A 288,358-nucleotide genomic window follows, 5' to 3' on the forward strand; every position below is an offset into this window, starting at 1 on the left:
AACACTGGAGTGGGTTGCCATTTCCTTCTCCAATGCATGAAAGTGAAAAGTGAAAGTGAAGTCACTCAGTTCTGTCCAACTCTGAGCGACCTCATGGACTGCAGCCTACCAGGCTCCTCCGTTCACGGGATTTTCCAGGCAGAAGTACTGGAGTGGGGTACCATTGCCTTCTCCACCAAAGCTTCTCTAGCATCTATTATTTGGAGATTTTAATGATGGCCATTCTGCCCAGAGTGAGGTACCTCACTGTAGTGTTGATTTGCGTTTCCCTAATAATCAGCGATGTTTCATGTACCTGCTGGCTATCTATATGCAATGACACCTACTTTAGTACAGAAGCCCCTTGGAGTTGTGGGGTAACTTAAGAGAAAATCAAGATCAGTTCAACCCACTCAATAGCCATAGATTTATTTGACTTCACAGTATCTAACTGAACACCATAAGAATTGAGGCTGTAAGTAATTGCTCATAAGGACATCCTGGAAAAGATTTTTATAAGAAAAATGAAATAAAAGGCTAGTACTTTTGCTGTAACATTTTACAATCTTCTTCCACATCTGTCTTCCTCACAGCTCTATCACAAGAAGTCAGATTTCCACTGGGAACTTCACAGTGGCAGATGTTTACCATGCAAAGTTCCCTCCAGCCTTCTTCCTTCCTTCCTTCCTTTGGTACCTTCTAATATGCAGCTTCTCACCCTAGCAAGTAGTTGTGAAGGTTAATTTTATATGTCCTCTTGGCTAGGCCATTGTACTCAGATATTTCTTCTAACACCAGTCTCCATGTTGCTGTGAAGGTATGTTTTAGATGAGATCAACTGTTAAATCAGTACACTCTGAGTCAAGATTGCCCTCCATAACGTGGTGAGCCTCACCCAATCAGTTGAAGAACTTATGTGATGAAGACTAAGCTCCCTCATGTGTGCACGCTAAGCTGCCTCAGTCATTTCTGACTCTTTGCAACAGTATAGAGGTAGCCCACCAGGCTCCTCTCCTGTGGTATTCTCCAGGCAAGAATACTGGTGTGGGCTTCCATGTCCTCCTCCAGGGGATCTTCCCGACCCAGGGATCGAACCCATGTCTCCTATGTCTTCTGCCTTGGCAGGTGGGTTCTTTACCACTAGTGCTACCTGGGAAGCCCCCTCAAAGAAGAGAGAATTGTTTCCCCTGAAACACATGGCCATGCAACATGGGGAAAATATCAGGGCTCTTTTCATAAGGAAGAATTGAGTAATGACTGTTCAATAGATAAACAACATCTTCCATAGATTCAATTCATTATCTTCTCAGATCTCTCCAATGATATTACTTACAGATTATGGTTTGTCTTATTTTGTTTTAAGGTGTTTTCTGTTCCCTTAATTGTTCCTGTTTCCTCTAAATTAAGTTTTCTGTATCTATCTTGTTTTTGCTTGTTTTTTTTTTTTTTTTGCTGCAGACTGCAGTATATGGGATCTTAATTCCCCACCTAGGTATTGAACCTGCATACCCTGCATTGCAAGGCAGATTCTTAACTACTGGACCACCAGAAAAGTCCCTTTCTTTTTTTTTTACCTTGGTCTTTCTCTGTCATACTGCAGGTATTCTATAAATATGTAGGCCTTTCTGGTTGTCCATTTATGTTTTAGACAGAATGAGGCAGGAGAAATGCTAAACATGAACTAATGGGAGCTCAGCTTACACAGGCAGGGCTGGCTGGCTGACTAGTTAAGTTTCAATGTCACGAGAGTGGGAAGGGAGCAGCCATCCATCATGCTCCAGGAAGGCTACCAAATGCCAGGACAGAAGAATGTAGCTCTTTGGCACCAATACCTTCCTTATTTACTCAAATTATTCTTATAAACTTAACTTGTAGTTCTCTAAAAAGATAAACATCTGGTAGTGATGATGTAGTTTGCCCACTGGAGTATAACAAAGAGGTAGTATAGGGGGATATACCCTTCAATTTACAGACTATCAATTAATTTGTTTTCGCCCACATTTATCACTCCAGCAAGTATAGAGTTGTTCTAGTTAGTTTCCTACTACCACAATCTTAGTAGCTTAAAACAACATCTATTTATTATATAGAGTTCTGTAAAAGCCCATCACTTCTCAAGGTCTCAGCAGGGCTATGTTCCCTTCTGGAGACTCCAGTGGAGAATCTGTTTCCTTGCCGTTAGTTTCTAGGAGTTGCCTGCATTCTGTGGCTTGTGGTCCCCTTCTTCCATATTCAAAGTCAGAAATGATGGGTTCAGTCCTTCTTATCACACCACTCTGTCTTTGGTTCCAACCTATTACCTCATTCTATGACTCTCCTCTTCTTCCTCCTTCTTCCACTTTGAAGAAACTTGTAGTTACTGATGGGTCCACCTGAATAATTCATGATAATCTTCCTATTTTGAGATCATCACTTAGCAACAATAATTTCTCTCCAAACTTATTTCTCCTTTGCCATATAACCTAATATATTCATCAGTTCTGGGGGTGAGGATGTGAACATCACTGGCGGGAGGGCCCCTTATTCTGCCAAGCACTTCTGGTTCTCCTGAGCCTGCTGGGTCCACAACCCCTTCTCAAAAAAGCCTTAGCTCGGACCATATCCCCATGGCTTTCATATAGCAGTATTTCTGCTTTCTATATTCCAGATTTTTTTTTTTGAAATTTCTCATCCATTAACAAAGTCCTTCCATTCTCAATGTTATTTTGATATTTTAGTCTTTATATTATCTTCCTTTCCTTTCAGTATTCTCCCAAGAGGGAGAAAAGATAACCACATACTCAGTCCAGCATCTTGAAAAGGATGATTGTTCTTTTGGCACTTTCTTCTTGCTGGAAGAAAATTTAGTCTCAGTCAGTGTTGGCACCTCCTTACCTCTCAATAGTTAGAGCAACTTCTAGGAGATTTAAGAGGTGCCTGAGGGCATCATAGACACCATTGGCAGGTTTATTGTTGAAGCCCATAATGATCCCTCAAAGCCTGGCACCTTCTGCTGCCCTGTCACAGGAAGAGAGGGGGAATGTTATTATCTAGTTCATCTTCTGTGAAGTATTACTTAACTACTTGAGTACCATCAACAACCATGGGAACTTCTGGCTTTTTGTTCCCTTCCCAGGAATCTCTCCTCTCTCCTCTGTTCTGTTTGCCCTTAAAAGTCTCTGCTCCTTTTCTTCGTGTCTCCCTCCAGTACACCTAGCCTGATCTCTTTAACAGGCTCAGGTTGTAGAAAAATTAATTCAGAAAGGGAAGTGTCGTATAAGAGACTTCTTTTAGCTTTATCACCATAATATTTTCCTGAGGCAAGAAACCACAAAATGGCTTGAGTACCTTTCTACAACTAAAGATGAAAAAATAGAGGGAAATGGTGGTCCAGTGGTTAAGGCTCCATGATTCTTCCATTGCAGGGGGCACAGATTTGACCCCTGGTCAGGGAACTAAGATCCCACATTCCACACAACAAGGCCAAAAAAAAAAAAATAGAGGGAGGAAAAAAAATCTTGAAAATTAGTTTGCTACTATATACTTAACAGTATACAGTTGGTTTTGCCACATTAAATCACTGAACTGTGATTTAATCAATTCACTATTGTTATTTGGTCGCTAAGTCATGTCTGACTCTTCACCATCCCATGGGCTGCAGCACGCTAGGCTTCCCTGTCCCTCACCCATCTCCTTGAGTTTGGCCAAGTTCATGTCCATTCAATCGATGATGCCATCCAACCATCTCATCCTCTGTTGCCCTCTTCTCTTTCTGCCTTCAATCTTTCACAGCATCAGGGTCTTTTCCAATAAATCAACTGTTCACATCAGTTGTAAAAGCCAAAGCACTGGAGCTTCAGCTTCATCATCAGCCCTTCTAAAGAGGATGCAGGGTTGATTTCCTTCAAGACTGACTGGTTTGGTCTCCCTGCTTTCCAAGAGACTCTCAAAAGTCTTCTCCAGAACCACAGTTCAGCATTCTGGCTTCTTTCTTGTCCATCTCGCACATCTGCATATGACTACTGGAAAGACCATAGCCCTGACTATATGGACTTTTGTTGGCAAAGGGATGTCTTTGCTTTTTAGCACACTGTCTAGGTTTGTTATAGCTTTCCTGCCAAAAAGCAGTCATCTTCTAATCTCATGGCTGCAGTCACCATTGACAGTGATTTTGGAGCCCAAAAAGAGGAAATCTGTTACTGCTTCCAGCTTTTCTCCTTCTATTTGCCATGAAGTGATGGGACCAGATGATATGATGCTAGTTTTTTTAAGATTGAGTTTCAAACTGGTTTTTTCACTCTCCTCCTTCACCCTCATCAAGAGGCTCTTTAGTTCCTCTTCGCTTTCTGCCATTAGAGTGATATCATCAGCATATCTGAGGTTGTTGATATTTCTCCCAGCAACCTTGATTCGAGCTTGTAACTCATCCAGCCCGGCCTTTCACATGATGTGCTGTGTGTGTAAATAAACAGGGAAACAATGAACAGCCTTGTTGTACTCCTTTCTCAATCCTGAACCAGTCAGTTGTTTCATACAGGGTTCTAACTCTTGCTTCTTGACCCGCATACAGGTTTCTTGGGAGACAGTTCAGATGGTCTGGTATTCCCATCTCTGTAAGAGTTATCCACAGTTTGTTATGATCCACAAAGTCAAAGGCTTTAGTGCAATCAATGAAACAGAAGTAGATGTTTTTCTGGCATTCCCTTGCTTTCTCTATGATCCAGAAAATGTTGGCCATTTGCTCTCTGGTTCCTCTGCCTTTTCTAAACTCAGCTTGAACATCTGAAAGTTGTCAGTTCATATAGTGCTGAAGCATAACTTGGAGGATTTTGAGCATAACTTTACTAGCATGGGAGATGAGTGCAACTGTCCAGAGGTTTGAACGTTCTTTCGTACTGCCCTTCTTGGGAACTGGAATGAGGATTGACCTCTTCTCTTCTAGTCCTGTGGAACAAATGTACCATATGACTCAGCTGAGTATTTAACTTTCTTAGTTGGCTTGGGTTGCTGTAATAAAATACACAGACTGAGTGGATTCTACAACAGATTTTTTTTTTTTCTCACAGCATTTTTTTCCCCCCTCTGGAATCTGAAATTCCAGAAAAACATCTACTTCTGTTTCATTGACTATGCTAAAGTCTTTTATTGTGTGGATCATAACTGTGGATAACTCTTAGAGAGATGGGAATACCAGGTGATCTGGTTCCTGGTGAGGGCTCTCTTTCTGGTTTGTGGTGGCTGTCTTCTTTCTGTGTCCTCACGTGGTATAAAGATAGAACAGGGCTCTCTTGAGTGTCTTCTTGTAAGAAAATTAATTCTGTTGGATCAGGTCCCCACCCTTATGACCTCATTTAGCCTTAATTACTTACATGAAGATCCTATCTCCAAATACAGAAATACTGAAGGTTGAGGCTTAAACATATAAATCTGGGGGGGACACAAACTTTCAGTCCATAATATTACCCAAGAGAAATGAAAATATATATCCACAGAAAAACTTGTACACAAATGTTCATAGCAGCATTATTTATAAAAACCAAAAAGTAAAAATAACTCAAAGGTCCACCAACTGATGAAGAGATAAAACAAAATATGGTATTTTCATACAATAAGCTAATTCAGACTTAAAAATGATTGAGGCTGTGATATAGTATGTATGAATCTTGAAAATATTATGCTAAGTGAAAGAAGCCAGTCACAAAAGGCGATATAGTGTATGATGCCATTTATATGAAACATTCAGAACAGGCAACTCTATAGACACATAAAGAATCTGCCCACAATGTGGGAGACCTGGGTTCAGTTCCTAGGTTGGGAAGATCTCCTGGAGGAGGGCATGCAACCCACTCCAGTACTCTTGCCTGGAGAATCCCTATGGACAGAGGAGCCTGGCGGGCTACAGTCCATGGGGTCGCAAAGCCATGATGGACACTACACAACGACTAAGCACAGCACAGAATGGGCGTGAGGGATGGAGACAGGGAAATGGGGAGTGAATGCTAATTGTGATGGAGGTTTCTTTTAGGGGAAGCAAAAATGTTATAAAATTAGATTGTAGTGATGGTTGCTTAACCTCATGAATATACTAAAACCCACTGAACTGCATACTTTAAAAAATTTGTGATGTGTGAATCAATACAGCTGTTTCCAAAAAACAGGCATAGCAGTGCCCAGGGACCAGTGCTGACCCCCTTCTTTTCCTTGTTCGCACACTATCCCTTGGTGCTGAGCTCACTCGATCCTATGACTTCATGTCAATGGCTCACAAAGCCAGCTTCCAGCCTTTCTTGATCTCCCCTCTGAACCCTATCTAAGTATGTGCCTGCAGATACCTTCTTGACATCTCTCTAGGATATCTCATAGCCATCTCTAACTCCCCTCTAAAAGTTGTTTCTCCCCTGCCTTTCTAAATCTAATTTATGATATCACTATTTAATATCTTAAAAAAATTTAGCAGTCATCCTTGATTCCTCCTTTTATTAACTCTGTTTTGTATCCACCAGTGATTCCTATCAGCTCCACTTTCAAAATAGTCCCCAGCTGAACTTCTTCATACCGTGTCCTGTGCTATCATCCTTATTTCAGCTACAATCAGCTCTCGTGGGATATTCTAACATCCTCCTCATAGGTCTCTTCACCTCTTCTCCTTCCCCTCTATAAACCCATCCTCTACTCAGATGCCAGAACAATCTTTTATAAAGGTAAATTAAATCCAGTTACTCCCTTTCTTGAAACCTTTCACTGGCTTCCCAATTGTACTTAAAGCCCCAACTCCTTACTCAAGCGCTTTCCTACCTTAAGATCTTTGGATTCCTTTTGTTTCGATTGCTCTTCACCAGGATTGTGGTATCATTTTTTTTTTTTTTAATCACTCAGAGCTTAACTACATGTGCTTCCTCAGAGAGGTCATCCTTGAACACTTAATGTTAAGTAGCCACCCTTGAAAAATTATCTGCTTAGGACTTTCCGATATTTCTTGCTTATTGCTTATATGACTTTAAAAATGTTCAATATTTGAATATATAATACAGTCCCAAGCTTCAAAAGTCAAAAGCAGTCAATAGATGTACAGTGAAAAGTCACTCTCGCTACTCTTTCAGTCTCTGTCCCTCAGTTCCTACCCTAGAGATAATCTATGCAAATGCTTTTCTTTTATTCCATTCTTTTTCACACAATTGGTAACTTACTATAGTCTCTTAAACAACCTTGTGTTTTCTCTTCTCTTCCTATACCTTGGAAAGTTAGGTTGTTCAGTCATGTCCAATTCTTTGCGACCCCATGGACTGTAGCCCTCAGGCAAGAATACTGGAGTGGGTTGCCATTTCCTTCTCCAGGGCATCTTCCCGACCCAGGGATGGAACCTAGGTCTGCTGCGTTGCAGGCAGATTCTTTACTATTGGAGCCACCGGGAAACCCCCATAAGCTGGAGATCTAATTTAACAAAGGGGATATATTAGGAAGATACTGGATAGCTCACAGTGTAACAGGAGGGTTGGAGCACAGGTTCAGGTTTAGGACAAAGAACCAAGATAGAACTGGAACAAGAAAGAACAAGAACTGGAAAAGAACCAAAACAGCAGGTACTATTTACTTGCTTGGTCAGATTCCTAGCAGGTGAATGAACTCCAGCAGTTTTCTCCACTCAAGAACGGACACAGAATCCAGCTGGTTAAGATTAGGTCATGTTCAATTCAGTTCAGTCACTCAGTCATGCCTGACTCTTTGCGACCCTATAGACTGTAGCATACCAGGCTTCCCTGTCCATCACCAACTCCTGGAGCTTGCTCAAACTCATGTCCATCAAGTCGGTGATGCCATCCAACCATCTCATCCTCTGTTGTCCCCTTCTCCTGCCTGCAATCTTTCCTAGCATCAGGGTCTTTTCCAATGAGTAAGTTCTTCGACTTAGGTGGCCAAAGTATTGGAGTTTTGACTTTAGCATCAGTCCGTCCAATGAATACTAAGGACAGATTTCCTTTATGATTGACTGGTTTGATCTCAATCAAATGGTCATGTATCACCTTTCAACTATAGCCAGGCAGTGAGTGGAAGGAGACAGCAACCTCCTAGGATCCTTTGGCTTCCATATTCGAAGGCAGGGTACCTTGGCTGTAAACAGCTGGCAAGACATAATTCACCAAAAGGAAACAGGAGTATGATCAGGTAGAATTAGGATAGGAGAATGGCTAATTAACAACAAAGGTATCTCTGGTAGGAGCTTATGATTTTACATACATAACAGTGTAACACGCTTCCCTGGTGACTCAGTGGTCCTAAGTCTAATCCTGCCCACAATACAGGATATGGGTCCAGTCCCTGGGTTGTGAAGATCACCTGGAGGAGAAAATGGCAACCCACTCCAGTATTCTGGCCAGGGCAATCCCAAGGACAGAGAAGCCTGTCAGGCTAGAGTCCGTGGGGTCATAGTCAGACATGTTTGAGCACAAAATAGTGTTAACAAAATAACCTAGGTCGAAAGCAGAGGCCCAGGATAATTTTCCTTTAAAGGAGATGGTACAGTATTCAAGTTGGAGAAACACTGTTACATATCCCTTTTAAAGAAATGTTTTCCTGCTGCCCCACAGAGGAGTCAGCACCTCACTTACTATAGGAGAGCAATGGGTCTGCTGAGAGTAACAAAAAGACTTTATTGGGTCAGTCATTCACGGTTTAGTGGCTACTTATTAACTTAATTAGTGACCATGTTTAAGCTTTGCTTTGGAGGATCTCTACCAAGTACTTCGCTAAGGCCATCCTCTGACTCATTTTTTACCTGAATGGTGGGACTGGCTTGTTTCATCTATTTGCATTGTTAATTACTATAAAGACATTTTGATTTGAAACAAAAATCTCCAGTTAGGCTTTAGAGATAGAGCAGGTTTAATGGGTGGCAGGGGGACATTTCAGAAACAAGTATATAAGCATGAAGGTGGGAATGTGTTTAATAGGCAAGAATGAACAGTCAGGCTTAACTGAAGTGAAGGGATGGTGGGAGATAAGATGAGAAACAGATTATTGGGAGCTTTGACTGTCAAACTAAAGTGTTTATCCTATAAGGAAATGATTTATGAACGGAGGCACAAAATGAAAGCAAATTAAGATTACTTTGGCAGTTGTGTGCAACATGGACTGAAAGGAGGGGATTCCAGTAAAACAAGCTGGTAACATTAATTATCTGTATATGCTATGATACTCCAAGGCAAGAGGAAATTATTGGTTTGATCTTTTGTTTGTTGCAGCATTCACTAGCTAAATGATACTCCTGTCTCAGTCATGTAACACAGTAAACTGCTAAATTCTCCCAACAACGTCCTCATTAAATTGACAATCATAGGTGACTTGTGGCCTCAATAAATTGAGAATTTCTCCTAAATAACAATCTTTATGGTGCTGAATCCTTAGTTCCTTCTGAACTATCAGCAATTATACTCAGATTTTTTCTAAGCCTTATAAGAATGTCTAAAATTGTGCATTTTTATATCTTTAGTGCTAAGTCATATAGTGAATGCTATTTTTTTTTTGTTCATCTCTAATTCAGAGCTTTGTAAACGTAAATGGCCAAGTTTCAAGATGCAATAAATTGAACAAACTTTAAAAAATTATACTTTCAGGACTTCCTTGTTGGTTCAGTGGTTGAGACTCCACGCTCCCACTTTGGGGGAACACGGGTTCTATACCTGGTAGAGGAACTAAGATCTCGCATGTTGCATAGTGCAGCCAAAATAGAAGAGAAAAAAATTACACTTCCATGTCTGTTATCAAATCACAAATGCATGTTCATAAAATATATTAGAAAATCTATTAGTTTGTCTCTTGGAACAGCTAGTTTGCCTTGTTTCAATAATCTTCTGCTTCATTTTCAGGTTCTTTTGGTTTTGTCTAATTCTTTGTGGTTAATTGACTTAATCTGTCAACTTCAATAAATCATTTATTTCTTGTAAAATATGGACAGCTGTTAGAATTTACTAAAGCTAAATCTCTTTACATTTTTTATTTTCAAATATTTAACTATTCCAATTTTACACTTCATACTATGAGACTTCACAAGTTTTGTTGAGATTTATAAATCACTTGGCAGCTTACCGTTAGTACTGCTTTGCCCATTGAGATCTAAATGTCTTCCATTATTCATTATACCAATTTCCCAATCTTCAGATATATTTTTGTGTACAGTAACAAATATAGATCAAAGGTAGTAAACTGGTTATTCTCCTAAAGCACAGAGTGCTTTATATGTGCATTCCATGGCAGGTAGTGCTACAAATGCTTCCCAGATATCTCTATGACAAGATGCCCATTAAACATTCTACACAATTAACTAATGGGCTAATACTGAAATTTCTATTTCTATTGAAAATTCTAATGGACTAAACCTTTGCTTATTACACTATTACAATATTTACCGAGAGTATTGTAAAATTCTGCCATACAACTGTAAGGTGCAGTATATTCAATCACATAAAACCTGAGGTTGTGTTATTCTAAGACTTAATCAAATAATAAGAGTAAGTCTGCAGTTAGCCAGCTGGAGGTGGTGGGAGGTTAGGGAGCCAAATGCCAATTATGTCTGAGTTCATATTATTATGGGGTTCATAATCATGAGTTCTTTTCTGTATTCCAACCAACAGATATCAGCATGGCAATAAAGGTTGTTGTAAGTGCCATAGTGAAAATGAAAAGGAAGTGAAAATGTAAAGAGATGGAAAAGAGACATCTCAAGGGCCAAGTCTTGGGAGGACTGGACAGGAGGCAAGGCTAAGTAGTAAGTCAAAGAGATACTACTGGACCACTTTACGAATGCCAGTGCTGGACTTGCCTGGCGATCAGTGGTTAAGACCCTGCACTTACACTGCAGGTGGCCTAAGTTCAATTCTTGGTGGGGGAGCTAAGGCCAAAAAAGCGGGGGCAGGGTGGGGGGGGGAGGGTATTAAAAAACAAATGCCAATGGTGACAGAAGAGACAAGAGATAGAAGCAGTTTCATTCCATCATTTTGGTTGGCAAAGGGATAAGAGGGGAGGTCTAAGCAGATTTTAAATATGCTGATTTCAAGCTAACGGAAAACTCAGATGAACAGGTAGTTTAAAAATATAGGACTTGAATATAAGGTCAGGGTTCTGACACAATGGTAATTATGGACAAAACTGAAAGTAAACAGTCTAGAAATGGTTTCAGAAGGAAAAACATTCAGTAAGAATCATTAGAGGAAGAATTAGAGGTAGAAGAACCACATTAACATAAAAGGTAATATTTGAAGTTTATGGTATCTTTTCACATACATTATATTTAATGGAACCCTTGAGAGGTGGGAGATTAGTTTCAAGTCGATTTATTCATTCATAAATATTTATTAAGTTCTACTGAGAATAGGAGGGTGAGTAAGTCACAGTCCTTGCCCTTAATGAGTTTCTAATCCAATGGGAGAAGCAGACATGTAAAGTAATTAGGGGCTCTGATCCCAGCATTAACAATACTGGTTAGTAACTGGCTATTTACTTTCCAGTCTCCATTACAGGAAAATCACATGAGGCTAAGTGATAGTTCTGTCACTCTTCTATCTCCAAAGCCCAACAAAAGATCTAAGTCGTAGGCACTCAAGAAATATTCTAAATGAACTGCATGAAAACCAGGAGTATCTCAACAATGATGAGCATTATTTTCTGGCAGAGAATAAGGTGTATGGGGAGAGTACAATATTAGAAAATATGGGTAAAGTTGGTTGGAGAGATCAGATTTTGGAAAGCCTTACATGCCAAGGAATTTATAGATGGCAGTATTGGGGATTCTGAGAATTTAATACATGGGAATGATACAATCAGATTTGTGTTTTGGAAAGACAGCTTTGGAGTGTACTGGATAGACTGGAGTGGGTAGAGGTTACAGGAAGGGAACTGTTGAGTACTTTAATACAATGGATCAGTGCTTTCTAAACTTAAACATATTTACGTATGCATACAGAATGGGAAGCCAACAGAAGAGCAAAGTGCTTTGATCTGTATTCAGGGCCCTGGCTCTGTTCAGTAGATGCTCAAAGAGAAAAACATAAAACAGGGGGTACCCAGTAGAAACTTCACAAATGGACATTTTCTTCCCTCTTTCTTTCCTCTCGGTATAATGTTCAAAAAAGAGCCAATGGATAAATCTTGAGGATATAAGGCAGGGAATGAAAAAGGCCCTCAAGAGACAGAAAAGGAGGGGATGAAGAACAGGAGAGTTTGTTTGGCTGAGGGCAGGAGGACAAACTTTTCTTGAGATGAAGGCAGACTATTTGAAGACAGACCTAAAGTAGTACAGCGGAAGAAAGGCAAGAAGAGTTTACATTTAAATGGGAGAAGAATGCAGAAGGTGGGGTGCTAGATTGGGATTTTAAATCTTCATCAGGATTAGATGGAAAATAAAAGGGCTCTTGAGGCTTTAGTACGTTAACTTGCAATGGCGGCAACAGTTTTGAAAACATCCCCCTAGTAGCACTAGGCACCATGGGAAGGGCAAATCATGGAACCTCGGATTCTTCCTGGGAACTGGCAGGACAGGCGGGACCTAAAGAAAGGGAGAAGGTGATTGAAGAAAGCTCTTGAAAGGGTCCCTGAAGAGAATGACTACAAAGTATAGGTTAGGAAGAGAAGTCAACTCAGGAAGCTGACAGTGAGAACTGATGCATTTAAAACCTTGCTGAGGTCAGAAAGTCATTTCTATCAACATAACTAGCCTTCATTCTTTTGATTTTGCCAACAAATAAAATCAGTTTCGTTTTCTTCTGTGTTAACCACCATGACTACAGTTCAAGTGAAAAAGATGTTTGATTATTTAATACACAATTCTTTGCCAAGCATTTCTGTCACTGAAAAGCAAGATAAAAATGACAGAAGAATCATGAGTTGTACCAGGCCGAAATTAATTTGATTAGATAAGGAATAACTACTTAAGCAATCTTTATACTTACAGGTAATTTGTCAATATAGTTAGCATTAGATCTTTCTGAGTAATCCAGTTTAAGTTATAGGTTCAAAAAATAAAGTTCAAACATCTGTAGGGTAGCACAAATATCTGATTTTCAGAAGAGGCTTCCCTGGATCAATTAAAATGGAAGATTCAAATTTTCAGTTAGATAAGGCAATACCCAACTTTTTCAAAAAAGACTTAGGTTAAGTGCTTTGGTGGGAATCCTTACACAAGTATATGGTAATCTGATAACATATTGCACAACAAATCAAGCAAAATGTAATGTTACTGAGAAATACAAACTTTGGGATGTCAGTGACACCTCTTACTACAGAAAATAGTGTCTCTTTTTCTTCATAGCTCTTGGGCCACAAGATTGCTCCAGGAGCTTAGGGTTTAAAATGAAACAAAGGGATAGTCACGGTTAAGGCACTATAAAGCTAACTGTGCCCGAGTCTAGACACTTTGGCTCTCAGGTTAACTCTTTTCTTTTCTTTAATCAGAGATTAAAGATGCCTACTTCCTTTTTCCATTCAAGCAACTGATTGCCTTTGGGTGGGGGGCCGGCGGCTAGTGATGTGCGTGGGAAGGAAAAGGTCAGTTGCCCCAGCTTTTGACTTGAGGTGAGCCAGTAACTCTTTTATGGTTTTTACTACTAAGAAAGGTTTAAAGACTCCTTCCTAAAATATTTTGCATATACCTTTTCTTTTTTCCTAAATGGAAAGATACCGCTATAACCAGACACTAATTTTGAGGTGGAAGTTACATTAGGGCTTCCCTGCTGGCTCAGTGGGAATCTGCTTGCAAAACAGGAAATGCAGGAGACTCAGGTTTGATCCCTGGGTCAGGGAGATCCCTTGAACAGGAAATGGCAAGCCACTCCAGTATTCTTGCCTGGAAAATTCCATGGGCAGAGAAGTCTGGCAGGCTACAACCCACAGAGTTGCAAAGAGTTAAGACACAACAGAGCACTGAGCATGTGTGTGGGTAGCAAGTTACACAGGAGGAAAAAGTTATCTGGGCTAGTGTGTAAACTTCATTCAGTGAAGACTCCTTGGTTAAAACAGCGGAATTTGCTGGTTGGGGAGGAAGGAAAAAACGAGTTGAAACAAAGTGCCAGAATGCTTACTTTCTTGGTCAGCTTCTTCATGGAAGTAAGGGAATTTCCAGGGAGGAGAATGAATTATTCTAAGCAACAACATTTAGGAAGAAAGAAGAGTTCCTGTGATCTTTGGGCCAGTGAGCTATAGAAACTGGTCCCAAGTTGATGGCTCAGAAATGGGGTAGATGAATTGTGAACTGCCCATGTAGTACAGTTAGGAAGTATGTGGATAAAAGTTCCTGGAAGCTGAAGTCTTCTTTATTGACAGAATCCACAGAACATGTGAGGCAGAGATGGCCACAAGGTCCCAACATAGCACATTCTGACATTCAAATTAGACTTATTTAAATGTGGCTCCTTTTGATTCCTACAACTTTGTACTATGATGATTATCTGTACACAGGGATTCTAAATGGAAACAACTCACATCATCATTATCACCCAATTTTTGGAGACTAACAGCTTGGTCCAATTTTTAAGGTAATAGGCCAAAAGACAAAAAAAAGTCAACCAAGTATCAGGCCTAGTCGAGAATGGCTTAACATTATTCATTCTCTTCTTTGAACATTTTACTTAAGTGTTTTATTAGAGCTACTAGCTCAGGGTTTCCACCACGAGCATCAATTTGTTTATAGGCTTTAGATTCAAGCTCTTTAAGAGTATTCCGAGTATATTCGAAGGAACCTACATTCTCAAGGTAATGTACACAGTATTTTTTAATATCTATGTTTTCGGTTCTCTGGCGTAAGATATTCTGCACCTGGGTGCTTTCCGGTCTTGACCAGATAGCATGAATAGTAGGGAATGAGAACTTTCCCTCTGTTAGATCTTCACAAAAGCTTTTGTTTTCACTGTATTCTTTGGAGTGTAGATTAGCGTAATCATCCCTAATTTGGAAAAAGAGCCCAAGTGTATCAAGTAGTGGTTTTAAATCTTCTTTGTAATCAGAGAACAACTGCATGAGACCTACTGCTAATCCAAATAGTCCACCTGTCTTTTGCAGCACCATTGCTTTATACTCTTCTTCGGTGGGACAAGTGTAATTATCCCTCCAGTAGATATCTAGGCCTTGTCCCTGATGGAGTTCTAAAAGCTGGCGGGTAAAGAGCTTTACTGCATCCGGGTGATTGAGGGTTAAGACTTTCTCTAGGCCAAGAAAATATACATAATTAGCAGAATTGATGACAGATGGAATTCCATAGATACTGTGTGCCACTGGAAAGCCACGTCGGAGTTTTGAGTTGTCTTCAATATCATCGATGAGTAAACTGGCATTATGCAACATTTCTGTCACTTCAATGATAATCTAGTAAAAAATACAATTGAAAAATTTCATTTTATTTGAATTATTCAAAAGAGCTTACCAATACTTATTATATAACAGATTATCAGTGTCAGGTGTCTTAGTTTTTATAATTAATTATTATCTAGAGACCTCAATAGAAATAGCATATGATCACTAAACTGAGTTAAGAGCTAGGAATATTTTTACACAGTATCTATTAATTTCTTGGGCTTAAGAATGAAGTTAGAGAACTTCCCTGGTGGTCCAGTGGTTAAGAATATTTCAATTCAGGATATGTGTGTTCAGTCCCTAGTCAGGAACTAGGATCCCACAGGATGCGGGGCAACTAAGACCGTGCCACAACAGAGAGACCACATACTGCAACAAAGATGCTGTGTGCCACAACTAAGGCCTGACGCAGCCATAAACAAATACGTACATACTAAAAAAAAAAATAATGAAGTTATAATTGCCTAAATACCTGTAGCTTGTCTTCTGGAACTTTTAGCCAATGATTAAACGCCTGTGAAAGTTTGGTTCTCACTTGTTTACCTGCATTTAAAGAATACAATTTGGCAATAAATTAATATTTTAATTATAAGGAACACATTCAGAATAAAATAAAATAAAAATAAAGAAACTTCTTCTAAAACTAGTAAGACCTGATAAATTCAGCCCCACCAATTCATTACCTACTATAGAGCTTATCTCCTACTGCTGGGTCCCTACTGCCAAAACTCGTATCTTAAAGACACATAACCTTTTAAAATTTAGGCAGGTGAAACAGATTTATAGTACTCCAGTGGCCCATCTGGAGAAGGCAATGGCAACCCATTCCAGTACTCTTGCCTGGAAAATCCCATGGACGGAGGAGCCTGGTGGGCTGCGGTCCATGGGGTTGCTAAGAGTCGGACATGACTGAGCAACTTCACTTTTACTTTTCACTTTCATGCACTGGAGAAGGAAATGGCAACCCACTCCAGTGCTCTTGCCTGGAGAATCCCAGGGATGGGGGAGCCTGGTGGGCTGCCGTCTATGGGGTCACACAGAGTCAGACATGACTGAAGCGACTTAGCAGCAGCAGCAGTGGCCCATCAGTGCACCCACTCCTTTCATCTTAACTTATATCAACAATTTTGGAATGGAATGGCTTTTATGATCATTCCTTTTATGAAAAGGGAGACAGTCTAGTTAGTGACAGCCTATTTCAGAGACTACAGGTATTTATTTTATTTAATTGAAATATAGTGGATTTATAATGTGTTACCTTTCTACTATAGTGTAAAGTGATTCAGTTATACATATATATACATTCTCTTTTTTAATATTCTTTTACATTATGATTTATCATAGGATACTGAATATAGTTCCCTGAGCTATATAGCAGGACCTTGTTGTTTATCCATCCCATACATAACTATAGGTATTTCTAAGTAAAGGTACTTTGCTACTGAATTACCTTATAAAATGACCTCTTAAAATTATTTACCTTTAAGATTTTAGAGACTGGACAGCTTTGTTTCTTTTCAAGCAAAAAGTAAGATTACCATCCCATGAAGTATTCCTTTTTAACATCCTGAATTTAGTCAAAAGTTAATTTATTTTGACTGGGGCTATTAGTTTTTCAATATTATCTTTTTCTTATACAGAAAGCTCAAGAGAGATATTTGGTTAATAGTCACCTCTAGAAGCTGTTTTAGCCCAGATATAAAGAAATGGTAGCTAAAAACCACAATCAGTTCATTTAATAAAAATGTTCTATGAGATTCCTGCTAAAGTGAATGCATAGCAACATACTAATTGCAGATTAGGCTTCAGAGAAATAGTTACATAAAAAGTTTCAGTAAACAAAAACAGTATTTTCTGAGTCCTATCTGTTTTTCTCTGCACCAATCATCCAAACAAGTGAATACATACACCCTCATCACATACCCAAATGGAAAAAGTTTCACTTTCTGTGAAAAGTCTAAAAGGGAAGGCTCTCTTAGGGTTCTGGAAGTAGTGTCCTCTATTAACCCTTAAGGTGAACAAGGTCTGAGTAGCAATTATACCCTTAACATCTGATGTATTTTCCAGTTTGACAAAGGTCAATCTGGGCTACAATGAGAATGCACAATTGTGCAAAGTAACTTCATCACTTTAAAAAACCAAGCTTCATTTTCATTAGAAGATGAAGAAAACAGAAGCAATGTACAGTCACATTTCCACTGTCATTTCAGAATGTATTTGGAAAATAGTCAAATGAATGGCTTAATTTACACATACTCAGGTTTTGTTTTCAGGTTTTAATATTACAATAATAACTGTTTCCTCTTTAAGACCTTAAGATTACTGACTCCCTTTCTGCACGCTTACTTCTTCCTCGGCTTTCAACCGCAAAGGCCTGGGGACCTACCCTTCTGCATAGGTAAATAAACAAACATAAATACAAGTCATTCTATTAATACTTCACTAGTTCCAAATAGGAAAAGGAGTACGTCAAGGCTGTATATTGTCATCCTGCTTATTTAATTTATATGCAGAGTACATCATGAGAAATGCTGGGCTGGAAGAAGCACAAACTGGAATCAAGATTGCTGGGAGATATAATAACCTCAGATATGCAGACGACACCATCCTTATGGCAGAAAGTGAAGAGGAACTAAAAAGCCTCTTGATGAAGGTGAAAGAGAGTGAAAAAGTTGGCTTAAAGCTCAACATTCAGAAAACAAAGATCATGGCATCTGGTCCCATCACTTCATGGGAAATAGATGGGGAAACAGTGGAAACAGTGTCAGACTTTATTTTTCTGGGCTCCAAAACCACTGCAGATGGTGACTGCAGCCATGAAATTAAAAGACGCTTACTCCTTGGAAGAAAAGTTATGACCAACCTAGATAGCATATTCAAAAGCAGAGACATTACTTTGCCAACAAAGGTTCACCTAGTCAAGGCTATGGTTTTTCCTGTGGTCATGTATGGATGTGAGAGTTGGACTGTGAAGAAGGCTGAGCGCCGAAGAATTGATGCTTTTGAAGTGTGGTGTTGGAGAAGACTCTTGAGAGTCCCTTGGACTGCAAGGAGATCCAATCAGTCCATTCTGAAGGAGATCAGTCCTGGGATTTCTTTGGAAGGAATGATGCTAAAGCTGAAACTCCAGTACTTTGGCCACCTCATGCGAAGAGTTGACTCATTGGAAAAGACTCTGATGCTGGGAGGGATTGGGGGCAGGAGGAGAAGGGGACGACAGAGGATGAGATGGCTGGATGGCATCACTGACTCGATGGACACGAGTCTGAGTGAACTCTGGGAGTTGGTGATGGACAGGGAGGCCTGGCGTGCTGTGATTCATGGGGTCGCAAAGAGTCGGAGACGACTGAGTGACTGAACTGAACTGAATTTCAGAACACCCTAATGTCAAAAATTATTATTATAACCTTTTATTGTAAGAGTAACTTTACAATAAGTGGTCTCACCCACCTTTAAGACACTTTGGTAACTCTGAAGGTCTCTGTGAAAAAAATGCATAACAGTTTCCTGCTTCTTTAGGAAAATCTTTTGAGATTATAGTCTACCATGAATGCAAGAGTATAGTTGATTAAAAAAAAAAGATGGGATACCTAACGAGTCTTAAATATGTTATCCAAAGGCCTAAAGCATTACTTCCGAATAATGAGAATTACAACAAAGCTACTGGAGTAGTTCACTAGGTACGTAAGCATTATTAGTAACATGTAAATACAGGCAGTTCTTGCTTTGTATAGTGGTGGAATGGGAGACACTGGGAGATGCTAGTTAAGACTCTTATAACTGATAACTGGCACATTTTACAGTAGCCCAGTTCCAACCAGTGTTTGCCAGCTCGTAACAAAGTAAGCCCAGCAACAGGCGGGGAGAGTTCAGGAGAAACAGTGTGACCTGTCTCAATTCGAGATCCTAAAATAAGTGAAGCTACTGGCAGCTGAATAAATGTCACCCAAAAGCTGTCCCTTGGCTTTTTCTGTAACAGTTGGCAATGTTCCCTTGTATTCTCCACTTGTTTCTCCTCCATGCTTTTGAAGCATTGACATTAGTAAGTGTGTCTCCATTATAGTCTGCTATGTTGACTTAGCTGCTACTGCTGCTAAGTCACTTCAGTCGTGTCCGACTCTGTGTGATCCCATAGATGGCAGCCACCAGGCTCCCCCGTCCCTGGGATTCTCCAGGCAAGAACACTGGAGTGGGTTGCCATTTCCTTCTCCGATGCATTAAAGTGAAAAGTGAAAGTGAAGTTGCTCAGTCATGTCTGACCCTTAGCAACCCCGTGGACTGCAGCCTACCAGGCTCCTCCGCCATGGGATTTTCCAGGCAAGAGGACTGGAGTGGGGTGCCATTGCCTTCTCAGATTATGGTCTGCTAGAGTAGAAAGCATGATGGTTTCCAAGGTGGAGGTAGAGCTACCACTCTTCTGGCTTTGGACAACCACACTTACCCTCCCCCGGCTCATAAAGAATAGAAATGCCCTAATTTCCACTGAGGTATGCTCATCAAGAAAAGTGTGCACTTTGTTCATTTTAAAGTGTTTATTTCCTTTTGGCTGTGCTGGGTCTTTGTTGCTGCGTGAGCTTTCCTCCAGTTGTGGTGAGTGGGGGCTACTCTCCAGTTGTGGTGTGCGGGGGCTACTCTCCAGTTGTGGTGTGCAGGCCTCTCATTGTGTTGACCCCTCCTGTTGCTGAGCATGGGCTCTAGGGCATGAGGGCTTCCGGAGCTGCAGTTACTGTGCTCTGGAGCACAGGCTCAATAGTTCCAGTATGTGGGCTTAGTTGCTCTGCGGCACTCAGTTTTCTTCCCAGATCAGGGATCGAACCCACATCTCCTGCACTGGTGAGTGGATTCTCTACCACAGAGCCACCAGGGAAGCCCACATGTGCACTTTGGAACCGAAATAAAAAGTTTTAATTGTGACTGAGTTGAGATCATCACTACACTATAGCTGAGACACACTATGAGCTAAATAGGTCTTCCTATGGTTGTCAACTTATCACTTTATTTTCTTTTGGGGCCACACTGCACAGCTTGTGGGATGTCAGGGATTAAATCCAGGTCCTTGGCAGTCAAAGTGCAGAGTCCTAATGACTGGATTGCCAGGGGATTCCCAACTTTTCACCTGAGTAACTGGTTTGAATTTTTATTATGAGAAGCCACATCTATCAAATGCATGACTTTTTACTTGCTACTATCACATCTCAGAAAAGCTAAGGAAAAAAAATTAGCAAAATAAAACAAGCACATACATATGATAAAGCCATGTTCAAGTGACTCATCTTTGTAGAGGAATAATTTAGATTATGCTTCCAAGTAATGTGCTTTGAATGTATTGCTATTCGTCTCTTACAGGAAGTAGTAGTGTTAAAAAATGCTGTCTGGGGTTTCCCTGGTGGTCTGTGGCCAAGGATCCTTCTTGCAATGCAGGGAATACTGGTTCGATCCTTGGTCGGGAAAGATTCCACATGCAGTGGAGCAACTAAACTCATGGGCCACAACTACTGAGTTTGTGCATCTAGAGTCCATGCTCCGCAACGAGCAGCCACTGCGGTGAGAAGCCTGCACCTCGCTGAAGAGTAGCCCCTGCTCGCTGCAACTAGAGAAAGCCGACATGCTGCAACGAGGACCCACCACAGCCAAACAAATAAAAAGTTAAGTGTAGCTTTTTGTTGTGGAGAAGGCAATGGCACCCCACTCCAGTGTTCTTGCCTGGAAAATCCCATGGATGGAGGAGCCTGGTAGGCTGCAGTCCATGGGGTTGCTAAGAGTCGGACACGACTGAGGGACTTCACTTTCACTTTTCACTTTCATGCACTGGAGAAGGAAATGGCAACCCACTCCAGTGTTCTTGCCTGGAGAATCCCAGGGATGGGGGAGCCTGATGGGCTGCCGTCTACGGGGTCGCACAGAGTCAAACATGACTGAAGCGACTTAGCAGCAGCAGCTTTTTGCTGTCATACAAATTGGCATAAAACCCCCTAATATCCAAACAGTAGGGAATAAAAATGTGTCGCATCCATAAAGGATAAAATTTCTAATGAGATACTCAAATGTTTTAAGTATTTTTATTTTTATTTATGTTATAAAATTGGGTATTTTTAAAGAGGTGCCTTAAAAACGTCCCTTTTAAGAAAAAAAGATTGTAAAAGTTTATAATTATTTTCCTTATATGTATCTGAAGATTCCCTAGAGAAGGAAATAGCAACCCACTCCAGTACTCTTGCCTTGAAAATCCCATGGACGGAGGAGCTTGGTGCAGGCTACTATCCATGGGGTCGCAAAGAGTCAGGCACGACTGAGTGACTTCACTTTCACTATATGTATCTCCTTATAGAAAGTCTCAAGAGCTGGCAATTCTAACCTATTCTGTAAGCTAATCTTTAAATGACTACTTCTCTATATAAATGACCCTATATGTATTATGACTAAACTATTACCTGGTAACTGAAGTAAGTACTTGTAAGGTTCTAGAAGAATTCTTTGGACGGTTTCTTGAGTCTTCTCCATTGTTTTTAAATTTCAAAGCTGATCTGTAAAAAAGGAGAAACATAAAGATGATGCAATTGAGTATCAAAGTGGAAAGGAGTTTGTATTTCAAGATGTTTTAGTAAAAGTAAACTTTCAGTTTGGTTTTAAGTGCAAATTCTAGGGGTACTCTTTCTGCCCCCTTCTGATGCCTATGTCAGAAGCTTTCTCTATCTCCTTTATACTTTAATAAAACTTTACTACACAAAAGCTCTGAGCGATCAAGCCTCGTCTCTGGCCCCGGATTGAATTCTTCTCCTCCGGGGGCCAAGAATCCCGGTGTATTCGCGTGATTCAACAACAACCTTTCATCTTGGGGGCTCGTCCGGGATCCTTCAGGACAAGGTAAGGATGCTTGGAGCTTTAGTTCTTTGTTCTCTTAGCGAACACGTTTTCTGCTGTGCTTTACTAACTCAACCGTGTGCTTGTGTGAATGAATGACATGCCCTGCGTAAAACAAGTAAGGAGCCCTCTGTCTGCGTGGGGCTGGTGTCCTCCTGTGCTATTTGTACAAATAAATCTGAGACAGGAAAAAAAAAAAAAAAAGTGCAAATTCTACACTTATGAAATCTTAAAAACAAATCCACAGAATTAGATACTTCTGTATTTGATTAATCATATAAATTAGAAAACATACTTTTTTTCCTAAGAGCATTAAAATGAGTATGTTTTATACATGTGACCGTTAAACAACACTGGGGTTCGGGGCACCAACACCCTCCCCTCTGCAGTTGAAAATCTTGAGTACTATCAATAGTTCACAGTTGAACCTCAGTATCCCTGGTTCTGCAGGCACAGATTTAAGTCTAACCACAAATCATGTAATACTGTAGTATATATTATAAAAAAAAATATGAATATAGGTGGAACCTGAGCAGTTCAAACTCACATTCTTCAAGGGTCAAATGTATATTTAAAACATAAGGAGAATACAAGGAGAAAATTCTTTGATGCATTTTCTTCACAATCCATTTCAGACACTCTGATTAAGACACGCACTAACGAGTGCAATTATAAAAGAAGTTTTTTAAAAATTAGTTAATTTACTAATTTTTGGCTGCTTTGGGTCTTCATTGTTGCACGTGGACTTTCTCTAGTTGTGGCAAGTGGGGCATACTCTTCCTTGTGGTACATGGGCTTCGCACTGTGGTGGCTTCTGTTGTGGAGCACAGGCTCCAGGGCACGTGGGTTTAGTTGTGGCACATGGTTTTAGTTGCCCTTTGGCATGTGTGATCTTCTTGGACCAGGGGTCGAACCAGTGTACCCTGCACTGGTGGGCAGATTCTTATCCACGTACCACCAGGGAAGTCCCTTCAGTGCAATTATATTATTGAAAATATTCCCCTGAGGTGACTTATTATTTTGAATTTTACATTTACTTCAATATTTCCTAAAATTGCACTCACAATTTTACTAGAATCCTCCTTTACTGTTGAATTTCCACTATCTCTTTGTAAATATCTATTGCTACTTTTGTCCTCTTATTAAGGAATTTTCATTTCTGTTTTTGTTTTTTTCTGTTTCTTTTGTTTGGGGGGGTGGTTGCGGGGAAGTCTTCATTCCTAATCTGGACATTTTAGAAGGTTTCTCACCTCTGTCTACTTTCGTTTTTTGAGACAATGATTTGGTCCCAAGGATCATGCTAAAGGATTGAAAGGTGTGTTTTCTACAGTCTACTCTTGAATATCTAGGTGAAAGGATCATAAAAATCTGCACTTCCCAAAGGAAATCCTTTTAGCGATATGAATCCAAAGAGAAAATTTCCATACAGAAAACTGCTACATATGCCTTGAACAACAATTAAGTATGTCCCAAGGTAAAAAAAGTTCAGAAAATACTTTGAAATAATCTAAATACCAGTTTGGTAACCTGATGTGTGCTCAGTCATGTCTGATTCTTTGTGACCCCACAGACGGTAGCCCGCCAGGCTCCTTTGTCCACAGAATTTTCCAGGCAGGAATACTGGAGTGGTTTGCCATTTCTTTCTCCAGGGGATCTTGCCTACCCAGGGACTGACCCTGTCTCCTGCATTGGCAGGCTGATTCTTTACCCCTGTGTCACCTGGAAGTAACCTAATAACACCTATACTGTTTAAAGTCTAACAAAAATTACCTTATTCTTAAGAGATTAAAAAAGAAGATGATATGCAGGAAGAATAATCACTCAGGGAAAAGATTACTTAACAGAATTAAAAGAATTTTAAAAATGTACCATATATATACTATTTTATTTAAACCAATTAGTAGCCACTCTTCTCAACTAGGTTGAGAACAAATATTCTGTTTATCTTTTTCACAGCCTCCAGAACACAGAATTTGAAAATCGATATGCACTTCCCTAGTGGTCCAGTGGTTAAGAAACCACACTTCCGACGCAGCGGGCAGAGTTTGGATCTCTGGTTGGGGAACTAAAATCCCACACGCCATGCGGTGTGGCCAAAAGAAAAATAAAAACTTGTAAGAACAACTCTGAATAATTCTGTTTTGTCTCTGTCTAGACTAGGAGCACGGAGAAGGCAATGGCACCCCACTCCAGTACTTTGCCTGGAAAATCCCATGGATAAAGGAGCCTGGTGGGCTGCAGTCCATGGGGTCCCTAAGAGTCGGACACCACTGAGCAACTTCACTTTCACTTTTCACTTTCATGCATTGGAGAAGGAAATGGCAACCCACTCCAGTGTTCTTGCCTGGAGAATCCCAGGGACCGGGGAGCCTGGTGGCTGCCGTCTGCGGGATCACAGAGAGTTGAACACGACTGAAGTGGCTTAGCAGCAGCAGCAGCAGCAGACTAGTAGCAACTATACACTCCTGGATAGATATCAGAGCTAATCTGTTTCAATTCTGTGGGTTTTGTTTGATGTTTTTTCCAACTGAAAAATCAGTTATGAATTTTTTAAAAAATCATCCTTTCCTTTGATTATTCAAGAAAGTTTAAGAATACTCACCTAACAAATAGGTCATTAATGTTCCTTTCCCAAAAAACGTTTATATGAAAGTATTCTCAACAGTGGGGAAACATAGAAGCCTCAATTTTTCTAGGTACTGAAAACCAGTCTGTTTCTTGTCTTGTGTAGTTTAACTGTTGCTACATTACAACTCTGTGACAATAATTATTACAGTTGCTGTAATAATTAAGTTATAAATATATTAATTAATAAATTATAAATAAGTTACTCTGACCTTTTTCTTTACCCAAAAGACTGCAATTTACCACACCTAGAAATTTTAGCTGTCACATAGGAGACCTGAGTATAAAGAGGCATTACTGTGTTACATGAACTCTACTAATTTTTAAAATATTTTATTGATGTATAGTTCATTACAATGTCGTGCCTAGAGTGAACAACCACCATAGATTGCCTCTGTTCAGTCTGAAACTACTCATTTTCAAAACTGGGAAACTGCCTTAAATTTGTTCAAACAATATATTATGAATAGTAATTAACACAAAATCAAACTCTCTTCTCCATGGAGACAATAACCCCCAGGCTGGACTCCCTGGTACCTGCCCCTCTCTTCTAGTCCTCTAGTCTTCACCCTGTGACCTTTCCTAAATTCAAATCTGGTCCTATCTCCCCTCTGATCGGGAACCCTTACATATTATCCCATGGCTCTTAAACAGAACAAAACTCCCTAACAAAGCGTGTCAGGTTCGCACAGTCAAACCCCCAGCCCTCCAGCCTCAGTTCTTCGTATTTTAAAAAGCTCCCCGCTGGCATAAGGCTTTCCAACATGATACCGTTTCTGTCTGGAATGTTCTTTCCTTAAGTTAAACTCCTGCTAAACTTTCTGCTCTCAGCTCGATCTTTACTTGCTCGGGAAAGCCTTCCCTCATCTCCCTATTTCCAATTCTCTTATCACCATTACATTCTCTCCAGTAGCAATCACACCTGTTGCAATTTCACACTGAGGTGTGAGTCCATCCTGTCCGTCTTACGCTCAGATTCAGGAAGGCAGGGGTCATACCAGTTTTTTCACATGGTAGGCGCTCAAATATGTGAAATGAACGCCGGAACCAACGGCAAGTGCCTTCCAACGCGTTAGAGAATAAACTCAAGGCACACTCCGGCATGGAAAAGTGAAAATATCACGCAAAGTGTTTTTTTTTTTTTTTTTTTTTTCTTTAAAGGGAAGGATCTGGTTTCAGTATTGCCAAATCGACATACAAATATAAGGACGGCTGCGGAGCGCAGAGTGCATCCGTCCAAAATCCGGGAGATGATGGATGGGTCTGAAGAAAATTGCCGGAGAGACACAGGGAGGGAATTTAAATAACTTCGAGTCAGATTTTTAACACAGGCTTGGCAGAAGAGCTTCAGACGTCGACTCCCCTAGCACAGGGTCGGTGAGGTGCCCGCTTCCTCTCAGCCCAGAGGGCCCCTTCCGCCCCGCTGGGTCCCTTACAGCTCCTCCCCTTCTCCAGCCAGAGGATGGAAAATTCATACACAATCCGGTTCAGCATCCGGGTCCTCACCCTCCTTTCTTTCTTTCCTCTCAGCTCCGCCTCCCAGCCTCCCCCACCCACCTCCCCATCCGGGTTCCCCCCAGCCGCCACCACAGCCACTCACGGTTCGAGGATGATATCACAACTTTCACGCCGCGGGTCCGGGAGTAAGCTGTACCCAGTATCAGCTTCCCAGCTTATAGTTCAGAGTAAGAGTCCCTCCGATGCCTACATGAATACCTCCCCCTATTTCACCACAGAACTCGCCGCCCTCCTCGGCCGCCGACGACCCCGCATTACTCGGTGCAATAAAATGCGCCATCCCGGTCACACTGCGCAGGCGTCGTTGCCACCTCCCCTCTGCTTTGTTGCTCCGCCCCCTTTCTACCCCCCTGCCTGGCTCACGGAGGAGCGGGGCATTGCGGGTCTTGCAGTTCTCCGGAGGGAGGCTTCGCGCATTGGCCCGAAAGGCTGGACTGCATTTCCCGGGGAGCTTTGAGGCGTAACTTTCTGTTTCCATAGAACTGGTGGGAAAATGGCGTCGTTGTTTGTATCGCGGGGACCAATAGGAACAGGGTATAGGCGGGTTCTAAAGGAGCCTAACCAATCCGAGGTCGTCTAAGAAGCCATCCGGGAAAGAGGTAGGGGAGGGGAAAAAAGTCTAGGGGAGGGGAGAAAGGAGGGAAGGGGGGTACTTGGGGTGGGGGGGAAGCGATGTTTGCCCGTCAGTCGAGTCCGGAGTGAGGAGCTCGGGCGCTGGAGCGGAGGGAGACTCTTCAGCTTAAGCTTGCCGCTGCCACGGCCACCGCCTGTACTTTTGCTCGGAGGGAGTCGCAGAGGGTCTGTCGCCGCCGTCCTCTGGAGGGCAGCGCGATTGGGGGCCCAGACCTCCAGTCCGGGAGAGATTTTTCGTCGTCCCCCCTCCCCCCAGCGAGGGAGCCCGAGCGGCCGCCAAACAAAGGTACCAGTCGCCGCCGCGGGAGGAGGAGGAGCCGGAGCTTCAGCCTCAGCAACCGCTGGACCCGCCGCCCTTCTTCCCCCATCTCTCCCCCGGCCCTGCTGGTTTGGGGGGGGGAGCAGGGAAGGGGACTCTGGACGTGCCAGGGTCGGAGCTCGCCTCCGAGGAAGGTAGGGACATTTTCTGAGGCTTTCGCGGTCTCGTAAGGGGGTCTTTAAGGGAGTCACTGGGCCCGGCCGAGGACCCGGGGAAGGTCGCTCTGGTGGTCTCCCCGGGCACGGATATTCGGGGCCTCGGCCTCCATGGAGCTCCCCCCGTTCCCCGCAGTTGCCGAGTCCGAGTCGCCCCCCAGCCTAGCGGCCGCACACTCAGCGCTTTAGCGTCCCTCGGCCGCGGTGGGGGGCCCGGGTCGGTGGGGGAGCTCTGCCGCCTCCTGGCCCCTCGGCGCTCTCGCCGTCCCCTCGGATCCCGCTCCCACTTGTCGGGTGTCCATCTCGGAGCGGGACGTGGGCTGAGGCTCTGCGGCGGGTCGGTGCAGCTCGCGGCCCGCCCGGCCCGTCCGTCGCCCCTGCTGTGCTCCCCCAGGCCCGGCTTGCGCCCGCTTGGACTTGGGGTGCGCGGCCCTTTCGAGGGGGAGCTGCCGGAACGGCGCGGAGGCCCTCGGGCAGGAGGGCGCCCGGCCCCGCGCCGGCTCCCAGGCTTGTTGTGAGTTTCTTCTCTGACAGAAATGGCGTCATTGTCGGAGACGGGAAACTCCGTCGGGTCCCGACAATGGGGACGGGAAGCTGTCGAGCTGTGTAGGTGGCCGGGTTTGCGGGGATGGCGGGGCCAGAGGGGACCCTGGATCGGCGTGTGGTGGTTTGGGGGCTGACGCCTCCTTGAGCTCCTTTTCGGCGTGCAGGCTTCGTTGGAGTCTCTCCGCCTCCGCCAGTGCAGAGGGGTGCCCGTGATGTTGACGGGGTGTCTTTTGTTTCTTCTCCAGGTGCAGGTGAATCTGGTATTTTCGGGGAGATCGCGACCCCAGGATCATCATGAAGGTAAGATCACCTGCAGAAGTCGAGCCTCGGGGGCTAGAGAATCTAGAAAGTGGGGGCTTTGATTGAGTTCGGGTAGGGGGCCCCTCCGAGTTTTGCCGAGGAAGGTGTGTGTGGTGGCTTGGCGCCCGAGCTCGTCCCCGGAGACGACGAGGGTCAGCTGATGTGGATATCGGTGGGCTTTGCTGTGGAGTTGGAGCTGATTATCGGATATCTCGCTGAGGATGATTTTTCCTCATAGAACCTCTCTTTTTGCGGGGAATGAGAGAAATAGCTGCGTGAATTTAAGTGTTTTAAAAGCAGGTCAAGTAATCTGATTCTAGAAACTGAACTGTATTGTGGTTCTATCGGTTACACTGATGAAAGAACATCTCATTTATTGTGTGAACAGTATTGTGAATTTTTAACAGAAGACCTCCTTGCTTAAGGGAATTATAATCTTAATTGAAAGATTTTTTGAAGAGAATGTTGGTGATCTTTCCATAATTCAGAGATAGCAGTTAGTTGTTTCTTGTATTTCCGGGATTTAGGATTATATGGTGTATTTTCCTCTGCTGATCCATTAGGTCTATTAATTATCAGGTGCTGTATTGCATTGTGATAAAACCGATGGCCAGGTTCCTTTTAAATGTAAACATATTAACTGAGGGGAGGATATTGTCTAAAAGAGTAGGGTTTGCGTAAATGGTTGAAGACATTATAGTCATAAACTTAGTACAGGTTGTTTTTTCACTTTAGAGAATATGTGATTGAATGCTGCCATATTTTTTAACGCCACTTCAGGATGAAAAGCCTTAGATATCTGAAATGTTTAGATTCAGCTAGTGGAACTTAGAGATTAGCAGGTATTTTTCATCCATTACAAATTCAGAAGAGCTTGAAAAGAGTATGCAACAGTTAGTATGTTAAAATGTAAATTCCAACCACTTTTGACAGTCCTTTGAATTATTTTTAAAAAATTTTTAATTCTCTTCAGAATTAGGACCACTTTTATAGTACTGCATCCAAATTAAAATTTGTAGTACTTGTTCATGGTAGAAAGTGAAAGCTGTGACTACTTAAATATTTATCAGCTATACAAAGTAGTTAAATTCAGTCCTTTTTTTTTTTTTTTTTAGGTTGTTTTCTTTTTGAGTTTGAGGTGCTATAAACTCCTACATGAAACAGTTTAAATCTGATGAATTACTATTTAACCTTCATGTAAATAAAAAAAACAATCAGTGATGTTTCAGAAATGAACCCCTTTTGTTAATCACAGATGCTAGCTCCGTCACCTTCTGTCTGACCTGTGTGAAACAGTGACAAGTAAATTTTTTAGAAAAAATTATATCTTCTTTGGCATTGGACAGCAATTTCTATAGAAAAATGTTGGGTTGAATGATTTAAGTTTATAGGGTGAATAATACAGGAGTTAGTTTGGAATAAATGTTGTAATCTGTCAAAGTTTCCAGTGGAGTGCCTGGCACATCTAGGGTACTGTGTTAATTTTTGGTTAAAGGAAATGTAGTAAGTTGAAGGTCTTTTAGATTTTCTTTTTCTCTCTTCCTTTCATTTTTTTTTTAAACCTGTTTAAAAAATGAAAGTACATTGGAAACTTCAGCTTGAAAGTTTCATAGTATTAGGCAAATGCAATTTTTTGGTGTTATTTTAGAACAACTCATTTTAAAGATTCAGCATTTCTGTTATTATTGCCTTTAAACAAAAAGTTACTAATAATGTTAAAAAGAAAGAATTGCTAAAATAATCTTCCAATTTTATACAAGAAGGTCTGTTTTTATCAGTACAGTAAGTCCTCTCTTTGGGAATCTACTAGTAATCATAAGTTCTAAAAGCTTATTTCCTTTAACTTAAAAAGTTGAGAGGCTGCCCATGGTTGGTATTTGCTTTAACAAAATTGTAATTCAAAAAGTATGTAGTACTGATTATATTAGACTTTAGATTTTCTCTTTTGTGTGTTCCCAGTCTCTATATTGTAATGACAACTAAGCCATGGTAGGACCTAGGTCAATTATCAGATCTACCAAAGAAATTTGTACTTTGTAGCAAGCTTTTAAGTTCGTATTATTTGTCCTCCTAGCCACAGTAAATTTTATTAAGTGACAGCGTATTGAGGTAACTGAAAAAGTGTGTAGGAATACACTTTTTGGGTTGTTGCTTTAGAGTCCCAAGGCAAGGAAAAATACACATATCATTTTAAATATTGTATGTTTTAGAAGCAGTTTTCCTGTAGTACTGCCTTTAAAAATTTATTTAAATAAATAAAGCCCCTTTACTATATCTGTGGTTCTGCCCGCTGTGTTTTGAGAAATGGCTATAACGTAAAAGCGGTTTTGTGCTTTAACATGGAGCATGACGTTGGCGTTGTGTTGGGTCTACTTTTCATACTTGTGATAAGCCTTTCAATGTCGTTGATAGCACACTGTGAGGAAATGATAGATTATTGAAGTCCGTAAATCATTCTAAGACTTACGTCAGTTACATTTTGCTTTTTTCTAAATTTCTTTCTTTTTTTTGCTTTTATATCGTACATGTTACTAACATTTCTCATTACACTGCAGTAAATTTTCAAGTGGATATGGAATAGAGTAGACATTTCAGAGTCTTTAGGGGATAAGTGATTCAGATGGTTGTGCTTAGGATCTGGGGAGATGGGCTTTTTCGGATGTACCATTCTCTCCTCAGTAATCACTGTCTGAGACCACATAAAAATAATGGATTGATTGCACGTGCCTATTGAAGTATCCTTTGTGTGAGTGAGTGTTCTCAGTCCCTCTCTGCCCACCCCACCCTTCTCCTTTCCTCTCTCTCCCTCCCTCTTTCCCCTCTACCTTTCCTTCCTCTCTGTTTTTTTTTTTCCTTCCTTCCTCTCCTCATCTATCCTTCTTTTCTCTCTCCCCGTTTTATAAATCTTTGACTCAACAACAACCCCTTCCATGTGTCAGGGAGTGTGACATGAAGGTAAATAACGTCAGTCCTGTTCTCAAGGAGCTCATAATTTAGTTGAAGACACAGAAAAATAAAGCAAATGGTACATATTGAATTATACAAGTATTTTTTGCTGTACAGTATTTGTGATTAGTGCAATGGGAGGACAGAAGAGGACATCTAAAGCAGAGAGCCACGGAAAGTTCTTTGGTGGACTTGGCATCTAAGCTGAAAGTTAAAGCTTTTGCTAGGTAAGAAGAGTAGAAAAGAGTGTTTCAGAGAGGGAACAACATACTGGAAAATAAAGGAAAAAAACCAGATGATGTATCTGGGAACTGTAAGTAGTTCAGTGTGACTGAGGTTGACATAAAGTGTGATGCATCGGGGGTGGGAATAGAAGGGCAGTGACGGGAGATGAAAGTAAGTCAGGGAGCCGAAAAAGTTCTGAAAAGCTACGTGGAACCACTGAATGTCAGGGTACTGGGCTTATACTAGAGAGAGATCACTTTGGTAGTATTGTAGTGAAATATCTAAAGGGAAATCTGAATGGAAAATCTGGAAATTCCAGGTGATAGATAAGTCAAAGTGAGAATGAATAAGGAGCTGACTCATGGGAGACTTAGTTCCAACTAATTCATGGGAGACTTAGTTCCAGGTGATAAATCAAAGTAAGAAGTGAACAAGGAGCTAATTCCATGGGAGTAGAACCAGAGGGAATAGATCTGAAATATCCAGGAAGTAAAATTGAGGACTAGCAACTCACCCTGGGGTAGAAGGAAGATGGAGGTTTCTGTCTTGGAGTATGAGATAGATGTTATTTTATTTTGAACTATGCTGTGACTGGAGTAAACAGGAATAAGGTTTTGAGTATTCAAGGGACCTGTAGGAGGTCCACATCCAAGTGGACTTAACTAATTAAGATATAAGAGTAAGGGAGCAGGTAGAATGAAGAGAAATTGGAGGCTTGGTTAATCCAGTGTGAATGTTAACCTCATAGTTAATATTTATGGTATTTCAGGGTACTTGGACCCATAATATGACAAACGTATTTTGTGCTATAAACTTGTGATCTTTTTGATGAATAGATAATTTTGTAAAACACTGACTTGTTTTCTGTCCAAATTTCTAATCCTTTGCTTATTGTAATTTTTAAAAATGTGGTAGATATTTCACAGAAGAATGTGTTTTTGCTAGCTTACCTTGTAGATTCAGTCACTGAAGAGATACCATGTGCCTTGTTTGTACTAGATGTGACTGTAGGTATTGAGGATACAGCAGTAAACAAAATAAGAATTCTTAACCGTTGTGGACTTTACAGTTGACGCTGGACCTGCACTTACACGTGGGTTTTTGATAAATACAGGCATAGTGATACCTGTACATGTCCGACTCTTTGCGACCCCGTGTAGCCCACCGGGCTCCTCCGTCCATGGGATTCTCCAGGCAAGAATACTGGAGTGGGTTGCCATTTCCTTCTCCAGGAGATCTTCCCATCCTAGGGTTCGAACCCAGGTCTCCAGCATTGTAGGCAGATGCTTTACCATCTGAGCCACCAGGGAAGTAAATACAGGTATATGTAGTGTAAATGTATGTCCTTTTTCTTATGATCTTAATAATATTTTCTTTTCTCTGGCTTACTTTATTGTAAGAATACAGTGTAAAATACATATACAAAATATGTTTATCGACTTTGTATGTTATTGGTAAGGCTTTTGGTTAACATCGAACTATTAGTGGTTAAATGTGGGGGGAGTCTGAAGTTATACATGGATTTTCCATTGCATGGGGAGAGTGGGGGCCCCTTATCTTTGTGTTGTTCAAAGATCGACTGTATTAGGGTGGATAGACACCAAACCAAAAGAAAAAAGTGGTAAGTTCTATGAAGGGAGATGAAGCAGAATCAGGTTAAAAGGGTAGAGTGACCGAGAGTGTGACTTTAGGTTAGATTGTTTGATCTTGAAATGTTTAAGGAGCAGGAAGGTGTCCTTTAGGGCTGAAGTGGGAGGAGACGAGGCTTGAGAGCTCACAAGGGCCAGAACAATGTAGGGCCATGTAGGCCATGGTAAGGACTTAAAGTCTGAGTGTGCTAGGAAGTCACTGAAGAGTCTCAAGCCAGAGAGTGAAGTGATTGAGTAGGGGGTCAGCTGCAGAGGAATGGGAGTGGAGGTAGGGAGGCGAGCTGCAAGTCAGTTTGATGAGAGACGGAAATAGACCAGGTGTGGGAAATGGTTGTATTGAAGGTGGGGATATAGGAGTGTAATGAATTGGGTATGAGGTTTCTGCTTACTGCTGTTTATAGATGACTAACCCTCCCATCCCCAGTCCCTTTAAAAAAATCTTTTTGCTGTGATTTGTTGGTGGATAGATTCTTGGAACTGAGTACAGCCAAGAAGCCATTCCCAGCTCTTTGTTGCTGTTTAGTTGCTCAATTGTGTCCCGTTCTTTGCGACCCCATGACTGGAGCACCAGGCTTCCCTGTCCTTCACTGTCTCCCAGAGTTTGCTCGAACTCATGTCCATCGAATCGGTGATGCCATCCAACTGTCTCATCCTCTGTCACCTGTTCTCTTCCTGCCCTCAATCTTTCTCAGCATCAGGTCTTTTCCAGTGATTTGGCTCTCTGCATCAGGTGGCCAAAGTATTGAAGCTCCCAACTCTTGGCCTTCCATTGTTAGTGGACAGTGAACACTGAACTGAGCAGTCCTTTCTGTTATTTTGTTTTGCTTTTGAATTTTAGGGAATGAGGTAAAATTCACCCTTTAAAAAAGTATTTATTTATAAATTTTGTTATGCCAGGTCTCAGTTGCAGCATTGCAGGGTCTTCAGTTGTGGCAAGCGGTATCTAGTCCCTGACCAGGGTTTGAACCCAGGCCCCCTGCTCTGGTAATGCAGAGTCTTAACCCCTGGACTACCAGGGAAGTCCCGAAATTCATCCTTTTAAAGTACACAATTCAGTACTTTTTCACAGATTGTTTCTGTCACTGCTGTCCAACTCCAGAACATTTTCATTTTCCCCGGAGAGACCTGTTATCCATTAGCAGTTACTCTTTGTTCTCCCTTCCCTCGATCCTTCCTCTGGCAATCACTAATTTACTTGCTGTGTCTAAGAGTTTGCCTATTCTTGACATTTTCTAGCAATGGAATCATACAATACGTGACCTTTTGTGTTTGACTTCTTTCACCTATCATAATATTCTCAGGATTCATTCATTTTGAGGCATATGTCAATATTTCATTCCTTTTAATTGCTGAATAATATTTCATTTCCCTGGGTATACCACATTTTGTTGGTTCGTTTATTTCTACTTTTGCCTATTATGAATGATGTTGCTGTTAACATTTGTTTCAGGCTTTTGTGTGAACATACATTTTCCATTTTGGGGGTTCTTAGGAGTGGACCTTTCAGTTTTCAGAGTAGTGATGCTGCCTCTGGTAACCCTATTGAGAGCTGAGTGTTTTGTGTTGTAGAAAGTGGCCACTGAAGAGTTGGCCATTTAAAAAATTCACTCAACATTTATTGAATCCTTGCATGCTAGTCTCCAATCTAGCCATTTAGGATATATCCAGTGAACAAAGCAGATAGAAAGTCCTGGCCCTGTGGATCTTACCTTTTAAGATGAGGTGAGGGGCAGACAAGTAAGAATAAACATAATAAATCAATTATCTAATTTGTTAGGTGGTCAGTAGTAGAGAAATAGAGGGGAGCTTGGTAAGGAGGACAGGGAATATGAGGTGGTTAGGTTGTAGCATGAAGTAAGGTGGCCAAGTAGGGTTTATCGAGAAGGTGTTTGTGCAAATACTTGAGAGAAGGATGTAAGGGAGTTAGTCATGTGGCCTCAAAGGCAGTTGGAACGTGTTCAGCGACCTGCACGGAGGCTAGGGTAGCTGGAGTGGATGAAGGAAGGAGGGAGATCAGAAGTGGAGGGGGTCAGGCAGCTAAAGGGGCTGCACGATGTGGGTGGCGCACGTCAGAGCTGATCACCTGGGCCCTTGAAGGCCTTTGTAAGGATTTTAGCTTTCACTCTGATAGAAATAGGGAGCAGTTGTGGGTTTTGAACAGAAGAATGATGCAGTCTCATTACAGAGTGGCTGATTTTCCTTATATTTTTAAAGGATCGGATGGAGGAGCCTGGTAGGCTGCAGTCCGTGGGGTCGCTACGAGTTGGACGCGACTGAGCGACTTCACTTTTACTTTTCACTTTCATGCATTGGAGAAGGAAATGGCAACCCACTCCAGTGTTCTTGCCTGGAGAATCCCAGGGACAGCAGAGCCTGGTGGGCTGCCGTCTATGGGGTCACACAGAGTTGGACACGACTGAAGTGACTTAGCAGTAGCAGCAGCAACTGCTGTGTTAAAAACAGGCTGTGGGCAAGTCTATAAGATGGAAACCGACCAGTTAATGAGGGAGGTGTGGAATGGTCAGCTTCTAGGTGTGGTTTGAAGATAGAGCCGAAAGGAGTTCTTGTCAGGTTTAATGCAGAGGAAAGTCAAGAAGGGTACCAAGATGTTGTAGATGAATAACTGGAAAGCTGGGATTTTATGAGGAAATTAGGTCTGCATAATTTTTGGAAATAAACATTTATATTGAATTCATTTATAAAATATATTTTACATTTGTGAAAATTGCTGACTGGTATATTGCTTGGTGAAGTATGACTAAACTCAAAATATGGATATGCTATATAGTGGACCCTTGAATAACATGGGTTTGAACTGCTTGGGTCCACTTATACAAGAAGTTTTTTCAACAAATAATACAGTCATACTACACAATGCATGGGTAGCTGAATCCAAGAATGTGGATCTGCAGATACAGAAGGCAGACTGTAAAGTCAGGATTTACAGCTGTCCCTCCAGTCCCCCCACCAGTGTTGCTTAAGAGTCAACTCTATTAGGTTTTTAGTTACAAATATTTAAAAACATTGCAGACTTTCATTTTTGATGAGCTGTTTAAAAACAGGACTGGTGGTACCTTCATTTGGGTATCACAGGACAAGGATGTTGCTGCATTCATGCAAAGCATGCTCTAGTATTCTGTGTAAGATGACACCCACAGTCATCTGTGGGTCAAAAAGGGCCAAAATCTTTTTGATATTTAAATATTGCATATTCTAGAAGGTACAGATTTTGATAAGCATATATTACAAGTAGAATTACTTAAAAATTTTTATTGATACTTAAGTAAAGAGCTTTTTAGCTTGTAACTTATTTTGAATACAGAAGACAAAAGAAAATACTAAAAAGTCTGTTTCTTTCAGAAAAAGAAAGAAACTTTGGGGACTTTTTTATACCTGAATATGAAGTTGCTCAGTCGTGTCCGACTCTTTGTGACCCCATGGACTGTATCCTACCAGGCTCCTCTGTCCATGGGATTTTCCAGGCAATAGTACTGGAGTGGATTGCCATTTCCTCCTCCAGGGGATCTTCCCAAACCAGGGATTGAACCTGGGTCTTCTACATTGTAGACAGACACTTTACCATCTGAGCCACCAGGGAAGTCCTCCTGGTGGACATTAAATGAAACATGAGCTGTAAATAACAAGCTTTTGTTCCCAAGATGACTGAAATATTTTCATTTAATTACTTTACATGAAAATAAGTCAGTATATTTGTTACCTCTTAAACTGCTAGTGAGTATGTTTAATTTTAAGAGAGAGCTTTTGTTATAAAAATTCAGGAGTACAGGAAATCTTGATGTTCACATTTCCCATGGAAGACAATGTGTTTCTAGAAATCTGATAATTTTCATACTAAAATTGGAGACAGCATTCAAGTTTGGGGAGGAAAAGTGAGTTTAAAAAAGTATGTAAACAGTTTAGCAGAAGATAAAAGACAAATATACTAGGGTCAGTTCACAGAGACAGAGAAACCAACTTCCTTTTCACCTCACATACTAACAGTCGTGTTTTAGGTTGGTTAATAGGACTAAGGGACAAAATAAAAGAGGCAGAAAAGAAAGTTTTAAAACAACACTTGGCTTACTCTGAGGATAATATCTAACTGTGAATAACTAGATGTACTGAGCATTAGGACAGTTGAAGATAAAGATACAGTTCTACTTTAGTCTGCCTGGTGTATCTTTCCAGCTTAACATTGGTGCTGGTGGTCTGGTGGTAGAGAGGTTGATTCTTTGGGGTGATTATTATCATTTGAAGGAAGGAAATCTTTACAGAAATTAATGGATCACTTTAAAGTTATAAATTTAGCTATAACTTGAGAGAATAATAATTTGTACATAGTCTTTTACTATTGAAATGTGTCAGAAAACAGTCTGTATGGGACAGTGAGATAGATACTTTATGTAGACTTTTCTTATTTAAGCCATTTTTTCCCCCTAATTTATAGATGGATTTTTGGCAGTGTGACTTAACTATAGGAGATCTAAAGTCCTAACTATAGGAGATCTAAAGTCCTATGTCAGGGTTTTGACGAACAGTGGACTGCTGTCTCCTAATTTGATAATCTTGCAGGGCATACACTTAGAAGAGTGTCATTGGTAACTTTTTAGTAAGTTTCACTTAAAGTTACACTGATTTCTTATCATTTTCTTTAATAGCAGAAATGAAGATTATAAATCATCAAATCTTAGACCACATGGTATTGAAAGAAAAGATTTACCTTATACTGATGGTAAAAGTTGTATTTGAAAGTGACTATAAACACCATCTTTTTTTAGTTAAAGTGCCCAGTGAATAGTGTAGCTTAGTGATTAAGAGGACAAGGCGATGGCACCCCACTCCAGTACTCTTGCCTGGAAAACCCATGGACCGAGGAGCCTGGTGGGCTGCAGTCCATGGGGTCGCTAAGAGTTGGACACCACTGAGTGACTTCACTTTCACTTTTCACTCGCATGCATTGGAGAAGGAAATGGCAACCCACTCCAGTGTTCTTGCCTGGAGAATCCCAGGGACGGGGGAGCCTGGTGGGCTGCCGCCTATGGGGTCGCACAGAGTCGGACACGACTGAAATGATTTAGCAGTGATTAAGAGCATATGGCTTGAAAAGAGAGAGGTCTTGTTCCCAGGGCTGTCTTTCTGTGTTCAGCTGTTGAAGTTTGGGGAAAGTTGTTTATTTTTGAAGTGAAAGTAAACGTCAGATTCATTTTCTTGCAAAGTGGGATAGTTACCTTACAAGGTTGTATAAGTACTAAATGAAATAACATTTAACTTAAACTGTACGTGTTCTGAGTAGTCAGTACGTGGTAGCTGCATTATTCTGGTAAAAGCTGTCACTTCTTTTATAAATGGGTAGAGTGAGGATTCTTTCATCGAGACTGCTTGGGATTAAATTGGGACTCTCACGCTTGCCAAGTTGTGGGCAGTTTTCTTTAACTTTCTAGGAAGGCTGGTGTCCTTGTCTTATGAGGAATGGTGGTAGCGCTTACCTCATGGGGCTGTTAGGGGTGACTAAGTGTAATGACAGCATCTACTCCATAGGAAGTTCTCACTAAATTGAAGCTATTATTGTTAGTTCATGGAAAGAATGTTTAAATCCTTATGAGTTGAAATGCTTTGGGGGTGATATAGTGACTCTAGTCTCTTTTAACTTAAAGGTTGATTTGGAAGTTGGGGGAAGAAGTTACAGTTTTGTAATTAAGATTGAAGCCTGTTATTACTGTCTTTGTGAAATCCTTAAAAAGACTGTTCAAGGGAGGGTGAAAACCAGATTTCTTTATTCCAAGAACTCTGCCTCCATTTCAGACCTTTATTTATTCTAGCTCTTCCTGATGCAGAATCATCTCTTAGAAAATACTTGCCCTTTCTTCCAGTTTGCTGCTGGCTTGCCTAGATGGGATTCTTTCAAGGGAAAAGTAAAGTTTACTTCCAAGCCTAGAGGTTTTTTGTTGGATTAGGTGAGCCACTGGAGACGTTCATTTTCTAAGCAGGCATCCACATCCAGCCTTGCTTATATAGGGAAAAGTCTTTTTTCTTCTCACGATCTGATCTGATCACTGTTGGATGTGGCAGTTAGTCACCTGAAGCTGCTCTGGCGTGGCGCGCTGTGGAGGTGGGGTGTACGAGGCCTGGGGCCCTGCCAAGCCTGAGTCTGTCTCTACCCGAGAGAGTAAAAGGAAAACTGAACAGGCTCAATGACAAAGAGCTACTATTGCTCTCAGATTTTAAATGAGGCAAGTTGGCTTATACCTATTTGGGAGCTTTAAGAAATTTAGCTTTTTATATTTTTAGTTTTATCTCGGTAAGTGTATCTCATCCAAGGTCCCATTTCATTTTTTTTAATCTGCATATCCTTTTTGAAAGTTGTTCAGTGATTTCTTTTTTTCTTGTCTGGGCCCCTTGGCTTGTGGCATCTTAGTTCCTGGTCCTGAGATTGAACCCAGGGCTCCTGCAGTGAAAACTCAGAGTCCTAACCACTGGACTGCCAGGGCAGCCCTATGTTCAGTGATTTTAAAAAAAAGTTGTTCAGTGTCAGAGGGCTTCACACTTAGTAAGTCACCTAATCTTGCTTTGCCTCAATTTGGAGAAATACTTTTCTTTCTTTTCTTTTTTTTTTTTTGAGAAATACTTTTCTAAACTAATCTGTCCTGTTCTAGCAAAATTAAAGAAATTTTTTTTTTAAGTATAAAAGCAATTGCAGTTTGCTGTAAATGTTAAAAAATTACAGAAAGATAATGTATACAGTGAATAGTAAAAGTCATTACCTTCTTCCTGTTGGTAACTTAAAAGTCTTCCATAACTTTTTCCTTACACATATAAACATATATTTTTTGATATGTTTGGTTTTACAAAAATGGGCTTTTACTTTGCATATTGTTCTGTGGCTGTTTTTACGTCTTTCTATATCAATTTATAAAAGATATATATCATTCTTTTTTGATGCCCTCAGAAAGATTTTATTTGCATTCAGTATGCTATTTTCTCTACTACCAAATGAGTTACTTAGGGCAATGCCATGTTTCTTTAGCTTTACGTTAATGGCAGATAAGTATAGGCCTTGCTTAGTGGTGTTTAGCACTCAGTAGACATTCAGTGCATGCGTGCTCAGTTGCTCAATTGTGTCCAACTCTTTGCAACCCCAGGGACTGCAGCCTGCCAGTCTCCTCTGCCCAAGGGACTTTCCAGAAAGGCAGGAATACTGGAGTGGTTTGCCATTTCCTCCTCCAGAGGGTCTTCCTGATTCAGGGATTGAATCTGCATCTCTTGCATTGATGGATTCTTTAACGTTGAGCCACCTGGGAAGCCCAGGTGTTCAGTAGGTATTATTAATTTATTTGAATGTCTAGTACTGCTAGGTGGTGAATAGACCCAGTCCTCTGTAACATTTATGATAGTCTCTCATAACTCCATAGATTATTATTACAGCTACTGTTAGTGAAATCTGATTGCATGAGATTGCTTTTAAAAGGTAAGCCGTGGGAGGTAGTGAGGGAACATCCCGTGCTATATGGCTGTTTCTGAAGAAGCTAATGTTGTACTTGGGATTTTTAGGAACGTTTATTAGAAAGGTTACTTTGGGACAGACCACTCTAGGTAATGACCCCAGCAGTTGCTTAGTCAGAACATGTGGTTTGTAAAGTATTTTTTTTTAAGCACTGTAGTTAGGTTTTTAAATGGCACATTACGTTTGTAAAATTTCATAATCATTAGTTATTTCTTATAACATCCCTTTGAGGCAGGTCAGCAGCATTTTCCCTTTTTTATGGTTGAAGAAGCAGATGCAAAGATGTTGAGTGATTTGCCCACGGGCACACTAAACTTACGGCAGAATCTGCTCTTCTGTTAGTAAACTGAACCGTGCTGCTTTCTGCTAGTTATGCGTGAGTTATAAAGGTGTTAGCGTTTCGTGACCTTTTGATGGGTTTATGGAATAGCAAGTATAGCTTAGAAACCATTTACCTACTTTCATTGAAAGGTTTGCATTGTGATAATAAATATTTTAGGGAAATTTATCCTATTCTCTTAAATGCAGAAGAAATTATATGAAAATATATTAAAATGAACTACAGTGGACTTAGTTTTCTAGGAGAACCTATTCTAGTTTGAAATTGTAAGTAAGAGGAAAATAGTACAAGGCTTGAAGATATTTTAAAGTAGGAGAAAAATGAATTGTCAGGGTATATTTTCATGAGTAATTTGAGTTGAAACACTATGGCTCATAGAGTCAGAAGAGATTTTTAAAGATCGTTTGGACCATTGGATTTAGAGCCCAACTCCCCTGCCATGTAACAGCATGGAAGGTTATCTAGGCTAAAAAAGTGTCCTACACCTTCCTTACTCATGCCCACCCCAAAAAAGTATCTAGAATTTTGGTAGCATTCCTTAAGTTATAAGTTTACTTGTCTGAAATATCCTCTATTTACTTGTTAGGACTTGATTCTATTGTTCTATAAATTGCTGGTGTATTTTTAAAAAATATTTGAAAATTCAGGATTAACTCCTATGTACTTTTTTTTTTTTTAAGATGTCAAGAAACTATTATGTAAGAGTTTACAAGTTGAATTTTGAAGCATTGAACAGGATAGAGGAAACGTATCACTGCTAAATTTTACTGCTACTACCTGTGTTGTTCACAAACTTTAGCAAATTCTTGCAGAATGGTGACAGATTTAGGCTGTATTTGTTTCATATTGCTGCTATAACAAGTTGCCAAATATTTAGTGGCTTAAAACAACACAGAGTTATTATTTTATAGTTCTGTATGTCAGAAATCTGAACTGGGTCTCAGTGAACAGAATTCCTTCCTTGGTCTCTCGGGGAGAATGTTCCTTGCTTTTTGCAGCCTCTGGAGGCTGTATACATACTGTTGGTTGTGTTCACTCCTGTCTTCAAAGCCAGCACCTTAGTATCTTCAAATCTCTCTGGCTTTGACACTACTTCTGCCTCCCTCTTTCACTTATATTAGGGCCCTTGTGAGCTCGTTGGGCCCATTCAGATAATCCAGGATAATCTTCCCATTTCAATGTCAGTTGGTTAGTAACCTTAATTCTGTCTGCAGCCTTAATTCCCTCTTGCTCTTTAAAAGCAGTTTGACAGATTCAGGGAATTAGGATACAGACATTTTTGGGGAGGCCATTATTCTGCCTACTACGGACTCCTTAGTTCAGCAGGATCTGTTTAACCTTTTAGGCTGTTCCATAAAATGAGATTAATATTTACTGTTTGCTACAAGGGAATTTTATGGAAATGGAAATTATATACCACTGAAGACAGACCATGCATAGAATACACTCGGAAATATTAACTGATGCTTTCTGGTTGGTCTTACGTAATAGGTAGATGCTTAACTTGTGGATAGGTCGTCTCCACGGTAAGCAGTGAGTGGGCTTGGTAAACTCCAGTCTCAATACCTGGAGTTACACTTGGCCTCTGGAAGCAGAACAGGATGTCAGTGACTCATAGGCTTTCCAGAGAATGAGCCTTCTCTGCTGTTGTTTACTTTTCATTTGACTCCTATAAAGGCAGGCTTTTGTCTTAGAATTCAGCTTTTCCAGACCTTTGCTGGTTGAGGATAGTGTTAATTTATAGCATAGAGTTGAAAAAAATAGAAGAATGCTTAACTGTAATTTGTTTTATGGTTTGAATCTGTTTTAGTCTGAAAGATACAACACAGTTTTTTAAGCAGTATGCTTTTCTACTTGCTAGGATTTTTCAAAGAAAGTTACGACAATAATTAATGGAGAGGCCTTGAGTAATTGTAGTTTTAAATCTCAACTCCTGATGATTGTTTTGTACGTGCCAACTTCATATTCTTTTTTGAAGTTAAACTTGGAGAATTGCTGTGTTTAGTGTTGTCATTTCCTAAATTTTCTTTTAGTCTTTCAGCTCTCAAAACTGGTGCTGTGAGACAGGATTCACAGAGTAGAGTAGTGGATAGTGGAAATGGCTGTTAGAAAAGCATTTTTTAAAGTCAAAGGGAATTTTAAGGGTAGATATGTCATCTCTGTTATTTCTGTCTCCAGGTTAAAATTTGAGTTACATTTTTCTAGGGGCTCCCCTGGTAGCTCTGCTGGTAAAGAATCTTCCTGCAATGCAGGAGACCCTGGTGCGATTCCTAGGTTGGGAACATCCCTTGAAGAAGGGATAGGCTACCCACTCCAGTATTCTTGGGCCTCCCTGGTGGCTCAGCTGGTAAAGAATCCGCCTGCAATGTGGATGACCTGGGTTCGATCCCTGGGTTTGGAAGATCCCCTGGAGGAGAGCATGGCAATCCACTCCGGTATTCTTGCCTGGAGAATCCCCATGGACAGAGGTGCCTAGTGGGCTACAGTCCATGGGTTTGCAAAGAGTTGGACACGACTGAGCAAGTAAGCACATAGCACAGCTCTAGAATAAACATAACAAAACAGTCCTATGTGATCATTCTCTAGGTTGTCTTGTAGATATAGATGGAAAGAGAAATCCACTGATTGTCTTACTGCAAATATGTTTCAAGTAAGAAATAGAAATTTTCTCAGTTCTGTGATAGGAATAAGTTGGTTTTTCTCTGCATTGCATTATCACGTATTTCTTTGCACACATAGCTGCTGACTGAGTATGATTTAAGTTAGAATGTGTCTGAAGATTGAGTTGTAACCAGTCATTTGGCTCTTCTAGCATTAGCGGATCCTCTGATTCTGACCCTTCTGTCATTTTCCTCTAGTTATCCTCTCCATAGTTCTAGCAGTGCCCTTATCACACACTAATGACAGGCAGTAAATCCTGGACAATTATTTTCATACATGCATCAGTACAAAATAAGTTGCACAAAGTTCTGTCTGCCCTGAGTTTAAATTTATTCTCTTAAGGTTTCTGTTTTACATATATCAACTATTTCTGTTTTATATATATCAAATAGTGTTTTTTAGAATGTAGATAAATGAATGATTTGAGTTTGGTAGCACATATGGTACTGTATTCAAATTATCTAACTTTTAAAAAATTAAATATCAGCACCTCATTTTAATGAAGGTGATAAATTCAAGCACCCTTCATTCTCAGATGTCATTACAGGTGTATTGGAAGCAAACACGCGTGTGTTTCAGGCTGTGCTGTTGCACGCCTCGCCACCCTTGTGATGGGCTGCAGTGGAATGGAGTCGTTAGGTTTAAATTCCGCGCTGCCCCTTAACTAGTTGCAAGGCCTTTGGCAGTTATGTAAAATGGGGAGAGTAATATTTGTTCCAGACACATCATACATTTAAGAACTGTGAGGGACTCTAAAGACTTCTGCTGGTCCTAAAAGATGCCTTAGACTCCTTTGCAAGCTAAGGCTGTGGGCAGCTACCACCCATGGATAAGAATTATGAATTCAAACTGGTGTAGACCTGCCTCCTCACTTGGATCTCTTGACTCATAATCCAGTGTTCCTTTCCATTATATTGTAGAGAACTGCTCTACTTGTAAACCAGTGCCAGGATTCGGATCTCCTCAAATGAAAGGTTAAATAGTGATAGGCAAGAAGTGTTTTTTGTTTTGTTTTGTTTTAATGAGAAAATAACTCCTTGATGTATTAGTGTCTGATGTTAATTTTTGATGAGACTGAACTCTCAGGATTTGTTATCGTTATTAGGATATTAAACTTATGGAAATTTTAAAAACACAGTTTATCCCCTAGAAAAACACTAAAAACTTCTTATGTATATGAACTTGGATTAAGTTCAAACTTTAAGATGTACAATGAGAGACTTACAAGGCTGCAGTTTTTAATGAATGAAATGCCTCTGTGAGTGGATCAAAGCCAGCTTTCATGGTAAGTATGAAGAATGTGTTTTAGTTCCCCATCTCCATGCCCATCCAGTTACAACTTAAATTGCCTTGATTGCATATTAGCTGAATTAAGTGTTGATGAAACAAATATAGGGTCCTAATTAAGCACAATGAAGATCTTACATTAGTGAAGCGGTATATTACCTAAGCACAAATCTGCAAAACAAATATTTAACCAGTCCAGTGGGTAGGCACAGTGACTATAATGCAGATAGTAATTTACATGAATGTTTAATATGATGTAGTAATTGGCATTTGGATTCATATAAATATGTTATTTGAAATACAGTATTTTTAAGTTTTGGAAAATTGAATGATATTCAAATCTGGGGACTCTAATAAAAACATTGTTAGAGATGAATACACTTGAGGGTAGCAAGCACACTGGTGATACACAGCTTTGAAACTTTATTATGGAAACTTAAAACATGCTAAATGAAGTTCAGTTGATTTTCCCATCCTTAGCTTCAGCCATTGTCAACATTTTGCCGTTCTTGTTTTATCCTTTTTACTCTGCTGCTCCTTCTCTCCCCTCCCCATCACCATGTGGGATTTTAAAGCAAATTCCGAGTATTATTTCACAGATACCTTTATCCAAAACATAGGTACAATGCCATTGTCACAACTAATAATATTAACAATTTTCTAATGATATCCTATCAGAGAAGACAGTGGTACCCCACTCCAGTACTCTTGCCTGGAAAATCCCATGGATGGAGGAGCCTGGTGGGCTGCAGTCCATGGGGTCGCTAAGAGTCGGACACGACTGAGTGACTTCACTTTCACTTTTCACTTTCATGCATTGGAGAAGGAATTGGCAACCCACTCCAGTGTTCTTGCCTGGAGAATCCGAGGGACCGGGGAGCCTGGTAGACTGCCCTCTGTGGGGTCGCACAGAGTCAGACACGACTGAAGCGACTTAGCAGCAGCAGCAGCAATGATATCCTATAGTTAGAAATGTTCAGATTTCTCTGCCTCCAAAATGTTTTTCACAGTTGGATTGTTTGCATTAAGTTCCAGATAAAGTCCTCATGTTGCAATTGAAAGTTATGTCTCTTAAGCCGAGTCATTTATTCTGTTAAGTCTCCTCCCTTTTCATGCCTTATATTTGATGAAGGATCCATGTCATTTAATCTTTCCCTCATTCTTTGTTTGACTCATTGCATCTTTTTGATTTTGTTTAACCCCTAACTCTCCTGTAAGCTGGTCATTAGTTCCAGAGGCTTTTTTAGTGAGCATTCTTCATAGTAGGTGTGGCATTCTTTCTACTGCGTATCATCAGGAGGCAGGTAATGCTAGGTTACCTCACTGTTATTAATGCTATGATTGGTCAGTGATTTTCGTGTTGTCGGTCTTACCTGGCTATTATAAACATCCTGTCAGCTTTCACTCAGTGGTTTCAGCCCCTGCTAGTGATTGCTGCCTGCTCCATTGTATAAGGATTACAAAATAGTTTTTTAATTGTATCACTCCTACTACATTTATCAGTTGAAATTCTTTATATTTAGTGACTCTGCAATACAGAAATGCAGAATAAATGCTTATTTCCCCCCTGACTTTGCTGGTTTAGAATAATGGGTTGGTGCTACAGGAAGCTCTTAAAGTGACCAGTGAAGTTTTTTGTTTGTTTTTGTTTTAGTTGTTTTAGTGTCACGATTTTAGTGTATTATTTGTGTCCTCATCCGTTGTGGTTGCTGTTAGTGATACTTTAATTTTCTCATCTTTGGGCGTTTGGAGTCTCTTCAAATGGACTCCTCTGTTCTTTTGATAACTTCATTACTTTTTGTCACAAGGAATCTCAGGTTCATCTTATACATTTCTTGTCCCAGACTGGGAATCAGATATTTCTTCAGGAAGCCCTGGTTTCTTCAAGCGAGAAATGGTTTTTAGAAATCACAGTCAGGATATTAGGGGAATTACTTGCTACTGGTTTCGTTATTGCTTCTAGATATTTTTAATGCTTAGACTCAGGAAATGATTGTTTTTTGTTTGTTTTTAAAGAGAAATAAATAGATGACTTTTACTGATATTTCAATTTCCATAAAAATTACAGAGATTTTTAAAAAATATATATTTTATTTATTTACTTTTGGATATGTTGGGTCTTTGTTGCTGTACAGGCTTTTTTCTCTCGTTGTGGCCAACAGGGGCTACTCTGTTGGGGCCAAGTGGGGTGTGCGGGCTTCCCATTGCAGAGTCTTCTTTTGCTGTGGAGCGTGGGCTCTGGGCTGTGTGGGCTCAGTAGTTGCGCTCCTGGCGCTGCAGCACAGACTCAGTAGTTGTGGTGCATGGGCTTTGCTGCTCCAGAGCGTGTGGCGTTTTCCTGGGCCAGGAAGTGAACCCACATCTCTGCATTGGCAGGTGGGGTCTTTACCACTGAGCCGCCAGGGAAGCCCCAGAGTTTTGATTTTGACTTATTGTAATTTGTATCATTTTTATTTTATGCTAAAAATCCTTTATGCTAAAAATAATCCTAACAACTTAAGCATATATTGCATATAACATATATACATTTTGAAATAATACATCTTACTAGTCATAAGAAGAGTCATTAATGCAACTTAAGATTCCTTTATGTTATTTTTGTCCTTAGGCTATATTCCACTAGGGATATAAGAACAGAATACTTACTTTAAATTGGCTTGAAATAATTGTTCCTATGTCCTTATCCTGCCAACTTGAAAAACAGGTCATTTACTTCACTTTGCTTTTGATTTTTCAGGAATACTCTAATTTTTCCTTATTAATTTTTTGGTATAAAATATTTACATTGTTTCAAAATGCTAGGGGTATTTTTTAAAAAGATGCTGCTGTTTGACACATCATCAGATCAGATCAGATCAGTCGCTCAGTCGTGTCCGACTCTTTGCGACCCCATGAATCACAGCACGCCAGGCCTCCCTATCCATCACCAACTCCTGGAGTTCACCCAGACTCACGTCCATCGAGTCAGTGATGCCATCCAGCCATCTTATCCTCTGTCGTCCCCTTCTCCTCTTGCCCCCAATCCCTCCCAGAATCAGAGTTTTCCAGTGAGTCAGCTCTTCGAATGAGGTGGCCAAAGTACTGGAGTTTCAGCTTTAGCATCAGTCCTTCCAAAGAAATCCCAGGGCTGATCTCCTTCAGAATGGACTGGTTGGATCTCCTTGCAGTCCAAGGGACTCTCAAGAGTCTTCTCCAACACCACAGTTCAAAAGCATCAATTCTTCCGTGCTCAGCCTTCTTCACAGTCCAACTCTCACATCCATACATGACCACAGGAAAAACCATAGCCTTGACTAGATGAACCTTTGTTGGCAAAGTAATGTCTCTGCTTTTGAATATGCTATCTAGGTTGGTCATAACTTTCCTTCCAAGGGTTAAGCGTCTTTTAATTTCATGGCTGCAGTCACCATCTGCAGTGATTTTGGAGCCCAGAAAAATAAAGTCTGACACTGTTTGCACTGTTTCCCCATCTATTTCCCATGAAGTGATGGGACCAGATGCCATGATCTTAGTTTTCTGAACGTTGAGCTTTAAGCCAACTTTTTCACTCTCCACTTTCACTTTCATCAAGAGGCTTTTGACTTCCTCTTCACTTTCTGCCATAAGGGTGGTGTCATCTGCATATCTGAGGTTATTGATATTTCTCCCGACAATCTTGATTCCAGCTTGTGCTTCTTCCAGCCCAGCGTTTCTCATGATGTACTCTGCGTAGAAGTTAAACAAACAGGGTGACAATATACAGCCTTGATGTACTCCTTTTCCTATTTGGAACCAGTCTGTTGTTCCATGTCCACTTCTAACTGTTGCTTCCTGACCTGCATACAAATTTCTCAAGAGGCAGATCAGGTGGTCTGGTATTCCCATCTCTTTCAGAATTGTCCACAGTTTATTGTGATCCACACAGTCAAAGGCTTTGGCATAGTCAATAAAGCAGAAATAGATGTTTTTCTGGAACTCTCTTGCTTTTCCCATGATCCAGCGGATGTTGGCAATTTGACCTCTGGTTCCTCTGCCTTTTCTAAAACCAGCTTGAACATCAGGAAGTTCATGGTTCACATATTGCTGAAGCCTGGCTTGGAGAATTTTGAGCATTACTTTACTAGCGTGTGAGATGAGTGCAATTGTGCGGTAGTTTGAGCATTCTTTGGCATTGCCTTTCTTTGGGATTGGAATGAAAACAGACCTTTTCCAGTCCTGTGGCCACTGCTGAGTTTTCCAAATTTGCTGGTATGTTGAGTGCAGCACTTTCACAGCATCATCTTTCAGGATTTGGAACAGCTCAACTGGAATTCTGTCACCTCCACTAGCTTTGTTCGTAGTGATGCTTTCTAAGGCCCACTTGACTTCACATTCCAGGATGTCTGCCTCTAGGTCAGTGATCACACCATCGTGATTATCTGGGTTGTGAAGATCTTTTTTGTACAGTTGTACATCATAATTCTCCCCATATTCTATCATTAACTAAAGCAGTGTATCATTTTACCATATGTTTTAAAATTTAATATCTGCTTTATGAGTTTTTAAGGTTCAAATTTAAAAGTCCAGTGGATGGCTGCTAGATGGCAGTAAATAGTTCTTGTTTATATATTGCTTCTTAGAATTTCCAATGTTTTACTGGATTTTGCCATTAGAAGGCAAATGGATATATACTTGCTTAAAAGTTGCGATTGTGATGTTTGCAGATAATCAGTAAATAATTCCACCCTCCTCCCTAGTCAATTAACAACTATTTAAAGATGTCTTACAGGCTGATGTATTGAAATCACAACACAGAGTCAGACTTTTATATTATGTGGCTTAAATTTGCCAGACGGGGCACTTTTCTATTGGAGGAGAAAGAAGGAATCTTATCCCAAAAGTTTTTTGTATGTATAATTTTGCTGAATGCCTGGCTACCATGGAAATAGATGTTAAAATAAGCTCTTGAGTAGGTAGGTGGTGACAAAACTGGCTGTACTGCTGTACTGGGTTGCTAGACTTTATTTGGCCCTATCTTCCTCTCATCCTTCCTCTTTGTTTTGTTTGTTTTTTCAGTATCTCTGCTTTTAGAATATTCTGTGTGCTGGCTTATGTAAGTTCCATCAGTGGTTTGCTTTTGCTTACATTGGTACTATTTAGATAAGTAAGGTATTTTATCTCGTAGGTTATTGAATTGGCTTTTTTTGTTGTTGTTTTTTAAGTAAATTCTTACTGATTTACTATAGTTAAGGGATATAGACTGGTATATTGATGGTGTTGGTTATTGTTTTTTTTTCCCCCTTTTAAGCAGTTTTATTGAAGTGGGCACATTAGGTGTTAATGCTTCTTGGAAAAGGTCTTGAAGGACCTGTATCAAGTTGTTAATGGTAGTGGGAGTATAGAAAATGTTTAGTGTCTACTTTGTATTGTTAAAATGTTTGATTTTTTTTTTAATCAAATGTGTACTGCTTCATTAACTGTAAAAATTTTCCACTTCCAAAAAATTTGTTAGTGATCAGTAATTCAAATATATAAAAATCTGAGGAAAAGTAAAAACCCTCTGTTATCGCATTTATTTATTTATTTGGCCTTGACTCTGACGTTGAATTGTGTAGTGTTGGTCCTCAGTTACTGTACCTAGATACCAAGGCTAACACTACTTACGTCAGTGTTGTCCTGAGGTTAAATGGGGTAATATCACTAAAGCATAATGCCTGGCACACGATGAGTGAGCAGGGGAGTCTTCGTAGATGCTCTGTAGGTCTTAGGAGTGGTATAGCTGTGTACATATGAGGAGTGTATTGTGGAATCTTACAAGAGCTTGTCTTCATTTGAGCTCACAACCTTCTCTTGCCACTTCAACTTTTCTTCCCTGTATGTATATTCCCAGAGGACTCATTTCCAGTTTTTCTGCCCAACAGAGACTTTGGGTCCACTTTATACCTGTTGCGTTACTGTTACCTACAAATTGGTATATTCATTTATCTTACTCAGTAAAATGTAAGAAGTCAGAATTCAGGTTTAATAGGTATCCTTGATGAATTGACCTCCTCAATATCAAACTGGGTCATGTGATTTTAAAAAAGGATTTTTTGGTTTATTTCTTCCAGATGTCACTGTAGATATAACCTGGTAAGTTTGGAATTTTCAAGAGCCTTTGTCGATAGATAAATGAACAGCTTTGGAAATAAATGGAACTATTCCCAGAATATTACGGATATAAGGTTTTTGTAGGCATATGTCTACAAACACTTCAGGAAGGCAGACTCTTGGGGACAATCAGGATGACTGCAAAACTATATCACATATAATATGTAATGAAATACAGAAGCATATAACTTATTTGGGGATATATTCATATTGTTGAAGTCCAAATATCTATTTTTTTCATTTAATTTTCCTAATGGTTAAAACACATGGCCAATAAGTTTTTAAAAATACATAAAGTAATATAGCAAAAAAAACTTGGATCCCATCTTTTCCCTCCATTTTTTTTGAATTTCCTTCTTTCTGCTGTTGTTTATCATGCATCATCATCATTCCAGTATTTCCTATTCAGAGAAAAACACAGATTTGCCTTCTTATTCCTCTCTTTTTTTTTTACCTTCAGTTTTTAAATCATACTTACTATTCTGCACTTTTCAGATGTGTCACTTAACACATCTGGGAAATGTTTCTATACCAGTACATAGAGAGTGCCCTCATTCGTGTGTTCTCTTATCACTTTTTTGAGGTATAATTTTTACACCAAAAAATTAAGCCATTATAAATGTAAAAAACCAATGATTTTAAAATAAATGCATAGAGTTATGCCTTTATCACCACAATCCAGTTTTAGAACATTTATATCACCCCTAAAAAGTTACTTCCTGCCCATGTGCAGTCTATGCTTACTCCCATCTTGAGCCTCAGGTGACCCTGGAGCTCCACACTTGTTTTGCCAGCCCTGTGCTAGTCCGTTTTGTGGATGTGATGTAGTTTTTTAAAACCACTCCCCTATATTTGGATGTTTGGGTTGCTGTTGACCTTTTGCTTTTACAAACAATTCTGAGTTGAGGTAACTTTGTATATACATTATTTCATACCTATGCAAGAATATCTATAGGATAAGTTTCCAGGAGGAGGGTTACTGATTTAAAGGGTGTATATACTTTTTTTTTATAATTATTGCAGGTTTTCCCCATATAGGTTATACAGACTTACATTCTCCCCTTCAGTGTAATCGTTTGTTTTCCCAAACATTACCAGCCAAGTATGTTACCTGATTTCTCAACTTCTGCCAGTCTGCTAGTGGAAAATGCTATCTTGGAGTCATTTTATTTGCATTTCTGTTATAAATGACTTTGGTCTTCTTTTTATACATTTAAGGGCCATTTACTTGTATTTATTTTTATGTCAACTATCTCTTCTTATGTTCATTTTTCTGTTCAGTAGTTAGTCCTTTTAAAAATGACTCATTTCTAGGTGTTCTTTAAAACCAGAGATTAACTCTTTGTAGAGATACGAATTATAATCCTTTTAGAGTTTGTCATTTGTGTTTCGATTTGCTTGCTTTGTGTAGTTTTTGTTTGTCATGTAGTTTTTTATTGCTAAATTTATCAATATTTCCTCTTATAGCTTCTGAACTTTGAGTTTATTAATTATTTAAAGTAAGGCCTATATTGAACATCCTTCCAAGGTCATTAACTCGTCACCAGTTTGAATTAAGTTAGAGATTTAGCCAGATCTACTGACGTGCATCTGTGACAAATACCTTTGAACATGTTATCTGACATGTATACAAGTATATCTGTTGGATAAATTTTGGTGTATATTCTTGGGGCTGTTGATATGCATGTTTATAAAATTTTGACAGTTACCATCATACTGAATACATGTTTTTTCCAAGACCATTAAGATACATAATTGCTAATAACTGGTGAGGAAATTAATGGTGACTTGTGTTCAAGGTGCCAGATTGTGAACCTCCTGCAGTACTACTAGAAAAGCTTTGGTCAGAAATAGAATGTGACAGTGTGAAAGTGTTAGTTGCTCAGTCGTGTCCGACTCTTTGCCACCTTATGGACGGACTGTAGCCCACCAGGCCCCTCTGTGCATTGGATTCTCCAGGCCGGAATACTGGAGTGGATTGCCATGCCCTCTTCCAGGGGATCGTGTTGGACTAGGGATCAAACCCGTCTCTTATATCACCTGCATTGGCAGGCAGGTTCTTTACCACTGGTGCCACCTGGGAAACCCCGCAGAACAGAATACTTGGCTGTAAATAATAATCTTTTTCCATTATGTATTGATCTTCAAGGCAACAGAATTAAATTTTAGAAATTCTTGAAGAATTTCCATTATCTCTTAAAGTGCCAGTTCTGCATCATCCTTCTTGACATTTGCCCTAGAGCACCACTTGTACAGGTACACGAGGAAGCATGTTCTAATTATGTTTATTGCAGCCTGTTTGTGATAGTGAAAAACTGGACACCACTTATATCATTAGTAGAAAAGTTGAACCATCGTAAATTCCTACAATGATTATATCACTAAAGTAATTTGATAGTATTTACTGATTGGAAAGATCTCCAATACATTTTTTCTGTGAAAGAAACAAATTTGAAAGGCAGTGTGTTAAATATAGTACCAATTATGAAAAATATATTCACAGAAATCCTATATATGGACACATAGACATGTGTATAAATGGAAAAATCTGGAAAAACATATCCCCGAATAATAAAAGTGATTACCAGTGGGAAGTGGTTTGGGATTGTGTATGGTAATTTAGAACTCTCTTTTAAGGTTTTATTATTTATACAAGGATAAGATATTCATAGATTGTGCAGCTAAAAGCTAATTTTACACATACTTTAGCAGTAAAAGTATGTTGTATTGTACATGTATCCTTGTAAATGCAGAGTAAGGGGACTGGAAGGATATTAGAAGACAGTAGTTTTGTTGATGAGGGATGTGAGAAGAGAAAAGAAGAACAACTGCGTGTACTTTTGTGTACTTCTGTATTTCTGTATTTTCATAAAGCGAATGATGAATTCATGTATTAATGTCTGTGATGGAAAAAGGAGTAAATTCTTTGAGACCAAGAATTCATATGAGAATATGATTTCATTTTGTCAGGCTCATTTAATAGTTCTTAATGAAAATACTAGCTGCTAGTTGAATCACTAGGTAGAGAATAAAGATATTTTTTACTAGTTTGCTGATTTATTTACTTGATGTGTTTTCATCACTTTAGGGCAAATACAAGAATAAAAATAAGTAAACCTTTTCCCATATACCATCATGAATACTAGTTGTTTCTTATATCATGCAGGATGGTAAATACAGAGTTGTTCTCTTCACTTGTATCCTCATCTGAAATTTTCTCTTCTCCTCTTTTCTTCTACAACTTCTCCTGCAGTCTGGACATCTCTCTAGTTCAGTTTTCTTAGTTTACTGGCCCAGGATCAGATCTGTTCTCATGAAATGGGAGTTAGCAGTGATGTTTCCAGTCAGTCCTGCTTTCTCTGTCTACCTTGTATTTTGTTCCAGATTATGGAGAGAAATACCTGGCTGCTGCTAAGTCACTTCAGTCGTGTCCGACTCTGTGCGACCCCATAGATGGCAGCCCACCAGGCTCTGCCATCCCTGGGATTCTCCAGGCAAGAACACTGGAGTGGGTTGCCATTTCCTTCTTCAGTGCATGAAAGTGAAAAGTGAAAGTGAAGTCGCTCAGTCGTGTCTGACTCTTCACGACCCCATGGACTGCAGCCCACCAGGCTCCTCCGTCCATGGGATTTTCCAGGCAAGAGTACTGGAGTGGGTTGCCATTGCCTTCTCCAGAGAAATACCTGGAGTAACAGGCAAATTTGGCCTTGGAGTACAGAACGAAGCAGGGCAAAGGCTAATAGAGTTTTCCCAAAAGAACGCACTGGTCATAGCAAACACCCTTTTCCAGCAACACAAGAGTAGACTCTACACATGGACATCACCAGATGGTCAATACTGAAATCAGATTGATTATATTCTTTGCAGCAAAAGATGGAGAAGCTCTATACAGTGAGCAGAAACAAGACTGGGAGCTGACTGTAGCTCAGATCATGAACTCTTTATTGCCAAATTCAGACTTACATTGAAAAAAGTAGGGAAAACCACTGGACCATTCAGGTATGACCTAAATCAAATCCCTTATGATTATACAGTGGAAGTGAGAAATAGATTCAAGGGATTAGACGTGACAGAGTGCCTGAAGATCTATGGACAGAGTTTTGTGACATTGTACAGGAGACAGGGATCAATACCATCCCCAAGAAAAAGAGATGCGAAAAGGCAAAATGGTTATCTGAGGAGGCCTTACAAATAGCTGTGAAAAGAAGAGAAGTGAAAGGCAAAGGAGAAAAGGAAAGATATACCCATTCTAATGCAGAGTTCCAAAGAATAGCAAGGAGAGATAAGAAATCCTTCCTCAGTGATCAATACAAAGAAATAGAGGAAAACAATAGAATGGGAAAGACTAGAGATCTCTTCAAGAAAATTAGAGATACCAAGGGAACATTTCATGCAAAGATGTGCTCAACAAAGGACAGAAATGGTATGGACCTAACAGAAGCAGAAGATGTTAAGAAGAGGTGGCAAGAATACAGAACAGCTATACAAAAAAGATCTTCATGACCCAGATAATCACGATGGTATGATATCTCATCTAAGGCCAGACATCCTGGAATGTGAAGTCAAGTGGGCCTTAGGAAGTGTCACTACAAACAAAGCTAGTGGAGGTGATGGGATGTTGAGCTCTTTCAAATCCTAAAAGATGATGCTGTGAAAGTGCTGCACTCAATATGCCAGCAAATTTGGAAAACTCAGCAGTGGCCACAGTACTGGAAAAGGTCAGTTTTCATTCCAGTCCTAAAGAAAGGCAGTGCCAAAGAATGCTCAAACTACCACACAATTGCACTCATCTCACACACTAGCAAAGTAATGCTCAAAATTCTCCAAGCCAGGCTTCAACAGTACGTGAACTATGAAGTTCCAGATGTCCAAGCTGGATTTAGAAAAGCAGAGGAACCAGAGATCAAATTGCCAACATCCATTGGAGCATTGAAAAAGCAAGAGCATTCCAGAAAAACATCTACTTCTGCTTTATTGACTACTCCAAAGCCTTTAACTGTGTGCATCACAACAAACTGTGGAAAATTCTTCAAGAGATGGGATTACCAGACCACCTGATCTGCCTTCTGAGAAATCTTTTTGCAGGTCAGGAAGCAACAGTTAGAGCTAGACATGGAACAACAGACTGGTTCCAAATCGGGAAAGAAGTATGTCAAGGCTGTTTATAGTCACCCTGCTTATTTAACTTATATGCAGAGTACATCATGAGAAATGCCAGGCTGGATGAAGCACCAGCTGGAATCAAGATTGCTGGGAGAAATATCAATAACCTCAGATATGCAGGTGACACCACACTTATGGTAGAAAGCGAAGAACTAAAGAGCCTCTTGATGAAAGTGAAAGAAGAGAGTGAAAAGGTTAGTTTTAAAGCTCAATATTCAGAAAACAAAGATCATGGCATCTGGTCCCATCACTTCATAGCAAATAGTTGGGGAAACAGTGAGCGACTTTATTTTTTGGGGCTCCAAAATCAGTGCAGATGGTGGCTACAGCCATGAAATTAAAAAATGCTTGCTTCTTGGAAGAAAAGTTATGACCAACCTAAGACAGCATATTAAAAAGCAGAAACATTACTTTGCCAACAAAGGTCCATCTAGTCAAGGCTATGGTATTTCCAATAGACATGTATGAATGCAAGAGTTGGACTATAAAGAAAGCTGAGTGCTGAAGAATTGATGCTTTTGAACTGTGGTGTTGAAAAAGACTCTTGAGAGTCCCTTGGACTGCAAGGAGATCTAACCAGTCCATCCTAAAGGAGATCAGTCCTGAATATTCATTGGAAGGACTGATGTTTAAGCCGAAACTCCAATACTTTGGCCACCTGATGCAAAGAACTCACTCATTTGAAAAGACCCTGATGCTGGGAAAGATTGAGGGCAGGAGGAGAAGGAGATGACGGAGGATGAGATGGTTGGATGGCATCACTGACTCAATGGACATGAGTTTGAATAAACTCTGGCAGTTGGCGATGGACAGGGAGGCCTGGCGTGCTGCAGTCCACGGGGTCACTGCAAAGAGACACGACTGAACAGCTGAACTGAACTGAATGGTCTCTCGATTCTGTTGTGTTCTTCTAGTTCTTCCATTTTGCACATGGCAGCCACAGTGATCTAAGACCTACATTAGATTATGTTAATCCTATGCACAGAATTTTGTAATGGTTCTATTGCTGTCAGGTCCTGCTTGTCCATTGGTGGTCAAAATGCTTCTCAATATGATCATTAATAATTATATTGCCACATTTCCCCTTGCACTCCAGTTCTCCAGAGTGTATTTCTCATTTCAGACTGTCTGAACATCTTGATTCCTTTTCATTGACCACCTTCCCTGATACCCTAAGACTGATTTATCTCCCTTTATACAGAACATGGTCACAGTAGTTATCTGTGTGCTATAATTGCTCACTTGTTTAACTGATGCCTCCACTAGACTTTGTCTCACATTATGAACCCCGTTCCTATTCAGTTCCTGTATATTATCAGCTTTAGGTCAAATATGTGAATTGGTGGATGGTTAATCTTATCATGCATGCCGCTCTCAGCCATTTTCTTCTTACCCTTCGCTTGTTCTTTCTCCACCTAGCGATAGAGGAAGTAGAAGAAATAGGGAAACGGGTAGGGAAAAAGGAAACTTGGGAAAAGAGAAGGAAAGTGTGCTGCTGGGTTCTAGTATTCTATGCCTAATCCTTTTTCCCCCCCTCACACTTTAAGGATAAAATAATTTATTGTCGTCATTACAAAGGATGGACAGTTGCTTTTTCAGTTTCAGATTTCTGGGCAAGTGATATGGTTTTTAGTTTGAAAACTAAAAAGGCAATATTTGTATGCTGAAGTATTAAGAGAAATTGCGCTGATGCCTGCCAGTTACTCTAAAGTCCCTGTCCTATAATTCCAGCATCTGCCACAGCTGACTCTGGTTCTGATACATGGTCTCTTTCTTCAAACCCGGTTAACCGTGCTTTGTAATTTTTATTAAAGGCCGGACATGATATACTGGGTAAAAGGAACTGAGGCCTTTAATAGGTGGGTTTATGTTTATTGTATTGGAGAAGGAAATGGCAACCCACTCCAGTGTTCTTGCCTGGAGAATCCCAGGGACGGGAGAGCCTGGTGGGCTGCTGTCTCTGGGGTTGCACAGAGTCGGACACGACTGAAGCGACTTAGCAGCATGTTTATTGTATAAAAGCTAAGCTTTGTTTACTGTTGGTGTAGCTGTAGATGTCAGGCTAAAATTTCCTTTGGTGTCCTTGCTTTTGTCTTCGGGTTTTCCTAGAGATTTCTTAAGTGAGTCTGATAGATGCAGTTCTTTCAGTTGTAATCCACTGTGCAGGAGTTCTACGTATCAGCCAAGATGTGGGGGGAGGGGACGCATTCCATAGCCCTGTGATCAGGTCTCATTCTTTGGTGCACTGGTGTCCCTTAGCTGTGACCTTCTCAGGTGCTTCTCCTTAGGTGAGACTGGGAGGCTTGAGGGGGCTGGAGTTGGGTATTTTACTTAGCCAGGTCAGTTAGGCTCTAGTAAAACCCCAACAGATTAGGCTCTGATTGTTTCTCTTGAGGGCAAGTTTTGTTAAGAAGAATAGAATACTTTGGCCATGTTTCAAAATGGGTAAAAAAAAGTTCTCTCTCTCCCTGCCAGAGCATCAGGGAGATTTTTCTCTCATCTTCTCTGCGAGAACCTCATTCCTCTGTGAGTCGTCATTTCGAGTGCCTGAAAGCGTGGGGGCTCCCTGAATACTGAGTCCCCTTGGAGTTTTTAACTCTCATGATGTCCACAGTGAGCCTCCAGCACTTCATCACCGACAACTGACTAGCTCCAGCAGGGGTTTCTTTTCCTGCATTCCTGCTTCTCTGATAAATTGTGGTTTTCTGTGTTTGCCTGTTTGTCTCCAATTTGGGGTCAGTGGTTGGTTCTGTAACCTCAGTTCTCTAATGGATCTAGGAAGACTGTTGCTATTCAGTTTGTTTTTTTTCTTGTGAGAATGGGAGTGATGACTACTGATCTCCTTATAGGCTAGATGGGAAACTACAAGTCTTTAGCCATTTTCTTTAAATATGAGTGGTTTGCAGATAGGTGAAGGGATGGTGGAAAGATATATCATGAAGTAAGTAGAGTAAAAACACTGATGGGAGAATCTGTGTGCTCTGACCAACAAAGGTAAGACCAATACAGAACGTTGTCTAGAAACTCAGAAAAGCCTTTATATTTGAGCAAAACTTTGTCAAATGAATAGGAGTTTCCAGATGGAAAACTAGAAGGCGGGATGCTCTGCGGCCAGAGGCCCTCTGTGCTGGGAGAATTGGAAGTGGTGAAAGCCTGGCATGGCTGGAGCACAGAGACTGTTCCTGCCCGATTGTTGCTTCTGAATATTTGATTAGAATTACACTTCCCAGTACCCACACCTCTCTAGTTCCTTGCTTCAGGGCCAGTACTTGCAGTTGGAGTGCTCATCTTTTACTTTGGCCTAACCCTCAGCCATGCATCTTGGTGGGGTTTTCATAAGGAAAAAAAAAAAAAGATTCCAGGGGTATTATAATACAGTATAAAAGTCTTTCAGACTTTTTTTGAATACAAATTTTGTGTAACAGCCCATATATACACACATAAACAATGGAAACACACATTTCACAAAGTAATAATTACGCCATGTTTATTTCACTCTGGTATTTTCTGATCTGTTCTACTTCATTTTCAAAAACTGCTAGTGAGGACCCGCCAGATTCCATTCACAGTCCGTTAAGAGGGTTTGACTCACAGTTTGAAAACTGCTTGTGTAAGGGAATCGTGATACATCAGGTAGTACTCTCAGAATGTGAGTACTGCCAGAATTATCCCCCAATTTTTTATTCAATTATAAATGGTATCATTTTAAAATTTTAGTTTCTGATTGTTTTGTGTATAGGAATACAATTGATTTAGCTATGTTGATTATGAACCCCGTGATCTTGCTAAAACCACTTAGTATTAGTTCCCTGGGTTTTTTCTGTAGATTATCATGTCTTTTAAATGTTTCATAGACTTCACCAGTGAAGCTCTTTGGGTATAGTTTTCTTTGTGAGAAAGTTTTACACTGCAGATTCAATTTTTAAAACAGATCTTCTGTTTCAGTTTTCATTTCTTACTGAGTGTGCTGCTATTGTAGTTTCTGTCTTTCAAGGGATTTGTCCATTTTCTCTAAGTTGTTGAATTTATTGGCATGAAATTGATCATAATATTCCTTTAGTATCCTTTTAATATTTGTACACTCTGTAGTGATATCACTTCCTTTATTCCTGATAATGATAACTTGCATCTTTCCTCTTTTTCCACGATCCATTTGTCTGCTGCTGCTGCTAAGTCACCTCAGTCATGTCCGACTCTGTGTGACCCCATAGACGGCAGCCCACCAGGCTGTCCTGTCCCTGGGATTCTCGAGGCAAGAACACTGGAGTGGGTTGCCATTTCCTTCTCCAGACCCATTTGTTTAGATTAGCAATTTTGTTATCTCAAGAAGTCAGATTTTGTTTCTTGATTTTCTCTATTTTTCTATTTCATTAATATTCATGTTACTTTTTATATCTTCTACTTAACTTCCGGTTTAATTTGTTGTTTTCTTCCTAGTTTCTTAAGGTACAAGTTGAAGGTCATTGATTTGAAAAGTTCCTTTTTTTATGTACATGTTTAGTGCTATAAATATACGCCTAAGTGCTGCTTTAGCAATGTCCCACACTTTGCAATGTGTTGTGGTTTTGTTTTCATTCTGTTCAGAATACTTCTTAATTTTCCTTTTTATTCTTTTACTCATGGGTTATTTTGACATGTGTTACTAAATTTCCAAATGTTTGTAGACTTTTCAGAGCTCTTTCTGTTATTGGTTTCTAAATTAATTCCATTTTGGTCATACTTTGTGTAACTTAAATGCTTTCAAACTTATCTGATACTTAATTGTGACTCAGAATATATTCTTGGTAAATGTTTTGTGTGCGTTTGAAGAGAATGTATATTTTCTTTGTGTTGGGTTCAGGTTGAGTTTGTTGATAGCATTGTTTACTTTTGCTTGGGATTTGTTGAACTTCTTGGGTCCCTGCTGCTGCTAAGTCGCTTCAGTCGTGTCCGACTCTGTGTGACCCCATAGACGGCAGCCCACCAGGCTCCCCCATCCCTGGGATTCTCCAGGCAAGAACACTGGAGTGGGTGGCCATTTCCTTCTCCAGTGCATGAAAGGGAAAAGTGAAAGTGAAGTCGCTCAGTCGTGTCCCACTCTTCGAGACCCCATGGACTGCAGCCCACCAGGCTCCTCTGTCCATGGGATTTTCCAGGCAAGAGCACTGGAGTGGGGTGCCGTTCTTGGATCCCTACCTACATTTATAGTTTTCGTCTAGTTCGGAAACAATTTGGCTATAATTTCTTGTAAAATTCTTTATTTTTTTCTCTTTCTTTAGGGACTCCAGCAACATGTTTGTTAGACTTTTGAAAGTTGTGCGGCACCTTCCTCATGCTCCTCTCATTTTTTGCAGAGAGGTGGGGGTTCTTTTTTCTTTATATTTTGAATAATTTCTATTACTTTGTCTTCAAGTTCACTGATCTTTTCCTCATCTAGTGTTTTTTCATCTCAGACTTTGTAGTTTTCATATTTAGAAATTTGAGTCCTTTAAAAATAGTTTCTATTGTCTCTGTTTGACTTTTTGAACATATGGAATGCACTTAGAAGTAATTGATGTTCTTCGGTGCTAATTCTAATGTTTGTGACAGTTCTGGATCAGTTTTGAGTGATCAGTTATTCTCACTGTGGATCATGTTTTCCTACCTCTTATTGACTTTTAATCTTTGATCGGATGCCAGATATTGTGAATTTTGCCGTTTTGGGTACTGGATATTTCTACAGTTCTGTAAATCTGCCTGGACTTTTTCTTAGGATGTAGTTAAGTTACTTGGATACAGTTTGATCTTTTGGGATCTTTTAAAATTTGTTAGGCAGGTCAGGAGCTCAGACAAGGGCTATTTAATTATTTTCTGCTACTAAGATAAGACCTTCCTGGGTACACTACCCAGTGTCCCATAAATTATGAGTCTTTTTAGTCTGGCTGGCAGGAACAAACACTGTTTTTGGCTCCATGTAAACACCAGGCACTGTTCCATCTAATCCTTTCTGGTGGTTCTTTGCGTGGCCTTGGTTGGTTTCCTCCCATGCATGTGCTGGTAAGTCCTCTGCTGAATTGTTGAGGGCGACTCTTTGCCCATCTCCATGATTCTCTTTCTGTGCAGCATTCTCCTTCCTGGTGGTCTGTTGTATGAATTCTGGCTACTTTGGCCTCCCTAGACTCTTATCTCTGCTTCTTCAAAGAAGTCTTAGACTTTTGCCTCAGTTCCCTCTCATTGTTCCATGGCCTGCTAGCTCTCAGGGCAGTAAAGTAAAAAAGTGAAAGTTGCTCAGTCATGTCTGACTCCTTGTGATCCAGGCCAGAATACTGGAGTGGTGGGTAGCCATTCCCTTCTCCAGGGTATCTTCCCAGCCCAGGGATTGAACCCAGGTCTCCTGCATTGCAGGCAGATTCTTTACCATTGGAGCCATCAGGGAAACTTTTACTCACCTTATTTGTTTTCTGTCTTTTGAAGAATCTCTGTCCTTTGAAAGCAGTGTGTTTAAAGAATTTCGTTTTTTGTTTTAGGCTGGAGAGTGAATCTGGTTGCTTGTTACTCCATTTTGGCTGAAAGGAGACTAATAAGTTCTTTAAAAGAAAATATCTTATACATTAAAAAAAAAATCAATAAGTCAAGATTCCAGAAACCACAGAAATGGTGCATCAAAATTTATACCGAGTGCCTTTTGAAGAAATTATCGGTTTAGGGCATTTTATTCATGGGATTGGAGCTGATAATATTAAGTTTATGAGTTAGACAAAAGATCAGGCTGTCATTAAGAGTTTCATTCCTTTATCTATTTATTCCTCTATTTACTTGTACCTTCTCTTACATTATCTCATTGAGACTATAGAAGCATTTAGGTTAGCGTCATAAATGTTACTGTAGGATTTTATGCTGATGATAGTTAAATAGAAGGTTTGCATTTTCTGGTAATAATTTGAATAGCTGACAGAGGATGAGATGGTTGGATGACATCACCGACTCGATGGACATGAGTTTGAGCAAGCTCTGGGAGTTGGTGATGGACAGGGAAGCCTGGTGTGCTGCAGTCCATGGGGTCGCAAAGAGTTGGACACGACTGGGGACTGAACTGTATTGTACTGAATGGCTGTATTACTTGAGGATACTGTAAAACTTAGGTTTTGGGGAACTTTTGGAGAAAGTGAGTCACTTCTAGATACCCAGTACATTTTGTACCTTTTTCTAACGTCAGGCCTTAAAATTTTTGACTGGAACTCTTAAATAATGTCGTGGTATTTCAGTATTGTCTAAAAGATTGTTGTAAACTTAATTTACCGTATTCTTGGTGATAGTGACTGTATTATTGATAAACCTTCATGCCCACTTAAATCTGAGATGTAAGAGTAAATACAGAAGTATTTATACATTGCCTGTTCTCTGGCTAACCAAATATAGCATTTTAATCTTTTTGGAAGAAGTGTAATTGCTTTCTTTTGATAATCAGGGTAATGACAATACGGCCTGTTGACAGTGGGGCTAATGACAGTAGGTTAGGCAGTAAGTAGGGGAATTTTGGCAAAGTTAAAAACCAAGTTGAGGTGAAAATGTAAGTCATTTACAATTAAATCACTTAATATTTAGTTAAAATAATGAGCAATAGTCACATATTTTTAAAGATATTCTTGACATATAAGTATGAAAAGGTGAAAGCCAGTGAAATAACTAATTGACTTTCACTATCAGATCAGTTTATCACATTGCACCTTAAGATGATTTTACGTTGTACTTGGAGATAAGAGTGTTAGGCCTTATAGAATTTTTTAAATTATTTATTTATTCACTTTACAATATTGTATTGGTTTTGCCATACATTGACATGAATCCACCATGGGTGTTACATGTGTTCCCCATCCTGAACCCCCCTCCCACCTCCCTCCCCATCCCATCCCATTCCTCGGGGTCATCCCAGTGCACCAGCTCCGAGCACCCTGTATCATGCATCGAACCTGGACTGGTGATTCGTTTCACATGTGATAATATACATGTTTCAATGCCGTTCTCCCAAAGGCCTTATAGAATTAATGGGGGATTCATTTAAAATACAGGAAGAATTTAATTTCCTTAGAGTCTAACTAATTTTTTTTTAAGAAAATACAGTGTTGACAAGAAAAGGCATAAATGATAACCTTAAAGTAAACATTAAATACTAAAGTTTAATATTTATAACTTTATAATAAACATTTCACTTGGTTTCCGGTTATTATTTAAAAAACTCATTATAGAAAATATGGAAAATTTAGAAAAGTAGACAGGAAAAAGGAGAAGGTGATGGCACCCCGCTCCAGTACTCTTGCCTGGAAAATCCCATGGACAGAGGAGCCTGGTGGGCTGCAGTCCATGGGGTCTCTAAGAGTCGGACACGACTGAACGAATTCCCTTTCACTTTTCACTTTCCTGTATTGGAGAAGGAAATGGCAACCCACTCCAGTGTTCTTGCCTGGAGAATCCCTGGGATGGGGGAACCTGGTGGGCTGCCGTCTATGGGGTCACACAGAGTTGGATACGACTGAAGTGACTTAGCAGCAGCAGCAGACAGAAAAAAGATTACTCATAATTCAGACATTGTAGAGATAACTGCTATTAACATTTTATTACATCCTTTTAAGTCTTTACCCGTGTGTATGTCTGTGTGTATTTAGAATGATTGTTAATAATTTTTCTTTTAACCATTTTTAACAGTGACTCCTAAATGAGTAGATGTTTTAATTTGTATATTAGTTATAGATAAATTTTTAAATGTCGATAGATTGTTACTACCTGATAGCACAGAATGACATTGAGTAAAAATCTGAATTTAAGCTCTTTTCTTGCCTCTGATTAGCTGTGACCTTAAAACCACTTAAAGTTCTGCCTCTGTTTGCTTTATTAAACCAGTGGGTGATAGTAATTTTCCTATTTGCCTACATAAAGAAAGTGAAAGCATTAGTCACCCAGTCATGTCTGACTCTCTGTTACCCCATGGACTGTAACCCGCCAGGTTCCTCTATGCATGGAATTTTCCAGGCCAGAATACTGGAGTGGGTAGCCATTTCCTTCTCTAAGGGATCTTTTCAACCCAGGGATCGAACCCAGGTCTCCTGCATTGCAGCCAGATTCTTTACTGTCTGAGGCATCAGGGAAGCTGACATTTGCCTACAGAGGTTTTGTTTTTGTTTTTTGATGGAAATGAAAGTGCTTTTAAAAGATGTGTTGTCAAATGTATTATTTTGTTATAATATTGAATAATATCTAGGTAGTAAATATTTCCATATCTGGTTAAATCTGATTTAACTTGGAGGTTTTCTTGTTTTCTCCCTTTCTCCCATTTTAATTAGGTAATCTTTACGAAAAACCATGCCACAATAGAAATTCGTATTTTTTAGATCCCTTGGAAGCACAAGCTTTACTGTGGTTATGTATATGTATATCTAAAAATATATATATATATATATATATATAGGTATATCTATAAGTAAAGTCAGGGCTGTGAACAGTTTCAAGTGATGTCACAGTGTTAAGGGCAGACCCTTGTTCAGCACCATTATGCTTTACGTAGTGATTGTGTTTTTGATGACCTTAATTCCTAATGTGCCACCAAATTCTAGTATTTCAGTGTTTGTCTTTATTTCATACTAGATCCCCTCTTTCCTGAATCATTGTGTATATCCCAAGGCTATTATTTTACCCAAATAGGAAAGTTTTTGTGTGTGTGTGTGATGCAAGAATATATATTTTAAAAGGCATTGTAAACTGCAGTGCATTGGGAAAATACAAGATAATTTATCTTCAGTAAATAGTAAAACTCAATGAATGGTTTTTCACTGTAAGTTTCTGATATATGTGGCACAGAGAATCTGCAGTTCCCATGTCAGCTTTACCAGGAATACACACAATATCTAGCTTTATTTTCATCTTGAAGTCTGCACATAAAACCCTTTGGACTTCCCTGGTTGTAATGCCAGTGACGACTTCAAATCCAGCATGCTCAAGCAGGTTCAGTGGGTCCCAAGGTCAAGGTTTTTTGCCACCTGGAAACAGGTTTGGGAATACTGGAGGTCAGTTCTGTGATCCCAGTCCCTCTCCAGCTGCCATTACTACTGCTTAAAATTTCATTTTTACAAACTCAAGTCCCCCTGTGCCATGCCACCACCACTTCTACCAAATAGGAAAGTTTTAAGGATCATTTTTGTGTCTGAGAATTATTCCCTTATTGACAATATTGATACATAGAAGGGTTAGTAATATATTACTTTCTCTTCATTTATGTCTAGCTCTACTTTTTAAAACACTTCTCCTTGGTCTTTAAATGATATAAAGAAAAGATTTGTTAGATATCACCCAGCTTTCCTAGAGTTGCCGACCACTGAATTAAATATAAAAAACTGCTCACCTTGTGGCATGCTGTATAGAGTTGTCTTGGTGAGAAATAATCTGGTGGCAAGTTATCCCTTCAGTCTGTAGAGTCTGTGACTTTTTATTCTGGGCTCACATTTGAAACCATATTGTTTTTTTCTGTTTTTATATCTTAACATATAAACTAACAATTAGAAGTTACTTAGGGCTTTCTGTAACTTAGTTTGAACTGTGAGAGGTCATGACTGTCCTCCTTGAAGTGCTTTCCCAGTGTCCTTGAAGTAGATTTTGTGTGTGCCAAAGAGCCTGATTTTAGCGGTCATCCTTCGTTTGGTAACAGCACACCACTTTCCCTTAATGGACTGACTGTCGGTATAGGTGCCCTGCCCTTCGTGGGTCAAGGACTGAGTGTGTAATTCAAGTTACACTTACTGGCTGTATTACAAAGAATAAGAAAATGAAAATGAAATAATATTAAAATCTTTTATATTATTAATGGATCAAGTAAGAATAGTATAAACATGGCAGATATGTTGGTCTGGTCAGTGTTTTTAACCCTGTTACGTGACTGTCAGAGAACTCTGAATTGAAGTAAGAGTGTATTGGCACTCCTCAGGCCACCCTCAGGTTTGGTAATTGGTTGAGAGAACTCACAGGACTTGGTGTATAGTTGTACTTAGGCTTAAGGATACAAAGCGTAATCAGCAAAAGGAAAAGATGCTTGGGGTGAAGTGTTGGGGAAGCCAGGTGCAAGCTTCCAGTCTTCTTTCAGTAGTCACAGGACGCAGGTAATTCTTGTAGCAGTGAATTGTGACAACATACCGTAAGTGTTGGCAACAGGAAAGCTTGTTAGAGACACAGCACCTAGGGTTTTCACTGGGGACTAGGAGTGGAGAAGGCAATGGCACCCCACTCCAGTACTCTGGCCTGGAAAATCCCATGGATGGGGGAGCCTGGTGGGCTGCAGTCCATGGGGTCTTGAAGAGTGGGACACGACTGAGCGACTTCACTTTCACTTTTCACTTTCATGCATTGGAGAAGGAAATGCCAACCCACTCCAGTACTCTGGCCTGGAAAATCCCATGGACAGAGGAGCCTGGTGGGCTGCAGTCCATGGGGTCGCACAGAGTTGGGACACAACTGAAGCGACTTAGCAGCAGCTGCAGCAGCAGGAGCCTGGTAGGCCGCAGTCCATGGGGTCACGAGAGTCGGACACGACTGAATGACTTCACTTTCACTTTTCACTTTCATGCATTGGAGAAGGAAATGGCAACCCACTCCAGTGTTCTTGCCTGGAGAATCCCAGGAACGGGGGAGCCTGGTGGGCTGCTGTCTATGGGGTCGCACAGAGTTGGACACGACTGAAGCGACTTAGTAGTAGCAGCAGCAGCAGCAGCAGCAGTCACTTAGAAAGCCCATACAGGGCACATAGTGGAATCAAAGCAGATATTTTAGCATAAACTATTATTTGTACATACAGTTTAGGCACAGTGAGCCACTCTTATCAATTAATTGTGAGAACCCTCCCGAAATTCAGGTTCCCACAACCTCCCAGATGCCATCCAAGGGCCAACCTTGAAAGTAGGCCAAAAATAGCAGTCAGGCCTGCTGTGTTAACTCTTTTCATAGAGATATCTTAGCTTTCACTTCTCTTAGCTTTTTCTCTTTACATTGATAACTGTATCTCAGTTTCTCATTTTTTCACTAGAATCTTTTTAAGCCATTTTTCTATATTCTATATTATATTATTTATTTTTTGGTCATGCCATGCCACGCAGCATGTGGGATCTTAGTTACCAACCAGGGATTGAACCCATGCCCCCTGCAGTGCAAGGGGAGAGACTTAACCACTGGACCACCAGCGAAGTCCTGATATTACATTATTTTAAATGCATATTTTCATTGCGTTATTTCGTTCTGTGTTTGTGTTACCTGGTTTGTTTTTTTTTTTCCATTATCACCATCATGGCATCTCTCAAGTCTTTAAAGTGTTAGTTGCTCAATTGTGTCTGACTTTTTGTGACCCCATGGACTGTAGCCTGCCAGGCTCCTCTGTCCATGGAATTCTGCAGGCAAGAATAGTGGAGTGAGTAGCCATTTCCTTCTCCAAGGATTCTTCCTGATCCAGGGATCGAACCTGGTCTTCTGCATTGCAGGTGGAGTCTTTACCCCTGAGCTGCCTGGGAAGCACCAGGTGTTTAAATGGTAGCTGTAATTTCCCAAATTGCTTTCACCTTGGGTGTTCCTCCCATATTACCTCATACCGTATTAGTCAGGAAACCAAGTAGAGAGTCTGTTAGTTGCTGCATATATCTAGTACAAGTTCTAGAGAAATAGCCTCTATGTCATTGGTTTTCAAACTGTGGGACATATGAGTTCTCTGGAAAATTTATTAAAACACAGATTGCTGATCCGTCCCCCAGAGTTTCTGATTCAGGATACCTAGAGTGGGGCCTGAGACTTTGCGTTTCTGACAAGTTCCTGCGTGATGTCAGTGATGTTGGTCCTGGTGACACACTGTACAAGCCTCTTTTCTAGTTTATGATAAGGTGTAAACTCCTGTAACAAGCGTACTGTAATCTGTAGAATGTGTATGTGTGCGCGCACCTAACGCAACGTGCTGAAAGTGAGCGGACAGTTGATGGCGCTGCTGCCAGCTCGTGTGTGTGTGTGTGTGTGGTGCGCCTGCTGTTTTTCTTTTGAGACGTTCGTGGGACACGTGCTCATGTAGATCAACATAAGAAATGGTTACTAGGAAAGCATACTTTCTTATCTGTTTTTAAGATAAATAATAGAGCCCTTATTTTTTTATGTGCTCAGGGAATCTTCCCCACATCATTTGGAATTTATCATGTCACCTGGGTAATTACAGTCCAGTGGATTCTTTCTTCAATATTTTCTTGGGGACAGTCGATTAGTAAGGGAAATGCTAGAATTTAAGAGCTCTGTTGGCTTTCCTCTCCAGCTGGGAATGCTTTATGGAAGGGAGTACCATTGGAATGTTTTTCATGACTTCAGTCGTGTCCGAGGATCATAAAGTGGCAGAGTTTAGCTGGTGACAAGATGGGCATGGTCATCATAAAAGACAGCAAGGCGGGTTTGATACTTAAATTCTGAGAATGTACTGATCCACCTGGGGTCTTATTTTTACTGCAGTCTTTCAGAATTGTGAATCAAATTAGTTTGAGGTTTTTGAGATTTTAATTTGAAAGTTTTGGCAACTCCCCAGCCTCCATCCAAATCTTGCTATCTGGAGTATATGACATTAAATGTGTGCAATTAGTCTTCTCACTGTCACAGTCCTTGAAGAGTTACTTTAAAAAAAAATTCTTTTTGACAACATTGCTGAATTTGGAGAGCATTGTACTAAGTCAGATAAACCTAACACATATTAGATATTATCACTTAAGGGTTAGAATATTTTTAAAAAGTAAGTGAATATATAGATTAATTTGAACTTGTAGCAGGGAAATTCTTTTGTCTTTAAACATTGATTTGTTCTTTTGCTCATTATGTCCAATGGGATAATGAATTTTTGAAGACAGGAAAAATACATTTTGTTTTTTGTATATTCTAGGCGCCTCACCAGGAACTGCCTACTGCTAGTTCAGTTTTGATCTGGTTTGGTTCATTCATTCACTTAACTAGTGTTTTATTGAGTAGTTATTAGTCCTACTTTATTTTTTTTGCACGGCTTGTGGGATCTTAGTTCTCAAGCCAAGTATCAAACCTAGGCCCCAGCAGTGAAAGTGCCGAGTCCTGACTGTGGGGCCTCCAGGGATTCTCTGTCCCTTACTTATTCTTGACTAGCGCTCCGTTTCTTTCTTCTGATTTGGTAAGATATTCTAAGTTTTGAAAAATATGACTGAAAAAAGTAGAGAAGTCTGTTGACAATAGAAACTATTGTTTTTTTGGTATAAATATATTTTTAATAAGTTGATAAAAGAGTGTAGAGCCAGACCTATAAAAGCCTGCAAGTTGATTTTTTAAAATTGAAGACCAGAGGTTGTATTTTAGTGTTGTTTTCTAATCCTGCTGTAATAATGACTAATGACTTTCAATAACTTTTTAAAATGTTTTTTCCATAGGAAAGATAACCAAAATGCACGTCATAGTGGTTTCCTTGTAGAGGAGGCAGGGTCAGTGGTGTTGGGAGTTTTACAGTTGGTGGTAATCTCAAGAGATGTTTTATTACGATATTTCTTTCACATCTTAAACATTCATGACAAATACTTTCACATTAAATAATAAAGTTAAAATGACCATAAAAAAATCTGGTGTTTTACTTCGTATGTCCATATTTCATTATTCCTTATTGGTCTTCTGAAATTTTATGTATCGTGATGATTTCACTTAAAACTTGAAACTGGAATTGGTTTCCTATTTGTATGAATAGGATCTAAGTCCTAATTAGCCCAGGACGTTATGGATGCTCAGTAAATGTAGACTTGATACAACATTTTATGTCTTCTTTCTGATGTGTTTGATTAAGACTATTTTGGTTACAGTAATAGAAACCATCTCAATTATTGAAAGCCAAAAAGTGAATTTATTTTATGGCTACTGAGTACCTGCAAGTAGAGAGCCCAGTCAGGTTTGAGGAGAGATTTAACTTTTGGAAAGCTGGCAGAAACTGTCTCGTGGTTCTCTCAGTCACTTAACGGACACACACGCTCATATGTGTCCCTTTTTTTCTCTACATGTCTGTCCTTTTTTCTTTATTACTGTTTCTCTTTCTTTGCAGACTGGTTTTCTCTCCTCCCTACACATGCCAGAAAATGGCTAACACAGGTTTTTATTGCCTTGCTCTACCAGAAAATTGACAAGTCTTTCAGTTTTGAATTCTTAACAGGGAGAACCTGTTTGGCACACTTTGGATCAGATTGCTGACAATCAGTATAATCAAATTCTTGACGGCAAAATGTATTCCCAGAACATACCTCTTTGTTAAGAGAAATAATCTGATGATGCTTGTCGCATTAGCAGCTTATTCTTTATAAAACTATATGGACTCTTTTTAACTGTAAAAATTTGATCATCTCATAAGTTATAAACTGCATTTTAGATTTATCAGCATATGACAATTTTATGTGCAATAGGTAACTTTATTTTTTTTATATTATATAATTTACTTATAAAATATATAAATACACATCATATGTTTACTTTATTACTGTTATCAATTCCACTTTACAAATGTGAAATTAGGCTCAGAGAAGTTAAATAACATGTCCCAAAAGTCACATGCGGGCTTCTCTGGTGGCTCAGTGGTAAGGAATCCACCTGCTAATGCAGGAGACCCAGGTTCGATCCCTGGTCCAGAAAGATCCTTTGGAGAAGGACATGGCAACCCACTCCAGTATTCTTGCCTGGGAAATCCCACAGACAGAGGAGCCTGGCAGGCTACTGTCCATGGGGCTGCAAAAGAGTTGGATGTGACTTAGCAGCTAAACAGCAACAACAAAGCTCACATAGATGTGGAGTTTGAACCCAGGTACTCTTGATTCCAGAGCTCATGCTTTTGACCTCTCAGTATATAAGATTCCTCCCAATTTATGTGACCTTTGTTTTTGAAATGCGAGTAATTTTTACCTTAAGGAAAATCCCATTTAGCAGGGCTTAACTAATGTCTTACTTCTGTGGTTCAGTAAATAATTCCTGAATTCCTCTTGTATATAGGTACAGTTCTAGGACTGGGATATCTAAAGATAAATAAATAAGATGCTGTTTCTGCTTTAAGTTGCTCAATCTAGGAGAGAAGACTGATACAAATTACTAAAATACAATGTGAAATGTTCATCTTCACAGAACGTTTGTACCATTTGGACCAAGAAAGCTAGTATGTAGTATGGCAGTGAGTACTGTAGCACACATTGTTACCAAAAGGGTTACCTTGGGCTCTGAAATTAGAGTGCATTCTATGGCCTAGAATTTGTTTATTACGTATTACGTGGTTCAGTTTCTTTTGCTCACTAGACAAAGAATGGATAGATTTTCAAGCAGTCAGAGATTATGGTTTGCTTTTGATGGCTTCTTTCAAGGTCATATCTATCTGTGTATCTGTCTCGTCTGTATATTCTATTTTGGCTATGCTCTGTGGCTTGTGAAAGCATTAAGTCCTAACCATTGGACTTCCAGGGAATTTACAAGGTCGTATTCTTGAGAAAATAAAACCGGACAGAAACGTGGTTGGTGAACCAGACAGCCATCAGGTGGGAAAATAGCTGTAGTTTCATTAGTGGTGTAATGAGTCCATCGTTGGTTGGCCCAGGACCCAGATCTCTGTGTAAGCCCCGTGCTCTGACAGAGGTGGAGTCCTGCAAGCTCCAGGGTGAGTCGTCCTGCAAAGCTCTGTCTTGCGCATGGGCAATAGAGCAGAAACTGCGTCTGAGCAGATTGTGGAACAGGACTGTTTTGTTTCTTGGGTGTTGGTCTGTGGTTTCCTAGCTGCTTAAAGGAAGTGGAGAAAATCAGTATGAGATTGAACCTAACATAAAATTGCCAATATTTGACCTTTTTTGATTTAAGAAAAATTGCAGTTTCATATGGTTTCATCTAATATTTGCTAAGTGTTTTACTCAGGACCTGTCAGTCTCCAAAAGTTTCTGAACATGCTACCTAATTTAAAACTCTCAAACACCCTACACGATCAGTCTACAAAGAGGAAACCAAAAATCAAAGTGGTGGGGTGACATACACCCAAAGACATACCCAAAGTTATTCAGTAAATGAATTGCAATCTCTTGTTCCAAAACCAGAGTGTGTTCAAATTTGCCAGGGTCTTAATCTGTACGTTGAGCAGTTCAAGTAGACAGCAGCCTTTCTGAAATCAGGTAACAAATAAGTGATGGCTTGTATCCAGAGAGCTAGTGAACCAAGACCCAAACCCCAAGTCCACATGGCCAGACATAAATCATTACAGTGCCAGTTATGGTTTTTCTTTGTGCTTCTGAGTTTTGAACTGGCTGTAACCTTCACTTTTGAACTGTGGTGTTGGAGAAGACTCTTGAGAGTCCCTTGGAGAGCCAGGAGATCCAGCTAGTCCATCCTAAAGGAGATCAGTCCTGGGTGTTCATTGGAAGGACTGATGTTGAAGTTGAAACTCCAATACTTTGGCCACCTGATGCAAAGAGCTGACTCATTTGAAAAGACCCTGATGTTGGGAAAGATTGAGGGCAGGAGGAGAAGGGGATGACAGAGGGTGAGATGGTTGGATGACATCACCGACTCAATGGACATGGGTTTAGGTAAACTCTGGGAGTTGGTGATGGACAGGGAGGCCTGGCGTGCTGCAGTTGATGGGGTTGCAAAGAGTCAGACACGACTGAGTGACTGAACTGAACTGAACTGAACCTTCGAGATTATTAAAGTTTAAACATTATAAATAAGCATGGTATGTTCTGAGTGATCTACTTTATGCTAAAGTAGATTCATTTGAATAAGGTTTTGATTTCACCAGCAAGTAACAGATAAGTTTAACTTCTCTGAGGGCAAAATAAATTGTCTACCTTTGTGTTACACGGAGAAAGTGCCTTTGCTTTTTGGCACATAGAATAATGTCTTAAATACAGGTGGCACTTAATAAATGTCCTTCCCAGTATATTTCGCTCTTACCTCTTTGCAGATGATGAGCATTCTAGTTAGAATGTCTTTTTTGAGTTATTTAAGTTTCCAGGAATATCCAGACACCCCTCTGTGAATATGTAGGTCTCTGGTTAATAGATGTGGGTCTAAAATTTACTTATAAATAATTTATGGTTCCATCTCACAACGTAACTTAAATTTTAGGAAGAAAATTATTAAATACGTACCATCCAGAGAGGATTCTTGTGCTTAGAGGAAAGGGTTGATTTTTTTTTTTTTTTAATATGGAAGAACTTTTACAGTTCAGTTTTTAAAAAAATGAGTAACTGATAAAGAACACATAATGTGGATCAAAGTGCAGCCTATTATACAGAGTGACATAAGCCAGGAAGAAAAACACCAATACAGTATACTAACGCATGTATGTGGAATTTAGAAAGATGGTAACGATAACCATGTATGCGAGACAGCAAAAGAGACACAGATGTATAGAACAGTCTTTTGGACTCTGTGGGAAAGGGCAAGAGTGGGATGATATAGGAGAATGGCATTGAAACATGTAAATTATCACATGTGAAATGAATCACCAGTCCAGGTTCGATGCATGAGACAGGGTGCCTGGGGCTGGTGCACTGGGATGATCCAGAGGGATGGGATGCGGAGGGGGGGTTCAGGATGGGGAACACATGTACACCCTTGGCAGATTCATGTCAGTGTATGACAAAACCAATACAATATTGTAAAGTAAAATAAATAAATAAAACTGAAAAATAAAACAAAAAAATAAAATCTAAAAAAAAGAACACATATGAGCAGTTCATAGAAAAAATACACAAATACTCAATAAATACTGTTTAAAAATAGTTTTTTTCATGTATTCAACTTTATAGTATGCAGAATTCATATAATCTCTATATATGTATACATATATTGGGTTGGCAGAAAAGTTCTTTTGGATTTTTCCAAAACATCTTATTGCTGTCTTCAGACTTTGAGAGCAAGCTGCAGACATGATGTCCTTTCATCCCTAAATACGGCAGAGCATAATCCCCAACAAAAAGGACACTCCTCCTTAACGTGCATTCAACTGTCTAAATCAGAAAATCAGCATTGGTATAATACTACTATCCTAGTCTCGAGACCGTTTCAGAGTTCACCAACTTTTCTCATAAATCTTTTTCCTTTTCTGGCCCATGTTCGGTGCAGGAATACACGTTACATTTGATTATCACGTCTCTTCAGAGTGCTTCAATTTGAAAGTCTTTCTGAGTTTTCACTATATTTCATGTCCTTCAGCGTGTTAAGGAATACAGACCTTACATTCTATGCATCTAATTTTTCTCATCGTCAAAATCATTCTTGGCATGTATATCACAGAAGGATGTGCTTTTGCTCTCAGTGCATGGCATCATTCCACTGCTGATAATTGAAACCTATGCCAGGAATGTGTCAGTATCCCGTTCTTTATCACACCTTCACTCATCAGTTCAGGATCTATTGACAACTGTATGAAATCAGTCACCTTCATGATGGTTGCTAAAAGATAATTCTCTGTTTCCATCATTCCTGCTACATTTATTAACATGTTACTGTAAGGAGGCGCTTTCCTCTTTCTACATTTTTTTATTTATTCATCATTCATTCATTTCCTTGTCAATATGGAATCATAGATGCAAGTTTCACTGAGTGAGTTTTGATTTTTTACCTGAATATAATTTACTTACACACACACATCTTAAGTCATTCATTTTTGACATACATATATCCCTAACAAGATTATGGGACAGCCAATGCTTATTTTGATGCTGAAGATTTCCCTCATTTGGCCAGTAGGAGCCCCTTCAAGGTGGCTCCTATGTCCCTTTGAAATGGCCCCATTATTCACTGAGCATTTCTTTACCTTCTGCCATAAGATGTTTTAGATTCTTCTTGTACTTTCTCTGCCCAATTTTGAAATTAGCTGTTTCTCCAAGGATCCTTGGTACCTTTTGATGTAGTATGGGTTCATCTGTTCGAATTATCTCCATTACTGTTTTAATGCCTCTTTGAGATTGTTGCATATAAAAAGATGGTTTTCATAGATTTATTATCACAGTGTGTGTTTAAATACATTTATTTACTGAGAATTTTAGTATCAAATTTAATATCTTGATTCTCTTTGCTATACTGGCACTGCCTTAGTAATCAATTTGAATGCTTACTGTTTTTAAAAAGTCTACCTCAATAAAACGTTATCTAGCATGTTTTCCTTTTTGAAAAATATATCTTGAGTAACTGAATATTTCTTAGGCAGTGCCAACGTTAGTCATTTGGAGCATTGATTAAACTGTTATCTCTCTGAAACTTGCATATATCGTGTACTGTAGCTCAAGGCACATAAGAGATTACTGTTGATTCATTTGAGTACTTATATATTTCCATGGCATTTTGGCTTCTTGAAGGATTATTATCCACCAATACCTAATTTAAAATTTGCTTATGCTTTTTAGTGTTTCCATGGAATTTAATGGTTTTTAGGTGCCAGTTAGGACACTTGGTAGATTGACTAGAAAAATAATTGTTTAAGCAGTGCTGAGATAACTGTGAGGTAGCTGTTGCCTTGACAACTGGGAAACTGTTCTGTTTGCTAAACAAAGGGATGGTAATTTAGTCATTTAATTTCCTTTTTGGCATGGAGGTAGTTTAGAAAAACATTTTATTTTAGCCTCTGAGATGGTCTGTATTTTTTACCAAAAGCAACAGAACAAAAAAAGAAGGTAAGAGGTTTTTTGGTTTTTCTCTGGTGGTATATATTGTACACCTAACAGGGTTGGTATTGGTCAGAAGTATCTTGGTAAATCTGACATGCTTCTTTGAATAGCTCTGCTTTGGATCAAAGTGCAGTAGCCTCAAAAGAGAGGTGTATAATCTTGGTAATCTTCCTGCTACACTAAAGGACTCTGATAGACTTTTTCTAGCATCCCCACAAACACTTAACCTCTCCTGCTACTAGATTTCAACATGATTGCTTTATTTCTGAATTGAACAGGGGGATACTATTTTAAAGATTCCTTCTCCATATACACAATTATAGTGGAATCTGTTTTATTTATGTGGGATCTCTTTTGTATAGGACTTAAATATTTTTTTAAACTCACAATTGTACCTCCAGAATATTGAGTAATAACAGCCTTTATTTGGTATTGTATGCTGGGTCCTGTTCTAATAAGCACTTTAAATGTAGCGTTTCAAGCTTCATCCCTGTGAGATAGTCACTATTTATTGTGTCTAGAGGCAAGGTTATCTGGCTGCTCAGTGGTAGATTTGAATGTAAGCCTCTAATTCAAAAGCCTGTGCTCTTAATTACTATATTATACTGGTTCTCATTAATAGAGTCACTCCAAACACACTGGAGAATATAGACAAGTATTACTAAGAATGTTCAAAATAACCCCTCTTCTCAGTGACTAACAGATTATAATATTTTGAGTATTAAATTGAGTATTATAATTGATAATTGTGGGACCCAGATTATGAGTATAAGGGAGAGTTATCACACAGTTATGTCTTCTTTTTTTAATATGTGTGAAATGTTCCTTAGTTTATATTTTAAAAAGTAAAGAACTACATGCCAAATGTAAAAAACAAAAAAGAAACTTTTTTTTTAGAGCAAAACAGGAAAACATACTTTGAATAAAGTATTTTCATTTCCATACCCCTCCTTTCCAGTCCCTTGCTCATAGGTTAATCCCTCTTTAGTAGTTGTCTTTACCTTTAATGTGTATGTTTTTCTGTGTGTATACTGTATCATAGAGAAGGCAATGGCAACCCACTCCAGTATTCTTGCCTAGAGAATCCCAGAGACAGAGGAGCCTGGTGGGCTGCTGTCTATGGGGTTGCACGGAGTCACACACGACTGAAGTGACTTAGCAGCAGCATACTGTATCAAATATATCTTTGATTATTCCTGCATTTCTAGAAGCATAAAAAGTATAACAGTTTAAAGATATGTACATATTACCAGTTACTCTGTACTGTGTTCTCATTAGATTTAATGCTAAAGAAATACTATATTCTGAGGAGTAATGACACTGGTTGAAAAAGTGAGAAAAGTGGTTTAACTTTCTCTTTGCCCTAATTTATGATGAGCAGTCATGTAAAATGAGGTTTTGCCTCTCCCATTTTAAAAAGAAAAACAAGGAGGGGGAAAGAGCCTCTTGATGAACTTGAAAGAGGAGAGTGAAAAGGTTGGCTTAAAGCTCAACATTCAGAAAATGCAGATCATGGCATCTGGTCCCATCACTTCATGGGAAGTAGATGGGGAAACAGTGGAAACAGTGTCAGACTTTATTTTTCTGGGCTCCAAAATCACTGCAGATGGTGACTGCAGCCATGAAATTAAAAGACGCTTACTCCTTGGAAGGAAAGTTATGACCAACCTAGATAGCATATTCAAAAGCAGAGACATTACTTTGCCAACAATGGTCTGTCTAGTCAAGGCTATGGTTTTTCCAGTGGTCATGTATGGATGTGAGAGTTGGACTGTGAAGAAAGCTGAGCGCTGAAGAATTGATGCTTTTGAACTGTGGTGTTGGAGAAGACTCTTGAGAGTCCCTTGGACTGCAAGGAGATCCAACCAGTCCATTCTGAAGGAGATCAGCCCTGGGATTTCTTTGGAAGGAATGATGCTAAAGCTGAAACTCCAGTACTTTGGCCACCTCATGCGAAGAGTTGACTCATTGGAAAAGATTCTGATGCTGGGAGGGATTGGGGGCAGGAGGAGAAGGGGACGACAGAGGATGAGATGGCTGGATGGCATCACTGACTGGATGGACGTGAGTCTGAGTGAACTCCGGGAGCTGGTGATGGATAGGGAGGCCTGGCGTGCTGTGATTCATGGGGTCGCAAAAAGTTGAACACGACTGAGTGACTGAACTGAACTGAAAATTATATACGGGCTTCCCTGGTAGCTCAGTGATAAAGAACCTGCCTGCCAACAGAGAAGTTGCGAGTTTAGTTCTTGGGTTGGAAAGATCCCCTGGAGAAGGAAATGGCAACCCATTCCATATACTTGCCTGGGAAATCCCATGGAGAGAGAAAAGCCTGGTGGGCTACAGTCCGCGGGTTCACAAAGAGGCACAACTTAGTGACTAAACAACAACAAAATTATATACACAAATCTGACCATGTACGTTGTGAGTTTTATTTGTTTTTCTGTAGAAATTCATGTTCTGGTTAGCATAGTTTCACTTCTAGACAATTAATGTGTGTCAGTATCCCATTCTATCTGTGTAGCTCCAACCTGTGTTAAAATGCAGGCTTGTTAAACAAATGTATACAGAATTCAGATTAGTCATCTGAATAATTAAGAGACAAAAAGTAACTTACCTATAATGATACCAAAAAAAAAAAAGAGAGAGACAAATTAAAATCAGGGCATAGATCTTTGCTTTTCTTATGCTCTTTTGAGAAAATAACACTGTTCTAACAATGTATCTAGCAAGTTTTTTTAAACTTCGACTTTCCTTTGCAAGTATTTTTCTAATAGACATTTTCTTCATGTACTTTTCTAATTCCTTTTCTTGTGTTCTAGTGGAGAAGGCAATGGCACCCCACTCCAGTACTCTTGCCTGGAAAGTCCCATGGATGGAGGAGCCTGGTAGGCTGCAGTCCATGGGGTCGCTAGGAGTCAGACACGACTGAGCGACTTCACTTTCCCTTTTCACTTTCCTGCATTGGAGAAGGAAATGGCAACCCACTCCAGTGTTCTTGCCTAGAGAATCCCAGGGACAAGGGAGCCTGGTGGCCTGCCGTCTATGGGGTCGCAGAGTTGAACACGACTGACGTGACTTAGCAGCAGCAGCAGTGTGACAGAAGGAAAATATTACTCCCTGAAAGTAATAATTTGCCCTCATGAAATCTGAGTTAATTATTACTCTTTTCTATCTACATGGATTTCCATATGGGTTACAATGTGGGATGGGCTTTGATTTGGAGGAAAAATCACCTTTCTCAAATTCAAGTTGAATAAATCTGCTCAGTAAGCATAGTTATTGTTTGCTAATGTTGGAATGTGACCAGTGTTTGATATGAATATTAGTGAAAAGAATACTTAAATGAGTTTATGTATACTAGTAGTCTATATAATATTACTGTTCTATTCCCACCCCCCCTGCCTTTTTGGTTTAGAATTCTCTATAATAAAAGTATCTAAAAAGCGTATCATTTCTTAAATATTTATTTGTTCCTGATTGGGCACGAACAAGTACTTTTAGATCACCTCTGATTCTTTTCTCTATTTCACGATTTCTGGTTCCTCATTAATTTTTATGTAACCAAACTATTTATCTATGAAAATAAAATTTTGCTGGCTAATGAGATAGGAAGTATTAATGGGAGAGGTTGTGAGTTGTGGAGGTTAATGGGCCTTATGGGCATGAAGCAGCCCCTTTATCTGGGCTTCTTTAGCAATAACACAAAATTTATCAATTGAATTGATGTCTTTTTGACAATTTCTGAGTGAAGTGCTGCAAATTCCTGTTCATATTCTTGCTAAAATAAAGCCATTAGCCTGTCTGGAATTAAATCAAAATTTTGACCAAGAAAAGTGATACTTTAAGAGGGCTCAGCCATAAGGTAGAAATGTATTTATTAAATTTAGGTGCAAAGACTAGTACAGAGTTATCAAATTGTAGTTCATGGTATCAGCATATTTTAAAAATAACAATGCAGAAATGATTATCTTGCTATGAGAGTACACTTCTGCTATAGCATAAATTGAAATATAAGCATTTTCTTAAGTAGATTTAAGAAATCATATACTTGATATGTTTTAAGTGTTTTTTAAAAAAATACGTGAGGCAAATGGCCATTAAGGAGGGTGACCTGATATGTTTAGTTGTAACCCCTTTTTTTGGTTTCTGATACCTCCCCATCTTTCAAAAAGTTATTAAAATTATTTGCTGTCTTTATGATAATTTTTGTTATACCATTAGAATATTTTTTTAGAGATAGATCTCGTCTATGTGTATTAGCCAGAACTATTAGAGGTAAATTTATTTTAAGATCCAAATGAAATTGATGTTCTCATTAGTTATTGCTATATATTAGTATTTTTCCACCTTGTATTCTGTGGAATTTCTGCAGGATGTTAATAGATGTTAATTTTAAAAAAGGATTCTTTGGACAAATAGACTGGAAAATGGTGAGACAGAATGGGAATTGATTCAATAAACTGATTTTCCCAGACTCCCAACTCTTTTTTTTTTTTTTTTCTGGTGGTGCATCTTGGTATATTAGTTTTTCTTATAAAACATTTTGGGAGAAGTTACTTGTATAATCTTTCTTTGTCTGTGGAATTGATTAATGTAAGTAGAACCCTTTACAACTATAGCTCCTGAACAGAAAAAGAACCTGATTATAAAAAAACAGCTAGATTAGGACTATTAAAAATTAAATCACAGTGAAAAAGCTTAGAATATTTATTGTAGACGGGAAGTAAACAGTGAATTCGTGTCAAAGCAGTTGAGACATTTTGGCTGATTTTTACTTGAGATTTTTCAAATTGGATTTCTTTGTACGGTTTTTAACAATAGTTTGAATCTATGTAGTTTTTCCCTACCCGCTTTGATACTGTTCTACCTTAGAGTCATCTTGATAGGGAGCTGTTCTGAATTTGGGTGGCTGCCAAGATAATAGCCTAAATATGAAAAGAAATTTTCTTTGAGCTTTAAGGATGTTCCTTTTCTTTCAGTGGTTATTTAGTAAAGAAAATTTGAATAAAAGAGTGGATAGAATGATACATACTTGTGATTGAGCTAATTCATATCATGGACCATGTGTGTTTTATGTAGAGGAAAAAAGATGCCTTTGTATCTTCTTTGACGTACATTTTGGTACATGTAAATAGACCTTATGTATTTTACTTATTTTTAAGTTAGAATATTTTATAGATTGTTCTTGTTAACAATACATTCATGTATTATAACTTTTATAGCTGTAACAGGATTAGATCTGCCAATCTGAAGTCTGATTGGGGGAAAGAACTCAAAAGTTTAAATCTAATAATAAGTTTTTGCATTTTTAGGCGCTTGATGAACCTCCCTATTTGACAGTGGGCACTGATGTGAGTGCTAAATACAGAGGAGCCTTTTGTGAAGCCAAGATCAAGACAGCAAAAAGACTTGTCAAAGTCAAGGTACAGTATATGTAGATTTTATAAATTATATATTTAGTATTTGATATCTGAACTTTTATTTGGTGAATGTATTAAGAATTTTTTCTTCTGCAAGTTGAGTTTAGTTTCTAAGAGTAAAGATTGTAAAAATAACTGAAAACAAAGCATTATTTGTGATTCTTAAGTGTTCTAATTGGAATGAAATTAGGTGATCATAATTGGTATTTTGAATGCCATTTCACTACAGACATGGTATTGTTTGTATTGTTAGCCTTTTAGAACTGGAAAGGACCTTAGAAGTCATGTAGTTTAATTTCTTAATTTTATCCTAAGGAAAATGAGGCTCAATAAAAGGGCCAGGGCCTTTTATTTCCAGGATGGTCCAGGGCCATCCTGGAAAATTAGTGACAGGATGGGAATTAGAATAGTACATCAATTTTAAGACCCTTCACCATTTTAACCATGAAATTGAGATGTGGTTTATAACTGATGATGGTGGATCTAGTTGTTGATTCCTTATCTTCTACTTTTCTTGAAAAAATGTTGCCAATTATTTATTGAGTACAAGCTGTGCAGGTGGGAAGGAGGATGGGGATACGAGAATAACCTTGTCTCTTTTCAAGAGATTTATAATCTAGGTTAGCAGATACCCCATAAAATACTGTTTTGAACATCACCAGTAAAACAGCCATAGAGGTGTTGTACTTGAGCTATCAGAGCTTCTTCCATGCTGGTATGCCTTGGTTCTTTCCTTATGCAGGGATATGTTGAAAAAAGCTTCGGGGCGATGCTAATTCACACTGCTGGTTAAGAACCTTTGTGACAGGGCCTTTAAACTAACTGTAAACCTGTAGGATGCTGATCTGGTCTCCCTCCCTGCCTTCAGGTTTCACATGCTTGGTGTACCTAAGCTCCTGTAGTGCCTTTTCCTGTTCTGACTTCACACGCTGGTGTTCTCTGAGCACTCATTTTTGCCATTACTATCTTGTAGATGAAGAGAAAGTTTTTTTTTTTATCAGTTTTTTCACTCTTTCAGACAGAGCTCCTGAGAGCACATGGTGTGAATTAGACAGAAATCTCTCCCTTTGGAGAGAGGTGGGACGTCTCCTCAGCAGAACTTGGCCTCCAGATAAGCACCTTCTAACCTGTGCTGGTTAGAAAAGGTGTTCCTTTGGGCAAGAGCCATGTGTTACTCCAGGAAGCATGCTTCACTGGAATTGAGCCGTGATTTGTAATCTCACCTGGGTGTCTCTGTGTAATGCATGATCCTGCAAAACGACACACAGCAGCTGTGCCATTGCTTGCTACCAGTGAAAGGGAGAAAGCAGTCTGTGTGACTTGTGCTGGTAGCACAGAGTGCCAGCCAGTGCCTCGTGTCTCATAAGTAGTGGCTGTCTAAAATTTGTTCTTAGTTCTTTAGACTGCTCTAAAAATCCGTTTATAATTCAAAGCTAATGATTTTCTCAACAGATATGGTAGTATATTTCTGTATCAGTTTGTTTATGATTCAGAGTTAATACATTTTCAACAATTTGTTGATACACTTCTTCCCCATCAGTTTTTATTTATTGAGCACTTATTACATGCTAAGCATTGTATCAGGTATTGAAACTCTAGTATTCTAAAGACCTTTCCTCAATTCTTAAGTGGTTTACTGTCTAAGTGAATGACACAGATGTGTAAACACATAATTTAAATCAAGTGTAGTAGTGCCATGTGTGAGAGATGTATGGGATGCTGTGAGTACAGGACAGCTCCTTTCGTAGCTGGTGTGTGAGCCTATTTCATAATTGATTACCACACACATCAGATAAGACCACGTTAATGGTTCAGTCCTTGGAAGCTCTTGTTTTATATAGGGGAAACCACCTTTTCTATACTGAGTATTGGAAGCTATTTTGTTTTTACCAACTAATTAAATATTTAAACTTGATCCTTTTATTTTAACATCTAGTGTCCCATTCTCTGATGTCTGTACTGACAGTACAGTAAAGTTCTGGATCCGGATGGCCTGAGTTTGAATCTCAGCTCTACCATGTACTAGTTCTGTGATCTTGGACCAGTTGCTTACACTTTGTGTTCCTCTGTTTTCTTAGCAACAAAATGGGAATAACCACCCTACCTAATAAAGTTTTTGTGAAGATGATAGGTTCAATGCTTGAGCTTGATGCTGGACACTCAGCAAATGTGTGTTGCTACTGCTTATTATTAACTGAAGGCTTCACAAAATGGTAGAATACATAATAAACTAAGATCACCACCTCCTTTTTCCTCATTTTTTAGGAAAACAAATTATATGATTAAACTCATAATTAATAGTACTGAATAAACTATAATAAGTGAATCATCAAGTAAATTAGTCTGGGTGTTGTCTATTAAATAGTAAGTTTTTCAGTTTCTGCTTAGGGATTGAGATTTTGTACAAACTAGGCAGCCATTTGTTTAGATTACTTATTAAAAAAAAAGAATTCATGCATTAATGAGCTTATGCTGCTTTTTTTTCTTTTTTGGTGGCTAATTAAATTTATAATCTCTAGGTAACATTTAGACATGATTCTTCAACAGTGGAAGTTCAAGATGACCATATAAAGGGCCCACTAAAGGTAATTCATTTATTTATTCATAATAACTGTTTCCCACTGAAGCACTAGAAGTAATGATCTTGATCTTTTAAAAAATTCATTGGTTACTTTGCATTTCAGTTGATAAATATGTTCAGTTCAGTTCAGTTGCTCAGTCGTGTCCGACTTTTTGTGACCCCATGAATCGCAGCACGCCAGGCCTCCCTGTCTATCACCAACTCCCGGAATTCACTCAGACTCGTGTCCATCGAGTTGGTGATACCATCCAGCCATCTCATCCTCTGTCGTCCCCTTCTCCTCCTGCCCCCAATCCCTCCCAGCATCAGAGTCTTTTCCAATGAGTCAACTCTTCTCATGAGGTGGCCAAAGTATTGGAGTTTCAGCTTCAGCATCAGTCCTTCCAATGAACACCCAGGTCTGATCTCCTTTAGGATGGACTGGTTGGATCTCCTTGCAGTTCAAGAACTCTCAAGAGTCTTCTCCAACACCACAGTTCAAAAGCATCAATTCTTCAGCGCTCAGCTTTCTTCACAATCCAACTCTCACATCCATACATGACCACAGGAAAAACCATAGCCTTGACTAGATGGACCTTTGTTGGCAAAGTAATATCTCTGCTTATCAATATGCTGTCTAGATTGGTCCTAACTTTCCTTCCAAGGAGTAAGCGTCTTTTAATTTGATGGCTGCAATCACCATCTGCAGTAATTTTGGAGCCCCCAAAAATAAAGTCTGACACTGTTTCCCCATCTGTTTCCCATGAAGTGATGGGACCAGATGCCATAATCTTCGTTTTCTGAATGTTGAGCTTTAAGCCAACTTTTTCACTCTTCTCTTTCACTTTCATCAAGAGGCTTTTTAGTTCCTCTTCACTTTCTGCCATAACGGTGGTGTCATCTGCATATCTGAGATTATTGATATTTCTCCCGGCAATCTTGATTCCAGCTTGTGCTTCTTCCAGCCCAGCGTTTCTCATGATGTACTCTGCATATAAGTTAAATAAGCAGGGTGACAATATACAGCCTTGACGTACTCCTTTTCCTATTTGGAACCAGTCTGCTGTTCCATGTCCAGTTCTAACTGTTGCTTCCTGACCTGCATACAAATTTCTCAAGAGGCAGGTCAGGTGGTCTGGTATTCCCATCTCTTTCAGAATTGTCCACAGTTTATTGTGATCCACACAGTCAAAGGCTTTGGCATAGTCAGTAAAGCAGAAATAGATATTTTTCTGGAACTCTCTTGCTTTTTCCATGATCCAGCAAATGTTGGCAATTTGACCTCTGGTTCCTCTGCCTTTTCTAAAACCGGCTTGAACATCTGGAAGTTCACGATTCACGTACTGCTGAAGCCTGGCTTGGAGAATTTTGAGCATTACTTTACTAGCGTGTGAGATGAGTGCAATTGTGTGGTAGTTTGAGCATTCTTTGGCATTGCCTTTCTTTGGGATTGGAATGAAAACTGACCTTTTCCAGTCCTGTGGCCACTGCTGAGTTTTCCAAATTTGCTGGCATATTGAGTGCAGCACTTTCACAGCATCATCTTTTAGGATTTGAAATAGCTCAACTGGAATTCCGTCACCTCCACTAGCTTTGTTCATAGTGATGCTTTCTAAATGTGTAATTCTCTCTAAATAGGAAAAAATAGAATTAATGTGCCATAAAACCTATATGACAGTAAAACTTGTGTTCACAAGTGAAATGAACATCAAGGAAAGATTGATTGCTTATTATTCACTCATCTGTTTTAGTCTCACCATGTTTCACTTACTAAAAGGGTGGAATTTCCAGAAATATTAAGTGGTAAACTAGGGATCGAGTGATACGAGTTCCATGATGATGTGAAAAGTGAGAAAACAAAACATAATAAATCTTCAGAGCTTTCAATTCTTTGAAGCAACTGCTGGCCTATGAAATTTTTTAAGGGTCATTAGACAGTTATACGGAGAAGGCAATGGCACCCCACTCCAGTACTCTTGCCTGGAAAATCCCATGGACGGAGGAGCCTGGTGGGCTGCAGTCCATGGGGTCGAGAAGAGTCGGACACGACTGAGTGACTTCACTTTCACTTTTCACTTTCATGCACTGCAGAAGGAAATGGCAACCCACTCCAGTGTTCTTGCCTGGAGAATCCCAGGGACGGGGGGAGCCTGGTGGGCTGCCGTCTATGGGGTCGCACAGAGTCGGACACGACTGAAGCGACTTAGCAGCAGCAGCAGCAGCAGCAGCAGGCGGTTAAAAGTGATAAACTGTTCATGCATACACATAGAGAGTTTAATTTCTTTGCATTATTTTTTCTTCATTGGCCAGTTATGAATTAAGTGCTACTTTACTTTGCACTAGTGAGCAGGCTTAAAGGAAATATGTGGGTAGCCACTATGTCCTGTTCAGCCCTTGTGAATGTCTGAAACGGACATTGGCCTAGCTGGGCAGATTTTAAGAAACACTAACATAAATGAAGAAACATTTTTAGATGCAAGAAAATTCCTTTCCTAATCAAACAGTACTTTTCAGAGAACTTGATAGATGTCTCTATCCGCCAATTTTTGTTGGTGGTGGTTTTGAAAACTTTTAATTGAATCCCCAGGGCATTAGTACCTTGCATATATAGTAGGCACTGTGGAAGACTAATAGCACTAGTGGTAAAGAATCCGCCTGCCAATGCAAGAGATGTGGGTTTGATCCATACGTTGGGAAGATAGATCCCCTGGAGTAGGGATGGCAACCCACTCCAGTATTCTTGCCTGGAAAATTCCATGGACAGAGGAGCCTGGTGAATTGCAGTCCATGGGGTCACAAAGTCAGACATGACTGAGCACATCTGCACATAGAAGAGTAAAACTTGTAAGTTTTTAATATTGCCTTGTGAAAATCATTTTCCACTTTTTCTTTTTTATAGGTGTCCTCTTTAATGTTAAATGCACATGTGTATCACTTGTAGGGATAAAAGACAGAAACATGCACATGTATAATTTGATGTTGGGCTTCCCTGGTGGCTTAGATGGTAAAGAATCTCTGTGCAGTCCGAAGACTCAGTTTGATCCCTGGGTTAGCAACATCCCCTGCAGAAGGAAATTGCAACCCACGCCAGTATTCTTGACTGGAGAATTCCATGGACAGAGGAGCCTGGTGGGCTGTAGTCCATCGGGTCACAAAGATTCAGACATAACTGAGTGACTAACACACACACATGCAATTTGATGTTAACTGCCATTTATTTAGCATTTAGTATGTGTTGGTACTGTGCTAATTCCTCTGCACATATTATTTTATATAATCCTCATAACAACTCTTTAGAGATGAGGAAGTTGGAGGGAGATGGGAGGTAAAGTAATCTGGCCCAAGGTCTTATAGCCAGTAATGAGATGGCAAAAATAAAAATTCTCATGGACTCATAGCCTGTAGTTTTGAAGCATTGTGCCCCCTGGATGATCAGAACACACGCATCTCTATGCCTTATTTGTGTGTTTGCCTTATGAGCACACCAGCTAGCTCTTCACTACCTGACTACCTTATTTACCTGGCACATGCTAGCTGGTACCAGTTACAAAAAATGCTCAGCGTTGCAGGGATTGGAAAGACAATTTGAATCCTCAAGACATCTCTGTTTTTGGTTAAGCCTGTTTGATTATGGCATAGTTGGTTTATTTTGCTTGTTTGTTTTGTCTTACTAAAATTTTCTTTGTTTTTGATTAGGCTTGGGATCATTTTGATTTTGACATAGACAAGTGTATTAAATTACAGTCTCAAAATTGTTGAAATATTTCTCTTGCTTATGGATTTTTTTTGTATGTAGATTTTCAGTTGTTTCCTAATATACTTTGTAGCTTTCTATCAGCTGATAGAGTATTAGTATTTGGATAAATGTTTGTCCTAGAGAAAATAAACTTCCTATTTATTTGTGGTTATTTGATTTCAGTATATTTTCAGTGAATTGACATGAAAATAATACTGGAACATTTGAGGATTATATTTTAAAAAATGCACCATGTATTTATTGACAGTAGTCTCTGGTGGTCCAGTGGTTGGGACTGTGCACTTGTATTGCACGAGCCTGTGCTTCATCTCTGGTTTGGGAACTAGAAGAGAGAGAGAGAAGAGTTTCCTTCCCTTTTTTGGGCATTGTGTGGGGCTGACACTCTCTTCTCTAAACAAGTTTAGTTTTGTTATCACTGTAAAGATCATATACATTTTCTTTTAACTGAGATGAAACTAATATTATTACTAGTTTCAGTATACAGCATAATGGTTCAATATTTGTGCATCGCTGTGTTAACATTTGTCACCATACGTGGCTGTAAAGGGGCTTCCCAGGTGGTGCTAGTGGTAAAGAATCCATCTGCCAGTGCAGGAGACGTAAGAGTCTCGGGTTTGATCCCTGGGTGGAGAAGATCCCCTGGAGGAGGGCATAGCAATCCACTCCAGTATTCTTGCCTGGAGAATTCCATAGACAGAGGAGCCTGGAGGGCTACAGTCCATAGGGTCACAAAGAGTTGGATGGTACTGTATGAAGCAACTTAGCACACACGGTTGTAAAAAAATTTTTTTCTTGGTGTGATGACTTTTAAGACTTAGCCTCTATTTTCGATCTTATTCTCTTTATCTTATAAAGTTGGCTTTTTGTTTGTTTTGTTTTTTAGACTTCATGTATAAGTGATATCATATGGTAATTGTCTTTTTCTATAGGACTAATTTCACGTGGCATAATGCCCTCAATGTCTGCCCATGTTGTTGCAGATGACAAGATTTCATTCTTTTTAATGGCTGATTTATGTGAGCATGTGTGTGTGCACACACATATCTTTATCATCCATTGATGGATACTTAGCTTCTTTTCATATCTTTGCTATTGTAAATAATGCTTCATTGAACTTGGGGGGTGCGTATATCCTTTCAAATTAGTGTTTTCATTTCCTTCAGATAAATATCCACAAGTGAAATTACTGGATCATGTGACAGTTGTCTGTGTAATTTTTTTGAAGACCCTTTCTTCTGCTGTCCATAGTGCTGCACCAGTTTACGTTCCTGCCAGTAGTGCACAGAGGTTTCCTTCTCCACATCCTGGGCAGCACTTTGGGTTCTTGTCTTTTGATGATAAGCCATTCTCAGTAGGTGTCAGGAGATACCTAATTGTGGGTTTAATTTTCATTTCTCTGTTGATTAGTGATACTGAGCATATTTCCATGTACCTGTTTGCTGTCTGTATGTCGTCTTTGGAAAAGTGTCTGTTCAGGCCTTCTGCTCATTTTTTAAATGGAGCTTTTTGCTTTTCTGGATATTAATTTTGTGAGCTGTTGATATATTTTAGATTTTAGCTCCTTGTCATTTGCATCATTTGCAAATATTTTCTCCCATTCAGTAGATTCTATTTTTGTTTTGTCAATGATTTCCTTTACTGTGCAAAAGCTTTTAAGTTTAATTAGGTCCCATTTATTAATGTTTGCTTTTGCTTCCTTTGCCTTAGAAGATAGATCCAAAAAAACATACTGCTACGATTTATGTCCAAGAGTGCTCTGCTTATGTTTTCTTCTAGCAGTTTTATGGTTTCCAGTTTTACATGCAAGTCCTTAATCCATTTTGAGTTTATTTTTGTGTATGGAATGAGAACCTTTGCCGATTTTTCAGTTGGATTGTTTGATTCTTCTTCTCTTTTTCTGTTGCATTGTATGAATTCTTTATATATTTTGGTTTTTAACCCTTTATCAGATATGTGATTTGCAAATGTATTTTCTCCCTTTTTGTAGGTTGCCTTTTCAAATTGTTGACAATTTCTTTTGCTATGTAGAAGTGTTTTGGTATGATGTGTGTACACACACACACACATATACTTATAAAGACCCATATACATTTATAAACCATATAAATTATCAGCATTTTCTTGATCAGGTGAAAATATTTCGAATGATTTTCATTATTGGTACACTGTAACTTAAGGAGAACCTCAGAATTATTTGTTAATTTCTCCCCAGCATCCTTTAAAGAAGAGTTGTAATATGAGGTGAAGATACGCAGTTTCACAGATAGGGATCCCCAGACCTGTGAGAGTTCCCTCAGAGAGGTTGTAAGGACAAAACTATATATTTTCATAATAATACTTAGATATTACTTGCTTTTTTCATTATGTTGATATTTTCACTGATGATACAGAAACAATCGTGAGTAAAATTGCTGGCACTTTAAGACAAATCAGTAGTTACTTTATTCTTCACCGTCACAAAATCAATTTGTCAAAAAAAAGCCAGTTTTTAGTTTGTTCATTTCTCTTAAGTTTTTCTAACTTTTTTTTTTTAATACTTTAGGTTGGGGCTATTGTGGAAGTGAAGAATCTTGATGGTGCATATCAGGAAGCTGTAATCAATAAGTTAACAGATGCTAGTTGGTACACTGTAGGTAAGGGAATACATATTCTTCTTAAAATGTATTTTCAATGATAATACAAATAAGGCAGAGTTTTTTCTTGATTTACTTCCTCTCTTAGTTGCCATAGTTATTACTATTATTAATAGTTTTTATCTTTCCAGATCTTTAAAAACTTTATTTCATCAATATGTACATAATGTATAATTTGAACTTAGTGTATATATTATACAGTGGATTTCTAGCTTTTCACTTCAATGTGTATTTTAGAGTATTTTTTTTTCATCTTAACCATTTTTGAGTGTGCATTTCAGTAGCATTCAGTAAATTCATGTTGTCATGCAACAGATAAATTTTTTAAACTAATATTCATGCTGATGATGTTGCCAGTTTTCTTGGTGTTATATAGTAAATTACTGTATTATGGATTGAATGTCTTTTGTACATGGACATTATTGTAGTATTTCCCTAGTGTGTGCATTGAGAACTAGGCATAGATTGAAGGGAAATGTCCTTTTAAAACTTTAGTAGTTTATGAAAACCACTTTCCTAAAAGACTATTAATTTACACTCCCATAAACAGTAGTGTATGAATGTACTTGTTTTCGCAACCCTTGTCAAATTTGACGTTACTAGTATTTTTAAGTTTGTGCCCATCTGGACGCACAATAGTATCTCAATGTTGTTTTAATTTGCTTCTCCCATGATTAGTAGTGAGATTGGACATATTTTCATATATTTATTGAAAGGAACATTATTTCTGTTGTATTTTCTCTCTTTTGAATTGCCAATGTATAGTGTCTTCCCAGTCCCATCTTTTCCTCTTGGAAAGGTTATCATCTTATTTTTAGGAAATGAGTTTATATATTTAAATATACAAAGGGATTGTTACACCTTTTCCTCTTCAGTTGCAAGTATTCTTCTATTGCTTTACTCTTATCTCTGCTGTCAGTTTACATATGATAGTCAGTTTTCCTGTGGTTGCCTTTTCCTTTGTAATTTTAGTTTGAATCTTGTTTAAGAAGGCTTTCCTGCTTCATCTGGCCCAAAATGTTAGTAGTGCTGAGATTGAAATTAGAGTAATTTATAGGGGCGGTCTGAATATATAAATTTATACTCTTGGTTTTTGTTTCTTAAATTTGTTAGCATTTACCAGTAGAAAAGCTTGCTTTTTCTCTACACTGTTGAGAAGGGTTAATCAGCATTTAACAGTTTTCTTTCTGAAATGCCAGCTTTTCATTTGGTGTTTTCTGTACCAGGGAAGATGTTTTCATTATATTATTTTTTTCCCTAGAAATTGGATAAGATACTCTGCATTTGAAGTTGTTTGTTAGAAAACTTAAAATGGATACTTAATGTCACATCTAATCTTTTAAAGCAGTAGCTCTCTTTACACTGATAAAATTAAATATAACTTACGTCATTTTGTTAATCTTTGAACATCCCTTCAGTAGTTTCCTTTTCTACCTCTCTCGCAGTTTTTGATGATGGTGATGAGAAAACGTTGAGACGGTCCTCACTGTGCCTGAAAGGAGAGAGGCATTTTGCTGAGAGTGAAGTAAGTAATCACTTAATCAACAAACATGTCGTATTTTGTATTGGGGGTGGCAAAATTTTGCTTTCTTACTCAAGCAACTTACTTGTTATTCAGGAAAATTCATTAATATATAAAAGTATTAGCATGTAGTCTGAGAAAACTTTAAGGCCTTGTGTTTGAGTTATCAGGTTCTATATGCTCTTTTTTTTTAAATGTATTTTAGCAATTAGCATTTGTCCATGAAGAAAATACAGTGAAATTGTTCATTATCTTTAGGCAACTTTCATATAGAGTCCTTTAATTTATAAATAATTATAGAATAGAGACTCCTCGTTTGTAACCTACTTGAACCCCATCATCACTATTAAAGGGACCTCCTAACTACTCTAAGTGCTGCAAACACCTCCTAACTACTGCTGCTGCCAGCAGCTGCATTTATTACAGCCTCTCTTTGGAGAAGGCTTGCCTGCCTGCCTTTCTAAAGTGGACGCCTCCATCCTCATAAGCTTTCTGGGTTACTTTACTTTCTTTATAGCACAGTCTTTCTCAGCACTGTGTTTACGCGCTTCTGTATTGTCTGCCTTCCTCACCGCCGTGTGTCTCAGTGGCAGGGATTTCGTGTGTCTTCTTCACCACTGTGTTCCCAGTTCCTGCAACAGTGCCTGGCACAGAGCAGAAGCTGAATAAACGTTAGTTGGATGAATAACTGAAGTGCTCATATCTGCCAGGGACTTTGCTTAGTGCTTTACATACGTCCTCACATTTACAGCATTATGAGAGAGATGCAGTTCTTATTTTTAGCTTATAGTTGATAAAATTGATGGTCAGAACCATTTCTCAAACCAGCACTTCCAAGTACCAAAATCATGCTCTAAAATCGAAATATGTTTTAATAAGTGTGCAGGCTTCACACACACAGTTTTGAAAATCAATAACTTGCAATTCAAAAATTTTTTAATGGGCACATTGTTACAAATAGTGTTATATTCTCTAACACTATAAATATTAGTTAATATACAGTGTGACCAAACCAAGATTTCTTTTTTCTAATAACTATTTAGAATGATGTTATTGTGGGGAATTATAATATTTCTGTTAAATTATTAGACTTTATTTTTTGTTGTTGTTATTTTTCCTTTCCCTTAAATGATTGACTTCCCATTTCAATTGCAAATTTGGGACAGATTCTCTGTAATAATTCTGGCCTATCTTTTCAGTCTCATGCTTTATTATTTCCCTGTACTTCTCATTTGTAAGACTTTCAGATTATGGTTCATACTTCCTTTTCTTTGTTTCTTCTGAGCCCCATTCCTCTCAAGACCATGAGAAATGCTTCCTCCTTCATGATGTCTTTCATGAGCTCTCTAACCAAATTTGATCTCAGTATCCTTTGATCCTTTTCCACTTCTCTTATTTTTTTTAATGGTCTTTCTTTGTTACTTTTATCATTTTCTCTTTAAAATTGTAAGCTGTTTTGGTGGAATAGCCAAATTTTTGTCATCTTGATGAACTCTCCTTTTCCTAGTAGTGTTTTCTACACAAAAGCCTTCAGTAACCATTTGGTGAATTAATTGTTAAGGTTTAAAGATAGCAAATACATATAACTTTGGGACAAGTACAGTAAATTTGGCTTCTTTCACTGATGACATTAACAGAATTCTGAGTTTATGGAGTTCTTAGAAATAATTTCATTTTCCTTAGAATATGTGATAATTATGGTGGGTTAATGAGTGTGAGAACTTCAAAACTTGATTTTTCATCTAAGTGAAGATATGTATATGTCTTATTTACTTATTCCAGTGAAGTATCTTAAGGAACTAATTTTGTCTTTGCCAGGAGAATTTTAAATTGGGATAGTTTATAAGACAGTTGTGGTATGAAGGCCAAAGCAGTGATATCTAGTAGCTCAGTGTATCCACCTTAATTTCAGGAGAGATCAATTTTACTCTGTGTATCTACGTGTTAAATTTGATGTTTTGCTAGAGGATATTAGAATATTGGTGTATTCTTCCTTACCCATTGCCATATGCAGGTGCTATGCTAGGTACATGGATAAGCTAGATAGACATGGAATTTATCCTTGGCATCTGTTAGAGTGGTAATTTGAATAATATTCCAAAGTAGTTTTATCAGCTGGCATTCTCTTTGTGCAGTTACTACATGCAATTGAAAATGCACATGTATACCTGTGGCGGATTCATTTTGATATTTGGCAAAACTAATACAATTATGTAAAGTTTAAAAATAAAATAAAATTAAAAAAAAAAAAAGAAAATGCTGAAGAAAGTTTAGATGAAATCCTAGCTCCACATTTCTTGCAGCCCATTTTAGATAACAGGGCTATCAGCATGTTTCCCCTAGGCCTGTGGAATTTTCTTCAGCCTTTAATATAGCCAGGAGTCTCTGGTTGTGCTCTACAAGTATTTGTTGTAGTTGTTGAGTTGCTAAGACATGTCTGAAGGCAGGAGAAGAAGGGGACTACAGAGGATGAGATGGTTGGATGGCATCACCAACTCAATGGACATGAGCTTGGGCAAGCTCGGGGAGTTGGTGATGAACAGGGAAGCCTGGTGTGCTGAAGTCCATGGGGTTGCAAAGAGTCAGACACGACTGAATGTCTGAACTGAAGTCATGTCTGACTCTTTTGCTACCCCATGGACTGTAGCCTGCCAGGCTCCTCTGTCTATGGAATTTTCTAGGCAAGAATACTGGAGTGGGTAGCCATTTCCTTCTCCCCAGTTCCTACACAGTTCTACAGAATCGAACCCACGTCTCCTACACAGGCAGGCAGATTCTTTACTACTGAGCTACCAGGCAAGCCCTCTTAATTCTGACCATCCTTCACTCTTTTCTGTGAAGTGAAATAAAAGTGCTTCTGCTTTCCAGGATTGAGGCCAGGGACACAGGGCTGCTTTTAGCAATAAGACAATTGCTTCTTATTGTTCTAATTCTTTTTTAAATACTAGGGAGAGATTGTGGTTTATTTGGGAATTCCTGTATGTGATTCCTAGATAACTTTTCTGAAATTCTGGATATTTTCTTTCTTAAACCAAGTGAAATAACTAGCCGATACTGATAACAGAAATAAAATAGAAAGCTGATAGTTAAAGTTGCTCAGTGGTTTCCAACTCTTTGCAACCCCATGGACTATACAGTTTGTAAAATTCTTCGGGCCAGAAGACTGGAGTGGGTAGCCTTTCCCTGCTCCAGGGGATCTTTCTCTACTTTTAAGAGAGTGGCCTTAATCTTAGGGGAGGGGCATTTAATTTTTTTGTTAGCTTAGGAGAAATTGAGCCAAAATAATTTATTTTCCCTATTTACCAAATAGAGTGCTTTGAAATTTTCACACTTGGGAAGCATAATTAGGAGTTAATGACAGGTTACTTCTGAAAAGATTTTGTCTGGCATATTATTGTATTTGGGCAAGCTTTTGCCTTCAGATATTTTTTTAAATGCCTGAATTCCAAGCTACATTTGAAAGATTTATATTTTTAGCCATATAAAAGTTATGATTTTTGTCTATCATTTCAAGGAATCAGTTTTTATTTAATGCTTTGTGGCTAGTGCCTTTTTTCTATACTGGATTCTTCATTGTTGGACATGTGTGTGTGTGTGTGTGTGTGTGTGTGTCCCTGGAGAAGGACATGGCAACCCACTCCAGTATTATTGCTTGGAGAATTCCATGGACAGAGGAGCCTGGCGGGCTATAGTCCACAGGGTCACAAAGAGTCGGATACAACAGAGCAACTATCACATGTGTTTGTGTGTGTGTGTGTGTACCTTAAACATATTTACATATTCTAATAAATTATGTAAAATAAATTAATATGCCTCCTCCTTTCATGTTTTAGTTCACTGTTTCAACAAAATTATCTCAGTTTTAAGAATAAAAGTTAAAATTTTTCTTATAAATATTGGCATTAGTTTAAATATCTGATCTTTAAGATAATGGACACCCTTTCATATAACATTCTTGTTTGTAACTTTGAGACGTTTTTATCATAACTAGTTCCTTGCCCTCATTTCCACTGTGACAGTTTTCCTGGGATTTTTTTGTTCCCCTTGTGTTCATAAAAGTATCTGAAATAGCAAAGATTCTATTGGAGGTATAAAAGGAACAGTAAGTGGAAAATCTTTAAAATGCTGAAAAAGTTTGATTATTATCAAAATGATATTCAGAGAATTAAGTCAGTTGGGATAGCACCTTCAGATTGATACTTTAACTTTTTAGATATATAAACCTTTTAAGGAATTAATGCCACAAAACAATCCAAGAAGTCTCTGATACGGGGAAACAAAGGAATTTCAAAATCCCTTTTTTCACTATGCTTTTAACCAACAACCAGTTCCTTCCCTGGAAATCAGTTTTTTTTTTTTTTTGAGCAGGGTAAGAGACATGAATTGCCAGTTGATAACAAGAAGGAAGTGTTCACTTACTGATTATTGTCTTCATAGCACGTATTGGATGTTGCGAAAATAAAAGTACTAACTTTAGGAAAACTAATTTTTACATATTCCTTAAAAGTAGGATTTATTGCAGGGAATTCCCTGGCGGGCCAGTGATTAGGACTTGGTGCTTTCACTGCCAGGGCCTGGGTTTGATCCCTGACTGGGGAAATAGGATCTCGCTAAGTGCAGGGGGATTGGGGTGTAGGTTGGGGGGGTTATTACAGAAAATGTTTGCAGAGTCATAATGTCACCTATCTGAAGCCTCTTTTTCAGGCAGTTGATGGTTATCCTGATAATTTAGTTTCCATTACTTACTAAGAATTCTGTTTTTTAGATTATGATTCCCTATATGCAAAGAAAATTTTGAGATAAAGTTGGCCTCAATCTAGGGATTAGGTACTTACACATAGATTTCTCATCTCTCAAATCTGTGTTTCCACTGAGCTGTATTTGTTTTGTTTTATATTTTGATGACTCTTAGAAGTCTGTCAACCCTCAAGTAGATAATGAAATTATCTAGAAAGAACACTAAATTTCTTTTCACTTTTTTCCAGTTATGAGCTCATTCATCTTCTAATAATTCTTTGAAGTGAAAGTTTTTAATCTTGAGGAAAGTTGTATTTTTGTCTCCCTTGGGAAGTTTTAAATCTAAAAATCTAAGGATATTCTTAAATTGATTTGATTTAAACAGGAAAAAGAGAACTTGCAACTTAATAACTTTTGATGGGTTTATGTTCCTACCCACAGACATTAGACCAGCTCCCACTCACCAACCCTGAACATTTTGGCACTCCCGTCATAGGAAAGAAAACAAATAGAGGAAGAAGATCTAATCATATGTAAGTCCATTTTCATAACTGTTAGTTGAACCTGAATTCATTTCTCCTTCTAGTGTTGTTTTATAGTTGTTAATTTTAAATTGTAAATTTAAGTGCTAACTGAATCTACAAGTAACTTTAGACTCTCCTTGGCATGGGTGCTTGAGGATCTCCATGCTCAGCCAGCCTTAACAGCTATATTATTTATCTGCCTCCCAGTTCTCCTTACATGTATCTTATGCCAGTGTCAAAATGGATTTAGTCAATATTTCCTGAGTATCCTGAGTAATACACCCTCTGTTTTCCTAGTACTGTGTTTTTTATTCATGCTGTTTTTTCCTGTCTTAAATCCCACCCTTCCATGCCACTGGCTCACTCATTCTTCATTTCTCAGCCATAAATGCCCAACCTTTCTGTGAACCATTTTGTGCCTCCCCTCTCTTTCCTTGGGCTTCGCTGGTGGCTCAGCTGGTAAGAATCGGCCTACAATGCGGGAGGCCTGGGTTCGATCCGTGGGTTGACAGACATGTTTTCTTCTCCACTGAATCCTCTAAATTCTTTGCGTTTATCTAATGTCATAGAGAATATTTCACCTGTTATTATCATTGTCATGTTTGCTTTTGCTTCCTAATAATTTAAATCCTCCTGACAACCGAACTATCTTACTTGTTTTTATGTCTTCTTACTGTTGTGACACATACTATACATATTTAACAAATTACTTTCGATGAAATATGCTTAGGCTCTTAAAGGCTTTAAATTAAAAGGGATCACAGGATCAAGGAGTCATGAAACTTCAGGTCATTAGAGATAAACAATCTTCTAACAGTTCTAGAAAGAAAAAATACTTTATTGCTAAGGACTGAGAAGCAGAATGGCAGGCATCAGACTTCTCAGTAATAACACTAGGTGCTAGTGGTCAGTAGACTGGAGAGTGGAGAAAGGAAAATTGCTATTAAAGGGAGGACTTGTTATCATGTATGATGGAACATTAGGGGGAAATTAAAGATAACAATGGTAACAGATGGGAAAAAATAGCAAAGGCATTTAGTTACTCCTCTCAAAAATTATATTAGAAAGAAACACTGCATTAGTAGGATGGAGGGTAGAGAAGTTACTTAAATATAAAAGTCAAGTCCTTATAACAATGGAAAATTGATAGAATAGCATCTTAAATATATAAATATAGTGGTATAAGAATATTACTTAGCGATGAGGTTTTAACTGTCAGAGCTGAAAGAGTTAAAATTAAAAGCAGTTGTCTCTGCAGAAGAAAATGGGAAAGGATGCGGCAGGAAAAAGTAGTTTTTAATTTATTCTATTGGAGGTTAAATTGTTTAAAAAGTTTTGAATATTTTACTTGGATAAAATTTTTAAAATATTAATGTGCCTGAGCTAAGTATTACCAGAGTAGGTATGAAAAATATTGAGTTGAATTATTGAAACTTTTAAATGGAAGTGAATGCTTTCATTCAAAATATAGAGTCAGGTATTAAATCTAATAGTGGCTAAGCTTTGGCAATAAAAATTAGGTAAACATGCTCTCTCATATAGCTTAATTTCAGCCTGACAGCAAACTCATAAGGGTAGGTATTATGTTTATCCCTATTAAAAATTGGGGAAATTGGCCTCCAAGACAGTAACTAATCCAAGAAACACAGGAAGGAAAGGACCAGGACTTGAACTCTCCCATGTGGCATAGTCCTTTTCCCATTCAGACTCTTTCTTGTTTAGAGTATCACAGTTAATTTTCCAAATAAATTTTAACAGGAAATGAATAAGGACTCATTTGAAGGGGGAAATGAAAAGACAAATCCTTGCATTGAAAAAATATTTAATATTGATTATTTTGCTGCTAATGATTTGGACCATGCGTTTCTTTTTCTTCCTTAATTCTTTGAATCTTTTAGAAAATGTTTTCTCAATTAATAGGTGACAATTTCTCTCACTTGTGATGTAGCTTGCTGGTGACTTGATTATTTTTAGGATACCGAGGTTGTGATTATTATTTACTCTTCTTTGTGTAACATTTAAAATTTGAGTATTCTAGCCAGAAAGAAAAATAAGTAAAAAATGTACAATGACATTATCAGTTTAGAAGAGTCCTGTTGTGATTAATAAATGTTATTGTGATCTGATACTGTTTTCAGGTTTTCAGAGGGCTATTATTTGCCATAACATATTCACTGAAGCACTTAGAAGTTAAATATTTTGATATCTATTTGAAAATTAATAATTTCAATTGTGAATTAAAATTTTACCTATCATTGATCATTATAGTCTTCCCATAACTTTATAGTCAACTCTTCATAAACTGTGGTTGATGATGTTGAAATAGTGAGGTGTGGGTGTATTTAATGTAAGATTACTTTATTAGCAAATATTTTCCACTTTTCTAGCTCTTAAGAGTAGAGGTGTGGCTGAGCTGAGAGTGTGAACAGTGGAAATTTTCCTGGTGGTCCAGTGGTTAGGACTCTGTACTTCCACTGAAGGGGGCAAGGGTTCAATGCCTGGTCAGGGAACTGAGATCCAGCATGTCTTGAGATGTGACCCAAAAAAAACAGAGATCTTAAATGTGAACAGTGAAGCACAATAGCATGGGTTTGAATCCTGCTTTTGCCACTTCCTTGCTGTGTGACTTTGGGCAGCATGCTCAGTCTTTTCATACCTTAATTTTCTCATCTGTAAAATTGAGGTAATAGTATTCCCTGACTCTTAAGAGTTTAGTTTGAAAGAAAGAAAGTGAAGTCACTCAGTCATGTCCGACTCTTTGCGACTCCATGGACTGTAGCCTGCCAGGCTCCTCCATCCATGGGATTTTCCAGGCAAGAGTACTGGAGTGGGTTGCCATTTCCTTTCCCGGGGATCTTCCCAACCCAGGGATCTAACCCAGGTCTTCTGCACTGCAAGTAGACTCTTTACTGTCTGAGCCACCAGGGAAGCCCGCAGAGTTGTTTCAAAGGTGAAATGAATTCATATCCTTAAAAGGTTTATATAGTAATTACTATTACTAATAATAATCACTTAGTAATCACTAAGACTTCCCTGTAGCTCAGATGGTAAAGAATCTGCCTGCAACACAGGAGACCCAGCTTTGATCCCTGGGTCGGGAAGATCCCCTGGAGAAGGAAATGACAACCCACTCCACTATTCTTGCCTGGAGAAGCCCATGAGAGGAGCCTGGCCAGCTACAGTCTATGGAGTGGTAAAGAGTCGGACACGACTAAGTGACTAACACACACACACACATATATATACTAGATATCATCATCATGTATTGAATGAAAAAACTTTAATGAAATATCAGTATGTAACATGGTTTCGTTTACATATAAAAATTCTGCTTACTAGTGTTTATGTCTAACAGAAAGGACTGTTTGGGGCTCTATTTTGTGAATTTAAAAACAACATTCCTTTGTTTTATATTATGTACATACTCTACGGCTAAGTTGCTTCAGTCGTGTCCGACTCTGTGTAATCCCATAGACGGAAGCCCACCAGGCTCCCCCGTCCCTGGGATTCTCTAGGCAAGAACACTGGAGTGGGCCGCCATTTCCTTCTCCAATGCGTGAAAGGGAAAAGTGAAAGTGAAGTCACTCAGTCGTGTCCGACTCTTAGAGACCCCATGGACTGCAGCCTACCAGACTCCACCATCCATGGGATTTTCCAGGCAAGAGTACTGGAGTGGGGTGCCATTGCCTTCTCCGTACATACTCTAGGGAATCCTCTTAATTTTGAAACAAATTTCATCTAATATTTAGACAGTATTTTACCTTTCTACAGATGTCATCCGGAAGTGTAAAAATATTTTAAAATAAGGTAATTTATGGACTATCACATAGATTGATCCACAAAAATGACCAAAAAGAAATTCCTGAGGGCCCAGATCCAGTTGGGAAACTTCAGATTCCACAAGCTGCTCAGCACACACATACTCACACACACACACCCCCAGCACACACACACACACACCCAGCAGACCAAAATTATAGTATATTAAAATATCTGTTATGTTTCTTGGCTGAGGTCTCCCTTTCTTGTATATGAGAAGAAAGCATGCAGTTGTCACTGAGCAAATTGATTTTCGTTTTTTAAAGACTCTAACAAACACCGAGTTAGCGATTTTCCTGTTGAGAATCTGTGTGTACAATGAAAGATTTGCTGTAAATACGTGAAGTGTGAAGGCAGAACAAAGGTCGAGAATTACTACTGTAGGAAACGAAGTGCCGCCTGTCTACAGTCTTGCTTCACTTGCTGCTTCTTCCATCTCACTACTGTGGTCATTCTTAGTGCCTCCTTGGTGCTCTAAGCATTGGCATGTAAGCGCCACTGGCAAGCACCACAGCTTAAAATGCCCATCTCCTTAAATTACACTTCCTCGAAGTTCTTTCTTCCCTTTCTTCAGAGTGATTTTCTGCAACAAAATCTGGGACCTGCGTCTTAAGGTCATTTGTCTGACCTTCATTTCCTCTTCCATCACTCAACTTGAAAAGGTCTTCATTACGGTTCTCTGATTGCCGTTTAAAATTTGTACAAAGATAAATAAGGTTATCCTTCCCAGGATTCCTGGGACTCCATTGTTGCAGTGATATATCACTACCTTTGTTTTCTTTTAAGAACTGTCAATCCACATACCAGTTAATTGGCCTCTAGTTATTCCAAAATTGATTATTTTTGACACCTTCCTTTCATTTATTTATAGTCTGCTTTTAATCCTAATGTATTCAGATATGTTTGAAAGATTATCATCCTGTAGCTTAATTTTTTAAAAGCAAATTATTGATCCTTTTGATAATGTATAACTTGAGTGAATTTTTCCCTTATAATTTATATTGTATGCAGAAGTTTTCTTTGATTCTACCTAAAGAATAGAATGCTGAAATTATAGAAATCTTTGTGCTCCTCCAAGTTTTTTCCAGTAACGTGGCCAAAGTGTATGTACAGCACTCTTTGTAGGAAAGCACTCTAGGCTGTTATCCTTCAGAAAAAGGATAAAGCAGAATAAGGCTTGTAATGATACTTGTTAGGTATTATTTGTGGGTAGTTTCTACCCAGTAACATTGCTAAGATTTACCCAATAAACTAGTGATTTGTACCGGATATTTACAGGTCTGCAGATCGATCTTGAATAATATTTTTATTGAGATATAATTCACATATAAAATTCACCCTTTTAAACTATTTAGTTTTCTTTTTTTTTTTTTCAGTGCATTCACAAAATTTTACAACCAGCACCACTACCTGAGTCCAAAAGTTCTTTTTATTGTTCACTGCTTTATTTTGATATGAGAGCTTGATTCTAGTTTCCTTCTTGATAAAAACTGGGAAAAAATGTTTTACTGGTTAGCTTCATACATTTTGTATGATCTGTATATTTTAATCTCTTAAGAGGCTACACATTTTTCCTGATAACTAATACAGATTTTGAATTTGCAATACAAAATTTGAAGCTGAGTTAGTTGTTTGAAAGAGTAGGGATCACTGAAGTCCAAATTGCATTTTAAAGATCGAGCCTCTAAAGTTTCTGGCTCAGTTTTCTATCTGTACCTCATCATATGGTATTCTTTGGCACATGTCTTAAGTTGCCAAATTCTTACTTGATTTATAATTAATATCGTGTGATCAACTTTAAGTGACTAGCTGTTCGTTTGTTTGGTAAACATTCCTATGTAATTAGCATTGTTTCCAGTGGCATCATCACATGTCATTTCCACGACACTAGTTACTTTGTTGTGGCTCTATAAACACGTACCTGGTACCAGAGACGCAACAGTGTCAGAGGGGAGTAAACATCAAGCAGATTCTCTGCTCATTCCATCTTTGCTCCCTTAAAATATTTCCAATGCTCATTTATTTTGGTGTATCAGTTTATTGAGTACTCATCTTATATAAACAGTTTCCTGGGTACATTCCACTACAAGGAAAAATTACAGGAGTCTTAGGTATAAAGGTATGGTTTAAATTGGTTGTATACATTATGTTGATTGTATACATTATGTAATTTCAGGAGAAATAGAAATCAGAAGTATCACAGTAGAAAGAAATAAACCTATTTAGTTCACTTATTTAGTCAGTAAATATTTATTGAGCATCTGTGTTGTGCCAAGCACTGTTCAAGTACATGGGATGTATCAGTGAACAAAACAGGCATTCATAAAGTCTCTGGGAGACTTCCCATGTGGTCCAGTGGTTAAGGCTCCACACTTCAAATGCATTGGACATGGATTACATCCCTGGTCAGAGAATTAAAATCCCTCATGCCATGCAAGGCAGCCAAAACACTTCCTCTACCTTTAGAGCTTATATTCTCTCATATGGAGAGAGATGGGCAATACAGAAAAAAGAAGAATTAAGTAAATTATGTAGTATGATAGATTTGTCAGTGTTGTGGAAATAATAAGAGTGGGGGATTGGGATGGGCAGGTTGTAAATTTGAATAAGTGAGTGAAGTTGCTCAGTTGAGTCCTACTCTTTGCAATCCCGTGGACTGTAGCCCACCAGGCTTCTCCGTCCATGGGATTCTCCAGGCAAGAATACTGGAGTAGGTTGCCATTTCCTTCTCCAGGGGATCTTCCCAACCCAGGGATCGAACCCAGGTCCCCTGCATTGCAGGCATATGCTTTAACCTCTGAGCCACCAGGGAAGCAAATTTGAATAAGGTGTTCGTAATTGAAATGACATTTGAACAGAGACTTAGAGGAGGTGAAAAAGTTTCCAAGTGTCTGGGGATAAAGCATTCCAGGCTGTTTCTCTGCAAAGAAGAGTAGTAGCTGGTGGAGAAAGTGAGGTCAAGGGATCTTTTGTTGTTTTTTTTAAGTGGAGGAAGTAACAGCATTTTCTTAGAAATAACACAGTGCTGCTGCTGCTGCTGCTGCTGCTGCTGTTGCTAAGTCACTTCAGTCGTGTCCGACTCTGTGTGACCCCATAGACGGCAGCCCACCAGGCTCCCCCGTCCCTGGGATTCTCCAGGCAAGAACACTGGAGTGGGTTGCCATTTCCTTCTCCAATGCATGAAAGTGAAAAGTGAAAGGGAAGTCGATCAGTCGTGTCCGACTCTTCGAGACCCCATGGACTGCAGCCTACCAGGCTCCTCTGCCCATGGGATTTTCCAGGCAAGAGTACTGGAGTGGGGTGCCATTGCCTTCTCCGAACACAGTGCTAGGAGGACTCAAACTAGTAGAGGTAGAAAAACTGATAGAGGGGAGAGGTAGGAACATTGCTGGAACAAAAGCTTGAGGATGTGAGAGTGGAGAAGGGTGTGTAGTCCATGAGTGGGGAAGGTTTTGGAGTGGAACCTAGGTAGTAAAGTGGATGGATGTTCTATGTAGACGGTCAGTTTATAGTAGATAGATAACTTTGTCGTGTCTGAAGTCTTCACGTTTGTTAAGTCTTAGGAAAGAAATTAGAACTTTTATACTATCGCAGATGATTGTGTTAGCCGAGTAAAGCCCAGTTTACAGATTTGATTAATGTTATTTGTGACATTGTGATTTTGTCTTGCTAATGATAATGGCATAGAGGGCATCCATAGCTGAATACATCCTCTGTGCTGTTTTGAAAAAAGCAATAATTATGACTTTAAATTTGGTTGTGTTCTATAATCATTAGAAAGTGGAGAAATAAAAGTCCTTGTCTTTGAGAAGTTCTTCTAATCAAGTAGAAATCAGACTTGTGAAGGTCTGTCATTACTGTTCCAAGCTGTGTGCCTATTTGTAAGGTTTTACGCTCCACTAATATGAAAATATGTTGGTTTTTCCTGCTGCCTATTACGTGCTTTCTAAGTAGGGGTTGAACTGCTTTAAGTGCCATTTTGAAGTACAGTGTTCTCAGTAGCAAACTTTGAAGATGTGGTTTGTTTTTTATCAGTGAACACTTCGTAGGTTAATTGAATAATCACTGAAATCAAATTATGATATTCCCCTTATCACTATAAAATGTTTAACAGTGTTATAATAGGTTTTTCTTCCTTTATATTTATGTTGGAATATATAGATATAATGAAGAAGGAAATGGCAACCCACTCCAGTATTCTTGCAGGGAAAATCTCATGGACTGAGGAGCATGGAGGGCTAGAGACCATGCGATTGCCAAGAGTCAGATGCGGCTAAGCATGCAGCACATATAAATATGAGGGGATGACATTTGTATTGTCATGCTTTTTATTTTATAAAAATACCATGTTTTTATTTCTCATTTTGTTGCAGTCTATTTATTCCACATTTCTTAATATCTTTATTCTGGGCATTTTGAACATAGTAATTAGAATGATTTTTTTTAAATTGGAGTATAATTGCTTTACAATATTGTGTTAACTTCTGCTGTACAACAAAGTGAATCAGCCATATACATACGTCCCCCTCCCTCCAAGCCTCCCACACATCCCCCCTTTAGAATCCATTTTCTTCACTACTGACTGTGGGCTTTTTTAAAACCAGATTGAGAACTTTGTTTTGTGTGTTTGTGGTTTTTTTCTTTCCCCTCTCTTTTTAAGTTTTATTTTTTACTATACTTCCCTCTAACATCAAATGGGTGGTTTGAGTTCCTTTTTCTTCTTTTTAATTTATTCAGGATACAGTGTAACCAAAAGGAGTTTTTCACGTAATACAAAAGAACCATATTGTACATCTTATGAATACTTAGTTTTTATGTATCTGATATTAAGCATGGTAGTGGTGATGTCTTAGCAGATTGTCTCCTCTCTCTACCCTGACCCTCTGTTAGTAAAGATCTCCCTTCCCCCTTTTAAAATTTGCATTGTACGGGGAGTGCATTACCATTTCTAGAATTCCTTTAATCTGAGAGGAGAATGTAGTATATTTTAGTGCAGTCTTCGGATACTTAAAATGGGGCCTTCAGGTTTTGAGAATTTGGGAACCAGCGCTGTTGTGTTTTGATCTTCTGTGTAATCTTTTAAAATAGCACTAAATAAATTCAGGACATTTTTAGGAAAATGCTCTGCTTTTCCTCTAGCGATAACCTTTTTTTTAAAAATTATTCTTTAGCAATTTAGAAAGCTATTAAAAAATTTAATTTAGCCATTTTGTAGGTTGTAGGAAACAGGATAGGATTTCTAGAAAGCCTGTATTCATCAACTTGGCATGCTTATTCTTTGTGATGATAAATAGGAATATCTCATTTTTTCTCTCCCTAGACCAGAGGAAGAGTCTTCTTCATCCTCCAGTGATGAAGATGAGGATGATAGGAAACAGATTGATGAGCTTCTGGGAAAAGTTGTGTGTGTAGATTACATTAGTTTGGATAAAAAGAAAGCACTGTGGTTTCCTGCATTGGTGAGTAACTTCAGTATAAGAGTTTAATTTTCAACTATATAAGTCATGAAGAAAGCAGTTGATTTTCTTAAAAATCAGTGTTTTTCATAGGTACAGAATGGGAAATGGTTTTAGCATCATTCAGTTCACACAGAATTACTTTGAAAACTGTTTCTGAGTACAAAGAACTTTTGAATTCATCCATGAAAAGCAAAATCATGGTAATTTTAGAGGCTTGGTATATTACACTGCTGAATTTTGGATAAAAAATTCCTTGTGCAAACTTTTAAAACTTCTAAATGCACCATGCAGAAGACTGCTAAAGAAGAACGGAATCTTGTTTTCTACTATTGTCTGCAAATGGTATCTATTTGTCATCATTTTTGTTGAACATTTTGTATTCTGTATCTTGAGTATTAAAAGTGTTTTGCACAAAATAAGTGCCCAATAAATGTCAGCTCTTTTAATTTAAACTAATGAGGGCAATTATTTTCATAAATGTAAATACTGTATAATACCTTTGTACCTCTTCGTATATCCATCTATCCATTCCTCACTTATTGGATGCCTGCTATGTGTAAGGATTGTGCTAAGATCTTTATGAGGATTATGACGTATATGTTATTTATCCTCATTTAAAGATAAGGAAACTCAGTGTTAGAAGGGTTAAATAACCTGTCAAGCTTTGGGTTAATGGTAAGCAGAAAACTTAAGTCAGTGTATGTGGTCATTTCTTTTTTCCTAAAGCACTTAAGATTCTTTGTGAGCATTTCTTTTGAAAACGTGTTTTGAAAGAGCTTTGTGTGTCTTTTTCTAAAACAACAGGAACATTAAAATTTTCACTTTAGTATTTTCAATATTAGTTTAACATTCTCATCATCATTTCTAAATAGTTTCCTGATGATGAGGAAAAGATTTACAGTACCAAAAGGTTAGTAATCTGCTTAGTCAACCATTTCATTATTATTTTTAACATCTTAGCATTATTGATACATGTTATCCTCCACGCAAATTTGAGATCTCTTGAACAGTAATGGATAATTTTTATCAACGAGAGTGTGAAATTGTGTTCTGAATCAAACAACCTTGACATAATCACATAAAATATTTGCATTTCTATTTTTGAAAGTAGTTTATAAATTGAGTAATGTTAACAAGTGCCTGGTAATAAAATATCATGTTAGAAAACAGTTGCATACTCTTAGGAACAATAAATAGCTACCATGTTTTGAGCACTTCCCCTGGCCAGGCACTGTGCTAACTTGTTAAGTAAGTGCACAGTCTCATTTCATCCTAATTGACACTGAAACATAAGTGCTATTTACCCCTGTTTTAAGGGGTGGAAATCTTAGCTTCCCTGATTCACACAGTCCTGTTTTTCAGTTTCAGTCATCATTTTTCCTCTGAGCTTTAAATGTTGTTGTTTAGGGTTCAGAATATATCACTCTATTTTTTCAGGGTGATCTCATCCCCTTTAATAACATTGGTTGGAGGGATAATAAACTGAAATGTCTTAAGGACCGAGAAAATCAGATGCATGGGTAAATGGGATAAAATATGGATTTTAGTTCCTGTAACAGAATGGAGACTGGACCCGCTTACTTACACACAATGTCAGCAAAGTCTATTATGTTTGTTTTTCAAAATCCAATCTCATGAGAAAGAAAAAAATATGGGTGATTTGGCTCATAGGTTTAGACCTCTATTTAGGCTGTTTATTCCCAAGTTTATATCTTAGCGTTCAGACCTCTACTCTGAGCTCTGGACCTGAGTATCTGTCTATTCAGTATCTCTACTTGGTTGTCCTTTAGTCACCTGAAAACTTAACAAGCTTAATAAACCTAAACTTACTCTCTCCTCCCTGTATCCCCAAACTTGACCCCTCTCCATTGTTTCCTTTCCCTGCGAATGACACCATTTGCACAAGGTAGAAATGTAAGCATCCTTTTCTCTATCACCTCTTCACTTCCCTAATTATCTCTAATATTTCTCATTCCTTTAATTTGCCATCACTTTGTATCCAGGTCACCATCTCTCACCTGGATGATTTGCAGTAGCTTAATCTCTTTCAGCTCATGCCCTTCTCTGGTCCATTTTCTTTGTGACAGCCAAAAGTAATTTTAAGAAAGGCAATGGCAATTCTATTATGACATTGTCTTGCTTCAGATCCTTCTCTGAGAGACTTCAGATTTTTGTCCTCAGAATTACCATGGCTTACAAAATGGACAAATCTAAGCTTTGCTTATCTTTCTTATTCAGCCCAGGCAGAAAGTTAGCCATGTTGACCTTTTACTTCCTAGAATGGGTTGCCCTGCTTGCTGTGTCAGGCCCTTCCCATAACCCATTTCCTGTTCTTGCAGCCTGGCCTACAGACATGTGCGTACACATCCATCCTTTGTCAAGTCAGTTCCTCCTCAGTTTTCAAAGCTTAGTGTAAATGTTGTGTCCTCAAGAAAGTGATTTCTGATCACCTAGATAATAGCAGTTAAATACATGTGCACTTAACTTGTTTAGTGCTTGTCTTCCCAGTTAGAATATACACTCACTGTGGGGAGAAACAGGGACTGTCCTGGCCTCTGTGCTCTAGTACACAGTACCTTGATGAAATAGTTTGTAGAGTGGATGAATGAATGGACAAATTAAGTATTTACTTCAGGACTCTTTTGAAATGATAGGAAAGTTTTCCTAGATGCTAATACACGTAAAAGCCTTTTCTTAGTGAATTATTTCATAATGCCATCAGCATTTAAGCAATGCTTAACGGCAGTGCGATTACAATTATGGAAATTGTTAACCTTCTAGAGACTGAATTAGGGGAATTCCCTGTGCTATCCAGTGGTTAGGACCAGTGTTCCCACTGCGGGAGGAATGTTCAGTCATTGGTTGAGAAACAGATCCTGCGTAACACATGATGCAGCCAAAATATTAAAAAATAGATTAGAAAAAAAGTGAATTAAAGACTGAATTAGAACTTACGTATTTCTGGCTCCTCTCAAACCTGTAGTGAGAATACATGCATTTAAGTACTATTGTGGCATTTTTCAGAGCTAATGAGACAGTCCTTAAATCTGTCATGCTTATTTAGCCCATTTTTTTCCATTAAAAAACCAAACTATGATGTTGTTCTTGATATAGATAGTGAACTCTCTTGGAATTTAAATAATAAAAATTTATAGGTGTCTTGAATTAATATTATCTTTGAGAAGGCATGCTTTATCCTTGCTTTCAGTAATAGCTGGAGTGACTTCAAATAAAATCTTCTTTTTTGGTAGTAGTAAATGTTATGTAGATTCCAGGAAGGTACTCACTTTAAAATCATTTATTTTTAGAATGGGTAGTATTATAGAGAAATTTTAGTATTATTAACATTCATGTTTAGATGTAAATAATAGCCAGCTCATCATCTCTGTCTTTTTCAAGATAGAGGCTGCTCTGGTTAAGATTCTGATACCCCACTTTGGTCCCACCAGCCCCGCTGCAGACCTTCTGTTGGACTAGCTCTCCTTGCTCTCCCTCTTTCCACGCCTGCGCCACTCTCATCCAGTTTTCTGTTCCTGCCTGGACTTGGTCCATAGCATCAGTCTAGTCATAGCCACGATTGTGCTCTCAACATCATGCCTGTGTCAAAAATTAATGTGGATAATCCAGAGAGCTGGAAGGATATAGAAAATAAAATTACTTGTGTGCATTCCCACATATGTATGTGTGTGTTTTAGGATATAAACTTTAAATTACTTGTGTATATTGTTACGCATGTGTATGTGTTTTTACCCTCAAACTAAAATTAGTTTTTACATTTTAAGCTGAAACTATTTTTTAAGATTTAAATAATTGATATTTATGTAACTATCTATAAACAGTGCTTTTAGTTATAATAGTTTCATACTTTTTTTTTTAAAGGTGGTATGTCCTGACTGTAGTGATGAAATTGCTGTGAAAAAGGATAATATTCTTGTGCGATCTTTCAAAGATGGCAAATTGTAAGTAGAATTCACTTGGTATGAAAAATAAGCTGCTTTTCCAGATTAGAATGATAAATTATAAATTAGTTATTTCCAGTGATGTTCTGCTTTTCCTTTTTATCATTCAGAGTGTTTCAAAGCATGATCATCTTTCATATTATCATTAAGTGTAATAGTCTTAAAATATGTCTTGTTCATTTGGTCTTTTCTAAGCTATACTCTCAATGCTGTCTAATTTATCAATATTTGCCTATATAATAACTGATGGTTTATTGAAATTCAATATATCTACCACATCCAATATTTCATGGATATATTAATTGATATATATTTATTGTTTTGAATGTCTAATTAGGATTTTCTAACATTTTAAATTACTTCTAAATGAGTGTGGTAATACCTGTTGTGTAACGTTTGAATTTTGCAGTAGTCTTAAGGTTTAAAACGAGTTACTATAAATGTATGTTGGGTATTAAGACAATGAATTTTCATGTAGAACTTTTCTAAAACTGAGTTGTCATTTTCTATGGGTGTTTTTTCCCTTTAAGAATTGTGTGACTAGAAAATCCATGTATTTTATGTTGCTGTTTTGCCTTATTGGGTGACTGCTTTAAAAAAGATCATGATACTTTAAGATTGGTTTTTGGATTTTCAAGTTCTGAAACATGACTTAAAAATAATCTATATGAAACCCACTTTCACAAAAATTTGAGCATTGAAATTGAATACTAGTTTGTTGATACTAAGAAATTACTATGAACTTTTTTATTTTTAAAAGAATAAAATATTATAAATTATATAATGTCTGAGATTTGCTTCAAAACAATCTAGTTGGGGTGGGACTAGGTAGGTAGGGGTATAAATGAGACACTGACTCTGAGTTAATGATTGTTGTAGTTGGATGATGGATTCGTGGGAGTTCATTTTACTGTTATGCTTCTGTATATATTTGAAATTCTTAAATTTAAAGTTTAAAAAGAGGCAGGCTGAAAAGTGTATTTGGAATAGTTTTTAGACTTCTGTGGATTGGTTGAAACAAACCAAGTGCAGAAAAGCTGAATGATGATTTATTCATGTAAAGTAAGAAATGTGACATAAATGATAAAATGACCTCTCCCAGTTGCTTGCATCCAAACCCTTCTTATAGTTTCTACATGAAAGAACTTCAATTGTATATTAGAAGTTTGCTTTGAACCTAGAATTCAGTTTAAAAAGATTGTTGAACATTTTACATTATAAAATAGTACATTTTCTTCCAATCTTAAATTTATTTCTTGAGATTATCTTAAGATGGTGGCAAATTCTTGCTGTTTAACTTTTTTTTTTTTTATTGGATTGATGCATTCCGCTATGTAAACACTTTAATTGATTATTTTCAGGGTTTCAGTATTTTTAGTATTGCATTTAACCAGGTACTCTGAGAATTCCTTGTTTATAAAACATCTGTTAAGGTGGGGTCCTTGTGTGGATGGTTACATTTTTAATGTCCTGCCTAGTATTTTGTTTGAGACTTGCAACCCTGTGTGCAGTCATTTCCATCAGTGTTCCCATGTTCTCAGTATCTTTTTGTGGTAGGTAATTGGACTCTTAATTAATCTTTATTGTGTTTTTGTGGATTTTTTCCTTTAAAATAAAAAAAAAAAAAATACAGTACTTCAGTACCAAGGAAGGATGTCCATGAAATTACTAGTGACACTGTACCAAAGCCTGATGCTGTATTAAAACAAGGTAAGGATAATTTTGGAACAACTTACATTTAATTTAAAACTGATGGGGCGTGCCCTGGTGGCCCACTGGTGGGCTCTGCGCTCTCGTTGCTGGGGCCCAGCTTCTGGTCAGGGAACTAAGACCTCATAGGTCGCACGGTGTGGCCAGACAGAGAGGAAAGGAAACTAAGGAAGTGTTTCTGAAGATTAAATATTCTTTTGGTCTCAACAATTTTTTTTTTTAGTGAAGTCTTTGAAGTTACGTTTGGTCCTGTGTGACTTCTGCTTTTGTGAACCAATGTGTCTTTTGTTATCATAGTATTCTCTATTTTTTTTAGCTTATAATTGGTATAGTAATCTAAAAAAGATCAAGAACAAGATCATTAGCTATCACTGTAGTCTGGCCTAGTAAATAAAATATCAGTTCCTGAGGATGGTAAACACAGGAGTCAAAGTAGTCTTGATTTTTGTCATTTCTTGTAATAGTAGTTACATTTTATTGGGGAATATCTGCAATTACATCTCTTACTTGATTTTTGGCACTGCAAATAACTTTATTTTTTTCTTTGCCCATGTTCACCAAATCAGATAATACACTATATAGACTGGTTAAAAATCATCAAGATTTATGGTAGAGAATTTATTTCTCTGTATTGTAAAGTGAGAATAACTATTTCTAGTTATTTATCTAGTTAAATTAATCATTGCTGCTGCTGCTGCTAAGTTGCTTCAGTCATGTCCGACTCTGTGCGACCCCATGGACTGCAGCCTACCAGGCTTCTCCATCCATGGGATTCTCCAGGCAAGAACACTGGAGTGGGTTGCCATTGCCTTCTCCAATGCATGAAAGTGAAGTCGCTCAGTCGTGTCTGACTCTTAGCGACCCATGGACTGCAGCCTACCAGGCTTCTCCGTCCATGGGATTTTCCAGGCAACAGTACTGGAGTGGGGTGCCATTGCCTTCTCACAAATTAATCATTAATATAATTTTAATTCAGGAGTACATATTTATAGTATATTTTCAGATACTTGTAAGTTATTACAGTGGCTCTGTGCCTGTTATATAATACTTTTAATAATTTTTTGATAAAATGGTTATAAAGATTTACTTTAATGTTTACTAGATTTACTTGACTGTTTAATGTTTACTGCTGCTGCTGTGCTAAGTTGCTTCAGTCGTGTCCGACTCTGTGCGACCCCAGAGACGGCAGCCCACCAGGCTCCCCCATCCCTGGGATTCTCCAGGCAAGAACACTGGAGTGGGTTGCCATTTCCTTCTCCAATGCATGAAAGTGAAAAGTGGAAGTGAAGTCGCTCAGTCGTGTCTGACTAGACACTCTTAATTTTTGTTTTAAAAGAATATATCTGCCCCTTTTTCTTGTCTTTGTTTGAACCTACGTCACCTAAGTTTTGCCATCTATAAAATAGATACCTAATGCCTAAGACTGTTAAGATTAATGGGCTGCTACACCGAAAAGCAGTTAGCTAGCACAGTGCCTAGCCCATAGCAACCACTTCATAAATGTCAGTGGTAGCAGCACAGTAGTTTTTACTTCTTTATCCTGTTAATATTTTTAGACAAATCAGTTGTCTTAATTTCTCCAGTTGATAGTTTGTTATCTCTTTCCAGCCTTTGATCAGGCACTTGAATTTCACAAAAGTAGAACTATTCCTGCTAACTGGAAGACTGAATTGAAAGAAGATAGTTCTAGCAGCGAAGCAGAGGAAGAAGAGGAGGAGGAAGATGATGAAAAAGAAAAGGAGGATAACAGCAGCGAAGAAGAGGTGAGTAAAAAGACTTAATGCCTTTTACAATGAAAAACAGTTGAGTTCCCCTTGGGATTTGGCATGAAGTCATTAATCACTTAAGTATTTTTAGTATTAGAAGTGTTTTATAATACAGTTGTTCTTGTGTATTCATCATAATCAAGTAGTTTGCTTACTTAACCTTAAAATAGAAATATGGTTTTGTGAAATTAAAAATATTAAGTATAGTAATCCCTGTAACCTCAAAAATATTTCTTAATCTTCAGTCCATAGTGTATTTAAATGTCAAATCAATATGTCATACACCTGAAATTATACAGTATTGTGTGTCATCTATAGTTCAGTTAAAAAAAGGGAAAAAATGTTTCTTAATACAGCACAACTCTACTTTCATATGCTGTTTAACATCACGTGGACAGCTGTGACCTCATACTGTGTTTACATCTGCATATTTTATTACAGTATCTCATAAAGAATAAAATGTGTTTTTTATCTAATGTTAAAGGAATAATCAACGTAAAAGTAAAGATTAATATCTTTGATTCAAAGAATCAATGCAAAGATTTTTATATTAGATTTTATCTAATACAAAATAAGACATCTGTGAATTTATATGGCTCAAGGAGCTAAATTTAGATTTTATTGTAGCTGGTACTTGAGGTCCGTCAATGACAAGTAGTGAAAAAATTGCCCACAGTATAACTAGTGACAGTGCACCACTGTGCTCTTTAATGGTTTGCTGAATGGCTTTATGAAAATTCTTGGGGGAACAGTGATGCAGATAATGGTAGCTGCAATACATGATCGTTGTATTTAATGTTTTTAGGAAACAAAGATAAGTTAATGTCAATATGTACTATTTTAGGTAAGTTACGAAATTTTGCTATGTAACTGTAATAAACAACTATTGCTGAAGTAGGAACATGTTAACGTTTAGGTTTTATAATATAGTGGTCTGTAATGATAGTGTATAGTGTGAAAGTTTCCCTGGCGTCGGTCTTCCCCATTGCTTTCTATTTTAAATGTTAAAAATAAGCCATCAGTCCCTTGCTTAAGGCTTCTCAGGTGGCGCAGTGGTAAAGAATCTGCCTGCAGTGCAGGAGACACAAGAGATGCAGGTTCAATCCCTGGGTCAGGAAGATCCCCTTGGATTAGGAAATGGCAACCCACTCTAGTATTCTTGCCTGAAAATTCCTTGGACTGGTGGGCTACAGTCTGAATGACTTATTACTCTGGAAGTCAGGCTTTACTTTCAGAACCTCGCTTTATAGCCCAACCTGTGCTCTCTTTTTTTCCATCACTTCTTCTGGTATATTCTCCTACTTTTATTTTTTTGTTTATTTGTTTTTGGTGGTACCACATGGCTTTCCAGATCTTAGTTCCCCAACCAGGCGTTGAACCCCGGCCCTTGGCAATAAAAGTGTAAATTTCTAACATTGGCCCTCCAGGGAATTCCCTACCCTCCTCCTTTGAACTAGGTTGTAGCAACATCAAATTACAAACCTTTGTTTCTACTCACTTCTGTACGAACCAACACCTTTGTCCACGGTGCCCTTCCCCACCCTGCCCTTTGTCAGCATGACACACTCCTGTTGAGTTTTTTAAACCTTACTAACCTGTTTTCCCTGTAAAGGAGAGAACCATCACCTTCTGCAAGAAAAGTTAATCACTCCATTTGATAGTCTAAACAGATACCACTCCTTGTAGAAATTTTTGCCTACATATATACATGCATTACATATGTGCATGTATTTATTTTGTGTTTGTTTTTTGCCCTACTAATCAACAGGCTCCTCAAGGGTCAGGAGTCCATCTTACTTGTACTCACAGTGTCTGTCATAGTGTGTAACATGGAACAGATGATCAGTAAATATTAGTTACCAAAACTTGTGTTACTTAGATTTATGTTAAGCAAGTGTGGTTTCCAGTTTAAACAGTTTTTTTAAAAGTTAAATACAGAGTTCACTTAAAATTTTTTGCAGTAGGAATAAATTTGGTGGTTTATGAAAGTCACATATTGTACCATGGGGGCATTTAAGAAAATACCTAGAAAACAGTATTCCTTAGACTTACATCTGACCACCTTACCAAAATGCAGTGCATGTGGATCATGTTTAGGTTGAGAAAAACAAATTTTATCATAAGCAAACTAATAATTGTCATTTATTCTTCTCTGCCCAATTATTAGCAAGCATAGTAATAGATTGATCGATACAAGTTTTTGTTGTCTTTAACTTCCTTTTTTCTGCTCGCTTTTAAGATAGAGGCCAGTCTCACGCCAGCAGTGGTTTAGACACATGATTTTTAAAATTAGAATGATATATTTAGGCTATCAGTTGAAAAGTATTCTCCTGACTTTTACCACTCGGAATACTTGAGTAACTGTAAAGCCTCAGTGTGTATTTTGAATCACTTCCTCTGCAGTTACCCTGCTCATGCTCTGTAATGGCAGGCACCATCGCTTGTTTCTCTTTGGACTCAGCACCTTGCACAGTGCCTACACTCACTGGTGCTCATTAAATGTTTGTTGATGGTCACTGAATTGATGAGTTCCTCCATCTCACCTACTACCCTGCTCCTTGCAGGTTGCTTCAGGACCAGCTCCCTACTGCCACAGCCCCTGGCCACAGCAGCAAGAAGCTAGTCCCTCCCTTGTAATTGATAAATCGGGGAACTATTTTATTACTTGAAGATTTCCCTAAGTCTGAATCTTCAGGTATTGTAGATCAAGTTTGTTCCCCACTTTACTGATTTTATAAGCTTGAAGTACTATACTGTGGGGCCGAATGTAATGAAGGATAATTTTAGTTGCAGCTGATGGGGCCCTCACTTATTTAGTTCCTGGAGGAGCAAGAGTTGAGTCTGTTTCGATGTTAAGCCCTGACCCAAATTAATATAAGTGAGAGTAGGTCTTCTTGAGCCTGTGACAGTGATTTAAAGACTAGATCTCTGATGTGGTAAAAAGTTTATGAACCATCTTGTTGGTCTCATTTCTTATATGAGCATTTACATTTGGGATTGTCACTATTGAGATAACCTTTTAGGACATAGTTCTCTGTAAAGCATAACATGTCAAGACTTTCTGGTTTTGAATAGCTTAGTGTTAAGTCATTTTTTTTTTTTTTTTTTGTAAAAAGCCTTTGAAATATTATAGTGAGTATTAGTCTTTGCTGTTGGTAAGAAATCTTCTTGTGTTATTAAAATGCTTAACTGAGGAAAATAATATTTTATTCTTCTGTGACTAAAATTAGGAAGAAATAGAACCATTTCCAGAGGAAAGGGAGAACTTTCTTCAGCAGTTATACAAATTTATGGAAGATAGAGGTGAGTGTTTTTCCTTCGATTCGTTATTAATGTAGATATCAGATAATATCTTAAAAATAAGAATTCTGTTGATTAAGCTGCATGTCACTGGTAGTCATTGCTATCATTTTGATTACCAGTATCACCAGCACCCTCATGTAATGTCTGTCACGTAGTAAGTAGAATGTGGGATTTGACAATATTTTGATGGATGTTGTGGCCATGGACCCATAAATAACTGTATTTTGTCCTGTCTTTCCCACCGCTGCTTTGGGGGACCCCAAAGAACCTTTACATTAGAAAACAGTAACAGAATGGGAATCATAGTGTCTTTTTATTTGAGCCTCCATGTATGCCTGTAGAAAAGCCTCTTCTCTAAAATCACTGCCAGCCCCAAGATGTATGTGTTTGTGTATGTGAGTAAGAGACACACACAGACAGACACGGCATTCATTCTAAGATGGGCCATAAGTCTTCTTATGACTTAGCTACATAAAACTAAGAACAAAATTAAACCATCTGTAGAGAAAGGTGACCAAGTCTCAAGGTGAGCCTTGTCTTAGCTTTTTGAATCTGCCTTTGTGGTTCAAGAAATATAAGCATGGGTAATTAACACTAACTTTTAACTTGCAGTGATGACCTGGTCATCTAGTAACTGTGGCCCTGTTTATTTCTTATCTGCTGTTATGAGTGTAGTTTCTCCTTTCCTGTAAAGATGCTAGCAAGGTAGAGGGCAGAGGCTGAAAGCTTTCTGACTTGAAGAAAAAGACAAAATGAATGAATGATACTTAGAAGGGCTACCATGCTCTGTGAATTCATGTGTTTTTAATCTGGTTTTGTATTGTTGATGAGTAGCTGCGGGCTTGGTCTTGTTTTTGCTCTCATAAATTATAGTGGCTACTACAATGTAGTTATCTTTTTATTCTTCAGTATAAAATGTCCTTGATTTATGTGTTTATTTGTGTGCATGGAGGCTTGGCCTAAGAAGGCAGGCTATTTCTTAAGCTTTTTTTATATAAGCTAAGTTAAAAAGTGAAGAAAATGAATAAAATCTAATATTAGAAAAAAATGAAGAGTATGATTATCCTCGTCATATATTTTTTGGAAAGGGCAATAGGTTGTGTATCTCTATCCTGTTATTTTCTCTTAATCACATTCTAGCAGTCTGATAGTTTTAGTATCCTTCTACTTTTTTACATCCTAGAATAAACAACACTATAACTTTACTCTAGAATTACTTACTTTGTAGAATAGTAGGAAGTTAGTAAAATACAAAGACAATAAAAGGTAATTCCCATTGTGAAGCAGTTGCCCATCAATTATCTCAACACTGTTTTCAGTTCTACCAAACATTGTTACCCTGATGTTTTAAAATTTTTTGTTGGTATTTTATTTTGCTTCATTTACTGTTTATTCTTTTGCTCATCAAGGAAATGAAAGTGGAATAAAATATAAATAAAGTTTCAAAAATCTGCTATAGGAAAAAAGGTTTTAATAAAACGGATTTAAGTAGATATATTTTTGGTTAACCAGGGATGTTTCTCTCATATAGACACAGATTGCACTGTGTATATTTGATGGTAATGTTTGAATCTTTTCAAAATTTAAATAAATACGAAGCATGGTTCTGATATATCTGTGTTTTCTTTTTAATAGGCACACCTATTAACAAACGACCTGTGCTTGGATATCGAAATTTGAATCTCTTCAAGTTATTCAGGCTTGTACACAAACTTGGAGGATTTGATAATGTAAGTATTACGATCAGAAGTGAAACATGTTCTTCATACAAAAACTTAAGAATAAAAGGAAGAGAAAATGGAGAGTACAAGTTAGAAATAGCTAGCTAGCTTCCTCAGACCAAATTTAAATTTGAAGATTTTTAAAAATGAGCTTTCCAGTTTACTGTTAAGTTTGTCAAACTTTCATAAGCTATCTGAGTCATAACACAACCATGTTAGTGGAAATTCTTTCTGTGTCTCTCTTCCATTAGACGGTAAGATCGGTAAGAGCAGGGATCTGTCTTTGTATTCTTTATGTCCTTGATCTCTACCATTGTGCCTTACATATATAGAAAACATTATTTGCATATATATGTGTGCATATATGTAGAAAGTCTTTGTTGAACTGAGGAAATTATCTTAAAGTTGCCATGATGTATGGTACTCATCTAGTTAAGACTATTCTGGGGGGAGGAAAGGTACGTTGTGTTACTAGGATTCAATGAAACAACTTTATTATTAGCTTATAGAAATCATACTTCATTGAAGTTTTTTTATCTGTCATTTCATTTAGATTTTGATTCAGGAATGTAGATGTTTTCTTATTTACCATAGCAGGGTTTATTTAAACGTTGAACGGGGACTTCCCTGGCTATCTAATGGTTAAGACTCTGAACTTCCCCTGTAGGGGAAGCAAGGTTGATCCCTGGTCAGGGAACTGGAATCCTGCATGCCTTGAGGCATGGCCAAAAAGGTAAAACGTCAAATGACCTAGGATTTCAGCATTTATAATTCTCTGAGATTTGTTAGAATACCAAAGCTTAACTTAAAAACATTGCTGTAAACCAGATTATTTTTTTTAGAATTTATCAAAATTGGTATTTGTCATTCCTTGAGACTAGAAACAACAAATACAGAACTACATAGTATATCCACACACAAACATAAACATTTGGTATTTATCAACATTTTTTCATATTCCCCACCTTTTGATTTTTGAATTTTCATTTTACTCTTTTAGATTGAAAGCGGGGCTGTTTGGAAACAAGTCTACCAAGATCTTGGAATCCCTGTCTTAAATTCAGCTGCAGGATACAATGTTAAATGTGCTTATAAAAAGTAAGTCCATGCACTGGATATAGCTATGTTCAACAGTATTTTACCTAGAAAGCAGGATGGAATTTACCATATAACTGAGGCTAGTAATTTTGAGGAAGGTTTACTAGAGTAATCACTCTATAATAGCGTTTTCTAGAGTGTAGCCCATGAATATTCAGTTCAGTTCAGTCGCTCAGTCGTGTCCAACTCTTTGCGACCCCATGGACTGTTACAGCATGCCAGGCCTCCGTGTCCATCACCAACTCCGGGAGTTTACTCAAACTCATGTCCGTTGAGTTGATGATGCCATCCAACCATCTCCTCCTCTGTCGTTCCCTTCTTCTCCCGCCTTCAATCTTTCCCAGCATCGGGGTCTTTTCACATCAATCAGTTCTTTGCATCAGGTGGCCAAAGTATTGGGGTCTTTTCACATGAATCAGTATGCATCAGGTGGCCAAAAGTATTGGGGTCTTTTCCCATGAATGAGTCCTTTGCATCAGGTGGCCATAGTATTGGGGTCTTTTCACATGAATCAGTTCTTTGCATCAGGTGGCCAAAGTATTGGAGTTTCAGCTTCACCATCAGTCCTTCCAGTGAATATTCAGGACTGATTTCCATGAATATTAGATCTGTGAGATAATCTGTGAAGAAAGTTTTTGTGCTCAGGCAAATTTGGAAAGTATTGTGTAGAAGTTAAAATGCCAAAGTTTTAAAGTCACATAAACCCAGGTTCGAATCCTGGTTCTGCCAGTTATTTGTTGTTTATACCCTTGGGCCACTTATTTGTTCTTTCAGACCTTGATTTTCTTGTTTATAAAATGAGATAATACTATTTGTCTCATAGTAATGATTAGTCTGATCAGCTAGTGAAATTTTACATATACTTGGGGGTCCAGTACCTGACATATAAATAGATGCTATTACTAGCTACTATTACTACGGTTACTACATTGAAGATTATGACTTTCTTTTCACTTTTAGCATTTTTTTAAATGAAGTTTTTTTCTTTGAAAAATGTTTCTATTTGAGTAAAAAGATTATAAAGAACAATTAAAATAAGCTAGAATATTAAGGTAGCTCAATATCTGAGAACTTAGAAGAAGTGAACACATATTTTAAAAACTACAACTCTGCAATAACATTTCGAAATGTTTTCCCAAATATAACTTCTTTTCATGTTTCCAGATACTTATATGGTTTTGAGGAGTACTGTAGGTCGGCCAATATTGAATTTCAGATGGCACTGCCAGAGAAAGTTGTTAACAAGCCTTGTAAGGAGTGTGAAAATGTAAAAGAAATAAAAGTTAAGGAAGAAAATGAACCAGAAATCAAAGAAATAAAGATTGAAGAGGAAGCGAATATAATACCAAAAGAAGAAAAGCCTCTTGAAGCAGGTGTTGAAAGAAAGGAGAATACTCAGCCCTCTCAGGTAAATAGGATACTGTTTATAGTCCTTTGTTTTCTCTGGTACATTTTCTCCATCCTCTCTAAAGATTCCTTATTTAATTTATCTTACGAATTTTATTGTTCATGCATTTTCTTTATTATGTGCTATTTTTGTGTTTGAAATAGCCGTTAGCTATTTTTGCCATTATTTTAGGGATGGCAGAAGAATGTTAAAATAACTTTCTCAGTGTTAGTACTGGTTGGTACCTCCTGTGCTAGTAATTAGATAATGGAATTAGGTTGACAGTTTTTACTTTTGTTGGTTTAGTTCCTCTGATCTTTTTCTAGGGGAGTAAAAAGAATTTATTAGAATCTATGCCTACACAATCTGAACAGGAAAAAGAAGTTAACATGAAAAAAACAGAAGAAAATGAAAATCTGGAAGATAAAGATGATGATACAACTGGAGCAGATGAATCCCTCAGCATAAAGGTAGAAGCTGAAGAAGAAAAAGCAAAATCTGGGTAAGAAATCTGTTTTTGGTTAAGATGTGTTTTATAGCTGAATGAATTCTTGTAATTTGCTCTTTGTGTGTTTTTATGAATCTAAATGTGATTGACAAAATAAATAATTGACTGATTTCAATTTGTATTTATTATGCAGATAGCATTTGCCTCCTTCAGAGACCCTACTAATGCAAATTTGTAGAAAAAGATCATATTTCTGATCCATTATTCTTGCTCTCATCATGGAAATTTATGAAATCTTGAGCTAGAGAAAAACAGTTCTTACTGTATTAGCCTCTGCTTCATAACTATATAATACAAATTTGGGAAGATGTCTTTCTCCAGTGTTTTGTAGATGGTATATTGGGTATAGATTTTGAGAGTTGTAATCATTTTTTAAGCAAAAAATAAGAATGGAAAAGTGCTAGTACTTAGTTTATAAAAAGTCAAAATTGTTATATTGCATTTTATGTGATAGTAGCATTTTCTTGGTTTGGTCAGTTTGAGAATTATTTAGTAATGTATCAAGAATACCTACACTGACAGTGGACCCTGCATTTTATAGGTGATTTCTGGCATTTCATCTTGTTTCTGAGGCTTAAAAAAAAGCTAAACATCCCCATTGTTAGTGATTCTTTTAAATAAGTACAACTATATATTTTTTGGATCATTTTTGTATTTTCTAAAATTCAGCCACAGCATGCAGACAAGCAAGGAAGAGGAAAAAACGATGCTTAGATGACTATAGTAAAATGTTTTTATTACACTTTGTAATATATATATGTCTCTCTGTGTACAAATGTGTATTTCAAGTACTCCTTAGTGATACTGGAAATTATTTCTACTTTTAGGAAACTTAGTATCTTTTTGCTTAAAATCTCTTGCTCATTTTGGTGGTGGTTGGTGGTTTAGTCACTAAGTTGTGTCTGACTCTTATGACCCCATGGCTGTAGCCTGCCAGGCTCCTCTGTCCATAGGATTCTCCAGGCAGGAATACTGGAGTGGGTTGCCATTTCCTCCTCCAGGGGATCTTCCCGACCCAGGGATCGAACTCCTGTCTCCTGCAATATGCATTGCAGGCATATTGTTTCCTGACTGAGCCATTTTAGTGTTCTTCTAAAATTTTGACCACAGCATGCAAATAAACATGGAAAAATAAAACAAAACTGGCTTTAGATGAATATAGTTTGTTTGTTTATGATACTTAGTTATGTTTCTGTGTGTGTTAAATGTATATTTGAAGTACTCTTGCTGCTACTTGAAGACTACGTCAGCTATTAAGAAATTTAGTAAGGATTCAGCTTTTTGCCTAAAAATCTGATTTATAAATATGCATCTATTTCTGGAGCATTTACCGTGTGGAAAGCCCTGTAATAAGCCTATATTTTCTCTTTGTGATTAATAATTATCTTAATTTTTCACGTTGGTACTTCAGCTTATTTTATGGTATAAACTATATTTTGTAGATTTTTTGGATTCTTCAGTTATATGGCTTATGTATTTATTTATTAAATTTTTAACATTTTTATACACTTTTTAAAAACGTTAGTTTTATTCCTGACTGCGTCAGGTCTTCGTTGTGGCGCCCAGGCTTCTCTCTAGCTGCAGTGCATGGGCTCCAGAGCTCGGGCTCAGCAGCTGTGGCGCACAGGCAGAGTTGCCCCGGGGCATGTGGGGTCTCAATTCCCCAAACAGGGATTGAACCTGCGTTGCCCACCAGGAAAATTCCTATGGCTTTTTATTTATTGCAGATATTTATAAATGTATCATACCACAAACAAATTTTCCTGATATGGCTACTGTAGAAGATTTATGGGTTAGAAATATCCAAAACTGATCTCTGGATTTTATTAGATCAGTGCAACAGAAAATTTTGTGATTGTAAAGAATTAATATATAAATATTTATCTAGTATATAAACTGTCTCTGAGTAATTAGCTGGTACAAGAACGTTCGGTGTCCTTCCTTTGTAGTTCAGGTGTGTAAGATTGAGTAATTTATGTAAAATGTCCGGTTCAGTGCCTGGACCGTAGTAGATACTAATGAACTATAGTCATTATTTTGTTCTTAATTTTGGTCCATTGTAAGTAAGGAATGTGACATCAAACTTGGGAAATTTGATATTTGTGAGTTCCGATGAAAAAGTCCTCGTGAATACATTTGGTTTCCCAAAATGTAAAAGATAACTCATGTAATGTGTGTGTGTTCTGTGTTTATGTTTGTGTGTAATACATACATCCGCTTAGTATACTAGCTACATTTTATACTTTGAAAGGCTCTCTATCTTGGCATTCTGTGTTCTGTTTGATGTACCTACCTCTGATTTTGCCACTGAGAAGAGAAAGAGGGGGAGGATATTTGCTTCGGCTGATAGCCAGTAGTTGTGTTGTTTGCCTCTTTGTAGTTCAGTGTGTTAATTGAGTGACTCATTTGGTTTGTGTCTGAGGTTGACATTAAATGAGATTCTAATTTTTAATTTTTGATTGCTTTTAAAAATTAATATAGAGTATTAGGTTTTTCTTCCAGATTACATAAAAGATTGCCCTGGCTACCACTTAAAGTAGGATTGTACTAGCTGTTATTGACGTTTGCCGGCTGTGTTCAGTGCTACGTGTGCGTGTGTGCTCAATCGCTCAGTCGTGTCTGACTCTTTGCGACCCCATGGACTGTAGCCCACCAGGCTCCTCTGTCCATGGGATTCTCCAGGCAGGAATACTGGAATGGGTTGCCGTTTCCTCCTCCAGGGGATCTTCCCGACCCAGTGATTGAATCTGTGTCTCCTGCCTTGGCAGGTAGATTCTTTACCCTTGAGCCACCAGGGAAGCCCTCAGTCCTATATAGTTTTGGCTTAATAATGTAATGTACAGTTTAGAGTTTTCGTTTAAAACATTTTAAACTTTTAATCATCTTATATCTCTTTTATGTTTTGTATAGTGATTCTGAGATGCATGATAAATCTCTTTGGTGTATGATCCATCTTTGTTGTATCTACCAGAATATGCTTCCTTTTCTCCCTGATGAGCAGTGATATAATCTTCTGATGAAACAAGTAGTATTCTTTCAGAAAAAGCCTTACTGTTTTAATTTTACATGTGTTTATTACATATATAAATCAGTCAAAGTTGTTAATATCTGATAGTTTCTTAGATATTTCAGCCTTTCTGATAGTTTCTTAGATATTTCAGCCTTACAATTTTTTCATTATAGAAATGTTAATAGATTTTCAGTAGTAGAGTTCATATTTTTTATCTCAGATTACAGCTGGATTCATTTAATTTTTAAGTACCAATTTGACTATAAACAAGTCTTTAAAATAGGAGTAATTCTTAAGAATCTTTGTAGACTTTGTGATGCATTTCAGAGAAAATTGACTCATTTGGTACTTTTGTGAACTCAGACTTAATTTCATAAGTATATTAAGATTCCCTTCATCCCTGCTGCCTCACTGTATAGAAGGAAAGGGGTAGGAGAATAAAAAAGCCTTATAGTTCTACTTGTGACACTGTTTCTAATTTATTTTTTGTTGCCTACGTAATTGTGTAATTAGGAATGATAAAGTATGTTATTGCTAAAAAAGTTTGCGTATAAGAATATAAAACTAAAATTATTAGTGGAGGAATATTTTTTTATCTACATACTATACCCATTAACTTTTAAGGGTTAGTTACTTAGCTGTCTTATGGTTTTATTTTATGACATTTATTCATTTGTCAGCTATAAAGTGATGGATTCTTTCTGAGAGCTAACTGTTGTAATAAGGATAGACATACTGCAGAGTAAATAATTGAAGTTTTTAAAAAATAAATATAGTACATGGAAAATTTATAATTTAAGATTTTCCTCCAATTTATTGAATACAAATTTGTGATCAATATAAAATGAATATGATTGTTTTAGAAAGTATGTGATATTGAGAAGACCGGAATGGTTGCATTGCTGCTTCTAGAATGCAAATGACTTTCAGTTTCATATTTGCAACTGGTCTCTCATATGCCTGTTTCTTCAGAACTTTAATGTTGAGAGAATTGGTAGAAGAGGACTTTTGGTAAATATGGAGAAAAGAGAGCAGAAATTGTGTTGAAGTTTAGAAGAATAGAAAGAAAAAAGTTGATGTGATTTTAATGTGAACTTAGTAGGATCTTCCTATAAAAGGTGAAATAATATTTCATTTAATACAACTTCAGAAAATCTGGTTGAAATTATTTTAATTATTAAAACTAGCCATTGGCTAGTAAAAACTTGTTTAAACATCTGGAGGTTGGAAATATTTGAATGAAAAATATTTCTTAGTCAGAAAATGGCTATGAGTTATGGTGATTTTTGTTTTTGTTAACTGAATTATAAAACACTTCTACAATAAAACATGAGGAAAATGTTAGCGTCGACTTACTAGCTAGTTTCTTGCTGTTCAGCACAACTTCTGTTCTTCTGCCTGTTGGACATTTTCTTTTAATACACTTACTTTTCAGTTTTCATTTTCTCTGAATATATCTTTCTGTAATCATCCATGGTCATCTCATACAGTTTTAGTTTTTAATATTAAATTGAAACTCAGAGAATATCATACGCTTGGAACCTGCTGTTCCCGGAACAATCACAGCCACGATTTTTATCAATTTATGTGGTTTGGAACTGAAAAGCTTATGAAGTGTCTTTTATTAACTGCAGTTTTTTAAACCTTTCAAGAGATGAAACGAATAAAGAGGAAGAGGAAGATGATGAAGAAGTAGAGGAGGAGGAGGAGGAGGAGGAGGAAGAGGATGAAGAGGATGATGACAACAATGAGGAAGAGGAGTTTGAGTGCTATCCACCAGGCATGAAAGTCCAAGTGCGGTATGGACGAGGGAAAAATCAAAAAATGTATGAAGCTAGTATTAAAGATTCTGATGTCGAAGGTGGAGAGGTCCTTTACTTGGTGCATTACTGCGGATGGAATGTGAGGTAACTTGAGTTTTAGCTAGTGATTACTACCTAAAAAATCTTGTACAGTAATTTTCTATTTTAAAATTTAACGAATTATAGATTTATTAGTATTCCAATTGAGGTCATAGTATACCATATAAAAAACATGGAGTTTTGGCTTGTAAATACCTCTCTCAGTGACTTCCTACTTACTGTTTTCAATACTTCAAAGATATCCTTAGTGTCTAGAAAACTTAAGTCTGTGTAGTTGATTTTAATATTATGCATGTAGATTAATAGGGGCAACATTGTTGGTAAAATGATAGAAAACTTTCTTTAAAAGTTAAAAGGGATTTGAGCTTCTTGAGGTCTACAAGCCAATTATGAGGCTTCTGGCTCTTGCATTTTCATCTACCTTTCCATGGTAACCTCTTCCTTGTTTTCTTCTTAAATCATCACATTTCTTTCCTTTAGTAGGCAGGATTTTAAAGTTGCGATTTCTCAGGAAGCTTTAGCTATTTCAGGAAGGCCTTATATCTTCATTAGCAGCTCTTGCATTACATCTTGTTCATCTTGTTCAGAAGCCTCAGAAATTAATTTTTATGTTTGAAACAATGATTGAAATATGAGCAAGTCTGCTTGACTGAAATAGGGCGCATGGTCCAACTCTACTTACCTAGGGAACTGAAAAGCAGGACTGAGTTTTCTTCTTATACAAGTTTTCTTTGGTAATATCTGAATTTTATCCAAAGTGGGCAAGCTAGTTTTGGAATCTGAGCATCTAGATATCTTTAAGAAAAACCTTATTTATTTTGGAATGTCTGATACTATATTTGCAGTAGCCTATGATAAGAGTTGTAGCTTTTGAAAAGGTTGCCATCAAAGTTTTCAACGGTGGTGTCATGGTGTGCCTAGTATTTTCAAGGAGGAAAACAGTTCTCATGATTTATGTTTACATTGTATTCTGTGGTTTGGAATGTGATTAAGAAAACATCATCTCCAGAGTGTCTGTTTCTTAAAAAAAAAAAACAAAAACACTCTCTGTTTCTTAAAAGTACAATTTGTGTTGTCTTTTTGCAGCAGTAGGAAGCTTTGGAAGCATGTCTAATCTGATTACCTTTCCTAATTTGAGAATAGTGCGGTTCTGTTCCATTCTGAAGCTTGGAAGAAAACAGCACTCAAGTCATAAGGAAATGTATAGGAGTTTTGTTTGGGACTTTTTTCCTTTATTGCTTCTAACCAGAAAGATTAACAAAGTTTTGGATTTTAAAAATGCCTGTCAGTATTGTTCTGATGAAACATAAGTTTCTCCAGATACCACTTTTTAATGTCCTGTGTAATTTATCCTTTTGGCTGTTGGTTCTTGTGCTGTCTCTGTGGTGTGTGACTTTCCTCACCTGAAGGGCTATTAGTATCATGTTCAAAGGAAGATACTTGAGATTACAGAGCTGCTATCAGAATATTTTGCTGTCTGTAATATTTAATCATTTTGATTTTATTAAATATAGATGTAGAGGTAGTTCTACTTTGACCCAGGATGTAAATGTTAAATATGTTAGTTTAAAATTAGGAAGGAAAAATTGAATCAGTAAAAATTAATAACTACTATGTAAGGCCAACAAGATAGATAATCTGAGATACATCATCTTTTATGTTTTTTTGCTTGTTTCCAGTTCTTTCCTTCTAGTTTTTCTGTTAGGTTATATAATAAGGCAGTTTTCCTAGAAGTCTTTATAAAATGCTTTAATTCTGTGACCAGTGGGTAGAATTAAAGCATTCTCCAAGTTCAACTGTAACACAGACTTGATTATTTTCTGTTAATTATCTCATCAAATAGAAGAGGCATAGATAAAAATTGAAACATTCATGAAATTATTCTGCAGTTAAGTTACAACTTTGTTTTGTTAAGAAAAGATTGAATAAAGGAAAGAGTAATCCTATCGTGGGAGCACTTGTATTTTAGAGGATAGAAAGAATGTTTGGTGCTTGTGCTTTGAAGTAGACGGAGGGTTGGGTAGAGTAAGGGAAGATTTTAAATTGAGGCATTCAAGTTTTTAATAACATAGAAAAGAAAAATGAGGCCTAGTTCAACAAGACAAACTTGAATTAATAAGAAGGATGTCATCTACTCCTGACAACTGATGTATTTGTACGGTACGAACTTTCAAAAGAAGAAAACTTATCATCTTGATGAAGACCTGTAGAGTGGATCTCTACAGACTTCTAGCATCACAGAGAAAACAATTGTACTTCAGTAGATTAAGCAGTTATTTTTATATAGTCACTGTTCTAGTATTTCCATTTCTCTCTGGAATAATAAATACCCAAAGAGTCTGTCTTATTGATGAATAAGAAATTGTGAGTTTTGCTGCTCCTTTACATCTGAAGCTAATCTGATGAGGACCTCAACAAATCCTCATCAGCTCTACAACTGTCTTCCTGTTACTTGGGAGAGCTCCAGCTTGATTTCTGAATTTAAACTTGAGTTGTGCAATTAGAAGTGAAGATTTATGCATGAAGTTTCATGAAAATAGTTTTATTTTCACTGGCAGTCATTCATTACAGTAGCAATTTAGGAAATTTTGTATGGAACTGTTTGAGTTTTGTTTGATAGGAAACATTTTCCAGAAAGCAGATTTTTCTTAAGAAAAATAATATCTATCTTAGTTAGAAAAATACTGTTTTCTTAGGATTTCTACATTTTTCTTTTTTATGAAGTTCTATATAAACCTTTATGTTAATTTTCATTTATACCCCTATTTCATAACTGGAAATGTCGTGTGTTTTTTTTAAACATAAGATAGTGTTTGGGCCAATTTGTTTTTAACTACTACAGTGAGAAAAAGGACATTTTAAAGTGCTCACATCAGATTTATGAGAAATAGCCAGAATTCTGATCCTTAACCACATTGTGCTTCAGTGCTAAGTTACTTGAGTTGTGTGACTCTTTGTGACCCCACAGACTGACTATAGCCCGCCAGGTTCTCTGTCCGTGGGATTCTCCAGGCAGGAATACTGTAGTGGCTTGTCATTCCCTCTTCCAGGGGATCTTCCTGACCCAGGGATCCAACCTGAGTCTCTTACAAGTCTCCTGCGTTGGCAGCAAGGTTCTTTACCACTAGCGCCACCTGGGAAGCCCAAAATGGTAAAACATAGCTACAGAATTTTTCAGCTGTGATGATCATATGTAAGGCTGTTGTCCAGTGCTAGTGTTTACTATTTCACCATATGCTTGTTTACAGAATTTTAAAAACATCCAAAAATCGCATTCAATAGGAAAATACATAAAAGAAAGATAAGATCACTTTTTTGTATTGTAGTGTTCTTTTCGTCTTTTAAACAATATATCTCCATACGTTAAAAAACTTATAGTCATACTTCAGTAATTGTAATAGTAGGCTCTCTGTTATATTTAATTTCTCAGTGATGTTTATATTTTATAGATATTTTTAGTATTATTAGCTAATTGATCCTTTTCACTCTCAGGTTTCTAGGTCGTGCCATAAAACATAGGATTGATGTTTGAAAATAAAGTTACAGTTTGGAATTCATTGGCCATAACTTTGAGTGTGTTGGATTTATCTTTGTTCAGTAGCAAATAGCCTTGTTCAGTAATATTTACAACCTTGTGTGTTAGAACTATCTAGACTGCTTGGCATGGGATTTAAAATACATCAATATTCTATCATGTACTGGTGCTGATTGATTTTTCTCCATTTCTACCTTGACTTTCTATAACCATGGATTTGGGAGTTTGACTAGAGAATTTATTTTTTATGTTGATGATTACCAACTACATTAAAGAATACCCCAACTAAAAATAAGAGACACTGTAAATTTCAACTGTAACTCAAATAACAAGTTAGTTCTAGTCCATATTATGTCACAGAAAACTGAAAATATGATAAATTATTCTTGAATATATTATTTGAAATGAAAATGTGTTTCATTTTAAAAATACCATATTTTTCTAAGCAAATTGGCCCTTCCTTGGAGGGAATAGGTGGAGTAAAAAGCTTTCACAAACCAATTGATTTAATCACATTTTTGTGAGCATGCACCCGTTGTTTATCAAACATGTTCTTTATTTGGCAAACATAAGTTCAACATCTGTGAGCTAATATTGTGCTTTGCACTAAAGGTACAAAGAAATATTCCGTATCGAGGAATTTGTTCAGGTGAGGGAAGTACCCCACCAGGATTTGCAACCCCCTAATGCCCTCAGCCTCTCCTTATGTTGCTTACATTCTTCAATCATTTCTTATAATTTTTTTTTATACCCCTGTATTCTTCTGTTGCTCTTATGGTGCTTTGCAACACCTGCTTGACAGAACCGCAAGAATCCGATTAAATCTAACACTCCTCCTCCTCCTTGCTGCACCTGTGCACTTGATCAACAACCACAGTGACTGGTCTTGTTTTAAATTTATGACTGTGAACCTCAAGTGGACACTGTATGTCCTCCCCCATGCTCTTTCTACTTTCTCAGACTGTTTTATTTTTAATGGCATAATCTTTAATTATTACTGTAATTTTTATTGGTATCATTAACATGTAATATTATATTCAGGTGTACAAAAATAACAATTTGATATTTGTATGTATTACTCAGTTATCACTGCAGCAAGTGTAATGATCACATCCATCACTGTACATAGTTACAGAAATCTTTCTTTTTTAATGTTATTTCTTCCCTCCTCAAAACCCCAGCATCTCTCTCCATCCCCACTTTGAGCTGGTGACCTCATTGGAAAATTGAAAGAAGAAGCTGTCTGCAGAATTCCACCACGTGACCTTCTTACCTATATATGCTGCCATATTTTATGCCTTCTCACCTTTCACTTTAGGTGAACAAGCATACTACTATCTAAAACCCATCTTCTAACTGCCGTACCTTCTGCCAAAATCCGAGTTATGGGCCCAGAAATTCTCCTCTTTTTTCTGTATATTTTCAGTTTCTTGTTCTGTTCTAAACCATTCCCATCTGTATATAGACCTGCAGTTACTTCTTTCATCTCAAAGAACACTTCTTTGAACTTACCCCTGCGTTTTCTACTGTGGTGTTTCTTTGCTCCATTTCCATCCGGCAAAAATGATTTGAGTTATTTACACTTGTTACCCACTTTTTCTATTGTTTTTGTGTAAACCCAACCCAGTAAGGCTCATGCCACCCTGCACCTCCAGAACCGTCAACTGTTCAGCCTCATTTCTTAACTTCTTACTTGCCTTGCCTGTGTGACTGACCCAGTTGATCACTTTCTGTGATACTTTTTACATGAGTTCCAACTGCTGCAGCTGCAGTTACTTTTCTTGTTTATTTTTCTTTTCTGCCTTTCTCAAAATTAAAAAACCACTTCTCAGTTATTATATCTTTTCTATCTTATTTCTTGTCTTTATGTGTTTTCTTTTAATTGTTCTCTTCTTTTATTCTTCCAGTATACACTTTAATTTACACTGTATTTCTGTTTTTCGAATTCTGATTTGAGTCACTTTTTTGATGTTGAATTTAAAGAAAAAATTTTTTTTGCCCATTTTTGAATTGGTTGTTTTTTTGTTGATCTTAAAGAGTTGTCAGAGTTCTTTATGTATTCTGTATACGAATCCCTTATCAGACATGTAATTTGCATATATTTTCTCTCGTGAGCCCACAGAATTGTCTTTTCACCCTTGGTATTGTCATTTGCTGTACAGAAGTTTTTAATTTTGATAAAGTCCAATTTGTCTATTTTTTTTCTGTGTTGCTCATGCTGTTGGTTTGTATCCTAGAAAACATTGCCAAATTCAGTGTTACGAAAATGTCCCCATTTTCTTATGAGAGTTTTATAGTTTTAGCTTTAATATTTAGCATTTTGGTCCATCTTGAGTTAATTTTTATCTTTGATGTGGTATTCAACTTTTTTAATGACCTCTTTGGGTCTACACAGAGCCCATCTCTTAATTTGCAGATAAAATGGGGTTGAGAGTTAGAGACTTAAATAGACTGGACGTGCCCAATCCTGTGACTTTTCTTCCACTCCATGTTAAGTTAAAGAACTGTAAATGAAGGCCATTTGACAGTGGTCTCCAAGTAAGTATCTGTCAGTCTGTTTTAAGGAGAGAAGGGGAACATGGCCCATATCTGTCTCTAAGCCCCCTTACCTCTTTGTGCACCCCTCTTCTCGCGTGCCCTTCTTCATTTCACTCCTCACTGCCATCTCCAAACTCTTGTCTCCATAAACCCTTCTGTCCTAGCCTGTTCACTTACGTTTATGATCCAAAGCATTAAAATGGGAAACTACTATGGAAGTCAAGGGCTGTATGTTACTGCTCATGTGAAAAATTGTTTTGCACCATGTAAAATGCTTTATATTAGACAGTCCTTCATGTAGAGAAATTTAAATGAAAGTTTATAAGCAGTGAGTAAAGTGAACATAAATATAATTTCTCTTTATAAAAATGACTTTTGAGTTGGTTAGCTTTTCAGCGCAAGTGAAAATCAACATTTCCTTTGTGAAAAAGATGAATAAACTCAGGTATTTTTGCACTCAAATGGCTTTTCTCTGTCTCGGAGTGCTTATTTAACTGGACCTATTCCATCAGTATTTATTATAGATTGATAGGTACATTTACTGTAAAGCATAAACTTGGACCTGTTCCATTTCATAGCTTTATAGATTGGCAGATACATCAGTATGTTTGTCTAAATGTGCACAAATACTAACCCCCTAAACTTATCAAATATTCATAAAACAAACTTTGGGGATTCTTTAGAAGTCAGCAGCTGCATCACAACATGCAGTGAGTGCCAGAGTTGTTAACCATTTACAGTGGTCTTTGTAGTCCTGGTTCAATGTCCTGTGATGTGTTGTTAACATCATATTCCACCTCTGCCTGAAGACCTTTGTTTCATTTTACACAGTTAGATTTTCTAGGAAAACAGATCTATAGTATTGTAATGCCGTTCTCTTATACTGTTTATGTCTTTAATATGATGATGTTATAATTAGTGTTTCTATCATTCTGCTTTTCTCTATTATAATGAAACCATTCCTGCTTTTTTTGGTGTGATTTGAACAGTGTTACCTGGGGTAGAAATATGAAATGTTAAGAGCATGCTTAGAATTTTATTTTTTCAATACTATGCTTTTATTTTTGTTTTATCTTTTTAAGTTTATTTTTAAATTTTTTCGGCTGCACAGGCTCTTCATTGTTGTACACGGGCTCTCTCTAGCTGTGGTCAGCGGGGTCTACTCTAGTTGCGGGGCACAGGCTTCTCACGGTGGTGGCTTCTCTTGTTGCAGAGCACGGGCCCCAGGGCTCACGGGCTCAGTAGTTGCGTCACTCGGGCTCCGGAGCCCAGACTCAGTCGTGGTGCACAGGCTTAGTTGCTCTGTAGCATGTGGGGTCTTGCCGGAGCAGGGATCAAACCCGTGTCCCTGCATTGCAAGGTGGATCATTGGTCACTGTACCATCAAGGAAGCCCTGTTTTAAGTTCATGACTAAAGGCATTAAACAGTACTCAGTAGGTCTCTTTATACATTTTGCTTTAGGTATTTTCTCACGTTAAAAATAAATGTCTAAATCAATATTATTACAGAAAACTCATAAAGTAGGTAGCCTGGTTACATTGCTTATAAAGTTTGTAATTGATAACTACATATTTTCCCCCATATTTTCTTACCCAGTTTAAGTGGGGAAATTCCTTTCCGTGCTAAGAGGGCCTAAATTTTCATCTCAGATGTGAGGTTTTTAAAGCTAAGTTAGTTTTATGATGTATGTTATCTTTTTTGCGTAGAGATAGGCAAGATACAAAATACATAATTGTTCAGCAATTGCTAAATGAGTCTCTCCTTTACAGAAAAAGTACAAATGATTTTATTATTTCACTTATATTAATGGTTGGTTACTAGATTTTTATCTTTTACAATCTGTATGTGTATTTTAAATAATGAGTTTTAAAATATTTTGTCAGTTCAGTTTTGCTTTTAAAGTTATTTGCACATTATTCTGCATGTAATTATTGTGTGGGTATATGTAAACACATGACTGATAATATGTCTTTGAAAGTGGTTTAGTTGGGTTTAAACAGAGCCAAAATCTGAATTATTGTGGGCACAGTAACCGTTTTGGTATCTTATGTCTGGTTGACGAATGCTCTTTTCCATTTTTATTGTTGCTAAATGATTTCTTAGATGATTTGCCAACACATCCAAACAAAAATCAAAATGTTTTCTTTTTAGAACTCTTTATTTTTCTCTGGTGAGAGCAAGTATGCTATGGTCTCTGAATGGTTCCTTTTAGCTTTGTATAAGTATTTTAATTCAACACATTAAAATTTCAAATATTATGTAGCTGCTTTTTTGGGAAGGGTTCAGAAGATTTGTGTTGTTGCCATGTAATGGCTGACTACTGTTGTCCTCTCTGTTAAATTGTAAGCTCCTTGAGAAAATGCTGTGGTGCATTCATTGCCCAGCGCCTAGTGCAGAGCCTGTCACAGGACAGGTACCTAACAAATATTTGTCCAGGGAACAAGCCCTTGTGCAGACTTCTAGTCTGGGGTTTCGTCCGAGTTTTTAATTTGGGGATCATCTGTTCTACTTTGCTTCATTTTGTGGAGGTCAGGGAGCCAACTGCCAGAAGTTAAATGAGCTGCCCACGCTCTGTTCTTTCATGTTTATTCCATTAGTTGAACGTTAGATGATACCAACAGATTTTCCCAAGTCAGTATATTCTTTGAAAATATTTTCCTTAGTACTTGAAGTATCAGATGAGATACTTATCTAGGCTCCACACATTAATTACAAAGAGTTTATTGATAACTGAATTGAAAAAGTCCGGTCTAATCGCCAACAGGTTCAGTCTTCATTTTTGTACTCAGTGTTTGTTCATGTTTGTTTCAGTATTTGTTTTTCTTGTTTTTTTAATATTTGTTGTTTAATGAAAGTATTTAGTAATTTTTGTTTCCTTGTGCTCTTGCAAGCTGTATTTCCTTTTGTCATAAACAGGCCAGTTGCTCTCTTCAGTTTGTAATTTCTAAATTTAAAGTCCAATTATAGGCAGTACTGGAGAAGGAAGTGGCAACCGACTCCAGTATTCTTGCCTGCAGGATACCATGGACAGAGGAACTTGGCGGGCTGCAGTCCATAGGGCTGCAGTGAGTCGGACATGACTGAAGTGACTTAGCATGCATGCATGTAGGCAGTGCAGTTTTTATCAGTAGTCTAGAGTACCTGGTTTTCCTCAAACATTCTCATAAAACTCTGATGCTTGAATTAAAGTTGCAAGTCATTTTGTTCATAGGCCAAATGCTTAGCTTCAATTTCTTTACTAGTTTTCAAGCTGCATCATCACAAAACATGACAGCTGACAGCAATGGGCCTGCTGTCCTTGGGGGGAAATCTAGGTTTTTGTTTTTGTTGTTGTTTTTTTTTTTTTTTTAAATCTAGGTATTTAGCAGTGAAGTGGTTTCTTGGAATACCTATTGCCCTGAATAGCTGTTAATAGTGTTCGTCATTCACAGTTGAGAGTCTGCATCGGAACATGCATTCTAATATCTTGATTCCCTTTGTGGTATTTAAAGCAGAATCAGGAGTACTGGAGAGCCACTGGGACAGGATGACCACTATGGCTGAGGGATGAAAGCATGTTCATTTATTTGGGAATGTTTGAGAGGAGGAGGAAAGCATCTTAAAACCAGAAAATTTATATTTGACTTAGTTTTTAAAATTTTTTTTAAATTATAGTTTTTTAAATTCCTGTTTCCTTTAAAGAGGTTATTATTTATTTATTTTTAAATTGAAGTATATTTGCTTTATAGAATTTTATTGTCTTCTGTCAAACCTCAACATGAATCAGCCATAGGTATACATATATCCCCTCCCTTTTGAACCTCCCTCCCGTCTCTCTCCCCACCCCACCCCTCTCCCTCCCCACCCCACCCCTCTAGGTTGATACAGAGCCCCTGTTTTGAGTTTCCTGAGCCATACAGCAAATTCCCATTGGTTGTCTGTTTTACATATGGTAATGTAAGTTTCCCTGTTAGTCTGTCCATACGTCTCACCCTCTCCTCCCCTCTCCCCATGTCCATAAGTCTGTTCTCTATGTCTGTTTCTCCATTGCTGCCCTGTAAATAAATTCTTCAGAACCATTTCTCTAGATTCCATATATATGCATTAGAATATGATATTTATCTTTCTCTTTCTGACTTACTTCACTCTGTATAATAGGTTCTAGGTTCATCCACCTCATAAAGAGGTTATTTTGAAGGATGAATGAATATCCTGCTTGGTATGGTGCCCTGAGGAAAAATTGAGACATGTTTTATGGTCTCTTTTTTTTTTAAGCTACAATTTTCTGCTCTTTGCCACCTCCCCATAATTTTATTTTTTTATGCAAGATATTTAAATTTGAACTAATTTCCCCATATTCTATCTTATTGGACTATTTACTTATGCCTAACGTAAATATGTTGCAATCTCTTTTTAATAAATATTAAATATACTACATAAAAAGTTTTAAATTCATATAGAATAAACAGATTCAGTGACAGCTTTTTTTGTAGTTCTGATCTTAATTCTCTTTATTTTACTCAAGTCTTTATTCTTGGTATTTTATAGGGAATCAGAGATCTTAATCCATGATTATTACCTCCTTTATTTAAATTAACAAACGCTAGTAAAATAAAAATGAAACCGGCCTAGCTCTTTGTCTTACATAATTTAATGTCAGTAGTAATTTTGGGATATATCAGTTTGCTTTTTTCTCCTGCATCAATTTCTTTTTCTCTCCTTTGTGTTCTTTGAAAGTATTCTGTAAAGAAAATAGAACTCTTGAATAATACTCTAGTGAGTAATTACATAACAGGCAAGAACATTTCTTTATATTTAAAATACAGTGATTAGTTATGACATCAGTTTATTTTCTGGTCATTTTTTTTCCCTTGTAAGATTAGTCAGGCAACTAAGGTGATATTTAGAACCTCATTACATTCTGAAATGTTTGTCTGTTAATGTTTACATTGGTGGTCTCAACCTCAGGGCTTCCCTGGTAGCTCAGCTGGTAAAGAATCTGCCTGCAATGCAGGAGACCTGGGTTTGATTCCTGGGTCAGGAAGATCCCCTGGAGAAGGGATAGGCTACCCACTCCAGTATTCTTGGGCTCCCTGGTGGCTCAGATGATAAAGAATGTGCCTGTAACGCAGGAGACCTGGGTTGGGAAGATCCCCTGGAGAAGAGAATGGCTATTCGCTCCAGTATTCTGGCCTAGAGAATTCCATGGACTGTACAGTCCATGGGGTCACAAAGAGTTGGATATGACTCAGCGACTTTTTCCCTTTTCTCAACCTCTATGTGGGGTAAGGGCATTTGTAATTTGAAGCAGCTACCTTAACCAAAATTCTCACACACTGTTTTTACCTGGTCTCCCCCCTCACGGGTTCATTCCTACTTTGCATTCTTAAAGAGGCTTTTTAGTTGCTGGTCTGCGCTCTTCTGTATACTTGATGAGAATAGGACCCGGCACGCTTTCTCATGCATTGTTTAACAGGCCCATTTCCCATTCTTCTCACACTCTTCACATAGTACTTTTTGGCAAGCCTGTAGTATGAACGGTCAGTTCAATTCCATGGTGTGAGTTTGTTAATCTGTGAAATAAATTCATTGATAGATTTTTTAAGGCATGTTCTAGTTCTGAAGGATATAAATTATGATAACACTAACAATATTGTTATTATTACATTTTATGAAAAGAGCATAAATCTGACTGAAAAGTGAAAATGAAAGTTGCACAGTCATGTGACTCTTTGCGATCCCATGGACTGTAGCCCGCCAGGCTCCTCTGTCCATGGAATTCTCCAGGAAAGAGTACTGGAGTGGGCTGCCACTTCCTTCTCCAAAATCTAACTGAGAAAAGACAAGATCTAAAAGAATAGTATTAGAACAAAGGAATGCCTAAACAAACAGAAAGCATGAAGAAAATGGAATAGAAGGGGGCAAATAATAAGGGAGTCATATAATATTAGCTAATACTTATGGAACCATATCAGTTCAGTTCAGTCGCTCAGTCGTGTCCAACTCTTTGCGACCCCATGAATCGCAGCACGCCGTGGCATCACCAACTCCCAGATTTCACTCAGACTCACGTCCATCGAGTCGGTGATGCCATCCAGCCATCTCATCCTCTGTCTTCCCCTTCTCCTCCTGCCCCCAATCCCTCCCAGCATGAGAGTCTTTTCCAATGAGTCAACTCTTCGCATGAGGTGGCCAAAGTACTGGAGTTTCAGCTTTAGCATCAGTCCTTCCAAAGAACACCCAGGGCTGATCTCCTTTAGAATGGACTGGTTGGATCTCCTTGCAGTCCAAGCAAGAGTCTTCTCCAACACCACAGTTCAAAAGCATCAGTTCTTCGGCACTCAGCTTTCTTCACAGTCCAACTCTCACATCCATACATGACTACTGGAAAAACCATAGCCTTGAGTACTGCTGCTAAGTCGCTTCAGTCGTGTCCAACTCTGTGTGACCCCAGAGACGGCAGCCCACCAGGCTCTGCCGTCCCTGGGATTCTCCAGACAAGAACACTGTAGTGGGTTGCCATTTCCTTCTCCAATAGCCTTGAATAAACAGACCCATGTAATTACTCTAGTAGGAAACACATCTGAAGAATTTTTCAAAGAATCTCTTAAAATCATGCAGAATGATCAGTAACTTAAAAAATGATTGTTACAGTTTAGTTAAGACCATAGTGTTTAATGACTACTATGCAAATATTTTAGAAGCATGTATAGTTTGTTTCATCTAATTCCAGAAGCTTTCTCTAGCTTTTTTCCTGACTCAACATTGCTTCCACCCCCAGATTCATTACTCAAGGTCTGATAACCAGTCCCCTGATACCATCTGTAGAGGAGAGAATGTTGACCATATAGCATCTGTACTCTAGTGGTGCTTAGGGCAGCAAGCATCAGCCTGTGCCATATGGAGTAACCATTATTCTATTTATGTATAGGTTCCTCCTACCTTGTTCCTAAGAAATTTTAAGCAATGTACTTTACCTCTAAGTCATAAAGAAATCATTTTCACAGTGCACATTGTAACTATGAAGACAGTGACTATTTTTTGCTTGTTTGATGTGTTTGGTGCTCCATATAAAATATACAAGGGTATAGTGTCTTGGTGATATTCTTACACTGAAAGCTACTGTTTTATCCTAATTTGAATTTTATCCTAACTTGACATATAATTCATGTCAAAAATACAAGTCGAATTAATAGTACACTTATTGGTAGTCAAAATACCTCATATTACAAAATTAACTAAACAGAATCTTTGATTAAGAAAGGTTAAAATACTATTATATCTTTGTTTAGCTTATGTTGATGATATGTGTAACCATCATGAACTATTTTTTCTCACAAGAAAACTGTGTTGTGTTTTTTTTTAAAAGTGCATAGCATTAATTTCCATAACTATATTCTAATAAGAGCAACTTCTAAAAGTTCACATCTAACTTTGCAGAGGGTGGAGGTATTTTCTGTTTATTCTTCGCCTTCACTCTCTAATATTGTTAGGAGCTAAATTGCTTTTTTCTCAAGCATAATGCAGTTTTTAGCATTAATGGGAAAATTTTAAATATGTAAATATACAGGTAGGTGCTAATGTGCCAGTATACATACCAGAGGAGTGTTTTTAGTAGAAGAATAATCTTTGCTTTATACCGAATAAAGTCTGAGGTTGAGAATGTCCTGACCACATAGCTAGTCAGCAGGGATTATGTAAAGACTTCTCTAGAACTCATTCCATCCTTTCCTCATCCTAATTATCGCTGTGGCCCTCCCCAGCTTCCAGCAGACAGCAGCCTAGCCCTCGTGGGGGTTGAGCCGTCAGCGTTGCTGCAGGCCATAGTTCGCACCAGCAGTCTAGCTCTGCCTGGGAGTCCTTACAGATACTTCCTAGACCTTTTCTGGGGCTTCCCAGGTGGCACTAGTGGTACAGAACCTGCCTGCCAGTGCAGGAGATGTAAGAGACATGGGTTTGATCCCTGGGTTGGGAAGATCCCCTGGAGGAGGGCAAGGCAACCCACTCTAGTATTGTTGCCTCCAGAGGAGCCTGGTGGGCTACAGTCCATAGTGTCAAAAAGAGTTGGACACGATTGAAGGGACTTAGCATGTATGCATACAAGCCTACTCTTAGGCAAGAATATAATTTACTAGTAAGGTAAGACCTAAATCATTTACTTCCTGACTCAGGGTCTTTCTTACTTCACTTAATGCCTCTAATAATGAGGAGATTTTAATTTAAAAGCGCATTTTCAGTTTTTCATGTTCTCGAGTTAAAAATGTCAGTCAGTTTTCCATTTTCCAGAATAAATGTATGTGACTTTGAAACATAAAAAGAGGTTTATTTTTAATGTTTCTTCTTTCTAGCTGAGTTTGTTACAAAATTAAACTCCCCCCGCCTTAAACAAATAGATATATTACAGTCAGTAGTAACTTGTGCCCTGTGAACTCTCGCAGACAGGCAGCACCAAGTGGAGAACCCATCACAACTGTTGACTCTCAGCCATTTGTATACATAGGAAGCAACTCCAAAGCCTGAAAGCTTCGCAGTCATGCTTCCCTTTAGCTTCCTGATATGTTTAGGGAAAAATGAACTACTTGCTGCTTAAGAAAAGAACAAAGTAAACCAAAAAACATATAGGAAATATGTGAGTGCTCTTAATGGTTATTGTACAGCTTTGGTTTCTCTTTGGTGTAACAGAGGAAGTAGTGCTGGTCCAGGAATCCAGAGACCTAGCTGAGCCTTGGCTCAGCCAGTAGCTGAAAGTGTGTCCTGGGACAGGCCACTGCATCTTTCTCTGAGCCTCGGTAACTTTGTTCCTTAAACCAGAAAGTTGAACTTAGTGGCTCCCAAGGTTTTACAGTATTATGATTCTATTTATGAGTTTCTCTTTAATATGGCATAGTTCCTTCTGTAGTATGTGTTTTGTATATTAATGTTAATTTCCTTTGATTTTAGGTATGACGAATGGATTAAAGCAGATAAAATAGTAAGACCTGCTGATAAAAATGTGCCCAAGATAAAACATCGCAAGAAAATAAAGGTAATAAAAGCAAAATATATTTTGCTGTATATTATAGCTCTTAATTAAGGAACCTTTCCTCCAGAGTGAATTGAGAGAGAGACAGTGTGTGTGTGTGTGTGTGTGTGTGTGTGTGTGTGTGTTTTAGTAGAGTTGGAAATACTCTCTTGAAATAGCCAGTTTATCAAATACTAGATTTGGGTACAATTAATATTGTCAGCTTATGGAAAGGCATTTTGATAACAGTACTAAGTGATCTTTGAGGCTTTTTTAGTTCCAACATTGTATAAGTCCACTCACCCAAGATTTATTTCACTTAGCCATTTCAACTGTTCGTGCACCTCTGGTCTCCAACTGGGAGTCATGAAGTAGTGTGTAGCTGGGAACTCTGGGGTTACTGTAATAGCTGTAAACCGTTCAGAGGAAGAAAAGAAGGTGCCTGAAGGCACAGAAGAGCCTAGCTGTAGCTCTTTTGTTCCTCATCATCTTTCTGTCACTATAGACAGTGCTTTAGAATGTGTTCACAAGACCCCAAGAGGCACACACTGCATAGATAGCATGGGGAGTCTATTAATAATGCACTTGTATGGAGATTAATGTTAGTTTTATATATGATGGAATTAGTCTTGTTCATTGTAAGATTAAATCTTTTTGATGTTTTATTAGAAAGCAGACCATTAACTAGGTTTTAGAATATCTTTTATCTCTTAATGGCTTTTTACTACTTTGAATGGTATATATAATTGAAGTATTTAATAGTCCTCCTGAAATTGAATTTTCATTTTAAAAGTGAGGCGCTATTTACTTTCTGGCTAAATGATACCTTCATGGCCCTATGTACAAAATTTTTCCCCTAAAATGATTACTCTTTTCTCACGATGAAACTGGGTTCATATTTTTAAAGTTTTGGTTTGGCAAGTCAGTAGCTACAACTCAGGACACTCTTGGTCTTTATTGGAAAGTGTGGAAGTCATGCTATTGCTCCTAAGCTACTAGAAGAATTTTGTGTGTATGGCAGTAAAAAGCCTGTTTCCTTGCACAGAGCAAGTTTTAGGAGTCGTATTTCTCCGGTAGAGGATAGGGTAGGGGTAGGAGAAGAAATATTAGAATATTACTTGGGGAATTTTTTCTAAATATTTATTTACATCTCAGTTTAGTTCTAGGCCCCTCCCAGGCATTTAAAATTGTTGGTCATAAGGGAAGAGGCATGTGAATTTTGGAAAAGCTTCCTAGAAATTATTTAATAATACTATACCCATCCCTTGAGCTCATCTTAGAAGACAGCCATTAAAAGCCATATTTGAACTTTGCTTGGCGTGGACTATTTCTACCTTCAGACTGCATGGTATATTATGATCTCTGGTATAAAGTGATGAAAAGTCTGGCCAGAATAGGAAAATTAGAGCAGCACTAATCATTGATAAGCTTTGGTACACATAAGCCTTCTCAGTGCATCCAGAACCTTCAGCTCGGGTGCTCTGAGTAAGTGAATCTCACGCTTAAGCATGTGTCACAGTCACCTGGAGAACTTGGTGAAACTCAGATTGCTTGTTCCCATCCCCAGTGATTCTGAGTCTGGTTCGAGGAGTTTTCACTTAAATTGCCAGGAAGTGCTAAGGTCTCTGGGCCCATGGTCCATACTTAAAGAACCACTATCCTAAACTGAATTAACTTCTGTGTATCCAGAATGATACTAGCTCTGTACCATCTATGAGAGAACTGTGAAAATAGTCACTCAGCAATCTATAGAAGTTTCCAGAAAATATGTTAGCCCCTGCCCATCTATTCATAAATAGAGAATTTGGGAAATTTTCTCATTTTTTCATGAAACATTAATTTATTGATGCAGGAAGGATGTCCCACTTGCTATAAATGACTTTATAGCAAGTCATTTGTTTCTTTCCAGTTGTCAACTGAAGATAACTGAAATCTTATCATTCCCAACCCTTATTTTATATTGAGAATCTTCCAGGTTTTAAAACTACCAGATTGAAATTGTTTCTTTTTAAAAAAATGAATATTTAAGCCTATTGTGATTTCATTTTTATAGAATTTGTAACACCGATTATTAGCAGTATGGAGGTTTGCTTTTCTTAATTGCCTATCTGATTGCTAATTTATTTCCATTATTAAAATATAAATATTAGAAACTTTCTCATTCTATAATATTTGTTAGATAAGTTTGAAAACACATCTCTGACTGTTTTGTGGGACTTTATATTCTTTTTATGTTTTTTAGTAATGTATTGCATAGCTTTGAATTAAAAATGAGTTTTAGCATTGTTACTAATGAATGCTTCATGATAAATTATGACTAACATAGGATACCTTTTTTTCCTTAACTTAGAATAAATTAGACAAAGACAAAGACAAAGATGAAAAATACTCTCCTAAAAACTGTAAACTCCGGCGCTTGTCAAAACCGCCATTTCAGACAAATTCATCTCCTGAAATGGTATCCAAATTGGATCTTACTGATGCCAAGAACTCTGATACAGCTCATATTAAATCCATAGAAATCACTTCTATCCTTAATGGACTTCAAGGTAAACATAACAAGTATCCTGTTGCATGCAAGTATTTGTTTTAAATGTCTTTGTTTTAATTTTATAAATCAAATGCTATAAAGGTAATTCAGTGACATTATCAAGTTCTCTTTTTTAATTGAACCATAACTTTGTTGACTCTGTTATTACTTGAAATCAGCCATTGATTTTATTTTTTTTACAACTGTATTAAACCTGTGTATACTCCTAAAGAGGATATTACTTACTTTTTTTAAAACTGTGGCAAGCATAAACCTAACTGTAAAAAAAGACAGTATTTCCACTTTAATGAAGGCTCATCTGAATAGAGTTTCCAGGTCATATTCAGCTTCTTTGTGAGTCTACAAAGACCTCTGTAAGGAAATTCATTGGGGCAAAGTTATTAGGGCCTTCTAGGAAACATCAGGGCTCTCAGGAATATCTGACATAAACTCAGTGGATGACCAAAAGAATTATGCTCAGTGCTATTGATAAGGTGCTTTGTATGTTCTGATTCTAGGCTGCCCAAATATACTCCTAGTTTTCAGGTGTAGGTCAAAACAAAATGTTTCTGCTGGGTAAAATGATGTCATTGCCTGATCCAGGTAATGGCACACAAGAGGTTGAGCAGAGAGCTGGAATTTTATCACCAAATGGTTGGAACAAGCTAATATACATAGAAAGAATCTAATTCATGCCAAGAGGCATTTTGTTGATGATAGAAGTCATACGAGTTCCTTTGGAAATAACACCACACGGGTCTGGACTGGTTTCCTTCTGTATCTGGTGCATAGTTCTCTTCATGGGAACTTTTTAGAGCTCTCTCTTCAAAATAGTCCCTAAAATTCTTTTGGGTATCTGATTTTTAAAAATATCTTCTTTGGTATACTCACTGTGGTGGAGCACGTTCTCCATTCTCTAGTAGATGTTAAGGACAGGTGAGTAAGAGGGAAGATAAATTTTTAGAGACTGTCCATATTTGAAAACATTATTTATGGTCTAGCAGGGTTGGAAGTTTTTCCTTAATTATTTTATTGGCATTGTTCAGCTGTATTTTTCCTTCAGTGTTTTCTGTGAAATCCAGAGCTCTTGTCCCTGATTCTATGTAGATGACTTGTTTTATGGCTTGTTTTTTGCCTTCCCTTTCTCTGAAATCTTGAATCTTTGTTTTTAATGTGTTCATACTGCACAGAGATTATCCCTTTTGTGGATGTATTTTCATCTATTGTAATGTGTACTTGCTAAGCTGCTTCATTCTACAAACTTGTATCTTTCTGTTCTGGATCAGTTCAGTTCAGTTCAGTCTCTCAGTCATGTCCGACTCTTTGCGACCCCATGAATCGCAGCACTCCAGGCCTCCCTGTCCATCACCAACTCCTGGAGTTCACTCAAACTCAACGTCCATCGAGTCGGTGATGCCATCCAACCATCTCATCCTCTGTCGTCCCCTTCTCCTCCTGCCCCCAATCCCTCCCGGCATCAGAGTCTTTTCCAGTGAGTCAACTCTTCGCATGAGGTGGCCAAAGTACTGGAGTTTCAGCTTTAGCATCCTTCCTTCCAAAAAACACCCGGGGCTGATCTCCTTTAGAATGGACTGGTTGGATCTCCTTGCAGTCCAAGGGACTCTCAAGAGTCTTCTCCAACACCACAGTTCAAAAGCATCAGTTCTTCGGCACTCAGCTTTCCTCACAGTCCAACTCTCGCATCCATACATGACCATTGGAAAAACCATAGCCTTGACCAGACGGACCTTTGTTGGCAAAGTAATGTCTCTGCTTTTCAATATGCTATCTAAGTTGGTCATACTTTTCTTCCAAGGAGTAAGCGTCTTTTAATTTCATGGCTGCAGTCACCATCTGCAGTGATTTTGGAGCCCCCAAAAATAAAGTCTAGTTTTCTTGAAATATTTTGTTGATTTTTCTCCTCTACATTTCCGTATTCTTTCGCCTACCCTTCTCTTCTCCTTTTCTCTCTTTTGAACCCTACCATTATATTAATATTGAACCTTCTGCAGTATACTCTAATATAGTTACTTTTCTCAGAGACACATTATTGATTGGTTTGTCGTCTCGTCATCTAGTTTCTTAGAAATTTTCTTGGTTTTATCTTTTAATCCTTTTACTGTTTAGTACTGTAATGCTTATTGACAGCTGTAATGTTTTTACTTTTTAAGAACTCTGTTTTCTGCATGCTTCATATAATTGTTCTTATAAAACAGCTGGGTGCAATATCTTGTTTCTGATTTCATTCTTTTTTATTGTAGAGTTGATTAACAATGTTGTGTTAGTTTCTGGTATATAGCAAAGTGGTTCAGTTATATATGTAGTCTTTTTTCATGTTCTTTTCCTTTATGGTTTATTACAAGATTTTGAATATAATTCCCTGTGCTAGACAGGACCTCGTTGTTTATTTTACATATAGTAGTTTGTATCTACTAAGCCCAAACCCCTAACTCACCCGCTCCACTCCTTTTCCCCTTTGGTTATTCTTTTTTTTTTTTGAGTGAGGAAAGATTTTATTTTTTTAAGTAAAAAAAATTTTTTTTCCCTTTGTTATTCATAAGTTTGTTTTCTATGTCTTCAAGTCTATTTCTTTTTCAAAATAATTTACTTGTGTCATAGTTTAGATTCCATATGTAAGTGATGATACATAGTATTTGTCTTTCTCTGATTTAACTTCATTTAGTGTGATAATCTCTAGATCCATCCATGTTGCTTCAAATGACATTGTTTCCTTCTTTTTGTATGGCTGAGTAGTATCTCATTGTATATATGTACCACATCTTATTTATCCATTTATCTGTCAGTCGCCATTTAGGGTTGCTTCCATGTCTTGGCTATTATATATTACTGCTGCTGTGAACATTGGGATACATGTATCTTTTCAAATTATAGTTTTCTCCAGATGTCCCAGGAGTGGGATTGTTGGATCATACAGCAGGAAGACTAAAAACTCTGTTTTTAGCTTCTTTAAGGAGCCTACATACTCTTTTTCTTAGTGGCTACACCAGTTTACTTTCCCACTGGCAGTGTACAAGGGTTCCGTTTTCTCCACACCTTCTCCAGCATTTGTTATTAGTAAACTTTTTAATGATGGCCATTCTGACTGGTGCCTCACTGTAGTTTTGATTCCCATTTCTCTGATACTTAGTGATGTTGAGCATCTTTTCATGGGCCTGTTGGCCATCTGTCTGTCTGCTTTAGAGATAGGTAGGTCTAGGTCTTCTGCCCATTTTTCAGTTGGGTTGTTTGTTCTTTTTTTGTTGTTGTATGAGCAATTTGTATATTTTGGAAATTAATCCTTGTCAGTTGCATTGTTTGCAAATATTTTCTCTTAGTCCATAGGTTGTTATTTCCTTTGTAGCAAAATCTTATCTAATTTGATTAGGTCACATTTGTTTATTTTTACTTTTATTTCTACTGCTTTGGGAGATGAACCTAAGAAAACATTGGTACAATTTATGTCAGAGAATATTTTGTCTGTGATCTCTTCTAGGAGTTTTAGGGTGTCATGTCTTAAACTTAAGTCTAAACTGTTTTGAGTGTATTTTTGTGTATGGTGTGTGGGTATGTTCTGACTTCATTGATTTACATTTAGCAGTCCAGCTTTTCCAACACCACTTACATAGTGTGGCAGGAGGGGATGGAGGTATTAACAAGAGAATTCTCATTGCTTACATATGTCAACAAATAGTATATTATTAAGAGATGATGATAGTAACTATAAATGGAAATAGTTATAAGATTTTGAAAGGTGGGGAAGGAAGAAAAGAGGAGCTGTTGGTATTTTGTTATGAGAGTAAATTAGTTTTCACTGTTTATATGTATTACTTGCTCCTTCATTGATCACAGCCTTACCGTGGTGAAGGGGCTTGTGTAACTCAATGAAGCTATGAGCCATGCTGTTGTAGGGCCATCCAAGATGGACGGGTCATAGTGGAGAGTTCTGAAAAAATGTGGTCCACTGACAGAGAGAATGGCAAATCACTCCAGTACTCTTCCCATGAACAGTATGAAAAGGCAAAGAGATATGACACCTGAAGATGAGCCACCCAGATCAGAAAGTGTCCAATATGCTACTAGGGAAGAGCAGCCAGTAATTATTAGTAGCTCGAGAAAGAATGAAGAACCTATGCCAAAGTGGAAATGACACTCAGTTGTGGATGTGTCTGGTGTGAAAGTAAAGTCCAGTGCTGTGCAGAACAGTATGGAATAGGAACCCAGAATGTTAGGTCCAGGAATCAAGGTAAATTGGATGTGGTGAAGAAGGAGATAGTAAGAGTGGACATTGACATGTTAGGAATCAGTGAACTAAAATGGATGAGAATGGGCAAGTTTAATTTAGATGACCTATTATATCTACTACTGTGGGCAAGAATCCCTTAGAAGAAATGGAGTAGCCCTAATACTCAACAGAAGAGTCTGAAATGCAGTACTTGGGTGCAGTCTCAAAAATGACAGAATGATCTCGATTCGTTTCCAAGGCAAACCATTCAACATCACAGTAATCAAGTGTATGCCCCAATCATGAATGCTGAAGTGGCTGAAGTTGACTGATTTATGAAGACCTACAAGACCTTCTAGAACTAACACCCCCCCCAAATGTCCTTTTCATCATAGGGGATTGGAATGCAAAAGTAGTAGGAAGTCAAGAGATACCCAGAGTAACAGACAAGTTTGGCCTTGGAGTAAAAAATGAAGCAGGGCAAAGGCTAACAGAGTTTTGTCAAGAAAACACTCTGGTCATAGCAAACACCCTTTTCTAACAACATAAGAGATGACTCTGTACATGGACGTCCCCAGATGGTCAATACCGAGATCAAATTGATTATATTCTTTGCAGCCAAAGATGGAGAAGCTGTATACAATCAGCAAAAATGACACCCGGAGCTGACTGTGGCTCAGATCATGAGCTTCTTACTGCAAAATTGAGGCTTAAATTGAAGAAAGTAGGGAAAACCGCTAGGCCATTCAGGTATGCCTTAAATCAAATCCCTTATGATTATACAGTGGAGGTGATGAATGGATTTAAGGGATTAGATCTTGTAGACGGAATGCCTGATGAACTGTGGACGGAGATTTGTAACAGTTGTACGGGAGGCAGTGACCAGAACCATCCCCGAGAAAAGAAATGCAAGAAGCAAAGTGGTTGTCTGAGGAGGCTTTACAAATAGCTGAGAGAAGAAGACAAGTGAAAGGCAAGGGAGAATGGGAAAGATACACTCAACTGAATGCCGAGTTTCAAAGAATAACAAGGAGAGATAAGAAAGCCTTCCCCAGTGATCAGTGCAAAGAAATAGAGGAATACAATTGAATGGGAATGACTAGAGATGTCTTCAAGAAAACTGGAAGTAGCAAGAGAACACTTCATGCAAGAATGGGCATGATAAAGGAGAGAAATGGTAAGGACCTAATAGAAGAAAAAAGAGATTAAGAAAGGTGGCAAGAATATCCAGAACTGTACAAAAAAAGTCTTAATGGCCTAGATAGCCATGATGGTGTAATCACTCACCTAGAGCCATACATCCTGGAGTGTGAAGTCAAGTGGGCCCTAGGAAGCATTATTATGGAAAAAGCTAGTGGAGGAGATGGAATTCCAGCTGAACTATCAAATCCTAAAAGATGATGCTGTTAAAGTGCTACATTCAGTATGTCAGCAAATTTGGAAAACTCACCAGTGGCCACAGGATTAGAAAAGGTCAGTATTTATTCCAGTCTCAAAAACGGGCAATGCCATGGAATGTTCCAACTACTGTACTTGTTTCATATGCTAATAAAGATTATGTTCAAAATCCTTCAAGCTAGGCGTTAATAGTACATGAACTTCCAGATGAACAAGCTGGGTTTAGAAAAGGCAGAGGAACCAGAGATCAAATAACCAGTATTTATTGGCTCATAAGGAAAGCGAGGGAATTCCAGAAAAACATCTACTTCTGCTTCCTTGACTATGCTAAAGCCTTTGACTGTATGGATCATAACAAACTGTGCAAAATTCTTAGAGAGATGAGAATACAAGACAACCTTACCTGTTTCTTGAGAAACCTGTATGTAGGTCAAGAAGCAACAGTTAGAATCGGACATGATACAACAGACTGGTTCAAAATTGGGAAAGAAGTACGACAAGGCTGCATATTGTCACCCTGCTTATTTAACTTCTGTGCAGAGTGTATGCTAAGTCATTTCAAGCGTGTCCAACTCTGTGAGACCCTATGGACTGTAGTCTGCCAGGCTCCTCTGTCCATGGCATTCTCCAGGCAAGAATACTGGATTGGGTTGCCATGCCCTCCTCCAGGGGATCTTCCCAACCCAGGGATCAAACCCATGTCTCTTTAATTTCCTGCATTGGCAGGCAGGTTCTTTACCACTCGTGCCACCTGGGAAGCCCTTTATACAGAGTACATCATGCAAAATGCTAAGTTGGGTGAATCACAAGCTGGAATCAAGATTGCTGGGAGAAATATCAACAACCTCAAATATACAGATAATACCATTCTTAATGGTAGAAAGTGAAGAGAAACTAAAAGACTTCTTGTTGAGCATGAAAGAGGAGAGTGAAAAAGCTGGCTTAAAACTCAACATTCAAAAAAGATCATGGGATCTGATCCCATGACTTCATGACCAATAGATGGGGAAAAAGTGGAAACCGATAGATTTTATTTTCCTGGGCTCCAGAATCATTGCAGACAGTGACTGTTAGCCATGAAGTTAAAAGATCCTTGCTCTTTGATAGAAAAGCTATGACAAACCTAGACAGCATATTAAAAAACAGACATCCCTTTGCTGACAAAGGTCCATATAGTCAAAGCTGTGATTTTTCCAGTAGTCATGTATGGATGTGAAAGTTGGACTATAAAGAAAGCTGAGCGCCGAAGAATTGATGCTTTTAAACCGTGGTGTTGGAGAAGACTCTTGAGAGTCCCTTGAAGTACAAGGAGATCTAACCTTTCCATCCTAAAGGAAATCAGTCCTGAATATTCATTGGAAGGACTGATGCTGAAGCTGAAATTCCAATACTTTGGCCACCTGATGCGAAGAACTGACTTACTTGAGAAGACCCTGATGCTAGAAAAGATTGAAGGCGGGAGAAGGGATGAGATGGTTGGATGGCATGATTGACTCAATGGACATGAGTTTGAGTAAACTCTGGGAGTTGGTGATGGACAGGGAGGCCTGGTGTGCTGCAGTCCATGGGGTTGCAAAAAAGTCAGACACGACTGAGCGACTGAACTGAACTGAACTGATGTTTGTATAAAGTTAATTGTGTTGTTCTTTAAAGCTCTATGGCAGAAATACATTGCTTACAAAATTTTGAGTTGTCATTGCTACATTGAAAGTGAAGACTACACTTTTATAAGAATATACACTTTGGAATTTGAACATCCTGGAACTACATCCTGACTCCACTATGTTCTGCTCATAAATTTGGAGAAGATTCTTTCTTTTTTATAATCTACTTTATTGAGGTAAAATTTACAAACAATGAAAGTCACCAGTTTTATGTTTACAATATGATGAGTTTTGGCAAAAGCATACAGTAGTTTCACTCCCACTATAGTCATGATATATAACATTTCCATCATTGGGTGAATATCTTCTCTCTGAAGCTCAGTTTCTTCAGTTGTAAAATGAGGATAAAACCTAGCAACCTGGAGTGGTTATAAACATACGAGCTAATACTTGTTTACATTAGGGGGCCCAGAGAAGACATTGCTGGTATTCTTATCATACTCACTGTTTTTTCTTTCTTTTCTAGCTTCTGAAAGTTCTGCTGAAGACAGTGAGCAAGAGGATGAAACAGGTGTTCAAGACTTAGATAACCATGGCAAAGAAGAATCTAAGATTGATCATTTGACTCACAACAGAAATGATCTTACATCCAAAGAGGAACAGAACAGTTCATCTTTGCTTGACGAAAACAAAGTCCACACAGATTTGGTAATAGCCAAACCCTTGTCAAAATCTCCAGAAAGCTTAAGAAAAGATATGGAAGCATTATCTGAAGATACCGACTATGAAGAAGAAGATGAAGTCACAAAAAAGAGAAAGGATGTTAAAAAGGACGCCGCTGATAAATCTTCAAAGCCACCAGTGAAACGTGGTAAGAGAAGGTACTGCAATACTGAGGAGTGTTTAAAAAGTGGCTCCCCCAGTAAAAAGGAGGATAAAGCCAAGAACAAAGAAGCCCTTTGCATAGAAAACAGTAGCAATAGCTCCTCAGATGAGGACGAAGAAGAAAAGTCCAAAGCCAAGGTGACACCGACTAAGAAATACAATGGTTTGGAGGAGAAAAGAAAGTCTCTACGGACAACTGGTTTCTATTCAGGATTTTCAGAAGTGGCCGAAAAAAGGATAAAACTTTTAAATAACTCTGATGAAAGACTTCAGAACAGCAGAGCAAAAGATCGAAAAGATGTCTGGTCAAGTATTCAGGGTCAGTGGCCTAAAAAAACGCTGAAGGAGCTTTTCTCAGACTCTGACACTGAGGCTGCAGCCTCCCCACCCCATCCTGCCCCAGAAGAGGGGCCGACTGAGGGGTCCCTGCAGACTGTGGCCGAGGAGGAGAGCTGCTCCCCCAACACCGATCTGGCCGCTCCGCCCTCAGCGAGTGCAGAGGGCAAACCCACTGAGGAGAAGCCAGCGGAGGTCAGTGACAAAAAATCGGAATTTCCGAGCAGTGGCAGCAATTCAGTGCTCAATACCCCTCCCACGACACCCGAGTCCCCTTCCTCAGTCACCGTGACGGAAGCTGGTCGGCAGCCACCTTCTGTAACAGTGTCAGAGCCGCTGGCCCCAAACCATGAAGAAGTCCGCAGCATCAAGAGTGAGACCGACAGCACGATCGAAGTGGACAGTGTCGCTGGGGAGCTCCAGGACCTGCAGTCAGAAGGGAACAGCTCGCCCACGGGCTTTGATGCCAGTGTGAGCTCAAGCAGCAGCAATCAGCCTGAGGCAGAGCATCCCGAGAAAGGTGAGGCCATAGGCCCCAGTGTCGTGGTTTACGATTTCCTCCCCCTTACGGTTGCAGGGGTTTCATGTCCCTCATTACAACATGAGGTGTTTACGTGGAGTACTTGTGTGAACATGGTGAAAATGGCCATGTGAAAGGTAATTTGGGTAATGGAGGATGGGATGCATGTAACAGCTTGAGAATTGAGTGTTTGTTTCACTTCAGCCACCTGTGACGTTTCTCAGTGGACCAGATCATGTGCTGTTTATTAGAAAATGCACCCAGGCCCAAATCCAGACCTGTTTGAAAACTCATTATATACTGGTTGACTACACGGCATGAGCAGCTTAACTATATTTCTTTAATGTTGTTTTTGCAGTTGTCCCATGCAGTTTGTCACTAACATTTTGATTTATTGATGGACTCGTCCACCCTTAACCAAAGTTCTCTATGTAGGGGTTTGGAGCAACCAACTGTCCAGGCTGTGCTCTCCTCAGATAACCATGTCAAACTGATTTTTGAGCCTGACTACTATGTGAGAGTTTGTAACGGAATTTGATGCTTGCTTGGTTGCCTAGCTTCCAAATTGAAGGACCAATGTCTGTGTTGTACTTCCCTGAAGTCTTGGTGGCTTTTTATTGGTGCCATAGCTATACTTCTGACATCATTCTTCTTAAAAACCACTTCATTCAGGTGTCTTTAAATCATACTGTAAGCTGACACTTGGCTTTGAAACACACTTTTCCAGTGTAAAGCACTCGGGTATATATGTTATGTAACATATCAGGTTTTATTATACTGATTTCAGGTTTTTAGGTAAACTTAAAGAGATACAATCTAGACCAAATTAGTTAACTTTAAGTTTTCTCTCATAAACCTTTTTTCTTTTCGTTTTCTAGTTTCCCTGAGACATAATTGACATAACTATCACACAAATAAAACATTTTTCAAAAAATATTAAGTAAAAAAGATAGTTGCAGATTTCAATGATCCTTTTTTATTTAAATATTTATACGCATAGCTACTGTGATTATGTTTGTGTGTTGTACTGTCTCATGGAATTGAATTATCCAGGCATAAATATCCTCAAGATAAAAGAAGCATTTATTGCAGATGATTAGAAAAGCTTTCAATAATAATATAATGAACTTTTAATCATAATTCTGAAGAGGTTGCATCCTCACCGTGCTCCTCATATCTTATGAAAGATTGAGATGTGTTTTCAACAAGAAATTTGATAGCTTGTCTTCTGATAGACTAGGTCAGTATTACCCTTTTGAATCTTAATCTTAACTAGCTTAAAAAGTAAACAGTTTGAGAACTTCATTTAGGATATATCTGTCTTATCAAATCAAAGCATATTACAGAACTTATTAGAATTTGTATCTCTTTAAAAATAAATTCTTAAGCACCTGTTTAATATGGCTCCTTTTGTCTGCAAAAGGAGCAAATTTATCTGCAGATATTGAAGACTTGACTTTATATTAAAAGTAAAAACGTAAGTTTTACAATTTAGATTTCAGATTGCCTTCCAGGTTAGCCTACAGTAAGCTTTTTATTTCTTGGAGATGAAAGTTTCAGAATTAAACTCTTTTGGAGAGAAATATGGCAATTATTGTTAAGATTCTGTACTTTAATATAGGTAATATCTAAATCACTTTCTTTATGGTTCACCTTGTTATATTAAAATAGCCTTAGGAAAAGTTATCAATTAGATGTAACCCATTAAAAAAACAACTAAAAAGTTGCAAAGAAAACATTTAAAATAGCTTGTTCAATTTTTTTTACCAACAAAACCATGTCTTGTATATGTTACCATTGTAACAGGATTAAGAAACTTTTAGTAACAAACATTGGAGAAGGCAATGGCACCCCACTCCAGTACTCTTGCCTGGAAAATCCCATGGACGGAGGAGCCTGGTGGGCTGCAGTCCATGGGGTCGCTAAGAGTCGGATACGACTGAGCGACTTCACTTTCACTTTTCACTTTCATGCATTGGAGAAGGAAATGGCAACCCACTCCAGTGTTCTTGCCTGGAGAATCCCAGGGACGGAGGAGCCTGGTGGGCTGCAGTCCATGGGGTCGCTAAGAGTCGGATAAGACTGAGCGACTTCACTTTCACTTTTCACTTTCATGCATTGGAGAAGGAAATGGCAACCCACTCCAGTGTTCTTGCCTGGAGAATCCCAGGGACAGGGGAGCCTGGTGGGCTGCCGTCTCTGGGGTCGCACAGAGTCGGACACGACTGAAGTGACTTAGCAGCAGCAGCAGTAACAAACGTGGCATAATTTTATCATAGTATTGATTGTATTGTGGTTATATTAATAGTATCTGACACTACAGTGGAATAGAGATAAGACTTTATAAGTCTCAGGAAAAAGAGATTACTATATATTCTGAAAAACAATACATACAATTAGAACGCTAGAAACACAGCAGATGCTGAGGATCCTATTAGAAGTAGAGAAACTGTAATTTGAACTAGCCTGGACATCAGGGAAGGTAAGACGGGCTAATCCTTGAAGAAAAGCGAGACTTAATATTTTGGAAAAACTTCCTACCAAGAAGATGAAATTCTTTTTTAGAACTACTATACTGGATTTGTAAACGGTATATATGTTAACCATTGGCCAAGAAGGATGTGCATGCTTTGTTTTATTTTTACATTTTTATTTGTTTACTTATTTTTGGTTGTGCTAGGTCTTTGTTGCTGTGCAGGCTTTCCTCTAGTAGCGGTGAGCAGGGCCTACTCTTTGTTGCTCTGTACAGGCTTCTCATTTCACTGGCTTCTCTTGTTGCCCAGCCGGACTCTAGGGCACGAGGGCTTCAGTTGTTGCGACTCCTGCGGTCCAGAGCATGGGCTCAGTAGCTGTGGCACACAGGCTTAGTTGCTCTGCAGCATGTGGGATCTTCCCAGACCAGGGATAGAACCCATGTCTTTTGCATTGGCAGGCAGATTCTTTACCACTCAGCCACCAGGGTAGTGCTTTATTTGCTTTTTTAAAAAACTCTAGTTTTATTATGTGTTATAATTCAGTTCATTAATGACTTTTTAAAATTCTAATAATTTCTGTGATAACTTGTAAATCTCAAAGAACATCTATAGTTTCAGAATTGGTCTATTCTTCTAAAATGTGGAATTAATTTATACCTGGGGACAAGCTTGATTTTATTTTGTGTTACTTAATAGTTTTTTTCCCCATAAAAGCCTGTACAGGTCAGAAAAGAGTGAAAGAAGCTCAGGGAGGAGGAAGTTCATCAAAAAAGCAGAAACGAAGCCATAAATCTACAGTGGTAAACAACAAAAAGAAGGGAAAAGGCAGTAAGTGTGAAATCTCTAATTTTTTAAATATGAAGATAATGGTGGATATGTTTTTTTCTCCCTTTAAGAAAAGGGTATTTAGAATATGGGATAGTTAATGTTTTGATTGTTGTCTCTACCCCTGCAAAAATCACACAGAAGTCTCTTTTGACTGTAGGTAGATTCTAGGATTGAGCAATTTGCTGTTATTCAGCAGTGGTATTGATTGCTGATTCAGGTAATCTTTTTAAAAAATAATAGCCAGTATAATATAAACACCAACATTTTTGTTAGTTTTATATGTAAATTCTTTTGCATTATATATATTACATATTATTAAATACTTGAATTATATATTCTTTTTATTACAGTGAAACTGATTGCTTTGTAATCCGTTCAGGCAAAATCAGCCTAGAAGAGAACAATCAAGATAGCTTTAGAGCTATAATTCCAATAGCTGCAGCCTACTATCTTTATCTTCAATATCCTGAACTGTGTATTCAAGAGCAGCTCTAAGAATACGTGGGTTAAATATGTTCTAACTAATGACTTTAGCAATGATTCCTATTTATCAGTCTACAGGAATATATATATTGTATTTCTCCTGAGAGCTGCACGTTTTTTCTCTCTCTCATAGACAAAGTACGAAGCAGAAAATATGTAAAGAATTTTTTTTCAGGTGCCCCACACTGACCTCCTGCTGCTCTTCCAGGAGATTCCTGCCACCTCCACTGCCTGACCTTTGCTATCGGCCGGCCTGCCTGCACTTCAGTGCAGAAAAGGGTTTTGCGGCCAGCTCCCCGCGGTTCTGCTGAGCCCATATGACTTCCAGGCGGTGAATATGGCATCCTTCGGGGCCCCGGGCGGCTGTGTTCAGCGAGGCCATGAAAGCCAAGCTGAGGCAGACCACTGCATCAGAGTGGGGCCAAGCCTTGGGTGGCTGAGCTAGGAGTTGCCAGGGGTTCCAGAGCAGCAGTGGGGGGACTGGGAACGGATTCTTTTAAGACATGTACAAAAGAGTGGTGTAGTTTCTTTACTCCTGAACACCACAGTGGGGAGGAGTTGTTCTGTGTCTTTGCTATCTGGAATACTTTTCAGTTTTTTACAGCTGAACTATATTTTTTGGAGGGTAGCTTATTGTTAAATGAAGAATTGATAAAAGAAAATGGATAAATTTGATGCCAGATTGATGCCACATATGGAGTAACTGAAAGGATATTCAAGGCCATTTTTTAATTACATTGTGATGTTTTTATCTTCAAGACTTTTAAATGATATTTTCCAAGAGGGCTCATTTTCAACAAGTCAGTTGACATATTCATATAATTTTGAGCTATAACTGTTGATTATATATGCTAACATTTTAATTATTGGACTTATATCTTGGTAAATCAGAATGAGGAAACAGTTCTCTGAGAATAGTCAAATGAATTAACTCTCATAGAATCTACAGTAATGCTTTGTATCCATAAAGAGGTAATATATGGAAATAGCAATCCCATCACCTATTCACATGTCAAGATGTTAAAGATTTCCATTCTGGTTCTGAGGCTTTGGGCTTCCCAGGTGCCACAGTGATAAAGAACCCATCTACCAATGCAGGAGATAAACAGAGACAGAGGTTCCATTCCTGGGTCAGGAAGATGCCTTGACGTAGGAAATGGCAACCCACACCAGTATTGTTGCCTGGGAAATTCCATGTACAGAGGAGCCTGGCAGGCTACAGTCCATAAAGTCACAAAGGGTCAGACACGACTGAGTACGTGCGCACACACACACACACACACACACACACACACTCACACACTTTGTTGAGGTTTTAATCAACAAAGGCAGATTTAACATTATTACATAGACTTCTGAATTCTTCATAAATTACTGAATGTATTTATCAGGGTAAAACCTATGATTTATTTTAGTCAACAGGTTATGATGTAGGAGTTTCTTAAGAAATTATTGTATATATTAAAATTTAGAATTTATTTTCAAAGAACTCTTTATGGAATGTAATGATTTTGTGTCATTGATTTGGCCAGAGAAGTAGGAAAGTGTCGCATGTACACAATTTAAAATATGAAATTAAGAAGATTTCATATGATTCATTTTAAAAAATGCTGTATTCTACTATCTATATATATTTTAATATAGTAGAGTTAAAAGCTATTTAAATAATTACTGCATATTTGGTAATCTACCAGATATAATGAAAGATTACTTTGAGTATTTTTTAAAAACACATTATTGGCGGTTCAGGTAAGAAGAGTTTTTGTTTTCCTTAACTGCTGTGCTGCTGTGTTTATACTTGATTTTCCAAGTTTTTAGTCAGGGTCTGTAAAGCAAGTTGTTTACTGTAGTAGTGAATTGAAATGGTTAATTTTTAAATTGTCCACTAAAATCTGTAACAAATTATGATTACTTTTCTGTTTACTGATGCTTTAAAAAAATTTTTTTTTCAGCAAATAGTAGTGATAGTGAAGAACTTTCTGCTGGTGAAAGTGTAACTAAGACTCAGCCCATCAAATCAGTTTCCACTGGGATGAAGGCTCATGGTACCAAATCTCCTGCTAGGACGCAGTCTCCAGGAAAATGCGGAAAGAATGGCGATAAGGATGCTGACCTCAAGGAACCCAGTAATCGATTACCCAAAGTTTACAAATGGAGTTTTCAGATGTGTAAGTGACATATGCTAAGTTAGAGGTGAAGCAGTAGAAACTTCTTCCCAGTAATTTTTTTCCCCTTGTTGGTTATCCATTTTAAATACAGCAGTGTGTACATGTCCCCCAAATTCCCTAACTATCCCTTCCCGCCATCCTTCTCCCCCCAGCAACCAGAAGATTGTTCTCTGTCAGTCTTTTTCTGTTTTGTAAGTTCATTTGTCGTCAGTTTTTAGATTCCACGTATAAATGATGTCATGTGATATTTCCCCTTCTCTGTCTGACTGACTTTACTCAGTATGTTAAGGCATTTGAGGCACATATCAACCTTGACTAGATATTTCTGATATAATGTCAGAAATTTACTATAAAAAATCTAGTGTTGCTCCTGGGAAGTGGATTGTTTAGGGTATACCTGAGACAGAGTTTACAATGAATTGCTAATTATTGAAGCTGGATGAGTATATGTGACTCTGTTATACTACTCTTTGCACCTTTGTATACCTGAAAAATAGCCATTACAAGTTTTTTTTTTCTTCTTAAAAAGAGACTACTTCAGAGTTTCTCATGCAAGGAAATATTCTTAGGAGATTGAAAATTGCTTCAGAGCATTTGAAAATTTTTCTAACAATTTTAAAGTTATGCATAGTTATTAAAAAGATCAAAAAAAGATAAGAAAAAGATAAGAAAAAATTTTGTTCAGAGTTCTAACATTCAAAAATATATGCAATTTAAACATTTTGGTGTCTTTCCAGTCTTATTTCTAAGTATTTTTAATGATGTACTGTGGTGATGCTATACACATATGTGGATTTTGGGGGGGGAGGTGGGGCACAAATGTGGAAATTTTAACCTCTATGTTTATTTAGGTCATAAGATCTTTAATTCTATACATTCATTCAAAAATTACCTTGCATGTATTAGTGCTGGGTATTTTTTTAGGCTGGGGAGAAAATAGGCAAACAGTATTTATAAGCCTTTTTTTAAAGTTTCTCTGTCTTGACCTCATTCTGCAACCACACTATATATTCTCTAATATATTAAAATTTTGTTCACAAATGCATATTAATGAAAGTTTTAAATTCACAGCGGACCTGGAAAATATGACAAGTGCTGAACGCATTACAATTCTTCAAGAAAAACTGCAAGAAATCAGAAAACATTATCTATCATTAAAATCTGAAGTAGCTTCCATAGATCGGAGGAGAAAGCGTTTAAAGAAGAAAGAAAGAGAAAGTAAGTGTTTTTACTTAATTTACCTAAACACAAAGGAGTTTTGACTCGACAGTTGGGCTCATGTGAACTGTGTCTGTGATTCTTCAGGCAATAACTGCTCTGGCTTATTTTCTTCATCTATAAAATCGAAAAACTTTATCTAAAATAATTATCTCAAACCATAATATTCAATTCCATGGAGCTTACCATCTGCTTCCCCCCTCAACAACTAGTAATATGTCAGATAGTACAAAGCACTGTGAACAGAGTGGAGCAACGCTAAGGCAGTGATTGGGTGGGTTGTGTTATATTCAGAGTGGCTGTAACATTTGCATTGAACCTGAAGGACCAGAGGGAATGAGAGAGGTTAAAATCTGAGGGAAGGGGGTTGTTTTAATCTGACAGGGCTGCTGAAACAAAGTGCAGGCCTACTTCCAAGATGTTGTCGGTTCGTTTCCATACTGTCACAAAAGAGCAAATGTCACAATAACGTGTCATAGGAATTTCTTTGGTTTTCTAGTGCATATGAAAGTTATATTTACATTGTACTGTAGTCTGTTAAGTGTGCGATAGCATCATGTTCCAAAGAATAATAAACGTACCTCAGTTGAAAATACTTAATTGCTAAAAATGCTAGCCAGCATCTGAGCCTTCATTGTGATCATTTTGCTGGTGGAGGGTTTGCCTCGATGTTGATGGGTGCTAATTGCTGAAGGTTGGCGTGTCTGTGGCAGTTTTTTAACATAAGACTACATCATAGTACTCTGAAGTTTGCTCTACCAATTGGCTTTTCCTTTCATGAATGATTTCTCTGCAGTGTTGTTTGATGGCATATTACCCACAGTAGAACTTCTTTCAGAATTGAAGTTAGTTTTCTCAAACCCTGCTGCTGTTCCATCAGCTTAAGTTTTTGTTTTATTCTAAATCCTATGTTATTATTTTAGTAATCAAAAAGTTCACTCTTTTATAATACTGAGCATGGTTCATGATATCCCAAAGCAATTTTAATAGTAACATCAAAACTCACTGCTCCCACCACCATAACAAATATAGTAACAATGAAAAACTTAGAATTATGGTAAGAATTATCAAAATGCGACACATACACAAAGTGAGCAATACTGTTGGAAACAATGGTGCCACTAGACTTGCTGAATGCAAGATTGCCGAAAACCTTCAGTTTGTAAAAAACAGTATCTTTGAAACACAGTAAAGCAAAGCATAATAAAATGAAGTAGATGGACCACAGGCCCAATTATCTTGGGAAATGGTTTGACCGTGTCTTTGGACAACTGGCTACCTCCAATTCCAAGAATGGGTCCCAAGGAAGAATATGTGGCCACAAATAAGTTTGTTATGGTAGTATTTATAGTAGAAGATAGAAATCCTTAAATTGTATTCTCCAATAATATATTTAAATACTTAAATTTTTATTTATAATGCTCTGAAGTATTCATTTGTTGTTGGTAACAGCAAAAGGCTAGGAATTAAAGTAGTTGCGGTTCATAAATATAATGGAAAACTATTCAGCTTTGAAAAGAAAAAGGTAAATCTATGTATGTACTGATAAGGAACATCTCAGATTGTTAAGTGTAAAAACCTACTTAGACTCTGTACTATGCTTCCACTTGCATTTTTAAAAACGAAGTTACTAGTGTTCTCATTTTAAATATGCATGTCATGTGTCTAGATTCTACAGATAAAATTCCTCTAGAACTGGGGTTGCAAACATTTTCTATAGAGACAGATAATATTTTGGGCTTTGTGAACCTTGTAGTTTCTAGAACTACTGGACCCTATCATCGTATGTATGAAATCTGCCATAAGCTAGATCTAAACAAATAGGCATAGTTGTGTTCCAATCAGATTTTCTTAACAAAAATAGGCAGACCAGATTTGGCCCTGGGGCAGTAATTTACCAGTCCTTCTTGTGGCGTTTTAAAGATGGTGGCGCAGTTGTTAACAGTGGGGGTAACAGTGGGGAGGGGAATTTGGAAGACGAGGAGGGTCCTGAATCAGAGGAAGATTCATTTTTACCCCTTATTTCCCATCTCTGAATGATTTTTTTTTAACCTTGTGCATATATTCCATAAAACATAAGTTTTGAAATGCTGATTTATAACACTGAGAGAATTTCTTTGAGGAAAATAATAATGTGTCATTTGCTTTGTAAACCAAGTGGAACAAAAGGCAGTAGTTACGATGTGATGTGTAGTAGTAGTTATTTTTCCCAACTTTAAAAAGCAGTTAGCCCTCGATTCTCATCACTATTTCATTTCATAAGGAACTCCAGAAGCAGAAAGATACAGGAATTGGAAGGGGGAAAAGATTTGGGGATAGATTAAGATTTTCCTATTGAATTCCAAGGTTTTTTTTGACATTGGTTTCATTATTACTGAAAGTCTACCCTTTATTTTATTTCCATATCTCCATGGACAGAGCCCACAGTTTATTTTCCTTTGAACAGTGCAGGAACGCTCCCTGGTCTCTCCTTTGTTGTCACTTCTGTAGTTTGGCAGTGTCTCCTTACGTGAGGTGCACTAGATTCTCCTTTGTGTACATTATGGTATCCTAAAAATTGACTGCTCTCCTGGTAAGCTAAATGATTCTGGATACTACAGCAGAATCTTAGTTTAGAGGACTAGTGTGTTGCTTCTTTCTGCAGTTATTAAGCTCTCGGCTTCCCTTCCTCTCAGGTGCTGCCACCTCCTCGTCGTCGTCCTCGCCTTCATCCAGCTCCATAACGGCTGCTGTCATGCTGGCGCTGGCTGAACCGCCCATGCCCGGCGCGCCTCAGAACGGAGTGTCGGTCGAGTGCAGGTGACGGCGGGGCTGGCCAGGCACTGCGCACTTCCGGCTCTGAGGCCACGCCTTTTTATACTGCACAGCGGCACAAACAAATCAGACAAGCACTATTTTATATTTAAAGTTGTTTCTTGACAAGCTGACTTGGCACTTAAGTGCACTTTTTTTATGAAGAAAAAGTACAATGGACTGCTTTTCCTCAAGCAATAATTGTTTCCAACTTGTCTGGGAATTGTGTGTCTGGTAACTTGAAGGCCTTCCACTGTGGCAAATGGAGGCTTTTCACTGCCTGTAGAGACAATACAGTAAGCGTAGTCATTGGGTGGCCAGAACATGTTAAGAAAACTTACTGTATATGTATTCCCTTGTATTTTGTTAAAGCTGGAACATTTGATATTTTTCCATTTATTTATGAAAAAATATGAACCTATTTTCATTTGTACAAGCTAATTGTTTTTTAAAGCAAGTCACCTTACGGTGGCTTTAATTGTATAAGTCAAGCACATGTAATAAATTCAAAACCTGCAGTTAACAGGATGTTAGACATCAATCCTGATAACCAAATATTAAAGATTCTCTTTAAAAAAGACTGAACATGTTTACAGGTTTGAATTAGGCTAAAAGGTCTTGCAGTGGCTTTTCATGCCCCTTCAAATTGGAATGGAACTACTGTACTTTGCCATTTTTCTATAAATCAGTATTTTTTTTTAATTTTGATATAATACATTGTGTGAAAAAAGAAAATGGCTAATAAACTGTATTAAATCTTAAACAATGTATAAAGATTGTACTTAGCCAGTTCAAAGTGTATATTTATTCATAATGAATTATAACAGTTATATTTTTGTGTTTTCTTGTAAATGTTTCTTTTTCCTTAAATACAGATAATTCATTTGTATTGCTTATTTTATTATGAGCTACAACAAGAGGACTTCAGGAACAAGTAAACTTTATTAGTATGGTTCAAGGCTGTTGCTATGAACTGTCTCAAAAGGATGGTTGTTATTTTAAGTATAAATAGCTAATTGGGGTGGTAGGCCTATAAAAATTAAATGCCTTGTATAAAATCCAAAATGAACGCAAAATTGTTTTCACTTGTGTTGACTTTATGTTGTATGATTCCAATCTCTGTTCTGTTTGGCACTTGTATTTAATTCTACACCTTTGTAAGACATTTGTATATTGCGGATGTGTTCATTCAAGCTATTTAATACCTGGCACTGTTAATACACAGTACTTTACTGTACAGACTGTTTTACTGTTTTAATTGTAGTTCTGTGTACTTTTTTTGGATGGAGCTGGCATGTTTTATTTGTTTTCTGGCAATACGACATGTGAGAATTTCGAAGCGTTTTGTTGTAGATGCTAACGTGTCAGAATCCTTTACATTCAACTTTTCTAAGAAAAGCATTTTCAGTCTTGTAGTGTGTGCTTACAGTAACTAATTTTGTTGAAAATGGTTTCAAGTTATTCAAATTTGTACAGGACTGTAAAGATTTGTTGACAGCAAAACCTTGAAGAAAAGCTTATAGAATAAAAGCTATAAAGTATATATTAGGATCTGCAAACAATGAAGAATTATGTAATATATTGTACAAATGTAAGCAAAGGCTCTGAAATAAAATGCCATAGTTTGTGAATCCTTGATTTTGTTTCTAAAAGGTTAAGTAATTTTAGTTCATTTTAGTTTAGTTTCTGTATGATGACTGACCAAAACATACGTTTCCAGCATATATGATCAGAAAGGATTCTTTTTTTTTTAAAAAAGGGAATATTCTGCCTACAGGAATTGAAAGTCCATTAACCAGATTTATGTACAGGAGTTATTAGGCATTCTTATATCTTTGCATACACTGTTCAGCTTGAGTCTGAACATGAATACTTATGACTTGTAGGTTTGTCTAAAGAAGAAAAATCAAAAAAGCTTTTTTCTTTTAACACTTGAAACCATTACTAGCAGCTTTTTTATTCTTGTCTTTTAATGTAATTAGACCTTGTGACTCCGTTAAGCTTTTAGTGTACTTGACCCCGTTAGTACAGCTTGGAGTCATCTGGGCATTGTTAAAACAATAGTCAATACCCAGGGTCCACCCTCGAAAAGTCATATTTAATTGGTCTGGGATGATACCTGGATATTGATTTCCTTTTTTTTTCTTTTTTAAGGTGGTGGACAGTGACTTTAATATGCATCTAGGTTGAGAACCACTATATTGCTCCAAACCTTTAAAATCAGTAATTAGGGTTTTTCGCCTCATTTAATGACCTTTCCACTATGAGAAAATCCTTTCTGTAAAACAAAAACTTTTTTCAAGGCCCCAAAAGCCCAAATGTTTACTTTTTGACTCACTTTTGTGATGACCGTTTTCACAGAAGTTTAACATTTAAGGGATGAGTTTTTAAATTTATAGAACAGTGCTTCTCAAAAATGAGATTCTGGAATACCAGTCCCTGGTATTTCCTTGGAAATGCTCTTGAGAATTTATTATCAAATATATTTTGGAAAGGCTTATATATAGCACATTCCCTTCTTAGAGCTTCAGTGTGTGTGTGCTTAATCACTCAGTCATATCCACCTCTTTTAGACCCCATGGACTGTAGCCTTCCAGGCTCCTCTGTCCATGGGATTCTCCAGGCAAGAAAACTGAAGTGTATTGCCATTTCGTCTTCCAGGGGATCTTCCCAGCCCAAGGATGGAACCCAAGTCTCTTGGGTCTCCTGCATTAGCAGGTAGATTCTTTACTATTGTGCCACCTGGGAAGCCTCTTAGAGCTATAATATTAGCATATTTTAAACTTTAGGGAAGTTTTTTCCTTAACCTACTGTTTTTAGTTTTACCTGATCATGAAACCCTGTTTTTCAAGAAACTCCCAATATCATCTACTTGGTGTGTTACAGAAAGAGTGCTCTAAAGGACAATGATGATCAGCTTTGGAGTTGAGGTTTTATACTGTTGGGTTTTTCTGCCCTCTTGCTTGCCTATTTCTTCCCAGCTTCTCCAGAGAGTTTGAGAATTTCATGGCATTTCTGGAATTCGACTTTTTTTTCCCTGATCACCTAAACTACATTTTAGCAAACTAGTTTACAATCTCAGATAAAATTAAGATGATATGTTTTTTAGTGTTCTCCAAAACCTTTTTTTCCTTCTGAAATAACCTGAGGGTGAGATCTTGTAAATTTTAATAACCTGGGGAGATTGGAGATAGTGGAGTAGATTTCATGAAACCCCTTATGTTTTTTACAAAATGTATTTTTTTTAATGAAAAGAGCCCTTATAAGTTTAAGACTATTTAAGACTATTTAAACTTATAAGTTTAAACTATTCAAAGGCATTGGTGGTCTCTAAATGGTTAAAAAACAGTTCTTAATAGCAGTGTGGATCATTTTTTAACTGTCTCCAACCAATGTCTCTTGCATACGTAACCATTTTCCTTCCAAAGTGTGGGCTGCCTTTCATTCTTTGTTGAAATTCAAAAGGCCATTTCTCCACCTTTTGTCTAAACTTAAGCTACTATTTAGGGAATTTTATCTAACATCGTATGATGGGTTTTGTATGTATAAGAGGTAAATCTCCCAGAGGAATAGTTCCATGATTTAATTGTGGAAGTAATATGTATTTGTGGCTTAGTCCCTAAGTCATGTCCGACCTTGAGACCCCATGGACTGTAGCCCGCCATGGGATTTCCCAGGCAAGGATACTGGATCAGTTTGCCATTTCTTTCTCCAGGGAATCTTCCCAGTGCAGGGATTGAACGTGTGTCTCCAGCTTGGCAGGTGGATTCTTTACCATTGGCCACCTGGGAAGCCTCTTTCTCTCTCCCTCTCTCTCTCTCTCTCTCTCTCTCTCTATATATATATATATATATATATAAAATCATAAAATTAAAGAAAAGGAGTATGTCAAGGCTGTATATTGTCACCCTGCTTATTTAACTTATATGTGGAGTATATCATGAGAAACACTGGGCTGGAAGAAGCACAAGCTAGAATCAAGATTGCTGGGAGAAATATCAATAACCTCAGATAAGCAGATGACACCACCCTTATGGCAGAAAGTGAAGAGGAACGAAAAAGCCTCTTGATGAGAGTGAAAGGAGAGTGAAAAAGTTGGCTTAAAGCTCAACATTCAGAAAACGAAGATCATGGCATCTGGTCCCATCACTTCATGGGAAATAGATGGGAAAACAGTGGAAACAGTGTCAGACTTTATTTTGGGGGGCTCCAAAATCACTGCAGATGGTGACTGCAGCCGTGAAATTAAAAGATGCTTATTCCTTGGAAGAAAAGTTAGGACCAACCTAGATAGTACATTGAAAAGCAGAGACGTTACTTTGCCCACAAAGGTCCGTCTAGTCAAGGCTATGGTTTTTCCAGTGGTCATGTATGGATGTGAGAGTTGGACTGTGAAAAAAGCTGAGTGCCGAAGAATTGATGCTTTTGAACTGTGGTGTTGGAGAAGACTCTTGAGAGTCCCTTGGACTGCAAGGAGATCCAACCAGTCCATTCTAAAGGAGATCAGCCCTGGGTGTTCTTTGGAAGGAATGATGCTAAAGCTGAAACTCCAGTACTTTGGCCACCTCATGCGAAGAGTTGACTCATTGGAAAAGACTCTGATGCTGGGAGGGATTGGGGGCAGGTGGAGAAGGGGACGACAGAGGATGAGATGGCTGGATGGCATCACCGACTCGATGGACGTGAGTTTGAGTGAACTCCAGGAGATGGTGATGGACAGGGAGGCCTGGTGTGCTGCAATTCATGGGGTCGCAAAGAGTCGGACATGACTGAGCGACTGAACTGAACTGAAAATTAAGCACTAAATTACATGGTTGAGGAAAACGTGCATAAGAGCTTTAACGAGGGCAGTGTATGAGCATACAAGAAACTCGATGATTGGTGTGATGGTAACATAGAGGAGATGCAAATCTTAATTTAGCATTTAACATACTCATCTGGAAGTGGAATGCAGTAGGCTAGTGTGGAGAGGAAGTGTCAGGAAGGCCAGATTCAATGAGGTTACGGTGCTCCAGATAGGAAGTGATTCTTGAAATCTTAGAGTGAGGAAGGAATCTGATTGGAAGACATTCTGAAAGAAAAGTGAACAAAATATCTTCTTTGGATGGTATAGAATAGATGGAGATGCTTGAGTTGCAGATATGGACAGTTTTTCTCTTTGTGAGATACCACAAGGTCACAATTATGGGAAGTCAAACTGAGGGACTCAAAGCAAAATCAGGGCCAAGCAAATAATGGTTTACCATCATGTTATCTGATGTGGACTATAAAAAAGGTCATACATTCCCAGTGACTTGTTAAGCAGCTCTCCAAAAATAGCAAGTCTGTCCCCAAAGATTCAAGGTCACTTGCTTTCATCACCCAAACTACTGAGTCAATGACTAATGATAATCTAATATTTATCTTTTATTACTTCAAAGTCCGTTTACCACATACTCACTAGGTATGGTGAGTGGGGATACAGAATACAGGATGAATAAGAGACCAATTTGTATCTAGAGACACTATTTCATCTCTATTGTAAATGGCAGGGAATTTTACCAAGTGAGTTGGGCCTTGAAGGATGGGTACAATTTTGCTGGTGACAATGAGGGGTAAAGAGGAGGATAATAGTGGAGGAAGGCATAACAAAAATAAGGAATGACAGGTTATGAAATAACTAGGTGATGGGAAAAAGCAGGCTTTGGAGGTGGGGGCCTCCCAGGTGGCGCTAGTGGTAAAAGAACTCACTTGCCTATACAGCTGACTTAAAGACGTGTGTTCGACCCCTGGGTAGGGAAGATCCCTTGGAGGAGGGCATGGCAACTCCTGGCAATATTCTGGCCTGGATAATCCCATGGACAGAGAAGCCTGGCGGGTTACAGTCCATAGGATGGCAGAGTCGGACACGACTGAAGCGGCTTATCACGCACGCTGAGTAGGTTGAGAAAATCGCATTAGCTTTGAGAGCCAATGCAGTGTGCTTGGTCGCGCAGTTGTGTCCGACTCTGCGACCCCAAAGAGTCGGACACGACCAAGCGGCTGAACTGAACTGCGACCCCAAGGAATGTAACCCGCCAGGTTTCTCTGTCCATGGGGATTCTTCAGGCTTTGAGAGCCAAGGTTCTCCTTTTTCTGGTGTAATAGCGCAGAGCAGGTTAGAGTTGTGCGTGTGCTCTGCTTAGTCGTTTAGTCCTGTCCGACTCTTGAGACCCCATGGACTGTAGCCCGCCAGGCTCCCTCTGTCCATGGCAAGAGTACTGGAGTGGGTAGCCACGCCCTCCTCCAGGGGATCTTCTCAACCCAGGGATCGAACCGAGGTCTCCAGCGTTGCAGGCAGATTCTTTACCGTCTGAGCCACAAGGGAAGCCCAGGTTAGAGCTGTGGTCTACCACAATTTCTTCTCAATTTTACTTTGAAATTATGTCAGATTTCAGAAAAGTTGCAAGAGCAGCACTAAGGAGCCCCATGTATCCTTCACACCGATTCGTCATTTGTTAATACAGTGTGACCTACATCTTTGTAACCTCATTTCCCGACACACCTCCTCTGTCTTCGACAACGCAGAGATTCTCGTACGTGTTTTACCTCTGCTTGGATTCGTAGCCCACTCACAGCGGCTGATTCTTATTCCTACTTCAGACCTGAACTATTCACGGAAGAAGACTCGGTCTCAGCCAAAGAGAGTTAAGTGCGAACCGATTCGAAAGTCTGGCTTCGACCGGCAGGCTCGCAGTGTCCGCCCTCATCCGCTATCTCCGCCCCTTCGCCTGCTGTCTCCACCCCTAGCGCGTCCACAGAGACTCCTGGCGCGGAAGGGGCGTGGCTCCGAGAGCCGAGCGGCCGAGACCCGGAAGTGCGGGTTCACGTGCTGTTGCGGCGGGCTGGGAGGCTTTTAGGTGAAGAATGGCCCTGGAAGGGAAGAACAAACGTGAGAAAAAGCAGAGTGCGCAGGAGGGGTGAGTGGCTCGTGGCTTGTCTGCCTGGGCGGGAATGCGTTCGGGAGCTTGGGACGCGAGGGGTGGTGCGTGGAATCATGTCGTTGAGTCTCTGGCGTCCGTGTCTAGACAGAACCCGGACGACGGCGCTTGTGGGAATCTGGAAGGAGACTATGAGGTGGGACAAGTCGCCAATAGTTTATTCCGCGGCAAGCAACCCTCCAGGGGTAGTACCGGTCGACTGGCTTCCCTCTTCGGCTCTGTGAACCCTCAGCTTCAACCTGTGTACGTGCCTGTGCCTAAAGTAAGTCATTGCGTTCTACTACGAGTGGCCCATTAAAACAACTTAAAAACAAGCAACCTACCTTGCAGGGGATGCTTTGTAAACTGGGGCAGATATGATCAATTTTCAGTAACCTTTCATTACTGGATATACCAGTGAGAGAGAAAAGATGCTACTTTGAAAGACCAGTAAGTGATGAGGTCTCAAACATAACTTTAAACTTTTAAAAGGAAGCCATCAAAAAAAGGAAACGAGATGAGGAGGAAGAAAGTTCACCCCAAATCCAAAGGCCACTTTTGCAAGAACCTGCCAAAAAAATGAAAGTGAAGAAGAAACTTTCTGATGCAGAGAAGAAGTTGGCAAACAGGTTGGTAAAATTCTTTTAAGTTGATGGGAAAGAAATCAGATGGTAACGAAATTGAGATTCGTACACTGGTAGTATTCATTTTAGTTTTTTTTCTCACTTGATAGTTCTCTTTAAAAATTTTTTATTATGTTAAGTCCCATACATATTCAAAAACTGAAAAGAGTAAGGAACCCCATGTACCCAGCATCAGCAGTAATTAATACTTGGCAAAGCTTGTTTCATCTTTATCCTGTTCATATCTTCCTCATTGTTTGGAAGCAAACCTAAGACTTAGATTTCATCTATAAATATTACTTTGTGTATATAAAAGATGAGTTTGGTTTTCTAAAACTTATTCAGAGATCAGATTCCTCCATTAGCTCAATTTTTTTTTAAACAGTTTATTTTTTAAACACTATACGTTTCTAGTTAACTTTCCTCAGTCTCTAGACCATTCTCTTCACGCTCTTTATATCTCTGTTCTCTGTTGGCAGGTGGTCTTGTTAGCTATTCTGAGAGTCATGAATTGCTAACGGTTGTGAATTGCTTCCTTTCCTCCTCCTCCTGATTGCAGCTATCACGTTTTTAGTTTCTTCCGCTTTCAGAGAAGGGTGTCTTACTCCCTGTCCAAGATTACTGCAGTCACCTGTACTGTTTATATATCACGTACCTCTTCTGTCTTCTCAGAGGTTATATGCCATCAGATACCTATATCCATTTCTGCTTTTTTCCTGTATCTTTGATCTGTCCACTCAAGATTGTCTTAAAGATTCTCATCTTAAAGAAATCCAACTGTCCACAGGCATATGTGACCCCCAAATCTTTCTTTCATCATTGAACTTTTAGAAAAAGAAATCTCCACTTGCTCTCTCTTCCTTTTCTTGATCTATTTTCTCTTCCACACACTGGCACTCTGGTTGTTAATTTTTTATTTGATCTGACCATACTTTTGAAACAGTGCTCAGGGAAGCCGTTCTGACCTAGGTGCCACATTTAATAGGGAGCACTGCCTCTAACTGTAGCCCTCTCTTTTACATGTCATGTGGTTGCCATTCTTGAAGCTATTGCATTCTTTGGTGTCAACCTCTTCTGAGTTTCCACTTCTCTGTCTGTTCCTTCTCACTGTTGTCTCAGGCACCTTTCCTTCTGACTGTTCCTTAAATGTTCATTTCGCTCAGAATTCTGTTCTTGGTCATCTCATAATTCTTTTTTATAGCCATCAATCTGGGCAGTCTCCCAGTCTGTGTGGCTCTAGCATTCTGATCTCACTGTCTCTTTCTAAAACATAGATTTATTCACCTGTGCCAGGTCTTAGTTGTGACACGAGGGATCTTTTAGTTGCAGCACGTGGGATAAAATTCCCTGACCAGGGATGGAAAACGGGCCCCCTGCCTTGGGAGCGCAGAATCTTAGCCACTGGTGAAAGTGAAAGTGTTAGTTGCTCAGACGTGTCCAACTTCTCGCGACTGCGTGGACTGTAATCCTCCAGGCTCCTCTGTCCGTGGGATTTTCCAGGCGAGAATACTGGAGTGGGTTGCCATTTCCTTCTCCAAGGGATCTTCCCAGCCCAGGGATCGAACCCAGGTCTCCCACATTGAGAGCAGATTTTTTACTGTCTGAACCATGAGGGAAGCCCACTGGACCATCAGGGTAATCCCCTGATCTCTGTTGCTTGATCTGTAAGCCTGTATATCTGTTTGTCAGCCTGTTGATTGTTCTTGTTGTTCAGTTGCTCAGTCGTGTCAGACTCTTTGCAGCCTCGCGGACTACAGCACGCCGGCTTCCCTGTCTTTCACCATCTTCCAGAGTTTGCTCAAATTCATGTTCATTGAGTTGTTGATGCCATCCATCATCTCGTCCTCTGTCATCCCCTCCTGCCCTCACTCTTTCCAAGCACCAGGGTCTTTTCCAGTGAGTCGGCTCTTTGCATCAGATGGCCAGTATGTTGGAGCTTCAGCCTCAGCATCAGCCCTTTCAATGAATATTCAGAGTTGATTTCCTTTAGGATGGACTGGATCCTTGCAATCCAAGGGACTCTCAAGAGTCTTCTCCAGCACCACAGTTCCAAAGCATCAATTCTTTGGCAGTGTCCTATCATGCAATGCTCTGCTGCCCATCGGCTTATTCATATACACATCAAATTCAGGATGCTTCAAACTGATCTCATTATACTCGTCATATCTGTTCCTCTGCATGAGTGGTGCCATCAGCCTTCCAGTTGCCTGAGCCTGTGACTTGGGAGTCATCTTAGACTCTTTCTTTTCCCTACGTTTCTCAAGTCCTAATGATGCTGTCTTTTAATTATCTCTTATAATGTGATTTCCCTTTCCACCACCTCTCTTGCTCTGGTGAGTTTGTTGTCTTCTGAGATGCCTGCAGTTGTAACTGTCTCTTTACTGGTCTCCCTTACCCAGCCTTGCTGCATTCATAACTATCTTCTGCTCTGCTGCCCATAATGTGAAATGCCAGGCTGAATGAATCACAAGCTGGAAGCAAGACTGTTGGGAGAAATATGCAGAATATGCAACCTCAGATATGCAGATACCACTCAAATGGCAGAAAGTGAAGAGGAACTAAAGAGCCTCTTGATGAGGGTGAAAGAGCAGAGTGAAAAAGCTCGCTTAAACCTTAGTATTCAAAAAACCAAGATCGTGGCATCTGGTCCCATCACTTCATGGCAAATAGATGGGGGAAAGTGGAACCAGTGACAGACTTTTTTTTCTTGGGCTTCAAAATCACTGCAGACGTGACTGCAGCCATGAAATTAAAAGACGACTGCCCCTTGGAAGAAAAGTTATGATAAATGTAGATAGCGTATTAAAAATCAGACATCACTTTGCTCTGCTTTAGTCAAAGCTATGGTGTTTCCAGTAGTCATGTGCAGATGTGAGAGTTGGACCATAGAGAAGGCTGTGTGCTGAAGATGCTTTCAAACTATGGTGCTGGAAAAGACTCTTGAGAGTCCCTTGGACTGCAAGGAGATCCAAACAGTCCATCCTAAAGGAAATCAGTCCTGGGTGTTCATTGGAAGGACTGATGCTGAAGCTCCAATACTTTGGTTACCTGATGAAAAGAACCGATTCATTGGAAAAGACCCTGATGCTGGGAAAGATTGAAGGCAGGAGGAGAAGGGCACGACAGAGAATGAGATGTTCAGATGGCATCACCGACTCAGTGCACATGAATTTAAGCAAACTCCAGGAGACAGTAAAGGACAGGGAGACCTCCTGGCATGCTGCAGTCCATGGGGTCCCAAAGAGTTGACACGACTGAGTGACTGAACAGCAGCTGCTGCTAAATGACCTTTTTCAGGCACCTTCAGGGTCTTCACGAGCTCCTTGTCTTCTGTGGGATAAAATCTAAGCACTTTTGCATAACAGGCATGGTCCTTCTTGATCTGGTTCCTACCTTACTGTTGCGTCTCATTTCATCTCACTCCTGCTAGGTACTTTAAATGCCATAGTAAATGGGAAAACTAGGCATATACCCTCTCCTTAGTGGAAATTGTGGTCTAGTGGAGGGATGATAATGGTCATCATTCACTGAGGACTGACCACATGCTGTATACTGCCTTTCCTCCTCTGAGAATGTCTCTTGTTTCTTTTATGTTTCTACACCAGGTATTATACATGTTACTATTTTATGGTGAAGCTTGCCTGTCTCCTCAGAGACTAGACTGTTAAAAGCTTTTAATGGTCTGCTTATCTTTGTATCCTCAGAGGCTAGAACTGAGTAGTAAATATTTATTGAGCGAATGAATGAATGAGTTTGATGATGCCTACTACTGCTTCTCCCCCCTCACTCCTAAGTTCCTGGTCCAGTTCTCTTTCTGGACTGGTGTGCTTATCCAAGTGCACTGATACTTTACAATACTGGCAGAATTTATTGGGTTGGCCAAAAAGTTCATTCAGGTTTTTCTATAACATCTTATGGAAAGACCCAAATGACCTTTTTGGCCAAGCCAATAATTTTGATAAGCAGTCCTTTAAATATTGCAGTTGGAAATCTGGTCTCTTCTGTTAGTCAGATTGGTTTTACAAAGTTAAATACTTTGCTGGTCTGTTAACCTTAATAGAGCCCCTGGGAGTGCTGCAGTAACTCTAGAATTCTAGAGCAGAGAATAAAATTAGGCACTGGTAGAAGGTAAACTCGGAGAAGGCAATGGCACCCCACTCCAGTACTCTTGCCTGGAAAATCCCATGGATGGAGGAGCCTGGTAGGCTGCAGTCCATGGGGTCTCTAAGAGTCGGACACAACTGAGCGACTTCACTTTCACTTTTCACTTTCATGCATTGGAGAAGGAAATGGCAACCCACTCCAGTGTTCTTGCCTAGAGAATCCCAGGGACGGGGGAGCCTGGTGGGCTGCCGTCTATGGGGTCGCACAGAGTCGGACACAACTGAAGCAACGCAGCAGCAGCAGCAGGTAAACTAAATCCCCAAGAACTTCAAGTGAACCAGCTTTTGTTTGAGTGAACTTTTGTTGCTTAATTAGTTGGCAGTTTTAAACTATCTTCAGAAATTGACCTTTTGCTAATTCTTGAGTTTCCTAAAGATATGAGTCACATTTTGATAATGCTATTTAAATGTAGATTATGAATGGTAAGTTTATAGGAAAGCCAGGAGGTGGGAAGCATTCCTAATCTGTGCTTTGCCAAATGCTAGACCTGACTTCCATGCCCTCTTTTTTTTTTTGGCTTAAAAAGGGAAGATGCTTTAGCAAGTGCTGATTTAGAAGAAGAAATTCACCAGAAACAAGGGCAGAAAAGGAAAAATTCTCAACCTGGTGTTACAGTTGCAGATAAAGAATTACTTGATGATGTAGAAGAGACAGTTGTAAATCAAAGAAAGAAAATTCAAATCAACCAAGAAGAAGAGAGATTAAAGAATGAGAGAACTGTGTTTGTTGGGAATTTGCCTGTCACCTGTAATAAGAAGGTGAGTGTATAGTCTGTGTATTATAAACATGCAGAGAAATTACTAATTCATAATTTTGTTTTTGTGTTTGTGTGTTAGTTGCTCAGTCATGTCCGACTTTGCAAACCCATGGGCTGCAGTCCACCAGGTTCCTCTGTCTGTGGGATTTTCCAGGCAAGAATACTGGAGAGGGTTGCCATTTCCTCCTCCAGGGAATCTTCTCAATCCAGGGATTGAACCCAAGTCTCCCACATTGCAGGCAGGTTCTTTACCGTCTGAGCCGCCCAGGAAGGCCATTGATATCACTTTATTGAATAAGTACATAATTAATAAGTCATTAATACATAATTTCATTATAAATGACTATATAAATCATTTGATAGATTCATTCCAGCATCCACCTGCTCCTTTCCATTCCCAGAGTCTCTGCTCTAATTCGGGCTTTTGCAAATCTTATCTGAACTGTCGCAGTGGTCTTCTCTGGTTTTTTCCTCCAGCTTTCTCTTCTGTTACATGCCACGAGAACAGCAGCACGGTGTGTGCAGGGATGTGTATTTTTCTTCTTCACGTCTCTGTCACTAGCACTTGAAACAGTGCCTGATGTGTAGTAGAGGCTTGATAAATATTTGTCATGAAAATGAATCCATCCTTCCTAAGTTCCCTCCATTACCTGGAGTTCGATCAACCAAGACACGCCCTTTTCTTTCTGTGTGTTCATGTGATAGTCACCCTGATGGCAATCCCTTGGGTCAAAATCCTGCTTATCTTTTAAGGAACAATTTCAGTTCCACTTTCTTAAAACAGTACAAGAAGCTTACTTTCTGGGTTTTCCCTTTCCCCTTTGACCTTTTGTCTCCTAGCTTTTGATGGGTGATTATTTTGTAGAAGATAAGCCATTTTCCGTAGTAGTATAGTTTTGGTTTGGTTACTTATCTTCATGTTAGATTATAAGGGCTCAAGGGAGGGGAGTGTTTGTGGAGCTTTACATGTTTAATAAGTTATTTTTGAATTAAAGTTGCTTATAGACATTATTGTGTGAGCTGTCAAATATACACATTCATCACATCCTGAGCCAGTCATAAGCATAATGTATATAATTCACCCAAAGATTTTTCTTGAATCTGATGGTCTTGGTTCCAGACAATTGGGAAATTTCCCATAGTGACATAAGCATCCTTAAAATCCATTTCTGGTTTAAATAAGCCAGTGTGAAAAGATGACAGAATCTATGGAGCATATAGTACTAGTTTACATGTAGTAAAAGATTTTGAAAGATTGAAAGGCAGAAATGTGTATTTCAGGGATAGTAACATGAATTGTGTGTTGTTTTTTTTTTTTTTACATAAGTTTCAGTAAAAACTTTTGTCCTCTAACTGAATAGTTACTTAAAAACTTTTGTCTTCTAACTGAATAGTTACTTACTTTTCCTGAAATATTCTTGAAACGTGGCAGGAAAAGATTATCCAACCATTTTACTTAATTCTGTTTTGTGGTACTTACTTGATGTTCTTAAAATGGACTAAAATATATGTATCTTTTTTTTTCTCTTTTTTAGAAGCTGAAGTCATTTTTTAAAGAGTATGGACAGATAGAATCTGTACGATTTCGTTCCCTGGTATGTTTTCCTTCCTTGAAAGTACATCATCTGAAAATGTATTGCATGTAAATCAGACGTTTTCATGTGTTGGTTTTAGTGAGATGAAGGAGCCCTTGACTTTAACCTTTAGAACCAACAGGCTCAAATGTAGCGCCAAAGCAGAGTCACACCTGCTGTCTATTACTGACCCCTGGACTTGGTTAGGTAATTTAATGAGTTCACATAGTAAAATGATATCCTTCCTAAGTATATTTTGGAGGGTGGATCTGTGACTTTTGTTTGTGAGTCAGTTGAACAGGTGGAGATGTTCAACCTATTGAGTAGCATTTCTGGAATCACAGCTGTTCATATGGAGGGTTTGCTTGACTCTGGAGAGCAGTGCTTATGCTCTGACATAGAAGGATAAAGTATGTTTAATCAGTTTAATGTTAAAACTGTATGGAAGCAAATGGTATCTGATTTCACCAATTGAGTACTCTGTAGACCAGTTACAGCCATGTTCCTTGGAGCATGAAGAAGCATCATTCATAGATTTTTTAAAATACAATTAATATGTATTAGAATATAAGAAATGTTTATTCCTTGTTTCAAACTGCTCTTTCTCAACGTGACTCTCTAAAATGGGGTTTCTCAGCCGTGAGACCATTGACATTTGATGCTGGGTAATTGTGTGTTGTTGGACACTGACCTTTGTAATGCAGCATCCCTGGCCTCTGTCCACTAGGTGCCGGTAGCATCCTTCCCACCCAAGTCGTAACAACCAATTGCCAAACGTCCCCAGCAGGCAAAACTGCCCACTTCTCTAAAAGTAGACCTTAAGGTTTTGGCACAGTCTCCATAATTACTATCACGGTTTTAGATTCTTCCGTTTATCACATGTGTCTTCTGTCAGCCCTTCTTGAGTCCTGCTTCCTCATATCAGATCCTTGCCTGACACATCCACAGGGTTGTCCTGCCAGCCCCTCTGTGCTCACCTTACCTGTATCGATCCACAACCCTATCCTATGCCATCTACTGATTACCTGTTCTTTAGTACCGCTCAGACTGCCAGCCTTGGACTCTTTAGCCCATCCAGCCTGTTGCTTATCATCCCTGCCTGGTTTTCAACTGTGGTTTCTTCTGAAGATGAGTCATTCCTTTCTTTTTGCATTGTCCCACCTAAGTTTTCACTTCTGGCCAAAATAGTTGCAAAGGCCTGTTACAGTTCCTGCTTTGTCTGCCTCACATGTAGCCAACACACCTCTGTCTACTTAATCTTCCTAAAGCACTTCTTCCTGGAGCTCCTAACCCGAAATCTCTCTCCTCCACCTCCCTCCCCATGAACATTACACACACCCCTGCCTTGGCTTGGTGTTCTCCTTGAGGAGCCAGCCCTGATTCTTCGTATCCATGGATTACTGGTGCATCAGGTGACCCTGCCGTCCACCCTCTGGTGGCCGGCACCTCACTGTAGTCCTTAGGAGGCGGCTGGGACATTGTGATGTTGCTCCTCTGTGCCACCAGACTGAGCCCAGCTGCCCGCTGGGTCACCAGCACCTACACCGGTTCACATCAAATATGTATGGAGGTGCCTAAAATCTTGTCATTTTTCTAGCTGTTCTTCCCGACATCCTGACGGTCTGTGCAGGGCGGCCCTGGGGCCCTGCGCTCTGCCACACGTGACTGTCCTGCAGCCTGGGCGCTGCGCTTGTAGCAGATCAACACGTGGGCCTTCCCACCCACATCCTTTTGCTCAGTTCTTTGTTTTTTTAACTTAGGTAAAATTGGTATGTAACATATTAATTTCAGGCGTTCAGTGTAACAGTCCAGCGTTTGTTCACACTACAGCATGGTCACCGCCATGGGTCTAGTCAGCATCCGTCACTGTGCACTTGAGCCCCTTCACTCGTTTTGCCCACTCTCCACCCCCTTCTCTCTGGGTCACCACCAATCTGTTCTCTGTATCTCTTGAGTTTTATTTTGTTTTTTTATCTGGTCACATTGTGAGGCTTGTAGGATTTTAGTTTCCCAACCAGGGATCAAATCTGGGCCCTCGGCAGTGAGAGCACGGAGTTGCTAACCACTGGACTACCAGGGAATTCCCTGTTTTGGTTTTTAGATGCATGAGTAAGTGACATCATAGGGTACTGGTCTTTATTTCCCTTAGCATACCCTCAGCATGTATCCATGGTGTCGCAAATGGCAAGATTTCCTTCTTTTTTATGGCTGAGTAGTATTTCACTGTATATTCTGGGAATCCTTAAACTCTCATTTTGCTCATCAAGATAATATGTATTTTACAGAAGGCACTTAAGATGTCACTTATTCAAGGCTTTTTGATGCTTTGTAACATCAAGTGGTATTTTTCTTCCTCTGAATCCTTTTTGTAATTTATCGTCTTATGCTATATCTATTCATTCTCATCTTTAGTAGCAGGGCACAGGTCCTTGAGAGCACCTAGAAAGCACCTAGGGGACAAATTTTGATGCCTGGCATTCACATGTTGATTATTCGTGTGGGCGTTTTGCATGTCTTGGACTATGTTTCTGTCTATATTCTGAGAGCTTTATCATTTGTTAGCTTGAGCAAGGCAGACTAAGAAGTAGTAGTTCAGTTTCTTACTTTTACTATGTGAACTATCAAATGACTAAAAGACAGGTTTTCCAGAGGAGGTGTATAGTGACTGCCCTAAATGAGATTGGTGTTTACAGATACCCCTGGACTGTGAACTTGGCAATTTGCATCTTTTGACCTTCCTGTTCACAGTACCTGGCGGTATTTGGCACATTGCTGTTAGTCACCATTGTTGACTTGAATTTCCACCTTCTCCATAAAGTTTTCCCTACCCGTTCCCATCACTCTTAGGTACTGTATATGACTGAAAATAGCATGATCCTGAAAAAAGGGAGATTCCATTGTTTGTCCGAGGACAGATACTGAAGGGTTTTGTTTTTGCCAGTTGGCATATATAAACTCAGAGAGATATGAGTGAAGATAGCATATTCAATCGGAGAAGGCAATGGCACCCCACTCCAGTACTCTTGCCTGGAAAATCCCATGGGTGGAGGAGCCTGGTAGGCTGCACTCCATGAGTTCTCGGAGAGTTGGACACGACTGAGCAACTTCACTTTCACTTTTCACTTTCATGCATTGGAGAAGGAAATGGCAAGCCACTCCAGTGTTCTTGCCTGGAGAATCCCAGGGACGGGGGAGCCTGGTGGGCTGCCGTCTATGGGGTCGCACAGAGTCAGACACCACTGAAGTGACTTAGCAGCAGCAGCAGCAGCAGCATATTCAATAAAATGTCAACTTAGAAGTGTCCCTTTTTTCCATGCCCATTTTATAAAACAGTTTTCCTTAACACTCTTCACATGTGTCTTCAACAACATCGTCTCCTCATATGCCAGCAACCCCTTCGAGTCATCCGTTATTCCCACCTAGTTGGAGAGTCGCTGCCTGTGAAATCTGAATGCGGCGCTGTCGCTGGGAATGTTTGTCCTCAGCCACAAGGCCCCATTCATACGGCACTAGGACAGTTGTTTCTGGTTCAGTATTTCCTTCATTTTTATTCCATATCAGAGTTAGGTATTTATAATTCGATTAATTAAAATATAATTATTTTGAAATAATGTCAAATGATGACTTTCCTGTAATACTTTTTTTTTTTCTCTTAAAGATTCCAGCAGAGGGAACTTTGTCCAAAAAGTTGGCAGCAATAAAGTAAGTTTATAATTAGAGAAAGGGAGTACTTGTAAATTCTCTTCCATTTTGGTGAAAAATGAGATAATTTCTTAACCTCACAAATGTGTATATTTGGATGAACCATCATGGTTTATTGTTTCTGATGTCTATAATAACATAAATTTGTCAGGAGTTTGTCTTCAAGCCTCAATGTAAGCTGTAGAGTCACAGAAAGAATTGCAGAATGACTTAAAATGTGCCACGAGAAATGAGAAATTTCAGAGACGTTTAATCAGACATACTGGGTGAAGAGAATAAGAAAGTTTGCATCTAAAAATTCTATTATAAATCACAAGTATCACATTTCATCAGTTCTAAGGCACATATTTCCTTTACCTTAACATTTTTAAGCTCAAAGTTCAGTTCATTTTAGTTCACTCGTTCAGTTGTGTCCGACTCTCTGCGACCCCATGAATCACAGCACGCTAGGCCTCCCTGTCCATCACCAACTCCTGGAGTTCACTCAAATTCACGTCCATCCAGTCAGTGATGCCATCCAGCCATCTCATCTGTCGTCCCCTTCTCCTCCTGCCCCCAATCCCTCCCAGCATCAGAGTCTTTTCCAATGAGTCAGCTCTTCACATGAGGTGGCCAAAGTACTGGAGTTTCAGCTTTAGTATCATTCCTTCCAAAGAAATCCCAGGGCTGATCTCCTTCAGAATGGACTGGTTGGATCTCCTTGCAGTCCAAGGGACTCTCAAGAGTCTTCTCCATCACCACAGTTCAAAAGCATCAATTCTTCGGCGCTCAGCTTTCTTCACAGTCCAACTCTCACATCCACATGACCACTGGAAAAACCATAGCCTTGACCAGATGGACCTTTGTGGGCAAAGTAACATCTCTGCTTTTGAATATGCTATCTAGGTTGATCATAACTTTCCTTCCAAGGAGTAAGCGTCTTTTAATTTCATGGCTACAGTCACCATCTGCAGTGATTTTGGAGCCCCCAAAAATAAAGTCTGACACTGTTTCCACTGTTTCCCCATCTATTTCCCATGAAGTGATGGGACCAGATGCTATGATCTTAATTTTCTGAATGTTGAGCTTTAAGCCAACTTTTTCACTCTCCTCTTTCACTTTCATCAAGAGGCTCTTTAGTTCCTCTTCACTTTCTGCCATAAGGGTGGTGTCATCTGCTTATCTGAGGTTATTGATATTTCTCCTGGCAATCTTGATTCCAGCTTGTGCTTCTTCCAGCCCAGCATTTCTCATGATATACTCTGCATAGAAGTTAAATAAGCAGGGTGACAATATATAGTCTTGACGTACTCCTTTTCCTATTTGGAACCAGTCTGTTGTTCCATGTCCAGTTCTAACTGTTGCTTCCTGACCTGCATATAGGTTTCTCAAGAGGCAGGTCAGGTGTTCTGGTATTCCCATCTCTTTCAGAATTTTCCACAGTTTATTGTGATCCACACAGTCAAAGGCTTTGGCACATTCCGTAAAGCAGAAATAGATGTTTTTCTGGAACTCTCCTGCTTTTTGATGATCCAGTGGATGTTGGCAATTTGATCTCTCCTTCCTCTGCCAGAATGCATCTTCAAATCAGAGGTGCCTCATGATTGCTGTTGGCTGGCCAGTTTTTTCCAGGGAAATTCTTTAGGTCAAACTATAAGATAGATAAATGGGGAATCAGATTAAACAGGATTCTAAAGACTTTTCAAGTGGAAAACTGAACAAGACCCAAGTATGTCTCGGGGTAGACACCTCGGTGGTAAAACCACATAGACATGCAGGGAAGTAGTTCCTATAAAGGTGGGAGTGGTGGTTGCCTTTGAAGGAGCGGAGGGGCTGCAGTTGTTGGGGCCACGGACAGGCTACAAGGGTGCTAAGTGCCACGTTGCTTCAGTCGTGTCCAACTCTGCAACCCCCATGGACTATAGCCTGCCAGCCTCCTCTGTCCATGGGATTCTCCAGGCAAGAATACTGGAGTGCTTTGCTATTTAGGTACTACCCTGTTAATAATTTCCTTAGCTGTGCACGTTTACAGGTTTGTGTAGTTTTTATTTTACAGTAAAAAGAAAAAAGCAAGTTGTTTTTCCTGTTTGTGTGTGAGATACAGAGGTGCAGCTAAGGGGACCGTTGGTCATGTGGTGGGGTCGCCTGGGGCAGTCTTCTGCTTGCCCACTGTGATGACTGGGAAGAGGGCGGAGGTCGCGTGTTTCACCACTATCTGTACATGTTGTGTGTTATTTTGGGGGTTATTACTAAATGTTTATGAAAAGAATTTATGAAAATCCTCCCAGAAATTCTTGTCATAGGTGTTGAATGAGAGTGTAAAACGAGCTGTATTTATTTTAGTGACTTTGGGATTAGCAAATTTTACACTTTTTTTTTTTTTTTTATGTAGGCGTAAAATTCATCCCGATCAGAAAAATATTAATGCTTATGTTGTGTTTAAGGATGAGAGTGCTGCTACAAAAGCACTGGAAAGGTAATTTCGTCTCTTTGATGTTTGAACAGAATTATTCTACGTATGAGTCCATGCTGTCTTTATTCTTTGGGTTCACTTCAGATTAAATACCCCAGTAGTTCAGTGCCTGTTTTTAACAGCCATTTTCCCTTCATATTTATAACAGAAATGGGGCCCAATTTGAAGAAGGATTTCGTGTTAGAGTGGATCTTGCAACTGAGACCTCCTCCGTAAGTAGTGTTTGCACTGTCTGAAGAATTTCGCTGCAGTAGTGTAGAGAAGAACATTTTCTTCTGAGCTTGTGCTGGGAGAAGAGTTGGATTAGCCGGGAGCATGAGGGAATTAGAGGAAGCCGCCTCTGCCCTCTGTGGTCTCAGCCTGGGCGCCTGGGGCAGGCGAGGGCTTAAGTCAGCATTGCTCATCCTTGCTTGTGCTCAGTCACTTCGGTCATGTCTACCTCTTTGTAACCCCAGGGACTGTAGTCCGCCAGGCTCCTCTGTCCATGGGATTTCCCAGGCAAGAATCCTGGACTGGGTTGCCACTTCTCCAGGGGATCTTCTCAAGCCAGGGATTGAACCCATGTCTCCTGCATTGGCAGGTGGATTATTTACCACTAAACCACCTGGGAAGCCTCTAGCTTTTGACTTTTATTTTCTTTTTGGTTGTGCCATGCGGCCTGTAGGATCTTAGTTCCCCAAACCAGGGATTGAACCTGCGCTCCCTACATTGGAAGCATAGTCTTAACCATTGGACTACCAGGGAAGTCCAAGTCAGCATTAGCTTCAGGAAAGTGGCTCCCCAGACTTCTGGACTCGGGGGAAGAAGGCGAGGGCGGGATGATTTGAGAGAATAGCATTGAAACATGTATATTACCATATGTGAAATGGATCGCCAGTCCAGGTTCAATGCATGAGACAGGGTGCTCTGGGCTGGTGCACTGGGAGGACTCAGAGGGATGGGATGGGGAGGGAAGAGGGAGGGGGATTCAGGATGGGGAACACATGTGCACCCGTGGCTGATCATGCCAGTGTATGGCAAAACCACTACAGTATTGTAAAGTAGTTAGCCTCCAATTAAAATAAATTAATTAATTAAAAAAAAAAAAGAAAGTGGTTCCCACTCCTACATCAGATCCAATAATCCTAGAGAGTGTGGCTGAAAGGAATATTAAAGAGCATTGGAGCCAGCACCCTATTTATAGACTAAGGTCTCGAGTTACATTGCTCATTAATAGTGTTTAGTCCCTGCTCTGTGTCAGATGTTAGTGCTGAGACACAGTCTCAGTTGTCTAGAAGTTCGCAACGTAAAGGTGAGCAGATGGGCTGACCATGGCACTGTTTTATGATAAATTGTCATAAACGTCAGCTCAGGATTGGGCCACTCAGTGTGGGAGGTTGCCAGCAAGAAGGGACAAAGGAGGGTTTCCTGGAGAACAGGTGTCCTATCAGTGTTGTATGGGCAAAAAAATTTTGAACACTGTGAACGGTGGGACCAAAACCTAATCCTTTGTGGGGGTTCCAAGAGCTTGATACAGTTATTAGTGGGTAGTGTGAGGACAGGCCACAGTCAGAGTTGCTGTTGGAGAAATATGTGGAGGGCAGTCATGATGACCCTGGCCTGCCATGTTGAGGAATCTGGGTTTTGTTCAGAAGCTTTTCCTTGGGGTCTCTTGAAATGAATGAAGCATGAGTTGGTAAGAACTCACTGCAGAGACAGAATGTGTTACTATCGGCATCAGGGTAGCTAGATGAGAAATGACCAAGACCTGGCTGACTGTCCTGGCTTTGATGGTGGACGTGGCACAAAAGAGTGAACTGGCCTGAGGGCCCAATGTTTGCTCCCCGTTTTTGTGAATAAAGTTTTATTGCTCCAAAACCATACCCATTACGTGCTCAGCCATGTCCGACTCTTTGCAACCCCATGGACTGTAGCCCGCCGGCTCCTCTGTCATGGGATTCTTCAGGCAAGAACATGAGTGAGTTGCCATTTCCTCCTCCAGGGGATCTTTCTGACCCAGGAATCAAACCCAAGTCTCTTGCGTTGGCAGGTGGATTCTTTACTACTGATCCACCTGGGAAGCCCATTAATTTCATGTTATTTTGCTTTAACAGCAGAGGCAAGGGGTACAGCAGAGACTGCATGGCCCACAAAGCCTAAAATACTTGCTTTCTGGCCCTTTATAGAAAAAGTGTGCCCACCTCCAAAGGAGCAGGCCTTCCTTGAGCACTGCCATGTTGTCAGTGCCAGCTGTGAACAGAAGTTCCTCACTCTGGGGCTCATACTCCTGCGGGAAAGATGGCAGAAGCCAAATCCAACAGGGGCCTGATAGGCAGGGGAATCAGGAGATGGAGCCCCGTCAGACATGTGCGGTGAGGGAAAGAGTGGACTTCATTGTGACTTCTGTTTTCTCTTTCGTGATTTTTTTATTTTGTGTTTCAGAGGGACAAGAGATCCGTATTTGTGGGAAATCTCCCATACAGTAAGTTCGTTTAAATAAAAAGCTATCTGTTTGTCATTGAAGTAATGCAGATATCACCTGAGTGGTCACTCAGTGTTTTGCTTTAAGACTAACTTTGAAAAATGTGGAGTGTAACTTGACTAATTACTGCGAGGCTGCGCTTACCTTGATGTATAATTAAACATCTCTAACGTCCTGAGGCGATTCCAAGTCCTCACTTCCCCTTTGGTTGAACCTGTTTTTAGAAGTTGAAGAATCTGCAGTTGAGAAGCACTTTTTGGCCTGTGGGAACGTTGTGGCCGTGAGGATTGTGCGGGATCAAGTTACTGGAGTCGGCAGAGGCTTTGGCTACGTGCTGTTTGAGGTATGGAGATTAATGTGGCGTCACCGTCCTTGAAGTGTGTTGGGGGAGGCTGTCCCTGCTGTCCCATCATTCCACCATAACTCTCGCTGTCACCCTCAAATTGCACCTTAAGTAAATTCATAACCTGCCATAATAGAGCACTGTTCCTACTGTGCTCTATTATGCGTCTAACTATGAGATGTCCTGGTTGTTTCTCCATAGTAATGTCATGAAATAATGTTTTATTTATTCATTCATTTTGACTTTTGTATTTTTCTTATTTATTCTTAATTGGAGGATAATTGCTTTACAGTATTCTGTTGGTTTCTGCCATTCATCAACATGAATCAGCCATAGGTGTATATGTCCCCTCCTTCCTGAACTTCACTCCCACCTCCCACCCCATCCCACCCCTTTAGGTTTTCACAGAGCACCAAGTTTGTGCTCCCTGCGTCATATAGCGAATTCCCACTGGCTGGCTAGTTTACATATGTTATTATGTTTCCATGTTACTCTGTCAGTTCAGGCCCTGTCTTTCCCCCACTGTGTCTGTAACTCTGTTCTCTGTGTCTGCATCTCCACTGCTGCCCTGCAAATAGGTTCATCAGTACTGTCTTTCTAGATTCCATATATATGCATTAATATACTCTTTTTCTCTTTCTGACTTACTTTACCCTGTATAATAGACTCTATTTTAATCCACCTCATTAAAACCGACTCAGATGGCTTTCTTTCTATGGCTGAGTAATATTCCACTGTGTGTATGTACCACAGCTCCTTTATCCATTCATCTGTCGATGGACATCTAGGTTGCTTCCCTGTCCTAGCTATTGTAAATAGTGCTGCAGTGAACATTAGGGTACACGCGTCTTTTTCAGTTATGGTTTCCTCAGGGTTTATGCCCAGTGGTGGGATTGTTGGATCAAATGGTAGGTTTATTCCTAGTTTTTCAAGGAATCTCCGGATCGTTCTCCATAGCGGCTGCATCAATTTACATTCCCACCACCAATGCAAAAAGGTTGCTGTTTCTCCACACCCTGTCCAACATTTATTGTTTGTAGATTTTTTGATGCTGACCATTCTGACCAGTTGAGGTGATAGCTCATTGTAGTTTGATTTGCATTTCTCTAATAGTGAGCGATGTTGAGCATCTTTTCATGCGTTTATTAGCCATCTGTGTGTCTTTGGAGAAATGTGTGCTAGGTCTTCTGCTTACTTTTTGATTGGGTTGTTTTTCTGGTATTGAACTGCATGAGCTGCTTGTATATTTTGGAAATTAATCCTTTGTCAGTTGTTTCTTTAAATAATGTTTTAGATGCTGGCTTTTAAAAGTATTGGGCTTCCCTGGTGGCTCAGCAGGAAAGAATCTGCTGTGCAGGAGGTGCAGGTTCGATCCCTGGGTTGGGGAAAATCCCCTGGAGAAGGAAATGGCAACCCACTCTAGTATTTTGCCTGGGAAATCCCATGGACAGAGGAGCCGGGTGAGCTACAGTTCATGGGGTCTCCAAGAGTCAGACAGAACTTAGTGACTGAACAACAACATTAAAGGTACTGAATCTCCAAATCTCTACCTACTGGAAAAGGAGAAAATGGACTCTTCACTCAGCTAGAAGAAAATTTTAGTTTTTGTTACACAATTTATATTTAGTTCGCTAAATATTAACTAGCATCTTGTGTCTAAAATTACACAAACAACCCAAAGGCACTCAAGTTTTTTCTTCCCTCTACAATCACCCCTTCATATATGTCCTCTTGGTTTTTATCTCTGCCCTTTTGTGGTCATACTTAATGTTGTGAACATAAGGTTCTGTAACCTGCCTTTATGTTCTCTGTTGTGTAAGTATGCTCCATTGAGGCATGTAACATAATTTATACTGTCTTTTCCCTAGTGTTTCCCAAGTGTCACACATGTGTACTGTTTTCTCTTTTTCCCTATAATAATGAAATTGGAGTGATTGTTTTTTCCTTCAAATGTTTGCCTTCATTTTTGGATTACTTCTTTAGGAAAGTTCCCCAGTGGGTCATCACTAACCAGATCAAGACATGTGACTGTTTTTAAGGCTCTTCGTATGTAGGGCCAGATGGGTTTGAAGGAAGGGACTCACATTCTTATGCTTCCATCCATGACTGTGGTGTAACAATCTCACTGTCTCTCTGCTCTCTGTCTTCTGACTGCTGATAAGTTTGTAAACCCCTATAACAAACACGTCATGAATATTTAGAGTTGTTAACACTGAGTTAGAATAAAAGAGTAACCGTATTTGGGTTTAAATGGCACCCTGAAGGCATCTAGTCTGACATCTCGAGGATTGTAATAGAGTTCTCTGTTCTCACATCAACCAGTACAGCTGGGGCTTTGTAGGAAGAGGCTCGTGAGGAGGAGCTTCATTGGTTTAAAAGGCCACCTAGGATTCATCTCCTTAGTTGAAAGTTCATTTTACATTGAGAAAAAATGAAGCCTCTTTGATTGTGGGCTTACCTGGTCATTTGACAAGATAGCCTAAGTGCTTCCTGGGGAGAAGTGCATGAGGGTACATGATTAAAACTGCAAGCACTGCTGTTGAAACACTGCGGCTTGGACTTGCCTACCTGTGGAAGTGAGCAGGGTTTCTACTTTTTCTTTCTTTGGCCACACCGAGACTGGTGGGATCTTTGTTTCCCAACAAGGGATGGAACCTGTGCCCCCTGCAGTGGAAACACAGAATTCTAACCACTGAACTGCCAGGGAATTCCCGACAGGGGTTTCTGAATCACAAGCTTGAAAATTATTCTAATCCATAAAAGTTGTAATTTTGCTAGATTCTTTGCAGAAGAGTTTCTGTAAAATTTAATATATTGATTTTTATTACAGAATACAGATGCTGTTCATCTTGCTCTGAAATTAAATAATTCTGAACTGATGGGAAGAAAACTCAGAGTCATGCGTTCTGTCCATAAAGAAAAGTTAAAACAAAATTCAAATCTTAGTTTGAAGAATGTCAGTAAACCTAAGCAGGGACTTAACTTTGCTTCGAAAAGTGCACAGAATTCTAAAGGTTTGTTTATTGGAGAAAAAGCTGTTCTCATGAAGAAGAAAAAGAAAGGACAGAAGAAAAGTAGACGAACTAAGACACAGAAAAAGCAGAAGTAACAACCTGAATCTTTTTTTTTCCCCCCTCACTGACTACTGGTAATTGTGATAAATCCATGTACTGAGTTTCAGAATTTTTTATATATGTGAAACATGGACACTTTTTCAGTTATTCATGTTGTAATACTACCTTTGAAGCAACTGTTTTAAGATGTCGGCAGTTCAGTCATCATGTAATACTGCTGATTGTATGAGAGATGATTTTAAGTGTAGGGTGAACATTTAGAATTTTAGTGGTTATGTATTATTTTACCATATGTTGCAAATATACCTGTCATTTTTAAGAATTACTTGTTGCTATTGTTACTAAGTAGCTTCAGTCGTATCTGACTCTGTGCGACCCCATAGACGGCAGCCCACCAGGCTCCCCCGTCCCTGGGATTCTCCAGGCAAGAAGACTGGAGTGGGTTGCCATTTCCTTCTCCAATGCATGAAAGCAAAAAGTGAAAGTGAAGTCGCTCAGTCTTGTCTGACTTGTAGCGACCCCATGGACTGCAGCCCACCAGGCTCTTCCGTCCAAAGAATTACTTGGGATGAGACTAAATTTAAAAGTGAGTAAATTTAAAGAAAAATGAAACAACCTTAATATTTATTGTACCTAGACAAAATATCTAAATAAAAGTGGGAATACTGATTGATCTGAGGTCAAATGATAATCCATAAGAAGTAAAGTTTTGAGGGCTGGTATATGATAGCTAGTCATTTTTCTTTCTTTTGTACTTATGATAAGTGGAGTTCTAGGTTTTAATTTTATTTCATCAACCTAATTAAACAGGAATTTTATATCAAATGTAGGTCTGCTTTCTTATTCTTAATTGGTGATTAGATTGGTTATTGCAGTCCTTGGTAAATCTGCTATAAGGCAGATTTTTACTTTTCAATTTTTTTTAAAATTTTATTTATATATTTTTGGCTGCACCGAGTCCTGGTCTTTTCTCTAGTTGCAGCAAGTGGGTTGTGGTGCACAGGCTAAAGGGCGCATGGACTCGGCAGTTGTGGCACAGGGGATTAGTTGCCCCACAACACATGCAATCCTCCTGGAGCAGGGATCAAACCTGTGTCCCCTGCATTGGCAGGCGGGTTCTTAATTTGAAGAATATTCTCCCAGGAAAACTTGTGATACTTAATGTCACCCAATAGAATGAAACTATTTTTAAAAAATCATATTTAGGGACTTCCCAAGGACTGTTGGACTTCCTCGGTGGCAAGGTAAAGAATCTGCCTGCAGTAAGGAGATCTGGTTTTGATCCCTGGGTAGGGAAGATCCCCTGGAGAGGGGAATGGCTACCCATTCCTGTATTCTTGCCTGGAGAATCCCAGGGCAGAGGAGCCTGGTGGGCTACAGTCCTTGGGATTGCAGAGTCAGACATGACTGAGCGAGTAACACTTTAACTTTTCACTTTCTGAACTGGAAGCCATCTGATGTGAAGAGCTAACTCACTGGAAAAGACTCAGATGCTGGGAAAGATAGAAGGCAAGAGGAGAAGAGGGTGGCAGAGGATGAGATGGTTAGACAGCATCACTGACTCAGTGGACATGAATCTGAGCAAACTCTGGGAGATACTGGAGGACAGAGGAGCCTGGTGTGCTACAGAGTGACTAAAAAACAACAAAAACCAGAGGTCCAGGGGTTAAGACCACCTTCCAATGCTGGGGGCGCAGGTTTTGACCCCTGGTCAGGGAACCAAGACTACACGCCACACAGTGTGGCATGCAGGCCAAAAAATAAGTTTAAAAAAGTCATGGAAACAATTTTCTGAAAAAGTATGGTACTGAAGTCACAAAGTGTAAAGTTCAACCAGGGGAAAGAATAGCATTGCATTCCGTTGAGATTTACCCTTATGACATAATAGCTGGTGTCCCTGCTCACAAGACTTAGCAAGCTGAAGCTGTGACCTGGAGGGAGGAGTGGGCGTGAGCCAGGGGGGCTGATCTGAGGCAGGCTCATCTGTGATACATGCAACTGATTCCTTACAGGTGGGTAAGGGAATTGGCGGACAGTGAGTTATTACTCATTTTGAAAATGTTGTCTTTCAGGCATTGCACAAGTAAAACCTAAATAGGTCTTTAAAACATAGCTCTGTAGAAAGCAGAAAGAGCTCCATTTTCATGTATCCAAAGACTGGATGTTTTATGCTTAGGATCTTCTATGGCACTTTGAACCTTGGTTTTCAATATTTATATATTTGATGGTGCCAGGTCTTGGTTGTGGCTTGTGGGATCTAGTTCCTGACCAGGGGTTGAACCTGGGCTCCCTGCATTGGGAGTGCAGAGTCTTAGCCACTGGACCATCAGGGAAGTTCGCTTGCTTCTCATAAGTATATATATATACATATACATACATATATATATATATATATATATATATATGCTTCTGTATATGCTTTTTAGTGTATACAGAGTGTTGGTCTTTAGGTTTTCATGTAAGGAGCCCTGGACTAGGGTGTAGGGACATCTGATCCTTGACCCAGTTCTCTGGCTGTATATGCATGACCTTGGACAAACCTCAACCTCTTTATCTAAATATCTTGACTGGGAAAATAAGGGGCTTGGACTAGATCAGTGGTTTCCCACTTTTTTGACTATGATCTGTGATAGTCTTTAATCTTTCAGTGATCAGTACAGACATAGGTATATTTATCTGACACACAAGTCTCACATGACCATACCAGTCCTTACTACCCATGTTGCCCTCTGATACTTTTCATTCTGTTTACAACACTGGTGATGAACCACTGTCAGTCCACAGCCCAGTAACAATACCACTTAGAAGCAACATGCCTCAGGGATTTACAGTCTGGTTCTGTTTGAGGAGTCTATGCTTATAGATGGTTTACAAGTGAATAACCGTAGTGTGGTTGAGAGATTCCGAGGCACAGGAGTTGCACTAACTGTTCTTTGTATCAGCAGGTTGCTTGGTTTATCTTATAGCAATCACCTCCCACTTACGTGGCGTTCTGCAATGCACAACAGAAGGAACAGCATGTTCTTTCCTTAGTGCCATAAGGTAACAGACACATAGTCTCAGATTGCCCCGGGTCAAGTTCTAGGCCTCAGGTCATCTGTGTGGCCTTACAAGTCTTCTGTTCCACCTGTGGCTCAGGACATACCTCTATCAACTGATACAGGTGCACTGTTAAGGCTAGGAAGAATCTGTATGTGTGCATGATATAAGGAAAAGCTTTTTTTCTGTTGTGTGCAATCCCCTGATATCAGTCATTTGCTTTGCTGTGATATATATGCACCTTCACATCTCACCCCAGTCCGGGCAATAGACATGTACCTTTGATCAGATTTCCAGTCTTATAGGATCTCAGGTTCCCAGGTGGCGCAAGTGGTAAAAAAACAGCCTGCCAATGCAAGAGGCATAAGAGACTCAGGTTCGATCCCTGGGTTCAGAAGATCCCCTGGAGGAGGGCATGGCAGCTCAGTCCAGTACTCTCTCTTTGCCTGGAGAATCCCATAGACAGAGGAGCCTGGAAGGTTCATATGGTCACAGAGTCAGACATGACCGAAGTGACTTAGCGCGCACACATGCACAGATTCATTATCACTCAAGCAAAAGGGCTTTCCCAAGCTCTTGGACTAGGTTAGGAATGTCAGCTAAATGTTTCCATAAGTACCCTACAATAACTTGACACCATCTACCCTAGAGTCAAGCCAGACTTCGTGTTATGGGGACAGTATTGCTGTATGACAAGATTGCTGTATGAGAATACACCAGTCACAAATATGGGGGGAGATGTGTCTCCAGGCCACTCTTCTGACCAGCCAGCTGGTATTTTGGAGGTTCCTACTACCTCTCAGGTTCACCATAAGGAATCACAGAACTCAAGAACATGTTATGATTACAGTTTTATTACAGCAAAAGGATATAAATAAAATGCATCCAGGGAACTCCCTGGTAGTCCAGTGGTTAGGACTCAGCACTTCCACTGCTGAAGTCCAGGGTTCAACCTTTGGTCAGGGAACTAAGATTTCACAAGCCTTGCTGTGCAGCCAAAAAAGAACCAAAACCAGCCAAAGGGAAAGAGAAGCACGCACAAGGGAATGGTATGGGAGAGTCCCAAATTCAAAGCTTCTGTTGTTCCCTCCCTGAACACCTCACAGAAGACAGAACACCTCACCCTCTGTGCACATGGCACATTGATTCCTAAGTAGACAGAGTACTGCCAACCTCGGAAGTGCACATGCTTCGGTGTCCAGAGCCTTCACTGGGCTTCCCTATGGAGGTCATGGCGACACAGACGGTAAAGCGTCTGCCTACAATGCGGGAGATCCGGGTTCAATCCCTGGGTCGGGAAGATCTCCTGGAGAAGAAAATGGCAACCCACTCCAGTATTCTTGCCTGGAAAATCCCTTGGACGGTGGAACCTGGTAGCCTAAGGTCATGGGGTCGCAAAGAGTCGGACACGACTGAGCAACTTCACTTCAATTATGTAGGTCACATGAAGTTGAACTCCATGAAATTATTCTCCAGCCTCCTTCCCTTCTTTCCCCCAGAAATAGGGCTGATACCACCCAGATCAAAATCTCAACCCTCTAATCACAACCCTGGTCTTTCAGGTATTGCTGGGCACCCCATCATGAACCATCTCTTTAGCATAAACTGTCAGGACACAACAGTCTATAATAAACATTCCTATCACTCCAAAGGTTTCAGAGGATCCTGTCTATGTCTTTTCAAATTTAAACTACACACATGTCTTCGGTGGGTACAACTTGACAACTCAGCGTTTACTATTTTTTTCCATTGTGTCTCTTACCCGTTATCCTTTTCCAGGAATCGCTCCATTTAATTTTCTTCCATTCCTGAGACCGTAACAATCTTTTGAAATCGAATCACTAGATTATGGTCCTTGCTGCAAAACGGACTGTGACTGAGCTTGAAAACCAAATGAAACAATTCAAACAAGAGTTTGAGGGTGCCTGTGTAACATAAAAAGATGAAGCATTTGTGGTCAGCGACCTTCCATCTTTGACACAAGCAAGAAAGTCAGCTACACACACTTTGGATTGTGCGCACGACGGCCACGTGCCGCCCTCATTACGTCAAGCTCATAGGCTCCTAAGGACGTGCGCGACCTCGCGCAAAATCTCGACTCCGAAGCGAACCGGGGGGGGTTAGGACCTGGGCAGGCGCAGAAGCGGCGCGGGTGCCTCCGCTCAGGCACTGTAGCGGACATCCCCGGGGGCCTCGGCGACGGGGGCCGGAAGTGACGCATGTTCCGTCTTTCCGCGTCCCTCGCGGCGGGCGGCGGGCGTCTGGACTGAGCCGCGCACTCGGATCCGAGGCTTCGCGGTCAACGGCTTCTTTGCGGGCCCCGCCGCAGCCGACCCGGCTCCTCGGTGGAGAGAAGATGGTGGGCCGGAACAGCGCCATCGCCGCCGGCGTGTGCGGGGCCCTTTTCATCGGTTACTGCATTTACTTCGACCGCAAGAGACGGAGTGACCCCAACTTCAAGAACAGGCTGCGAGAACGTGAGTGGGTCTCCGGTTCCCTGGGCCTCCCTCCCCCTCCCCCCGCGGCGCCCTCGTCCCCTGCTTCGCGCCGGCCGACCCGCCGCGTGCTGGGCGGCCGCGTGGTGCTGCAGGGTCTGGGGCCCTGAGCGCACACGCCAGAGAAAGGTGATGGCGCCGCTCCCAGGGTTGCTCCCGGCCCATGTGCCAACGAACGCGTCCCTCCATTTTGGAGGAACGATTTTTCCCATTTTGTTTTCCCTAAACATGTACCGTGTAAGTGCAGATTCGTTTGTATTATAATTTAGGGGATTGTGGCTCTTTTTTGCCTTTTATCTTTTTTCACCTCTTCCGAACTCGAAAGTCGGGTTTTTTGTGTTTTTTGTATTTTACGAGTTTGTGCTTAGACTGAACCTGCAAATCCAGCTCAGTGTCATTCTCAAACGATAAGGTTGCGTGCATTCTTAAACCCTCTTGGTAGCTCCACTGTAAAGGCTTCCAAGATATGAGTGAATGCTATAGAAATCGCAGGGGCGTCCAAAAGGCTGCAGGTTTCCTGTGGCTCAGCCTTATTTCATACCTGCGACATCTTTTAAAAGAGATTTGCAAGAAGGAAATCGTGTCGCCGAAACCTTTCGTAATCTTTGAATTTCGGAGGTACCAAAACCTTTCGTAATCTTTGAATTTCGGAGGTATGCTCGTTCGCAGCAACGGAAGAGCAAATTTGTTGCATTAAGAAATAATTTTGTAATCTACCTAGGTTGCTCAGTCAGAGTAGTTCCTGAAACTAGAATGTATAGGTAAGTTACTAAAGCCCAGAAAAATACGAAGTGATTAGCGTTTCGCGTGTACTTGGGTCACACGTGGCTGGGACTACCTTACTGGAAACTGCCGCTCTTATACCATCTGCAATATGATATCTGATTCTGGCTCTCTTGTGTCTCAGGAATAAAGGGATATAGAGGTAATTTTTTTATTTATGGTTAGGTAGACTAATGGAAATAATGCTGCTTTGAATTCAGACACTGAGTTTCCTGACTCAGGTTAGTCACAGATTAGCAGTATGATCTTGGGGTTTCTGAGTCTTAATTTTCTTAGCTTGCAAAATCAGGTATTGCCTCTTGTTGGTTTTGTGAAGATTAAAGTGTTTGATGTGCTCACCACCATTCTTGACATGGAGAAGATCCTATAAATTCCTGCTGTAAATGTAATTATTGGAATTTTTATCATTTTCCTGTAGCTTCCAAGAAATAGTTGGGCAGTGGTGGTGTGGAAGTAGATCTCGGTAAAGAATGGATTAAGCCTTCCTTTGGAATCGCTGCAATCCTATTGTTGAAAACCTTGAGAAAACTAATTTTTGGTTGAAGAAATAATAAAAGCTGTCATTTTGAACAAATTGAGAAATCTGTTATTTTCACAGTTTTTTTTTTTTGTCTTCCATAAGTTTCTTTCTAGTTTCAGTAGTAGCCTAATGACTTAAGTGTCAGACTTGAATTAGTAGCTGAATAACCTTGGGCAACAAATTTCAAGCTTTAGTTTCCTTTTTTTTTTTTTTGTAAAACATTGTAATGTAGAATTTAGTACAATACCTGACACATGGTAATTGATGAATGCTAAAGTCCTGGGTGTTCATTGGAAGGACTGATGCTAAAGCTGAAACTCCAATACTTTGGCCACCTCATGCGAAGAGTTGACTCATTGGAAAAGACTCTGATGCTGGGAGGGATTGGGGGCAGGAGGAGAAGGGGACGACAGAGGATGAGATGGCTGGATGGCATCACTGACACGAGGGACGTGAGTCTCAGTGAACTCCGGGAGTTGGTGATGGACAGGGAGGCCTGGTGTGCTGTGATTCATGGGGTCGCAAAGAGTCGGACAGGACTGAGCAATTGAACTGAACTGAACTGAAAGATTGTTTGTGAATATAATTGTTATTTTGTATTTTCTTTAGCAAATAAAACTTGCTCAGAGTAATTTTGAAGTCTTTTTAAAGTCTGTATGGTTGACTGATTTTAAGAACTTGAGGGTGTTTTGTATTTGTGGGGTGTAATTGATTTCAGTTTAGTTAATTTTTCATTTTCTTAGCTTAATTTCTAATAGAATATTTATATCTGTAATACTGTTCATGGGGTTCTCAAGGCAAGAATACTGAAGTGGTTTTGCCATTTCCTTCTCCAGTGGACCACATTTTGTCAAAACACTACCATGGCCCTATGGCTTATAGTTTCGTTGAGTTGGACAAGGCTGTGATCCACAGTTTGTTGCAAGATCAGTTTGGTTAGTTTTCTGTAATTGTGGTTTCCATTCTGTCTGCCCTCTAGATAAGGATAAAAGGCTTGTGGAAGCTTCCTGATGAGAGCTAACTGGGGGGAATCTGGGTCTTGTTCAGTAAATTTTTAATCCAGTTTTCTGTTGATGGGTGAGGCTGTGTTCCCTCCAGGTAGTTTGACCTATGATAGGGATAATGACGACCTCCTTCAAAAGGTCTTATGCCAGGACTGTTGTATTCAGTACCCTGACCCCACAGCAGGCCACGCCTCCGTGGAAGACTGGACACTCCGGCAAGTCTGGTTCAGTCTCTTGTGGGGTTACTGCTCCTTTCTCCTGGGTCCTGGTGAGCACAGGGTTTTGTTTGTGCCTTCCAAGAGTCTGTTTCCCCAGTGGTGTGGAAGTTCTGTCATCAAATCCCACTGGCTTCCAGAGTCTAATTCCCTGGGGGTTCTCAGTTCCTTTGCAGGATCCCCACATTGGGAAATCTGTTGTGGACCCTAGAACTTTCACAACAGTGCAAGAGCTTCTTTGGTATAATTGTTCTCCAGTTTGTGGGTTCTCTGCTCAGTGGCTCTGTGGTGGGGCTTATACACCCTACCTTCATTGGAAGGACTGATGCTGAAGCTAAAGCTCCAATACTTTGGCCACCTGATGCGAAGAACTGACTCGTGGGAAAAGACCCTGATGCTGGGAAATACTGAAGAAAGGAGAAGGGGAGGACAGAGGATGAGATGGATAGATGGCATCACCAACTGGATAGACATGAGTTTGAGCAAGTCTGGGAGTTGGTAATGAACAGGGAAGCCTCGTGTGCTGCAGTTCATGGGGTCTCAAAGAGTTGGACTGAGCCACTGAATTGACTGACATCTGTAATAAAAGGGCAGAGTTTTTCAAATTAGTGTTTCTAAAGGTTTTTTGGTTTTGTTTTTAGGAAAAGAGAATTAGGCTGTTTAAAATAGGTTTGAAGTTAAATCAAGACTAATTTATCCAATTTTTTTCTTACCTTCATTAATGTGAGATTACCAGAAACTCCTACAGCATAATTTTTATCTAAATAATAACTAATAAGTGAAAATTAACCTACAAAGTACCAACTACAGATGTTTTTCATTTTACAGCACTGAATGAAATGATTCATTTTAAAATATATTAAGTAATCTAATTTAAAAGATTGCTTTAGATTCGGGACTTTTTGCATTTTATGTGTATTTGTTTTAGTCGGTTTTAACTTGTTAGGTTTACGCAGAGACACTTTGGACTGATTTCTAGTAAATATTGTGTCAGTCTGCTAATTGAATATGTAGTAGCTCCTTGATTTTTCAGTCTGTTATCTGCCTGTTTGTCAGAGATACTATTTGATAAATAAGTTGATGTAACAAGTTAGTTGTCTTACAAAAGTAAAGTGAGAATTTTAATGTTATTGCTGTAAACTTAAAGCAGCTAAGCAAGCTTAAAATTTGGTAACTACCAAACATTCAGCAACAATCATACGTTCTTCTCCACTCCATTAAAAAATCATGTATATATATGTTTGGAAATCAGGCTTCTTTGTACTATTTTCACTTTTATCATTTTCTGCAAATTTTGATGAAGCAAATTGTATATCTCAGTTTATTCCACTAACTTGCTGGGTTTATTTCTGAGATGCCTTTTATACTGTAGAGTGATGTTTGAGTGAAATTCTGCTGCCTGAGTGTTTGGGTTGCCACTCCACCACCCATTAGTTGTGATCTGGTAAATTATCTCTGTGATAACATGGTGATGATACCAGTACCTGTCCTCCTGTTGCTGTGAGGATAAATAAGCTAATTAGTAACATGTAGAATAATGTCTCTCTTGAATCTAAAACAAGTGCTTATCCTTAACATCAAGTGTCCATGTCCAATCCTAGTCCTCTTCCCAGCACGTCTGTATCATGGTCTTTTAATAACTAGGTAATATAGTCTGGTTTCATTCTGCCAAAAGAGAGCTGAACCTTAATTGAGGCTATATATTCTGTTTCTCCGCAGTTGCCTAATGATGAACACCTAAGAAAGGTAGTTGGGAAAAATAGGCAGTCTTCAAATTAATAGTAAGATCAGCTTTAACCTGTGTATATATTTTTGAAAGTGCTAAGGCCTTAGAGTTGTAGCACTTCACGTAATCTGGGGGCTAGAATTGGCTAGAGATACTGGTGGTAAGCCTAGTTTGTAAATGCAAGTTAGAAAAGGTTCCCTGACCAGAGTAAATTAACCATTTGTGTGCACTTAGGTCACCGCCTCTCTACTCATGCATTGAAAATTGGATTTATAGACTGCTTTAAGGTTTTAAGAGGACATTTGCTTGTTTTATGACTTTTGTTTCTCACAGTAATAAAGCATGTCTGGTCTTTTGCGAGTTGATATTTATTTGCTGACCCAGTAATAAGTATTAGAGCTTTACCTTTCTTGGCCATATGGTGTCTTTGGTACTTTTTACTGGTCAGTGAAACTAACTTAACTGCTTAGCATAGTGCAACTCCTTAGCTGAGGAGTTGGTTGCTGTTGAGCTCAGTCCTGAGTGCTTATATCTCAATAGTGCCAACCAGGCACTGAAAATACAGTAACTCATTTAATCCTCATATCAACTCTTTGAAGCAGGTATTGTTCTTAAGCCAGGTTTACATAAGGAGAAAGAGAGGCATAGCAAGTTAACTGTAACTTGCCCAAGGTCACACTGCTAGTCAGTGGAAGATCTGGGGTATAAAGGAAACCCAAGCTTCCTTGTGCCAGCACCCTTTCTCATGGAGTGTACAATTAAAGTGAAAGTCACTCAGTTGTGTCCGACTCTTTGCTACCCCATGGACTTCTCCAGCCCATGGAATTCTCCAGGCCAGAATACTGGAGTCAATAGCCTTTCCCTTCTCCAGGGGTTCTTCCCAACCCACGGATTGGACCCAGGTCTCCTGCATTGCAGGCGGATTCTTTACCAGCTGAGCCACCAGGGAAGCCCAAGAATACTGGAATGGGTAGCCTGTCCCTTCTCCAGGGGATCTTCCTGACCCAGGAATGGAACCAGGGTCTCCTGTGTTGCAGGTAGATTCTTCACCTGCTGAGCTACCAGGGAAGCCCATGCAATTAAACAACAGCTTAAAATATTGTTAGTGTCCTCCTACTGATTTGATTTTAAAAGGTTGACTAATTATGATTTAAACAATGTCCCTTACTCCTGAGTTTTTAGTATTACTATTTCATGTCAAAAACAAAAACAGCCTACAGACTGTAGGGCGAGGCTTTTTTCCCTTTAACTGGCGGTAATTATTTGAGTGCTGCCTTTCTTTGCCCTTATTTTTGCCAAATGCCAAATGCTTTTTTTCTCAAGAAAGCTTGTTCAAATGCTGATTTTTTAAATTCTTTTCTTATTTAATAATGCCAGATAGTTGTCAAAATTTAGTAAAGACAGAGTCAGTTATATTTCAGTAAAAAGATCTATCATAACAACAGAGGCTTGATTCTTGGTCATGTGTCCTGTCCTATGTAGGTTGGAGGTTGGGGAGAGAGACTTCCTCTACTTAGGATGGTTCCAACAGCTGAGTGTCTTAATTATCTCCATTTTGCAAACTGCCGATCCTGGTACCCCAGAGGGAAGGACAAAGCTTCTGTCCAGGAATGTCCCATTGCTGGTAGCTGACCTGAACTATTTTTATGACACTGACAAATCAAAAGAAAAAAAGCCTGAGTTGGTCATGTTTTGCAAATAGAATGAGTACCACAGCAATTAGACTTCTTTTGATTCCCATTTTAATAATAATAAAATGAAAATATTCCCTTTCTTGCAGGAAGAAAGAAACAGAAGCTTGCCAAGGAGAGAGCTGGGCTTTCCAAGGTAATAATCTTTTTTTATAGTCTACTTCAAATGTATATTTTGAGAAAGCTAATTGGTATCAGACACTGATTTTATGTTTTAAAATAGGATTTCTTGGTAAGAACAGTTATTAGCTCTGTTGCCCTTCAGATTTTTCAGTCCTTCCTTATTTCCCCTTTGTCAGCCTCACAGCAGACAACTTCTGTGCGAACAGTGTTTGAGGGTGGTAAGATGATAGGCACTGAAGACACTTAACAAAAAGTTTAAACTTTTTCACTTAGCTGCTCCAAAATAACAAAACCTTTATTACTGATTCCTTTAGAAGAACCACGTTACTCATTTTGAAAGTTACATAAGATTATTCACACCCACTGATCCACAATCCCACTGCCTGTCGAATTTTTACCTTGTAATATGTAAATGTAGACATGAGTCTTATTCATTTTTTTCCTTTTCATAGATCCTATGTTCGTGATTATTTTTAATGACTACATAGATTTATTTTATAAAGAACATTCAGATCAGATCAGTCACTCAGTCGTGTCTGACTCTTTGCAACCCCATGAATCGCAGCACACCAGGCCTCCCTGTCCATCATCAGCTCCCAGAGTTCACTGAGACTCAACGTCCATCGAGTCAGTGATGCCATCCAGCCATCTCATCCTCTGTCGTCCCCTTCTCCTCTTGCCCCCAATCCCTCCCAGCATCAGAGTCTTTTCCAATGAGTCAGCTCTTCGCATGAGGTGGCCAAAGTACTGGAGTTTCAGCTTTAGCATCATTCCTTCCAAACAAATCCCAGTGCTCATCTCCTTCAGAATGGACTGGTTGGATCTCCTTGCAGTCCAAGGGACTCTCAAGAGTCTTCTCCAACACCACAGTTCAAAAGCATCAATTCTTTGGCGCTCAGCCTTCTTCACAGTCCAACTCTCACATCCATACATGACCACGGGAAGAACCATAGCCTTGACTAGATGAACCTTTGTTGGCAAAGTAATGTCTCTGCTTTATGTATAGGTAAATGTTAATCACTGAGCATATAGCCTTTTTTTTTTTTTTAATTGAAATTAGTTCCATCGTCTGGATATACAGTACTTGGACCTACTGGATCAGTAGTAGTTCTTTTTAAAGCAAGTTGAAGCAGTGAAAAAATTAGATCAATTAATGTTACATTTGAGTAATTAACACACCTAACTGACCGGATATGATTATAGCAAGATGAAACTGGGAGGCAATCACTCTGTTTCCCTGTTGTATCCAAACTACCTTTCTGAAATATCTAATATATTCATTATGTTTCAGTAGTCTTTTCTTTCTCAGGATATTTCTGGTTTGGTTCCAGACCACTGTTTTAAAGAGACTGTGAATTTTTTGGTTTCCTGGTCCATGTAATAGTTGTGTTTACACTGTACTGTGTACGTAGCATTGCATGGTGTCTGATAACTGTACACACCTGTAATAAGAGTGTATATAATAATACTCAAGAACCAGAAACTTCTATTAGTAGTCTAGGTTTTTAAATAAAAAGGGACTTTTTAAATACTTGGTTTACATTTTATACAAAGATAATGCATATAGCTGGTGACTTTATTATAGTCATTTGATTTGGTAAAATATAACAAGCCATAAAACAAAAACACAGAAAGGCAAAGTTAATTAAATAAAGCTTCTTGTTTGAAATAACAAAAAAAAAAATCAGAAGCAGCTCAAATGCCCAACAAATAGATCATGATTATACAGTTATATATTTCTCAATATAGTTATATAAAAATCTATGATAATGGCCATCAAAAAATAGTGTAAGTTTTAAAGTTCGTATTTTGTGGTAAAGATATATCTGTACCGTCTTTTTACTTGAGGTTTGATTCACAGCTTTCTAAGAACTGTTCAAACACCGTTTTATCAAAAAGGATTTTTTTCTTGCATTTATTTTAAAGTAGATATTAAACTCCTATCCTTGAGTGTTGTTGAAGAGTAAATTTCTTTTTGTCAGCTTTCATAATGAGCTGTTTTTTTAATGGCATAGTTTTTTGTATTGTGTATATCCCTGGAGTAAACCAAGGATATATAAAATATATATATAAATAAAATATATATAAAATTACTAAATATTCTATTTTCAAACAGTTACCTGACCTTAAAGATGCTGAAGCTGTTCAGAAATTCTTTCTAGAAGAAATACAGCTTGGTGAAGAATTACTAGCTCAAGGTAATTAATAGTCATTGAAAGACTAGGAAACTAGATAGGTGATAAGGGGCTTTTTTGGTACAGTGTGGCTATTTTTTAAAAAGATATTCTTAAAATTTCTGGGATGGAGGATAATTAGGGAGTTTGGGTTGGACATGTACACACTGCTATGTTAAAAATGGATAACTGACAAGAACCTACTGTATAGCACATGGAACTCCGCTCATGTTATGTGGCAGCCTGGATGGGAGGAGAGTTTTGGGGGGATGAATACGTATGTTTGTGTGACTGAGTCCCTTTGCTGTTCACTTGGAACAATCACAACATTGTTAGTCAGCTATACTCTAATGCAAAAAAAATTTTAAAGGGATATTCTAAATATTTCAAGAATTAGGGTTTTAATAATATGAGGCATTTAATAATGCAAGGAAAATAAGTAATCTTTACAAATGAGGTTGCTTTTAAAGTAGTTTAGAAGAATATAGTCAATTGTAATATGTAAACAGTAACTGAGAGAAATATCTGGGAATGTAATTTCCTCAGCTCCTTCACCTGATCTTCAGCTCTTTCCCAGTACCTGTAGGAAGGAATGACTAATAGAATACATCCCAGAGAAGGCTAGTTTACCTGTTCAAGTTACACAGTTAATGGCGTATGATTTTCAGAAACAGTGATCTAAATCTGACCCAGAATTTAGGCTTTGGGCTTTGTGCTTTGTGTGTTCCATCAATAGAATTAAGAATTCTGTCTTAAAAATTACTATTATGAAATTAAAATGATCATTTTTCAAATTTGAGAACCATAATTTATTCAATAATTGAGTGTCTTAAATGCATTTATATTTTTATTGTCAAAATAGCTTTTATCACAAAAGTAGCTTTGAAGTAGTTGCTGTTGAAATGGTATCACGTGTTAACTTGTTTTTCTTATTCTCACTGTTGTATTATAATAGATTTTGACATTATTGAACTATATGATGCAGGTCATTTGTGGATTTTTAATCATTGGGCAAAGTAAAGCACTTAAGTCCTCATAAAGGTCATTTGAGAGACTATAATTTCATTGGTTTAATATCGAAAGAAAAGTGAAGCATGTATATCTGTTTCTAAGGATAGAGATTATAATGTTTCAATTTATGCAAAGATATTGTCAGTATTTGTTTATACTCATAAAGATGTCAGTTTATGACTATCAAATTTTCCTTCTAGCCTCCAAAATAAACATAATGTAAAAAAATTTAAGATACTATAGTGCCCTCCCAATTACATGCTTATCTTGGAGATCACTTACTGTGGCCATTTCTCTTTGACTTGAGCTGTTAGATCTATATTGACAAGAACAGTTAACTCATGAGGGGAGTGAGGGGGTCAGGAAAGGATAGGGAAGTGTTTTGTGTTCTTTATTTGAAGCTTATATTCCACATTTCAGCCTAGCACACCCTGAGAGTTATGTAACTCAGCTGCCAAGCCGCCTTTATTCTGGTGGAATCCACTGAACCAGCCTGAGGTTAGAATTAGGGAAAGGTAAACCGGAGAAGGCAATGGCACCCCACTCCAGTACTCTTGACTGGAAAATCCCATGGATGGAGGAGCCTGGTAGGCTGCAGTCCATGGGGTTGCTAAGAGTCAGAAATGACTGAGCAACTTCTCTTTCACTTTTCACTTTCATGCGTTGGAGGAGGAAATGGCAACCCACTCCAGTATCTTGCCTGGAGAATCCCAGGGACGGCGGGGCCTGATGGGCTGCCGTCTGTGGGGTCGCAGAGTCTGACACAACTGAAGCGACTTAGCAGCAGGCCATGAGAAAGCATAAGCAGTTCAGGCAGTGAGCCTCACTGCTTGACACGGCCTCCCTCGTGCAGGTGTCTTCATCCGTAATAACTGGGCAATATCTCAGGATAAGTGAGTAGGATCAAGGCTGCAGTGTGGAGAGGAAATGGTTTCATTTCTACACTAAATTGCTGTGGTTGTTTATAAACGGTTTCCAATGTGTTCAGAAGTTTTAGGAGGTGTCTCAGCCAAAGACCCCCTGTGCTCGACACATACCACTATGGTAGCAGCTCTATTTATTTCCATTTAATAATAAGAATTAATATTCTCAGACAATACTGTGAGCTCCTCTGTTGCCTGTAAATTCAGTGGCCCGAGGATTCAGTGGCCATTGTGGCATCTTAATTTCCAAGTCAGTGGAGCCCTTGTGGCCCTGATGGAGGTCCAGTCCTATGTGGAAGACCTGTGCCTTACATTTTCCATTTTTAATGCTTCTTTGTAGAATTAAAGCTTTCTTCAATTTGAGTAGTTTAAATAAAAATATTATGTAGCAGGCAGTTCCTCCTCATTTACCAGTCCCTTATTTGGTCCCATTCGTACTCAGGGTTGGAAAACTTTTGTGTTTACTGGTTTATTATAAATAATACTATTCAGGAGTAACCAGCTATAGGAGATGCAAAGGGTTAGGGGGTGGAGAACTTTCATGCCTTCTCTGGAGGTGCCACCCTTCTAGTCTTTGATATATTTACCAATCCAGAATCCTAAGAAATAATTTTTTTACATAATTAGAATTTGTTCATTTTCACTTAAAGAGTTACAAATGGTCCAGTCCCTACATTAAATTGCTTAGCAAGCCTAGAAAGATCAACACTCAGTGAATAAGAGAATCAGTGAAACTGTGTATAACAAGTGTAGGAGAACATGAGATAAACCAGGGAAACATTTTCAGGTCTCCTTCAGGCTGCACCTTGAATTTCCTGAGAGAGAAGGCCTAGGCATTGAGGAAAGGGAGAGCATTTGCCCAGCAGAGGAGCGGATGGTGACTTTCATCTTGTAACACGTGGTTTGATCCTGCTCTGCTATGTCCTAAGTGGATTATATGCTGCTTTCCATGCTGTTTCTCAAGGTACCACTTGAGATCTGGCCATCCAGTCAGCAAAAGTTTTATGAAAGTTGTAGCAACAAGGAAGCTCAAGATGACAGGTTGACCACTACTGAGATTGTGTGATTGTATAAGTGTCTTCTGGATATACAGGATTCTTAAGGCGTTGCTCGCGGTTGGATCTGCAGAGAGGATAACTGCCAGTGATGACTAGGTTCAGAAGAGATTAAAGGCCTGTAGGTGTCTACTTGCGTGTGGTAATATTCCCATAGTATAAGGGGTTTAAAGTGAAATTGGGCCTGTCCACCTCAGTCCTCCAGTCTTCCAGTCCTCTCTTTTCGTAAAAAAGTGTTGTTTCATTGTTAGCAACCTCTTAAGTAATCTTGGAGAAATACTCAGTATGTAACTAGTAATAAACTTAGACATTTCTGTACCTTAATTTCTCCCCCTTTGAAAGTGTTACTGGAGTCCCTTCATCTAATCTGACTTATTCTTGTTGGTGGCTTCTTAGTTATACGAGTGTACTATATTTTCTAGATGTTTACCTGCGTGATGTTTTTGGTCATTATCATTTGGAGATATAGTGAAGACTTTAAAGGCAGAGGCTTTTCCAGTTACACAGCATTTTTATGTAAATCTTGCAGGTGAATATGAGAAGGGTGTGGACCATCTGACAAATGCGATTGCTGTGTGTGGACAGCCACAGCAGTTACTGCAAGTATTGCAACAAACTCTTCCGCCACCAGTGTTCCAGATGCTTCTGACTAAGCTCCCAACAATTAGTCAGGTAAAGATTTGAACTGTTACATAAGTGAGTAGGATCTGAGAGTTTGGCATTTAAAAATGAGTCTAGTGAACATGACGACATGAGCCTCTCCTCCGTATAATGAAAACAGTACTAGAGATGTCAGTGCTCAACTAATAGAAAAACATCCAGACAAAGGGGCAGAAAATCCAGTGATCGTGCCCAGGAGCATGACTGGAAGTAAGTCTCTCTAATGCTAAATCTCAGGCCTTGGTGTTCAGATCCCCAAATTGAGATCACTTCCAGCTGCTTTCTAAACCTAGCTTTCTGCCGCCTCTTTTGTGAGACCCCTTACTTAAGTGGCAGAGGACAAAGGAGCCAAGGTGGCACAGCCTAGAAATCAGACCCTTGAAGGCCTGTGGCTCTCTCAGACCCCACTTATCTGAAGGCCTCAGTGTCTGCTAATGCTGAGTTGGGCTTTGAATTTGGAGCTGTTCGATACATCCTCATTGATACAGTAGGTTAAGCATAACTTAGAAGTTGATTAAAATGCATCCCATTCATTTTAAATAGTCAAGGAGCCCCAATGAATCTACTTTTGGGAATATTATGTCTATTAAATGAGTCTTCATGGTTGATATAATTGAAAATTAATAAAAATGACTGGTTAATTCTTTAAACTGAGCTTTTACTCATCTGGATTGGGAAAAGACTGAGAAGAAAAAGGTCCCAAAGATCTAAAGGAAAGAATTGAAAGACCAAGAAACTGGATTTTGATCCTTTTTATTTTATTTTTTGATCCTAATGAATGTGGTTCCCAGTCTGTTGTCCGAATCCTCTAACATTACTCACCTTTTGAAAGACAGCATAGCATAGTGCTTTTGGAAAATCGACCTGAGTATGATGTCTTTTGAAATATGGATGATTTCAGGATGAAGCTTGAATTCCTCAGTAAGAATGGCCTCTTTTACTTAGTTCACTTGTCCCATGTTACGTGGAAATATTTTCAAAATACTAATATTTCGGAATACTGTATTCCTTCTTTGTATAATGACGGACCATTTACAGGCCAATAGGGAAATGTTTGGAGGATAGAATGATCACTAAAACACTAATCATTATTTTTAGTTCATATGGGAGTGAATAGAGATCTTAAATTCTTTTTTATTTTAGTTAAAAAATTGACATAACACAATATAATGTTACTCTTCCTCTATTTTATTGACTTGAATTTTGAGGTGGGGCTGACAGATTATTTTCTTAAATAAAAACGGTGTATGAAGTGTTAAATATTGACATTTCAATATTAATAAACTTCAGCAAGATTTGATTCAGAGATCAAAAAAGCATTTTATGTTGAACTTAGAATCCTGATTAAATGCTTATACTTTTAAGAATTTATAAGTATTTATAAATTTATAAATGTTTTCTCTTTCAGAGAATTGTAAGTGCTCAGAGCTTGGCTGAAGATGATGTGGAATGAGAAACAAATGTCAACATAATGATCTCAATTAAAACATATTTTTAAAATCTTAACTCAGAAGATGATCGGCTCTTGGGAGTAAGGGCAGATAAGCTTGTTATGGACTGTCCTCCACAGTGAAGTCTACCAAAGTTAATTTTTACTTTGTGTAGATCCATTTGTCTGTTTTATTTATTTTTCCCAGTGAAAAGTGTATTTTGATAGAGAGCTTTTCATTTTATAAATACACTATGAATTACTGAAATACGCATTTTGTTTATTCTTAAAATGTGTGATTAGAATGTACATATAACATCCCATTACTTACATTAAAAATACCCGGTGCTCAGTTTTGAAAGATAGGCCCCCAAAAAATGTAGAAGAAAACTGAAGAATATACTTGTTTTGCTCTACATCAGAAAGTTGGCTGGAAACTTGTGTTGATCAAAACTGAGCATTAAGAGATTATTTCTTTCCATTTAATCTCTTAAATATGTGTAATGTGCTGCTATGCTATAACAACAACTTCACCCCTCCCTTGAAATGTTTTCTTTAAATCAGTGGGTTTGATGTATTCTGGATATTTACCTCCTTGTATTTTAGATACATGTAGTTGCAGATGGCACCAGGAATTGGATGTCTGTACATTCTTAATCTGGCTGAGTAAGCTTTACCAGTTAATGTCTGCCCACTTGCCTCATATATAAACTGAGGAAATGGGTGTGCTAATTCAGCTTCTAATTCCTTTGGTTCTGTGCAGCATTTTCAAATCCCTCTTTCTGAGGGAAATACCTGTTTGGGCAGCCAGCCCTTGTTCTTTTATACTCTGAATTTCGCATGCTTGCCTGGCGTAGTGTTTCTGGTTTTTAAAAGGCATAACGTGTTGATTTTCACTGAAATCATGGTTCTGTCACTACTTTTGTAAATTAACCTGAAACGTGACCTTCACGGTGACTGGGACGATATGCTTGTAAAAGTGTTTGTTCCCTTTTGCTTTTATCCTCAGTGTACCTCCTTAATCCCCTACCAACCCTTATCTTGTATGAGAATAAGGTGTAACTTTGTGGCTGAAGACTTGAATGAAGATAATGGGACCTTTTATCCTCTAAATAGTGACATATTATCTGCAGCCACAGATTAAATATCAGACCTAAGAATAAAGATCCTTGGTACTTAGTGGTGTCTGTTGAGTGGCATTTCTCGTTGTACAGATTGCCTTTATTCTGTCTGAAAGTCTGTGGAGAGACCCTGTCTATATACTCGACATTTTTTCTTAATAGGGTTTTGTGGTGGTTGTGACCTAGTGGGAAGAGTTTGGAGGATGGTTTTAGTTTCCGCCTCTGGATAATCACCTAGCCTTGGGCACGCCCATCTTACATCTCTGGACTCCAATATTCTCATCTATACAATAAGAACATCAGACTAGGCCACTCACACTTCCTGGTGACTTTTCCTCAGGAACCTTTCAGGTTTGTGATCCTGAGCCCTTAAACAGTGTGCTTTTTTTCAGTGACAACCCTGCAGGCTCTTTAGGGGGTGAGGTGGGATGAGGTGAACACTACAATCATGTTGATCGGTTCATTTTCCTAGTAGGATCCCAAATCCAAAATAGTGCAGTGGTGCCCAGTTCGTGATTGGCCACGCAACTAGGAAGCAGTCTTCTGTCCTACGTTTGCCAAAAGGGGATGGACTGGAACAGTCGGGGATTACAGACGAGGAAAGAGCAAGGGGCAGACAGCTGGCCAAGAGGAGGAGGGGTTGGCCTAGGTTTTATTTTAGGAGGGGATGCTTAATATACGCCTTTGTGAACGCCAGTGCCGTCCAAGCTGGGTGTCACCTGGCTTTATGGAAAATAATCAGCTTTGCTTTAATGCTTACTGAAGAGGCAGTGAAGTGCTTATAGTAGAGCTGATTTTGCCCAGTTCGTCTTACTTGAATGACAGTTTCGGTGCTTTAAAAATTGTTCAGTCCCTTAAGTTGTGTCCGACTCTCTGTGACTTCATGGACTACAGCATGTCAGACTTCCCCTGTCTTTCACTATCTCCCGGAGTTTCTGCAACTCATGTCCATTGAGTCAGTGATGCTATCTAACCCTCTCATCCTCTGCCTCCCCCTTCTCCTTTTGCCTTCAGTCTTTCCCAGCATCAGGGTCTTTTCCAGTGAGTCGGCTCTTCACATCAGATGGCCAAAGTAGTGGAACTTCAGCTTCATTCAGCATTGGTCCTACCAATGAATGTTCAGGGCTTATTTCCTCTAGGATTGATTGGTTTGAACTCCCTGCAGTCCAGTGGACTCTGAAGAGTCTTCTCCAGCACCACAATTCAAAAGTATCAGTTCTTTGGTGCTCAGCCTTCTTTATGGTCCAGTTCTCACATCTGTACATGACTACTGGAAAAAACAGGCCTTTGCTGGCAAAGTGATATCTCTGCTTTTTAATACGCCATCTGGGTTTGCCATAGTTTTCCTTCCATGGACCAAGTGTCAATTTAATGGCTGCAGTCACTGTCCATGGTGATTTTGAAGCCCAAGAAAATGAGTCACTTCCCCCTTTTACCCCTTCTGTTTGCCATGAAAAATTAGATACCACGTTTGAAAGCTATAGCTATATTGTGTTAAAAACTACTGGTACCAAAAGTTTTTTTTTCCTTCTAGACACACAGTTGCTGAACACACATAGTGATGGAAACAGGCATTGGTGGGGATGCTGGCTAAATGGAGCTCAACCCAAGATTTAAGTCAAGTGGAATGGCTTGGATGTTGTTAAAGTTGCACTTGTATCTTTGGAAATGAAAATGTTAGTGCACATTGGCATGCTTCCTTGGACAAAGATTGCTGTTTGGTTCCACAGTTTGTGCTTAGAGTCTTCAGCTCTTTATTTGGTTGCTCTGTATATTTTCTCTGCTGAAAACTTCTTGAAATCCCACTGTGCATCCATTTCCCGAGTTCGTGGATTACAACCATTACTCTGAACGCTTTCTAATAGGCTGGCCACTGACCACCTCCACTTCACTAAGTTCTTTGGGGATTTTATCTTGTTCCTTCATCTGGAACCTACTGTGTGGCCATCTCCTTTTTTAATTTCTGTTTGCATTTTTATCTGTGTAATAGCATCATTAATGTGTCTTGAAGAAGCAGCCTTCTGTATATGTTCTGTGTCCCAGCAGCATGTTTCCTCTTGTCTCCCAGGGGCTGAGGACCTGGGTAGGTTCTGATCTGTGATTGCTGTTTGCCTTGCTTCTGGTGTTTGCCCCTTGGTGGGCAAGGCTCGTCTAGAGGTTTGTTTCAGGCTTCTTGGTGGGAGGCGCTGGTCCACGCCCACTCATGGGTGGAGCTGGGTCTTGGCCCTCTAGTGGGCAGGGACGTGTCTAAAGGTGGTGTGGGGCTCTGTTTCCGCCCTGTGGGTTGTTTGGCCTGTGAGTCCCAGCATAGGAGCCTGCAGGCTGTCGGGTGGGGCCAGGTCTCTAAGCCAAAGATGGGAAAAATGTCTGCTGCTAACTGGAGTTAACATAGGTCCCAGCTGCATCTGCCACCAGCTTAAATGACCCCAGAGAGCCACAGCTGCTCCCCCCTGCCCAGGGGACCCTTGAAGACCAGCAGGTAGATCTGACCCATCTTGTATGGGGTTGCTGCTTTTGTCACGTGCTGGACCCTGTGTGCACCCTCCTGGAGTGAAATCTCCTTTGCCCTCAGTTCTGGGGGTTCCTGCGAACAAGCCCTACTGGCCTTCAAAGCCAAAAGCTGTGGGGGTTCCTCCTAATGCTGGACCCCGGGTCTGGGGAGCCTGGTATGGGGCTCATTATGTCTTTGTAGAGTATCTTTTTGTAGATTCCAGCCTTTTAAATTGACAGATCAGTAGTTGTGATTTTGGTGTACTCGTGAGAAAAGGTACCCTTGGATTCTCCACCATTGTCTCCACGGTTTGTACTTGAAGAGCATTTAAAACGGGGGCTTCCCTGGTGGCTCAGAGGTTAAAGCGTTTGCCTGGAATGCGAGAGACCCAGGTTTGATCCCTGGGTCAGGAAGATCCCCTGGAGAAGGCAGTGGCAACCCACTCCAGTACTCTTGCCTGGAGAATCCCATGGAGGGAGGAGCCTGGTAGGCTACAGTCCATGGGGTCGCAAAGAGTTGGACACGATTGAGTGACTTCACTTTACCTGGTAGTATCAGTGCTGTTCTGTTATCAGATAAATAGAACTTAGGTTCACATCTCACACAAAGTGTGTGAAACCTGGTTCCATGTGTGTGGTAGGCATTCAGTAAACATTTGAATCCTTTTACTCCTCAGTTAAGTTCAGGAGTTTATCTGCCTTTCTGACCTTGTTGAATCAGCCTGTAGACCAGAGTGTTTGTTAATGTTACTGCAAGAGATTTTTGAGAATACTGGTCTACCATAGAAAAAAAAATTTTTTTTGTAACAAAAAATAGAGTTTTTATTATTGCTTGTGCCTCACCTGTTTAAGTGCTCTTAAGTGCTGTTAAGGCTTGGAGAATATCTTGGCTTGGCATATATTTGCAGAAGTGAATTCTGCTGAGTTTGGTCATTCAAAGCAGAATTAAGTTTCTTGGTCACCATTCCTTTGTGAAAGTTGATAGCTGTGCAGCTTCTCCCCAGTTGATACTTGCGTTCAACTTCAGAGCATTCACAGGTCCAGGTTAAGAGCCCCTCCCTGCTTTCATGTCAGCAGGTGAGGATTAGGTAGTAGTAATGTTTTCCCAACTTGAGATGTATCAGAGTCACATGGAAGCCTTGTTAACAACAAATTGCTGGGCAGCAAGTCTGGGCAGAAACACGTATCCATCAGCATTTCTAGCAAGTTCCCTGGTTTTGGTGATATTGCTGGTGTCGGAGTCATGCGTATGACACAGACAGTGATGCTCAGTGGTGAAGTGGAAAATGTGAATAGGAAATGGTCATAGAAAGAACTTACGCTGTGTTAAGGTCACAGATGATGTCCTATAGCACTCTAAAAAGCAGATACGTGCTTAAACCGGCCCCCTGTAGTGGAACTTGATGGGCGCCCCCCCCGTACAGGCCCTCAGTTATCAGACTATGTTCAAGATAGGCCAGGTCAGTAGATGTATTTTAGGAATTTCTGGAGGGAAATAAATTCAACTAAGCAGAAATTACATCCTCTAAGCATTTTAGTTGTGCATTTTTAAGTTTTTACTCCACATTTATATCTTTGAGTGAATCAGATGGATTTCCCCCCCTTTTTAGATTCGGGTTGTCGGGAACATTATAGTGTTTAAATAGTTATATAATTTTTGAGGTAGTAAATCCTGGTTTAATTTCCACTAATAACTGATAAGGGAGTCAAGTACTTTCACGTAATACTGACAAGCTAGAGGTGGGGGAAAGGGCAGAGAGGCTGTGGCTAACCTGGGGCTTGATGTCAGAAACGGCACGGTGCCTGGTGGTCTGCACACTCAGGGACAACAGCGAGGTCCCGCTGGAATTCCCCAAAAGTCCTCAAACCCCATGGACCCTGCCTTTAATCGCATCAGAAAGTAGACATACTGTGTTGGCCTTTCCGTTTTTTCCTTGGTTGAGCAGGCACCTTTGAAGTTTTAAAATCAGAATATGTCTCAGTTTACCCCGAGTTAACACAGCCCTGGTCCCCATAGAGGCTGAACGCACTACTCTGACCTCTGCGCGGTGTTCACATCACACACAGTTGCTCTCCCTACTTAGCGTTTGAAGAGGATAACTTTGTAGTTGTCAGCAGAGACTGATTCTTTTATAGACCATTTTTCTTTCTTTTTCGGGGGTGTGGGGGACACATGTAATGAGGCTTGTGGGATCTTAGTTCCCCCACCAGGGGTCACACCTGGGCCCTCGGCAGTGAAAGCATGGAGTCCTCACTGGACCATCGGGAAATTTCTTATAGACCAGTTTGATCCATATTCCATTCCTGTGGAGGGCTGCAGTGGTTTGCAAAGGCTTCCTTTGCAGTTCCCTGTATGAATTAGGACCCTATAGCGAGTATGGAAAACCCACTTGAATTAGCTTAAGAAATAATAGCATTTGTTAGCTCTTCAGGGAGACTTCTGATTAGAACCTGGATCACCACACCCGGACAGCTCCTTGCATCTCTGCTTCTCACTGTGCTTGTTTCATTTTGACAAAGAGGAGGCTGGAGCTCTGGGCTCTGGCAGCTGCAGACGTGTGTAAAGACAGTCACACTTCCTGATTTCTGGTGGTGGTGGTGTAGTCACTCAGTCGTATCTGACTCTTTTGCAACCATAGGCTCCTCTGTCCATGGGGTTTCCCAGGCAAGAAAAATGGAGTGGGTTGCCATTTCCTTCTCCAGTGGTTCTTCCCAACCCAGGGATCAAACCTGGGTCTCCTGCATTGGCAAGTGGATTCTTTACCACTAGCGCCACCTGGGAAAGCCCTTTCTGAGCTCTAGAATGAATTAACGAATGAATCCTCACCATTTTACAAGGTATGCCCAGTGTTGCACAGTAAGTGGAAGACAGGGATTTTTCCCCCCTGGTCAATTGAGATGTGATTTACAAATGAAAATTGTATATGTATTTTGAATTAAATATATGTACAGTGTGACGTCTGATGTATGTGGCCATTGTGAAATTAAGTGAGATCATGCAGTATTTGTCTCTATGTGTCTGGCTTTCCTCTGTTAGCATAATGTTCCCAGTTCATCTATGCTGCTGGAAATGGCAGAATTTCCTTATAAAGGTGACTGTTTCATTGTACGCGGATGTGTATCACATTCATCCATTCATCCGCTGACAGGTTATTTCTGTGTCTTGAGTCTTATGAATAATGTGGCAGTGACCATGAGGATGCAGATACCTTTTTGAGATAGCAGTTTCATTTCCTTTGGATGTGTACCCAGTGGTACTCTTGATCGTCTAGTGCTATTTTTAGTTTTTGAGGAACCTCCACACTTTTCTATATGGCTGCGCCAGCTTACATTACCATGAGCAGTGCATGGGTCCCCTTTCTCCACACCCTCACCAGCATAGCTTGATGAGAGGTGTGATACTCACTGGGACTTTGATGACTTTCCCAGATGACTAGTGATGAGCAGTGTTTCACATACTTGTTGGTCATTTGACTGTCTTTGGAAAAAGTGTCTGTCTAAGCTGTTTGCCCATTTTTAAATTGGATTATTATTTTGCTTAAATTGTATGAATTCCTTATATTTTGGAGGGGGTTAACCGTTAGTTGCCTTTTTATTTTGTTAAGTTTCCTTTGCTATGCAAAGGGAAAAAAAGCAAGCTTTTTGGTTTGATGTAGTCCCACTTGCTTATTTTTTATTGTGTTGGCGGTACATTTGGATTCAAAACAAAAAATCACCAAGACTGATGTCAGGGAGCTTCTCCCCTAATTTACTTCTATGAGTTTTATAGTTTCAGGTGTATATGTAAGTCCTTAATCCCTTTTGTGTTAGTCTTTACATCTGGTGTAAGGTAAGGGTGTGATTTCGTTCTTTTACAGGTGAATATCCGGTTTTCCTAACACCATTTATTAAAGAGACCCTTCTCGTTGTGTATTCTTGCACTTTGGTTGAAGGTTAGTTGACTGTAAGATTTCGGACTTGAATTAAGAAGGGTAATTTGCACTGTACTTGGCTGCCTTACCTATTTGATAGGATGAAAGCATTAGGGATATTTTTGTTGATGTTTTTAAAGATGGTCACTATATAACTCAAGTTGCACATAGAGTGCATGCCCATTTCTAGTGAGAACGGAGTCTGAGAAGATAAAATATGACACATCATTGAAATCTTACATCTTTTGAAAAATTTTTATTTATTTTTATCTTTGGCTATGCTGCTGCACACAGGCTTTCTCTAGTTATGGTGAGCGGGGGCTACTCTTCATTGCGGTGCGGTGACTTCTCATCTTGATGACTCCTCTCTTCATTGCCGCACCTTGTTTTGGAGCAAGGTCTCTAGAATCGTCACAGCATGTGGGATCTTCCCAGATCAGGGATCAAACCTGTGTCCCCTGCACTGGCAGGCAGATTCCCAACCACGGGACCGCCAGGGAAGTGCCTTACACCTTTTGTAAAATGAGACTTTTTTGGTGTGCTTTCTGCTTTATAACTTGGCAATGTCTAAGAAAAATCTCCCAAGTTACTGAAATGTAATGCTTCAGGAATGAACGTCTCTGTGACTTCTAAGCTGCTGTCACAGACTGGACCAGATAAATGGGACCAGAGGTTGGAGAGCAGCTCATTTAGGAGGCTGAGGACTACGCTGAAGTTGGGTGAGAGCCAGAGGCCATGGGAGCTGGCGCTCAGGGCAGGTGGTGAACCTCTGCCGGAACTTGCTCCTCTCTTCGAGTCTCCTTCTGGAAATTCTCCCCAGTTTTTCCGTCCCTCCCGGGTGATTTTATCCTTTCTGGTTTCAGTGGCACTGGCACCTGATGACCCCTCCTGAGCTCAGGGGGATCTGGCTCTGTGCACAGCATCAGGCAGATGTCCACAGGCGTCTCCGGTGACATGTGGATGATTAAATCCATTCCCTTGAACCTGCTGCTGCTTAACTGCCCTCTCCCTGGCTGTTACTGCTCACCACATTCCATCAGTGTCCATACTTGCCTCTCCTCTTCTTACCATGTCCCTAATCCATTCACTCCTCCCAGGCCTCACTATCACTCCTGTGGGCCATTTATCTGTATAAATGCACAGCCTCATCCCCTTGGATCCATTCTGCTGCCTAAAGAATTGTTTGGAAACATTTTGTCCCTAGTGTAATGTCCAAGTGCTTTATACTCTGACCTGATTAACTCACTAACATTTTTCCTCTAGGAAATCCCATGGACAGAGGGGCATGGCGGGCTACAGTCAGTGGGGTCACAAGAGTCGAACACCATTTAGTGACTAAACCACCACCATGACATCGTTCCTCAGACGTCCTCCTCCCCGCCCAAACAGAAACCTAAGTTCTGGTCAGTTCAGTTCAGTTCAGTTGCTCAGTCGTGTCCAACTCTTTGCGACCCCACGAGTTGCAGCACACCAGGCCTCCCTGTCCATCACCAACTCCTGGAGTTCACTCAAACTAATGTCCATTGAGTCGGTGATGCCATCCAGCCATCTCATCCTCTGCCATCCCCTTCTCCTCCTGCCCCCAATCCCTCCCAGCATCAGTCTTTTCCAATGAGTCAACTCTTCACATGAGGTGGCCAAAGTACTGGAGTTTCAGCTTTAGCATCAGTCCTTCCAATGAACACCCAGGACTGATCTCCTTTAGATGGACTGGTTGGATCTCCTTGCAGTCCAAGGAACTCTCAAGAGTCTTCTCCAACACCACAGTTCAAAAGCATCAATTCTTAGGCGCTCAGCTTTCTTCACAGTCCAACTCTCACATCCATACATGACTACTAGAAAAACCATAGCCTTGACTAGACGGACCTTTGTTGGCAAAGTAATGTCTCTGCTTTTTAATATGCTGTCTAGGTTGGTCATAACTTTCCTTCCAAGGAGTAAGCATCTTAATTTCATGGCTGCAATCACCATCTGCAGTGATCTTGGAGCCCAAAAAAATAGTCTGACACTGTTTCCACTGTTCCCCCTTCTATTTCCCATGAAGTGATGGGACCAGATGCCATGATCTTCGTTTTCTGAATGTTGAGCTTTAAGCCAACTTTTTCACTCTCTTTCACTTTCATCAAGAGGCTTTTGAGTTCCTCTTCACTTTCTGCCATAAGGGTGGTGTCATTTGCATATCTGAGGTTATTGATATTTCTCCCAGCAATCTTGATTCCAGCTTGTGCTTCTTCCAGCCCAGCGTTTCTCATGATGTACTCTGCATATAAGTTAAATAAGCAGGGTCAGAATATACATCCTTGACATACTCCTTTTCCTACTTGGAACCAGTCTGTTGTTCCATGTCCAGTTCTAACTGTTGCTTCCTGACCTGCATATAGGTTTCTCAAGAGGCAGGTCAGGTGCTCTGGTATTCCCATCTCTTTCCGAATTTTCCACAGTTTATTGTGATCCACACAGTCAAAGGCTTTGGCATAGTCAATAAAGCAGAAATAGATGTTTTTCTGGAACTCTCTTGCTTTTTCCATGATCCAGCGGATGTTGGCAATTTGATCTCTGGTTCCTCTGCCTTTTCTAAAACCAGCTTGAACATCACGAAGTTCACGGTTCATGTATTGCTGAAGCCTGGCTTGGAGAATTTTGAGCATTACTTTACTAGTGTGTAAGATGAGTGCAATTGTGCAGTAGTTTGAGAATTCTTTGGCATTGCCTTTCTTTGGGATTAGAATGAAAACTGACCTTTTCCAGTCCTGTGGCCACTGCTGAGTTTTAGACCAAACTAATCCCCCCAGAAGTGCCTTCCTCTCCAGCTAGGATCCTGTCTGTTGCCTCGGGGCTTCTGCGTGTGACATGTATCCTATTCTATGGGCCAGAGACTATGCCAGACACCACCAAAGGTCTTTGGACAGGCAAAACATTCCTTGGCCCCCGATTTTACCATGGGGTTGAAAAAAGCCTTCCTGGGTGCCAGAGTAGGTGCCTTTTGTTGGAGATTCTTTAGGATCCAGGAATGTTCTAACCATGGCACCAACCAAAGTTGCTGTAATTTCTTGGTAACTTGTCCCTCTTTCCTACTAGACCACTTCTAGGGACATGTCTTATTTTTTAAAGCACTTAATCTGAAAAAATTCTTTATTTTTATTATTACTATTATTATTTCGATTTCTGGCTGTACTGGGTCTTCACCGCTGTGCTGTCTCTAGTTGCGCTGAGCAGGGCCACTCTAGTAGCGACGTGCGGGCTTCCCAGTGTGGTGGCTCCTCTTGTTGCTGAGCACAGGCTCAGCTGTGGTGCAAGGGAGCCCCCACACACTGGAATCTCCCCGGACCAGGGATCGAACCCATGTCTCCTGCACTGGCAGGCAGATTCCACATAACTGGATCGCCAGTGACGTCCAGAACATAGGTCTTACTGACCATTGGATTTCCCAGCATAAAGCATACTTAAATGCTGAGAAAATAATGGATGAATGGAGATTTAAATGGGCAGAAGTCAGCTGGGAATTTTTCACAATGAAATTAAAGATTCTTTGACATGACACATGCAGGATAAGTGGAAGGAAAAAAGTATGATTGTGAGGAGTGAAGAGGTCTGTTTTAAAAGCTGCTTACTAAGTCACTGGACTAGAAATAACACAGTTTGAGAATAGGTGGGAACATACTAGTTTTTTCATATTTCTTGACAGCCTCCTGGCTTAAGAAAAAGCCAAAAAATTTTGAAAAGCAAATCTGGCAGACATTGAAGTAGCATTTTTTAGATTAAAAAAGGCAACTAAGAGTCATTCCAAACTATTTGTCCTTTTGTTGAAATCTTGTCAAATGTGGAGTGAATTATGTGGAGTCATCACTTGAATCTGCTGTTCTGTGGACAGTCCAAACTCTGCCCAGTGCCTTAGAAAGGACAGGATTTTTTTTTTTTTTAACCTATCCTTAGAGCAAGAAGAACTTTACACAGGAGTCCAGAATTGGACTTCGTACAGAACTTGGAAGACTTGAAATCTAACCTACATTAATAGATGACTCATTTTGAAATTCACTTTATATTCAGGAGAAGTTACTGGCTAAAATGACCATGTCTTCACTAAATATTTGATGACAAACACCGTTACAAATTTTCTTTAACTTCCTAGGTACTACATTAGGTATTCAGCAAGCTCAATTTAAATAATAATTATGAATATTTTTAGTGACTGTAGGCTCCATCATAGACATTGTTTGTCATGTACTGGCTGTCTGATCTTGGGTACTTCATTCCTTAGAAATATTTTCTTAGCCTTGGGTTCTCATGAGTAAAATGGAGGAAAAAGTAAGATGATACAATCGTTTGCTTATTTGCTTTCTCTCCTGATAGACCAGGAGTTTTCTTGATACAGAGCCAGATCTTATTTTCCTTTGGATCCTCAGTGTCTACTCTGGCTTGTCAATGGCAGATAGTAAATATTTATTGAACAGAAATCAGGGCAAATGGACCTGTTAACTTGGCTTGAACTAAGATATTCTAACACCTGACAAAGACGGCCTTCCTTTCTGGGCTAGGCCTTAACGGTGATTCCTTTAGTTAGAGACAGAAGTTTCCGGATGGGATGAAGAAGTCAGCCAAAATGTTTTCACTGCCCCCTTTATTTTACCAAAGAGAATGCCAAGCAAAATTTAGATATTTCTGTTAATCCTCTTAGGTCTCTGTTAAACTTGAGATTTCTTCCTTATGCCCTTGGACCCAAAGTTTCCTTTATTTTGAGAGTAGACACAGGTATTTATCTTAGGCTCACACCAAACTTGCATCGAGTAGAGGAGGTGGAAGAGGAGGTGTCCTAGTGTTTAATTTCCTTGCAGAGAAATTGTTGGCCCACAGTCCTTTCATCTGGGCCTGTGAGGAGTGGGTGGGTGGCGTGTATTTCTCCTGTTTATCGGTAGAAACATAGAATGGCCAGCCAGCCTGCTTTCTAAATAAAGAAGGACTTTGAACTGGAAATATGCAGGATTTACAGGCTCTTTCTTTTGCCACGTGTGAGTTCTCTTCTTCAAAAGGGCAGACAGATTTTTCTGTGCTCAAGAAAAATAGAATTAATATTCTACCTGTTTCCTATGAAAAAAGAAAGTCCCTGTGAAGTCTGCCGGTGGTGGGGTTAACTGTCAGGACGCATGGGGAGGGGAGGAAGCTGAGAGCACGAATCCTGTCGGGGGTGGGCGCGGGGGCGGGGCTGTCACTCAGCTCCACCAGTTCTTTCTTCTGGTTCTTTCTTCTTTCTGTGGGACGCACTGCAGCCTCCACAGCCTTAGACACCACATCTTCAGCAGCCATCTCGTCTTGTCTTCTCTGTGCATTTCACATTCACCGAAGCTCCTGAGAGAGGCTCTGGATTGTCCAGTGTTGGAGAGTCCCCCAAAGGCAAGAGGCCATCCACAGTGGACTTGAGCTTCGTCAGATCAGCGCTGTTGGGGCTGGCAAGGCTGGTTTTCATTCTCTGTGTTTGGGCAAGCCAGTCCTTTTCTGCAGATCTGCCTAAAGCCACTCTCCAAGGGAGTCTACCTACTTGCTAGGAGGACACCTAAAACTCATGGGTTTTAAAAAAAAAAAAAAAATGCTCATCGGTTTCTTTTCAGGGCTGACAACGTGCCTCAACTCTGATCCCTTTAAGAGAGATTGATTAGAGCTGAAAGTAAATGATACCTTCTTTTGGAGGGAGTTCTGGCCTAATCTTACAAGTCTTTTGACTGATTTTAAGAATCACCAGTTTAAAAAATCACCAGTAATCAAGTGTTCCCTTATTTTAGCTTATGCTCTCTTTAAATACTGTGTCATAACATAACAGAAACCTGTATTTGTGTAATGTTCTTACAGCTCTAGATGTTTTATCATTGAAGTCTCAACGCTATGAGGAAGGCAGGATATTACCAGAGGATATTAATTGAGGCATAGAACTGTGAAGGGCGTTGTTCCGAATCACCTGATTAGTGGTTAAAATGAATTCAAGCTTATCTTCCTGGCTTGTACCTGAGCCATGTGAACCACGAACCATGCTATGTCATGATGCTTTGAGGACAGTAAATTAATAAGTATCTTGACAGGATGAATGGTTAAAAACTTGGTGGTCTCCTATCCTAGGAGAGGAACACAGCACTACTTTTTTTTTTTTTTTAAACTATTTTTGTTCATTGCTGTATCCCCAGTGCCTAGAATAGTTTCTGGCACAAGATGGACACCTCAGTAAAAGCTAAATGAGTTCATTAAAAAGACATAGGTTCCACACACAAAAATGTATGGGGTTGGAGAGAAAAGGCTGTTATTAGTAAATAATAACAGGGAACTTATTAATAGGTTCCCAGGGGTACTAATCAATATGAAATACTTTTCATAGTAAAGGTGACATCTCAATTACACTCTACCCTTTTACCTCTGCTATCATTTTCCAAAGCAGATACTCAGATCAACTCCTTCCTCAGAGTGACTTAAGTGATAAAAAATTATTCCAGGAAACATCTAAGCCAGCCCTGCAAACATCAGCTCTAGATCCACAGTATGCCTGGAAGACTCCTATCATAAATAATATACTCTGATTTTAAAACAGTTTATGATGAAAAATTTTTAGTTTATTCCATGCTGAAAAGCACTTGGCAGATATGCTCTCAAGTCAAGAAAAAGCATCTCCCTTAACCAATTGTCAAAGGGGTCTGAAAAAGTGAAGGTTGCGCTCACTCCTGTTGGACTCTGCGACCCCACAAACTACATTCCTTGGAATTCTCCAGGCCAGGATACTAGAGTGGGTAGCCTTTCCCTTTTTCACAGGATCTTCCCAACCCAGGGGTCGAACCCAGGTCTCCCGCATGGCAGGTGGATTCTTTACCAGCTGAGCCACAAGGGAAGCCCAAGAACACTAGGGTGGGTAGTCTATCCCTGTCTCAGGGGATCTTTCCATCCCAGGAATCTAACTGGGGTCTCCTGCATTGCAGGTGGATTCTTTACCATCTGAGCTATGAGGGAAGCCCTCTGGGTGTGGGAGTGTGTGGGGGGAGGGGGGGCGGGGTCTGGGTTGGTTATTTGTAGATAATATTCATCAGATAGGGAGCTCTTTCATCTAACTTGTCTCACGGACAAGTTTTTCAAGTATGGACTTGTCAACCACAGACTGCTGTATCAAGTATCTGTAAGCTGGTTTTGTTTCGTGCCATGGTGGCGTGTCACCATGGAACAAAAGAAGTAACAGGTGAGCTCATCTGAAGACGATTTAAAGCCATCAGCTGCTTGCTCCACAGGGGAAATTCCATCTCCACCCCACAGAGGTGAAGGCAGCTGAATTGGCTTTGTGGAGGACACTGGAGCAGGCTCTATGAGAAGCAATCGTCAGCAAAGGATGTGTCCAGCAGTATTTTCACAAATACCTCTTCCTGCCTTCCTACATCCACCGAGCCCTGCGCTGCTCTTCGCTGAGTGATCTGGGTCGCAGAGGAAGACGCCGGCCGGATCGAGTCGGGAGGGAGAGGACCACTGGCGGCGCGCTCGGGGTCCCCGCCGGGGCGGGGGCGTTGAACACGGGGTAGGAGGAGATGCGTGCGGCCTGTGCGGCTGAGTGATGCGCAGCCCCGGGAGAGTCTTGTGGAGGTGGAAGCGGAGGCGAAGGAGAGCTCTGGCGCCACCTGGTGGCCGCGTCTCTGCCGGCGGCCAAAGCACTCGGCCATGCCCTGTCCCGGGCCCGGTGGTCCTCCGGGACCGTTGTGCCATCCGCTAGCCGGCGACCTGGAGTAAATCACCGCGGAGCCTCTGGGCTCAGGCCCTCGGCGTCCCCTTGCACGGAAATGTGATTCCATAATGTATGTGCCATGCTTAGTCGCTCAGTCGTGTCCGACTCTTTGCGACCCCATGGACTGTAGCCCGCCAGGCTCCTCTGTCCATGGAATTCTCCAGGCAAGAATACTGGAGTGGGTTGCCATGCCCTCCTCCAGGGGATTTTCCCAACCCAGGAATGGAATCAGGGTCTCTTGCATTGCAGGCGGATTTTTACCATCTGAGCTACCAAGAAAGCCCTCCATAATGTATAGCGATCACCAAGAGCGAAAGGAAAATGCTAGGACATTTAGACGGGGAAGAGTTCATCCTGGAAAATGTACCAGGATGACATTTTGTCAAGTCTTGGTTTAGATCCCTATAAGTTAAAATTTTATATGGGAACATGCCAAATGAATAAAATGAGACAGAGATTTTCTTAAACTTCTCCCAATTCTGTATAATCAATGTGCAAAAACAGATTTTAGAGTCAGAGACCTGGGCTTGAGTCGCAGATCTGCCACTTACTAGGGACCTTACCTTCTTTGAGGCTCAATTGCTTCATTTCTTTTTAAAAAATTATTTATGTGGCTGCTCCAGTCTTAGTTGTGGCACTCAGGATCTTTAGTTGCTGCGAAGTCCTAGCTCCCTTATCAGGGATCAGACCTGGGTCCCCTGCACTGGGACTGTGGAGTCTTAGCCACTGGACCACCAGGGAGGTCTTTCAGTTGCCTCCTATCCAAAGAGGATGACAGTGTCATCTCAAAAGGAGAATTTAAAAAGAGAAAACTACGGTGTCTGTGCTCATATTATTGCCTTCCCCCTCTTCCTAGAGGTAAGCTGTCCACACTGCTCTGATGTCCATTTCTCTGGCTCATTCGTGGACCTTACCTAGCAGGACTTCTGCATCCTCAGTTTCCCCTCTCCACTCCTTAACTTGATTGGCACACAGACATGGTATAATTTCTCTCATCTTACAACAAATCTGACTCCTCATGCCCAGCAGCCAGCTCCCCATTTTTCTTCTCACATTTATATCATAGAACAACATCTCTAAAGTGCTGTCCTTACCCACTGCCTCTGCTTCTCCTGTTCTGGTGACTATCAGACTTCTTCTCCTGGCCCATTCACCAAGACTGCTGTTGCCAAGGAAAGCAGTGGACTCTTCATGCTGAATATTGATGTTGGTTCTCAGTCTTTATCTCTGCTGCCCATCGACAGTATTTGACACGCTCATTCCATTCTCCCTTTGTCCTTCTGGCCATGAGACACTGCACTCTCTTAAGTGTTCTCCTGCGCCAGCAGTTTCCCAGTCTCTAGGGCTCAGTTCTTGGATGTCTTTTCTAGCTATACGAACTTCACTGATGTCATCCAGTCTCAAGGCTGAAAATGCTATCTATATATTCTGAATGTTTTTGAGTAGCATCACCAACCTGGACTTCACCCCTGACCTTTATCTTTTTAATTTTTAGCCACACCCCTGACCTTTTTTTTTTTTTAATTTTTGGCCACACCCTGAGCTTAGTTTCCCGACCATTCGTAGAACCCATGCTCCTTGAGTTGGAAGGTGGAGTCTTAACCACTGGACTGTGAGGAAGTCCCTGCATTGAACTTTTGACCCTCCCTTCCAGGTCTGTTCTCTTTGGGATCATCTCTACTCTGGTTAGTAGTTTCTTTAGCCATCTGGTTGCTTAGGCCAAACATTTTGGAACCATGCCTGAGCCCTCTTTTTGTCTAACACCTCACATCCCATCTGTCAGGAAATCCTATTGGCTCTCTCTAGTGTATGCAGAACCCATCGACTCACCCCATCCACGATCACTGTGGTCCTTTCTCCAAAGCCCATATGTATACTATATATTTTGTTTCTTATTTATCTATTTAATGCCCATCTCCTCCACAAAAATGTAAACTCCATGAGGGCTGGCTTCCCCTTGCACCTTAGTTTGATTCATTGCTATATCCCCAAGGTTTCAAACCTAATTGTGTGTGTGCTCAGTCAGTCGTGTCCGACTCTGTGTGAACCATAGACTGTAGCCCACCAGGCTCCTCTGTCCGTGGGATTCCCCAGGCAAGAATACTGGAGTGAGTTGCCATTGCCCTCTCCAGGGGATCTTCCCGACCCAGGGATAGAATATGAGTCTCCTGTGTCTTCTGCATTGGCAGGTGGCTTCTTTACACTACTATCTGGGAAGCCCTCAAGCCTAATTGGTCCTCAATAAATATTTGCAAATAAGTGAATGAATGAAGCCATTGGCAAGTAACAAGTGTTTAATAAATGAATAAATGGTGGTGGTTATAGTTATTTAGTCACTGAGTCGTGCCTGACTCTTGGGACCCCGTGGACTGTAGCCCACCAGGCTTCTCTGTCCATGGTGAAGAAGGAATTCATAGGGCCTGGACTCCATCTTAGGCCTGTTTATGCTGATCATGCTCAGCCACCTTTCCAGTGGACTCTGAACTCTTGTGTTTAGTGCCTATGAAGACAACAACAGAAGGATAAGACCCCCTCCAGACCGGGGAACCTTGAGGATCATATCTAGGTTACTCATTGCCTAAGAGAAAACATACACTAATCACCCCTTTCTCCAGACAGGCCATAAATTTTTCTGTATCAATCAGAATGTAACCTTGGGTTTATTGATTATTGGCTAATTGTTTGACTGAGCACATGAGGACATAGCTCATGAATGATGGGGTTACTGGGATTGTATTTTCCTTGGTTTATGTAAGTCTCAAGGAATTTGGAGTGGTGGGTTCAGACATGTGCACATGGGGTATAAAAGGTTTTCACAAATGCTGGTCGGGGTCCTTGGTTAAGAGGAGACTCTGCCTTGGGCCCGCCAGTGTAATAAACTGCACTCCACTATCGGCATTGTCCTTCTGAGTGAGTTTGTTTCCCGGAACGCATGGCTACAACATGAGGATTTCCCAGGCAAGAATTCTGGAATGGGTTGCCATTTCTTTCTCCAGTGGATCATCCTGACCCAAGGATGGAACCCAGGTTTCCTGCATTGTAGCTGGATTTTTTGCCAGCTGAACCACCAGGGCTCTAAATGGATAAATGGTAGCTATTATTTTACATTAGCCTTCTTAGGTGTCTAATGTGAACAGGAATTAAAAGAATAAAATGATGTGCTCTGAAGGAGCCATCGGACACATCCAGAGATGGGATATTTTACTTGACCAGTTTCTTCAAATAGTCAATATCTTTAAGAAAGAGACTGGATGGAGAGGGGAATGTCCTGGATGAAAATATATTTAAGAATTATCATATGTGAAGTAGAGCACCAGTCCAGGTTTGATGCATGAGGCAGGGTGCTCAGGGCTGGTGCACTTGGATGACCCTGAGGGATGGGGTGGGGAGGGAGGTGGGAGGGGGGTTCAGGATGGGGAACACATGTACACCCACGGCTGATTCATGTCAATGTATGGCAAAAACCACCACAATATTGTAAAATAATCGGCCTCCAATTAAAATGTTTAAAAAAAGGAAATATATTTAAGAGATGGAATTCCCTGGTAGTCTAGTGATTAGGACTCTGTGCTTCCACTGCAGCGGGGAGGAGTTCAATCTCAGATCCCACAAGGAGCGTGGCACGGTCAAAGAAAGGAAAAGAAAAGAGATAAAATACCAAATACATTGTATGGTTCTTGATTATTTGAACGAAACAGCTTTAAAAGAAAATGTTGTACTATTTGGAGAAATTTGAATATGAACTGAGTATTTGATCATGTTGAAAATTATTTTTATTAGCTGTTTTAATACATAATTGGGATTATTATGATAACCATTTCATTTTATATAAATACATCCATATATATATAATTTAATTTTTAGAGGTGAAATAGTATGTTTATAATTTACTTCAGCAAGAAGAGAAACACATGAAGCAAAGTTGGCACAATGTTAATTGTGAAATTGAAGCTGGGCACACATGAGTGTCCGTTACACTATTCTCTCTATTCTCTCCGTACATTTGAAAATCTTAATAATAACAGACTTCCCTGGTGGTCCCATGGTTAAGAATTCGCTTTGCAATGCAGGGGATGCAAGTTTGATCCCTGCTTGGGAAACTAAGCTCCCACATCCCTGGGGTAACTAAGCCTGCGCCCTGCAGCTAGAGAAAGCCGAGCACTAGTTATCGCAATAACTAGTTGCAGCAGGACTTTGACGGGGTTACTGATTCAAAGTCACCTGGGCCTGGACTCCTGGCAAGGGCCCCGCAGCTTACCTCCCAGGGCCGTGCACAGATGCATCACAGCAGCCTGGCAAGCTCAGCACTGCCTCCACGCCGATTCCAAAGGAGGCCAGCTGCTGCCGGGAGGCAGGCAGCCCTCAATCGGCTCAGCTGTTGTAGCAAAATGCCTTTGGAGCCAGGCCAAGCCAGAGTCGGGAGGATCTCCGACACCATGTGTCTGGTTTCTAGGAGCACAGATTTATGGCTTTTGGATTTGGAAGGTGGAAATATTTCTTAAATCCAAGTCAAAAGCCTGCTCGAACAACCCTCTAAAGCTAAACAGAGCTGGACAAAAATCTCTCCTTCTGTATGACTCTTCCTTTTTGGCCAGGTGGCGCATGGGGTCTTAGCTCCCACACCAGGGATACAATTCGTGCCCCCTGTTGTCGAAGTGCAGAATCCTAACCACTGCACCGCCAGGGAAGTCCCATCCCTGTGTGCGGTTTAAATGAGATAACTCCATGCGTGCATGCTAAGCAGTTTCAGTCTTGCACAAGCTAAGCAGCTTCAATCATGTGACCTGAAGCTTGACTCTTTGTGACCCCATGGATGGTAGCTTGCCAGACTCCTGTCCATGGAATTTTCCAGGCAAGAATACTGGAGTGGGTTGCCATGCCCTCCTCCAGGGAATCTTCCCAACCCAGGGATTGAACCCGGGTCTCCTTCATTGCAGGCAGATTCTTTACTGCTGAGCCACCAGGGAAGCTTGAAGATGCTCAGGGGTGGTGGCTTTTCCCTGTCTTCAAAGTAAATTTGGGGGATTGTCCATTATCTCATCATCTCTAAGTTATAGGGTTTGGGGTGATTTTTTTTAATTCATATTCTTTGTGACCCCCATGAATGGTAGCCCGCCAGACTCGTCTGTCCATGGAATTCTCTAGGCAAGAATACTGGAGTGGGTTGCCATGCTCTCCTCCAGGGGATCTTCCCGACCTGTTCTGTAGTGACTAATAAGTCCAGATCACACTGCAGTGCATGGGGAGTTTGTGGCTTCCCAAGTGGGGGTGGGTGCTGGGTACCGAAGGCCTGGGAGTCTTTCTCTCTCTCATCCTGCAGGTCTCCCTCTTGAGTTGGCTCCACTTTCAGGCAGATGCTCCCTTGTGGTCACAACACAGCTGCGACGGCTTTAGATTTGCATCTTTCCGACATCAGCTCTAGTGGGAACAATTTCTGGTCCATGATTCCTGGCAAAATGTTCTTTGCATCTTCTTGGTTCACACGCTCCCCTCAAAACCAAAGCTGGGGTGAGAAGGATAGAGCAGCTGATCAGTTCGTGTTCCCTGAGATGGAGGTGGGAACCAAGCACATGGGTTGGAGGACAGGTGGTTTCTGAGAGGTAATTTGGTGCCTGTTTAACAGAAGAGGGGAATAGATGGATCATAACCAGAAAATCATCTGTGCCATAGCCTCCTCCTCTCAGAAAGGATTAGCAATGATGCAGGAAGCAGGATGCTTCGGTTGAAGAAAGGTGCTCTGATTAAACCCAGATTTTGGTTCTGAGTTTCCTGGCAGCCAAAGCAAAAAGGGACGGGTTAACTCATCAGGATTTAACAGCAAGTTAGGATCAATAACTCTGGTGATAAAACTTTCCTGTGGGTCCAATGCTCAGTTTAAACTGTCTTCTTCCACTCATTTCTCTCTCCACCTCCAATATGTCTTACTGTTTCACTTTCTTTTTTTTTTTTTGGCCACATTGTGCAGCTTGTGGGATCTTAGTTTCCTGACCAGGGATTGAACCTGGGCACTTGGCAGTAAGAAGCTCGGAGTTCTAACCTCTGAACCACCAGGGAATTCCCTGTTTCACGTTTTGTCTTTCTTGGGCAATCTTTACCTTTTTTCTCACGCTGCTAAGACATTTCCTTCCTTGTCCCTGTCCCTGCCTGAAGCCACCATATGGGCTATTGACCTTTCTTCATATCGGTTGAGTTGGAAACCATCAGGACCTCCAGGGGCTTGGATAGTGCTGTGATAACATTTCTGTATGCTGGTGGAGAGAGGAGTTAACCTTAACACTAAAGGCTAAAACTCCACCGCCCTCGGAGGGCCAACCGGAGGCGAAGGGTCAAAAGACCCGGAGTTTAGTCCAGTTTCTCTTTCGAGTCATCTACCCTCCCTGGACTTTTACAAAGGGACACACTGGATCGGACGCCAACATTCCCTCCTGACTTTGCAGAAAGCGCTTGACACGGTGGGAAAGGAGAATTCTCCTCACTGGACCCCGTTGCCCAAAGTCTTTTCCATCAAAACGATTTTCAGGGATTTTCTGCCCAGACCACATAGTTTCTCACAGATCCCGAGCGTTTCACACTCCATCCTTTTTCCTGTGCTGACAGCCGGAGGAAGACCATCTGCTCGGGGTGGGCGTGGTGCTGGCGCCCTGTGCCCTGTTCCCCCAGGGCCGCCGCAGCTGCAGACGTGCTGGGGGAGGCGGGGCGGGGCGCCCGGCGGCCTGGATAACAAGCGCGACCCCGGGGCTCTGCTTCCCCTTCCTAGGCTTCAGGTTTACAGAGCAGCACCACGTGCGGCAGGGAGGGCCACTTTTTGGTCTTACTCCTGCTTGACCTCTTTTCTCTCCCAGACGTGGCCTTTCTATTTTGTTATTATTATTTATTCGAGCTATTGATTTATTTATTTTCGGCTGTGCTGGGTCTTTGTCGCTGCTCAGGCTTTTCTCTTGTTGCGGCTAGTGGGGGCCGCTGTCTAGTTGTGGGGTGCGGGCTTCTCATCGCCGCTGCCTCTCCTGTTGCGGAGCACCGGCTCTAGAACCTAGGCTCAGTAGTAGACGCTTGCCTGAAGAATCCCGTGGGCAGAGGAACCTGGTGGGCTACAGTCCATGGGGAGCCAAAGCGTTGGACACGACTGAGCAACTAACACTTCCAGGGGCTAAATTGCTTCAACCCGTGTCTCCTGCATTGGCAGGTGGATTCTTTGCCACTCAGCCACCAGGGAAGCCTTTGCACCTTTTTAATTGCCAGTTTTTTTTTTTCCTGGAAAAGCCAGATAGGGGAACAATTTGACAATGAAAATGGAATGATTTGGAACCATTCCTGGATAATCTGTCAAGCGTGTTGCTCTTTTTTAAAAAAACATTTATTTATTTGGCTGTGCCGAGTTGTTGTTGCGGCAAGTGGGATCTTTAGTTGTGGCATGCGGGAGCCAGTTCCCTGACCAGGGATCAAACCCAAGCCCCTCTGCATTGGTAGCATGGAGTCTTAGCTACTGGACATCAGGGAAGTCCTTGTGTTATAGTCTGGATTTTGGTATTTTAGCTTGGAGTTGTATACTCTGTCAAGGATCTACTCATCTTACTTCAGAGAATGGGTGTGATAGGGCAATAGCTACCTTCACCTCCAAGGAGAAAACCATTGCTCAGAACTGGTCTCAGCCTTATTTCAGTCTTTATTGTCTGTTTTGTTTTTTACGACCCCAGACTCCCAGTCCATCCTTCTCTCTCCCCCATCCCCCCTAACCGCAAGTCTGTCCTCTATGTCTGTGAGTCTGCTTTCATAGATAAGTTTATTTGTGTGCTATTTTAGATTCCACATATAAGTGATATCATATAGTATTTGTCTTTTTCTGACTGATTTCACTTAGTATGATAATCTCTAGTTGCATCCATATTGCTGCAAATGGCATTATCTCATCCATTTTTATGGCTGAGTAGTATTCCATGCATTGGAGAAGGAAATGGCAACCCACTCCAGTGTTCTCGCCTGGAGAATCCCAGGGACGGGGGAGCCTGGTGGGCTGCCTTCTATGGGGTCACGAAGAGTCGGACACGACTGAGCGACTTCACTTTCACTTTTCCCTTTCATGCATTGGAGAAGGAAATGGCAACCCACTCCAGTGTTCTTGCCTGGAGAATCCCAGGGACAGGGGAGCCTGGTTGGCTGCCGTCTATGGGGTCGCACAGAGTCGGACACGACTGAGGCGACTTAGCAGCAGCAGCAGCAGTATTCCATGTCTACATGTACCCCTTCTTTATCCAGTCCTCTGTTGATAGACACTTAGGTTACTTCCATGTCTTGGCTATAGTGAACATTGGGGTGCATGTATCTCTTCGAATTATGTATCTTTTCTCTGGATATATGCCCAGGAGTGGGATTGCTGGATTATATGGCAATTCAGTGGACATAAATTTGGGCAAACTCTGGGAATGGTGAAGGACAGGGAAGCCTGGCATGCTGCAGTCCCTGGGGTCACAAAGAGTTGGACACATCCATATTCAAAAGCAGAGACATTACTTTGCCAACAAAGGTCCGTCTAATCAAGGCTATGGTTTTTCCAGTGGTCATCTATGGATGTGAGAGTTGGACTGTGAAGAAAGCTGAGCTCCGAAGAATTGATGCTTTTGAACTGTGGTGTTGGAGAAGACTCTTGAGAGTCCCTTGGACTGCAAGGAGATCCAACCAGTCCATCCTAAAGGAGATCAGTCCTGGGTGTTCATTGGAAGGACTGATGCTGAAGCTGAAACTCCAGTACTTTGGCCACCTCATGCGAAAAGTTGACTCATTGGAAAAGACTCTGCTGCTGGGAGGGATTGGGGGCAGAAGGAGAAGGGGACGACAGAGGATGAGATGGCTGGATGGCATCACCGACTCGAGGGACATGAGTTTGGGTGAACTCTGGGAGTTGGTGATGGACAGGGAGGCCTGGCATGCTGCGATTCATGGGGTCGCAAAGAGTCGGACATGACTGAGCAACTGAACTGAACTGAGCGGCTGAACAACAAACAACAAATGGCAATTCTATTTTTAGTTTTCTGAGGAAACTCCCTCCTGTTTTCCACAGTGTATTTCAGTCTTTTCTTGGGGGATCAGATAAGACCTAATAACACCACGCCTAGGTTGTGTGTTGTGATAGAAGGGCATCCCCACCATCCAGAACCTTGTCTCTGCTGTCCTGTCCCTTCATTCTCACCCAGGTGGACCAAGGGACAGGCCACAGTGGCTTTCTTTCAAGACAGAAGCCCACTAGCTCACTAATGGTATCTGTCAGAAGTCTTATTTTAAAAACTGGATTGCAAAGTAGAGTTTATCTCATTTGATTTAACATGGATTTTTACCCCAGTGATTTTTAATGAGTCTATTGCAAATGGGAAATTTTCACTTTAAATAAGATATCTTTTATTGTGCTGACAATGTATAAACACCAGTTTTTCCTGAGAAGGGTTGTTTAAAAATACCAATACAGAGAATCATGAATGATTTTACTGATGGCAGAACCATTTGCAGTTTTATGGTGAAAGAAAATAATTTTGCAGCTAAAGCAAGTCTGTGTCTCACCTAACACGGGGTCATTTATGAAACTGCTGAGCCTGGGTCTCCACCCTGCACTTTCCTTTAGTAGAGAGGTTGTAACAATCACACTGAATTCAAGAGACATCCTCTAAACAAGCAAATGTTTCCAGTTGACAATAGGAAGGTAAGCATGACTCCATTTAGTGAATTTGCTCATAGGGCTTTCCTAGCTGGGGGTTTTAGCTTTGAACAGCTGAGAGAGTGAACTTTCTCCTCCTTCTTCCCACTTACTCATCTCCAATTAAATTTCTTACAATCAATTCACAGGCTTTTAGGGATTATCAACCAATTCTTAAACCTTCACTAAAATTTTTCAAACAGTACACTCAAGCCCCATAGGTTAGGATGGTGCCCCCAGAAAGTTAGCTTATAACCACTGTCATGGTTCATATTCCATGCATTGCTTTCTCCAGAGGGGTAGGGTCCCTGCAGGAAAAACACATTGATCAATCTAAACTTTGGATTTGGGGAGAAGAGGAACCAGGTCTTTATTCTAGCACCTTGCATTCATTAAGACAGAGGCAGGTCTCCATGCAAGGTCACAGCCACTCTGGACCAACAGCTCAAAGGGTATCATGTGGTGATTAATGTTATGTGTCAGTTGGAAGGCGTTTTCGGATGAGATTAGCATTTAAATGGGTGAACTTTGAGTAAAGCAGATTGCCCTCTCTAATGTGGGTGGGCCACACCCAATCAGTTGCAGTCCTGGATAGAACAAGAAGACCTGACTCCCTGAGCTGGAAGGAATGTCCACCTGGTGGCTTTAAATGTACATGTATTTATTTATGTAGCTCCTTCAGGTCTTAGTTGTGATATGCAGGCTCTTTTAGTTGTGGCATGTAACCTCAGTTGCAGCATGTGGGACCTAGTTCCCTGACCAGGGATAGAACCCGGGCCCCCTGCATTGAGAGCATGGAGTCTTAGCCTCTGGACTACCAGGCAAGTCCTCAGCTGAAGGCCTTTGAAAGTCATCTGCACCTTTGGCTCTCCTGGGTCTTCAGCTTGTCAGCCCACATTGCAGATTTTGGACTTGTCAACCTCCATAGTTGCAGGAGCCAGTTTCTTATAATAAATCCATTTCTATACATAGCCTATTGGTTCTGTTTCTCTGGAGAACCCTGATTAATACAGTATGTCCTACTGAGACTGGATCATTTGTGCAAGCTTACTGCTATTCAGTTAAGGGGACCTGCCACAGTCTTCTTTAAAATCCGTGGACCAGGCTTCCCTGGTGGCTTAGTGGTGAAGAATTCATCTGCCAGTGCAGGGGACATGGCTTTGATTCCTGGTCTGGAAAGATCCCACATCTGGCAGGACAGCTAAGCTTATGTGCCACAACTACTGAGCCAGTGCTCTAGAGCCTGTTAGCCGCAGCTGCTGAAGCCCAGGCACCTAGAGCCCATGCTCTGCACCAAGAGGAATGACTGCAGTGAGAAGCCCCCCACACAATTAGAGATCAGCCCCCGCTTGCCATGACTAGAGAAAGCCTGTGCACAGTAACAGAAAGCCAGTGCACAGTAGCAAAAAGCCAGTGCAGCCGTAAATAAACGAATGATTTATTTAAAAAAAGAAAAGAAAGGAATACATCAAAAAAGAAAAAAAAAAAAACCGAAACAAATACCTCTCCACCAAAAAAAAAAAAAAAAACCCCCAAAACCCAAACCTTCTGAAGATGTCTCAGAAGCATCTTCTTGGCGTGCTTGGGTTCCATCTAGTGCCAAATTTAGGTACTGCACCTTCATCACCGATTTAATTCCCTGAGTACAAAGGTGGCTCAGAGGTAACGAATCTGCTGCCAATGTAGGAGACTCAGGAGATCAGTCAGTTTCAATCCCTGGTTTGGAAAGATCCCCTGAAGGAGGAAACGGCAACCCACACCAGTATGCTAGCCTGAAAAATCCCATGGTCAGAGGAGCCTTGCGGGCTACAGTACATGGGCTCGCAGAGTTGGACGCGGCTGAGCACACATACACATATTAATAGACCTCTAATGCTCAAAATTCTACAAGCCAGGCTTCAGCAATATGTGAACCGTGAACTTCCTGATGTTCAAGCTGGTTTTAGAAAAGGCAGAGGAACCAGAGATCAAATTGCCAACATCTGCTGGATCATGGAAAAAGCAAGAGAGTTCCAGAAAAGCATCTATTTCTGCTTTATTGACTATGCCAAAGCCTTTGACTGTGTGGATCACAATAAACTGTGGAAAATTCTGAAAGAGATGGGAATACCAGACCACCTGATCTGCCTCTTTTTTTTTTTTTCTGATCTGCCTCTTGAGAAATTTGTATGCAGGTCAGGAAGCAACAGTTAGAACTGGACATGGAACAACAGACTGGTTCCAGATAGGAAAAGGAGTTCGTCAAGGCTGTATATTGTCACCCTGTTTATTTAACTTCTATGCAGAGTACATCATGAGAAACGCTGGACTGGAAGAAGCACAAGCTGGAATCAAGATTGCCAGGAGAAATATCAATAACCTCAGATATGCAGATGACACCACCCTCATGGCAGAAAGTGAAGAGGAACTCAAAAGCCTCTTGATGAAAGTGAAAGAGGAGAGTGAAAAAGTTGGCTTAAAGCTCAACATTCAGAAAACGAAGATCATGGCATCCGGTCCCATCACTTCATGGGAAATAGATGGGGAAACAGTGGAAACAGAAACAGTGTCAGTCTTTATTTTTCTGGGCTCCAAAATCACTGCAGATGGTGACTGCAGCCATGAAATTAAAAGATGCTTACTCCTTGGAAGGAAAGTTATGACCAACCTAGATAGCATATTCAAAAGCAGAGACATTACTTTGCCAACAAAGGTCCGTCTAGTCAAGGCTATGGTTTTTCCTGTGGTCATGTATGGATGTGAGAGTTGGACTGTGAAGAAGGCTGAGCGCCGAAGAATTGATGCTTTTGAACTGTGGTGTTGGAGAAGACTCTTGAGAGTCCCTTGGACTGCAAGGAGAACCAACCAGTCCATTCTGAAGGAGATGAGCCCTGGGATTTCTTTGGAAGGAATGATGCTAAAGCTGAAACTCCAGTACTTTGGCCACCTCATGCGAAGAGTTGACTCATTGGAAAAGACTCTGATGCTGGGAGGGATTGGGGCAGGAGGAGAAGGGGACGACAGAGGATGAGATGGCTGGATGGCATCACCGACTCGATGGACGTTGAGTTTGAGTGAACTCCAGGAGTTGGTGGTGGACAGGGAGGCCTGGCGTGCTGCGATTCATGGGGTCGCAGAGTCGGACACGACTGAGTGACTGATCCGATCTGATACTCATGTACATCACTCCTTGTTTTATTCCCTTAACAAACATTTAGAGAAGCCTTGCTTGTACCCAAGACATGCAGCAAGTGGTCTCTCTCCTCCACGGAGCTCAGAGCCCAGCTGGAGAAACGGAATAGAAGCAGATGATCGTAGTCACATGAGCTCAGGGCCAAGAGAGAAACGTGCACAGGAGCTAAGGGACGGACAAGGAAGATTCGAGGGTCACCACTGTGAGACGGAGTGCTGGCTCACGGCCACTTCCCTCCAGCAGCTGTGGGCCTTCTGGACCATTCTCCTCCCCCGCTGGCTTCCTTCACCACGGCTGCGTCCTATGGCGGGCGTGACTATGATCTCAGCTGCAGTCTCTTTACTTTATGCTTGAGGCAAGGTGGCGGCAGAGAGGCCCTTAGTCCCACAAGGAGGACAGCAGGCTTTGGAGACAGAAGGTCTAGGAGCAGATCTGAGCTCTGGAGACCTTGCCTTCATTTGCTTATGTGTGAGATGCAAAAAATAGTATTGTCCATGCAGGCTTGTTGTGGGAGCTTGTTATGGGACTCCAGTGTGGTAACGTGCTTGACTTGTCTGAGTTTTTCTCTGTGAACATCAAAAATCAAACCTGGTTAACGTAAGTGGAAAAAGGAGTTTCTTGGGAAAACGTCAGAAAGCTCACAGAGATGGGGGTGGAGGTAGAAGTGTTTCTATCAACTTTTGTTCTCTGTCTTGGCTCATTTTTTAAAAACTTGAAGTATAGTTGATTTACAATATTGTATTACTTCGGAGAAGGCGATGGCACCCCACTCCAGTACTCTTGCCTGGAAAATCCCATGGACGGAGGAGCCTGGTAGGCTGCAGTCCATGGGGTCACGAAGACTCGGACACGACTGAGCGACTTCACTTTCACTTTTCACTTTCATGCACTGGAGAAGGAAATGGCAACCCACTCCAGTGTTCTTGCCTGGAGAATCCCAGGGACGGGGGAGCCTGGTGGGCTGCCTTCTATGGGGTCACACAGAGTCGGACACGACTGAAGTGACTTAGCATAGCATTGTATTACTTTCAGGTATACAACAAAGTGATTCTGTTATGCATGTATATACACATATATATATTCTTTTTCAGATTCTTTTCCATTATAGATTATTATAAGATATTGGTTATTGTTACCCATGCTGTACAGTAGGTCCTTATTGTTTACCTGCTTTATATATAGTAGTGTGTATCTGTTAATCCCAAACTCCTAATTTATCCCCCTACCAGTGGTAACCATAAGTTTGTTTTCTATGGCTGTGAATCTATTTCTGTTTTGTAAATGAGTTTGTTTGTATTTTTTTTTTTAGCATCCACATATCAGTGATATTGTATGGTATTTGTCTTTCTCTGTCTTACTTCACTTGGTATGATAATCTCTAGGGCCCTCCATGTTGATACAAAACGCATTATTTCATTCTTATTTATGGCTGAGCAGTATCCACCCCTCAGCTCTCACGCTTGCACCAGCTTTGTTCCGGCCTGTCACTGGTTCCACAGTCTCCGGCGAGGATGGCAGGACCGCTCACAGCTTCAAGTTCACACGCCGTCTGTTGGTCCTCTAGGGAGAGCCCACATCTCTCAGCAAGTCGGGTTCGTGGGCAGGGATGCTGAGCAGCCCAGCTCTGATCGGATGTGGGCTCCCTACGGTGGGGCTGGACAGAAGGGCGGGGCTGCAGAGGGGATTCCTCAGGGGTGGCCCTGGTGCCGGTCAGCATGGCGGGAGCTTGGGGCTCCCCTCGGTGTTGATGGTGGTCCCTTTGGGCCAGTTGTGGAAGTCCACCCTGAGACAAGGGAGCTGGGCGTTGTGGAGGGTCTGCTCTGCTTCCCAGCAGGGACCCAAGTCTTTCTGGAAGTCTCCATGGCTGTTGGCAGCTTCTTCCCCACTTTGCCCATCAGAACCTCCCGCTGGGCCACACAGTCCTGCCTTCAAGTCTCCTTCCTCAGGGGCAGGCCTTGGAGCCCTGGTCCCGCAGGGGGCCGCTCTGCCTTGCCCCTGACAGTGACCTTCCTGCTGACGTGTGACTCCTGCTCCCCACAGGCCTGGCCTCCGCCCTGCTTGGACTTCACGTCCTGTAAACAGCGGACACGTGGGGCTGTCCTCCAGGCGCTGGGCTGACTTCCTTGCATCTGCCAGCGTGTGGCAGTGGTTCTGTAAAGATCAGAGCCTTGCACTCCTGAGTGCCCACAATAAGGGGGGAGCTCTCGGGAAGTGGGGGGCATGTCCCTGAGGAACCAGGACATGGGGTGGGTGGGGGCTGGACCCGAGGTGGGCGACCCCTGCCCCCTCTCCTCATCTGCTCTGGGCAGGACGGATGGCGAGGGGGCCGGAGGAAGCCTCCTGTGTTCTCTGCTCCCTGGCAGGGTCCCTGCCTCCACCCCCTCCTCAGACCACCCGAGGTCACCCCCTCTCCCTCACACAGCCCCCCCACCTCCTGTGGTGAACTCACAGGTGCTGACTGAGTGTCCCTGAGGCTCCAGGGGCGCTCTTTCAAGCAAGACATGTCGGCAACACTTCACTGGAGAAACCACCTTGAGCCGCTAGTAATTCATTAATTAAACTTTATTTTTGGGTGCCCTGGGTCTTCATCGCTTAGAGGGCTTTCTCTAGTTGCTGTGACAGGGGCTACTCTTTGTTGCGATTCTCAGGCTGCCCCCTGCGGGGCCGTCTCTGGTCGTGGAGCACAGGGCACTGGGGCTCCCGTGGTTGCAGCTCCCGGGTCCAGAGCACAGGTTCAGTGGTTGCAGCGCACGGGCTTAGTTGTTCCACGGCAGGTGGGATCTTCCCCAGAAATGGAACTTGTGTCTCCCGCATCGGTAGGCAGATTCTTAACCACTGGACCGCCAGGCAGTGCAGTGATGAACACTTACTGAGCATCTGTTGTATGCAGGAAGCTGTGCGGCGGGCTTTCCCTATGGTGATGTTGTCTCCGAAGTCCTGGGCACTTGCTGGGTGCTGTTGTCCTCATTTTACAGATGTGGCAGCTGGTACACAATGTGGGGCTTGTTCTCTGAGGCTAGGTGAGTGTGAGCAGCAGACCGAGGCTCACCTGGTCCTGGGCTCGTCCCACTTGTCTACCTGCTGCTGGAGAACCCCAGATAAATTCAGGCATCATAGGCTGGTCCCCCAGCAGGGGGTCATGGGGGGTGAGGGAGGTGGGGCTCCCGAGCCTATGCTCTCCTCTTTGGAGATCTGCTCTCTGCCCCAGGGCAGGATAACTTGCCCACCTCTTTCATTGTCTCAGGCCTAACGAGGGGCCTATGTCCGCCTTACCCATCCATTCCCTACTCAGACTGACTGTGCTAGACGCTGAGCCTCCCATCATGAAGATGCTGTCATCTGCTGACCTGTGGTCTGGGGGGAGCCAGGTGGTACCCCTGCACTCAGGCTTGTTCAGGGGATGGACCCGTCTCTCGCAGGCAGCTGAGGGCTGCCAGCCTGCCAGTCACCCATGAGTGCTAAATACCAGACCCTGTAGAATAAAATGTATCCTCATCTCACTCCTCACGTTGTTCTATGCTAAGATGACTTTTCAGTGAATTCATTGGGAAACCTGACTTTGGGAGAGCCAGAGGTCTGTGGATTTGGCCGCATGTGGGTCTGGGCCGTGGAGAGACAGGCCGTGGACCTTACTCAGGGCAAGCAACTGAACCGAGCTCAGCTTATATTCTGAAAGAGTGTTCAACCCCTTTTCCTTGGAAACTCATCCCCAGGCCACATGCATTGGAATGATTCATTTGCCATATTGCTTCTCCTAGGTGGGGTCCCATGACTTCCTGAGAGCCAGAAGCGGGTGGTCCCCGGTCTCTGTGGCTTTGCTCCGGAGGGTCTACTCTGCTGTGGTTGCTTCTTCTGCTGCTTTTTAATAGTTAATATTTATTTGGCTGCTCTTGGTCTTAGTTGAGGCATGAGGAATCTAATTCTCTGACCAGGGAGGCAGGCAGAGTGGGGCTGGAGCCCTGGCTTCCCCGCTGTGGTCCACAGGGCACCTCCACCCAGGGGATGAAGGGCTCTGAGAGGCCAGAGTGGCCCTTGTTCTCTGGAGGGGCCGATGTGGGTGGTGGAATCGGGTGACAAATCTGGCCTTCCACGTGGGGAACTACAGTCATGGGGCCCCCTGCTCTGAGCGAGGCTGGGGTGTCCTCAGGTCGGGACCCCAGGCCTGGGTCAGCTGGGGCGATGGGGCTCCTTGCTCTGTCATATCCTTGGTGCAGATCAGCAGCTCCTGCCCGTCCCCGGGCCCAGACAGTAGATCTTCTGTGAATCAGTAACATGCGCCCAGCTATCCCCGCCGGGACCGCATAAATCTCGTTTTTGCCATATCACTGGCTCTCGTGACAGCTCAAGATGTTTCTCTGCTTCTGAGTATCCCTTTTATTAAAAGATGCTGGAGCCCTGCAGACGTGTTAACCAGTGGCCCCTCTGGCGCCCCTGGGCTCTCGGTTTTCTCAGCTCAGCTTTTCCCTCTTGGCTGCTCCCACAAGTCTTTCACATCATTCATTTTGACATTTAAAAGTTTCCAAGCTTGATCTGAGATGCCACAAACACTGCCATTGTTATTTGGTGGGCTCTGGAATGCCGAGAATCCCAGGACTGGGCGGGGGGGGGGGGGGGGGGGGGTGGCGCGCAGGGGGCGGGGGGATTGGCAGGGGGGAGGGCGGGCCTGCCTGCCTTCTCCGGATGCAGGGAGCTCAGTCTTTTCTGGGACGTGGGCTTCTGCCCTGGGGTCGCGGCCGCTCCCGCCTTCTGCAGGCTCTGCCTGCCTTTCGGGCTTCTCTCCTTCTCACTAGGCCAGTCCCTCCATTTGTTTTTCTCAAGGACCCTAGAATCTTAATGTTCCACTTTTTCAGGAAAGTCACTCCTATTACCCAGGGGCGTGATTTCGTCACCTTCTCCCTGGTTCCTGCTCATAAGAGGCCCTCCATACTTCAGGAGAGGATGTCAGAGAAAGCAAGCCTGGACACGTTTGGGTCTTGGGCCATGTAGGCGTCATCTTCCGATGGTTCTTGGTGGTGGTGCTTTAGATGCCAAGTGGAGTTCGACTCTTGCAACCCCCTGGACTGAAGCCCGCCAGGCTCCCTGTCTGCACGATTCTCCAGGCAAGAATACTGGAGTGGATTGCTGTGTCCTCCCCCAGGGGATCTTCTTGACCCAGGACTCAAAACTTCACCTCTTATATCACCTGCATCTCTTGTTATCTCCTGCGTTGGTAGGTGGGTTCTTTACCATTAGCGCCACCTGAGAAGCCCCTCATGGTTCTTGTACTGTGCTTAGTCACTCAGTCTTGTCTGACTCTTTGTGACCCCATGAAATGTAGCTCGCCAGGCTCCTCTGTTCTTGGGGTGTCCCAGGCAAGAATACTGGAGTGGGGTGCCATTTCCTCTCCAGGGGATCTTCCCTACCCAGGGATCGAACCAGTATCTCTTGTGTCTCCTGCCCTGGCAGGCAGATTCTTTACCACTAGCGCCACCTTGGGTTCATGGGGTAGGAAAAATAATGACAAAAAGGCAGGCCTCGTTACCCAAGTTTTATTTTTGTCTGCTAAACACATGAAACAAACTAGAACTAAATCCATCATCACAACCGCCTTCATTTCCTAAAGCACTTGTGATGCCTAAAACGTAGTAGGAAGGGGATAAAATCAGAGTGAAACCCAGTTCTTGCCAACAAAGGATAAATTTCACACTGACATTTTTACGTGGACCAGTGAAAATTCTACCAAAGCTGAGTGTCAGTTAAAGGGGACCAGTATTTCCAAATCAGAACTCCTCAAACTTTAACTGCATGCACGGGGGGCTTCCTTAGCAGTCTGGGGGGTAAGACTGTGCTTTCAACACAGGGGTTGGGTTCCATCCCTGGTCAGGGAACTAAGATCCCACATGCCTCTTGGTAAGGCCAAAAGTAAAAAAAAAAAAAAAAAATTAGATGTATGCACAAATCTCCAGGCCCTTGTTAAAATGCAGATTCTTATTTATTAAGTTGGAATGGGGCTTGGAAGTCTTTTTAATAAGTTCTCAAGTGAGGCCCCGGAGAAGGCAATGGCACCCCACTCCAGTACTTCTGCCTGGAAAATCCCATGGACGGAGGAGCCTGGAAGGCTGCAGTCCATGGGGTCGCTGAGGGTCGGACACAACTGAGCGACTTCACTTTCACTTTTCACTTTCATGCATTGGAGAAGGAAATGGCAACCCACTCCAGTGTTCTTGCCTGGAGAATCCCAGGGACGGGGGAGCCTGGTGGGCTGCCGTCTATGGGGTCGCACAGAGTCGGACATGACTGAAGCGACTTAGCAGCAGTAGCGAGTGAGGCCCAGCTCCCAGTGCCAGGTCCTCAGTGGTAAGGGTCTGCCCTGTATTGAGCCCCAAACAAAACTGAGGTTCCATCACACTTTTGAAGAATAAAATTAGGTAAAGTGTTGTTTTGTACCACATAAACCAAAACATCACTTATCAACTAGATTCTCTGCGATGGCATGTCCATAGCATCTCCCACAGGCTGCTGTCTGGCTGTAAGTTCCACGAATAATGTCAGACGACTGAACCATGGCTACCGGACAGCTTCAGTCATCCAGGCCAAGCATTAGCTAGACCAAAAGTGAGCAGGGCTTTCAAGCCTGCCAATCCCTCTGGCCACCTGCCCCATCCTCCACCCCCAGCCCACAGTGAGAGGTGCATTTGGCATCAACACGCTGAGCTGAAATCAGGTTTTCCATAACGATACTTCGCCTTATTTCATGAGACACATTTAAATTAAAAAAATATATAAAATGCTCATTCCTGTCGACTCAATGGATTTTAGGGTCCACATTAGGTTGTGACCCAGAGTTTGACAAATACATGTGCTCCTTGAAAGCCTTTTTACAAATTGACGTTACATGAGTTTTTGATCTGTTGTGGAGGAAGACACAGGTCTTCTGTAGCATAAGAAGACCTAATTTACAAAATACTGACTTAAAGTTATAGTCAAAGCTATGGTTTTTCCAGTAGTCATGTACGGATATGAGGGTTGGACCATAAAAAATGACTGAGCGCTGAAGAATTGATTCTTTTGAACTGTGGTGCTGGAGAAGACTCTTGAGACTCCCTTGGACAGCAAGGACATCAAACCAGTCAATCCTGAAGGAAATCATCCCTGAATATTCACTGGATATATATCTATATATTAAATGTATATATAATATATATCATATTCAGAATAATATCAGCTTCACTGATGCTGAAGCTGAAACTCCAATACTTTGGCCACCGGATTCGAAGAGCCGACACGTTGGGGAAGACCCTGATGCTGGGGAAGATTGAAGGCAGAAGAAGACAGCAACAGAGAACGAAGCGGTTGGATGACATCACTAACTCAATGGGATGAATTTGAGCAAACTCTGCGAGACAGTGAAGGACAGGGAAGCCTCACAGCTGCCGTCTGGGAGGTCGCAAAGAGTTGGACATGAGTTACTGACTGAACAACAACACAGCACTTAAAATGATGATTTCTTCATATTATATACCCTGTCATTCTGTTTTTAGATTTTTTCTTACTTTTTTAATCCAACACATTTTTTAAAAGTTTAAAATTTATTTATTTCATGTATGTATGTATGTACTTATTTGGTTGTGCTGGGTCTTAGCTGTGGAATGTGGGATCTAGTTCCTTGATCAGGGGTTGAACCCAGAACCCGGTATTGGGAGTGTGGAGTCTTAGCCATGGACCACCAGGGAACTCCCTCTTATTTTTTTTTTTTTTGATTTAATTTTTATTTTATATTGGAGTATAGTTGATTTACAGAGTTGTGTTAGTTTCAGGTGTACAGCAAGGTCAATCTGTTATACGTACACATACATCCACTCTTTTTTCTGATTCTCTTCCTATTTAGGTTATTGCAGAATATTGAGTAGAGTTCCCTGTATTATACACTAAGTCCTGTTGGCTATCTATTTTATATATGCTGCTGCTGCTGCTGCTGGTAAGTCGCTTCAGTCGTATCCGACTCTGTGCAACCCCATAGACGGCAGCCCACCAGGCTCCCCCGACCCTGGGATTCTCCAGGCAAGAACACTGGAGTGGGTTGCCATTTCCTTCTCCAATGCATGAAAGTGAAAAGTGAAAGTGAAGTCACTCAGTCGTGTCCAACTCTTGGCGACCTGATGGACTGCAGCCCACCAGGCTCCTCTGTCCATGGGATTTTCCAGGCAAGAGTACTGGAGTGGGTTGCCATTGCCTTCTCCAATTTTATGTATCAGTCAGTCAGTCACTCAGTCGTGTCCAACTCCTTGCGACCCCATGAATCACAGCATGCCAGGTCTCCCTGTCTATCACCATCTCCCGGAGTTTACTCAAACTCATGTCCATCGAGTCAGTGATGCCATCCAGCCATCTCATCTTCTGTCGTCCCTTTCTCCTCTTGCCCCCAATCCCTCCCAGCATCAGAGTCTTTTCCAATGAGTCAACTCTTCGCATGAGGTGGCCAAAGTACTGGAGTTTCAGCTTTAGCATCATTCCTTCCAAAGAACACCCAGGGCTGATATCCTTCAGAATGGACTGGTTGGATCTCCTTGCAGTCCAAGGGACTCTCAAAAGTCTTCTCCAACACCACAGTTCAAAAGCATCAATTCTTCGGCACTCAACTTTATTCACAGTCCAACTCTCACATCCATACATGACCACTGGAAAAACCATAGCTTTGACTAGACGGACCTTTGTTGGCAAAGTAATGTCTCTGCTTTTCAATATGCTATCTAGGTTGGTCATAACTTTTCTTCCAAGGAGTAAGCATCTTTAATTTCATGGCTGCAGTCACCATCTGCATTTTGGAGCCCCTCAAAATAAAGTCTGACACTGTTTCCACTGTTTCCTCATCTATTTCCCATGAAGTGATGGAACCAGATGCCATGATCTTCGTTTTCTGAATGTTGAGCTTTAAGCCAACTTTTTCACTCTCCTCTTTCACTTTCAACAAGAGGCTCTTTAGTTCCTCTTCACTTTCTGCCATAAGGGTGGTGTCATCTGCATATCTGAGGTTATTGATATTTCTCCCAGCAATCTTGATTCCAGCTTGTGCTTCTTCTAGCCCAGCGTTTCTCATGATGTACTCTGCATAGAAGTTAAATAAGCAGGGTGACAATATACAGCCTTGACGTACTCCTTTTCCTATTTGGAACCAGTCTGTTGTTCCATGTCCAGTTCTAATTGTTGCTTCCTGACCTGCATATAGGTTTCTCAAGAGGCAGGTCAGGTGCTCTGGTATTCCCATCTCTTTCAGAATTTCCCACAGTTTATTGTGATCCACACAGTCAAAGGCTTTGGCATAGTCAATAAAGCAGAAATAGATGTTTTTCTGGAACTCTCTTGCTTTTTCCATGATCCAGCGGATGTTGGCAATTTCATCTCTGGTTCCTCTGCCTTTTCTAAAACCAGCTTGAACATCTGGAAGTTCACAGTTCACGTATTGCTGAAGCCTGGCTTGGAGAATTTTGAGCATTACTTTACTAGCGTGTGAGATGAATGCAATTGTGCGGTAGTTTGAGCATTCTTTGGCATTGCCTTTCTTTGGGATTGGAATGAAAACTGACCTTTTCCAGTCCTGTGGCCACTGCTGAGTTTTCAAAATTTGCTGGCATATTGAATGCAGCACTGTCACAGCATCATCTTTCAGGATTTGGAATACTCAACTGAAATTCCATCACCTCCACTAGCTTTGTTCGTAGTGATGCTTTCTAAGGCCCTTTTGACTTCACATTCCAGGATGTCTGGCTCTAGGTGAGTGATCATACCATCGTGATTATCTGGGTCATGAAGATCTTTTTTGTACAGTTCTTCTGTGTATTCTTGCCACCTCTTCTTAATATCTTCTGCTTCTGTTAGGTCCATACCATTTCTGTCCTTTATCGAGCCCATCTTTGCATGAAATGTTCCCTTGGTATCTCTAATTTTCTTGAAGAGATCTCTAGTCTTTCCCATTCTGTTGTTTTCCTCTATTTCTTTGCATTGATCGCTGAGGAAGGCTTTCTTATCTCTTCTTGCTATTCTTTAGAACTCTACATTCAGATGCTTATATCTTTCCTTTTCTCCTTTGCTTTTCGCTTCTCTTCTTTTCACAGCTATTTGTAAGGCCTCCCCAGACAGCCATTTTGCTTTTTTACATTTCTTTTCCATGGGGATGGTCTTGATCCCTGTCTCCTGTACAATGTCACAAACCTCCGTCCATAGTTCATCAGGCACTCTATCTATCAGATCTAGTCCCTTAAATCTATTTGTCACTTCCACTGTATAATCATAAGGGATTTGATTTAGGTCATACCTGAATGGTCTAGTGGTTTTCCCTACTTTCTTCAATTTAAGTCTGATTTTGCAATAAGGAGCTCATGATCTGAGCCACAGTCAGCTCCTGGTCTTGTTTTTGCAGACTGTATAGAGCTTCTCCATCTTTGGCTGCAAAGAATATAGTCAGTCTGATTTCGGTGTTGACCATCTGGTGATGTCCATGTGTAGTCTACTCTTGTGTTGTTGGAAGAGGGTGTTTGCTATGACCAGTGCGTTCTCTTGGCAAAATTCTGTTAGCCTTTGCCCTGCTTCATTCCGTATTCCAAGGCCAAATTTGCCTGTTACTCCAGGTGTTTCTTGTCTTCCTACTTTTGCATTCTAGTCCCCTATAATGAAAAGGACATTCTTTTTGGGTGTTAGTTCTAAAAGGTCTTGTAGGTCTTCATAGAACCATTCAACTTCAGCTTCTTCAGTGTTACTGCTTGGGGCATAGACTTGGATTACTGTGATATTGAATGGTTTGCCTTGGAAACTAACAGAGATCATTCTGTCGTTTTTGAGATTGCATCCAAGTACTGCATTTCGGACTCTTTTGTTGACCATGATGGCTACTCCATTTCTTCTAAGGGATTCCTGCCCGCAGTAGTAGATATAATGGTCATCTGAGTTAAATTCACCCATTCCAGTCCATTTCAGTTCACTGATTCCTAGAATGTCGACATTCACTCTTGCCATCTCTTGTTTGACCACTTCCAATTTGCCTTGATTCATGGCCCTGACATTCCAGGTTCCTATGCAATATTGCTCTTTACAGCATCGGACCTTGCTTCTATCACCAGTCACATCCACAGCTGGGTATTGTTTTTGCTTTGGCTCCATTCTTTCTGGAGTTATTTCTCCACTGATCTCCAGTAGCATATTGGGCACCTACCGACCTGGGGAGTTCCTCTTTCATTATCCTATCATTTTGCCTTTTCATACTGTTCATGGGATTCTCATTTTTATATATAGTAGTGTGTAAATGTTAATCCAAAACTCCTAAATTTATCCTTTCCCCCCACATTTCCCTTTGGTGACCATAAGTTTATTTTTAAAGTCTGTTATGTGGTGACCCAAGGATGAAAGAGCAGATGAAACCAAGGAGGGTCTTAGAATGCAGGAACAGAAAAACCTGACCCTTATTGTCCTTCCCTCCCCCGTGCTGTAACTATTATGAAACAGTATAACCCATCTCCCCGCCCACCCCACAGGGAGACGGTATCTGCCCTCCTCTTCCCTGACCCAGTATACATGCCTCCTCTAACCAGCAAATGACCCGCAAGACCCCTATCCCACTCCTTGTACCCTGGGTATAAAAGTGGACTAAGGACCCTGGTTCAATGTTGTTCTCCCTTGAGCTGGCCTGCTGTTCTCAGAGCATCTCCCTCTCATAAACTTAATTTCTGTCTCATTCTGCCTCATGTCTGGAAATTCTTTTCCAACCTGCGCATGGACCACAACATGTTATTCTGTTTCTGTTTTGTAAATAAGTTTATTTTTATCATTTTTAAGATAAAGATTCCACATACAAGTGATGTCATATGGTATTTGTCTTTGTCTGACTGACTTAGTATAATAATCTCTAGGTGCATCCATGTTGCTGAAAATGACATTATTTCATTTCTACCCTATAAGCTCCAACTGAAGAGATTTTTGCCATCTATTTCTTTGGTAAATCTCAGAGTAAACTCATCTTGAATTTCATCTTGGTAAATTCATCTAAGAAAATGGATGAATGAATGAATTAGCATATTTATAGATACATAAGTCCTTGGATGGAAGATTTCAGGACTAATAAATTTTGAAATGTGTTACCGGTAATGTGGTCTGAGAACAGAAGAACAACAAAATGTTTTTGAAATTCAAATGTATAGCAGCAAAAAAATGATTGATTTATAAATGACTTTTGAATATACTAATCACAGAGGCAATGATAATGTTGCTTTGTACTGAGTCATTATATGCCTACTGCAGTAAACATTTTAGTTCATAAAATTACAAAGTCTATTTAGAAACTGCCCCCCCCACTTTTTTTTTTTGCTTTGTCTTGCGGCATGCGGAATCTTAGCTCCCTGACCAGGAATCAAACCTGTGCCTCCTGCGGAATCTTAGCTCCCTGACCAGGAATCGAACCTGTGCCTCCTGCGGAATCTTAGCTCCCTGACCAAGAATCGAACCTGTGCCTCCTGCCGTTGAAGCACAGAATCTTAACCACTGGACCACCAGGGAAGTCCCAGAAACTGCACTTAAAAAAGAAAAAAAGAAAAACCAGAATGTGGCTCCAGGGAGATGAGGTGTATTGCACTGGGCTGGGTGATCTCGCTTTTTCTTAGAGACAGGAAGAAGCTTTTAGAGGATCCTGTCTAGAGCTTTTAAAGCTTTTAATAGGGGACATTTACTGAAGGGGAACAGGGCAGCTTTTAACAGGCAACATTGTTTACTGAAGGGGGACATGGGGGGAGGGGGTTGGGGGAACCCCATGGGGAGTGGAAAGCTGCTCAGGGCTCCTTCCTCCCCTAATCCCAGACACCCATTCCCTGTTGGCCACTTCAGCTCTGAAGGGAGACTGACTTGGACCCAGTCTGACCCACTCTCAAATTCTGGGGAGGAAGAACGGGATTGAGTCACCTGGGACAGCTGTCCATCTCTCGGGTAGTCGTCATCTGGGTGTGCAGTGACGGCGTAAAGACGTGGTGTTAGGGCGTCTGCCGGCGTGGTGGGGCGTCACGAGAACTGCGGTCCGGGCCAGTACCTCAAGTGCCCATGAAGAGATTCTCCGGTGGTGCTTCTCTGGTGGTGGCTGGGACTCTGTGCTCCCAACGTGGAGAGTCTGGGTTTGATCCTAGGTTGCAGAACAAGATTCCGCATCCCACAATTAAGAACTGGTGCAGCCAAATAAAATAAAAAGTAAAGTAAAATAAAATGAAAAATTAAAAAAATTGGCTATGGCACTGTGGAACCCTTTGATCATATAAGATCTTTTTTTTTTTAATTGTAGAAGATGTTTATCAGTTTTCACAATCAATAGCCAGACAAAAAATAAAAATTCATTACAGTTGCAAGCCATAGTGGAAACATGATTAAACTAACAATATAAAATAATTACAAGTGATTCGGGGGCCAAGCAGAGAGATGTGGTGAGTGGAAGTGCATCCAGGCACATGTTTTCATCTGCCCAGTCATTCTGTCTTTTGTGCATTTAATCCTTTTACATTTAAGGTAATTATCAATATGTAGGATCCTATTACCATTTCCTTAAATGTTTTGGTTTATTTTGTGTAGTTTTTTTTTTTTTTTTCCTTCTCTTGTGTTTCCTGCTTAGAGAAGTTCCTTTAGCATTTGTTGTAAAGTTGATTTAGTGGTGCTGAATTCTCCTAACTTTTGCTTGTCTGTAAGATCTTGCCTAGCAGCCAACGATGAAAAAAATGGACAGAGGCCGAGTTGTTCTGGTAAAGGAGATGGTAACCAAAGTCCCACCAAATTGATCTCCTTCTGTTAGTGCTGAGGAGTGAGTTTTGAAAACTGTGGATCTAACTGTATCTCCTGTTTTCATAGAACAGGCTCAGACGGTGAAGAATCTGCCTGCAATGCAGGAGAGCTGGGTTCGATCCCCGAGTGGGGAAGACCCCCTGGAAGAGAGCATGGCAACCCACTCGAGTATTCATGCCTGGAGAATCCCATGGACAGAGGAGCCTGGCGGGTTACAGTCTATGGGGTCACAAGAGCCGGATGCAACTGAGCACAGAAGCTAGCGCCTCGGAGGTTCACAGCAGCTCAGCGTCAGGGTGTGATGAGCATCAAGAGCCCAGACTCCTGGGGGAACGTTCTTACGAAATTCCACTTGCTCCTTGATCCCAGGTACCAAACACACAACGGCTGGCAAAGTCTCCTATTTTAGTAAAATGCCTCTCTTTGGAAAGAAAGCAATTTGTGGAGTTCTAAGCCAAATTGATTTTGATTTACAGGGTTGAAAAAGAAAAAAAAAAAAGAAAGCAACTACAGTTAAGTGAAATGCCAGGAGATTTGTGCCCTGAGCTGGAAGTTTAGTCTGATTAGGTTTCCCTAGGTGTGCTCACCTTGCCTCGTCTTGCTCAGGATCCTTCTCCCTTGAACATGGACGAGGGTCTGATGGCCCAGATAGGCTTGCTCTGGCCACTGACCACTTTTCCGGTTGCAAATGTGCTTTGGTGCCTCTCGTGGGATAACACCTCCAGATGACGCCTGTGTGTGTGTAGGCAGAAGCTAAATGAAGCAGGAACCTGGTAAGCTTGGTCGCCCCTATCCATGTGGATTATTTTACTTTTTGAAAAGAAGCTCATCTTATTTGTCCTTCGGGAAACACCATTTATATTTTCTCTGTTTATTTATTATTTGGTGGCATCGCAGCATACTGGATCTCTGATCTTCCTGTGGCATGTGGAATCTTTAGCTGGAGTATGTGGGATCTCATTCCCTGACCAGGGATTGAAGCCGAGACCCCTGCAGTGGGACTGCAGAGTCTTAGCCACTGGACCACCAGGGAAGTCCCTCCACGGGTTTTTAAGGGTGCACTTGGGGAGATCTCTTGGCCCTGTCCTTGCAAACCATTCTAGGGAAAGGGGTTTGGCTATGCGGCTGGAGGCCGGCCCCCGGTCCTCAGCTGGGCGCCCTTTGAAAGTCCCGCAGCTCCTCTCTCCACAGGGCTCGCGGGGGCTGTCCAGAGGCTCTACCCTGCGCCTCTGCCCTGCGCCTGCTCGCGCAGCCACTTGATGGCACTGTTAGAACTGGAGAAAAGAGGCTTCCTCCCCTGCAACCGTTTTCCCTCATTCTAATCCTCTCCAAACTGTCATTTCCACCCACCTCCTTCCAAACAGAACAGAACAAAATCATTTCGTAGCCTGTTCCTGCTGCTCTGCCCCCAACCCAGTCCGCCCTGTCCGTCCCTGGCTGCCTGCAAAGATGAGTAGCCCCACTGCCTCCTTTTCTGCCCTCAGGGTCCCCTCTGTCCATCCTGTTTTTGCATCTTTATCATTCTGTGTGTGGTGGCGGGGTGGCCCTCTAGAGTTTCAGGCAATCTAGGGAAGTGGCAAGGGCCATGAAAGACTTATAAGGACCTGGGGGCCTAAAAGAGAAAGCAGAAGTGCCTGCAATCCTTCTGGTCGCATGACTTGTGTTCTAGAAGGAAAAAGAAACTAGGGCTGCATGCACAGAGGCAGCGTGGAGCAGGGTCACTGGAAGAAGGTGCTGGAAGGGGGAACGGGGCGGGGGAAGAATGTGCAGAGTGCAGGAAACGGGCTCTCGGCAGTGGAATCTTGGCGTCAACTTGGCCACTCAAAGGCTTTCTGTTCCTGGCTTCTGAGCTGCCGCTGTGTCAGAACCCCCTCCACTGGGTCAAGGGTAGGCGGGGTGCAGTCCTGAGCGACCCTCGCCCTCGTGCACTGGTTTTGACCCCTGCTTCCCAGTTCTGGCTGCCATTTCCTCTTCCTGTGAGATGTGAGTAGGGCGCAGACTGAGAGGACCAAGAGCTGGAGGAGAGAAAACATAGCTGTCCCCACCTCTGCCCACCTATCTCAGGTCCCCCAGGCTGCCAGGCGCTGCTGCCTCAGCTCGCTTCCCCCTCAGGGGAGACGAAAACAACATTTCTTGGGAGGAATTCGCTCTGAGAAAAGCATTTTCCCCTAACAATGACCAGGAAATCCTGTCTTGACTGATATTCTCAAGGTGTGCTGGCCTCTTGGCAGAGTCATTTGAAGGCTTATTCAATCATACAAACGCCCATGAGACATGGTTCCCAAACTCCGTGGAGGCGTGCTGGCCACACCCCTCCTCTTGGCCAACCCTGACCTTGAGCAGGGAGCCCAGCCAGCTTGCCCAGCCTGCCTGCAGGTGGGAGGTCTCTCTGCTGACTCAGGCCCAGACTGGGTCAGGTGCCTGCCTTCAGTCCCATGAGTAATACCCTGCCTGTCCTCTGCAAAGGGCCTTCCCAGGATTAATGAATTAGTCACCCCCCGGGAGAGTGAGGGTGCAGGTTATGGTCATCCTCATTAAGGCGTGCCTCATAAGGCCTGCCTCAGGCCAGTGAGTGTCTGGATGTGGGTCAGGCAGACAGTGGCTCAGGGTGTTCCAGGGAGAGGCTCCTCCAGGGCGCAGGGGAGGCTGGAGCTTCTCACTGGGCAGCCGGGGGCTTCACCCACTGAGGGCCAAGGGGAGGGGACTGGAGAGTCTCAGGTCCATGTGAGAAGATGCAGACAGTTTGATACAGGCTCAGCCACACAGTTCCACAGTCTGCTCTGAACAATTCAGAAACTGACGCCGATGAGCCCCCCATCGTTCTGCCCCTCCAAGCAGGCCATCCATATATTTATGAAATGCACCTCGGAACATTTTCCTTTCTGTGTCTGCGTGGGGATTTCAAATGACTAAAAGTGATAAAGCGCAGGTCACTATAGGACCTTGCAAAACAAAAGCGTGATGTGAATGCCTAGGAGAGTAGGGGCCCCGTGTCCCTCTGGGGCACGGGGCCCCCAAAGAGGTTTGTCTTCTTTCGGGAGCAGGACACAGGTGAGAGAGTTTTAGGAGGTAAGAATGTGTCCTGATGACAGAGCTAGGACCCAAGCGCCTTCTGAAAGCCAGACAGCAGAGCAATCCTTTCGGTCAACCCTGTCTGCAGCTGCTTTTTATAAACTTGGCATAAATACATGCTTGGAAATGCCCGGGCAGTGTATCTGGAAAATATTTTCTACCATTCGAAAACACACACACACACATATACATGCTTAGAAAGGAAAAAAAAAACACAACAGAAATTGTGCATATTACAGAGCAGCTTCACTTGTGGTTTTTTCCATTACTTCCTCAGTTCATTTTTCTGCTGCCAATTTTAGAAGGCCATAAGTCATAGTTGTTGTTAAACTTTGTCAGTTAAAATGTAACTCTAAGAACAAGTCATATGATACATTGGAGCCAAATGGCCTTTTGGAAAGCGTGGCGGTGGGAGGTAGGAGAGCCAGTCCTGGTGTCTTGGCGCTTCTCTGCTGTGTGTTAGGTGTCCTGCCCACGAGAAGAGTCCCCCCGTTGCTGGCCTCGGCTTCTGAAGGCCACTGATCCAAGGGAGGGAGGCTTCTCCACATTTATTCTGTGTGACCCAGGAATGGAACATAATCTTGTTTTTTGAAGTGCTCGTGTGTGCTAAGTCACTTCAGTCCTGTCCAACTCTTTGTGATTCTATTGACTGTAGCCCGCCAGGCTCCTCTGTCCATGGGATTCTCCAGGCAAGAGTACTGGAGTGGGTTGCCATGCCCTCCTCCAGGGGATCTTCTGGACCCGGGGATCGAACCTGCGTCTCTTACGTCTCCTGCATTGGCAGGCGGGTTCTTTACCACTAGCACCACCTGGGGAGTCCTCAGTCTTACACAATAATGAAATTCTCGATTGTTGAGAGAGACTTGTATATGTAACAGTTTTTTTTTTTTTAATGTAGACATTTACTTATTTATTTTATTTATGGCTGCGCTGGGTCTTGTTAACAGTTGCGGCATGCAGGTTCCTCTACCTTCATTGTAGCATGTGGGATTTAGTTCCGTGACCAGGGGTCGAACCTGGGCCTTCTGCATCAGGAGTGTGGAGTCTTAACCACTGGACTACCAGGGATGTCCCTTCCTTGTGGAGGTTTTATTCTAGTGGGATTGATGGATAGACAGACACGGGCTGACTCACCCCTACAGTGCCTTTTGTACATGAGGCTAGCTACAGCCCTGAAGCAGAGGGACAGACGGCTAAGAGAGCCACCAGGAAAGACGGCTTTATCACAGGCAGAGTGGGATACTCTTGGGTCTGCCGTGTACTGTCCAGAGCCTGCCCGCCTTCCCTGTGGACTGGGCACAATGCCACTGCTCATGGGGTGAAATAACAAATGTGAAAAGCACGTTTGTTGTTGTTGTTAAGTCACTAAGTCGTGTCCGACTCTTTGCGACCCCGTGAACTGTAGAACAACTGACTGGTTCAGAATTGGGAAAGGAGTACGGTAAGGCTATATGTTGTCACCCTGCTTATTTAACTTACATGCAGGGTACATCATGTGAAATGCTGGGCTGGATGAATCACAAGCTGGAATCAAGATTTCCAGGAAAAATATCAATAACTTCAGATATGCAGATGATACCACTCTAATGGCAGAAAGCAAAGAGGAACTAAAGAGCCTCTTGATGAGGGCAAATGAGGAGAGAGAAAAAACTGGCCTGAAAGTCAAATTTAAAAACTAAGATCATATCATTTCATGGCAAACAGAAAGGGAAAAAGGAGAAGCAGTGACAGATTTTGTCTTCTTGGGTTCCAAAATCACTGTGGACGGTGACAGGGCTTGGCAGCTCCCATAACCCTCTCCTGGGTCCCTGATTATCAGGTCTATTTCCTGCCTTCTCCTTTGAATAAACCGATTGAATCATCCAACCTTCCTTGGACAAACAGACCCTTTCCAAAACAGCTGGTCTGAATGACATTTGTTGGGACCTGCTCCCCCAGGTCCTTCCATGGCCCGGCGGTACCCCGCCGCTGGCCCCTAACGAACAAGGGTGGGGGCCAAGCTCCTCTCTGCGCCCCCTGTGTGCTATGCTCTCTCTACCTGGGGCCACAGCTTCTCGATGCTCTGTCTGCGGAGAAACGTTTCAAAGACTCAGGAAATGAACTCACTTTTTTTCCCCCCTCCCCCTCCTTTTCCAAAACAGTGCCGCCTTCCTGGAAGAAAGCAAACAAAACAAGTGTGACTATTTAAAAAATTATTGGAAAACGCCTTCTTCATGAATGCTCCGGCTCCTCTGGGGCAGATGTGTCACCTTGGGTTCCCTTTGCTGCTCAGCCCCTGGTGCGTGTAGCGGGGAGGGGCCAGGGCAGCCTTGGAGGAGGAGGAGGAGCTGATGGGGCCCGGTAAACAGGCCCCTCTAAACAACCACACGCACCTCGCACACTCAGATGTGGAGGTGAGTGCACCTGTGCGTGCTGGCCCATGTCCAGCTGAAACTAGCCCAGGGGTCTGCCTTCCTCCCAAGTGTGGACTGGCTTCTGCCAGGCGTGGGGGGGCTGACTATTTTGGGTTTCTAGGTGTTGTTATAAATAACAACAATCATGGGCTGTATGGGGATTGAAGACGAAGCCTTTTCCTTTCGGCCATCTGGGCAGGATGCTTTTCCTTTGATGAGGGAAAAAAAAACTTAGCTGTGTTTCAACTGGAAAATTGGCTCCCAATTGGGGTGACAGCAGACACTGAATGACCCTGTCTTTGCAGGAACGAGAGCAAGCTCTGTCCAGGGCAGGGGGCAGGGCGGGGAAAGCCCTTCAGCTGCTCAGGTCCTGACTTGAGGGGACGCAAGGCCAGGAGAGCCCCCTTGAGGTGTTCAGCAGCGTGGTTCTCTTGGCTCAGGTTTTTCCATTATCAGGCTGTGACAGCCATGCATGACAGACACCCTCCAGAGATATCTCTCTGCTTTCATAACACTGAACGATTTTTTTTTCTGACTCATCTTCAGAAGATCCCCCTCCCCCTCGTCATTTGAAAATAAATATAATTAGTAACAGGCAGACATACTGTATATAGCCAGCCCTTCCTATCCGGGAGAGTTATAATTAAATGTACACGCTGTCTGTTGTTCCCTGTCTACTAAATGCTTCGCCACCCGCTTTAGGGAAGCAGCAGCCCCCCGGGTGGATGTTGCAGGGAGAGAGAGCGGGTGGGGCTGAGTTCAGTGTCCCATGGAACGTGAAGGCCAGAGTGCTGGCAGAGTGGCAGGTATGCTCCCTGTCCCTTGCACTGCCTGCCTCTCTGCCTTTCTCCATCGTCAACCTTGAGCGGCTCCAGGAAATGCCTGGTCAGTTCTGGGGACTGTCCCCTCCTGGGAGGCAGAGAGATGGTTGCCAAGCCTGGTTGTCATGGCAACACAGTGGCTGCTGCTCCTGCAGCTGGTGAGGGGCACCTGAGTGCATGCAGGTTGGTGAGATCTGCCCTCCCCGGGCCAGGGGCCAAGACCGTCACATTCGTCTGTTCCCGGCTCCTGGCCTGCGAGGCCGGCACCCGGGCCGTGGCTCTGAGCTCAGGCAGGTTATCCCCAGGTAACCCTCGACTCTCCTTCCTGACACCAGGGTGGGCTGGGTGCTCGGTGGCCACTGCCCAGGCCCCGGGAGAGGTCATATTCTGCTGAAATCAGTGGGTCAGGTGGCTCTGGGAATGCACACGCACCTCGTGGGTATATTCTGGGACCACAGCACAGCCAGCAGGCTTGGCGACACCGGGCCTGGCGACACAGCGGAGGCGGGCGTCCCTCCTGTCCCTCGGGCAGCTGAGGCGGTCACCGGATGACGAGTTGGCCTGGCCCTCCCTGGCCTGGACTGAATACAGCAGCGTCATCCGAGCCACGGGCACCTTCACCCGGGCTGCTCTCAGAGTGTTTTCCAAGCAAATAGTAGTTTCACAACACCCGTGAGAAGTAGGTGGGGTGACAAAGCATTCTTTGTCCCTGTCTTATAGATGGGAAATGGCAGGGCTGGCCTGGCCAGCTGGTGAGGCCAAGAAGGGGAGGCGGGTGCCCTCCCCTCCCCTGGGACTCTGGGGCACGAGGTGCCAGGGTCTGCTGGCTCGTGGTCTCAAGCCCAGCTCCTGGGGGTAAGGGGGAGACCCCTCAGAGACAGAGGCCAGGGGTGGAGGCAGTGCAGGGCTTCTTGGGACTGATGGCCTCGGTGTCCAAACCAGGAACTCGGTCACGGCCCTGTGGTCTAAGATGCTGACCCCAGCCGTGGGTGACCCCAGCAAGTGTCAACGCGCTGTACTGAGCCCAGTCTGCTTGAAGTTACTGGACTCTTGGAAGTGGTGATTAAGTACTTTTTGAGCAGCTGTGCTGGTAATATTTCCAGTAATATTTCCAGGGCTATGGTGGTGAATGAGGCAGACGTGGCCCCTGTGGCTTGTGGGGCTTGCAGGAGACAGACAGTCACCACATCAAATGAAGAGGAATATAAAAATGCACGATGTAGGCTGGGGGAGGAGGGCCAACTTTAGGTAGGGGAGCAGAGCATGAGTCTGTAGGAGCTAATCCCAAATGATGGGGAGAAGCTGGACTGGGCCGAGCATGCCAGAGGGAAGGGGCAGTGGTGCAGAGGCCCGGACAGGGGAATGAAGGTGGCCTGTTCAAAGGTTAGGGAGAAGGACGTTGCAAGAGATGACGTTGGGAGTAAGCAAGCAGTATGTGACCCTGGATTTCTTGGAGAGGCGGTACCGACATACTTTGCTGATGGACTGGATGTGGGGCATGAAGGAGGGAAGAGTTAAGGATGACTTCTGAGTTTTGCTTGAGTTGGAGAGTAGAGCGGCAGATTGAGATGGGGAGGACTTAGAGCACACGGAGATGGGAAGTGAAGAGGATGGTCTTGGACATGGGTGTTTGATGCTGCCTTCTAGCCGGCTGCAAATGGGGCTTGAGTTTCAGCCTTTCTTATGCTCTCCTTCTGAGATCATGGAGAAGAAAAATGGAAAGTTGGGAAACCCTGGTGGTCCAGTGGTTAAGACTCTGCGCTTCCAATGCAGAGGGCACATTTGATCTCTGCTTGGGGAAATAAGATCCTGCATGACGCATGGCCAAAAAAAAAAAAAGTGGCGAGTTCTATGCCAGTTGGGTTTTGAACTCACTGGGGCCTTCCAGGGGAAGCCTCACATCCCATATTTTCCAAAGAGGATTATATTCCTACTTTCTGGGTTTGGGGAGGTCTCTTCTACTGTAGGGGAAGGAGACCAGCCAAGATGGCCATGTGCCATATGGTGAACAGCCTTCTGCAGACCCAGCCTGCTTGTCCCTTCCTGTCCAGCCCATCTTGTCCCTTCCTGTTCAAAGCCAAATTCTTGGTCACTTGTCCTTGGGCATCGCAGTGAGACTGATGTCATCGCCTGTGGGTGAGGAAGGCCTGGAGCCTTGTCTCTCATTTGGTTGGTTTAAATGGAATGGTGAGGGTTTAGCCATGTCTTCCGCAAAGAGGCATTTGAAGAGCTGTGAACAGCAATGTCATTGGCCAGAGAGGGACCTGCTGAGAAGCAGGGCTGGGGCCCTCTGTGCCTCTTCAAAGCATGTACCTTAGGAGAATCCGTTCATTCTCTTGTAGCATAAATTGGAAGCTATAAAGAGACTTGATATTGGGCTCACCTACTCTATGTCACTGCAAGGCCAACTTATAGCCAGTAGTGCCATGGAAGCTCCAGTTCTGGGTCTCCAGGGAATTATTTTAGAGCAAAGGATTTATTGTGATGTTTACATGTATGGGAATCTCCTGACATCTTATCATAAAGCTTTACAATGTGGCACAGAGTGTATATTTTGGATTTTACCCTGGAAGTTTACTTCTTGGTGTACTAAAAACATTGAAGTGGATTTGGGGATATCAGTTCTCATACCCCAAGAACTCCTTGGGTAAAAAGTCAGAAGTTCGCCTATTAGGATCAGTTTTTCAACCAGACAGAATGACTATCATTGGTGTTGTGCTCTCCAACTCACAAAGTGCTTTCACGACCATTTCCTCATCCAATTCTCCCCACAATTCATATGCGGATATAGAGGCAGCAGCTCAGAGAGGTTGAGTCATTTGTTTAAAGTCACACAGCAAAGGGAGAGCTGGGAATGAGCCCTAGTCCTCTGGCCTCTACCTGCCCAAGGCCCTGCTGTTGCATCTTTGATGGAAAAGGGCCAGGGTGGTTCTGGCACCTGGACCAACCGTGTGACAGTGAGTTTGGTAAGCCCAGCCTGGGAGGTGTTTGAAATTCCCTGAGCTGGCACCTGGGAACGAGTTCTTCTTTCCAGAAGGCTGTGTTGCAATGTGACCAAGAAGGTTGAGACTGAAAGCCATTACTTCACCCATGTGAGTGAAGGTCATTCATCACCCCAGGAAGTGCACGGAGCTGCAACGTTTAGTGGGGAGGTGAGCTGCTCCTGAATGAAGCCTCGGTGTGGCCTGGCACCCTTCCACATGGTGGGGAGAAGGGGAGCTTCTGGAAGGGAGGATGTGCTAGGCAGCTCAGCCCAGGAGCCCAGAGCCCCCCAGGACCCTGGCCATACCTGAACCAGCCCCTCTTCTGAGAATACTAGGTGGAAGTTGCACCCACAAACAGGAGGGATGCTGGTTCACAGGAGCTGGCTGAGGCCTTTTGCATCCTGTGATGGGCATACCTGGAAGGTCACCTGGGGAAATCTGAGCGACTGCAAGTTACCCGAGTGTCCTTGCATGGACGACCTCACTTCCTCGTTGAGCAGGTCACGCTTGCTTTCTTGTCCGAGTCCAGAGTGTCCCACCTGCACTGGTGTCCCTGGAAGTCCTGTACCTCAGAGTTGGGCAGGGGGGGACAGAGTCCCGAACACATTTGTACATGTTCCCGCAGTGAGCGCCTACGTATATTTTGGCCACAGGATCTTAATTTCCTGGCCAGGAATCGAATTCATGACTCCTGCAGTGGAAGCTTGGGGTCCTAACCACTGGACTAACAAGGGACGTCCCGGGCATCTGTAACTGATGAAGTAGGGTAGTGCCGGGGCCTTCTGCCTCATACTTGTGACCTGGCTCTCCATCACGGCTCCCTTTTGGCCTCTCCTGATGAGGGCCCAGGGCTGAAATGTCCTTGAAAGTCTCCACTCAGGCCTCAGGTTGGTGTCCCTTCTTCAGAGAGGCTTTCCTGACGTTAACACCCATGCCCCCAACAACCTTGGTGCTTCCCATGGCACATGTCACCACCAGAAACTGGTTTCTCTGTTTGCTTCTCACATCTCTTCTCACCCAAAGGTAAACTCCATCAGAGACGGCACTGTACCTGGTCCGCCTCCTGTCACACCCTCAGCACCTGGCAGAGCCTGGGGCTGGCACACACAGTATCAATACCCCGAATGAATGGATGCAACCGAGTAGCTGACACGAAGGTGGGCTGGAGTCGGGGGGGAGGCGGGTTCATCTGAGCCGATGCCCCGCGAGCACCCTCGAGGATGCTCTGGGCTCCAGCAGCAGGCAAACTTTGTTCTCCTGGACCCCTGCAACGCTCTCTCTGGGGCTGAGCTGGAGGAGCATCCTAAGAGCATGGTTACTCCCTGATGGATGAGTGGGTTGCACGGAGGAGTAAACCCAGGGACTGGCCAGAGGTCAGGGGTCACTCAGCCTCAGAAACTGCACATGTCAATAGCATTGAGGCACCCAGGAATGTGGTTTTGGTTGATGTAAACTTGCTGCAATGGATCACACCTGCTTCTCAGCCCAGAGACGTGGGAAAGAGAAAGACACGGCTTGTTTTGGTGGTGGCGGAGGAACCGGTAATAGTAGAAGCATGCCCTTCGTCTGACTCAGAGCGGGTACCCTGCCATCGCCTAAGGACCTCAGGGAGGTCGGTCCAGGGCTTCTGGCCCTGCCTCGTCAGCGCTCGGCAAGCCACGTGTTCCAACAAGTACTGGCTTAGGGGATGGAACAGCCTGCCTTTTGTCCAAATTTTTCCTTTGAACTTAAGATGTACAAAACACCTTTTGAAGAAGAACATAACGAGATTGGGACGGGAAGACTGCCTCATTTGGACACTCATGTCCTCAGCTCTGCCCAGAGGGCTTCTGTCATCTGCTCCTCTGGCGCCTGCATCACACCCAGTCTTTGGGCTCCCAGGCTGGTCAGCGTGGGAGGCACGCTGAATGTGATTGCCTGGGAGGCAATCACATTCCCCGAATCTTCTTCTTTTCCTCTCCCCGCCCCCAGTTATTCTGCTAAGAGGATGTGGCAATTGAAGAGTGAGCTTCTGGAGTCGGAAGCCTGCCTGCAGACCCTGTGTTTATCCCCAAAACTCTTGAGGCAGAGAAAGCAGGACAGGTGAGAAGCACAGCTAGACAGTGACTCGCGGAAAGTCTAAGTTTCACTCCAGGGGATTCTCCTGGTGCCAGGGAACATGCTCAGCCCTCTCCCCTCCAGTCTTCTCTTGCCGAAGAGCTGCTGGTGGGAGGTATGACCTTTTCTCAGGCAGTGGGAGGGCCTGCCTTGCTCGTCAGGACCACAGCCTTTATCCCTCACAGCGCCCCTGTGTGGCAGATGCTGTAATTGCCTTGCAATTCATCCTGGAGTGTGACCCCAGGGTGCTGGGACCTGAGACTGAATAGAGCCTGCACCATGCTATGCAGAGAGGGGCATTTGACAGATGGGGCCAAAATGTGGACCCGACACCCACCCACTCACACACCTTATACCTTCTGTAGGAATCCTGTTCTCAGCAAGTGGTGGTTTAAAAGCCCATAGCCATGGCGATCCACTTTGGATTCAAGCTACATCCCGAGGCTTTTGTAAATCTCCCCTTGGTCAAATGAGCAGTTTGATGCCTTGGTTCTTTAAAATGCTGGAAATGTTTATTTCTTCTTGCCTCTTGTTCTTTCAAGCTTGAAATTTCTCTGCACATCAAAGTCTTCAAAATGCCCTCAAACTAGTCTCCAAAGGCATTTTCACTTGGCTCTGGGTGATAGCAGATGTTCTTCCTTTGGGAGGTTGAAGCTTGTGTTCTGTTCTCCAGTTCGGTGATGTTTAGAAGACCAGATACCGAGACAGACAGCCTTTTTCTCAGATGAGCAGAAATTTGTGTTATGTTTTCATAGATTTTGATTATTCTAAGTAGGGGTAGCTGAAGTCTACGTGGTGTTTGATGTGCAGTGGTTTTACCTGCTGCGATCTATGTTTTTATGGTTTTACAGCATCTTAGTACAATACCTCCAGAGAAGGCAATGGCACCCCACTCCAGTACTCTTGCCTGGAAAATCCCATGGATGGAGGAGCCTGGTAGGCTGCAGTCCATGGGGTCACTAAGAGTCGGACAGGACTGAGCGACTTCACTTTCACTTTTCACTTTCATGCATTGGAGAAGGAAATGGCAACCCACTCCAGTGTCCTTGCCTGGAGAATCCCAGGGACGGGGGAGCCTGGTGGGCTGCGGTCTATGGGGTCACACAGAGTCGGGCACGACTGAATCGACTTAGCAGCAGCAGCAGAAGCAGCACAATACATCAGTGTTGCCATATCCAAGAGGATGTTTTTCCACCATCACATTTGGTATATCATGAATGTATGTGCATATCCTATGGACAGATCTGACCATATTTCACTCAGAATTCGTTTATCTTTCTAAAGATTCTCTTGCCTAGTCATTAAAAAATGCAATCTAATTACCTAGGTAACTTTTTCATTAAGCCCGTTAAAAAATGTATTATATTTATTTGGCTTGCCCGGGTCTTAGTTATGGCACATGGCATCTTCGATCTTCGTTACAGCATGCCGAATCATTAGTTGTGGCATGCGGGATCTAGTTCCCTGATCAGGGATCGAACCCAGGCCCCCTGCATTGGGAGCGTGAAGTCTTAGCCACTGGACCACCAGGCAAGTGCCAAGCCCGTTTGTGTGTTTGTTTGAATAGAGGAGAACAACAACATTATAGTTCTTGATTTCTTGTCCCTCTTTGTCCCAGCTTACCAAATGATATCTGTCCTCACACGTCTGTCTGTCTCTTGCTCTCTCCAGGAACTGGAAATAAACTGTCCTTTCCTATTCCTGGCCACCCATCTGCATGTCTGCCTGCATCCTGGCCCCACAGCCCACCCCTCACTCCCTGAAGCTCTCTTGCATCCTAGGGAAGTCAATTCTGTTACCCTGCAGAATTCTGATTTTCCTGCTCTTTATCCTTAGCTTTCACTCATTCAGGACTTGGCTATACTCTTGCTTTCACTTCCTCATGACTCCTTATGAACCCACAGAAAACACGCTTGCTAAGGCCATTCATCTGCACTCTTTCACATTCACATTTCCAGGCGCACAGGGGCACCTTGAGGGAATGGTCCCACAGACGTCTCAAGCTCAAGACGGTCAGGAATGAATGTGCCATCCTCCTCTCCAAGTCTGCTTAGCTCCTGGTATTTCCCATGTCAGCTGGGGATGCAGACTCATCCAGGTGCTCAAGACAGAACACCTGGGTTTCATCCTCACTCCGCCTCATCTCCCCTGTTCTAGTCTTTTGGTTGAGTTTACTTTCTGACTCCTGTCTCCTGGGTCAGTCTGCCCTTCAGCGCTTGGCAGCCCCACTGGGCCCACATCTCCCTTGCCTGGACTATGACAATAGCTGATCTTTTAGTCTCTTTGCTTCTCCTTTGAAACTCTCTCCAAACTCAGTAGAGTAACCATTGATGGTGGGAATATGGCCATGCCCTCCTGGTCTTTTTTCCCATATGTTTTACCACAGGATATTGAATATAGTTCCCTGTGCTATATCATAGGACCTGTTTGTTTATCCATCCTACATATGATAGATTGTATCTACTAATCCTAAACTTCCAATCCAGCCTTCCCCCACCTCCCTTCCCACTCGGCAACCTCAAGTCTCTTCTCTGTCAGGGAGTCTGTTTCTGTTTCATAGATAAATTCATTTATTTCATATTTTAGAGTCCACATATAAGTGATGTCATATGGTATGGGTCTTTTCTTTTTAAAAACGTTATTATGTATTTATTTATTTGGCTGGGCTGTGTCTTAGTTGTGGCATGCAGGATTGCGGCATGCCAGATCTAATTTCCTGACCAGGGATTGAACCCAGGACCCCTGCACTGCGAGTGTGGAATCTTAACTGTTGGACCACCTGGGAAGTGCCTGTCTTTCTCTTTCTGAGTTATATTACTTAATACAATCATCTTTAGGTTCATCCATGTTGCTGCAAATGGCATTGCTTCATTCTTTTTTATGGTGGGGTGATATTCCATTGTGTGTGTGTATTTATGTCCTTCCATGACTGCTGATTAGTTGTGGGTCACATACAAGCTCTTAGCCTGGCATGCAAACGTGGACCCTGTTTATATTTTTGGCCTCATTTCCTGATACTGTGGGCTCTAGAAGTACTGAGCAACTTGTAATCACCAGCATCTGCATGCTGGTCATGCCCACTGGGGCTTCCCAGGTGGCTCAATGGTAAAGAAGCCACCAGCCAATGCAGGAGATGTGGGTTCGATCCCTGGGTCAGGAAGACCCCCTATAGAAGGAAATAGCAACCCACTCCAGTATTCTTGCCTGGAAAATCCCATGGACAGAGGAGCCTGGCAGGCTACAGAGTCCATAGGCTCACAAAAGAGTTGGACACAACTGAGCGACTAAACAACAGCAACATGCCCATGGCCTTAATAAGTATGATTCTCTTTGCCAGGGATAACTCCTAATTTCTCAGTTTCCTGGCAAACTCCTATTCATCCTGCAAGATCCTCACTCAGAATCACCACCGCTTCCTCCTAAGACAGCTTCCTCCCTAAGGCAGGATCAGTCACCCTCCTCTGAACCACGAGGAGACTGCTCTCATTCTCCCTGCGACTCTGGTGTCGTTTATCTTATCTGACTTCCTGCTGCCACTCACATCTGTGGGACTGTAACTGTTCTGAGAGCAGGACCTGTTTTGCTACAACCCAGTTTCTAGCACAACATACAGCATGTTAGAATCTCAATAAACGTGTCACTCTGAGACTGCAAATATTCTTGTTGTTGTCGTTCAGTTGCTCAGTCGTGTCTCTTTGTGACCCCACGGACTGTAGCACACCAGGCTTCCCTGTCCTCCACGATCTCCCAGAATTTGCTCAAACTCATGTCCATTGAGTCGGTGATGCCATCCAACCATCTCACCCTATGCCTCCCTCTTCTACTGCCTTCAATCTTTCCCAGCATCAGGGTTTTTTCCAACCAGTCGGCTCTTCACATTAGGTAGCCAAAGTATTGAAACTTCAGCTTCCGTATCAGTCCTTCCAATGACTACTCAGGATTGATTTCCTTTAGGATGGACTGGCTTGGTCTCCTTGCTGTCCAAGGGAATCTTAAGTCTTCTCCATAACCACAGTTTGAAGGCCTCAATTCTTTAGTGCTCAGCCTTTTTTATTGTCCCTCTCTCACATCTGTACATGACTACCATAGCTTTGACTATATGGACTTTTGTCACAAAGCAATGCAGACCTTTGTTGGCAAATATTCTAGGAAAGTGCAAAGAAAAGTCCTTGGTCCTGGCCCTTAGGCCTCTTCACAGCTAATACAGTTCAAAGAGGAACACCTGGCAGGGCCCCAAGAGACATCACAGAACCCGTCCCCCCCTGTCTGGGGTGGCCGACTGCTCTCACATTGCCTTTTTTGGTCAGAAGACTTGAGCCTGATTTGGCTTTGTCATTTACTGATGCTGAAACTCTCCGAGCTTCAATTTGCTAAAGGAGACAAGGATTTGCTAGGATAACGCAGCCCAGAGCCTTCTGTGAACCTGGGGGCTGCTACAGAGTTCTCTTCCTGCCATCAGGCATCTGGGCTTGCATCTCGTCTACAAGCACGAGGGGCATGTGTGCCCCGAGCCTGTGTCCAACGCTGTTTATAAAGGTCGATGCGCTGGCAGGGACGTGGCTTAGCTGACAGTGGCCTAGTACATTAGCAGCTGTGTTCCTTTATAGGGCGACGGCTGGGGAAGGTATCATAACAGTGCTGTTTGGGGTCACCTAAGGTTGGACAATGTGATGGAGCCACAGAGTCGAGGTTGTGGAGTGGCTCTGTTTTGACTCAGCACGTTTATCAGCACCTCCTGGTGGGGATTTGGTGGGAGCCGGTGGGAACGGGGGATGGGACATGGGCATGAGTGGGAGGGGAGGTGGGGATTGAGAGGGGGCTGGCAGGTGCAGCGTCACACGAGGGGAGCCCGTGATGGTCACGGCCATCAGCCGTGGGCACAAGCCCCCTCTGAGCTGCCACGGCACCCCAGGTGCGGCTCAGATGGCCCCCCGGGCAGCATGTAACACACACACCCATCAGTGAGGGGACTTGAGCCCCGCACTGCGGTTGGCCTTCATTGTACCGGTCCTGAGTGACACCTGCATAGACTAGACCTTGGCGCCAGTGTGTAATTCCTGGCATTAGCTAACCAGGTGGGGCGTTGCTGACACTTTCCGAGTCCTCCTTTTTTGCCCTAGGAAGATCCCTAGATTCTAGTCGTACAAGATGCCACATGTTTTGTGCCGGATTCCTCAGCAGATATCTGCCTCTCCCTGCACTGTTCAGGTGGCCACAGGCAGCGGCCCCCTTCTGCTGACTGTCCTCACCTAGTGGGGTTTCTCTGGTGGCCACAGCCTCCTCCCATGACTGGCTATCTTTTTACGAGCTAGACTTTGTTTTTCTGCCCATTCCTACACATCTTCACCCACTCATTTCTGCTCCAGTGCTACCGTGTGCGTGTGTGAGTAACTCAGTCGTGTCCAAATCTTTGCGACCTGACCCCATGGACTGTAGCCCACCAGGCTCCTCTGTCCATGGGATTTCCTAGGCAAGAATACTGGAGTGGGTTGCCATTTCCTCCTCCAGGGGATCTTCCCAACCCAGGGATGGAACCCGAGTCTCCTGCATTGGCAGGTGGATTCTTTACCCCAAGCCACCTGGGAAGCACCCTGCCCCAGTGCTATTGAACATCCTCTAAGCCAGCTGCCCCGCTCAGCCCAGGTATAGAAACAGGATAGGCTCAGTTCTGCTCTCCAGAGCTTGTGAGAACCAACGCCAGAGAGTGAACTAGGTGCTCTGAGATCAGATCCTGGACCCTCGGCAGGGTTATCAGCACAGAGTTGCTCAGCATCTTTTGGGGATAAAATACAGTGGCATCTATAAACACAAAATACATGCTACTTATGTATGCACATGTGTGATCAGTTTGTCTGACTCTTTGTGATCCTGTGGACTGTAGCCCACCAGGCTCCTCTGCCTATGGAGTCTTCCAGGCAACAGTACTGGAGTCGGTTGTCATTCCCTTCTCCAGGGGATCTTCCTGACCCATCGATCAGACCCATGTCTCCCGCATTGGCAGGCGGATTCTTTACTATTGAACCACCTGGGAGTAAGAACTATGTCTGAACATAGTTAGCATCATCAAGAATCTTCCAGAACAGGTGTTTTCTAGATATGAAACTCTTGGTGCCCTTATTATAATAAATCACTCAGTGACAATCCACACGTATGAAGGGCTTCCCATGTGGCACTACTGGTAAAGAACCCCTCCGCTAATGTAGGAGACTTAAGAGACACGGGTTCAATCCCTGGGTTGGGAAGATCCCCTGGAGGAGCGCATGGCAATCCATCCCAGTGTTCTTGCCTGAAGAATCCCATAGACAGAGAAACCTGGCAGGCTACAGTCCATAGGGTTGCAAAGAGTCGGATACGACTGAAGTGACTTAGCACGCACGTCCACACACATGTGAATACAGACATAATTAGCTTTGAGAGGGTTAAAACACAGCTCAGAGAAGGATTTTTGGAGATGGGCCATGCTTGCAAGCAGAACTTTCTTTCAAAACCCTCTTGGGCAGCAGTCTGACATAGGAATCCAGGGATAAAGGTGAAGCTCAGAATGGGAACCTACACCAGGTGCGTCTCTCACAATGCACCTCACCTGGGTAAACACACATTTGCATATCAATGCATGGATTATGATGCTTCCTTTTCTCAGAACTAGTCAGTGCTCTGTTACACACAGAGGCGGACAAACAGGCAGTGATCTTTCAAATTCCTTGCAATATGAGAGTAGAGGACTCAGGTCTTCAGAGCCCCAGAGGCCTGAACCATTTAGTGATTTCTTTACACTCTCCCTGAACGCAAGTGATGCTGTTTGGTAACCGATCCTGCCTTCAGAAGTGGGCCTGGCCTGTACTGTGCTGTGCAAAGTCACTTAGTGTCCGACTCTTTTCGACGCTATGGACCGCAGCCCACCAGGCTTCTCTGTCCATGGGATTCTCCAGGCAAGAATATGGGAGGGGGTTGCCATGCCCTTCTGCAAGGACTCTTCACCCAAGGATCGAACCCTTACGTCTCCTGCATTGGCAGGAGGGTTCTTTACCACTAACACCATCTGGAAGGCCCTGACCTGCACTGCTGCGGCTGCTGCTAAGTCGCTTCAGTCGTGTCCGACTCTGTGCGATCCCATAGACCGCAGCCCACCAGGCTCCCCGGTCCCTGGGATTCTCCAGGCAAGAACACTGGAGTGGGTTGCCATTTCCTCCTCCAATGCATGAAAGTGAAAAGTGAAAGTGAAGTCGCTCAGTCGTGTCCGACTCTTAGCGACCCCATGGACTGCAGCCTACCAGGCTCCTCCGTCCATGGGATTTTCCAGGCAAGAGTACTGGAGTGGGGTGCCATTGCCTTCTCCAATACTCAGTACTAGCCGGCCAAAAATTGAAATTCCACAGGAAGCCTGGAACTTGCAGAGGAAGACAGGTGGCTTTGATGGTTATTGATTAGTTCACTAGGTACGGATGGAAGTTTTCAAAGAGACCGAATGAAATACCAGGTCCTGAGCTTGGGCCTCATGTTGCTGCTGCCACGAGGAACAGGTGGGAAGGCTCCGGAGTGTCAGATGTGTCAAGTACAGGTGAACAGTAACTGGATCACCGCAGGGGCCTGAGGCGGCGGGGTACCGCCTGTGATCCATCAAGGGAAGGGGTGTCCTGGGGGCAAAGCCAAGTCCCTCCCACCTGTCAGCTGTGGGACTCATAGGTTAACCTGAGCCTGTTCCCACAGGACTGACATTGACTGGTTCCAGTCGATGGAAGTTGATGCAAATCAGTGCCATTTCCTCTGCAGCGATAATTAACCTGCCGCAACCTTGTAGGAGCAGGTAGTTTGGGGAGAATGGTGGGGAGATGTTGGAGGCAGATTAGCATTTTTCAGCTCTCATGGTGATTTGTGCTGAATTTCAGTGTGCGGGCACACGGTTCCAACTCATTACCATAAAAGAACCTCATAAATTCAATTGCTAGGCAGGGAAAATCGACTGTTTAGACAGAGGGCCTGGGATGCTAGTCTGCTCTGAGGGCCTGTGGGAGGCCTGGTCCCCACCTGAGTGTCCTCAATTTCCTGATCTGACCTCTAGAATTCGTCCAGCCCAGGGACCTACGATCCTACTCATTGTAACCAGTGAGGGGCCTGCCTGGGGCCCGAGGAAGCATCTAGCCTGCCTGCCTGAGCAGTCGCCAACAGACGACACGTGATCTTCATTTCCAGTCACTTGGAAGACAGCACTGCCTCCTTGGGCCCTCTGCGCATGAGCAGCTGCCCCGTGATTAAGGGTGGTGGGCTTATTTTGGGGGGATCAAGTGGCCCAGTGAAACTGATTACTTGCAGGGGGTGGGGCTCTCTGTTTTGGTCATTTTGATCCCAGCATTTAGCACAAGGCACTCAAGATCCAAGAACCATTCGTGGAAAGAGGGAAGAAAGACCAGAGGGAAGAACATTTCCCCGGAAATCCTTCCTTATGTTGGAACCAAATCCTACCGCCGTCAGCTCAAGTCACGTTCTCTGTAGCTTACTCTTTTTTCCATCGAGCATTTAGACACATCTTTAATTGGTTCTTAACACTTCTCAAGAATACCAATGAGAGACATCAAGTCTGTTATCCGCATTTCATTGATCAGGCGGGCAGGCACAGAGCAGAGGCAGCTGCTCTGCCATCCCTCGTGGCAGTGGGGTCTGGATGGGAGCTCGGTTTACCCATGTGCCCTTCCAAGGAGGGTGTGCTTGGAAGGCGTCAGTTAGGCCAATCCTGAGGGCCCACTGTCCCTGGTCAGGCTTCTAGAAATCTAGCACTGACTCTGGTTTCCAGAATGGTGAGTGTGCCTTTCCTTTTGGGGGTCCTCTGGCTGTGAGTGTGATGAGCATACATCAAGGTGCCTAAAGACACAAAACAGATGCTATGTGTCATTATTATCTTTTAGTTACTTTGAGGTTGAGTTTCATAGGAAAAGAGTGTTGTTTCATTTGCATTTAAGACTATGTTTAACCGTGGAACGAAAGGCTGGCTTTCCTTTACAGGAATTTCAAGTGGTAGAGGTCAGCTGGTCCTATGGACTGCATGTGTGTGTCTCCCAAAATTCATATATTTAATTTAACCTCCAGTGAGATGGTATTAGTGGGCGGGACCTTTGGGAGGTAATCAGGTCAAGAGGGTAGAGCCCTCTTAAACCAGAGACCCTGGAAGCTCCCTCAGCCCTTCTGCCCTGTGGAGACACCTTGAGAAGGTGCTGTTTGTGAGCCAGGAAGCAGGCCTTCATCAGACACTGATCCTGCTGGTGCCCTGATCTTGGACTTCCAACCTCTTCTGCTGTGAGAAATTAATGTTGGTTGTGTATAAACCACATAGCTTATGGTAATTTTGTTATAGTAGCCCAAATGGAGTAAGATACAGCCCTCGGAAACTGATGCAATGTTTCTAAGAGATGTAGATTTAAACAAATACTCACAGAGGCCATTAACGTGTGTGTGTGTGCACGTGTGTGGCGGTGGCATCTCTGTGTGTCAACGGAAGACATACTTTGTCATCCTCTATGTAGTCTGGGAAAGGAATTTGATAAAATACAGAAGAACTTCAAGGGCATTCCCTGGTGGTCCAGTGCTGGGCTTCCACAGCAGGGGACACAGTTGGATCCCTGGTCAGGGAAATAAGATCCTTCATGCTGTGAGGCATGGCCAAAAAAATAAACACATCAATATTTTAAAAAGAGAGAGAGAAAAAAAGAACTTTATACTCTTGTTTCTGTTTTTTGCCTCAGAATGCTTGAAGACCTTCCCAGCTGTTCTGTGTTTGGATCTGGCTCTCAGGCCTGAACACAGAGGGTGCAGAGGGTGGCTGGAACCAGTCCTGGGTTTCTCTGAGCCCCTCAAAGAATATTCTGAGTACATAAGAAACCATCTGTATACTACCTGCAGCAGGAGCTGTGCTGCTGAAGAACAGTAGCATGAATTAAGAAGGAAAATTCTGAGCTTAAAGTTAACCCCACTCTCTACCAGCATATACAGTTAACAAATATTTGACAGGAAAGCCAAGGACACCCAATGAAGAAAGGATGATGTTGAGAATAGTGGATAAACACATGTAGAAAAATGAAACTGGACCTCTATCTTATACCATTTACAAAAATTAACTCAAAATGGATCAAAAAGACTTAAATGTAAGACCCAATACTCCTAGAACAAAACAGAAAAGAAGCTCCTTGAACTTGGCATTAGCAAAGATTTTTTGGATGTGGTACCAAAAGCACAAAAAACAAAGCAAAAGTCAACAGATGGGACCACATCAGACTTAAAAGCCTCTGTACAGAAACAGAAAAAAAATCAACAAAATGAAAAGGCAACCTATAGGATGGGAGAAATATTTGCAAACCATGTATCTGATAAGAGGTTAATATACAAAATAACAAAAAACCCCAAACAATTTGATTTTTAAAAAATAGGCAGAGGAAATAAATAGACATTTTTTTCCCAAAGAAAATATCCAAATGGCCAATGGGTACCTGAAAAGATGCTCAGCATCACTAATCCTCAGGGAAATGCAAATCAAAGCCAAAATGAGGTGTTAGAATGGCTTTCATTAAGAAGATGAGACAAGTGTTGGTGAGGAGATGGAAAAAAGGGAACCCCTGTATGTTGGTAAAATGTAAATCGCTATAGCCACAACTGAAAACAATACAGAAGTTCCTCAAAAAATCAAAAATAGAACTGCCATATGACCCAGCAAATTCATTTCTGGGTATGTGCCCAAGGGAAATGAAATGAAAACAGGATGGTGAAGAGTGACATGCACTCCCATGGGTGTTGCCGTATTATTCACAAAAGCTAAGATATAGAAACAACTGAAGCATTCACCAGTAGCTGAATGCATAGGAAGATGTGCTGTATATATACAGTGGAATATTATTCAGCCACGAGAAAGGACATCCTGCCATTTGGAACAACGTGGATGGACCTTGAGGACATTAGGCTAAATGAGTCAGACAGAGAGAGACAAATACCATGTATCACTTATATGTGGAACCTGTTGTGAAAAAGCCAAACTTGCACAAATAGTGAGTAAAACAGTGGTTTCCATGGGTTAGGGTATGGGGGAGTATGAGCGTTATTTAAGGATATGAGCTTGCAACTAGTAGATAAATGAGCTTTGGAAGTCTAATACACAGTATAGTAAATATATATAGCAATATTGTATTCATCAAATTTGCTAAGAGACTATATCTTAATTATTCCTACCACAAAAAGCAATGATAAGGGCTTCCCTGGGGATCTAGTGTTTAAGGTTCTGTGCTTCCGATACTGGGGCAGGCACAAGGGCATCAGAGTGTGGGGCTCAGTAGTTACGGCATGCAGCTTTAGTTGTTCGGAGGCATGTGGGATCTTACTTCCCTGACCAGGGATCAAACCTGTGCCACCTGCATTATTGTAGGCAGACTCTCAAGTGCCGGACCACCAGGGAAGTCCCAGCTTTGCTCTTTCGCTTTGCTGGCTCTCCAAAGCTCTTTCTGAAATCAGCCTCACCGTTTATAGCTGAAGTTTCAAGCCAGCAACTTGGGCAGAATCTAACTGTCCATGCTTTGTTTGGCTGGCATGATGTTAATAAAAACAATTTAGTTAATTAAAAAAAATCAGGAGCTCTCACATAGAAATAAAATTCCAACATTTTTTTTTTCTCACTTAAAAAAATTTATTTTGGCTGCACTGGGTCCTCAGTTGCGTCGTGGCCAACAGGGGTTACTCTCTAGTTGCCACTTCAGGGCTTCTCTCGTTGCAGAGTACGTCTAGAGCCAGTGGGCTTCAGTAGTTGCGGCGCGTGGGCTCAGTAATTGTGGCCCACTTGTTCAGTTGCTATGTGGCACGTGTGGTCTTAGTTCCCCCCCCAGGGATTGAACCTATATCCCCAGCACTGGGGATGGACCACTGTACCACTAGGGAAGTCCCTAAATTTCCAACATTCTTAAAAAGTCTTAGGGAAGACATACACTCCCCAGTTTGTCCTGTCCTCATGATTCCTGGTGTTTGCATCCATCCCACGTATTCACTCCTACCTACCCAGCCCCTGCAGACTTTGCGTTTTTGTCTCTTGATCTATGCATACCATGTGCCAGCAAGTTTCCTTCTTCTTGCAAAGACAGCAAAAGTACCAAGAGTATTCAGTGCACTGGCTCCACCCATTTCTCCATTTTATTGCATCTCCCTCCCTGAACCCTTCCTTCATGGACTGATGCTCACTCTGGTTGCCAATCATGTCCTCTCCCCGTGGCTCATGGTGTCCCTTCCCCCAGGAATGCCAACCTGACTTCTGAAGGCCAACTCATGATCATGGTTTCCTTCAGGATGTGCCAGGAAGCCTTCCTCCACTCCTAAAGCCCTCTGAAGCACACTCAGAATCACATTGCCATTTGGCTATTTTTTTTCTCTTCCATTATGGTTTTCCACAGAATATTGAATATAGTTTCCTGTGCTATATTGTAGGATCTTGTTGTTTATCCATCCTGTATGTAATAGTTTGCATCTGCTAACCCCAAACTCCCAATCCATCGCTCCTTTATGACCCTTCCCCCTTGGCAACATGAGTCTGTTCTCTGTGTCTGTGAGCCTGTTTCTGTTTTGTAGAAAAGTGCATTCGTGTCCTATTTTAGATTCTACATGTAAGTGATATCATGTGGTATTTGTCTTTCTCTGTCTGACTTACTTTACTTAGTATGATAATCTCCGTGTCCATTCATAATGCTGGAAATGGCATTATTTGATTCTTTTTTATGACTGAGTAGTATTCCATTGTGTGCGTATATGTGTGTGTGTATGTATGTCTATACATGCTGTGAACACTAGGGCCTACATGTCTTTTCGAATTAGAGTTTTCTTCCGATATATGCCCAGGAGTGGGATTGCTGGATCATATGGCAACTCTATTTTTAGTTTTTTGAGGAACCGTCATACTGTTTTCCATAGCGACTGTACCAATTTACATTCCTGCCAACAGTGTAGGAGGGTTCCCTTTTCTCCACACCCTCGCTTGGCTGAATTTCTTTACTGTACAGATTAAGAAATGGAAAATGTGACTCTCAAGGATTGTGCACAAGTAAAACTGTGTAAAACTTTGAGTAGAATGCAGGCGACTGGGAAGTGGGACTTTCTCACCAAACCACGTGCTCTTCCTGCAGATCCAGCCTCAGTGATCTCAGTGTCTCCAGCATCAAGTGCTTAGTGAATTTTCTCTGACTGATTGATTGATTACTAAAACACTCAGTGCTCCTGGCAAAGCAATTCTCACTCTGTGGAACACATTATCTTGACGTACGACTGTCTCTAGAGCTTAGATTGGGGGAGCTCAGTATAATCTTCAGATCATTTAGCAATGTCTTGGAGCTATTGGACATGAGATAAAGATCTAGGAAAAGTGCCTGCTATTGGCAAGTGGAAAGGAGGGCGGGTGACTTGCTTTAGGGCATTTCAGGTTTGTTTTCTAATCTAAAGCAAGGGTGGGCAAATTACTACCTGCAGATCAAATCTTGCCCACTGCTTGTTTTTATAAATAAAGTTTTATTGGGACATAACTGTCCTCATGTCAGTATGGTTTATGGATGCTCTCATGCTACATTGGCAGGGTTGAGTAGTTGCAACAGGAACTGTATGGCTTGCTGACCCCAAAATATTTACTGTCTGGTTCTTTAGAGAAAATTTTCTGATCCTCCTGCATGTAAACCATTCAAGAACGCTCCAGGTCGGATGTTATTATTCCCAATTGCTTGCTCCTCTGGATTCCTAATCTCACTACCCACAGTACGTGTGGGGGATGGAACTCAACCATTTGACTCCCAAACTCATTGTCCTTTGACCGAATGCCCACAGGACAAAGTCCCAATTCCCTAGCATGGAACAAACTCATCCAACTCTTCCCTCCTGTAAGTCCCTCAGAACGATGGCTTTGAACTCCTTGCTGGTTTCCAAACATGCCTTGCATGTGTCTATGTATTGAGATCTTTGTGCTTTTGAATTGTGGTGCTGGGGAAGACTCTTGAGAGTCCCTTGGACAGCAAGGAGATCAAACCATTCAGTCCTAAAGGAAATCAACCCTGCATATTCATTGGAAGAACTTATGCTGAAGTGCCAATACTTTGGCCACCTGAGGTGAAGAGCTAACTCATTGGAAGAAACCTTGATACTGGGAAATATTGAGGGCAAGAGGAGAAGAGGGCAGCAGAGGAGACGGCTGGATGGAATCACCGAATCAATGGATATGAGTTTGAGCAAACTCCAGGAGATAGTGGAAGACAGAGGAACCTGGTGAGCTACAGTTCACAGAGTTGCAAAGGATTGGACATGACTGAGTGACAGAACAACCAAATGAGATCTTTGTGAGTGACATATCCTTTTCGCCAAATCCCTGGTTCTCCTTCCTAAGTCCTGATGTATATATCCTATAAATTAGATATTTTTTTGATGTGAACCATTTTTAAAGTCTTTTTTGAATTTATTGAATTTGTTACAGTATCATTTCTATTTTATATGTTTTATTATTTTTTTTTTTTTGCTCCAAGGCATGTGTGATCTTAGTTCCTCAAGCAGGGATAGAACACGTACCCACAGCCCTCTGCACTGGGAGGCCAAGTCTTAACCACTGGACCACCAGGGAAGTCCTAGTCCTGATACATCTAAAATCTCACCTCCTCTGTGGCAGTTTCTCTGATTCTGTCAGTTGAGTGAATAAGAATGAAAGCTAATATTACTGAGTGTCTCTGGTGGCTCAGATGGTAAAGAATCTGCCTGCAATGCAGGAGACCTGAGTTTGATCCCTGGGTCAGGAAGATCCCCTGGAGAAGGGAACTGTTACCCACTTCAGTACTTTTGCCTGGAGAATTCCATGGGTAGAGGAGCCGTCACAAAGAGTCTCACATGACCGAATGGCTAACACTTTCAACTGCGGATTTTCTTCAAGTTGTGGACTAGGCTGTATGATTGTTTTAGCATGGCCCTCAGAAGTGGACACTGATATTCTCATTTCAAAGGGGCATGAACAGGTTGAGACAGCTTAAGTAACTTGACGACAGTCCCAGAGTCAACAAGGTTCCATTCCAGGGCTTGGCCCTAGTCTGCTTGGTGTTTGAGTTGAGCTGTTACCACCAGGCTCCATCTGCATCCCCTTTCTGCTCCCCCTGCTCCTCCAGCCCCACCTGTATAGCATTTGCTCAGCATGGGGTGACAGCATCTCCTGGAAGCTGGGAACTTCTGGGGGACAGTGAGGCAATTTCATCTAATTGCTCTGTCCGTAGTGTTTCAATAGCATTTAGCAGTTTGAGGGAGATAAGCTCCCTGCATTCCTTCCCGTTAGTGCCACCATCTCCCTGCCGTGGGTTGGATCATGCTCAGTGAACAACCCCAGCCTCTTCCCCACTTCATGTTTCAATTTTTACTGTGGTCACTTGGTACCCACTCCTTTCTGAGCATTTCAAAAAGGTTCTTATGTTTCATCCATAATTGAGTAAAGGTTTGCAGCTGTGAACAAAGGATTGATTAAAAGTAACAATAGCAAAAATAACTTCCTTTTCAGTCTGCCTTCCTCCAGAATATCCCCCAACTCCGATGAGACAATGCAGACAGTCTGTGATGTAAATCCACAGCATCTTATGGGTTTACTCAGATTCCAGAAAGGGAAACATGGCTATTTATCATAACAGTCAGTCCCTCACATATGAATGAGTTCTGTTCCAAGAGCGAGTTCGTAAGTCCAGTTTGTTTATAAGTCCAATGAGTTAGCCTATGTACCCAACTAATGTAATCGGCTATATAGTACTGTACTATAATAGGTTGATAATACTTTTCACACAAATGATTCATTAAAAACAAACACAAGAAATAAAACATTTTTAATGTTGCAGTAGAGAAGGCAATGGCACCCCACTCCAGGACTCTTGCCTGGAAAATCCCATGGATGGAGGAGCCTGGAAGGCTGCAGTCCATGGGGTCGCTAAGAGTCGGACACGACTGAGTGACTTCGCTTTCACTTTTCACTTTCAGGTATTGGAGAAGGAAATGGCAACCCACTCCAGTGTTCTTGCCTGGAGAATCCCAGGGACTGGGGAGCCTGGTGGCTGCCGTCTATGGGGTCACACAGAGTCGGACACGACTGAAGTGATTGAGCATAGCATAGCATAGAGTACCTTGAAAAGCACAGTAATACAGTACAACAGCTGGCATACAGGGACTGGCATTGAGTGAACGGGCAAAAAGAGTTACTGCGGGGAGGAGGGAGAGGGGGTGGGAGATGGTAGAGCTGAAGGATTGTCAGCAGTAGGAGACAGGACAAGCTGCAATGTCACTCATGCCTGATATTGATGGAAGGCATATTTGCACCTTTGAAAGTTTGCAACTAGAAGGTTTGTAGGTAAGGGACTCACTATACTAGATGAATGACAACAATAATATCTTGACTCTTTCTGAAGTTGGTACACTTCATTTTGCATTTTATGTGTTGGGTTTAGAGGGGCTTGGTCCCTGTGGTCCCATGACTCACAGCCAATGCGGAAATGCCACAGCCGCCTGCAGCCAATCGTGATTAGGGAGGTGATGTCAGATGAAGGGTCCCACCCATCCCGGGGTGGGAGGCACAGGGGAGACTCCCCCCCACCTCTCTGGGAGAGGGAAGAGGGAAGGGAGCAGAAGTTGGACCTCCAGTGTTGGTTGGAGCTTGGCACAGTGTCTGGACCAAAACTGTGTTGTGTAGAATAAGAGATGGCATGGGGAAGATTCCAACTGAGGTCTCTGATGGCTCTGAATTCAGAGGGACGGTGGAGTGGGGTTTACCTCGGGGCACACCAGGTCCCTGCCGAGGGCATCTGAAGGCCACAGAGAGATGTGACCATGCATTCCAGCCCTCCCCCAGCCCCCGCTTCCTGCTCTCACATACCTTCTCTCACCCAGCTCACTGTCTTAGTTGATCTTGCTCACTCACTCTTTGTGACCCTATGGACTGTAGCCTGCCGGGCTCCTCCATCCGTGGGGTTTTCCAGGCAAGAATACTGGAGTGGGTTGCCATTTCCTTCTCCAGGGGATTTTCCTGACCCATGGATTGAACCCGCGTCTCCTGCACTGCAGGCAGATTCTTTACCACTGAGCCACCACCCCACTGCCTTAGCTAGGGAAGATCATGTCACTCAGTGGTGTCTGACTCTTTGTGACCCCATGGACTGTAGCCTGCCGGGCTCCTCCATCCATGGGGTTTTCCAGGCAAGAATACTGGAGTGGGTTGCCATTTCCTTCTCCAGGGGATTTTCCTGACCCATGGATTGAACCCACGTGTCCTGCACTGCAGGCAGATTCTTTACCACTGAGCCACCAGGGAAGCCTGTGTCTTCCTGTGACTAAACAAATGAAAGGGATAAAGAATCTACTTGCCTCTGTTGCATTTTAATGGAGGCTCCAAACCACCATTACCTAGAGGACGTGTCTGAGCACCATGACGGAAGATGTGGGATTATCTAACCAGCTTGACAATAAAGATCCATCCCACAAAAATTCCTGCAGAACTGGCTATGTGCTGCGGGAACCATCTCAGCTGGGCTTTGTCTGCCCTAGTCTTCTCCTGGGTGCTGGAAAGGGCCAGAAGGTTCAAGATAGAGAGTTGGGATCTTGACTGCAGTTTCGGTGGGAGGGGGTGGTGGGGGCATATGACGATCAGCCTTGCCACTATAAACACCAGCCCTGCCACAACCCTGTGAAGAGCCAGGGAGCTGGTTTCACATTTTGCTTTGCTGGTATTTTGTCATGAGACCAGAGGCAAGGGGTCCTCTTCCAGGGGTAGGTAGCCCTGTCTCACTCACATGTGTAAGGACAAAGCATCTTGGTGCACATGACCATGATTTGAAGTGTGTTATAGATCCTTTGCCTCTTGTTTCAGGAGAAAGGAAAGGATGCAATGACCCAGGTCTGGGCTGGGTCCCAGCTGATGCGTCATCCTGCGTCTGGCCTCCCTCTGGGGTTTTCTCTTTGGTTTGGAGAGGGGACTAAGCATTTTTTGTTCCGTGTTCCTGGTCCCAGTGATAACAGGGGCTGTGAATTATGGACGCAGCAGCAAATGTTTTTAATCTTCCATGAAACAAAACCAGCGTGTGTTCTGCACCAGGGGCCGAGGCTGAGGGAGGAAGCCAACAGCTGCTCGGATCTGGCTAACTCGGGCTGACGTCAATGCGAGTCCGTCAAGGCCAAGGGCTCCACGCAGGAAGCTTCACAGTGATACCGAAAACAAATTTGCATTTTTTCCTTTCACGGGAACTCAGCGATGCTCTGTTCCACTGAGATGTTTTCACCAGTCCTTGCAACTAGTGTGTTGAATAAACCTGGCTTGCGGTGGACTGGGGGCTGCAACTTCAGGGTCTGTTTGCTCTTGCCGCTTTAAAATGTGTTCAGCGGGATTAATGTACCCTGGCTTGGGATGAAAACGCTGGCAGTTGCTGCCGTTTCTGCTCCTCTTAGGAAATAGTCTGTCCTAAGGTCGCTTTAAATGGAAAACAGTCTCAATTTGGAATTTGAAGGTCCAGGCCAAGATATTAGTCAAAACTCTCAACTTTGACATCCCATTCTTTTCCTGGCTCCAGTTTAGCTTGCTTAGGCCTGGAGGCTTGCTTTGGAAAGGGAGCTCCTCTGCTGGACTTCTGGGCCCCCCACCACACCTCCCCGAGGTGGAAGCTGGAGTTCGGGGCAAGTAGCAGGCACAGGAGAGCTCTTCCTTGAGTGGATGCTGTGGGAGCCCAGTATGGTTTAAGCTGACCTTTCTCCTGGTGGAATTCTTTTAAGGCTCTGTACCTCTTTGACTTTAGAAGAGGGGAGATGTCCCTCTTTTGAGTGGTCCCTTGGGACATTTCCCTTAGCTTTACCTCCAACTTCTTGCTGCTGGGGTCTCTGCCAGATGAGTTTGGAATGAGGCCATCCTGGTTCCCTCCCCGTGTGGTCCACCTGGCTCTAACCTTCACACGTCATCTGCCCTGACAAACTCTTGAGGTGGAGGGTGACCCCAAACCAGGCGCTTGCTCCTGCTGCCACCACCTAACAAGAAGTGACCTTGCCTATTCATTAGGTTTCCGTGGGTGCTGTAAAGACTTACCACAAACTTGACGGCTTAAAAGAAACGTGATCTTCCACAATTCTGAGGACAGAAGTCTGAAGTCAGTGTGTATGTGGGAATGCTCAGCTGCTTTAGTTGTGTCTGACTCTTTGTGACCCTGTGGACTATAGTCAGCCAGGCTCCTCTGTCCAAGGGATTCTCCAGGCATGAATACTGGAGTGGGTGGCCGTGTCCTCCTCCAGGGATCTTCCTGACCCAGGGATCTTCCTGACCCAGGGATCGAACCCAGGTCTCTCGCATTGCAGGCAGATTCTTTACCACTGAGCCACTGGGGAAGTCCCTGAAGTCAGCTTACTAAGCTAAAATCCAGTGTCAGGAAGGCTGAGCTCTTTGTGGAGGCTCTGGGAGAAAATTTGCTCTTTGCCTCCTTGGGTATCTGGCAGCTGCCAGCATTCCATGGCTTGTGGCCCCAGCACACCAATCTCGGCTTCTCTGGTCACAGGACCTGCTTTGTGTACAGTTAGGTCTCCCTCTGCTCTCTCTTATAAGGATACATGTAATTGCGTTTGGGGCTCATCTGAATAATACAGGATCACCTTTCCAGCTCAAGAGCCTTAACTTAATCACACCTGCAAAGACTTTTTCCAAATAAGGTCACAGTTATAGGTTCCAAGAATTAGACCTGACATCTGAGAGGGACTCACATGGTAAGCTCACCAAGTAGTTGGTGGAAACCCCCAACATGTTTGAAATGAGGGGCAGGTCCCCACCTGACCTTCAAGAAACACTTTGTGCTTTCTCCAAAGCTACACTTCTCAGAAAACCCTCTCTTTAAAATCCTGTCTCTCAATGAGCTGACGGGTTATATTCTCAGGGTCAGTAGGCTCACATGCTGTGAACCTTGAGTGTTTCCTGTGAACACTTCTTGCTTTGGAATTTTACAGCAAAAGCAGTTTGGCCTTCAAAGTGTCACTTTTAACATTCTGTTACCTCTGCGATGGAATGCCTGGTCGTTGCTGCTGCCGGGGGCCGTGGCCTTCAAGGCTGCCCAACGGGGCTAGAATCTAGCCTGCGCTCTGCCTGACGAGCCTGGCATGGATGCCTCCACCTGTGGGCAGCTCGGGGCCCTCTTTGCCCGTTCACATGGCCACGCTGTCCTTGTTCAGCTCTCAAACAGTCCAGGGACTTGCCAGTGGGAGGCGCAGAGATGCCGGGGCTGCTACGTGGCGTGGAACTCTGTTGACAAATGACACAGGCCACTTCCATCTTTGAGTTTCCAACTTGCAACTGTTGTGCTGAGCTAGAAATTTCCTATTCTGTGGGTTAGCAGATTGTCATTTGATAAGGGTTTCATGTTTGTGTGAACTAAGCTGAGATGGACAAGCTGGCCCAGAAAGAAAATGTAGTACTCCTCAGCTCTCAGAAAGCGGGTCCAGCTTTTAGGGGAGACAGTGGAACAGATGTGTTGGGAAGGTTCTGGAATGTTTAGGCCATAAGTACTTTTATGGCCTTCTTCCGCCTTAGCAGTGAGGACAAGCAGCCTGCCTCTTGGCTGCTAGAATAGGGGATGGAAAATCAGAAGTCCTGGGCTAAATTCCTAAAGACTTGGGTTGGCTGGTTAACATGAAACCGGTTGGTTCACAGAGTTACCTGGGAAAACTGCAATTAATAGAAGAAGAAGGTGACAGAGATCCCTGAAGATATTGTTCAGAGATTTCCCTTGAGGTCCAGTGGTTAAGACTGTGCTTCTGCTCCAGGAGGTGGGGGTTCAATCCGTAGTCAGGGAACTAGGATCCCGCATGCTGTGCAGTGAGGCCAAAAAGTCAAAAAAGATATTGTTCAAAATGACAAAGGCAGCAAAGGTCAAGCTTGCTCAAGGACTGATCAGTGTGCCTTTTGTTCCTTTTACTAAATATTTCGTTCTCCTTTCTCTTCTTTTACCACTGAACCCCTCGGCCCCCCGCCCCCCACTGATGATGGTAGAGAATTTGAGTGTCTTCATATTCTCTCCCAGCTGACCTTTTTCTTGATTCTCAGAGGCTCAGAGGAGGGTCTGTTCTGAGCAAGTCCATCTCTTTGGAAAATCCTGGGGGGGAACTGAGGAAGATTTGGGGCAGCCTTGGTAGCCAAGCTTTCGCCAGTGTTATGAGACCTGTTACCTAGTACCTTAGTCTGCCTGGGCTGCCAGAACAAAGTACCACAGACTGGGTGGGCTTAAAGTATGGAAATTTATTGTCTCACAACTCTGGAGGCTGCAAGTTTGAGATCAGGGAGTCAGCTGGGCTGCTTCCTTTCGAGGCCTCTCTCCTTGGTTGGCAGATGGCCGTCTCCTTCCTCTGTCCTCATGTGATCTTCCCTCTGTGTGTGTCTGTGTCCTAATCTCCTCTTTTTTTACTATTTATTTTTATCTGTTTATTTGGCTGCACCAGGTCTTAGCTGCAGCACATGAGACCTTTTCGTTGTGGCGTGTAGGATCTGGCTCTCTAACCAAGGATTGAACCCAGTCCCCCTGCACTGGGAGTGCAGTCTTAGCCACTGCACCACCAGGCAAGTCCTCTAATCTCTTCTTAAAAAGACTCTGTTCATATCGGATTAGGGCCTACCTTAAAGACCTCATTTAACCTAAATTACGTCTTTCTAAAAAAAGTTATTTATTTTTAATTGACAGATAATTGCTTTACAATATTGTGTTGGTTTCTGCCATACATCAACATGAATCAAGCCAAATTACCTCCTTAAAGATCCCATTTCCAAATAGAATCATTTTCTGACCTACCAGGTGTTAAGGCATCAACATATCAATGTTGGAGGACACAAATCAGCTCATTACACTTGGGAACCTCTGGACTCAGCCACTCTAGACCAGACTGGGATTGAATTCCTGAGAAGAAAGGGGTAAGGCCATACAACTCCATTCCTACTCACAGCAGAATTCCACAGGCTTTTTCCTGATTCCTACTCTAGCCTCCAAGCTGCCCCCCACAGCAGCCCCAAGTCAGAGACAGGCCTCTCTGATGCTGTGCATCCTTCTCTGCCCCTTATAGACCCACCTTTTCCATAGAGGTCCCATCCTTCCTAGGAAGAGGGAGTCTCTGCAATTCCTGCCAATAGTCAAGTAAAGAATAAATATGAGGGCTGACCTAGCGGGGAAGGAAGCACACAGGGCACTGGACAGGGGTGTGAGAAGGAAAGATTAGGGCTGACTACACATGGGCATGTGACCCTCTGTGCAGTATTTTTAGTGCCAGCTTATAATATACCGCCGCCTCTAGCCCTCGTGACTTGTAGCCACCTGGTCCCAGTGGGCAGTGTGGTGCAACGGCCACAGGCCTGGGGGCAGTCAGACCTGGTTTGACTCATTTCTCTGCCATTGACTAGTTGTGTGACCTTGGCTAGTTTACCTAATCTTCTCGGGCCTCGGTTTTATCATATATGAGTGAGAAAGGGATGTTGGCCTCATAGCTTTGCTGGGAGGATTACTTGAAAACCATGCCTGAAAGCTGTTGGTATGTACTGAATTAGATTCCCCCCAAATTCATAGATTGACACCCTAACCCCAGCAGCTCTGAATGTAACTGTATTTGGAGATGGAGCTTTTTAAAGAGGTGATTAAGGTAAAATAAGGTCCTTGTGCTGGGCCCTAATCCAGCATTAATGATGTCCTTATAAGAAGAAGAAGAGATTAGGACAAAGACAGAGGGAAACCATGTGAACACACGGGGAGAAGGTGGCCATCTATAAGCCAAGGAGAGAGGTCTCAGAAAGAACGAACCGTGCTGCCCCTTGATCTCAGACATCCAGCCTTCGGAACTGTGAGCAAATGAATGTCCATAGTTTAGGCCACCTAGTCTGCGGTACTCGGTTATTGCAGCCCTAGCAGACTAATATTTCTGGTGTATAAACCACGTTCTTCCTTTTCTTCTGGCCCCTGGCCCCACTGCCCCCAGCTGGAGCGGTCTTGGACTAATCCTATCTGCTTTGACTGTATACTTTGTAAACTAGATGGGATACACATGGACAAAGGCTCAACATGGAATGCAAGACACAGATCAAGGGAAATAGAGGACTGTGTTAGAGAAACATCCGGCACCTTAGACAAAAAGTCCTTTAAAAATCACCTAAAAATCGGCTCCTTAAAAAAAGATGAAAGCTGTCTGTCGTGGTTGCTTTCTTGGGTTTTTCAGAAGTTCCCTGTTGAGCCCCTCTGCCTATAGTTCTTTGAATCTGGGGTCCCTGTGGACTAATTCAGGAAGAAAACTTTGCAATATTGATTCTCCTAATTCAGGGACATGACACCTCTTTTCATTTGTTTAGTTCTTTAATATCTTTCAATGAAGTCTTAGAATTTTCTTCCCTAAAGACTGACACATCTTTTTATTTCATGCTTCTAAGCATTTTATTTTTTCATACTTTTGGAATTTTAAAAAACCGCGTTTTCTTTTTTGCTGGAGTATAAAAACACAACTGGCTTTTATATTTAGATGTTGTGTCTAGGATTCTTATTATACTCATTAACTCTAGTAACTTAAATGTAAATTATTTAGTGAGATGCTTCTGTAGAAACCATATCATCTGCAAATAATAACAGAAAGGCTTCCTTTCTAAACCTCTTGCCTTTTATTTCTTTTTCTTGCCTTATTGTGTTGTCTAACATTTCCCGCAAATGTTGAAAGCAACTGGAGTTATCAGGCATCTTTGTCTTATTCCTAGTCTCAGAGGTAAAGCCTTCAGCATTTTAGTTTCTTGTGTCTGCTGTAGGTTTTTTGTAAATATACTGTATTAGGTTAAGGATGTCCCTTCTATTTGTAGTTTGCTGAGAATATTTCTATTTTAAAATCGTGAACAGATATTGAATTTTAAATAATACTTTTCCTGCATCTATAGAGGTAATCAAGATTTTTCCTCCTTTGATTTGCTAATACAGTGAACTACTTTAATTTGTTTTCCAAAGTTAAACCAAATTTGCATTTTTAATTTAAATCCATCTTGGTTATCCTATGTTAGAATTTTCATACATTGTTAGATTTAATTTGCTAATTTTATTTTTTTATTTGCTTATTTGTTTTAAATATTTATTTATTTGACTGTGCCAGGGCTTAGCTGTGGCACAGAAGATGATGTGGGATCTTTAGTTGTGGCATATAGGATCTAGTTCCCTCCCAGTGGTTGATCCTAGGACCCCTGCATTGGGAATGTGGAGTCTTAGCCACTGGACCATCAGGGAAGTCCCCAATTTGCTAATTTTTAAAAAAGGATTTAAAATTGAAATTCATGAGCAAGTTTGGCCTGTGATTTGGAGATTTTCTGTTTGCCTTTGCAGATGGGCTCACTGCCAAGTGGGACTGCCAGGTATGAGGATATGAGTGTCTTCAGTAACTCTCTGGTTTACAGTTGGGCTGAGCCAAAGGGGAGCCCTGGCAGGAGGTGGGAGAGGAAAGTGAGGTCACTACAGACTGGCTGTGTCCTTTGATAGAAGGTCCTCTCAGAGCGGCCTACTCTACTTCACTCTTTATCTTTTGTGGTTTTGATAACGTCTCTCTTCCCTGTTTCCCATCCCAGGTACAAATGCCTCGTTTCCCTTCGACCACATGCTGCAAATGAGTCCTCTCCAAATCATCTAATTTCCTGCTGGGGCTTTCACTGATGCAGTTTTATAATCAAGTTTTACAATCAAGCCTATGATAGCTTAATAACAGAAGGTGAGGGCTCTTCCTTCTTTATCTATACTCTGGAATAGAACTGCTTCCTTGGTAGAAAAAGTTAAAAGTTTGGTAGAACTTGGTGAAACCATCTGGGCCTGCTGCTGCTGGGAGAAGAGTTTTACCTACTCAGTTCAATGTCATTCGTGGTTGTTGAACTATTAACACTTTCCCTCTCTAGGGTCAGTTTGGTAAGTTGGAAATGCATTCATTTGCAAACTTCCTGGCCTTTATTTTTTACACTATTTTCTTATCAACCTTTTTTTCCCCCTATACAGCATTTTAATTGTCACTTTAAAAATAATAAACTTTATTATTTTTTAGAGCAGTTTTGGGTTCACAGCAAAATTGAGCGAAAAGTACAAAGGGTTCCTATATACCCACTTTCCCCACATTTGCACAGCCTCCCTTCTTATCAACATCCCTCACCACCGTGGTAGGTTTGTTATCGTTGATGAACCTGCGTGGCATCATTGCCACCCGAAGTATGTAGTTTACATTATGATTCACTCTTGATGCTGTGCCTTCTATGTGTTTTGGCAAATGTATAATCACATGTATCCACCATTACAGTAACCCAGAGTATTTTCACTGGTCTACAAATCCTCTATATTCTGCATATTTATTACCACACTTCGCCCCTGCCCAAGCCCCTAGCAACTTCAGCACTTTTCATTCTTAACCTTTTTATTTGTATCCTTTCTTTTTTAAGTTTGTTGATTTTATTAATCTTTATAAAACCCAACTATCAGCTTTTAAAATCCTATGGTAAAAAAAATAAAATAAAACAAAATCGTATTGTAATTTGTTTTTTATTTCATTAACTTCTCTTTATTATCTTTTTCTTTTTATTTCTTAGGGTTTATTTTTAACTCTTTTTTTCCTAAGTTTCAAACTTGATTAGTTTTTCTGCCTTCTTTCCTAATGCAAGCATTTAAGACTACAAATTTCTATTTAAGTGGCATTTTAGCTGTGTCTTGCAAAACGCCTTTTATTTCTAATATGGTATTTACATTATAGTTTGACTGGAAATATCTCCTCATCTCAGTTTTGATTTCTTTTTTGATCTATGGGTTATTTAGAAGAACTTCTAAATATTTTAGCTTTTCTATTTATCTTTTTATTATTGATTTTTAACGTCATTGCATTCTAGTTAAAGAATATCGTTTGTAAAATATTAAACTGTTATAATTTGTTAAAATTGGCTCTCTGGCTGAGTATGTCATAGATTTTCATAAATGTCATATGTGCTTGAAAAATTATGTAATATGTAGTTGTTATGTATAGGTTTTCTTTACAGATCCTTTAGATCAAGCTTGTTAATTGTGCTGTTAAAATACATGTTATGTTTTCTGACTTCTCACTTTTTTATTC

At 41.1% G+C, this 288,358-nt stretch overlaps 4 protein-coding genes, 2 long non-coding RNA genes and 1 other non-coding gene across 27 annotated transcripts in view; 5 read left to right on the forward strand and 2 right to left on the reverse strand.

Moving 5' to 3' along the window:
• Nucleotides 1-14,236: 14,236 nt before the first annotated feature.
• GGPS1 (geranylgeranyl diphosphate synthase 1) lies at nt 14,237-26,590 on the reverse strand. The gene is made up of 4 exons (XM_086382870.1): nt 26,381-26,590; nt 21,726-21,818; nt 15,767-15,837; nt 14,237-15,306 (listed from the first exon to the last, which is right to left on the reverse strand). Exons 2-4 carry the CDS (start codon nt 21,793-21,795, stop codon nt 14,545-14,547), a joined length of 903 nt encoding a protein of 300 aa, XP_086238996.1. The 5' UTR covers nt 21,796-21,818; nt 26,381-26,590; the 3' UTR covers nt 14,237-14,544.
• Nucleotides 26,586-165,681, forward strand: ARID4B (AT-rich interaction domain 4B). 15 transcript variants are annotated; one of them, XR_015157151.1, is made up of 25 exons: nt 26,977-27,384; nt 28,197-28,251; nt 82,095-82,205; nt 84,722-84,787; nt 91,062-91,152; nt 92,598-92,677; nt 97,853-97,944; nt 107,075-107,213; nt 111,093-111,172; nt 112,806-112,882; nt 114,491-114,645; nt 117,879-117,951; nt 119,587-119,681; nt 120,673-120,770; nt 121,935-122,178; nt 122,484-122,659; nt 127,310-127,582; nt 142,531-142,615; nt 144,942-145,140; nt 152,872-154,086; nt 157,275-157,388; nt 158,047-158,202; nt 159,824-160,039; nt 161,111-161,257; nt 163,933-165,681. XR_015157151.1 is itself a non-coding variant. In XM_086382860.1 (24 exons), exons 2-24 carry the CDS (start codon nt 28,246-28,248, stop codon nt 164,058-164,060), a joined length of 3,960 nt encoding a protein of 1,319 aa, XP_086238986.1. In that variant the 5' UTR covers nt 26,586-26,897; nt 28,197-28,245; the 3' UTR covers nt 164,061-165,681. The 15 variants fall into 15 exon arrangements, 12 of the variants coding, with proteins under 12 accessions (XP_086238986.1, XP_086238989.1, XP_086238995.1 ...); XR_015157150.1 differs by having other exon boundaries at nt 158,080-158,202; XR_015157152.1 differs by having other exon boundaries at nt 127,328-127,582.
• A 5,180-nt stretch (nt 165,682-170,861) lies between these two features.
• Nucleotides 170,862-190,460, forward strand: RBM34 (RNA binding motif protein 34). Of its 5 annotated transcripts, none has more exons than XM_086382871.1 (11): nt 170,862-170,988; nt 171,097-171,271; nt 171,481-171,617; nt 176,302-176,533; nt 178,068-178,127; nt 181,765-181,808; nt 184,180-184,263; nt 184,409-184,472; nt 186,682-186,721; nt 186,946-187,064; nt 189,895-190,460. In XM_086382871.1, exons 1-11 carry the CDS (start codon nt 170,936-170,938, stop codon nt 190,171-190,173), a joined length of 1,287 nt encoding a protein of 428 aa, XP_086238997.1. In that variant the 5' UTR covers nt 170,862-170,935; the 3' UTR covers nt 190,174-190,460. The 5 variants fall into 5 exon arrangements, 4 of the variants coding, with proteins under 4 accessions (XP_086238997.1, XP_086238999.1, XP_086238998.1 ...); XM_086382873.1 differs by having other exon boundaries at nt 171,101-171,271; XR_015157154.1 differs by lacking the exon at nt 181,765-181,808.
• On the reverse strand, nt 182,039-195,363 carry LOC147343158 (uncharacterized). 2 transcript variants are annotated; one of them, XR_015157156.1, is made up of 4 exons: nt 194,940-195,363; nt 193,457-193,649; nt 189,149-189,237; nt 182,039-183,438 (listed from the first exon to the last, which is right to left on the reverse strand). It is a non-coding gene; the product is annotated as an uncharacterized LOC147343158 (long non-coding RNA). The 2 variants fall into 2 exon arrangements; XR_015157155.1 differs by lacking the exon at nt 189,149-189,237.
• A 50-nt stretch (nt 195,364-195,413) lies between these two features.
• On the forward strand, nt 195,414-210,165 carry TOMM20 (translocase of outer mitochondrial membrane 20). 2 transcript variants are annotated; one of them, XM_086382876.1, is made up of 5 exons: nt 195,414-195,654; nt 201,701-201,747; nt 203,851-203,932; nt 207,427-207,569; nt 208,966-210,165. In XM_086382876.1, exons 1-5 carry the CDS (start codon nt 195,534-195,536, stop codon nt 209,008-209,010), a joined length of 438 nt encoding a protein of 145 aa, XP_086239002.1. In that variant the 5' UTR covers nt 195,414-195,533; the 3' UTR covers nt 209,011-210,165. The 2 variants fall into 2 exon arrangements, with proteins under 2 accessions (XP_086239002.1, XP_086239003.1); XM_086382877.1 differs by lacking the exons at nt 207,427-207,569; nt 208,966-210,165 and adding an exon at nt 206,936-207,021.
• Nucleotides 196,090-196,224, forward strand: LOC147343160 (small nucleolar RNA SNORA14). Its single transcript, XR_015157238.1, has one exon. It is a non-coding gene; the product is annotated as a small nucleolar RNA SNORA14 (small nucleolar RNA).
• A 76,679-nt stretch (nt 210,166-286,844) lies between the features above and the next one.
• LOC147343161 (uncharacterized) overlaps nt 286,845-288,358 on the forward strand; it is a 6,390-nt gene continuing 4,876 nt past the window's right edge. The window contains exon 1 of the long non-coding RNA XR_015157157.1: nt 286,845-286,984. This is a non-coding gene — a long non-coding RNA (uncharacterized LOC147343161). The remainder of the gene's footprint in view (nt 286,985-288,358) is intronic.

Source organism: Bos grunniens, chromosome 28 (assembly GCF_055505025.1).
Source record: "Bos grunniens cultivar Pamir isolate PY7600 chromosome 28, Bosgru_T2T1.0, whole genome shotgun sequence".
In the NCBI taxonomy this organism is placed as follows: domain Eukaryota; kingdom Metazoa; phylum Chordata; class Mammalia; order Artiodactyla; family Bovidae; genus Bos; species Bos grunniens.

What these genes read in the sequence shown, in the direction of transcription:
- GGPS1 (XM_086382870.1), bottom strand. Translation starts at nt 21,795, where the DNA reads ATGGAGAAGACTCAAGAAACCGTCCAAAGAATTCTTCTAGAACCTTAC. An exon ending in GTACTTACTTCAGTTACCAG is followed by an intron (nt 15,838 to 21,725) that starts GTAATAGTTTAG and finishes CTTTAAATGCAG; the next exon opens with GTAAACAAGTGAGAACCAAA. An exon ending in TTCCAGAAGACAAGCTACAG is followed by an intron (nt 15,307 to 15,766) that starts GTATTTAGGCAA and finishes ATTTTTTACTAG; the next exon opens with ATTATCATTGAAGTGACAGA.
- ARID4B (XM_086382860.1), top strand. An exon ending in TCTTTCAAAGATGGCAAATT is followed by an intron (nt 111,173 to 112,805) that starts GTAAGTAGAATT and finishes AAAAAAATACAG; the next exon opens with TACTTCAGTACCAAGGAAGG. An exon ending in AGAATACTCAGCCCTCTCAG is followed by an intron (nt 122,179 to 122,483) that starts GTAAATAGGATA and finishes ATCTTTTTCTAG; the next exon opens with GGGAGTAAAAAGAATTTATT.
- RBM34 (XM_086382871.1), top strand. Translation starts at nt 170,936, where the DNA reads ATGGCCCTGGAAGGGAAGAACAAACGTGAGAAAAAGCAGAGTGCGCAG. An exon ending in GAGAAGAAGTTGGCAAACAG is followed by an intron (nt 171,618 to 176,301) that starts GTTGGTAAAATT and finishes TGGCTTAAAAAG; the next exon opens with GGAAGATGCTTTAGCAAGTG. An exon ending in TTGCAACTGAGACCTCCTCC is followed by an intron (nt 184,473 to 186,681) that starts GTAAGTAGTGTT and finishes TTTGTGTTTCAG; the next exon opens with AGGGACAAGAGATCCGTATT.
- TOMM20 (XM_086382876.1), top strand. Translation starts at nt 195,534, where the DNA reads ATGGTGGGCCGGAACAGCGCCATCGCCGCCGGCGTGTGCGGGGCCCTT. An exon ending in TGAAGAATTACTAGCTCAAG is followed by an intron (nt 203,933 to 207,426) that starts GTAATTAATAGT and finishes TAAATCTTGCAG; the next exon opens with GTGAATATGAGAAGGGTGTG. An exon ending in AGCTCCCAACAATTAGTCAG is followed by an intron (nt 207,570 to 208,965) that starts GTAAAGATTTGA and finishes TTTCTCTTTCAG; the next exon opens with AGAATTGTAAGTGCTCAGAG.